The sequence below is a fragment of the Melozone crissalis genome, unplaced genomic scaffold (assembly GCF_028551555.1).
Source record: "Melozone crissalis strain CALT ecotype California unplaced genomic scaffold, PUWL_Pcris_2 ptg000018l_1, whole genome shotgun sequence".
Taxonomy (NCBI): domain Eukaryota; kingdom Metazoa; phylum Chordata; class Aves; order Passeriformes; family Passerellidae; genus Melozone; species Melozone crissalis.
The window spans coordinates 23,092,435-23,380,792 of NW_026535796.1; the positions used below are offsets into that span (position 1 = coordinate 23,092,435).

Below are 288,358 nucleotides of genomic sequence, written 5' to 3' on the forward strand. Positions count from 1 at the left end.
CCTGACCACAATAAATCTCTTAGTCCATTTTTAAGCAACTAGGAAAATGCCAAAGTAAAATTCATTCTAAGCTGAAAGTACAACTTTTTTTAGAGTTTGCACTCAAAATAGCTCATTGACAAGCCTAGAAGCAATTCCTTTGGGGAATCAGGGGTCTCTTTTTAGCATGGAATCATTCAACACCTGCATTAATAATCTCTTAAACAGATTAGAGCATGTAGTGTTAGAACATGCAGGTGAATCAGGCTGGGAAGAGTTTCAAATACTCTGAAGACAAGAAAAGAGGATGTAATATTTAAAGGCCAAGTTATGCAGTGAATGGCAGAATGACAGTAAGGCAAGATTTAACAATAACTTCAGTTTCCTCACCAGACTACAACACCATTCATAAAGAGGAATATATATTGTTTTCTGCTGTATTTGATGAATAGAAGTCAAACCTTTGTGGAAGGCTGGAGTGTCATCAATGCTGTAAGTTCCTTCTGTTCATCTCACCCTATTTTCACATGCAGTTCAAGACTGGGGAGGATAATACAAGCCCAATCAATGGTATGTTTATTTCTTATTGCTAGGACACAGTTAAATTGAGGAAAAAAACAACATTAAAACATTTTATCACATACTTACCCAGTCCAGGAAAAGTGTCAATAGGCTGTAATTACAAGAGACTGTTTAAAATAGAGGTCACATTACATTTTTTCTTTCTTGTTTTTGTTTTACATATAGTAAAACAAAAACAAGAAGGGAAAAAGCTTACACAAAAATATATATTCTACCTTTCAGGAAGTCAGAGAACCAAATGTAACAAATGCTCTGGAAAGGAGATATGATCAAATGAAGTGCAATTGAAAAAATCCAGAAAATTTGCAAATGGCATGACTACAACCAAATGTACTGAGATGAAAAGAGATGCAGTGGAAAGGACCAAAAGTTGCTTAAATTATTCCCACTGAAATCCCAAAAGCAGGCCAGAAAGGTAAATAAAGAGACAGGAGAAGAAATGGAAGAAATTAAATGCTTAAAAAAAAAAAGGAGAAAAATCTGAAATTAACAAAAACAATAAAAGTGAATGGGATCATCTGAAGTGCAGGGAAAGGCACCAAAGCTTGCCCAACTGACCCTCATTAAAATGACAAGATTTCATTCCCTTTCAGAAAGGAACTGGAATATATATACACATATATATGACATTATGCTTCCTTCAGCCTTCTGATGGATGTTGCTGGAAAGCAAACTCTATTTTCAGTACCTGTTTGACCATCCAGGAATTATGCATAACTTGCATTGTATTTGTATGTCACTTTAGTTACTTGGAAAAGATGTGTGTATATATAAGCATTATAACTCTTTGAATGTTCTCATACCAATACTGAGGGGTTTCTTTTCCTGTTGCCTAAAGATACATGTATACATCATCTTTCTATAGATGTCATTTGATGCCACAGTCAGTTCAGTGACAGGCCTGTTTCTGGAGGATCCTGCTCCCAGCTTCTCATTCTTGCTGTTCTCTCTCCTTCCATTTTACCAACTCAACTTTCAGGGCTACTCTAATAATAATTATTTTGGTTTTTTGAACCAGAACTATCACACCTTCCCCTTGACAGGGCTGTGCTGTCAGAGGAGTACTAATGAGATCCACATCTCACCACATTCACACCAGAGAATTTATCTCTGAAGTGCTTATTCCCTACTGGGGACTGTGCCACCAGGTAACATCAAGCCCTTGACCTTTAAACTATTCCATGATCTGTGTGACAAATACAACAACACAGAGCTAGAATAATTAGTGATGGCACTGGAATTCACCCTTCTGCAAACCCATAATGCCAGCCAGCCAAGCCCTCAAGAAGACAATTAATTCTCTGAAAATTTCTCTTGCAGCCACAAGTACTAGAAAGGCTGTCTAAATGTAAGAGAAAATTAAGCAGATTTTGGCTTGTATTATCCTCAGACCTGGATTCTGTCTGCAAGAAGCCCTTCATGAGCAAGGGGGTGTTTGGTGCCACAAAGCACTCTCATCTTCAGGCATTAAGGAGAGATCAGCACCAGCAGCTATAGAAGTGAGGTGGGACAGCTCCCAGGGGGCAGCAGCTGGAAGGCTCGGGGAAAGACCTCTGTAGTGGTTCACCTCTTATTTCTTAAGCACAGGGATTTGTCTGAACCGTGCTGCTCTCTGTAGACTTTAAAGGCCTGTATGAGGGTCCAAGCTAACCTCAGAGCCCTGACACTGGTGTGCAGTGAGCTGCAGTGCATGCCAGGCTGCAAGGCTCAGTAACTCATGCACATATTCCACCTGCTGCTCTAGAGTAAAGTGTTTGGCCACTGCAGTGTTCTGAATATGAGTCTGCCCAAAACAAAAGACATGATTGTGCAGATCTCTTTTCTATTTGGCATCATTTCTGCAGCTCTAAATCAGCTGTGGCTTCTCTCATGCAGCCCCCTGAGCTGCACAGTGCATTAAATAATGCCACAACAGCTTTCCCAAGGGTCTGATACTGCTACATGACTCTCCAGCATCCCCAGTTTGCTAGTTCCCAGCAAATACACAAGCAGAAAAGTTCTCTTATGACTACTGTCAAATTCAGGCATTGAATGGCAAGGAGGAGAAGCAACAGGCACAGACTATTCCAGACAGGCAGAAAGCTGGAACACAAAGAGCCTGGCAGGTCAGTCCATTCTTCATTACTTGCTCTATCTCCTCACCATCACCTTCTGCCTTTCCACAGGAAAATATGTCCCCTCTCCAGCACAGAGACAAGCCAAGAGCCTTGGCTGCTGCTGCTCTCTGTGGGAAGTCACTTCAGTTTAACAAATGACATTACAAGACACTTTATTTTTTTTTGTCTGTTTAACCCATGTTTATGTTTCAGAATTTCTCCTGTCACACTGAGTTACAAGCCCTTGAAGTAGGATAAAAACTCCTTTTTCTTCCCTGGGACTGTTCCTTTTGGATAGTAATAATGACCCTCCTTAGCTGTCCTGCACAGCTGAAATACACATATTTATCCCTTTTCATCTTTTCTTGTAAGTCCTTCCAGCCTCTGATAATTTCACTGGTCTTGTGTGACCCTTGCTTTGCTTTTCACATGTCTTAGACTCAGACAGCTGATAAAATTGATAAATATCATGATGCTTAAATATGTTGCTGCTCCCACAGTGCTTCTCACCCCTCCCCATCTGTTGCTGGGAGGGTATCGCCTGGAAGCTCAGAAGCCTTTTCTTCAGGCTATGTTGAATTCATGTTACAAGGCTGATCATCCTCTGCTGCTCTGGGCTGTGCTGCTGAGAGGAAGGAAAATGAACTCCTTGTCTGGTGAAAAAACCTCTCCATGACCCTAGCTCTGCTGTCTGACTGAAATATGGACATAAAGCACTGGCTCTGGCAGGCAGCTTCATGGAAGAGGAGAAGAGTGACTGGGGCAAAATACTGATGGGCTTTGCACTCAAAGTGTAAAACTGTGACCAAACTGTATACAACAAAGAAACTTGAAGTGTTCCTGACAGCTGCACTGGGGCTTCAATTCTGTTTTGGGTTGGGTTGTTGTTTGTTGGTTTGTTTTGGTTTTTTTTTTCCAAAGCTAGAACAAAAAAGGAAAAAAAAACCAAAATAAAGAAGAGCATTAAAAATCATTCCCTATTTAAAGAAAAAACAATTTGAAGGATTTTTCTTTGTTTTACCAAATCCTTTTCACATTCAAGGAAGAAAAGGGTGGCTTAAACTGACATCCTTAATTTCAACAGTAAAAGTAGCCATGGCTATGTCACAACTGGGTGCTTCATGACCTAGGCTCCACACTGTAGTAGATAGGTAGGTACACAGATGGAAATTCAGGCAAGATCTGCCTTGGGTGGCTTTGAAGCACCAGCCACAACACAGTATCACATGAACTCCTGAAAGAGGGAACAAAGGCCCTCATCAAATGATTACACTCCATTTTTGTTAAGCACATTTTTAACTTCAACAGCTAAATACCATACTGGCTCACAGCTGCTTTATTTACAGTTTCATTGATCTTACTCTGCTGGGAGCTTATAATGAATACCAGAGCCCATATCCCTCATATTTTCTATGGAGACAGGCAGAAGGGAAGCACTTAAAACAAGGCAAGCTTTCTTTGAGAAGCAGGGGAGGGTGGGAAGCCCCCTCAAGCAGTAATATTCCCCTGCTCCTTCACCAGACTAAAAAGGAAACACATAAATATAAATAACTTTTTTTCTTGGTTATGGAACCCAATAAAATAAGAAAGATATTTTGGACTTTAAAAAGCAAAAAAGTCCAAAAAAAGTTTGTGTTTTTGAAAATTTCAAAGGAAACTGCATCAATTGCCCAGAAGGGCATCGTGTTTGGAGAATTTATTTACTCAGCCATTAACCTGGGTGGCAAAGCATCCCCCCTGTGCCCTGAGAGATCACGTTTGGGTTGCAGTGTCACCCCTGACACTGCTGGAGAGAGGCTGGAAAGAGTCCTTTCTCTTCCTCCATTTACATCCCTTCCTTACCCCCTTGACTTCAGGTTAGCAATAAGATGCTGCTGGTGGACTTGTGCTGCTGGGGGAAGGGTCAAAATGCAAGGTGGTGGGCATCCTCAGAAACTACAAAAAGCAATCCCAGGTGTAAAGTGAAGATGACTTCATACAAATGCAAATACAAATGCAGAACAGAGGGAGAAGCAAAGAAAGAAAAACATTTAATCTCCCTGAATCTCTCATAATTGTTTTTGCTAATTGCATGAGGAAGCTACAAGGCATTAATGCTTGCTTCTCAACTCAGTGGGAGCAGGACCAGCCCATTGACTGATAAACCAACCAGAACAGCAACACACTTTGTTCCCCACTGCACTAGTAAGCAAGAAAACCTTATTCCAGTGCCTCAGAGGAACAGCACCGCACACCCCTGCACCCAGAGCCCTCTCACACTCCATTGCATTTATACCACCTTGTTCTGAAATTCCTGATTTTGTTGCCAAAATTCAGTAAAGAAGGAAGGCAACCTCCTTGCACGACTGCCAGAGTCCTCACGGACCTTTCTTAGGCTGGGAACAGCAGGGCCTCCATTTGATTCCCGCGGGCAGGGCCCCGACTGCTCTATCTCAAAGCCATTAGCCACAGGGCAGAGTAAGAAGAGAGTGATTCTGTAGCAGGTGCTCCCCTTGGTTCGGCTCCACGAGGAGGACAATCAGCACCTCTGAATTACCTTTTCAGTCATTCCCTTCGGGCACAGCCTGGCTGGAATAAAGGGGCCATCCCTCGGTCACCACATGCAGAACAAACAGGAGCTCGCAGCTAAAGCAGAGGTCTGCAAGAACACATGGGGAAGGTGTCGTTAAAAGCATTTGTTTCCCTGCCTGCAACACAACCTCTGGTATGATCTGGAGAAGGTTACTTCAGTTTTCTGTGCTTTTGTTTTTCCCCTCTCCATCAACAAGGGCAGTATGGGCCTTCCCACCCACAGAGATGTCACAAAGATAAAATTCCCAGTTATTTGTAAAACTGTTGAAAAAAGCACAGGGAGGCAATAAGAGAAATACTGAAGAGTTTCACTAACAAATCAACTATTTTAAAGCTTCCTGGAGGAAGCAATTATTTGGAGCCAGGTTACATTTATATGGGGAAACAGACTGTAGGATGGTAACAACTCTATCTTGGAGAGCTGAACCCAGGATAATAAATCTCCAGCAAACAGCTGTTACAGGGACATTTCTGCCATTCTGTGCAGGTGGCTCATGGAGATGGAGGAAAGTTGTGCAAGTTTGGAGTCCTGTCACTCACAGGAAGCACTAAACTGTCCTGAAGCACACAGGGAGAAGAGCACAAAATGGGAAATCCAGCATATCTACACCCTTGGGTCCCAGGCTACCACTTCTGGCTCCCATCCAGGAGCTGGTTCCATAGGAAAGCTCTGCTACTCCCAAATCTGGCCCCTGATCTTCTCAGCATGAGGAGATTTTAAATGTGGGTTTAAAGATGAACATATATACCTTCTAATCATGGGTAACATGTTATCCCTTCTTAGTGGAGGATCTGCCTGATGGGCAGAGCCGGGGCAGAAGCAAATCCAGCAAAGCAGCCAGCAACTCTGCCCAGTCCAGTCAGCTGCCACTGACCTGTCAGGAAGGTCGTGCACTGCCACTGCCGGCTGTCACTGCCACCTGCCCTGTCACCCCAGCTGCCACTGAACCTGATGAATAAGACAGGTCTCCCTGGTGCTCTCCGGTATTCAGAGGCTGCTCCAGCCCGCAACAGCTCCCCACTCCCTCCCTGAGAGCATCAGCTCTGTGCCCAGTGACACTTGGCTGCTTGAGCTGCTGGGTGCTGTGGTTTGGCACATGTGGGGACACGGGAGAGCATGTCTGTCCCATGAAGTGTGTCCCCCAGCCTCACTGGGATACATGGGCCTGGAAGATAAACACTGCATGCCACACAGAGCTGCTAAACTCAGCGTGATCTCAAACACCAACCACTAGAAGAGCTGCCAGATCAGAGGGGCATGTCTGGACAAGGAGTCAAGGGTGTTTGTGCCTTGAATACTGGAACCAGTCTGTGCTCTCTTGCCCCAAAATCTGGTTTATTCCTCACTGGTGTAACATGAAAAGCCTGAGCTATATCCCACAGATGCACCATGGACCACATGATAAAGAGCTGTCAAAGAACAATCGCCTTATGCCAAGGTACCCTCAGGGCTGCTCGGCTCTGTGTCTCACAGGAGGTTAAGGTGAGGAGTTTGCTGGTAAACATCATTGTCCTGCAAAAAGGAACAGAGAGAATTGGGAAGTCCATTGAGTGTGCTTTCCCATCCTTTCCCCTGCACCCCAGCTCGGTGCCAAAAGAGACCATTCAGTGTTGCCAAGAAGCACCACGGATGAGGGATGGGGGCTGGCAGTGTGTCCTGGCCAGACTCGGCTCTCCTCTCCCGTGCCAGCCCTGTAAGGGGCTCTCTGCACGGCCCTGGCAGGCGAGCAGTGCGCTAACCCTTGTGAAGCACGGGGCGCGTTGGCACGTAGCCTGCTGGCCTTCTGCCTTCCGGAGGGGGAATCTGCATTTTCACAACGCCCTCAAAAACAAGTCAGCAGCTGGGGGAGCTCTCAGAGCAGAGGAGGGTCGGGCGAGGGCAGAGCCGCAGTACCCGAGGGGCAGAGCCGCAGTACCCGAGGGGCAGAGCCGCAGCAGCCGAGGGGCAGAGCCGCAGCAGCCGAGGGGCAGAGCCGCAGTACCCGAGGGGCAGAGCTGTCCGCTGGTGTCGCTGCAGCTCGGAGCAGGGACCGTGCCGCTCCGGCCGGGGCTGGGTCACAGCGCTGGGTTCCTGCTCGGCACGGCCGCGCTCTCGGCTTTGTGCTCTCGGACAGCCCACGGGTACGGAACACGCCGGCTGCGAGCCAAGCAGCGCAGGGCGAGGCTGGCAGGACGCCTGGTGAGGGCAGCAGCCATCTATCCTTTCCTGAGCGAGTTGCTCCAAGAGGCTTTGTGGCGGGCTCGGTCTTTGTGACGGGGCTGCTGCTCTGGAGCAGAGGTGTTCCCGTGCGCCCTGGCCGTTCTGCCCTTCCGCCAAAGGCCCGGCTGTCAAGGAAGGCTGCCCAGACCACCCACTGCCGGCTGCCTTCCTTCAGGCTTCTCTCCCACAGCCATTTCTCATTGCCAGTGCAAACCAGAGGTGACAAATAATTTCCAATGTGTCCAGAAGGGCATATTCCTGGCTGCCAGAACTGCTGTGGCAGGAGACCATCACCTAGTGAAAAACAATAATTAAAAACAATTCCTGGAGGCCAATGACTCCCATGTGCCAACTGTCTGGTACAGGAAGGTATGCACAGACCAGGGAGCTCCAGTTTCACAGTAGTAAAATTACAGTAAGATCTACTTGCTGTGTGGGAATAATTTTTGGAACAAATGGAACTATGAAGAAGGTAGATGTCACCCTTCCCTTCTCTTTAACCTGGCTGTTCCTTCCCAAAGAATAAAAGTCATGTCTACAATTACACAAAAATCTTAACATCTTTGAGGACTGCTCTGAACAAGCAGGACAAAAGGATCACCTCCCTCCATCCCTTCCCTATTACATTACTGATAGATTAAAAGAAAGGAACACTCATTACTACACTTACCTGAAAAGGCAGTTACCTTAGTTTTTGAAGGAAAACAAACATTAATAAAAATAGTAATGAACTGTATATTGCACTGAAAGAACAATGGGTGTCTACTCTGCAGTTTCTGCTTCTCCCACCCTCCCAAGGCAGCACAACTACAGAGGAGGGAAGAGCAGAGCCTGCCCCAGCCTCCCTCTGCACTCACAGATGCACTAACCCCTGTATCTGTAGATCTCTCTAATGTCTCCTATACTGTCTTGCTACCCACTTGGGATTATTATTTCACCAATGAAAGCTATCTCCCCTCTAAAAATAGCACTCTCTTCCTATACATACTGTTCTTACACAGACTCAAAGATTAATTAGCCATTTAATATATTTACCCTGTCTTCCTCTCTGGAATCCACTGATACATGTACTCTTTAAACCTTTCCCCCCTGCCCAGCCTGGCCTCATTCCTCAAGGGATTCTATGCAAGCACACCAAGGGCAGCCTTTGCTTCTGAACTTGGAAACTCGATCCATCTAAGGCTGCACAAACTCTGAACCTCTCTTCCCCAAGCCATTTGAGCCTCCTTAGCTTTAACTTCATCCTGGTCTTCACAACTGCAACAAGTAAATTGATGATCTGCTACATTTCCAGGCCACAAAGCCTAAGCAGTTAAAACAAAACAGAAAAAACCCCACCGAACAAACAAACACAAGAAATTATAGCTTCACTTCAAAAGAATTTTTTTAATTTAGAAATGCAGTTATATACATAGAACAATTAAATTAAACTTTGTACAAATATTAAAATACTATTTTCACACCCACTGCAATGTACAGGATACCAGAAAATACATATAAAATAAAGCAAAATAAAACTGATTGAGTGACATCCTGCACAGCATCAGTTATGGTTTTAAATCCCACATATATATGGAGTACCATTCTGCAAATAATTCCATAGTGGTGCAATTCAGATAAAAAGAAAACACATATAGGAAAGAAAAGATTAATGCAGAAAGGCAATCAAGCTCCCCTTGCACTTGGATCAGCAACTACCAGCAGTCTACCCACCACATCATTGGACTTCTGCCTCACAGACAACTTCACTCTGTTTTCTTTTGGAAGGAAGCAACTTGGAGAATCTGAACTAAACCATTTTCCAGCAGAACTCAGTTGCCTCTGTCTGATCTCACTCAAGGACAGAAGCAAAAGCATAGTTTACAGAAAGCATATGCAGAGCATCAGTACAACATGTTCTGGTGGGTACAGAGATCTGAACATCACCTGCAGGGGGCCGAGTTTGAAAGCAGTGCTGAACACAGGGCCCTGAAGTGTGGGAAGGGGCGTGTTCTGTCCTGGTGTGCTAGGACTGGAAAAAGGCTTACTTCTTGTATAAAAAACACCTTAAAATGAAGCCTGCTCTAGGAAACCTCTTTGCACTTTCAAAGCTTATAGCAGAGAAAAACTGTTTACTAATGAAGCTCTTCTGCAAGTGAAGGTTTTCACATAGAGCAAATTCAATCTGCTGTTCCCTGGTAAGGACTGAAGGGTGAGGACGGGGTGAGGCAGGATGTGCAAAATGAATGGCATTTATTGCATTTATATACAAAAAACCAAAGTGAAATTTATTTAAATAGATATCTGGATAGAGTAACAAGGCAGATTTTTTGTTTAAACTGCTATCAGAACAGTAAAACCACATTTTTAGCAAGTATGTTCTAAAAAGGTCAGCAAGGACAGCTCAGTGTGTCCAACCAGTTGTACATTATTTTTTTTTTAATACAGCAAGCCTGCTGGTGTATGCTAAATCATCTAACAAAGCACAAGCTTCCTTACAACCTGGTCATGATTGCAATAGCTCATTAGCCTGTAGTAAACCTCTGTTTTCTGCTCTTCCTTAGACAGCTCCTTGTGTTCCTTTTTCTGTGCTGCAAACGACTGAACCATCCCAGATTATTTCCAATGGCTGAGCCAGTTGCTCTCTTAGCCCCACTCCTGAGTACTGACCCAAGTCATCCACCTCTTGGAGCACCTAAGGATGTTTCTTCCCAAAGCATGTGGAACAGATTTCTTTCTACACACCTGAGTTCTCCACGCACTGAAAGGCCAAATTAAGACTCCAGATGCAGTAAACAATTCACCACACCAGAGCTGAAAGGCCAAGGAGAAACCTCAGCAGACATGTCCAAGGGGTGAAAAGCACTCTGCTTGCTGAGTACACATCCTGCTACCCAGCAACTTCCCTGGTGGTTAAGGATAAAAATGCATTAACTTATTCTCCCTCCAAAACTCATGATGTTTTAACTCAGCAACAACCCCAAAGGCTCACATGCTTCAGTGCATCCCTCCTGACTTAATTTTTACATCTTCTGCAATTAATGATGGGGAAGCACGAGCTATTTGGAACCAGAACACACAATCCCCTCTCTCACCAGTGCTGCTGACACCCTTCAAGGTGGCAGGAGGCTGTGACACAGTCCAAGCTGGCTTATCATTTGAGGTGAGCTTCATGAGGCAGCCCCTGATGAGAGACTGGCCCACTTCCCCATGGGTCACTGCCAGCTTCACATCGTGGTTCTCTCAGGCTGGTCCAGTTCTACAATGCTTGGGCTGTAAACACTGCAATGAGTTGCATTTAGTTTTTAAAAGAACTATGGAACTGGAAAGGAGCAAGGAAGTTTCTCTATTGCACATAATATCCTGAATTTCTGAAATGCCCTTCCCCCCTTCAACTGTCAGACTCCAAAAATAATGGAAAGCTTTAAAATAAGTGCGATTTTCACTTTTCTCAATATAATTAAATAATTTTAATGTTCTTGAACATCACAGAATCCAGCACGTATGACAAAGCATGAGATGATTAGGTTGGGAGTGTTAAATAAGAAAAAATGCCTCCTGTTGAAATCTTTTCCCAGACATAGGTGGTGGAAGAAAAGATATGGAGGAGTGTGGCCCCATCAGAGGGGAAAAAAAAGGGGGAAAACCCATTTACTGTACTACATCTTGCAAGGTTGATCCTCTGTGCTTCCTATCCACAATACTGAGATCCAGGCTGCCTCTACTTTTGGCAAAATCCAGAGAGAACACACTCAGCTCAGCAATAACAAACACTTCTGAGGCAGAGCACTGTTCACATCTGAGCAATCTTTAGGCTTCAGGCCTTGCTCCCACACATAAAGTGGGGACTGTGTAAAGTAGATTTTCCTGTATCTCTACCCAAAGACTTCACACTCCTTCAGCCTCTGCAGAACTAAAACAAACATGAATGAGTAATAATAATTTGATAACCAGTGAAGTGAGGCCTTGCTCTCCCTCCCCTTTGAAAAAGTTGTCAGACATCTTTTGGATTCCTTCCCTGCTGTTTCACCTCATTTTATAAGAAAATTAACTCTAAAGCTGAGAATACAGATGAACAGTGTGATGCTTTCAAACTGTGTTCCATATTCTGGCTCACACAGATCCTTGGGGCCTGTTTCCACAAGATTTGCTACAGGGAATAGAGCTCTTCTGCAGGTTCTGGAATACTCAGGTGGATTACCAGCCAGCATGGAGACTGGCCTGGAAGCTGCTGGCACACCCTCAACAAGCCAAGAGAAACTGCCTGTTTATGCTTGATCACAATAGCTACACTTGCATATTTCCCTCCTCCACCTCCACATTTCCCCAACTCGTTAAAAGCCATTTCCAACAATTTTTATAGAATCCAATGATACGAGCTTTAACAAGACCAAGTGCCAGGTGCTGCATTTTGGCCACAACAACCCCCTGCAGTGCTACAGGCTGGGGGAAGAGCTGCTGGACAGCTGCCAAGCAGAAAAACCCTGGGCTCACTGACTGCTGTCAGACTGAACATGAGCCAGAGTGTGCCCAGGTGGCCAAAAGGGCCAATGGCATCCTGGCCTGTACCAGGAGCAGTGTGGCCAGCAGGACCAGGGCAGGGATCGTCCCCCTGTACTCAGCAAGTGAGGCCTCACCTTGAGTGCTGTGTCCTGTTCTGGGCCCCCCAAATAAGGAAGGACATTGAGAAGCTCAAAAGCATCCAGACAAGAGCAACAAGCCTGGTGAAGGGTCTGGAGTACAAATCCTATGAGAAGGCTGAAGGAGCTGGGGTTGTGCAGCCTGGAAAAGAGGAGGCTTGGGGAGACCTTATCACTCTCCACAACTTCCTGAAAGGAGGGTGTAGCCAGGTGGGGGTCAGTTTCTGCTCCCAGGTAAAGTCTTAAGCTGCGCCAGGGAAGTTTAGGCTGGGCATCAGAAAGAAATCCTTCACAGAAAGAGTGACTGGGCATTGCAATGGGCTGCCCAGGGAGGTGGTGGAGTCACTCAGTGCCACGGTCTAGCTGACAAAGTGGTGTTCAGTCATAGGTTGGACTTGATGGTCTTAAAGGTCTTTTACAACCTACTTAATTCTGTGTGATTCTGTGAAATTAAAGTACTCCCTCTTTGTAGAGCTTGCTTCCTTTTTTTCCCCACTCTAACTGAATGTTCTCTTCCAAGATGGCAGTTGCTTGTTTTACAACAGCAGAGAGGAGGCCAGGCCACAAAGGATGTGTTTTCTGCTGGTGGTGTAGGTGGTCATCCAGCACAAGGCCTTGGGATCAGCTTCCAGCTTCTCCCACCAACCTGGAAGTAGCACTACCCCTTTCAGGAAGGCAACACGTTCCCAACTTCTATACCTTGAATTGCAGAGGGTCAGTTTGAGCAGACAGGACCTTAAATGCATAAAAAGCAACTCCTGCTCTGAGCTGTTTAGGCAGCAGGAAAGTCACACAGACTTTCCTCCCCACTCCCTTACCACTACACCTGCTCAACTCCTCCAATAAACCAATGAAGGAGAATTTACTCAAGCTCAGACCATTTCCAACACTCAAAAAGTTAAACACAATCGTCCCCATGCTTATTTTTAAAAATTCCAATAGCAGATGTGTAAACAACATTTGTCCTCTACAGCTCTTGAAGCTGAGATACCACAGCCCACTGTAAAATGACACAAAATTTTCACTATCCAAACTTCAAAAAAAATACCTAAATCACCCAAATGGGATTTATCAAATTCCTGTGTTAATGCAAGGTAACATGAGCAACAGGGAAGGATGTTTAAAACACTTTCATTTTAAATTAACATCCCTCAATAACAAGGATAGGGAAAAGAGGATTCTTCCATCTACAGGCACACACTGTTCCACGTGTCCTGGGATTTAACAGCTATTCAGGAAAAGGAATAGCAAATACACAGCTGGACACTATGGCCAATCCCCATTTCAAAGAACTGGAGCTAAGCCACAGTGATTTTCTACGTAAAGATGTTTTATCATTATTGTCAAGTGCTGTAATGGTTTTTTACTGTAGCAACAAGGATGAGGACGGTGAGGATTGCAAACCAAAAGCAAAGCAGCAAAGACAGCATCCCTGTTTACCTGTACATTACCACATGATGTGTAAGGCCATGACATTTTGCTCCTTCAACTCAAAAATGTAGCAGCTTCTCATAAGGGCAAACACTTCCCTGGTTACTTCAAGACAGTTATGACAAGGTACATGCATCTAAGAAGCCAACTCTTCTTGTGAAACCAATCCCATGGAACTTGGACCATCTACCCCAGACAAACGTGGCTTCCTGCAGTTATAGAGTCCCAACACAGACAATCTGACCTGCTGTAGATAACTGGTGGGCAGAGGTACACGCATCTCTGAATTTTCTCTTCCCTACTACCAGAACTTGAAACAATCCTCAAAACTTCAGCACTAAGCTATAGTGTCCTCTAGCACTGCTGTCAGTGCACTCAACTTTCCCTCAGAGGAACAGGCTGGCACTGTGTTTAGGAAAAGCTTTACAAAAGCTGCTTACTCCCAGCCACAAGGGAGGAGCCCTTCTCTATGGGCCCACTGGAGCCCAGCAGGTTAAAACAGAAGACCCTTTGCTCTATGAAGCAAGGAAGACACACCAGCCTACGAGATGGCAGCTACCCAGGATTCAAGTACTTACTGTGGCTGGAAAAGGAATTTGGGATTGCACCAATGGCACTAGGAATTCACTACCTACAGGCATTTTTTGTCATGGTATTTTCAAACACCTGAACCTCTTCCACTGGGCTGCACTGGTAGAGGAAGAAGGAGGAGACAAAAGTCATTTTCAGGAATGGACTCCTGCAGAGATGGGACAGAGGGCATTCCTACATGTTGGACTTCTCAGCCTTCAGTTTTTAAGCAATTCTCAGTGAATTGTTCCTGCAGAGCTAAGCTCTCACACAACCCATCTCAGGTGCTTCTAGACATCACAAGCTGCCCCTTAACTGCAGTCCCCCCAAGGCCAATGTCAGTCCCAGTTAGGCATTCTGTCCTGCCCTATCACACAGAGGATGCTGGAAGAAGAGCCTATATAACATATATATGTATATTTAAAGTGTGTCTGCACCCAGCGAGCAAGCAGGTTTAGCCCCTGCTCTCTGGGCAGCAAAGGGCTAGAAAGGCTGATAAGCTGCAACAAGCCGGTGTGAGGAGGAGAAAGGCACAAGAAAAGAGCAGCTCTTCAGAGACTGCTGTCAAACATCTGGCTGGGGAAGAGGAGAGGAGAGCTCAAATCCACTCTGTTCCTTGAGCCCCTGATGCTGATGGAATGGGGAAGCCAGTGCTGCACCAACTCCACTGGTGCATCCAGGAGGCAACCTGGCGACATCCTTTGGATCTTCAGCTGAGGGCATCTCTTCTTGGAGGTATCCAGGGTACAGCTTGCGAGGATGGGGAAGACTGCACAGAGTGCTTCTGTCCCAAAGGCAGGGAGAGAAGAGGAGGAAGAAATCCAAAATGGAGAAAACTAGACAAACACAGCAGACCTCATGCTTCCTTCAATAAGGGAATATCTGAATGGTAGGGAGAGGAAAAAAAAAAGAAAAAGTAGTCAAAGTTCTGTAGTTTAACACACACCAGAAAAAGTACTATTGAAAGCAAGACAGGCTCCCACTTTCAAAACATGACAATGCAGTGTCTTCCTCTCATCACATCACAAAGGAACTCTGGAGGGCTCTGCTCCAACCTGCCCCTGAGAGTGGGACCATCACCAGCTCCAGCCCCGAAAAACTCCAAGGACAGATTCCATCACCACTCTGGGTTTATATCTGGTCCTGCATTACCGTCCTAGCACAAAGTATTTCTTAATATCACGGAAAGGGGAATTTCTGCCCTGAGCTATCTACAAGCCAGTTACATTTCTTGCCTAAGACACAGCAGTCCCTGCAGAAGCAACTTTAAGCTACATCTTCACATCAGCTCTGGCATTGCAAAGCCACTCCTTCAGGACAGCAGAGAAGTGAGGAATAAAAGATGTTTTGATTGTTCAACAGACTTGCCCCTCTGCCCTCTACAGTAAGTTCAAGCACATCCCTCTTAGGTCTTGCAGGCTAAGGCTGCAGCACTGAATGCTTTGTGGCAGAAAGCTGCTTACTAAAATACTCTAAAAATTAAGCAGCCCAACCATCACAAAGGGTTTGTACTCCAAGCATGTCCTCCCACTCCCACCAACTTAGTTTCCACAAACACAGTTATTTTACTGCTTTTGCACTATGATGCTAGAGGCTGGATTTCTCTGAAAATCCTTTGTTACAACAAGAGTAAGCAGTAGACAAACTTGCTCAGACTGCTCTAGGCTCCCAGTTCTGAGAACACTGAATTCTTCAGAAGGTATTAAATACTGCTTACATGTTTAAGAAGTGAAACATGCTATAGAGACTGGATCGGTTCAAAAGCTGCTCCAGTGGCAGACACACATAGGGGCATCCCTTGCCATTTTTCACCCTAGATAATCAACTCAGAACCTACTCTTAAAAGGGTCTAATTTAGTGCTTCTTGCACAAGCCACTTACCATCTGTGTATTCCTCAGAGGAAGTGAGTGATAAAAGGCTCTGTATGTCACTGCTTTCTGAATCTTGGACCTCTTTGTGTACAGGTCTACTGCTAGCCATGCCAGCTACCCAGGAAGAGGTAGCAGCCTGATGCACAAGAACAGTTTCAGAGCGCTGAGAGCCACTGGCTTCACACAGTCCAGAATGTCCAGGGGCTTCATCTTCTCTTTCAAAGGTATTGTGAGCCCCTTGGTCCTGCTGCTGCATCTCTCTGGGTCCAGTCTGTCCAGCTCCCTCTGAGAGCACGATCTGCACTCGGGAGTCTGAGGGTGGAATGCAATTCCCTGTGCTGCCATATACTGCTTCTTCATAGGATGGCAAGGCCACTTGGACACCATCCACCATAATAGAGACCTGATCTCCAGACACACCTTGGTCCCGCCTCAAAAAACAAAGGAACAAAGGAGGGGGGAGAAAAAAGAAATCAAGTTGAGTATTTACTTTCCTATATATATCTTACTAAGAACCCAAGTAACCTCCCTCGGCAGAACTCTAACTCCCACAGTTTAGGGGAGGACAGAAACTTGAATGGTGATTAAAAAAGGTCAAGCAAGCAGAGTCTTGGAGCCCCATGTGAACTGCCACTAAACATGAGCAGGGGCTGTAATTCGCAGCACCCAATGGATTTAGCAGCAAGAGCTGAAAAGGTTACAATGCTTCCCCTCCTCCCCACTTACCTCCATAGCTAAATTTGACAAAGGTCATGACTCAGCTCTGTGCTTTTGGCAAAGAGCACAGCCTGGTGCACTGCTACATTCCACAACACCCAGCACTGTCTGTTCCGCTGCCGGCCAGATAACCTCTGGCAGGATGGGGAAGACAGCTCTGTCACACCATGAATCATCTGGCCTCATAAGACCTGAGAGAAAATTTTTCTTTCCTAGTAGTTTGGGTCTTTTCAGAAGAGGGCAGACTGCAGGGCCCCACCTCTCAACCTCCCCACTGCTGGAGTGTCTGCCTTAGCTAGCAGCAGTGTTATGGCTGGGTCTCTCCTCTCACCCACAAACCCAAGCAAGGAGGATTCTCCTCCCGCAGCAGAAAACAATGGCAGACTTGCACATGTATCTGAAGAGCAGTACTGCTTAATTTCAGATCCACAGGACCTGAAGCAGTCAGGGAAAGATGCACATAATATACACCCAGACACAGACTTCAGTAGCTATCTGAGGCTAGAAGAGGTAGGAAACTGATCTACAGCCAGGCTAGTAAGTATAGTAACTTTTTCCATTCAAAGTCAAGGCAACAGCATAAGGAAGTCACTCACTGAGTGGCACCTAAGACTGGGACTGCAGGTGGGCATCACAGACCACCATTTCAGAAAAGTGCTGGATCAGCAGGATGGGGCAGAGATGTCCCTGAAGTGATGAAAAGAGGAACAGAGCAGCGAGGAGCCAAGTTGCTCCAAAACAAAAGTCTGACCCAACTACCTGAATGGGTTTCTACTGCAAAGAAACAGGGGGCCTCTGAGCCCCTCCAAACACAGTGCACTCACCTGCTGTGATGGAACGACTTCAGCTTTGGCTGCAGCAACACAAACAGCACAACCAACAGCAGAATCAGGGCGACAGAGCTCGCTGTGGAGGCTACTATGGACAGCGTGGGCACTCCAATTGTGGGAGGAGAGTCCTTCTCTACAAAACCAAGGGGAACACAAGGTAAAATGTGTAACATAGAGAAGGAAAAACATTCACACTGCTCCTCAGGACTTACTCCTGGGTGCATGTGCAAGGAACCCAAGTTTCCCATACAAGACACACCACCTATCTCAGTGCAGCTCAAGCTGATATCTCTCCATCAGCCATAAAGGGAACCCAAAATAAAACAGGCATGTACAAGGGTCCTTTGGAAAAACACACAGCAAACAGAAAAGCAAGCGAAGCAGGCCATGGGAACTGACAGATGGTGTAAGGGTCATGTTATGTATAGATCTGCCTGAGCAAAAGCTAGAGAATGTCATGATGTCCCCAGCAAGGCCAATAATTGTCTAGCACAATAAGCAACCTATTTTAGGCCAAACAAGAGAAAAAGTTCCAAAAACCATTTTTTCTCAACTAATGTTACAGCCTTGCAAAGAGGGGTGGAAGTCAACTGGCTGGTTATTATTATGCACTTATTACAATTAAGACACAAAAAATATTAAGTTTCATTCACACACAAACAAATGCCAGAAGATAGAGAAGGAAGGCAGATGTTTTTTAAGGGTGCTGAGTTTTCAGTGTTAGGTACATGTGCCCTGTTCACGTTACTCTTTCCTGCCCTTCTGCAGCTGTGCTGTGTGACTGCACGGAAACCGATTTGGCTTTTAAAAGACCTGTGCAGGAATAAACTGGGAGTGAAGAGAGAATGGCTTGGAGGTGGTATTGCTGAGCACTGCATACCATGCGTAGAAGGCTACACTAGTCCTTTCACCTCTCTAGAGGAAATAATTGTCTCTGTGTGTTGTTTCTGTTCCTAATTCGTGTCTTTGGTAGAGATCCAAAAAGCCTCACCTACCCATCAGCAAATACTACTGTGAATTGCACATTTGGTTGATGCAATTCCTCAGTTCCTCCTTCTATATCCAACACATTCTTCAGGAGCACAGGGCTCAAACTGCAGAGGGAATTCAGGACACATGCAATGAGGGATGAGAGGCAGAACAACAGGTAAACAGAAAAAAAAAGAGTTGGAGGATCATTATTTTTAAGCCTACAGCCTGAAATCTATCCCAAGATAGGCATTTAAGATGGAAACCTAGTTTGCAATTTTCTGCATCATCTCTTGGGGTCAAACCTACTTGGTTTAGTTGTTTTGAGCTTGTTTCTTTGAAATCTTTTAGAAGTAGCTTGACCCCTCTTCAGGGAAAAAAACCCAAAAACCAGTGACTAGCACATTTTTCTCTATGGCAAATAGGGTTGAGTAAGGATTTTAACTTCCAGCATTCCTCAGGGCACTAACAGGAACAAGGGAAGATGACCCATTTTCAGCATCAGTACATGATGCTGTCAAACTGCTCACTATCCAGGGTGCACTCCAGAACATTTACCATCTCATATGCCAAAAAAATGTCACTACCTCATACAATAAACTGCCAAAAGGCTATGGGGCTGACAGGCTCAGAGCTGCACAAAACATGTGATAACTGCTAGGGACTTATTTATCTATATGGAGCAGGTAGGATCTTACCCTTACCAGTAATTTTAAGACTACTGCCTTTCTAGAGTCTTCCACCTCCTTCCCCTTCTGAAGGAGACCCACTAGTTAAGAGTCAGCTATCTCTGACCCTGAACAGTTGATTTAAAGCTTGCGTTGTGAAAGCAATGGCTTTTTCATTGAGTCAGACTTTTGAGGCACCATATTTTTGATAATGCCACTGACCCTTCAAGATGCTAAAGAAATCTGAGGGATTTCTGTTCATCACAACACTATTCTTTAGCTAGACCAAGTGCCACCATGCAGGAGTGCCGCTCAGGGAACACTATGTGCAATAGCACAGCTTTGCCCTCCGGCTTGGCTGCACCAAGGGGAAGGGGGATCACTGCAGAAAGGAAGCTTAAGCTGAATTTGAAAAACCCCTTCAGGATTTATTTGCTGCCAGGTAAACTCTCAGATCCTTCCTTATAAATCACAGGAAGGGGCTATTGGAGTGGCATAAAAATACAGTGTCTTTGGGACAGGACGTTCCAGAGATCACAGGTACGCAGTGAGCTCCATAAAGAATTTGATGAAGGTACTTTTTTTTCCCTGTTTCTTTCCAATTAAGCTGACATATTTTGCTTTATGTATTATGAGACTTAATTCTGAAGTGTACATCCTGCTGGCTCAGCAGGACTGAGTAGTAAGGTTCTATCAACAAGCCCACCTAGAAGAGGAGAGAGAGTTCTCCTTTTATCCAATATACCCACTGTTAAAAGCAGAAGAGTAGTAGGCAAATTAAGAGTTGTACTATGAATATTTTCCTGCAAATCTTTTTATTTTGCTGCTTTGATGGAGGAATTCCTGTTCAGCTGGGGAGACACAAAACAAAAGCTGCCCACTTCTATTTGGAGAGAAGCAGAAATCATTTGTCAGCAATGTCCTTTCCCACCAGTACAGTGAAAAGCAGCACCATCAATCTTTTCAGCACAGGAAACCAACCAATGGTTACTTAACCTGTTTGCAAGGAAGATTGACTCCACACACACACACACACACCCCTGCACAGACTCACTGAGGGAGATGCACAATCAAACCCATCAAGGAAAACCAGACAGCATGGGAAAATGCTACTGTTAGGGCTTCCAGCATTCCTGGGATGAGAGCCTCAAGATAAGAGGCTCCATATAAGTAACAAGTTGCCTACTTTATACTCCTGTCCGTGGTTTTTCTCCTTGTGTTAGGGACTCTAAGTCTGCATCTGACAGGCTGCTACTGAAGAGACATTTTAAAGAAAGAGTCATGATTGTGAGCTGCATTTATGAAATTGCTGGAGCAATGAGAGACAGCCATATGGACTTCCTCAGCATCACACTAAGTGCTTAAGGATAATCTGAAAAGTCAATGCAAGGGCAATTCCAGAGTCAGGAAGCACTCACCTGGGCTAAGTCTGCAGCTGACTTCCATGGCTGGGTTCCACTCTCCATTCTTGCATGTCAAGTACTTATAATCTCCTTTCAGCATGTAGCCTTCAACACACAGATACTCTATGACACTGCCTGAAGTCAGAGGGTTGTTGCAGGGGCTAGGGTGGCATTTATAGCCTCCATTCTCAGGTTGTGGTGGCTGGGGACAATCTGGTAAAAAAGAAAATATCATGAAGGACGTCTCAGAAGAAGAGACTTTTTACACAGTATATATGAAACACAGGCAGATTCTACCTAGAAACACCCACTAAATTAGGAAACTACTAAAACTGAGAAGAAAGGCTGTTACACACTGCCAGAGAACACCTCTGATAATGTTTCTCTGATTGATAAATACTGCTTGTTATCCCAGTAGTACAGTCCAACTGGCAGGCACCAAACTGGTGATATTTTTGAACAGTGACACAACACAGATTCTGCATGAGAGAGGACCAGGAAATCCTTACTGCTATCTTCTCCCCACAGCTGTTTCACTAGAGACTGGGGTGAACCTAACAACCAGGCTTTCCTATTAGCCTGGCAGGAGGAGAGTATGAGACCTGTTGAAAGGAATGAGGAATGCAAAAACCCCTCTGTACTATGGGCACACAGTGTCAAGGTGCAGATCTGCCTCATCATAAGGCACCCTACAAGCCTGTAAAAGCACACAGATTTTGACTATTTTACACAGATATGCCACCAACAAGATTGGCAACAGAGCTTTGTTGCAGTAGGATGAACTTCTTCACTGAAAGGGTGGTCAGGCATTGAAACAGGCTGCACATGGGATGGTGAAGTCACCACCCCTGGAAGAGCTCAAGGAACCACTGGACAGGGCACGTAGTGCTATGGTTTAGTTACATGGTGGTGTTCCATCAAAGGCTGGACTTGATCATCTCAAGGGGACTTCTAGGACCAAATGTTCTAGTCTACTTTTAAAAAGGAATTCAGTGTATTAGGAGAACATTTCTTAAAAAACCCCTCTGTTTGAGTGTTAAAGTGCTTCACATTCCCTTTTGCACCTCCATTACCCTGACTAGTGGGTACAGGCCCATGTGGTATCTGGCACATAGCAGAACTTTTCTTGCAGAATTTTCAACAGCCATTCAAATAAAAACAACAAACCAAAATTGAGGAAACTGCACTGAAAACAGGATATTTGTCTTGCTCAGAACTTCCTCTCTTCTGACAGGTCACAATGACCCTACAGAACAGCCCCAATAACTTCTGCTGACATTTATGTGCCTGGCTGAAAGATGGAGAAATCCAGATTTTTCCCTTAAAATTCACATCAACTTCCCAGACTTCATAAAAGAAAATACATCATAGATCCCTCTGGAGACATTCTGGGGCATGGAAAATCAGTCAATCCACTCGGGGTGTTCCATCAGAGCATGGTGACCCAGGCCTGTCCTTAAATCCCAGAGCACACATTCTCCCATGTTCTACCTCTAATGTGACTCACTCACTGTGGGACAAACAGCAACAAACAGCTGGGCAAAGTTCAAGAAATTGGCTTTTTAGCACGATTTAAGAAGCAAAAGAAAACTTGAGATTCATTCTCTGTGGAAAAATTTGCCACATTGCTTAGTGCAAACAACTCTTGAACCTAAACACGTGTGAGAATGCAGCACAGGTAGTGCTTCCAAATGCCAATAAACCCTGAGATGAAGTGCTGACTGAAGGCAAAAATGCTCTGGTATGGGTTCAGCCAGCTTTATAACTGCAATTCAATTTACTCCTTCAGAAAAGGTTAACAGGGGTCTAAGCAGCAGCTTTTCAAGAGGACTTTGTTCTTGAGATTTATTCTTAAATAAGCTTCAGAGAAGCCACTGTCCTGTGCCTCATGAGTTTTAACTGTTACCTCTTCTGTGCTTTTCATCTTTTCTTTCTGCAATAATTTTGTAAACAGTGTTTTAATCCTGCACATTATGAGGCTGAACTTCCTTTCACTGTGAACCTGTGAAACATCTCAGGGCAGTTGGGATCAGCCAAAGCAACACATTAGTGGCACATTTCACATTCAAGCACATAGACAAATGCCCTGGTTCATCTGCAGTCCAGGAGAGGTTTTTGTGCTAAAAATTGCAAAACCATCTGAGCACCAGAGACATTTTTAGCAGTTTAGCAGGTACCTCTCCTGGCACAGGTGGAGAGCTGTGGGTAAAAGACAGCACCACCACAGCAGTTGCCAAGACTCAAGAGCAGACAGGACAACTTCCCTACAGCTTCTTATACCACAGCAGGAACCTGGAATTGCTTGGGAGTCATGCACAGCATCTTTCTGCTGACTGCAGCAAAGAGCTCAGTCCCACAGTTCCCTTTTCTCCTGAGCTATGCCCAGGAGCTGAGCCTGGCCACTGCACTAGAAGCCCTTCTGCACACAGAAGCAGCTCACTGTTGGCTCCCCTTCTATCCCACCTACACTGATGAGATTTCTCAGTTAGGTACAAAAATCAGCCAGCCAACAAGTAACAGGCACTCAATACTTTGCAATAGCACTCTCAAAGGCTTGGAAGCACCACCACGTCAGGTACCTGCAGAACCCTGACCTGGTCTTCAGGAGATGAACAGCTATTGAACTGCAAACTGGATTCCTCCTCACCTTCACAGACCACTTGGACAGGAAAGGAGAGAAGCAGCTGGTAAATGTGTTCAGGCACTTATGCCTGACTTGTCCTATTCTCAGGGAAGGGATTACAGAATCAACCACCTCCCCTTCCCTCTACCCCCAACCTTCAGTTGTCATCACAGCATCCAGGAGTGCACAAGTATTTTAAAATGTCACGTTCACTGTGATGGAAGAACACTGCCTGTGTGCTGGGAAATACATGAAAAAGGTATGGATTAGGCAGCCAGAACATCAACACCCTCCACATGATTGAGCTGATCCTGGACTGTCCTTTGCAAGGCAGCCTCAGGGGAACAAAGCTGCTCAGAGCCTGCAGCTCTGGGGAGGTCTACTAGACAGTGTTAATGGCACTGAAAACTGCTGAAGACAAGGCTTGGGTGGGTAAAATGATGGACTGGTGGTACCTGAAAAACTGAGAAAGTCAAAGTCTCTGTGCTTGGCATCTCTGACAGAATGCAGCACCTCTGCAAACCAGGGACCAGTCCAGCATAGCAGGCATCCAGAATGCCTGGGACAGACAATGCAGCAACCTGTTTCCTAAGCTTTCACTGCCCTCAGCTTTTGCATTCTCCATAACAGGTTTCTTCAACTGCCTCCATATATGCACTCTAAACTGGTGCTAACAGAAGACAAAGTACAAGTTTGATTCTGCACCATCCTTTATGTCTCCAGCAGCAAAGCTCATGCCCAAGCTTGCAGTACTGGTATGTTCACAGCAATACAGAACCAGGCAGAGCATCCCATTTACTGCTGTCCACAGAATAAAGCACTGACACATCAGGGGTGAAAAAAGCTGGGTACCAGCTGCTGCCAGAAGGCAGACCCAGAGCAGCATGTGCCTGCCTGTGGTCAGCAGCCAGAAGGGGCTGAACTGTGTATTACTGCTCTGGGGCACGGCTCTGTCGGGATGGGTCACTGCTGGGAACAGAAAGATACATGCAGGAATTTCATCAACCCCCTCCCTGAAACATGTCTTTTTGGAAGTACCCCAGGGCTTGTGAGACATCTTAAGACAAATGTTCATGCCGGGGAGGGAAGAGGAAGAGAGCCAAGTTACAGAAGTCACCAACTTCCTAGGGGGTTACTGACATTCTAGGCTCGCATAGCTATTGCCAGGATCTTGATTCATCAAGCTTTCAGGATGCACAGAAATAGGTTTTAAGCATTTCTCCACTTGGTACAAAGGAGCAAATACTCCCAAAGGCCCTGTTTCTAGGAGGTACTGAAGCTTATGACATCTCCTGAGAGAGCTGGTTCTCTGCCAGCATATGCTGCTGGAAAACAAAGGAAACAGAAGTCCAAAGACTTAGAACATCATTGAACTCCATTCAGAGATAAAAGAATTGTCATTTCCAGATTGACAGGCAGAAATTAAGTTATGCATTGGAGCTTCTGTAAATGCCATTCCAAACGACTAGGTATTTAATATACAGTTTTTTAATATGTACATGAAAAAATACTAAGCCAGTATGTACCTCCACCCAGCATCCCACCAAATCACCTATAAGCACCGTATTTTTCTGTTTTGGTCACATGAAAAAATACTGTCCTCCTTCAAGGAGGGCTAACTGCTCTGATGTTCTTTGAATAGCTGTTACCAGCTTGACAATAACCACCACACCACTAAGGAACCTCCTTTTTTGTTGCAGCAACAGCAACATCACATTGTACTTTCACCAGCTTCCTTTTCCATGGCTCTCCTTCAAGCAGCAATCCTCACTTGCTTCCTCTTCCACCAGATTCACAGACAGCTGTGCGGAGCTGGAATCCAGCTTCTTTTAGAGACAGTAAGAGATGTCAGTTGGCCAAATTGATTCATCTAATCACCAAAGGATGAAATGGTTCTTTCATGTCCTGCCTGAGCTGCAGCTGAGCAGTGGTTCTGAATGTGAACCAGACGCAGAACTAAAAGCATTTCCAGCATAATGTAACAAAGACTCAAACCCGAGCCATGGTCATATATAACGCCACAGATGGAAGCATATGGTCTGTTGTGTGCTGACACAGAAGTGAGAGGTTTAAGTGCTCAGAACATAAACCACAGAAGCACAGTTGAGCCTTGATCACTGAGAGTGAAATTCACAGATAAGCAGAAGATTTACAAAGCTCAAGCAGGATGAGCCTGTTGTGGCAAGCACGAAGAACAATACACTCCACTCACATATGCAAAGAAAGATTAAATCATACTTCAATCTGACTGGATAATTGTCACAGAATTATAAAAGCTCCTCAGTATCAACCTGCTTTGCACAGGCATAACACCACACAGAAGTGTAACACCTCTCTACAGTCTAATTTGCTTGGCACTGTCTCTATTTTCTTCAATCAGTAAGATTCATGGACTCTACGAAGGGTCTTACACCCCTCTTTTCTGCACCAAGCTGAACTGTTTTGCAGTCACTAACCTGTTTTACTGGGCCATCTGACTATACAGAGATGAAAACCCAATTCTCCTTCAAAAAACGCATTTTTATGAGAAAAAAACCAAAATCCAAACAAACAACTAAACAAAAACCACCACTCCAACCAACCAATAAACCAAGGAAGCAAACAAAAAATCCCTTCTAACCATGATCTGCCAGAGTGCACAACTGTAAGTTTGTAACTGAGGGAGAACAAGCCACAGCATTGCTCACCTTACATGGGCAGACAATTGTTTTACACTGAACATTCAGTAATAGTCCTTCTTCTCCACAGCAGGGCACAAAGGTCACTAAAACTAGGACAGGAACAGTTTTGACAAAATAAAGTTGCTCTTTACATGAGTCAGGCCCAAATCCTGGCAACTTCAAGAGGAAGTTGGGCCCAGCCTCAGGTAAATCCCTCAGTGACCACACAAGTGCCCTAGCAGGTTTGCCTACCCTCAGAGCAGTGGCAGAGGAGCCTTACAGGTCTATGCTGAAGCACTTTGGAAGCCATTTGTGCATACAACTGCTCTGCTGAATGCCCTCAGCGTGTGCCTGCTTGGATACTGTTAACACCTCCTGGCCTTTGAGACATAGCACAATTTTTGTGTGATGTGAAAGCTAAAAATGGAAGATGCTAAGCTCAGTACTTCTCTTTCTTCATCTACAACATTTACTCCATTTAACAGATACTATCAAGATTGAAGAAAAACATCCTACAAACAAAAAACACCCTCCTAATCAAGATAAATATTCCCCTGGCTAGTCTGGTTAAACTTGTCCTGATGTCTCATGTCAGCAGGTCTTACCTGGTGAGCAAACATTTCTGTGAAGCAGAACACAGAAGCACCCAATTAAATTGTCCCAGTGCTAGAAGCCATGCCATTGCTTTCATGCTGTTTCCCCGGAAGCCTGATCCCAACTTTCTTGTACTACTTTGATTGCCCTACAGTAGGATTACTGTGGAATAGCTCAGAAAACATTGGCTTGCCTCAAGGCCTGCCACCTTTTTGTCTCTTCTATCTCCTGTCACATGGGAAGGTTTCCTCCTGGTCACAGTAATTTCCTGTTCATCCTCTTACAAGTTGTGCTTCAGCACACTCCACAGTGGCAAGGAGAACTTCTCTGTCCAAGTCTCCAGTTCTCCAAAACACTGTCATCTTTATTCTTCCGGACAGGACTTGCCACCAGCCTTAAAAAACAGCATATCTAGAAAAGCACCCAAAATAAACACAAGATATCCCCATCTTCCAATTACTTGTCCCTGCTACAGAGACTTCAATTTTCAACTTGGATAATTTGTGCATTCATCACCTCAATATAGCTGAGGGAACTGCAAAAGCTATTGCTAATTTCTGGCAAGGAACTTCCAAACAACCCCAAATTCTAAGGGAGAAACCCTCCCTCTCTACTCCCACCTTCAATCTGGGTCCTGCCACTAAATGGGTGCTCTGAAATACTAATTCCATCTGAAGCCTTCTGCAGAGGCTGTGCATTTTCAGCATCTCAGACCTGAGGTTCAGGTTTAACACCATGCTGAAAACAAGAGCCAAATTCACAGCTCTTCCAGTTAGTGCCCTGGACGGGCTTGCAGCAATAGTGGGGTTTTTATCAATTGCTATTTGCATGCAATTCATACACAGGGCTTCATCTTTTTTTTACACAATGCTTTTTCACAATAAAAACATGACAGACTGATGCAGTCAGCAGGCCAGAAGTGCAAGCCAAGGAGCAGCAAGAATGCTCACTTCAGCTTCTATAGGGTCTGGCAATTCTAGCAGAGTGCTGCCCATGGATCCCACTCAGGGGTGACACTGAGCGTTGGTTTGGCCTCAGCAAATGCATTGAGCTGCTTCCTAACAAGAGCTCTGGCCATAGTTGCTGATAGAAGAGACATCTTTTTTTCTCTCCTTGCAGAGTTTCAGTTCTTGCCAGCAGGGTGCTACCTGACCTCTCTGCTAATCTCCTGGTTGTTTAGTAAGCCCGAAAGGAAAGAATTTACTCCTCCCTTTGTCCATTTCTTGGATATACTCCTAACCGCTGTCACCAGTACTCAGAGAAGCATGAATGTGATCCAACCAGATAACAGCATCAGTGCCGTCCTTAGCCACACTGCAGGGTAGTCAGCCACAGCCACAAGCTGCAGTCAGTCTCCAGTGCTTCAGGTTACACCTGACAGAATACACTGCAAGTAACTTTAATTAAATTTGTTAGGTTGGGGTCTTCTTTGGTTTTGTTTTGGTGAGTTTGTTGAGGTCTGGGGGTTTTTCTTGTTTTTTAGTGTAACTTTTCCTCTCAGGGAAGACATTGTCTCAAACACTTTCACATTTGCTAAGGTAGGACAGATCCTTACATAGGACATGATGAACTCAAACCCCAGTATGCACCTACTGAGAGAAAAAAGCATGAAATGTAGTACCAAAACTAAAGGCACACATGCAACTGGCATATGTGCCATTTTCAACAACAAGCACTTATTTTATAAGCCCTTTGGAACTATTTGATGGGAAATTCACTGTTCAAGTTAGCTGCTTTATCCCCTATGCTCTGCAGAATCTAGGCAAAAGGTGGTTTCTTGCCTTGAGAAGAAAAAAGATTAATATATATATATATACCCCTATTTTATTCAAAGAACACACAACTACTTGTCATGTACCTCTAACCCAAATCTCCTGCTGTGTCATTCTCTGGGGGAACAGGGGAAAACAGGCTGATTGAAGAAGAAAAACATTCCACAAGCTTCTTTTTCAGTAAGGAATTTTTCTTCTTAAACCAGGGCCTTCAGTCACACAAGATTTCCTTCTGCCTGAGACAGGACTGGTCTGGCTCCAGGAGCCTTCTGCAGCAAGGGAGATGATGGAGGAAGATGACCAGCCAGCTTCATATTCAGTGTGAAATCCAGAGAAGCAATATCCTTGTTTTTTCCTTTCCTCCCTTGCACACACAAACCAGCCTACAAACAGCAGAAGCCACTTTTGGCAGCCCTTCCCTCAGCAGCTCTTCAGTTTTAGTAAGAAGCAAGTCTGTTACAATTTCATACCCCTTTTAGACTAGCTATGTCAACTAAACACCATCTTTTACCAAAGAAAGAAACACTTCCTAGGCAGTTGGTCTGGAGAGAAAAAGCACCTTGATAAGCTTTGATCAACAGCAGTGCTGCTCCCCACCCACACCTTCCTTCCTGTTGAGAAAGCAGTAACAAGGGGATGTGCTTTAGTGGGAGATTGAAAAGCAGTCACCCCCACCCACATTTTCCAACAAGAGTGCCAGTTCCATTTCTGAATGCTAAATACCTTCAGGTTTCCAACTAACCATGCATGCCTGGATGCACTCAAAGCTTTCAGCGCAGCAGCTTCTCACTATGCACCCTCTGCTCCTGCATTGTCCTTCCCAGGCAGAGAGCCTGGATTAATATTAGGCTAGGAAATTGCTCATCAAGTATTTCAGGGACAAACGTCACTGCTTCTGACAGCAGGCTTGTGCTGAACACAAAGAGCTTTACACCGGGGTTTCTCTCAGCAGGCTGGCTCCAAGAAGCACAATGACCTGATCTGGGAATAATATTTGAGATTTTATCCTCCTTCAGCATCTTCAGAGCATTTTTTAGCCCACACAATGAAATTCCAACACAAATGTGTGCTGCAGTCACTAGAAAGCCTTTTCCCCAGAGGACAAGAGGGTCTCTCCTGGTGGAGGTGAAGCATGCTTTGTTCCCCTTCCATGTAGCTCAAGGTATTAGTGGGGTTTTTTTTGTTTCCTGCCCACCAGTGTACTAGCCTGTGTGTTTTAACTACACAAACACAGTAGCTGCAGATAGAACACGTGAAAAGGGACCCAGACTGAAGCTATCCTCTGCCAGCTGGCAAGAGTTGACAACTTGGTGTGCATCTAGCCAGAGACAGGATTTACTCTGTAAAACACAGATTATCAGATGCCCAGGTTTTCCACTGGTCTGTAATTTCTGGGGAGGAGATAGGGACTGGAATCAGGAGAACAGATTTTGAATCTTCTCCTTTTCAGCACTCTGGCTTTCTATAGCAGATGGGTCATTTCCCAAAGGGGCAAACCTGATACAGCAGCTGCTGCTGGGGCCTAGTCACAACAGCTGAGGCTAAAGGACCTCTTTATATTTAACTTACAGGAGGCAGAAGTCAATAAAAGGCTTCTATTGTAAGTGCACACACTTCTCACTGACCCTGCCCCTAAAATATTTTAAGCCTTCCTAAAAACACACTGCAAAACATAACCCTCTTTTGGGTTCTGTGTATTAAGCAGGGGCCAAGTCCACTGAAAAATAAGCTCTCTGTCTTTACTGGCTCCAGATGCTGCTTATTCTGAAGTCACAGACAGAAGGCCAAACTGAGCAGGGCTGGAGTCCTCACAGGGAAATAACAGTTTCCCCAGCAAGGGCATACTCTGAAAAGGAGGCTTATTTTTTTTAATGTCATAATGTGGGTAAATGAGAAGAACCAAAGCAAAGAGACTTGTATATATAATCATATAGCCATGCATTTATATAATTAGACACAAGCACTTAAAATGTGTACAGTAACAGGCACCCCTCACAGCCATCCCAGACACAGTAAAGCTGCATTTTTTCCCCTTTTCCTTCTTTCTTTTTTTCCCCTTAGGGCAGGGGAAGAAAAAGCAAGAAAGAAAAGACTCTAATTGCAGCCTTCCACCAATGCAGTCGCCATCTGGTAACTCAAGAGACACATGGAGACGAATTATCTTAATTAACATGTTACAACAGTATTTAAAAAAACTCTATGCTTATTAACACTCAGCTGTGATTAGCCAACCAGGGAGGAAGCCTGCTAGTGCAACATTAATTACGGGTCTTGTCTGTCTTTCTATTAGAAATATGATTTTTTTTTTTTTACCCCCAGTACTTTATCTATCCCCTAAAAAGAAAGCCATTAGCATAAAAGCTTACACTAAAATGCAAATTATATTTACATTCTACAAGAGTCAAAATGTTTAGGCTATATGAAGCTGCCACTCGTACTTCTACAGTGCTACAGATTGTCTGGATTTAAAATATACTTCTCTCTGTCCCTTAGAAAGCCTTGCATCAGGTTAAAGAACTCCCAGTGTCACTGATATTTTGGCAGAAAAATAAATGTTATGCCTTTCAAGTTTCTTTCCCCCTTCAAAACAGGACAGACTTTGCTGTATGCTCGGCAGTTGAAAATCAAGATGCAAATTCCAGGTCTAACAAAAACCACATCTGCAAAAGGAAGATTTCTGCAATGGAAAGCAGCAACCAAACACAACTACACTCCAGCAGCACATCTGCCTCCCTACAAGAGTGCTATCACTGTGACAACTGCATTATTTTCCCTATAATAAGCCCACCTGCAATGTGGTCCCCTCAGAGACATTCCCGAGTGATTCAGCCTGACAGGCTCCGAGACTGACACTGCCCAGGTTTTCAGAGTTAGCTCTGTGTTATGTTTGCACAGGGCTGGCTGCAGCAGGGCTCCATCTGTGCCAGGCATTCTGGGCATCAGGATAACACCAAATCATAAGACAAAAACCTGGTGCTTCTAAGCAAAGCCTGGATGATAAATTAATTCCGGAAACATTAAAAAGGAGGAGGAAGCAAACTGGGAACAACTGGAGAAGTACTTTTAAGATCTTCTGATACAGTAATCTTACTGCTGTACACACACACACAAACAAAATAAAGTTATTGGTGATGTGTGTGGAAGCTTGTGAAGCTTACTTATGTCCCATAAAGATGAAGAGCAGGTGACCAGCACTTTACAACATCCTACACTGCCAGGACAGTATAAACAATTTGCATCTGGGCTGCAGTTGGAGTCAGCAGTACAGTGGCTGCAAAAAATCCATTTAATACAGAAACTTGCTCTCACCCATGGGCATAGTGCAGCTTTCCAAGTGGCCACATTTCATTTGCTTTTGTTTTCTAAGGCTGCTTCCAGCCTCCCTGTGCCTTCTTCCAATCACTCTATAATTATTTTCACATGTTCCAAGAAGGAAATTAAGCAAGTGCTGTAAAAACACTTTGTACAATCAAAAGGTTCCAGATTCTGCTTTTGAACCCAAAACCCAGTAGCCGAGTGGGCTCCTAAGAGTGGGCTCTTCCAGTTCTAGATTTTCTTTTATATTGCAACAAAGAGGAGATTATTTAAAAATAATAAGAATTGTCAAAATAAGTTGATGGTCTTACAAAAAAGAAACAGACAGCTGTGCAGGAACTTACTTCATACAGCTTTGATTTGTCACCTTGTCCCTGCTTACCTGTTTCTCAAAACTTCCAAAACTAAAAACTGATCCCACTGCACATATACCCCACTGTTTCCTTGTCTGTTCCTAGGTGGGCTTTCAGTTTGGATATAGCAATACCCTAAGGTGGGGTTTTTTTAGAATAAAAGCCTGACACACACTATGGGACTCTGGTGTAATGAAAAGCATCTCAGGCATCAGTAAGAACAATGAGACGGTATAGGAAAAAGCATAACTATGCTCTTTAGCATAACATGATAGTCATGCTGATTTAGGACACAGGTGACTGGTCTGTAAAGACCTGACTGAAATGAATACAGTCCCTCTATTGACACTAGGGGAGGACACCAGGGAAACACACCTTAAAGACACAGCAGAGCAAAACTTGTCTCTACCAGCAAGCGACACAAGGCCCTCAATTTAGCAATGCCTCAGGAAACTTAACTTGCTTGTGGATTTCTGTATGGCTACAAAACTTCCACTCCTGAAACTTCAGCCTAGTACAGCAGTCAGGCTTCTTTTCCCAGAAAGGCCTTAGAAGTTCTTGCTATGAGAGTTTCCCAAAATATGTCCCTGTTGTGGACTCCAGCATGGCCACTCAAGCTCAGGATGACACATATGACTTGGTAACACCAACAGCAGTAGGAGTCCACTGCTCCCTGTCCACCATGAGGTGGAACTCAGGCAGACACCACCAACCATCATCACAACTGGCTTCCCCTTACCCTAGAAGCCAGTTCATGCCCACCTTCTCATCCCAGTTCTGTTATGGGTTACTCTTAACAAAGATCAATGCACAGTCGTAAGTCTGCTCATGAGGCAGTCCTGAAGTCCAAGGGGGCATGGGAATCTGAAGTAATAATTTCTGAGTTTAGATACACTTAGCCAAGTCACTGCCCTGGTAGGCCTCCTTCTTTCACTAATGAAACTTTTGCAACTGATTCATTTTTCATCCTTTCAGCAGCAGCAGCTGTTCCCTCTGACTCAGCCTATCCAAAATGTACCGATTTGGAAGTTTGGGCAAGGCTGATCTAGTAATGGCTTGTGCACAGGAGAGCATTGTGCACTAAATGTTTTTCCACCTTATCTGTGTGGAAACCAAACTGAGAAGCTCAGAGCCCTGGGTTACTGAAGCTTTCCTACACAATTCATCTACTGACAGATTTGCTAGGGAACGGTGGGTAAGGACAGTGATCCTGAAACTCCAATCTGATACACCAACACAGAGAGGAGAGTACTTTTTCATTCTGCCATGCTATTTCTCTTCTGGCTTTTGACTCTGCTCAGGACCACTGAACACAACAGAATGTAATATCTGGGCAGATGTGTTTATCCTTTAAGAATGACTCATCTGTATCACGGGACTTGTCAAAACAAGCACTCAGATAATTTACCACTGACTGGGCAGAACTGCAAAGACTTATTATCCTTGTCTCACTGGAAAGCCTCTCTTGAGCACAGTCATATTTTCAGTCTAGATGTGGTTAGTTTAGCTGTAAGTATTAAGTCATCTTTCCTAGCAGCTTTAGAGAAGCTCAGCATGACAAACAACTTCACTAGAGTCCACCAGACCCACCTGAACACTCCTCAAGTCATCCTGTTCAAAGTGGGAGGCATGTCAGACTGCACAGTACCAGAAGTACTGCACACGGCAAACATATTTTCCCAGAGTCCCCAGTGCTACAGACTCCCACTTATGCAAGTTCAGTCAATCTGAGCTTCACTTTCTTGGACGGACAGCTGATACAGACCCAATCCAAACTCTAATAAATTCAAAAGCTCTAAGATAGAGTGAAGCTGAAGAACTCATCTTCAAAGAAAAGTAAGAAGTTTCTTCTACTGAGACGAGCTAGCTGTGACACACCTCTCTAAATTGCCTAACACTTGAACAGTGTCGGAGCAATTTAAGAGCTAGGGAGGTGATAGTAGGAAAGGTGGCGTCAGACCCTGTATAACCTGCACTGAAACTTAGCACCCACTCAGTAAGTAATATCTATTTACTGGCAATACAAATAATTAAAGAGTATTTTTTGCCAAGAAGGGAGGAAATCCAGTGAAGCTACTAGTAAGCTTGCTTTGTGACTGGAGGATGACTAGCAAGAGGCATCAAGGTCTGGTGGGATGCTGCTGCTACTTTGATTTACCAGTCACAGAAGACATGATCAGCTCTGGCAGAACAGGCAAAGTCCCACACATTCCACCAACTCAGAGTCTGCTGGGGATCAAATGGTACACAGTAAGAAAATAGCAACTTAGTATTATGCATATAAATGCAGTATATAGAAAATTCAGATTATCAGCCATCTTCTTTTAGAAGACTGTCTTGCTATAAAGATGTACTTATTTCAAAGTGTTTGTTTTTTCATCTCCATTTTTCCAGTCCCTACCAACATCTCTAAGCAAATCAATGGATATGAAATAGCAATTGTCAAAAGCATTCCTAGCAGCAAATGTGAATTCTTCCTTTCTGTCTTTGTAGCTTCTTATCCCAAACACCCACAAGGTAAACACAACTGAACTGAAACAAGCCAGGATTGGGAAACTGTTCAAAAAACAAGCTCCTTCCACAGCTGGCAAGAGAAGTGTTCAGAGAAGATGTGTAAAAGAAGTTCTCAGCCTTTGAAATACTATTTGTCCTTTGAAAGTTTCACTATAGCCACTGGAATCAATGCACAGGCATGGCAAAATATCCAGCTGAAAATGCAGGTAATAAGAATTAAAAAAAAAAATCAGAAGTAGCAACTGCCAAGACAGAACTCATTTGTAGCCCTTGATGCCTTATAAAAAGGTAGGAAAATATTAAATATCATTCTGTCCATTTGACATAAGAAGAAATTATAAAACATACAATCCCAAACCCTAAAGTGTAACCATTTTCAAAAACAAAATCTTCAGGAAAGAAATCAGGTCTCCTCAAGGACTACTAAACTTCAATCTTGTTTCTCTGCAATTCACTGCTTTAGCAATAAGAAATGCAAGACTGTACATATTCTTTGCTTCTTGTTTATATTCCCTTGCAAATTAGAGAGGTTCTTTGTTTTGTAACAACTAAAAAGACAAGTTAAAGCCACAAAACAAAACAAAGATCCTCCCAATGCTTTATTATGGCGTTCCTTTTCATAGGAAGGTTTGGGTTGAAAGGGACCCTGAAGATCACCAGGTTCCAAACCCTCTGCGATGGGCAGGGACACTTTCCACTAAATCTCGCAGTGCTACCCTCTCTTCTTCTGCTTCTTGCATGCCAGCTGTTTTTTTAATATTATTTGTGACATTTCATTAAGTTTCATTTATTGTTCTGAGGCACTTATTTGCTCAGCATTCTCAAGTGGCTTTCTTCAGCTACATCTTATCTCTACAGCATCATTAGTCCTGTCAGAGCAGTTCTTGCTAAAGCAGCAGTATTTCTCAGGGCAGTGTACATTTCACAGGATAACAACAGTGTGAAAACGCTTAATTGAATTTTGGTTCTGTAAAGCACCAAGAATCTCACCTCAGTGACCACATTTTACTTGGATCATTCTTGACTTCAACAGGCCAAGTCTGACAGATACTATTATAATTTCCTGCCAGCCAGACTTTGAGGTCTGGGACAGTACCTTACAGAAAAGGAGAGGGTGTTGCAGGCCAGGTTCTTCCAGACAATTCAGCTGATTTTCAGATGCTGTTCCAAACCCTGTTTCCTTGACTATCACAAGAACCAAAACCACATGAAACCCTTTTGTTTGTTGTCCTATCTAATTCCACACCGCATTTACAGCATCAAGTTGGAGATAATTCAAGTCCCTCCTGAGCTTCTTACAGATTTTTCTCCTCCTTTCTAAAATCTTACTGCTCCTCCTCACAGCCATCTTCCACCAAACACACACAAGTAAATTCCTCCTCAGCTCCCAGCGTTCCATCGCATCAGAATATAGTTTTAACTCCTGTTTCAACCACCTAGCTCCATAAAAGAGATGGTGTTAGCTGGGGTTTGCAAGGTGTGTTTTGTTTTTCTTTGGATGGGTACTTTAAGTCACAGGATTTGGGGTTTTTTTTAAAGCATTTAACTGTGAGGAGAGCTTCTGCACGATTTCAGCAATGTTTAATGGTATTATTACATCTACTATGTTAGTAGATAATAATACTATCCACTACATTGCTACTTGCTCCTTTTTATCTAAATCGTCAAATCCAGCAGGACAACATTTCAAACTTGATTTCAAGAGCTGCAAAACCATCTTATCAGAGAGATACCTATCAGAACGAAACACTGATTTTACACTGCAAGATGTCATTAGAATAGCTTAATTCTGTGATCCTCTGAAAAAGATGATGAGGTGGGAAAGCCAGATTATTCAAAAAAAACCACAAAATAATTACTTAAAGGATTTATTTATTTATAGGTTCATGATTCCCTAGAGCATAAAATCTGTTCCACTACCTAGGTCAACACAGACACTGATTTAGCAGACAGATTTCACAACCACCACCTGACTCAGGCTTTGGAAGGGAAACAGTAAGCAAGACGGTGGGAGAAGTTATAGCCTGTCAGCTAAAAACAATATAATCTTTCCCAAATCAGGCAAGAACAAAGCAGTTTCAAGTTCCTACACAGAAAAGCCTCTTTCAGATGCTCCCTAGGGAAGAATGCAGTAGAGGAAGTTGTTGCAGCATGCCTGAGTGCCACAGGAAGTGCTCTGCTGAGTACAAAGGAGAAAAATTCATGAGCGCTCCCGGCTTCCTCAGAGCCGGGGCCAGAGCTCAGATGAATGCTGAGAACACCCTGGGGAGCCCTCACCCTCACACAGCTGGACCCAGACCTGCCCCCCACATCATCACATGAACAAACGAGGTAGGAAGCATCCAAATCCCAGCTCTTCCCCAGTACCAGTGCTCCCATCTAATACTCCCTGAATTTAGCAAAAAACTCCAAACCCACCGGAGGGGAGGGCAAAGTTGTGCTCGCTCTCTCCACAGAATCAGTCGCTGAACGTGCCTCGCACCTTCCCAGTCCTCACCAGGCTTCTGCCTATCAGTCCTGGCATCTGACACACACAGGCCCTGGGCACTGACGCAGCAAGCCCCACTTCTGTGAGGATGCTGCTCACAAGCAGATCATCTCACACGTTCAAGAAAAACACAAGATCTCTCCACACACAAGGCAACCCATATCCTCATGCATTTTCCCAGGTCACTTTCCCAGGGAGTTGAAGAAAGCGTTTCCTGCACAGCACTCCCCAAAGAGAGGGCTCAGTTCAGGCTCAGTTCCGAGGCACCAGCCACCCCCACGAGGCTGGCAGACGAGGCACAGCGCCTTCAGCAGCCCTGCACCCTTCCAGAAAGGAAGCTGAGGTGTAAGCCAGATGTGCAGGCCACTGACTTCAGACCACTCTCAGTCACCAGGTCTACACCTGAACAGTTGCTATGCTAATTCAATTCCTGAACTAAGAAGTCTTTCTTCCTCATTTAAATATTCACTAGTTAATGATATTCACTAGTTAATGCAGCTTTTCTTTCTCCCTGTAGCAGACGTTGTAATTTCTCTCGTCACATCTTCTGGAATGTAATTCAGTACACAGGCAATAAACCACCAAGAGTGGCCAGATGAAGTTCACCAACAGACAAAAATGAAGACCTCAGACACAGTGAAAATGAACAGTGCACAGACAGCATCCCTACAACAACTCTTTCTGAGCAGCAGAATGTCTGTGTCAGGCTACTCTCTAATGTCTCTGCAGCTGCTCAGAGTAGCTCAGTCTATCAGAGGGTTTGGCAAAAATGCCCAGACAGTGCCGACAGGTTTCTTGGTAGTGGAGTGAAAGCTTCCCATGCAAATTTGAGATCCATTTACTATAAGGTTCAACCTCTTTACAATTGGTAAAAGTTTCCCACACAAAGGAAATGGAAGATTTGAAGAAATCATACTAAAAATAGCAAAACTGCTGCTCCCCAGAGAGAGACACACTTGAGAACTCTCCCAACTGTGTATGCAGACTCCTTGGGAATGCTTAAATAACATGCCTGGGAACTAGTGGGAAAAACAGCATGGAGGAAAGTTATTTGATGCTGATAAATGAACATCCAGAGCGTAAAATACACTTCCAGAGAAAAAAAACAGGAGTCCATATACTAAATCAATCAGTTACTATTCTGTAACTGATTTCTTTTTCATAGCAATATAGAAAATTTCACAGAACAGCACATGCATTTAATCAGGAAGAATCGGTATTACATGGAAACAACGTATACAGCAATCTGAGAGCTCTGAACCCAAACCTGAGCATTTGGGCCAAGTTTGCTAGGAACACATGGGGTCTTGAACCCATGTACCATCTAGGAAGCCTAACAGACAGCAGTAGGTATTACAAAGTCATTCTGATACTAAAGACAGAACTCCTTTACCCAGACCTTTCCTAGGTTTGTTCAGTTGTTTCCCTATCTCCTCCGTATGATTGGGGAAAACGATATTTGAAATTTTTAGGGGAAAAAATCAAGACAAAACTCACTCTCTTAGTAGTAAGGTAACAGGCACTGCAGAACCATGTTCAGCAGGCAGAAGGGAGCTACCAGGACAAATGACAGTATAAAATGCCAGCCCCTTCTTTCAAACTTCTGGTAATTTTCTGTCCTTCTAATCTCCTCCACCTCCATACAATTTGCTCAGCACACAGGAATTACTCTTTCTTACCATACAGATCCCACAGACACTGTCAGAACTTTCTTCCTCTTGCCAATTATAGCCAAAGACTGCCCGAAGACTGTTGTGCTCAATTACACAGCACTCATATCATGTTAGACAGCCTGCAGCACCATCCTTTATTCTGCCCCATGTCCACCCCTGCCTTTCCTGTTAACTTCTTAGAAAAGGCTACTTTAGCCACACTTAGTATTGGGGATGCTACTCACAAAAACAGCTACATTCTGGCAGCTGACATGGAGAGCAGATGACAATGATCCTACGAGACAGCTTAGCCTCTGTTGAAAGTACTTCAAGTTTGGGAAAGAAAGGAGAAGTGTTAAAAGTACCTACTTCCCAAATGGACTTCCTCATAAATAATCTCTATCTTTCATCAGGGTATTAATGAAATACTTAATAGCCCCATTTAAACTTAAGAATTCTTGTGTCCTCCCAAATCACTACTTACTGATTGGAACACCCAGCTGGAGTTTGACAACACATCCTCCAGCGAATACCACTTTTTTCTGTGCATGCACACAAGAGCCTTCTAAAATCTCAAAAGGGATATATCAGTACCAATGTAGGAATGCCCTTTTCCAAAACCTCTGGATTACATGGATCTTTTTACCTAGGATCCAGGCATTTCCAAATCGCTATTTCTAAAATACATGTTCAAGAATTAGCACTGTCAAGATATGTATTTTCATTCTCTCATAGCCACCCAGCAACAAACCTCAAAATAGGTCCTCAGTTCTTAACCTAATGCTGCAATTGTGTAAAAACTATTTTGTGGCTAAACACGATTATAGTGCGTGAACTCCCACCAGAAGTTAAAATGATTTCCCAAGAATATTTAATGTCTGGAAAACTAGAGTGTTCCTCAAAGATAGACTGACTTCTCTTCTTGATGCCTTTTTTTTTTTGGCATCTTGCCTGAGAACAAAGAAAGCAGAAGTCGCCCAGGCACTGAGAGAAGTCCTGGATGATGATACTGGACCTTTTTCCCTTCCATTTTTCCTCCCAGTCTATATGCCTTTATCAGAAAGTAGGGTAGAGGTGTCTGCTTATATCAAATGCCATGTTCTACTTTCATAGACCTGCCCCCACAAGCATCCAAACTGAAAACCTTAAACACAAATCACAGCAACCTAGTTACTGCACATCAAAGCTGTCGCTGTCACTCATTCTCAGGGGACAAGAGACAACCAGACAGTTGACATTCACTCTTTAGCTCACAGCATAAACAGAAACCAAATCACAATATCTCTTCTGCTGCTCTGGTAAGGCACTGATCCCATACTACCCTGCAACAACCACACTACCAGGACTAGACTCCAACTGCACCTGTTTTCCTCTTAATAGCTGTGCTTTTTGAAGTTAGGTGTTTTTAAACTCCTCATCACAATGAAAGTCACAGCAGTGTGTAGAACAAACTCCAACAAGAGCATTTCTCTGCTACAGAGGCAGTTTGTGACCACATACCTTCTTATTCAAGGGCACATAGCTCTGCCAATTACAGAAATTGCCTGCACTGAAAAGCAAAGAATCATTCAAAGCTTTATTTTAACACAATGAGAGCAGCTTGAAAGTAAGAAGCTGTCATCATGTGGCAGAAAAAACTACATGGGCTAACGTTATGTGTTCCAAAGACGACCGCTTGGAAATTTCTAATCCCAGTCTAGCACATGTACTGTCAACAGATTTCCAGTCTGCAAAAAGCTCCCAGAAAAGCAGTTTTTTCCACAACAGTCCATTCTGACAGAAGGTCATGCGGCTGCAGATAGAAAATTTAGACATAACAAGTGACTTGCTCTTCCTCAGTAAAAATGGTCAAAAGGAAGATACATGGCAATGGGAACATAACATAGCAAGCCCCTTGAGCAACTAGATCATAGTGAGTTTCTGCCTAGAGGTGCAAAATGCCTGCACTGGCAGGGCCATACTGCAGTAAAGGAGATCTCCAGGGCTGCAGTGGCTGAGAGAACAGCAAGGATGGTTTTGCAATAGGTGCAGATGGTATTGTCTGGGGATACATACACATCAAGAGGAAAAGGCACACAGTGCTACACTGCCTTCCTGAAACAACTCAGAACAGACTGCCATCACTGCAAATTGTTTAAGGAAAACGATTTAAGCCTTCTTTCAAATGCTTCCTCAGTCTGCTTATGGTCAAAGCAACCTTTGGAGAAAGCCAGCTTCAGTGTCTGTTCACGGATTTCCAAATGTTACTTAGTTGCTCTGTTAGAGTAATCTCATGTTACCCAGTTGTCATGGGAATTTTGCAGCTCCCCTTCAGTAATATATTACCTACAAACTTAAGCAGCAGAATACTAAATCACTCTTTCAGATTGTTAAACACACTGAGCAAAATTTTCAGCAGTGTTTGCATGATTTGAGACATCCTCTCCCTAGCGACTACCAGTGGGACACAGGCACTTTGGAAAATTTCATTTGATGGTAATGTACCTGACATCAGAGCCATCCCACCAGGCATCTTCCTTATTTAAAGGAGATGCACTACTGTTTGTCTTTGCTATTTACTTGCTTAGCTGCTATATCACTTTATAAAGACTTGTTCAAGCTGACAAAAGAACAAACAATTTAGTGGAATCTAAACTATACCATCCAGAAGTGAGAAATTTCTGACACATGGCTTATTTATTGTACTAAGACCCTTTCCTGGCAATCTGCCCCATCTCCTTTCTCCTACCTCATCCACTCTTGCTGCTTGTTACACAGAATCCCATTACTTGGTATAGCCATTTCCTTTCCATATTTGTTTCTTTTCTTTTTTTTCTGACAGGAACAAAAGAAAGAACAACTTTATTATTATAAGGATCTATTTAAAAATCAGTATCTCACTTGCTTCCCTGCATCTAGAACTGCATCGTATATTGTCCTGGTTTCTCCCCCTCAATACATCAGAGGCAAATTAATTCAGTTCTCAACATCTGACACAAAGCACTTGCAATGAGGGATACAGTGGTTAAGGTCTCATGTCTTCAATTATTTTTACTGAATTGTCTCCTCTATTAAAATTTGCAGTCTTGTAAGAAGTACATTTGAAAAAAGCCACAAGTTTGCTACTAGCTATTTCCAAGTAATTAAATTCATTAATCCAAACAGGGAGCAAGGGAAATAAAACTACTTTCTCCTTCATGCTTTCCCCTCCTCTTACTCCATAATAATTATAAATGCTCTTAACTCACAAAATATTATGACCAGTGCTTATTCATTTGGGTTTTTGCTGTCCTTATCTTTCTTTTGCAAGCCTTAAAACAGTAATTGCCCTGAAATTGAAAAGAATAAGAGGGTTTTCCCCACAGTAAACCTGAAACTTCATCAGCCTCTCAGAAACGAGGCTGTTTGTTGCTTCTTGCATTCTTTAGTTCTTCCATTTTTAGCTCACAGGATTCAGATTTACAGTTTTCCTTTTTCTGCAGCCTGCTTCCACAATGATACAGAATATTTAATTTCTAGCATCACTACCAGAAAAGGAGTTTGGAAAAGAGGAGGCAGAAGCTCACACATCCCAAGAGCAGACACACGTAGGTGCACAGGAGCTAAGCTGAACTGCAAATCCAAAAGCCTAGAGCAGGTAGCACAGCAGCTCAGTGACACGTCCCCATGAGACAGCTGGGCGCTTTGCATAGCTGTGTGCGCTGCTGCATCTGCAGAAACAGGAAAAAGGAGAGGACAAGACAGAGCAACCACAGCTTTCTGTCCAGCACAGGGAGCCCAGAAGCTCCACCTTTCCTCTGTGCAGGTTCAATTGAACATCTAATATTTAAGAAACTCCATCTTTGGTGAAGTTTATAGACAGAAGTGCCCTCCACAGAAATACGCAGATTAGAACATGCCTGGAGACGGGCAGAGCTCGAAATACACGGAATAAGCACGCACACATTGTCAGCAGCCACCACACTACTGGGAGGCCTTCCACAGTTCCTGGGAGGCCTTCCACAGTTTCTGTTTTCACAGAGGTGAGTTAAATGCCTCCTTTTCTCAGCACACCAAATACCCTGTACTGTGTTTACAAAGGAAACTACTCCTGCTCCTCCCTGGTTCCCAGAAGGACAGCTTATCTCTGGCCCAGGATGCCATCTCCCTCAGAAGAGCCACAGCTGTGCAGGAGCCATGAGTCATGGGAGAAGGCCCCCAGAGCAAGGGACACCTCAGCACCACTTTGCACAGCCACTTGCAGAACTACATCCTATGTGAACATGCAAGACGAGTCCTCATGGGCACACACAAAGATTAGGGCCTGTGAACACTTCAGCCTACCTATAAAACAAATACACACCTTTCCCTGCCTATGCAACAGCACAATACACACAGCACTGGCAGTACTGCTCCAGACAAAGCTCCAGGCAACCACCAGCATTTCCTGCTGCACACCCTCCAAGGGTGCTCAGTCAGGGTAAGGGTTTCTGTTTTGGACACTGAGGGCCAGTTAGTTAATAATTTTAGGGCTCACGCGTTTGGAGAGATTGTACAAAGCAGTCCTGCCTCACTCTGGCAGGCAAAGAAGGCAGTTCCCTTTGTTCTGTTCCCCAGGGATTGTCAACCAAATCTGTCTGTCCCGACCTGCCACTTCTATAGCTAATGGAACTGGAGGGGAAGTAGCAACCACATAGATTTTCCACCAGAGTCCAGTACTTTTACAGCCTTAATGCAAGTTTCCAGCACAACTAAGATCACAAAGGGTAAGTGAACTTAGCGAAAAACAATCAACTGAATATGGATCAGAGGTGAGGGTAATGCAACAGAATCGCAAGAGTCAGGAGCTAAGTTTCACAAAATAATTTTTGTTGCTAAACAAGACCTTATAAAAATACAATCACTTCCCAAGGAATCACCCTGAAATCTCGTGCCTGGGCGCTGAAAGGATTTTTTCATGACACAAGATGAGTGGAAGGCAGACAATGAATAGGATGCGTGTGCTGCCCACTTTCTTCGGTTGAAATACACAAGACAAACTAATATAATGTAACTTCTTCCTGTAAGCATATCTGCAGGATAGCTCTCTCTAGCACACAGCTATGATCACAACACAGACCCTTTAACTTTTCCATCAGGAAATCAGGCAGTCACTCCAAATCAGTAAGAAAGAATTCTATCAGAAACAACCTTATATCTGCCAGCCCACATTTAGGCCAATAAACAACCAGTTTCCTTGCAACAACAACAACCCACTTTTAACATGGCATCAACCCTTCAGGATCTAGGGGGGAGGGAGGGGGGAAACGACAGAGGTAAGCAGAAAGCAGCTTTTCAAGTAACAGCCAAAATAGCCTCCCCTCAGAACCCGGGGGTTGTGGTAATCCCCTTTTTGAAATGCTAATGCCATTACAACCATAGCACCCGAAGACAAGCATGGGGCCTGAGTGACAGAGCTTCTGCTGCGCCCTTACACAGATGATTTAAACCGAGCCTTTTGTAACTCTCCTCCCCCAAGCTCCCTGCCCGGCATCATGCTTGACAGGAGCTGCAGCTGCCATCTGACCCTCCCGAGGAGCAGGGGTGCAGAGATCAAGCTGATGAATTGATGCGTGCCGGCCGGGGCGCAGCAGCCCTGTGCTGCAGCCTTGTGCTCTTTGATGCCACCACAAAGATGGGCTCGGGGAAGACTTGAAACAAGACAAAGCAAAAGGTCCCCAACTGCTCTCTTGCTACTGCTAAACAGCTGCACAACAGAAAAAATCATTACAGCTGGTCATTAAACTGGGCACAGCATATAGCAGTGTAGGAGAGCACAGCTCAAAGACACTAATCAGCATAAATACATCTATCCTTCCACCAGGGAACCAGCTCAGCCTTGGGAAGAAATCCCTCCCATGGAGTAAGCTACTCCAAAGGGAAGGAAACAGTCAACTTGCCCAGCAAAAGCAACTGGAACAATTTGCTGTGATGAGATTGGAGATCACACCAGGCACCACAAGTTTTATCTTGCCATCACATGATATTTAACAACTGACAGATGGTTACCAGAGGGCATTCTAGTTTTGTTTTCAATTCAGTTTTCATTACCTCTGATACAAGTCACGGAAAACCAACTTCAAGTGATGATTCTGTTGTAAATACTACAGGATTTACTGCAAAAATGTTTCCTTTAACTTACCATTTCCTACCATCTCCCACTGTATGAAAAAAGAGATCACCACCACAATGCCTGAGAAGTAAATCAAGCTGAGTTTCACACCAAGTGGAATACAGGTAAATTGGAAAAGCAAAGTACAGACTGAAACATTTGCCATTCACAAACACTGCTGCATTTACAGCAATTCCCACCTCACCATGACAGTGGACGAAGCTACCCTAACCGCACAGTCAAAGGAGGAGATTGTCCTGCTCTGTTCTGCTGTGGCCTCACCTCCAGTTCTGTAAGCAGTTTTGGGCACCACAATATGAAAAAGCTATTAAGCTACTAGAGAGTGTCCAAAGAAGGGCCATGAGGATGGTGAAGGGTCTGGAGGGGAAGCCACGTGAGGAGTAGCTGAGGTCACTTGGTCTGTTCAGCCTGCAGGAGACTGAGGGGAGACCTCATTGTGGTCTTCAGCATCTTCACAAGGGGAAATGAAGGTGCAGGCACCAATCTCTTCACTCTCGTGACCAGTGACAGGACTTGAGAAAATGACATGAAGTTGTGTCAGGGGAGGTTTAGGTTGGACATGAGGAAAAAAAGTTTTTCAAAAGGGTGTTTGGGCACTGGAACAGGCTCCTCAGTGAAGTGGACACAGTACTAAGCCTGAGAGAGTTCAAGAAACATTTGGACAAGGCTCTCAGGCACCTGTGTGACTCTTGGGGTGCTCTGCGCAGGGCCAGGAGTTGGACTTAATGTTCCTGATGAATCTCTTCCAACTCAGTGTATCCTATGAGTCTATGAAATATGTAAGAGCCCCTCATCCCACTCCTGCTTAGGTGTTTTAACTCCTATCTATAGAGAAGTATCTGCATTTAATGAGGAGGCCAACCTCTACTGCTGCAGAAAGGAGAAAGGTGATAGACCTTTCTGGAAAGAGAGATGTGTTTGGTTTCATTTGTGCACAGTGCATGCTGGCAAGCAGGTTTGAAACTCAGCATTCAGTGGCAGCTTTTTAGAAATAAAACCACAAAAGCTCAGATTCTGCAGGCATCCTCCCTTGGTGCTACTAACGAAAGTCACGAGAAAAATTTCCTCCATCTGAAGCAACTAATTAAGTCAAGTGTTGAGCGGATGGAAACAGACTTAATGATAAGATGCTTTCCTGCTGTCAGAGGATGTAGAACAGACATTAATTTTCATCCTCTCAAATCCCTTCATGGCAGCCAATGCAGCCAAGCATGAAATACTCCTGACCTGCCTCAGACAACTGGCCAGAGGTATGCAGTAATATAGCTATGAATTTGCTCACCTTGACTGTAGTCAGAGAATGAATCTCTTCACAACACCCCTAGTTACAGCAGCTTATACCAATCCCTCTTTGTTTTACTAACAGCAAGAATCAAGGATGCTAAAAGCAGCCCTACCAGCCATGACAGGCTGCAATGTTCCTTTTCCCCCATGCAGTCTTACCACTGCCTACCCAAGGACTCAACTCATACAAATGATCAGCTCATGACCTTTAACCAGAAAAGACCTGGTTAAAGTGGGAGCAGACATGACCAAGGCAATACTGACATGAAAAACATACAACAACAACAAACCAAAAAAACAAAGCCCAAAAACCCCAACAAAACAAACAAAAAAGTGCAGTTTTCTGAAAAGGTGCTCTAGCCCTGAGGAGTTTCCACAGCTGGAGGCATGTGCCAAGAGGCAGTCAGCTCCCCAGGGAGCCAAGGGGAGGCAGGGAGACAGAACTTCCCCCAGGAGCTAACCTCTTCCAGCAGAGCCCCCACACTACACTTGAGGTGTGTGCAGTGGTGTCTGCTGGCAGAGGCATGGCCTGGTGCCAGCAGACACCACTGCACACACCTCCTGTCCCACACAGCACAAGTGCACTAACAGGGCCTGCCCTGCCAGGCTGGTCATCTGCCTCTATGTGTTTCACTACCGCTCCAGGGACCAAAATTTATAAGGGTCCTGTACCCACAGAGAGAGAGCTCAGCTCCCCCAGCACTGGACATCTCCCCTCAACTGCTCCACAAGTGGAGTCCAGCTTACTAAATGCCATGGAGGAAACAGTCCCCATCAAAGCACAAACTGTCAACTTCAAGATAACATTTAAATATTTGAGAAGTAAATGCAAATAAAGAGATTCAAAATGAGAAGGCTCAAAGGTCAACCATGCTTTGTGCTAATGGCATTAACATTTGCAGCAAGACTAGTTTGCTGGGAAAGGCAAAGAACTGGAGGACTAAAAGAATAAAGTGTAAAAAACCAAACTTGCCACATTGATGGATTTCACTAAGACTTGCTCTTAAAGGCATAGTCATTGCAGATTGTGAGGATATTAAAATTTCTCAGCTTATATATGAAAAATTAGTAATTTCCTCATTTGAGAGAAAAGAGACAGCTGAACCCAAACAGGCAAATGATAAACCTTTTACCTTGTCTTAGTATCTTACAACCTAAATCTTTACACCAAAGAAAGTGTTTACAATGAAACCTGAAGGTTGTCTTCCAGGTGCATTCAACTGTTACTTTTGTTCAGGAAAGCAAAACCAGGGACAGAAGGGAAGTACTGGCTTTAGGATAATACAGAGCATTACAGATACTTTACACACTTTGCCTGTGCAGAAGATGTGCTGCAGCACAAAGCATGGCTCAGCACAACTCGTACAGTACAGCTCCTTTTCCAAAAGCACACCAGCAGGCCCAAAACTTGAACTACTGGAGACTGGTTACACAGCAGGGGCACCCCCAGGGCTCTGAGTTTCAAAGATAGCTGTTCTGAAGTTACAAGAGGAACAAGGAAACTCTGTTAGAAATCCACATTTCTCTCCTCCCATGACAGAGATATATCAACAGCTGTGAGTTTTGTATGACACACCAGAAGCACATTCCTAAAGGTCTCTGCAGCATCAGCTAAGTCTCCTGGAGGTTAAATCTCCAACATGGTGGTAGTCCTGAATAAAGGCAGCACTAGAAGTCACCTATCCACCCTAACATAATTTCATTCCACACTTACAGTGACATACAGACACCACCTGGAAGGCATCATCATCAGCAAGGAGTGTTGACAAGGATCTAGAGTTAGGCAGCTTTAATAGTTTATCTTCTTCACAAAAAGGGTTCCTCTACACATGACCCTTGAAAAATAAACACATATATTTTTCTACTACAGTTCTCCCTCCCAAGGCCATGCTATTCTCAACTGTTCTAATCTACTTGCATAAATAAAACACTACCTTCTTTTAGGATTTGCACTACTTAACCACCAAACCACTCATTTGCTTTATAAATCACTAGGATCTTTGTCACAATGGTCACTCTCCTATTTTGCTGCACTCCTGTCCCCCTCCTCTCCTTCCTAGAATCTTATTCACTATTGATCCTCATTCACGTTCAATCTCTTCTACCACCTTCCTACAAACCCCACTTGCCTTACAACATTGGTAAGAGCACAAAAAAGTTTTATTCTCTTCCTGAACAGTTATATCAGTGTCTAAGGATATGTCTGACGCAAAATTCTTTAAACACCATGTTGGTCTTCTTATCAGGACATTGAAAATGGTCTTTCTAGCCAGAAATGCAGCAGCAGCATTCGACTTTCTAATTATGACTCTGCATGTGTCAAAGCTTACCATGTTCCATCCCTGTCTGTGGGCTGAAAACTCAAGACAACATCCATCAGAGGTGCTTATCTCACTCTACAGAAAGGCAACATTTTTCAAGTAAGACATATTTTTCCCTTTACTGATGAAGTAAAAGATGTATCTCGAAAGCAGCAGTAATGGTATTTTTTTTGCTTTGGAACAAGAAATATTTTTCCCAATTGAATTAAGATGACTGGCTGGACCTAAAATGCTGAGCCCACAGGATTTCAAGATGCTCTTTTGTTGCCCTACTGTTCAAGTCTTTGGCTTGTGCTCCCACTGAAATGCTTCTTACTATGCTAGGTGGATAAACAAACTTACTTTAACATTCACAGCATTGAACCTATAGAGAAGAAACATGGGAGACATCTCCATCCAGCATCAACCATGCCAAAGTACACAAGAAATAAGGGAGCATCCCAACAACCTCTTGAGATTAGGTACTCTTCTCAGTACAAAAAATCCAGAAGTTCCCCTCCCCATTCTATAATAAAAGGATCACTGCACTAGGCTGGGCCAAAAGCTCATTTTATTCTTCAACAGTTTAGCAATAAGCCCGCTCCAGCCCAATCCACCTAGCACATCCTGTAACTCATCTGTGCAACCCCACACCAGAGGGGTTACTTCAAATCCCTTTAACAACATCTGGAAGCAGCCCTCCAACTCTAGTGCAACACTTTGCAGAAGCAGAGGCTCAGGAATTCCTGTTTGCAGGGGAAGATGAACGCTCCCCAGAGGTTTCAGTTCATTAAAAGGAAAACAGGGTTTTATATGCAGACCAACACACACAGATAAGCACATATACAACCTCTTGTGACAATGCCATAATCCTGTTCCAATTACTTTCACAAAGGTACAAACATTTCTGAGCTTGCTGTTCAAGTGCCTTTAGTATCATCTGCACTCTGGACTATTGGCAGCTTGTTAAAAAGCCTCAACTAGACACAGATTCCCAGGTTCAGCAGAGCCTTGACAGATTTGGCCACAAAAGTTGAAGACTCAACAATCTACAGTTTCCTACTTTGCCCTACCCCTTGTTTCTTCCTTGCCACCCGTGTCAGCATGCTGAGGTTATACCCACAGCTTTACACACCACACACCAACTATTCCAGCAGTATTTGCAGAAACAGCCCAGGCTGAAGTTTGCCACAGTTCCACAGCAAATGCACTTCTTGCTCTGCCATCCCCACTGCAGAATCACTATCAGCTGGCAGCATGAACAGGAAGTGGGAACTACTTGTGTTACTTCAGTTAAATGTAAGGGCTGGAGAAGCAATGGCAGACATGGGTTGCACAGATGAAAAACATTCCACATATTCTAAAAAATAGTGCCTCAGCTGCCCTGGGAACCAGTGCAGGATTCAAAAGGGAGAGAAAACAGGAAAGGAACTGGGACAAGGTGATAAACAAGCAAACTTTCTTCTATCCCACTGGCAGGAGTTTTCCTGTAATACTAGGGAAAAACCCAAACTCTTCCCAAATGATTGCCTCTAGCAAATAAAAGGGAAAAGACTGAGTGGAAATAAGAAGAGAAAGAGAAATGTGTATCTTCAGACTAGCCAGCAGCAGTCCTCAAGGAGGAGCAGGATGGTGATGAGTCAGAACCTGGACTATAGTTCACAACTAGTTTCACCTGAAGAACAAATGGCACTTAGCACCCCTCCCGCTTCCCTCCACAATGAAACTCATACCAGTTTCCGTCTTTTGCATTCTAACCCAAGAATCCACGATGAATTGGACCAGACAACTCCTGAGGTTTTTCCTAAAACAGCTGATTTCCCTGCTAGCAACCATAGCCAAGAATTGAAAGCCCCTTAATATTTTATGTATGTGATACTGCTTTTCTTGCCAGGAGCAATACTGAAGCAGTGAATAAAAAAAAGAGGATTCAGATCCCATCAGCACTTCTCTTAACCCCCACTTTCTGAAGACCAAAATTTGGTAGGTGGCAAAATTCCCCTCCAACACCTTTGAATTCTTCTTCATTAATCCATTCCCCTCAGATTTTGTTCCTGTGGTGGTTTTTTGGGGTTTTTTTTTTAGTGAGGTTTTTTTGGGGGTTTTTTTTGGGTTTTGTTTTCATTCTTTTTTAGTTTTTTGGTTTTTTTCAGAGGAGGGGAAAAGTTCAGACTAAACAAATCCTATTTCAGAGTTTAACAAAAACATACAGAAAATTTTATTTTATATATTTAGGAGAGATAAGGAAATCAAATAGGCTTCCCAACTGCTTCCAAAGTTGCATGCATCCATAACATGGCCACTGGAATGACTTTAGACTTTTTCCGAGCACATGAAATGAAAAGCAGGAGTATCCAATGGAATATATCAAGAATCATGCTGAGATGTTCACTTTTCTTGATTAAAGGAAATGAAATATTTTTTTTACCTCAGCCTGTCCTCCCCTGTCCTCTCGGTACTATGTCAGCCTCTCAAAACTCTCACAAGCAGCATGTCTCTGCATTTAATGAAATATTTATTCTGATTTGTTTTCTTGAGTCATTTGAAGTGAAATGCTGTAGAAGGCACAAGGATGCCTTCCAAGCACAGTGAAAGATGGGAAGGTGATCTCCATCTCTTAAACCGAGGGCAGCTGTCATTCCCAAATCCAAGGGTCAAAAATGAAAATGGGACATAGAGATGAATCTCAAGCCTATGCAACATGACAAAAAGTATAATGGGAATCCTAACTCACAGACACTTATATTAACCAGTAAAATATCACACTCATTTCTCATAGTATAGCAGTAAATGTAAGTTTACTCACATGCAGGTCCTTTGGATTTGCTTAGCCAACCTAAGACAGACAAAAGGAGAGTTCAGCATTATTATTATGCTATCATGGTTTAAGCCAGCAGCTGGCTAAACATCACAAAGCTTAATTAATTCTTCAGCCACTAGAACTCGTTAAAATTTAAAAAGTTATGTGGCTTCTTGAGATCCTTATTACTCCCTTCAAGGCATTTACTTAAGTAACACTGCCTGGGTCAGTGTGTGTAGCAGCGTGAATATTATCCTCATCATATGAATAGTCTAATTCTGAACCTACCTGCATCTGCTTCCTAGCCATCTCTGCAGCCTGGCCATTATTCTGCAGCTCCTCACCATGCTCCTCCATACCACTCTGCTCTTATTAAGCTCTACAAAGGGACTGGAAAGAGGAGTTGCTCCTGAAAATGCTCCCCCTTCTCTCCACGAAGAAAGTCACCCTGCTTTGGGCTGACACTGCAATTCCTCCAAACCCACACTTCCATGAAGCATACAGGTTAGAATCAAGATCATCTGCTCATGCATGACACTTTCCACATTTCTGTCTGGCCATCCAGCGCTACAGTGTCCTTGTTTTCAGGGCCATTGAACTCATCCCTAGCTGTATAAATGCCTCCCTTTCAGCTGCACAATCAGAGACAAAGGAAAGCTCTGCTTCATAGAGATTCCCAGAGAATAGGAACAAGTCTGGATCTGCTCAATGAGCAGAGAGTGCTCTAACAAGCTGCTCTGTGCAATGCAAACAAATAGCAGCGGTGTCCAAGAGCTTCTGTGCAGAATAACCTTGGCACGGAAACAACCTGAGAACAGCAAGCAGCAGATTGGCTGCATTTGTGTCACAGACAACACATAGGAATGAAGTTGTTTCAGTTTATTCAAGCTCAATTTATCACTTTAATGGCAATCCTAAAAATTAAAGCACTAACTTTATAGCATTTTGCACGTGCAGTCAACAAAAATCAGACTGTGTCTAAATCTAAATGGACTTCAATTCACTGAGTCTGCATTACTATTAATTTTTAAAGGTTAATATTTACACTCTCTCCTTTATGGGTATTGATATTTGCTTAATTCAGGATGTTTAATACTTTTACCAACACATTTACTTGCATTTCCCAGGATCAGGTGATGCTATTATCAATAATGAAAGGCCCAACCTGTTTTGATAGGTTTCTGACAGAGCCAGTCATGAATCCAAGAGAGATTACACATTTGGAACATAAATCATAGGAAGCTTTCAGAGTATTTTACAGACTACATGTTACAATTTAATGAACAACTTAATCTGATCCACTGTCATTCTTCCAAAAATAGCCTGGCCAGGCAGGAGGACCACTGTGAATGAGATATAAATACAAGGCCTTGAGGGACAGAGATGGGAGGGAGAGGGGGTAAAATTACAAAAGTCACAGCAACAAAGAAAAAATAGGGAAGCATTATCTGTGGAAATGCAGATTAAAAGGTTGTCACTCACTGCTCTTCTCCAATGCTTAAAAAACTCCCCATCTCTATCTACTAAGCATCCTGGCTATTAGCTACATTCCAGTTGAACCCTTAAAGAAACAGAAAAGATGAAGAACTAAGCCTCAATATTACTCAGGAGCTTTCCAAGTCTCCTTGCTCGCTCATTCCTTCATTATTTCCCACAACTAATCTTGGAGAACTTGCCAGACAAGGAAAAACACTGCAACAGTGATAAAGCTCAAAAAATATTCCTGAGCAGCACTCAAGTTCCCATAAATCCTCCTCTTCTGACACAGCTTCACTGCTTGCCTATTACCAAACGCTGCATTTGTTTTGTGTTAAAATACGTGCAGTGGTTATTTTCATATACATGCCTATCTTCCCGTGAAAAGGGAACAGTTTCCCCAAATTCTGCAGTATGTTTAGTGACTAAGCAACTTATATTCATCGCATGGCACTTGAGGATATTTGGATAGACTGCTTGAGACAAAGTGCTGAGGATTTTTCTTAAAAATCTATGCATAAATAAAACCCATTTACTACCAGAGGACAGAGCAGATGCTTGCTGACTGAAAATGAGTCTGCTCTCTGCATTAACCACATGGCAAAGAGAACATCTTCCTGCCCAGATCATGAATATGTCTCTAAGCTTCCTGGAACTTAAGCAATAGAATTTCTAAGCAGCAAAATGACTGCAATACAATATACCTCAGATGGTTTTATACATACGAATCAAAAGCTCTGCTTTCTTACTCAGGGCTGAGCCAGGCATTGTCTCCATGCTTGTCTTTTTATGAGAACATTCTTCAGCTTTTATAGCAATTTTGAGCTTGTCACACTGGCTCCACATTCAAGATAAGCATTACCACCATGAGATTTAATACAGTCTCCTGCTCCACGTTAACATCGTTTTGCTCTGCTTGCTCTGAATGACTTTGCTCTGCAAAGTAATAAAGTCAGGATGGCAAGGGGATTGGGGCACCAAGGGGAGGGAAAGCTGATTTTCCAAGCGCCTCGCCAGTACTCTTTGTTTCTCCATCTGGCTCTCTGCTCCTCAGCTGACTTGCTCATTAATGTTACTCATGGCTGGCATGCTGCTGCAGGTGCAGCTCCCTCGGCCCATGACGCATCACTGAGCACCCCCATCCCTCCCAGCAACTGCCTTTTGGGCTGCTGCATCCCCGTCTCAGAAAAACTGTACATGGAAGTGCCCCTCAGCAAGCCCTTCCCCAGGATTTCTTCCCCTACATGACTTGCCCTCTGCTATGATCCTGCCTCCCCTGTTTTCTCACTTCCCCTGCAGGAAATGGTTCCTGCCTAACCACTGTAATCCAGTTTAGCTGATGATCTGCCTTGATCAGTTCACCACAGCAGGTTTCAGATCCTGAAGCAAAAATAACACAGAAAGGGAAACACAACGCAGAATCACTCTTGGGTCTTCTGGCATGCCTAGCTAGTGCTTTTGTAATGTGATTGGATGTCTCAAAAATTATATTAAAAAGGATTGCCAGTATTGTGGCAGCTTTTCCCCATCCAGCAGTCTGTGCAGCACAAGGCATTTGCATACTTATTGCAGTCTCAGCTGAAGGTGCTGCAGTGCCCAATGGGGGTTTCAGATGGCATATCTGACAGGCCTACATCTGAAACGAGGCAGTGACACTATCACCAACAACAGCAAGCCTAGACAAAAAAACATAGATACCCCAGATCCAAAAATATCTTGTCCCTTTCCCACTGTCAGTAACTATTAATGACAATTTATCATGCTCTTAAGGGTGTCTTCCCCACCCCCTCGTTACCTACAAGGCCAAAATCAGGTCAGGAAGACATATAATCCTGAGATATCTGATTTCAGTAGTCTCTCCCTTCCAACTCAAAGAGCCAGGAATAGTAAAAGGAAATCAACTCTTCCTCCAGAAGTTTTCAGCACCAGCCAACTTTTCCATACAGGATCACCTCAACTTTGACAGGATCTGGCAGCTAATGTTTATTCTGCTGTACCACACTGATGCTGAGGAATGTTGGTCACATGACATTCTCAGGTGCCACGATATGTCAAATAAATAGAACTTTTTAGAGTTATGTCAAGAACTGAGGTTTTCTTTACATAGTCAAGCTAATGCTCTATATTACAACAGCTGCTCAAGTTAAATCTGTATTTTTAGGATTAACTCCTTCAAATCTCTTGGAAAAGCAAACAAGGTTCCTCCTTCCATCTCATGCCTCCTATGACCAGACATCTCTCTACAGACAAAAACTAGATCATGGCTGGTCTGAAAAGACGACACATTTCAGGGTATCCTGGGTAACCTAGCACATACTTCACATCATGTACTACCTTCTTAGTATCCAGTACCTTTCCTTCCTCTACTTATTTCTAAGAGGCAGATCTCCCATCTCTGATGACATTTTTCATATCATCCCATTCCACTGCTTTTTACACTATTCACAACACTCATCCATCTGAGAAACATCAAAAGATGCGGGGAGACGGAAAACTTAAGCTGAAAAGAGGATCCAATAGAGGGGCAGAGGTAGCAGTGTTAAGGGGTCAGAAGACAGCACACAAGGAACCACTGAACAGATTCACCAGCTGTGCAAAAGAGCTGGACACAATCTCTGCTCCCATCCCTCCACATGAGCAGTTGCTTCAAGGCACACAGATAACACTGCTTACATGAGAATCTCACTCAACAAAACCACAGTCCATGCTCTTGAGATGCCCCAAGTGTCCCCAGCTGCAGTGAAGAGATGAGAATGGAGGGAAAAAAAAAACCATGGGAATCAAAAGTACAGGATGAAGAAGAAGCATTTATTTACTAATATGCAAGACTCATTCAGTTCAGACACTTCCTGCTCTGCTCAGCAAGTAGTGATGGAATTTTTCCTGTGAGTACTGAAAGATACGTACAAATACATCAACCATCACCAGTTTTCACCTAAAAATATACAGCCACTTCCAAACTGATATACCTCCCCCTCCCTGCAGCATACATAAAGGTTTCACTTACCTGTGGACTGTGCTTCCAAGATAAAGGAACCAAAGATAACTAGCAGACGAAATAACCCATGGCCAGTCAAAGCAAGCAATGATCCTGTGTTGCTCTTTGATGCTACCATTCCATGGCACATCTTTCACCCACCAAGGTTTCTTTTCAAAAAATTTCTGAAAGATCTGGTTGATCAGGAGCACCTTGATCTAAAAAAAACAGACAAAGCAAGAAAAAATGTTGAGCCAAACACCTACAACATCTGGAGAGGGAGAAGGGAAAGTTAGAAATAAAGAGAAACCTTTTTCATGCTCTAGCACTTAGGAATCTTACTAAGTATTCACAGTTCTCAAGGTCACAGGAGCAGAAAAAGCAATCTTCTACACAGGAAAGACTAAAAGGAGCTGTATTAGAGAAAGACCATAACTTATCACACACTGATGTTTCAAATGTGAAGACTGCCTAGCTAGCAATTAATTTTAGCTTTTCTTTTCAAGCCAGCCCCAGAGAACAGCATCTGGAGGATTTGTTTCAAAAATTCTTCAAGAGAGCCAGTCTTTCTCCACTCCCACCACTTTTCAGAGGGTCTCTGAGACACAGCAAACTGTAGGATAAACCAATGAAATGCTCCTGCAGCCACCTGGAGAGGCACAGCAATGCTGACAGGCAGCCAGCAGGCAAACACATACTTGTGAGGAGGAATGTAAAACAACTTGCAAGCCTCAGGTATAATGATGTGACAGGACAGAGCACAGCAATTAAAACAGCAGGATGTGACACTGCTCATACCTGAGGACTGAGGGATTCACCCACAGCCTCTGAGGCACTGTCACAGCAAAAACAGCCTCATACACAAACACACAAAGCACAGCTGGGAAACAGAGAAAGCACAAACTGAGCCCTTACTTTTAATGAAGACCCAGCAGAACACATTTCACCAACCTACTGTAGCTTTAACCTGCAAGGCCTCTAATGGTAAACACACCAACAAATGATCAACCAACCAAAAAACACCCTGGAAAAACAAATCAACCAATGAAATAAAATAACAAAAAAACACCCACATGGAAACACACTTCAATACTTGTATCCTGCTATTCAATACACATCTGAAGCTCTCAGGTGAAAACAAATTTGCCAAAACTAATGTTTTTTACACCTGATAACAAGAATACTTTTAATTCTGAAGAAAACCCCATTCAGCCACAGCTTCTTCAGTTAAATGAATATGCAGACTGAAGGAAGATTAGATTTTTTATTTGGCCAGGTTTCCCAAGGAAATTCAAAACTGCTGGATAATCTCAAAGAGATCTGAGAAGTGCAGAGGCAGGTATTGTACTCTTTTGTACCTTGTGAGGACAAACAGGACATCTGGGTTATCACTCCTACTACTGGGGAAGGTAGAACCTTCAGACCCTTGAGTACTTCCAAGATTAAAGCAATACACCAGCACAGACTAGAGAAACACACGACTCAGCCTCAACTCACATTTCCAATTACTCAGGCAAAACAGTAGATGCATTATGGAAGGGAATATGTAGATTTGTTAACAAACCTGATAGCCATTCTAGTGAAAAGAGGGGTTTTCCCTTAGTTCTACATCACTACTATGCTTATACTTCACAAAAGGGCTATCTTTAAATTTGGATCGTTCTTTTTGGATCTCTCTCAAAGAAAAATTCTTTGTCTGCATACACCCTGCCTTGAAATGTCATTTCAAGACGACAAAGTGTAATGCGCATTGGAGCTGCTGCTACAATAAACTCTGTCTACCCCTTTTGTTTCCTGTTTCATTTGGAGGGAGGGGAGAGGAGTGAATCTATATCACTATGCCTGTAGCACAGCCTATAGATTTCTCATGTATTTCATGAATAAGGAGCCAATGCTTGTTCAGCAAACTTCCACCATGCAGAAAGGAATAAGGATACTTCCACTTACCTGCTAGAATACCTTCAGCATCAATTAGACCATGGAATGAAAAAAAAAAATACTCCATGTGAAGAAAGCCAAGCCAGGTAATCTGTTTATCTGTCCTGTCCTCTCAAGTCAGACCTCCTGCATGGCATCTAAGTTCATATTTAGTCAGAAGAGGCCACTCTATCCTCCAGGCCAACAGATGGCTGCTCTCCTCCAAGAGTCACTGCTCTACACAGAATTACAGCTCTGAAAAAACAGTGCACCATCTTCAACAAATGCCCTTCTGATTAGACCAAGAAAGCTCTGTTCTCTCTATTCCAATTTAATGAAGCCTCATTAGTATAAGAACCTTTGAAAGAACTGCCCCAGTATTTTTAAAAGGTGGCCCTCCATGCCTTTGGAACAATGCATGTCAGGTGACATGGTAGTAGCCAGGAGAGGTAGGAAGAGGGCATGCAATTATCACAAAATTTGCTGAGCCACCTGAGGTGTGCTACCTTTTCCCAGAGGCATCTTCCTCCCCCAAAGAATGCACCTAGAAGTCAGCAGTGCAGCTCTGGTCTCTGAACAGCGAACAAGTTAGAAACATCTAAAACAAGAACATCTTCCGAGAGAATCATTTATTGCTTATTCTTGATTCACTAACAGATTGCTCCAAAGCACAGCACTGTTTCTCTCCTTTCTTTTAAAATCAGACATGGTTTCCACACCTCTCTTTAGCTACCAAGTCACTTGAATGCCAGGTTACCATATATCCTGTCTATTGCAGGCCCGGGGCTGCCACTTCAGGAATGCTGTAAATTGATGCTGCTACAGAAACATCCCACTAAGCTGATCTAGTTTGGTGAGGATTTGAAGGAGACACAAGGGTAGCCAGCCCCTCCAGTGGGTGCCAGCATAGACAAACCCCTCAGGATTGTTAAGAGACATGGGGTACAGGTACTGCTTGTGAGGATCCTGCCTTTGGGCTTCAGTCAAGTTACAAAACTTGTTCCCAGCCTTGACTGTTCCCTGACAAAATTAGAAGAGAGAGGTTCTGACTAGATAAGAAACTATCCCTTTTTCCCAGAGGAAAGCTGATTTTAAGGCTATTTAGACAGACATTCAATTCTCTGAAAATTGACTGTTGTTTTAGCACACTCCTCATACCTACAGCTCAGGGAAAAGCAGCTTTTATAAGAACTCCTCAGGCCTCCACTGCCTGAAGTTAGCTGGAGTGCAGTATAGATCACACATATTTGTCAGACATACTCCCAGGGGCACAGCTTAACAATTCAGGGGCTTGGGAGAATCAGTGTACACAAAGCACTAAGGAACAGGCTGGTTTCTTTAATGGATACTAAGAACAGTAAGGCAGAAGCTGACAGTGGCACAAGTATGAAGAGCAAGGACATTTCAGACCCATTTCACATGCCACAGCCTAGGCTGAAGGGTTATGTAAGGATTAAGTTTAAATAAAGATGTTTACAAAGATAATATTCAATACAGCCAGCAGTGCCCATAAACACAGTAAGGAGTGGAGGAGATTTTTCTCTGTTGAAAGTATATCAGTCAATAAAGATGGAGGATTTTTTGCTTTCTTTATAATGTGAACCTTGAAAAACACCTACTAAATATGGATAAGACAATAAGCCATCCTCTATATCTACAAAGTCAATAGTCACACACCCTCTTAGGGAATACTATGAACAAGTGAAGAAGTACCAATTGCTCCCAGTTTAGGGACATCTCCAGCTTTTTCTTCAAGTCTTGGCATCAAGCCAGCTTCCCAGCAATGCTCCACCAAGAGTCCCCCTGGTAGCATGGCCAGCCCTGCCTGCACAAGGAACAGTGGTCTGCTTCTACATGACGTCCTCAAGCAGACATCAACTCCCACTGAAACCATGCAGGCCAGTCCCCCTGCTTGCTCTTACACCACCAGCAGCCCTTTCCAAAGATGACACACTTACATATGGCAGGAGCTCTCTTTAAGATAAGCTCTTTGGGGACTTTTGCCATTTATCTTCCAGACCTTCAGAAGCTGCCAACTCATATCCCTTGATCCAAGATCCTTTTGTAAGCATGTGTAAATTTTCATAGGATTACGACTTAATTGTCTTATTTTTCTTATTTTGTCACAGAAGGACTCCTAGGTCCACACAGAAAAAGCATTCTTTGGAAGGTCATATGCTCAGGACATGCTCTGGACAACCAGAGACTGGACAGTCTGAAGCTCTCTAGTTGCTCAAAATGCCTAGCACAGTTATGTCCTGTGTCACTGCTGTTGGAAAACAGGTCTTCAACCTGAATTCTTCAAAGTTTATTTAGGGAAGTGTTCAGAATGTTTGGAATGCTACTGGCTTGCTTTTAAATACCATGCTTGAAATTTAGCAAAAGAAAATTAGCTACCCTCATGCACGTAAGAAATCTCTATTTTATCCACATGATTTCCCCCTCACAGAATAATCAGACATTGTTTGCTAACTCTTGAATGCACACAGCAAAGATCTTAGCAGTGGCATGGGTGATGGGTGTGCAGAGCACAGCTTTTGAAAAGCTAAGTACAAGTGTTGTTCTTGCTTCATGGTCATGCTGCAAGTGGAGTCTAATGTAAGCAGTGTGGTTTAGAGGATTTAACCTTCACCCTTAGTTGCTGGTTTTGTTGTATCCTTATTTTGCCTGCTTTCAAAGAGCAGTCAGGCTTTAAAGCAAAAAAAGTCATCCTCTTGGCTGCTAAATTTAAAAAAAAAAAAACAGAAAAATCAAGTCCAAGTGACAGCAGAGGAAAGAAATCCTTCATTCCACTTACTTTTGGTGGTTAAACCAGTTTAGTTGAAAGCTTTTAAAAACAGAATTGTGTTTTTAAAATTTAGGAACAGCATCACAATTCAATTACACTATTCAGTTTAAGTTAGGGACAAAGGAAAAAACCAAAGCCTTTGAAGTTACCTGCAGGCAGTTCAGAAAATTCTTAATCTGACTTTCAGCACAGCCAACTTTCAATTATTCAGGATAATTGGAAAAGGTAGAAGAGGAAAGGAGGAAATATGAAAAGCCAAACAACATGTAACACTCCTCCTGTCCAGTAACCAGATGATGTGTTTGGTAGCTTCATTTTACACCTTCATATTTGAATTATAAAAAGGCAGATTTCTGCATAGCACAGTCACAGCATAAAGCAGACAGGCAAACTGCACATATTCCCTGCTATAAAGAAGAACCAAGCTGCTTATTCTGGACATTGGAATCAATACACACCCTACTGCAAACAACCCCACTGCAGAAGTGAAATCTGAATAGTTGGATTTCCTTCCTCATTCCCCAACTGTGCTGAGGGTTTGGCCTATGACCTTCAAATTTGGCTGTTTCTTTCACAGAATTGTTTTGATTTAGCTTTTACCTGCTCTCTCCCACAAAGGTATCTAGAACATTTCTTTTAAATTTTAAAATGTTAAATTAAAAAAAATCCCAACAAACTAAACCAACAATTGGTGATATCCAACTTCCATTTTCAAGAGAGAGCACTGGAGTTTGCATAGAAAGAAGCCTGCTGGACAGGGTAAACTCTGAAATTCCATTTTCATCTCTGATAACTGGCATGTACCGAATTCTCCACAGACTCACTAAGGCACACCCAAGCTTTAAGCCAGGGAACTGGATTTTTCACTATTGGATAATTCGTACCTTACAACTGAAAAAGTCACACCAATATTCCTACCTCAAGTGAATAAACCTGCAAGATTCACCACTTTGCACAGCCCACTGCCCAGCTTCCTCCTCTCTACCCTTCCTGTCACAGGCTAAAGTCCTTTTGGCACCTAGATCATGCTTTTGTACCCCTCCCTTGTTTGCCTCCTTATCTCACTTGATGCTCCTCTAACCATCCTGAGGTTAGCCAAGCATATTTTCCTGTGGGCTGATTGCAAGGAGCACTTCCTCCAGCTGCTCCCTTCCATGCTGGGTGCAAGCCTTTGTATACCAGCTTCCTCCCTGCTGCAGCCCAAAGAAATGGACAGCAGCTTCAAAGACACTCCTGTGGGGACCAAACAAGCTTCAACTCCAACACTCCTTTTAAAGGTAAGTAACAAGGAAGGAACAGACTTTCCAAGGTGCATGCTTCCAAAGAAGAGGCGCAAGGTTGCCAAGGGGAAAAGGGGTGGTATTCAGTACCTTTCACTGTCCATTGCATGATGGAAATGCTCAAGTCACTGTGGATTAACAACTGCAAAACACGGGTCAATTTTCATTCTTACAAACAGCACTCATGCTTTTAGAAACAGAATCAGAAACAAACTACTGGAAAGTCTCAGTATTGTGTGATCCTTCCCCATTTCCCCATACTGTGGTTGTCATGACATGTCTTGACACATTCACAGAAGACTCCAATTGTATTATTTAAAAAAAAAAAAAAATCCAAGTTTCCTTGCTTTGGTAAGCCCAAGAGAAAGCCCTAAATATTATTAGCTCCCCAGATTTTAAGATGTTTTCTTTACAGTCACAGAATTTCTGGAAAATTTTTCTGCTTTACTTGGGAAGCAGAAGATAAGAGATCAAAATCCATTGTCCTTCCAAATAAGGAAAAAGTTAGTTATGGGCAGGCTGTGAACTTCCAGGAACCAGTAAGAAAAACAGAGCTGTAGAGGAGCAGTGGAAGAGTTAGGTTAATGCACACAACTCCAATGTGCTGCAGATTTCTGCACTATTACAAAAATGCTTATAGCAGTGGGATCAGGTCAACAGTGAATGAAAAGAAAACAGTTATTTTTTTAAAAAGTGCTGGATCTGCTTTAAAGAATTATTTTTTTAAACATACTGACATCTATGCTGTCTATGGGAGGAACTAGAGATTGGGGGGTTGTGGAAAACATCTCACAATCTGTCTCGGTTTTGGTTTTGGGTGATTTTTTTGTTGTTGTTTTTGAGTTTTTTGAAAATGTCTTTATTTGGAAAAGTATTCCCTTTAGAAACCATTGTTTCAGCATTTTTTCCCCTGCCGCACTGCATCGGAAAAGCTAGGTTTCATACTTTCAGCTTTAATCAGTACAACAGCACATTTACAGAGGACCATATGCACAAAATGTTCCAGAATGCCTTCCAAAAATAATAAGTCCTAAAAAAGAAAACTCACAGTAAACTGGAATGGCTTCAGGGAAAGAGAATAAAGAAAATCCGTGCAAAGGCAGAACTTCTTGTAACCACATCCAAGCTTGAAATGTTACTTTCAGTAACAGGGTTGACAAAGAAGCACTGGATTGCTAAAGTCACTTGTATATCCAGGATGTTATTCTCATTTATGCAGCTATCTTAATCTGTTTCAGAGAATGAAAGCCTGTGTACAGTAAAAGCTTATTTTATAATCCCTCACTACTAGAACATGCCTCTCCCTATCCTGACCATTTCTTGCGCTTTCATTTCAACTAATGAGGCTAAAAGCATCAGTCTGCTATACACGCAGCTGCAATACCACCAGGTTGCACAGCCACTTGAGAGGACATCCATTTGGAAGTCTTTTTCCTATCAAAGTCCTCTAAATATAAACTTCAGTGAAGCAGTCTGACATTTAAGGAAGGAACTATACTAGGAGATGAAGGAACTCTTACATTTATTCCTAAAAGCACAGCTGTGAGACACAACTCAAGTTTAAAATGATTGTATTTCCCAGATATAAAAATATCCACTATACAGAAGTATCATCCACTTTCAAGGAATGGCAACAAATATTGTACAGTGCCTGTCATTTGTATTCCACCTTATAAAGAAGGTTCTCAGCAAGAAATGTGTTGTTGTATCAGAAGATTCCAGGCTAACAAATCCCTAACATTTCAGTGTCCACCAGCACATAGATCTTTCCAGAGATAAACACACACACACAAAAACGCCAAAAAAAAAAACTGTCCCTTAAGTCCTCCGAAAATTTAATCTTCCAACAAGATAGATTATTGACCAAACCAAAAAAAATTTAAATTCTGGCTTTGGCCTTGAGACTGCATTTGGGATTCTAACACAAAAGAGAATGACTTCAATAAGTCTTGATAAGGCAGGCCTTCAAAAGGCCTCAGCACTATGGCTCGGTTTTGCATCCATTAGCCCACTACTTTTCTTTACTTTTGTTTTCTAGCAGCTGCAAAGTTGCTAGATGTTTCTTACTGCTTTTCCTTCTCAGGATGTACTGTGCTAACAGCACAGATGCACTCGTACTGCCACAAACCCCTCACTGTGGCAGGCATCCATCCCAGTGGCACTGGGCAGGTTTTATTCCACAGTGCCACATCACTCTTGCCAGTGTACAATGAAAGAAGAAAAAACTTTGCATCCCCATTCCATCCCCTCGCAATTCAGAGCACAGGACAATGAGCACAGTGCCTGCACACAGACCTGTTCCCGGCAGGTCCCCAGCACAGCACCCTCACCAGCAGCAGGCACATCCCACACAGACTCCACCCCAACAACCTACATGAAGATTTCAGACTTCAGGCAAGTTAACATAAACTAATTTCAAAAGTCTATAGGACCAAGAGAAGAGGTGGGGGGGAGGGGGAAGGAGCCCAGACAGTTTGCTTTCCTTTAAGTCATCCTCACAATTACCAGAATTACTCACAGAGAAGACATATCACTATGCAGAAGATCCTCACAGCCTTTTTTCCTCTAATTAGTTTCCTTCAACAGGCTACACTTAACTTGATTTTCTTACAAGGGATCAGTTGCAATTACATTCTGATTTGAGCAGCACAAGCTAGAATAATCAAGTCAGACAGACACTCCAAGAAGGATAATGGCTTATTACATGTCACAAGGGGACATACACACACCATGATAAGGCCAAGTGCTCCAAGCAGAATCCTCAGGATAGATCCCTCACCAGCAGAGTACCAAACCATCATACAAAGATGGTGTGTTAAAGATTTAGATTTTGTGTTAAAGATTTCCACCATCAAATTGGAGTGGGAGAGAAGCATGCCAGAAAGAAGTGTAGAGAAGTAAGAGTTTGCAGAATAAAACTTTTCATAAATAAAACCTGTTTGTTGTACCTCAATAGAAGGTCAGTTTAAAGCTTCAACTTCTTGCTCACCTGTCTCGGTGACATTTAGACTTTACAAAGCATGGCTGGTAGAGCAAAAATATTTTTAAAAATAAGTCCCTGTTAGCTGGAACTAGGGTAGTCCAGAAGTGGGACACAGGATGCTCTGACTTGCAGCAGGAGAGGGAGCACAACCAGTCTTCTGCACCATCCTGTGCCAGAGGAATCCCCATTCCTCCACTCCCCAGGGAGGGGCCTCTGTCAAGCTGTTATCAAACTCAAACAAAATGTTAAGCAAAGGATCTTGAGGCAGCCAAGCAACACTGCCTGAGAGTAACTACTCATTTAGCAGCTCTCGGCACCTCGTTCATATAGTAGGAATGGCTCCTCTCCCTTTAGTGACCTGCAGTCTGGTCCACCTCTTGTACATCAGCATCTCCCCTTTGCAGAGCCAGCTGGGGCTGTCCCTCCACCATTTACAGGCTACCTGGGCTGAAGGATAACCCTTGCTCCTGAGTGAACAGACACCCCCGTGTTGCTGCTCCCACACCCACCTCGCAGTTAAACATCCCCTTTGCAACAGTAATTAAATTTTTGGGAACTTCTCAGAGAAACGGGGCCCTTGCACAAGGTCAGCTCTGAGGCCAGTGGAAGCAGCAGCTGGGGAAACACTCCCACCTCAGATTTGCTGCCAAGGCCTGAAGTGTCTGAAAGCACTCTCTGGCTTAAGCAAGCAGCCCACTATGCTGGGCCAAGAAATTGTACAGGCTTCTTGCTCCTAAAACCATCTCCATTTTCAATCCACATTGAAGTGTGGAAAAAATAATTTACTATACATAAAGATACTCTATATCGAAATCATTCCCCGAAATCATGGATCCAGTATCATGGTTTCCATGCAGATTAAAAGCCAGAAAAAGCTGGGTGAGAGTGCTCCAAAACAGCCAAAGGTAACACAGGTGCTGCCTGCCTCCTGCCTCAGTCCTCCACACCTGAAGGGGCAGCTACCAGGCAACCATCCATGAAATACAAGCAAGAAGACAGATTATGGAGTCTTTTGGATTTCTACTTTTTTTTTCACTTGTCCAGCATACTTGTATTCAAATGTCAACAGGCTGCGCACATGAACATGGAAGACACCACACATGCTGTCCCAGACACCTCCATGCCTTGCTCCTCTTGCACACACAGACCTGAAAAGTTGAAGATCCTTCCCCATTCTCTCTAAAAAGTGCATTTTAGAGCAGGAATATTTAACTCTCTGCTATCTGAAGGTAAGGAATAAGTATGTCAAGCAAACAGCAGCTAAGGGAACAGTACATCCACTTGGGAAGCATGTCACTCCCTGCTTTGCTTGGGGTTTTGAGGTGTCTCCAAGTACCCCCCATGAGTACACTTAAGCTATGAAACTACTTCTCAAGAAAAAACATTCCAGTGAATGTGACCAGTGACCTCTACCCAGCCTCATGGGAAAAGCTCAGCAACTCCAGTTTCAACTGCCTTTAAAGGAAGACTGATTCTATTATTATTTTTTTCCAGACATTTTGCAAATAAATATGAAGGTCCTGCCACAGCCAGTAATCCTCAAGCAATTTCCTGTCTCTGGAAACAAGGTTCCCTCAGACTGAATTGATTAAATAAAGGCTATTAGAATTAGTATAAAGCAAGCTTGTTTAAAAGTCCTGCTCTTCATGTTTTTACCTGTAACACAGTGTTCCAAGCAGCAGGACAAAGAGATCAGCTACAATAGCTTACAACATAACAAAATTAATATGCAAGACCCACCAAAGAGTGAGAAGGTGATTTACAATTACTTTCAACAGCATAAGATTTTCATGTTCATTTAATCTATTTTGAAATTAGTTTCTCAAAGGGTATGCACCTTTTTATACAGTACTCTTAAGACTGGATTTCTTTTCCCCATTTTGTAAATCTGATATGTGATTGAGTCTTTGAGAGTCAGCAGTTGCCATAAACAAAGCTGTTTTCCTTTTACTTCTGCAGTTCAAGGATTTGCTGCAAAACAACTGGTTAAATCCATTAACACCATCTTTCAGTGTTACTAATTTCCTTTTCCTCTAAAGCCAAACATTCTCAATAAAACCCATACAGAGATAAGTGTTAGTTTCTACAAATGCTACACGTATGTAGAGGAAACAGCTTGACATCAGGATCAGACACTTGCTCAACAATTCTCTGGCATCTCTTGAACAGACAAGAGGAAGTAACAGGAAGTAATGACACTGGTGCAACAGTTTAAAAGAAACAGAGCAACCATTTCAATTGAGGCACACTTTACAAATAAAAAATCTTGAGTCTCGCAGAAAGGTCTAAACATCAACATCAGACTGGCAATAGTCTCCAATGCACAGGTTAACTGAGCTTCTTGTTCTTGTCCATAAGAAAAAAATACATTATGCAGACTTCCTGCACAGGAATTGACCAAGAACGGGGGGGAGGGTTGGTGGTTTTATTTTAATAATCTCACTTCTCTTCAGTATATGCAGAGTAACAACTGTTAAAAAAAGACAACAAAACATCAAATGTCATCTGTAGCTCCACCTATAAGGTTCAGAGAGAGACTGTATTGCACTAATGTCACAGCAGCTATATCCAGAGGAGCTGGTGGTGTGTCACTTGCAACTATCTGGATGTCCATTGGCATCTTTTAAAAAGCCACTTGCAAGCTTCATTTTGTGAAAAGACTAGTCTCTGCATGTTTCATACTCATTCTAACTCGCCTAGAGCTGCTTTTCTAGGTAAGTCAAAGATTGCATTTAACAGGTGTAAGGAACAGTTGGCTCTGGATAACAAAGGATCTCCATTTGTCTCTTGCACATCAGGGTCTGCTCCCTTCATGAAGCAGAATCATCCTTTCACATGCAGAGGGAAGTCAGGGGAGGACAAAGAGAAGCCTGCATTGTGGAAAATAAATAGCTCCACTAAGGCTCCACAGGACACTCCAAGGCTCATTTTGGGGAAACCACCCTTCTTACAGCATACTACAGAGCACAATAGCTGCCAGAAGCCTTTTCTCCAACACTCACATACCCTTCCCTGGTCTCTAGCAACACTGCCACAGCCTCCACCTCCAAGTCCTGCTCCTCAGAGGCACTTGAGTATAGCTGCTGGAAATCACTGCAGAGGCTGCTTCACAGCATCCTTGAAAATGAAAAGAAATCCCAGAGAAATGCTACTGTGAGAAATGCTACTTTTGAAAGGTAGGAACACACAGTGGTAAGGACAGAACTCAACAACGTACTTCTAAGGGACCAAGGTTCAGCTTCATCATCTCTGCCAAGAGCAGCCATGCTTTATTTACATCAAAGGCATCAACAGCCTTTGCAAGCTCCTTGCACACAAATCAAATCTGAAAAAGCTAATTATATTTAGGCAACATTTGCTACAAAATAAGTGACATTGGGCAGGAGTTTAAGTTCTTTGAGGAAGCAGTCCTACTAATAAATTTTTATTTTCAAGGAAAACTGTTGGGTTTTGTCACTAGACCAGCAGCAAGTTTCACCCTCAGAAGTCATGACATAAAAGATTATTCTTCCCCAAAGGCAAAGGCTCTCAGGAGTGAGGCCTTGTAGAATTACAGGTACAACCTCAACACAATCATCATCAAGGGAACACTGTTCCTTGCAAACACTGAAAGCACTTCCACCAGCAAGGAGAAATGGAGAGCAGGTGACAGTCTGCAACATCAATAGTTCCAAGATGCCTGACCCAACATTTCTGCTCACCTTTTTTTCTGGGGAAATAATCTTGACTTCCTAACTGCAGGAAGGACTCCTGATCTGATGGGAATGAAGAAATGGAGAAAAGAAAGAACTGGCCTTGTGAGAGCCATGTCATCACAGAGCACAGCAATGCTCAACACACACTACACATTCCTGAGAACGGGCTACAGAGCTCACCTGCAAATCAGTCAAGAGATGAGAGCATGCAGAGGGATCCCAGCTCCCTTCTACAAGTGTTCACCCAAATTGCAAAGGGTCTGAGTTAAGACCAATGATAGTAATGTGAAAAGAAGGATGTCAATCTATAGTGAGACTCTGACTTTGCAGAAGACTAAAAAATAAAGCTGAGGAGGAGATTGAAAAAGAGGACATGCACATTACTGCCTTAATGTCATCAGTCCTGGGAAGGTCTGGTTCCTGACATTAGCTGAAGTTCAGAGTTGAAACGATTTTTTATATATTAATCCAAGGCCTGCAAACACCTTCATTTCAAGATGTAAAAAGGAATGCTTGGCTTCTTCAGCCAAGAAAATTATTAAATCCCCATTTCTGAGACAGATTTTTTTTCCCCTCCACTACTGTAAGTCAAGAAAAAGTATGAGGGGGGGAAGGGTATAAGGAATGAAAGTCTTAAAGAACTTCAGAGAGGTGATTAACATAATCAACACTTCTTTTTGAAACCACACCTGAAGTGTAGGTGGCCTTGTATAGGTGTTTACCAAGAGTCAAACCAGAGCTCTAGAAACCTGCTGGAAAGGTGTTGGCTTACCATCAGCTGAATAATTCAATTGACGTGAGAAATGTCAAGCCTATCCCCAGCAATGCCTGGCTAAATCCCCTCCCCTACAAGTAGTCATCAGACTTTAGGCAAGCCTGCTATTTCACCAGAATCAAGCTGGAGTAGACTAGTCTTTAAATAGCATAAACGTGGGCAACAAAGGCTGCAGCTACCACAGGTTTCTTTGGTCTGTTTTTCTACAGCTGAATGCTGAGACACATTTTCTGAAATACATGACAGCCACATGCTTCCTTACAGCAGGCTCTTCTTGCCTTACATGGAAAACATTTCTTGTAAGACACAGAGGAAGCAAAGGTTAGATCGGATTTTAGTTGTGGGATCTTTTCATGCTGTGCAATAAAAAGCCCACGGATCTCATGCTGCTTCCCCCTCTGCTGCATATGCTCCTCCCCCTCACACAATGAAAGCCTCTCGGCTGAAACGTCATTTCCCACCCTTCCCTTTAGCATGCTTTTTAACATCCTCTTTAACATCCTTTTCCCTACAAAACAGCTAGCTGCTGGGACTCGCTGCAGAAAACCCTGCAAAGGAAGAGCTGCAGACAGGAAGCCTGGAGCACATGCCAAAGGATAAACTTTTGCTTTCAGACAGGTATGTGACTAGGCAAAAAAAGCCCTACACAAGCACTTCTTGCCTCATTAACACTTGCAGGTCAAAGACAAGCAGAAATCGGAGCCTACAAATCAGACCATGCTGTGCTAGGTGCTGTATAAACACTGAACAAAAAAACAAAACAAAACCACTGCTAAACGGCTATCTAAGCTACCATCACGTGGAGAAAAACCACCTCTATATCTGTGCCATCACTGGTCCCAGAGATCTTAACTCTCACAGCAGGTTCTTGCTATATCACACCCAAAGAAATACAGAGCTCTACTGCAAGCATGCAATAAAATGTACACCACACCCGTTCTTAATGCTTTCTTTGTCCACTACAGTTCATTACTCACTACAGTTCAGAAGATTGAAAAGGAAATTGAAAGGTCACTCAGATACGTGAGCTATTTCTGTCCCAAATATGCCAATAATTTGACTCAGTAGCAAGAATCAAAGAGCAAAACTTCCTGGCAACATGTTTTCCCTCAAATTCTTGTCTGTAAATATTTAACCCCCTTTATATTTTTGTAGCTACAGTTACTGACATGAGCTTGATATTTATTGATTTATAAAATTACATGTATGAAAGGACTAAAAACTAAGACTTTCTTTGCCAATGGCTACCCTCTCCAGTTTCCAGCTCTTTTCCTTCATTTTCAAGTCTTAACACTGCCTCACCTCTTTCATTTCTTTCATTCCTTCCTAAGATATTTACCACACCTCCTTACCCTCTGCACACATTCTAGCTCACGCTTGGCACGCAAGAAAGAGCCTTCCCTCTCCCACAGTTCCTCGTGTGATTTCCTCAGTTGAACTCATTAGCAATGTCTCCAGGACTTCCCATGATTGGGAAAAAATCGCCCTTGGGCAGACAGGAATGAGTTTGCAAGGTTTTGAGGGCAGTTACTTTGTGCATTTCGCGGAGGTGCTGTGCTCTGCAGCAGCAGCAGGGATGCAGGGAGGCTTGTGCAGGCACAGCAGCCCTGGGCAGGGCCCCACTGCAGAGCTCAGCACACAGGGGAACTGCACATGGACTGTGGGGGCTGTGCTCCTTCGTGCAAGGGACTAGCACCACCCTGGACATACCTGCAAAAGGCCTCCCTAAACAACCACAAAAGGGAACAAAGCAATCTCCTGCTCTAGGAAAAACAGCAAACTCTCCCATGCCAGATGAGCTTTCAGACAGTGTGCAGGTTTTGTGGTAGGGAGAGCTGTTGGTGGGCACGGATGGAGGAGAGATGGGAATGGGGTGTTGGGGTTTTATTTTGTAATCTTTTTTTACCTGTTCCCGGTTTAGCCATGCCTCCTTAAGAGACAGAACCTACACAAGCCTAAAGCATACACCCCCTCCTTGGCTGAGATCATGAGCTGATACTAAACATATCTTTCAGAGCTTGATATTAGGCCAAAGCATTCCTGCAGCATGGAACATGGGGTGCTACAATGGCAGTGCGGGGTAAATTACTGAGAGCAGTGGGACAAAGAAACGCACACGTTTTCTACAAAACACCTCCAGCCATTCTGAACACTGATCTTGTCCATCAGAGTTTAAACAACCTTTTTGTTGTTGTTGTTTTTGCTTAAACTGTGTACATTGTGGCAGCACCTCAAGGGCTGTAGTAACTCTGTAAACAAAAATGAGATTATTACAAAGAAAATCTGTCTCTTCTCAATGTCTTAAAATTTATCTAGCCTTTCCTTGCATTTTATCCCCCAGAGCAGCTGTTCGTCTTTTGATTATGGACAAAGATGAAAACACTGCTTTGTTGCATCCTTGTAACTGGGCCCAGTGGGATTCTTAGGGAACATGAGTCTGCTCCCAAACACACTTATCAGGAGGTTTCAGTCTTGTGGTTTTGTCTTCTAGTAAGAGCAGTATTAAAATTTTAGAGCCATATCATAACTGAGCAACTCCACCATTAATCCCACCATCATCAAACAGAATCTTCCCCCTTAGACAAAGCACTCTCAGTGTCAGTCTCCTTCACAAGCAGATACTTAAAAGAGTTCAGTCCGTTGACTGGCTCTGCTAAGGGGCCACACTAAGTTTGGAAGCGCCTGCAAGTGACAGTATTTTGCAGTTAAAGCTTCCTACAAGACCACCTTGTCTCACTGAACGTGAGAACTACAAGCCCTCACATGCTAAGCAGAGTGCACAAACCATCACAGGTAACTTACAGCACCAAACAGAAAACAACAGGCCCAAAAGCGCCCAGACACAAGACTTCCAGGAAGGACTAGTGGTTTCTGAACACAGACAGGAAGGGCAGTTTCTTACTACACATTTCTTCAGTGCATGATGTGAGGCAAACCTCTTGGGCCCTGAGTTAAGCACCTCCCCACTTCTGTTTCTTTCATCAGAAAGACAGAATCTATCCTCTAGAGACCCAAGGGGGAATCGCCCCATGTCACTGCCACAGGCCTTCTGAACTAAAGCAAGAGATAAAGTATCAACACACTGGTCACAAGTGAGTGCTGTGTCAAGTACTTCATACCCCACGCAAACAGAAGACACCACAGAGAACAACCCTTTATGGGTGCATTTATCACACTCCTGCATCCAGTCTGCCAAACGCCATGGTGGGCTGGAATTCATTCTTATGTTAAAGACCAAAGTGCAAAGGTCATAAGTAACAGTAAAACAGAAGGAGAAGTAATTGAGCTGAGCATAGAGAACCATGGTTTTTACCACCTATACACACAGAGACATCAGATCCACTACCCAAGCAACATTTCATGCACCTCCTGTCTTATCTCTAAATGAACATTAAGAAAATCAGGGCAATAGCCTGATACACTCAAGATGAGCAATATCACAGCCCACTGCAGACAGGACAGAAAGAAAACAAAGAGAAATTGTGTACCAAAGCAAAACACAGCAGAAGAACATCTGCTGCTTTTACCAGGAATACCATATGGCCAATATCTGAGGTAAGGAGAATGAGTTCATTCATATTTAAAAGCAAAAGTAATAGGTCATTCCTTCCAAGTTAAGAGGAAAAATGCCTGTTCCCCTTTCCCTGTTATAGACACAGCATTCCCAGTCCAGATATAGCCTTCCAAGGAACTGGTACTGTCAGTATTCTGGCCCAGACTGTCAAACTCAGGGCACTTTCTATGTCAAGATGCCAGAAAGAGGAGGATGAGAATGTTTATGTAGGAGTTTTGCTTAGTCCTAACATAAGTCTGGTTTATCCACAGCCAAGTCAGAGCTGCAACACTGAAAGACCAGTTTTGTCACCAGCAGATTACAGTTAGCACTCTGGAGCTCTGCAGCATTTGGCAGCAGTAAGCATGGTTAGCACAGTACATCTCAAACACTATGGTGAAGCAATCTTCAGTTCCTGAAAGAACTGCTCAGAACTGCAACCAACACAGTTGGCTCCAGTCAGAGCATCCAGAAGCATGTCTTTCCTCAACAAATGTGAGGGCAGGAGCATGGCAGCAATGTTTCTAACATCTTGCAGAACACTTGCCCGCCAGCTGAGAAAAATTCTACTTCTGCAGTGCTACACACACATGGATCTGCCATGCAGCAAAGTTACAAGACAAGAGGGACAATCTTAATGCATTCTCATTGTCTCATGAAAAAACCCAAACCAGATCAATAAGGTCTTTTCCTATTTGAACACCTGTTGGTGGGTACCATTTAGCTGTGAAAGCAGCTAAGACCCCTGACACTATCAAAGGCCCTCAACAGCTGCCAAGATAGAGCACACAAGTTAATTCACCTCTGTAAGAGTCCCTCCTTCCTAACAAGATCTTGCCATATTTGCTGGTTCTTCATTCTTTCCAAGCCTGAATCCACACTTGCTCTCTGGAATTCAAGTATTCAGTCTGTCAATTGAGTTTCTGTTGCCAGAGACAGATAGCAAAAAGGATTAGAAGGACTTCATTGCAGTGCTGAGCAGTCTAAGCCACAAAGAGAACACAGTATAAAAGTCTAGTCTGACAATCAAGTGCCAGGAGTAAATAAAATGAAAAATGACAGGCCAGATTAACTACTGCCAGCATTACTTCCCAGATCCATTCACATCACGTCCCAGCCTCCCCTCTCCACCTCTTTAAAACACTCAGGTGTGAATCCAAGTATATTATTGCCCTGACCCATACATCTCACCTTGTATTTGCTCTCTGCCTACAAAAGGGAATTCAGGGAGGAAGCCAGAGATGAACATTCTTATATGCAGAGTAATCCATAAGTGTCTCCAGCAGAGCCAGCATTTGTTTACAGGAAGACACAAAGGCAGTGTCCCAGATACCTGGTGAACAGCTCTTGTGTGGGGCTCAAGTCCACTGCTGACACAGCAAAGGCTTCCTCAGCCTCCTCCCAAGCAGTAGGTGGAAAAAGCAATGCAGCACAGAAGAGACCCAGACAGCAAGTATCTGGCTTTACAGCCCCACAGCCAGAAAGTGCCAGAGGCAAAAGGAGATGACATATCAGAATTATACCTACTGCTAAGTACTTCCTGAGAAAGTTGTCTAGAAGTCTCATCTTAGGACCAGTTTTATCTTTTAAACTTATGAAAGCCAGCTTTTGATGATGAATTTGTAGAACAAAGTGTCATTTTCTTACATGTTTTGCCTTCATCATTTACGGATGATCCTACGATAAAAGGATACATTTTTTTCACACCAAAGTGCAGCAGAAACAGTGCACTCGTGTGGTGTAGAAACCTAGGGAAGCTGAAAGGTGAATGCAGGCTTCTGAACCTAAAGCCTTCTGCAACTCAGGCTTCTGCACACAGTTCATGTTATTATTATGTAAGTTTTTCTCTGTCACCAAAAGTAACTCACAACCAATTTGTCCCAAGATCTCTAGTCTCCATTTCTTCCATGTGAGAAGGAAGACTACTGCCTATAAAAGCATCTCATAATTAAATGCATTTTCAGACACAGGGCAATCAATATTCTGGGAAATCAGAAAGGTTATACCACAGTTTTAGCAAATCAGAAAGGCTGTAGCAAGCCAAAGGCTACAGGGAGAGATCTAAAATGGACTTCCATAACAAATACTCCTAGGCTTTTTTTTGTCTAGTATCATTCACTCTGCTTGTGGCTAACAGCAGTCAAACCATAACAGACTTGCTACAGTTCCCAGAAAAGGTGGATTTTGTGGTGACAACTAAAATCCATTGTTTTCCTGTGTGAAACCTGGGATAGTTTGCCTATTTAGGATCACCTGAAACCAGAGCTGGACAGTGATCCCTTGGCATGTGGAAGCCTAAGAAGAAAAGGTCAGAGCAGACCAGCAGTTGTGTGTGTCACCTCAGCAGAAGCACACAGGACTGCAGAAAATGGCAGTGGCTGAAGTTACTCTGCACGTGGCACCGGCCCTCTGCCAATGATAAGGAGGTCAAGGGGACAGGCCAATACACCACAGGTCAGACAAAAGACTTTTACATTGTCTTTTCCCAAGTTTGTCCTAGCTCTATAGTGCCAACATTAAACTTCATTACAAGAGCCATAATTACATCTACCTTATAAGCCAAGCTTTGCCTCAAAACTCTCACTTTGATCTGTGTATTTGTCACCTACCCAATAATTAAAGGACTTTTTTCCCCTGCAAATTAGAAGAAGCTTCAGGTATAAGCAATGCCACCCAGCTGCTCTGCCAAGGTCTGAACTTTAGATACAGGACAGCTAGGTTGCTCATCACCTCATGTAGCACAGAGAAGAAAAGTGGCAGTATAGCCAAGCCTTCAAATTTGGAAGGACCAGATGTATTCTGTAGGATACCAAAATAACCACACCTTTGTCAATGAGCACACTATGATCTGAAAAGTAAAGTAACATTTCACCCTCCAAACTTTTTCATAATCTTACACAAACAAATACAGAGAAACTTCTGCAAAGATAGCAATTTCCAGTTGACCGAGTCCCTTTACGTAGTCTGCTCATGAGGCTTTAAGAAAGCCCAGAACAACGGGATTTTTGGTTTTGGAACACCAAGTATTTCAGCTTTCCTGCCCAGTGAAGTCTGGTGAGGAGACACTCCTGTTTGGTGCAAAAGGAGGTAAGGTCTAGCTCAGAGCTATGCTCTGAGCAGAAGGAAATCAGCAGCAGCACCTTAATGCTTTTCCTCCCTGTGGCTGCCCGTGCCCTGCACACCTACAAGGTCACCTCCTCCCCGTGTGCCTGGTGTGGCTGGCACAACCCTACACCAGCTTGGCAACCTTACAGCCTTACACATTGGGAAAACCACAACATAATGAAGTCACACACAGGTATGCAGCAGCCACATGTTACACCCTACTGCACTGGAAAGAGCCATTAATTGTGGAAGCATATAATTTTTACTCAATGAGCTTTTGCTTATGTACTTCAGCCATTTTAGCTCTTCTTCCAGAAGACATCAAATAAGACCATCCTTTGCTACAGATTTACCTACAGAACACAGACAAGTTATTCAAGTACAAGGCCCACTCCAGCAATCTTCATCATAGAAAGGCCCAGGAGAATGAATGGGACTAAAGTTTTAATACCAATAAAAAGCAAACTGGATTAAATTTACCTAAAACTTATTTTGCCAAACATTAGCTAAAGGCAAAAACCTACAGCTAAATGATAATTCTTCCTCGCAGGAAGCTAATGAACTCACTGCATTCCAAGAACTAGCTCCTGGACACCAGGAGACTGCTGGATTGCTGCAAGGTTTGTCTTCCCAAATGTAGTCATATCACCAACATCTTAAGAGCAAGGTCACATAAAAAGAAACAGACTGTTTCAGTTTTAGTTAGTTACATTATTATGTGCCTTTTTTTCTCCCTTACCTTCCTCCATCGCACATCACTGGCCTTTGACTGGGATTTGTGCTCTCACTTGGAAGCACTGCCTAGCACACTGTACATTACACCTTGATTACAGACAGATATATACTGAGGAAACTGATCTACCCTCAAAAATTGAACACATAGAGGTGTGCAAAAACCCACAAGTGATCAAAACAAGCTCATCTAATTTACTGTGCCATTTCCTGCAGGTTCTTTGCAAGGCAGGAAGCTTGCAGAGAAGCCAGGCAGCAGCTACACAACACTCATGGCACTATACAAAACTTGCATTAATACTGTATACACTAATCAACTTCTCTAACCTCACAGGTATTTTTCTCGAACACCAACAGGGCCTCACCTCCAGAGCTATCAGTCCCTGTTCTCATAGGCAGTGCAAGTCAAACAGCTTTTTCAGTATCCAATTCCTGGCTAGCAGGCACAGTCTCACTCCTCAAGGCATTCCACACACTCTGGGTGCAACATTCTTGTTGTACTTCCCTTGGCCAAAAGGGGAGAGGATCTCTGCAATAATGTTTCCAACACCAGGTGAGGAGGGTGTAACAGCAACACCTTTCATGGTGCTACTCTGAAGTAACTCTACTGAACTCATGGGATAATCTCAGTATACTAAAGTATTAAGCCAGCTTCAAAAAGTTTCCTTCAAATATTTCACTGTCCTCCTGAACCTCACCTACATTCAAAATGTTTTTTTTTCAATTTAAAAAACAGGCTGCCTTCTATACTTAGATGGAATTCTACCATCATCACATATGACATTTTTGGCTACATAGCCAAGAAGAAGTCAACAACAAAAAAGACTAAAGTAATTGTGAGTCCTAGAGGAAAAAAAAATGTGTAGATAAAATTAACTGATTTTACATTTAATATTGATCTTTGTGACATGGAAGACCAAAAAACCCCTCTGTTAGTGTATCTATCCTATAAAATTCACCACTTATGGGGATTAAACAAATTGAAGAGTCTGTGTGTGCTGCTGAAAGGGAAGAAAGTGTTGCCTTTAACTTCTCTGAGCACCCTGACAGTGCCTGGCTGTATCCTCAGAGTTTAGGATACACACAAGCCCTTGTTAAGATACAGCACTGTGTTTTCTTCTCAACAGCTCCAAGTACTACTTTAAGTAGAAAGAGGGTGCAAAATTTCCCTATGTACTGGGAGACTGTTAAACAAATGGTATAAAAACCCCCAAAATCAATGTCGGCATAAAACCCACAAAATCAATGTATGCTTGACACAGAAGGAGTCAGTTATGCAGTAACTAAATGCACAATGCAAGAGGACTATAAAATACCAGCTTGCTTTAGCAAGTACAATTGCTTGACACCAAGTACATCAGACAATAAAAATCAATCTTATCACCTATCCCAAATTCAGCAAGGCTTGTCTGGAACAATGCCTGGAAAGCCTGCAGCAAGCACATCACTCTGTAAGATGCCCATCTGGAGAGGGTGGAAAACACTGGGCACAGGTAGCTATGTCTTCCAAGCTAACAGAGATCAACTTTGTTTCAAATCACAAAAGGTGAGCAAGATGTTGAAAAGTGATAGAATATGAATAACTAAGTCCAGTCCAGGGCACTCATTTGCAGGAAATCCCTGCAAATGCAAATCAAGGGTAAAGAAAAGGTAAAATCAACACCACATACATCTCCCAAGTTTTATTTTCAGGTTGTAAAAGCAATCACTCTGAAAATGAGCATTTCCTGGGATTTAACAGTTGTTGGGTTAATAGCACTAGCAAAGGCAGTTACACCCAGCCCATAATTTTACCCACATAAAATCTACCATGTCTGGTCATGATGTCTCTTCTGGATATTGTCAGCAGAATCAACCTTAAAAAACAATATTGTTTAGAAGTGCTGATAAACCCCTTCCCAAGCTAATGTTTCCATGCAGGAAAGGAGCCAGGCTGGATTACTTTGAAATGTACACCCTTAGAGCATCTGTGCATAGTCACTGGCAGAAAGCACTCCAAGTCAGTCACCTCAGCTGAGCATCTTCTGAGGGAGCCTTTCTCCCTCTGCCCCACTACCTTTTCACACATGTTTTTTAGCTCAACTTACCTAATATTCTATGTCTACATAGGCAAAAATTGGGCAGTTTGCAAAGAAATCAGATTTTTACATCATCACTGCAGGACTTCTCCAATTCTGCATTAAGGAAAAACACTCCACCAAAATGAAACATGAGAGCATAGCACCAATATGCTCACACTAGCTGTGCACACATAGGCAATCTCTGTCTTCTAGGGAAGATCTTGAACTTGTCTAAATCCTTCCATCCCTCTGTCCTGTACTGATACCAAAAAGAGTCTCAAACCACACTGTGGAGGAAACAGCCCCTAGTGAAAGACTGCAAACTCCCTCACAAATTCACCAGAAGGCCAGCCCAGCCAGAGCCAGGACAGATTATCCATGGAGGATTGCCACCATTGATCCTCAGAGAGCCCACTATCACTAACAGCACGGCTGTATTAGCAGACCTGCTTTTAGCAGCACAAGGATGAGCTTCTCATCAGCTTCTTACAGCCAAGGAAAAGCTAAAGAGGCTAACTCCAAACACTTCTTTCTTCTTCTTGATCTGCATGACATTTTTAACAGCTCTGTCTGATGCAAGCATTTCACATGAGACATAAACATGGTTTCACCACTGTCCTTTCCCCATTGTCACAAATAAGATGTGGTGAAGAGGTACTTATATTCTGTGTTACATCACAGGCAGAGTCATATTGCACTATATACTTAGGTTTCAAGCTTCTCTCTGATGCTGTGCAGTTTATGTTTGGGCTGAAAGCAGATTACTGGCACAAACCAAAACATTACCTGGGCTGCACACACATTCACTCTAGAACACTTACAGAGCTCTTTGGACTAGGGATCAGAAGTTAGTCTCTTAAGGAATCCTTAAAAGCATCTGAGAAACAAGACTTGTTTGCTTTAGCCAAGAAGAGACAGAAGAAAAAATACCTTCTAAATTTGAGTTACATGCCCCCAACATGCAGCAAAAGATGCCCACTGCATTCAATCCAATGTGTCTTGCATCAACAGAGTTGGGATTTTTTTACTTAATGAGTAAAAAAATAAACACACATACATAGCAATCAAGATATATATTAAAATGAAGTGTACAAATACCACCCAAGAGCATCCAAAAAAATCTCCTAATATTTAAGTAAACATTCCTAATGAGGCCTTCTTAAAACTTGAAACTTTGCACTCAAGGTAGCAGTTACAGAAAACAAGGACATCAGGCAAGCACAGAAAAAAGAGAGGTAGCAAAGGAGCTTAATACCTTATCAATGCTAGAGGGTTCTGAGGGGAAGAGGGCGTAGTCAGAAGAATTATCCCTATCTTGATTAGCATCAGAACAAAGGCCCACATTAGTTTGTCTGCACTAGGACTCCCTTAGAGAGCTGGATAATAACCTGCTTGAAAGCATTAAAGGGATTTCCTCCCCACTTCACCCCCCTGAAATCTACACCCCTTCTCTAAAGGGGGATAAAAGGATGAGGTCCAAATAACAGCTTAATAATTTAATTCTCTGAAAGACATATCTGGGTAGCTTTTTCCAACTAAAACATCAAATATACAATACACAAGTACAATCCTTCTGTGATAAGTTTTCAGCCTGGTAACATCTGGGAGCAGGTAGGGGAAAAAATCAAATCAAAACAAAACCTATTTTTTGTTCAAGAGAAAAGGTCATATAGCGCAGGTGACTTATCATGCATGCTTTACTCTGGAAGGCAGGAAGGACTTCAGTAGTTTCTTACAGCAAAACCAGGAAGTGATACCAGAGTGGAGAATACAAGGAAAAAAACCCCACAGCTTGTGGGCTTGTGGTATCTGAACTACACAAAAACCAGGCTAACAGTGGAGTAAAGAAAAATGCTAAGGCATGACTACAAAGAAGTCAGAACCTAAGAACATTTTAGAATACTTCCTGTTTCAAAAGCTAGAGATGCTAATACAAGTGGCTGTCTCACTGCAGGCTGAGAACATGGAAGGCAACACATTCTGCCTTCAATTTACAGAAGAGTCATGGCATTTGGACAAAATGCAGGTTTTAAAAGCAAAAACTCAGGAGAAACAAAGTAACAGCATCAGCTTTCATCTTACCTGGTATTGACACAGGTTGGCATACAACGGTTGTCAAATTAGCCAGATTAAACTGATGATTCAGCGACGACAGGTTGATTCACACACCTAGAACTGCACAAAAAAGGCAGGTATTAGCCTGTAAGTACAAAGAATGGCACTCTGTCACATAAAAGAGCAGGAGGCTTGAGGGGTAGAAGTAGTTCTATTATGTTTTTAGGACACAGGCACACAGCTATGCTTCTGATACAGACATTACTCAAAAAAAATCAGATCTGAGTCTGAGATGTACTGCACAAGTTACTCAAAATTAAAGAATATGCAAACTATCCTCACACGTTCCATTTAAAAATCTCAAGGTAAGAAGAGAACAGTTTCAAGTGTAGCAGAACATTACCAAAAAATATTTTCAGCAGCACTCAAGTTTATTTGATGGGGTTTTTTTTCAGCAGGACAGAAACTTCCCAAGTTACCCAAAATACACATACTAAAACTACATCTAGTCCAGCCATCAGATACACACATGCACTTTCAGTGATCGCAAGTACTGCATACTTCCCAGATAAGCATAACAGAAATTTATTTCTATAGTGCCAAAATTCACAGGTATGTTTCGTTGTCTCATCACTGTATACACTCTTTTTATTCAGCACTACTACTAAAAATTCCAATACTTAAAAAGATGGCTATTAATAAGGCAAACCTTCTCCACTTCAGGAAGTATACCAACAAACTGAGAACTGGGAAAACTGGTCATCCAAGTGAGAGCAAAAGCTATGCAGCTGAAAGGAATTGTTGTCTAGCCTGCTTAAATATCTCCTTTGTTGCTAAACATTTCATTGTCACATTAAATGTCAACTTTTAAGTCACAGAACTGTGCAAGGCCTGCAAGACAGGAAACCACAAAGAGACTTGAGATGAAAGTTCTCACAGCTAATGAAATGAAAAGTAAACCTAGCAAACTGCTCTTCACATCTCTGATATGCTTATGAAAAGACACAAACCCTGATCTTACAACCTTGCTCCCCGTACCCATGAAATTCTTTTTAATTAATCTCCGTTAGCAAGTTTGTATGGTTTTGTAGTCTACTCATATACCAGGGCAAAGCTTGCAATGAGTCTCCAGCACGCTTTTGTTGCACATCACAGAATGAGTCCGCAGCATTTCAGGATCATGCAGCTCTTTGCAATAGTGCTTTAGCTTATAAAGACATACAACTCGATTTTCCTTAGGGAAAACAGGACCCTCCTTTTCCTGAAGCAAGCAGCATGCCCTTTATGGACTTTGAAAAGGAGTGAGGGGCCCTCAGAGAGAAGCTGGCTTTAAAGCTTTCAGGATGATCGCACATATGGCCACTGGCTGGCCCGTGGCATATGCGGCGGCAGATGGAGAAGTGAAGCTTTCATACCCTCTGAGCAATGCTCTGCAATTTTGACACTTCTCTTGAAAAGCAGATATGTCAATCACCCTCCCAGGCTGGTGTTTTGGCACAGAAGAGATTCTCCTCAGTCTGCATATCAGCACCAAAGGATAACCTATACAGGGCATTTTAGAGGCAGTTTCTGTCTTCGCTTTCAAATATAATGAATCCATACACAGCTGAGAATGATAATTTATTGTTGTGTTCACTGAACATCAGCTGGCTTTTGGCTCATTAGAGAGCCACACATACCCAGTATGCACTTTCCTTTAAAGGAGGGGTGGGGGGAGGTGTTTTAATTAATATTAGAGCACCTTACTGGGTCTCACAAATAAAATACCTTTTGAGAGTGGTCAGCACAAATGGGCTCCAATACCCAAAGGGGATTCTAACACATCCCCTCATAAAACTGTATTAGTGGGGGCTGCTCTAATATATTGTCCTTGAAGACTTTTAAGAAGTCAGCAATTGGGGAGTTGGGAGGGCTGTTGTTTGGTTTTGGTTTGCTTGCCAATTTTTTAAAGACCAATTAATTCCCTCTTAAAACTTATGTACCCCTAAAGGTCCTGCAGAAAGAGATCTAATATACCAACATAACTTCTTTTCTATCTTCATTCCCAAACAGGCTGCAAACTTGGTTTTGATCAGAAATTCTTGCAATTCCCACTCATTTTATTACAAAATCCCATTAAATCAATGCAAGGAAAAGAAAGGAACTGCACTGAAGCATAGCAATATTATAAACTGTGAGGAAAATTAGTTGAGGAAAAATGTAAATGGCTTTGAAGTTTTCCAAATGGTCCTGGCACTTCTGAAGTGTAAGCTAAGGGAGCTATGAACAGAGACACGGTATTGAAGCTGGTTCATTTCTGAGCATGAGGTTAAAATGGTGCATATTTCAGCCCTGCAAAGCTCAATTGCCTACCAGGAAGTTACTCCTGTGGCAAGTAAGAATTAAACACTGTAAGAATTAAAGCCATTCTATTCTGTAGCACAAATATGACATGGTGTTTTATTTACCACATGAAAGTGATTCCAGTGGCCAATTTCCCATGACTCTGCTCAACCAGCTCCAAAAGCTGTACTTTGCCTTGTTACAAGGTTACCACAGCAGTGATGACCAACCCATTCCACTCAACACTCACTTATACCAGGAAGCCAATTTACAGCTGGTGGGCTGGTTGCCACGCTAGCAGCTCCCCTCAGGGAATCGCCAGAGTGACATGAGACACAGAGATCCCTTGAGCTGCAGACAAAGCCCCACTTTTGGAGCCTGCCCACTGTTCGACACACACGGAAAGAGCAACTGGGGGGACAACCGAGACAGTGGGAAAGCAGTAGGGGTTTTACACCTCCAACTCCTGGTCCTGCAACTCTTCAATGTGAGCTTCCTTAAAAAACCGCCCTGGATTACTACACACAAATATTTAAAATAAATAAATAAGCAAGCAAACAACAGGCCAGGCTTTCACTGGTCTCTTATTAGCATCACTATGCTTAGTCTGAAAACAGACTGTGCAGACTGCATCATGTAGTAAGCCATGTGAGAGCATTAAGCTTCCTGTGAGAGAGCAGTAGCTGCCACTGCTCAATAACAAAACAGCCAACATACGAATGGCAGATGAAAACTTTTCTCAAACATACAAAAGCTCACTTCCTGACATTTATAGGAAGTATTTCTACTGATAAAGTTAAAATCAATTTTTGCAGCTGCATTAACAAGACTTCTAGCAGAGTCAGGGAAAATACCGTCTACATTAACTACAGACAAGCAAAGCCAGATGAATTACACAGATGGGCTTAAAAAGACAGAGAGTGCTTCACTGAAGTCATCTACCTGCTCCCAACTACAACACTCTGTGCTGGAGGTTAAATTGTTACATCTGAAATAATTCTACTTGTAACCAGAGTAACTTAATGACAGGAGAGTAAACATGTATGATGGCATTTCTAGGACATGACACTTGTCATGACAACTAAACATAATTACAGACTAGTGTATTTTGGCAAAAGAAATCTACTGTAAGTAATACCACAATACTTTTGCTATATATGGGTTAATTTTTCCCTTTCCCTGTTCTAGGAAAAGTCTTCATGTTTATATTTACATATTCCTAAAGCAGAATTCAATCCCTGCTGTCCCTCCTCCCTCCTTCCCAGTCTTTCAGGCAAACAGGTTGTGGGACCAACCCTGCCAGTGAAAGATGCCTCTCCCAGCTAAGCCTCATCAGCTGGGATCAGCTGGTTACAGCAGCCAACAAGTGGCTCAGAGGGCAGAGGAGCTGCAATGAGTCCTTGTGCCAAGCAGAGTGCACAAAAGGACATAGTTCAGGAAACTTTGGAGCAAGGCTTCCAAGCTACTGTCCTTTCATGCAGTTACTCACAGATAATAGGCTTCTCGGGAAGTATCTCACGCAAGCAAAAAGAGATGCAACCTTCAAAAGGGAAAAAACATACAGCAGCAGTGGCCTGACACAGACCCTGAGTGCAGCATCCAGCCTTCCTGGACAGACAGAGGCCAGCAACTTACATCTGTTTGCTCCCAAAAGCAGAACAAGCAAGAGCCGTATTTGGGCAGTACAGCAGTAGGCGGCTGTGGTGTGAGACAGTACACTGATAAAAAGCAGAAGTGACGCAACAGGAACAGTCACAGAAACCCAAATCTATGGTTAGGATGTTGCACAGCTGAGGTTAAGGCCATGGCAGGCTGCTCTCACTGAGAGTTGAAACAATTCTCGAGGCAGGAACAAAGCAGCAGAAAACAACCCTGACCCCAAGACAGAATAAATTCCACCAAAACCCCTGTGCTGCAGGCAGGACGCACACCTAGTGACTCCAGTTGCCATTACTTGCTGACTGCCCATGCAGCTCTGCTCAAGCAGCCATTTCAATCCACCTTCACACACTGCACTAAATATAAACTGCTGATAACTGTGTGGAAACTGTTTCAGCAGAGACACGGAGCACTGCACAACTCAAGGGCATTGGGTCCTCCTCAAAATCTGCAGGTGGTCAATTTGCATGACAAGCAGAGAGAAGGGGACAGAGCCAAAGTCTCTGCTACATTTGTGGTTGGGAAATTTCTGTCTTGAGATTAGTACTTTCCCAGACCCATACTTTACAGAGTAATCTGCCTTTAATGAGGACATGGGGGCACCTGGGTTTTGACAGTAACTTGTCTAAGAGGAGGTCATGGCTCCCTTATCATGTGCTACTTCGTTCTACAATGACCTTCAATTTTAAAATCTAGTTAGATTAAGTTGCAGATCTTTCAAGCACATCCTTCACCCAGTAGCCCTTAAAGAAACATACTTTCCTACTTTCAGATGGTACTGTCTTTTCTAGTGATCCATAAAACACTCATTTAAATAACAGGACAAGCCAACATAAGAGGGAAGATGAAACTACAAACAAGAAAAAGAAAACTAGTTCTTTCTCAAAGTTTTGCTTAGAGAATTACTACCAGAAACAACATGAAAGTTACAAAGACTAAAGTAAGATCTGTAAAGCTGCCAGTGCCACAACTGGTCACCAGATTACACTGCTAGAAAGAATTATTCTCTCTTCATGAAAATATACCCCCCAAAAAGCATGTCATGAAAAGAAGAAAAGGAGGCAGACTTACAGAGATTTATGGCAGACACCTGAAGAGGGGGATGAAATCAACAATAAACTACAGACACCATAGACAGCACCGATCCTTAGAGCACTGGCATTTAATATGTAAATTCCTTCTCTGCTTCGGCATTTTGCCTCCCTTTGATGTACACAGACAAGTTCAAACTAGAGATGAGAACTGGGAGAGTTCCCTTTCTCCATTATCTCAAGATTTTTTCTTGTCTAAGCGACAGTTAAGTGCTTTAACTATATCACTTTTGCATCTGTTCAGAGGGGAAAAGAAAAAAAAATCACTAGAAAGAGAAGTATAACAAATATTACTAAAGGAGAGAGTCAGTGTTTTCCCAGCTCTGATGCAGATGTGAGCAGCTAGCTGGTGCCCAACAGCTATAGCGCAGCCTAGGAGAAGAGAAAGACAAGCTGAACAACAGAGGACAGCAAAGATACTCTGGAAAAGATCCAGATGTCTTGAGCCTAGTCGTACTGCATGAAAAATTAAAGAGGTTAAACACTTCCTCTTAAGAACTCTTCTTGCTATTGTTCTGACCACGACTCTTCTGAACAAGCTGCATTGCTCCAGAAACCTCAGGAATTACGGTGACAATAGATTCCTGCCAAGAGAAGCACCATTACATAATAGCTTTTATGGGAACACGCACAAAAAGCCACTAGGAAGCACAGACAAGTGCAAGATCCTCTCTGCCCATCGGCTCAGTTTAGCTCTTAACTACTTCAGAATTTTTTTAATTTATATATTTACTTCCTCTCATTCCCTTTCACTCAACAAAATCTGTGTTACTGTAACTACACTGAGATCACGTCTATTCCCCACAATAACGTAACCCCTTTGAGAATACACCCACTTGAAACTACTGCATTTGCATTAATCTGTTTAAAAGAACACTTCAAAGCTAAAAAACTGTATGACTATTTCCATCAGTATATTAGAAATAAGAACAATTAATTATGGTATTTTTTCATCCTTTACCCAATTTTAGGGATACTTAGAACAATTATTGCTTGTCCGTTCTGAGAAGCCTAGCACGGCTATTTTTGAGTTCCAGGTCTTCTACGGGGGATTTACCATAGATTTATTACACGCACAAGTAGAAGCTCAGCCTAAGCACTGCACACGTGTAAAGGCAGCTGGTACGGAAGCTCTGACCTCTGGGCAGTGTTAAAGCACCACAAAGAAGAAAGCAAAGATGAAAACCTAACAAACACAAAGTTTCTCACGTTGAATTGTCCGCTACCACCTTCATCTCAGACACCGCTTTCCCTGTGTTTCCCCACGCACCCAAAAGCTCTGCGAAAGGAAAATGCGAAGATCGCGGCGAACGCTTATCTGCTGTTACTTAGGGGTTTTAAAGCCGACGTTCATCCTGCACCAAGAGAATGCTCACGCTCGAAGACACAACACTTCAATACCGCTGACCTCAGAGAGAGCCCAGCTCTGCCGCCACCACCGACCACCCGCCGCTGTGACACGAGGGAGCCGCAGGTACCACAGGTGACATTATGTAAGGGAGGCGGCCGGGCAGCCGGCCGGGGAAGGGCTCCCGCCGCAGCCCCGAGCACCGCCAGCTCCGTGCGGGGCCGCACCCGGGCAGGGCTCCCCCCGCGGGCCACCGGGGGAGCGCCGCCGACACCTTCCGGCTCCCGGCCCCCGCCCAGCACACGCTCCCCGCTCCCCGGCAGCGGGCCCGGCTCGGCGCCCCGCCGCAACCAGCCCGCTGCCCCCGCCCCGCGCCCCGGCGGCCTCTGGGCTGCGCGCCCCCCCCCCCCGCGGCAGCGGCGGCAGCGGCGGGCGCTCACCGGGCGGTGCTCACCGGGCGGTGCTCACCGGGCGGGCGGGCTGGGGCGGCGGTGCCGCTGGCGCTGCAGGTCGGCGGCCGCGCGCCCCGGCCGCCCCGGCGTCTCGCCCGCCCAACGCCCCGGCCGCCGCCGCGCGCCAGGCCCCGCCCCGCCCCGCGAGCCGGGCCCGGTGGCGCGCGGGGCGGGGCGGGGCGGGGCAGCCCTTAAAGGAGCCGCGCGAGGAGGCGCGGCCGGAGGGGGGCGCTGCGGCGCGGCCCGCGGGGGGCGGAGCGCGGCCCGGGGAGCGGGACGGGGCAGAGTGGGGCGGAGCGCCGCCCCGCCCCGCCCCGCCCCGCCGCAACCAGCGACGCCGCTGTTGGGAGCCGGTGGGGTTCGTGCGGGCTCGTCGCCGCTCCGCGGGGCGGCGTGCGGCTGCACGGACACGTGGCGCTCGCTCTCGGCACGGCACCGGGCAACAACGGCTGTGAGCGGAGCTGGAGCCCTGTCCGGCCTTCTGCCGCTCCGTGCCGGAGCAGAAGCGGCTCCGCAGCAGCAGCAGGGGCGAGCGGTGTTGCACAGCCCCGGCCGTCTCCGTGCGCTGCCGGGCGCCGGGGCAGCGCACGGTGAGCGTGTCCCTTGCCCTTGTCGCGGCTGCGGAGCCACCCCAGAGCTCGGGCAGCGCGGAGACTCAGCCATGGGCACGCTCGTGCCAACTCGCCACAGCGGCAGGAAGCCATGGCAATGCTCCTGCAGCAGGCACCCTGCCGCCAGCCCGTTCCACCAGCTCCCGGGCTGCTGGCACACCCTCGGCACTCGGCTGGGGACAGCCCGCGGGAGCACAGGGCACGGCTGGGCCCGGCCTGCGGTGCGGCACCAGCACGGCCACACTGCTGGCTGCGAGCTCCAAGGCTGCGCTGGTGCAGGAGGCCACACTCGTGCTCGCAGGGCTGCCGTGCACACACGCGTAGGGGATGCTCGCACCTGGCCACCTCCTCCCTCTCCATCTGCTTTTTACGGCTGCTCCCAAGACTACACTCCTGTATCCAAACGTCCCTTCAGGGAATCAAGGAAGGATTCCTTGCTTTGCTTTCCTTTCTCTTGCTTGAACTAACACCTACTTTCTATGGATCTGCTACATTATTCATATTTTGCTGTGGAGAGTGAGCTGTTCTCCCTCTTATATGGGGAAAGAACCATGTGTAGTTCTACTGGAAAGGTAGAGGAAGGGAAGTTTACATATTTTTCTGCAATAGTACGGTGATCATTCATAGTAAAAGCCCATAACAGGTTATAGCTTACCAATCATTTACCATTATTTCATCAGATGTAGGAAATAAATATGATACATCACAAAACATTCCCTATAAATACTCCCCTTGTAAGCGCTTCAACACCAAAAAGCAGGAAAAAGCTACATTATCATCTGGAAAATATGCCTAAAGGCAGGAAGGAAGAGTGGGAGCTAGAGCTGCACGCAAACCTGTTGATTCACACAGCTGTTCTTTTTGTCACATCTCAGATGCAAAGGTGGAAGGCACAGAGTGAAAATACTGGCCTGTGTTTTGCTGTGCTTTGAGCCTGAAGGAAAAGCTCAGAAACCTTTGTACCTCTGAAATAAAAGAGCTGTGAGGAGGCTGCCACAGTACTCCCTCTGCTCATGGCATTAGTGCACAGAGAAAGGTGCAATTCCTGGCAGATTCTCACTAAAATTACTTCTCCCTAGGGGCTGATTCATCACATTTTTGGCTTCAACCGGTTCAACTTTTTTAACGTTTCAAGATCCTTTTATTTCTATGCTATATTTTGTTTCTGTAATTTTCATTCATACATATTTCTGTTTATAACTGTATCAAGCCATAATAAAACCACTAAATTCTTCCTTTGAGGCCTCAGATAGACTAATTTGTCTGTGCTTATTTTTTTGTTTATCATAGAATCACAGAAATCAGCATTCACAGACCATCTTAAATGTCCAAAGTATCACACAGACATTAACTAATGCCTTTTACATTGAATTTGCCACACTGCATTAGATCACCAGTTGGTCTAATCCAACATCCTGTTACCAGCAATAGCCAACTGCCAGTGCCTCAGAGGAGCTAAATGCCACCAACTGCCCCCAGAACAGTTACAGCCTTCTTCCAGGCAAATGCCTGTGACCAACTGGTTCCAATCTTTTCAGGCTCCAGGTTCTGAAGAAGGAGGTGAGACATTTTCTCCTTATTACATGTGTCAAAAAAGAAAAGGAAGGTTGGGAGCTGCTACCATCAGAGCACCTCTCCCCAGGCCACAAAGCTTATGGTCTCAACCCAGGCGTTTTGGCACAACTTTCCTAATGTTCATTTTCCAGTTGCTTGAATGGAGATGAAAATAAATAATTCATTGAAACATTTCATTTTCAGTAATATAAATTTTAAAGCATAAAAGCTGCCAAACTCCACCAGAAGGTCAAAGCATGCTTAGTTTGTGTGGCCCCATCTGATTAAATAATTAATTTCTTATCCAGTGGTTATGGATGTTGCTTTTACTCAACAGAAGAGTTTTACTGTCCCATAAGTCTTAGTCCATCAATACACTCCTTTCTGGCAGAGACACGGATGGGATTTGGTCAGACTTCCTAGCACAGGGCTGGGGAAAAGGGCAGCCCATACATTGGGGCAGTGAGACAGCCCACATCACATTTTGCCCTGGCTCTTTTGGCAAACCTGTAGCAGTGGAAGCTGGTCCAGAGAGGACATGTTTTACAACAATATAAAACATTTCTCATGGTGATGCAAATGCATACTGTTCTGCATGCCTTCATAGACCCCACAGGGACAGTGGCTGCCCTCCAGATCCAGATCTGCCACTGGATTAATCAAATAAAACAAACATATTTTTAATCCCAGACTTGAAATTTGTATCCTGACATTCAAACTCTGAAAAGCCTTTCACAACCTTGTGAAAACAAATGTTACTTCTTACCCTCCTGCACACATCCGCCCATTCCTTCCCTTCCATGATGGACTTCTGTAGTAGGTTGACTCTGGTTGGATTCCAGGCACCCACCAAACCCCTCTGTCACTCCCCTCTGCAGCTGGACAGGAAAGAGAAAATATAACAAAGCGTTCATGAGTTGCAATAAGGACCAGGAGAGATCACTCATCAAATACCAGCACGGACAAAACCAGGATAGAATTAGAGATATTAACTGAATTTATTAGTAAAAAAAAAAAATAGAGCAGGATGCTAAGAAGTAAAATAAAACCTTTGAAACACCTTCCCTCCACCCATTCCTCCTTCCTGAGCTCTACTTCCTCCCCCAGCAGCACAGGAGGACAGGGAATGAGGGCTATGGTCAGTTCATCACCCATGGCTTCTCACATTGCACAGGGAGGGGAATCCTTCCCCTGTTTCACTGTGGGTCCCTCCCACAGGAGACAGTTCTCCATGAACTTCTCCAGCCTGAGTCCATCTCACAAACAACAGCTCTCTGTAATCTGCCACAACCTGGGTCCATCCCACAGACCTCAGTCCTGCTCTAACTGCTGCAGTGTGGGTGACTCTTCCACAGGGTGCAGGCCTTCAAGGACAGGCCTTACCACCACTCCTAGCTGGTGTTTAGCCTTGATCAGAGGCACATCCATCTGTGGAGCCACCAGGGATTTGCTCTGCCGAACATGAAGGAAGCTTCTAGCAGCTTCTCACAGCAGCCACCCCTGTGGCCCTCCCCACTGCTGCCAAAGCTTGGCCAAGGAAACCCAATACAACTTCAAAAATTATTGAACTCTGTTCAGGTGCCACATACCTAACATGGCTCCAATTTGAAGGTAAATTCACTTCTGAGAGAAGCCACTGATAAAATATGATTTCTGATGGTAGTGCTCCGCTAGAAAGGGTCTCACGATAGTTTAAGCACTACCAGAGGAGAAAAAACATAATCTAAGAGATAATGTTACTTCAGGCTGTCACACAATCTATCCTTGGCCAGGAGCCTTGGTAATGTTACCATGCTGTGTGACCTTCTCCGCAGTGCTGTGTGCCCAGCAGACAAAGAGGGAGTGCTGCACCTGCTCCATGCCATTTGTTCTCTCCTCCACATCGATGCCCAGCCAGCAAACCAAAAGATTAAGACACCTTCACTCTAAGGATAGGCTGCTGCAGACACCTTGAGCTCCCAGCTCAGTCATCCAAGACTTTTTGGGTTCAGAGAACTCTCTCACAAACCCTTTTTTCTCAGAGAGAGCTCTTATTGCTAAGATGCAGGAGAGCTACTCACATTTTTCTGTTTCCATCAACCCCCCACCTCCAGATTCCAGTGGGGAAGCAGGTAGCTGGCATCACACCAGAGATGCTTTTGTTTCTTGGAGCTGCCAGCATGCCAGGCCTCATTCTAGCAAACAGCATCTCCCACTTGGGCACACATGACAGCCACACACACTCTTGTTCCTCCTTTGCTTCTTGCAGGGAACACCTCTGTGACCTATTGGCAACTTGTTTGAAATGGGATTTGTGCAGGAGTAAATCAGTTTTTAAGTGCTGTCAAAATCCTCACAGCCCATTAGCCTCCTGTAGATTACACCTCTGTTGTTTTGCTTTCATTTTTCCCCCACTTCCTTCTGCACACATCTCCTGGCCTCCTAGCCCTCAGTTACACTTCCAGTATCATACACTGGAACCCATGCACATTTTTTGTGTTTAGCAGGGCATTATTCATTATTAATACTCAGAGCAGATGTAAATAGGGCAGCTCATCTCCAAAAGACTATTAAAGCAACATCGGAAAAACAAGAATAAAAGAGTAATCCTGGCACACCATCCACCCTTTTGCCTTGTTAGGGCACTTGAGTTCACAGTCTGCTGATGAAGAACAGGTAAGGCTAAACCTGGCTATGAGCACCATCCTTGCCATGACATTTCCTTTCTTGGAGTACCACAAACATGCACTGCATTAAGAGATTTTTTTTATTTCTGTGACTTGAAATGCAGCATATAGTTGTGGAGCAGTCATCAGGGCTGTCATGCTGTCATGGGAGTAAGAAGCTCCAGCTCACACCCTGGAGTTTATGGGGATTTGGGTCTTGAAGCTGCACTACTTTCTTCTGTACATATAGGCCTGTACCAGAGAAGCTCAAAAAAAAAAAAAAAATCTCCTGGAAACTACCCAGAGCTTTTCTCTCTGAGGGAAACAAATGAGGCCTTAATTAATTTTCTTTCAAATACAGCAAATTGACTTCTGCTCCAGTTGTGCTAGTTTCAAGCCACACAGCACAATGGTATTAATTCCACTTCACTTAAGGGCTAAATGTTCAGAGCAAGGAAAAGGGAGTTTCCTGTAGGTCTTGCTACAGTTGAAGTCAACAACCAAACCACCCTGATTTTCATAGGAGTTGTTTCTTCAGAGTCTGCATTTCTGAGGGTGACTGTGACATGTCCCTGGGTTAGCACAGCAAAATGCAGGATACATGAAAGGCACTGGCTGAGCAAATTGCCTGGTCCTTTGCATATTTTTAAAGGTCTGCCACATCCTGCCTCAAATTTCATTTTACAGGCTCAAAGATAGAAGCACTTTTAGTGCCCTGTCCTAAGGCTAGCTTACTGGTTCACTGATCATCCTAACTAGCCCTGCTGTATCAAACTCACTTTAATCATTTTTAACACCAGAATCTTGCCTCCAGGATTTCCCAACATTGGAATAATACACAGTGTTCTGCATAGGGTCTCCTCAGTACCTTGCAAACCAGTGGTGTCCTCCCTTGCTATCAGAGACACTTTGCCCAATAAACCAGAAGAACACATTTGCCTTCTTAGCATTTGCTTCCTTTGGGTACAATCAGCACCCATGCCATGTCCAGAGAATGACACTCAAAACCCAGCAGAACAATTTGCCTGGACACAGTGCCAGTGTACAGCAGCCATCCTGCACAGGTATCTCACTGTGGTGTTCTTCAGGGCCATGGACCTGTACTGGCGCCATCTCATGAATCTCATCCCTACACTGTGCCAAAAAGCATGAGAGTTAGAAGAAAAACAATTGTACAACAAAACCCAAATCACTGAGTACAATGAGCCTGTTAGTTCAAGGAGAGAAACTGCAGGATCTGACCTATATACACGTGTATAGGAAGCACCAATTCTACAAAACTGCTATGGTAAACTATCCATCATCCCACCCTCTTTAGCATGTTCAACAATACAGTAGCTGCATCACTGCTTATGTGCTGGAGTGAAGAGGTAAAGGGGATCTAAGATGATAAAGGACAAAACCTCCTTCACCATAAAATCCTGTAAGCAATTTAAGTTACCTTCCAACCATCTTAAATTCCTCCCACTGCCAAGTTTATCTAATGTACTTGTTATTCAGCTTCATTATCACATTGACTATGCACTGCTTAGGGAAGGTGCTATTATTCCTCTTCACAGATGGAAGAGGGTGGTACAGATCCCATAGATACCAACTTCCACCATTTGCTTAGTAAAAAAGTGACAAGCAAAGAACTGAACCTGTTCCCGTCCAACATCCATTGTTCTCAACCCTTCCTGCTTTCCAACAACTTCATGCTCCACGATTTCCCAAAAAGCAACCCAATTTACTTCTCCTCTGTCAACTCTGAAAATTAAATTATAAAGTCAGGTTTCTCTTGACTAATTCTTCACAATTAAGGGTAGCTGTAGAAGTCTTTCTATTACACAGTAGGTTTTTGTTACGGGACATTTGTTAACTTCTTGGATTCCCACCCGTTCTTTCCTCATGATTTTGCATTGTTTGGCTACATACAGACTCTGTACACCTCAAGAAAGCAGCAAATCTTCATTTTCTTTTCTTTATATAAAAATCAGCCCTTTTCAAGCTGCATACTAGAACTACTGTCTGCTGACTTTCATATTTTCTGAGGCAACATCTGGCATAAAAAATTGATTGCAAATATGATCAGTTAGGAAGATTTTCTTCTAGCAATCTTCCAGTTGGCTTTATTCCCAGAAATAGGCCCAATGGAAAAGAAAAATCTATTTGGCACTGTCTCTAGCTGCAATTACTCATTCTTCAGGTAGAACAGTTTCCCCCTTGGGGAGGTTTTGCTGACATGCGATTCACATGATGGGTTCTGAACTGCACTGGAACTGGTATGGCCTCTGGGATTCTGGACAGGTGCTCTCTGATGCCTAAGGAATTCAGAATCCCTGCTCATGCTGTAAAAGATTAATAGAGGTTATCCCCTCCAAAATCTAAGCATAACTATAGGTATAATTTGAGGAATTTAAATGTAATCCTATCATTATGGGTAGTAGGTTTCAGCTGCAGCGTTCACCCATAATTAAGCAGAATTATTCATAAGGGGCTTTGGCCAAAGTCATGGCAGCGTTGTAGCTCAGGTCATTGTTAAACAGTGTTAAATCAGCAGGGGCAACTCAGGCTTGGGCTACCTCCTGTGCACCTAATGTGGGAGAGTGATGCAACCCTGCCCATGTGTGTTCACTTTGCCTTCATGAGCGGGATATTTGTCCTCCAGCTCTCCTGAATTCAAGAGCAGGCATCATGGGTTTAACACCTCTCTGCCTTTCTCCTCAGGCCATAATAGACACCAATGCAGGCTGAGTGCATTGGCCCCATATGCATCCTTTACACTCCATAAGCATGGGTGTACGGATAACAAAACAAGGAAAGGTCCAGCTTCCAACTCCTGACCCCTCTCATACTCCCTGCTGTGTATCACTCCCAGATGAGAGCAGAAGGAAACAGCAAATCTCCTCCTGCTGGCTGCCAGCTCCTTGGCACAGCACCATCAGGCAAGACCAAGTACAATCTAGGAATGGAAAAGCAGCTCATATTTAAATTGGAACATTAAATACTATATCCTAGAATGCTGTGTTCTGATGTGGCTTCCAATAGGCCAAGGAGGAGTGATGTGAGATTTTTTCAGTTCTAAAAATACCTAACTGATAAAATCCAAGCAGCAGTGAAGGTAAAAATCATACCAAAAGAGAAATAATCTTACTATTCAGCTAATGAACACCTCAGATTAGTTTAAACAAAAATAATTTAAACTCTCCAGTCTTAATCTGACAGTTTGTTCTGTTTGATTACACTTTGCATTTTACTTCCCTGGAAGAGCATCACCAGCAATGTCACATTTCCCACTGTTCTTCAATAGCTTCATGTTGTGATTCCCAGGCTGTGCTAGAATAAATAGCGCAGCTTGGAAACTGAAGCAGCATGCAAGACTGATCATTTGCTCAAAACCAACAGTTTTCAAGTAAATGAATGGGATGTAATTGCATTCAGCTTCAGTTTGAAAATGTAACCATTAGGATGTAGCCTTCCTGTTGAGTTTACATCCAATGGGCCTTGCTTATTAGAGCCCAGTCTGGGTCACTGCACTATTTGTATCTGGAGAGTAGCTCATGCACATGCAGTTTGTAGTCCTGCATGGATCACTCCAGTGGTGTATTCTGACCTCTCATAACAAAGACATCCTCACACTCATTTCAGCTATTTGTTTACCTCATCTGAAGTTTGCTCTATGACCTTGGGGCCAAATCCTCCGTGATTCACTGTGTGCAAGGGCTCCATAACTCCCTCATGACCCATGAGCTCCCCAAAGAAGCCAAGCCTGACCAGAAGAACTGCGTGCATTAGGTTCAACATACACATCTGAGGTTTGGTTTCTGCCAATATATGCCAACATTCTAATTGCTTCAGAAATAACCACTGACAACAGAATATCTTGAAAAATAAATATCTTGAAAAATAAAATCTACCCTAATACCTATACTGGTTTCCATGGAAATATGCAGTGACAAGGTTTTTTCCCCTCATCTTCTCTGCCAGCCTACCATAGTTTTGTTCAAACAGTCCTGGTAGCTGACTAGGTTTACCCAAAAACAAAATTACTGCAGATGTGCCAAACTTGCACAAAGCCAAATAGAGAGCTGTTCAGCATGACCCCAAGAAAGCATCCATGCAGCAAGACTGCTGCCAGTCCTCAACACAGAGACAGACAATTCTCTGCAGATCCCTTCAGCCAGGGACCAACAAAATCTTTTAATTACTGAGGACTGACTGGTTTCAGTGAGACAGCAAACAGCACACACCATGGTGTTTCCCAGCAAGATGAACACAAATAACAACTCACCATCAGCACACTGGCCTCAGACTCCAGCTTTACATTAGAGTGAAAGCTATAGTACTTGCAATGCAAGTCTCTCCCCAGAGGCTGCCAAACATTTTGCTTCTGGCAGTAGCCCTCTGCATCGCCCCCCACCGTATGTCACCATTCCCAGCTACCTCCTCACGCCCCATCTCTTCTCTGCTTCCCTGCTCTGGGCAGCTGCCCCAGCCAGAAGCTCCATTTCCCTGGGGACCCCAGTGAGGGTGAGCCACAGATGTCAACATTAGGCAAAGCCTCTGGGCTGTGACCCGTGGGGATGGTGCCCCAGCTTTGGGCAGTTACTTTGAAGTCTCTCAGGATGCTGTGCACTCACCACACCAGAACAGCCTGGCATGGGGAAACAGAGGAGGGATGCCTTGCCACGTCTCTCAGCAGGCAGTCTGTGATGGCAGGAGGAAAGCAAATGCCATCCTGCCATCCATGCAGGAAGGTATAGGGCAAGCTGTGCCAGGACTGCAGGCAGAGCAGAAGCACAGAGTGACAAAAACAAAGGCAAAGTGTGGGAAATATAAAAAAGGAACCAACACTGAAATCTCACATAGGACTTTGGCTTTTGTCAGGTTGTTACACTGATGTTGTGGCATGCTGGGCTTTGGACCTTGGCTATCAGACTAGCCCAGTGCATAAAGTCAAATGGGACTTTATGTTCAGCATTACCACAGAGCAGGCTGTAAAATCACTCAGGTGGATGGGCTGCAGGACTGTAAACAAAGGATTATGGCATGTGACGTGGCTGTTCAGAGGGAAGGAACCAAGGATACCATGGTGCTGGGGATCAGTAAAACATTAGACTGACTGCCTCATTAAAGTTTTACATTAGTGCTTAAACCATCCAGCTGACAAAAGAAGGTTGGGCTGGAGAGGTACTGGTGTGTCCTGGGAGAGGGGCAGGAGCTGCAGCTGGGCAGGGAAGGGACATATTTGGGCAGATACTTGGTGCCTGTGACCCAGCAGCAGCTAGGAAGAGAAGGGCAATATGCCTGAGAGATGCAAGCAAAAATTGTGTCAGAGGCCTCCCTACTCTCCTCTCCCCAAGGCTGTCACTTTCTCCTTATCCACAGGGTTTGGAAAGGTGCAGGAATATTCTGGCACAAAACCAGGAAGAATCTCAGGAAGAGGGAATAGGCTGAGAGTTCAGGTAGCTACATAGTAGGTCAGGGTTGTCCCAACAACAGTATAAAAAGCCTGAGACAGAGAGTAGAAATTGCAAACTAGATGAAGATAGGATTCAACCTGGAAAACAAAGGCTATTTAGCAAGGAGGAAATAATTCACCAACTAACATTCCTCTTGGCAGAGGAGGGAAGAGTTCTGGAAAGTCAAACTATATTGATCTAGCCTTAGGAGAGCTAGAAAATTAGAGAAGGGGACACAAAGAAATTAGCTAGACAGGAGGACGGCAACACACCAGCACCAGGAATGTGCACAGAGCTACCCTGCCAGGCAACACAAAGCTGAGTGCTGGGCAGGAACCCACTGCTCAGTTCAGGGCTGTGGCTACCATGAGAGTCTGACACACTGGGAGGAGACAGAAGGTGATAGCTCCCTGTGCAACCGTGGGGGGTTGGATTTGTGATGATAGTATGTGTTCTTGTCTCTGAGGGGACATAGAAACAGTTTACAAACATTTGTAAGGCATACACCCAAGCAGGAGGGAGTGCAAATTACTTAGAGAAGACTAAACAAAGAGACGGAAAAATCAAAGCTGAAGGTAACTCGGAAGCCTTTACCAATGAGCTGCAGTAGGTTGTGAAATAGCTCTCATGAAGAGAGCAAGGAAGAACCCAGGTTTGGGTAGTTTTAAAGTTAGATGGGAAGAAAGTAAATAAGACATGAGCAATGGAAGGCATACGGAAGAATTTGTTGAAGTGATACAAAAATTTCCACCCACTCAATCTGTAGTTCCAGTTTTCCACTGCCCCACATCTCTTGCTATCATTAGTAGTGATGCAAAACTAGAAATGTTTATTAAAGCATAATGTTATAGTACTGCTCCACCTGAGCACGTAGATTTCTAGACATATCTAGTGAACAGAGAATTAGGCTTTATAATTGTGTCTGGGAAAATGACTCACTAGCAGTGATCCACTTAAACTCCTCCAATGATCTCCTTCCCCATCCCAAAACTCCTGTAGTCTTGATGAGATAGGGATATTACCCCATGTTTGGATAGTGTGTGTTAGCGTCTCCTAAAGTCACATCCAGCTGCTTCTAAAAATCTCCTGATAAATCCCTTTTTAATTGCATTTGGGAGACCACTTACAGGTCTCCCAAAGATACACATGGAAACCTGAAAAGATCAAGGCCCAAATACAGTCTTGATGAAGGCTGAAATAGCAACATGCCAAAAAGCTGGGAGGAGCCTACACCTTACCTGGCATATGCACTTAGCAGCTTAATCCTCCCCATGAGGAGGGAACACAGCTATGGCTCGACAGTGCTACAGCAAGTATTAATGGTTAGCCCCATCAGCCAGAAGGCTGGGCTCTTCACATGGCAGAGCTGTTGCCTGGCCTCAGGATTTTTCACGTGACTAATAACCAAGCTTTATAGCTGTCCCCTGCAGACTATCATGATGATGAATGAATGAGATCAGATCAGTCAACATGGTTTATTGGTGGAGTTTGCTCACTTGCTGTGGATGCATCATTACCCTGTGCATTCATCAGCACAGTCTTTGCCTGTACAATATGAAATGACAACCAACCTTCTGCTCATCAGCTTTCTGCTAAGAACTCCCAAGCCTTTTTGGGTCCTTCCTTTGCTCTGTATCCTTGTCCTGGGCCATCCTGGAAAGTTGTTCGGGAAGTACCATATCCTTCCTTATTAAAGCAAACCATATTAAGGTGCACCTGTAGAAGTTAAATGAAAAACTGCTGAAAAACACTGAGTTCATAACACAGTGATTAATGGTGCATTTATTACTCCTGTCTGCTGCCTGAAAAAATCAAGAGTTGCTCCACTAAGTGGCACAGATGCTCTGCAGCTCCATAAGCAGCAGTGATCCTCTTTTGGCTGAATGGTATTTCCAGAGCAAAGCATTTCTCAACTCCACTGAGGCTGTTGAGCCCAGGATTCCTGTAGAAACCAGAGATATTTCAAAGTAACTGCAAGCACCACATTCAAACTGGGTACTCAAAAAAATGTACTGTACAGCCTGACACATCTTTGCATCAAGCAATAGCTTACACCAGCACAAAAGGGAATAAGGTTTCATGGCTGGAAACTGCTTTGAACTGAAATCTGAGAGCTTTGCCATTCCTTTCCAGCTCTGGCGTGAATTCCCTAGGCAGCCCAAGGCAGGCATCTTCATCTCCCTGGGGCTCAGTTTGCCATCTGTAAAACTGGGTTAGCATCTCCTGCTCCTTCTTACACCCTTTTTATCCTTGTCTATATTAACGGTAAATACAGATGGGCTTGTTTGTGTGCAGGTACAATGCAAAACTAGGGGCACGACCATGAAAGTGCCGCTCATTTAGGGACGGTCTGCAGGGAAAGACGCGAGCTCGGAGCGGCAGGTGCAGGGCAGGACGCACGGATTAAGGGATGCGCACACAGGGAGTGGGGATGCCCGCAGGGCAGGATGCTCTCCTGGCGGGCCGGGCGCTTCCCCGCCACCCGAGCTCGCCGCAGCATCGCCGGGCCCGGCCCCTCGCGGCGGGGAGGCGGGGGCGGGTCCCCGTCCGGCCGCAGCGCTGCCCCCGGCCCGGCGGCGCACGGGGCTGCGGGGCGGGCTCCCCCCGCTCCCGCCTCCGCCCGCCCCCCGCGCGGGGCTGCAGCGGGCAGCGCGGGGCGCCGCAGCCTGCGGGCGGCCGCCGTGCCCGCCGCCGCCGCCGTGCCCGCCCCGCAGGTGGGGGCGCCGCGCGGGGCCCGGGGTGCCATGGACGAGCCGCCGCCGCCGCCCGCCTGATCCCCGAGGCCGCCGGCACCGAGACAAAGAGCGGGGCTGCGGCCGCGCCCGCCCGGTGAGTGCCGCGGGGGACCGGGGCGGGCGGGGGGCTCCGTCTTGCGCCGCGGCCCGGGAGTAGGTCTCGGTCCCGCTGCCAGCCCTCCCTGACACCCCCGGGCACCCCTCTCTCCGTTCACCCATTCACGCGCGGACACTCTCGTCCGCCAGTCCGCCAAGCCCAGCGCACCTACAGCATCCTCACAGCCTGCCTACCCTCAGCCCAGACTGCCCTCCCGGCCCAGACACACCCCGTGCACCCCCAGCATCCCCGTTCCTTGCCGAACGATTCTGCGCCCACTGCCCGAACCTGCCGGAGGACCCTGAACGACCCCCGTCACCCCAAACGCCCCCGCGCTCACAACCCGCGCGTCCCGAAGACTCCCGCACCACGCCCCTGTGCCCGACCGCCCAAACACGGCTCCCCGCCCCGGGCACCCCCGCCCCCGGACACTGCGCCTCCGTGCCCAACACCTGCCGCGACCTGCCCCTTTCCTGCACGAACGCAGCCCAGCCCAGGCACCCCCGGTGCGCCCCTCGCCCCTGCCCTGGGGACACAAAGGGGTCCGTGCGCCCGCTGCCCGCCCGCTCACCCGCCGCCGCTTTCTGCCCCGCAGGCCGAGCCATGGTGGAGCCGCCGGCCGAGCCTCCCCCGCAGCCCTGCCCGGCGCCCGGGGGGGCGGCGGGGGGAGAGCCGGCCCGTCCTGGAGAGCAGTCGCCGCTGCTGCACCTGGACCTGTACAACTTCGACTGCGCGGCGGCGGAGGGCAGCCGGTACGTGCTGACCAGCCCGCGGTCGCTGGAGGCCTGCGCCCGCTGCGCCGTGCGGCCCGTGGAGCTGCTGCCGCGGGCGCTCGGGGACCTGCTGAGAGAGGCGCCCGGGCGCTCCATGCGGGTGGCCGCCGGCCTCTACGAGGCCTACGAGCGGGAGCGCCGCCGCAAGCTGCAGCAGTGCCGGGAGGAGCGGGAGAGGATTATCCGGGAGGAGAAGAGGCGGATCCTCGGGCCCCTCGGCAGCCTGCCGCCTTCGCCCGCCGCCCGCGTCTCCTCCCGGGCTGCGGTCGCAGCTGCCGGTGGGCCCCGGACCCATGGCGGGGGGAAGGCCAGGGCATCGAGGGGTGCCAAGGGCAAGAGCCACTCCCTGGACTCCTTGCAGAAGCGCCGCGAGGGTAGCTGGGGCAAGACCTCCTCTGAGTCGGGCGCTTCGTCGTCCTACAGCGGGGAGAGCCTGCGGGAGCGCGGGGGCAAGGTGTGCGGCCGGGGTCGGGGGGTAGCCGCCTCCAATGGGACTCTGCTGGGGCGCAGCTTCAGCCTGGGCGACCTCAGCCACTCGCCACAGACTGCCCAGAGAGTCGAGAGGATCGTCAGGGAGGTGAAGAGGAAGAAGGGTCTTTCAGAGGTGCCAGAGAGGGACAAGAAGATCGCGGCACTGATGATCGCCAAGCACCAGGAGGCCAACCTCCTGCGGGAGCAGCGGCAGGCGGCTCACCTGCAGTGGGACAGCCAGCGGCGCCTGGCTGAGCAGCGGAAGGAGCAGGAGGAGAAGGAGAAGCAAAGGGCCCTCCTGCAGGGTCAGCGGATGTGGGAGAGCCAGGTGGAGAAGCGGCGAGGGAGACTGAACCAGGAGCAGGAGGAAGCTGCCCTGATGAAGCAGAAGCAGCTCCTGGTATGCGAGGAGAGGTGGCGGGAGCAAGCGGAGAAGCAGGAGCGGCTGCGGAGGGAGAGGCTGGAGAGGGCCATCAAGGAGGACAAGCAGAAAAAACTCCATCAAGAGCTCAACTTGAAGGCAAAGGAAGAGGTCAAGAAGGAGCACCAGGAGCGAGAGGAGCAGCTTCTGCAAGAGAAGCTGTCCACAGCTGCACAGAAGAGGCTGAAAAAGGAGGTGCAGCTGCAGAAGGAAAAGAGACTGTTCAACCAAGCAGAGAAGCTGAAGCATGAGGCCTTGCTCAAGGAACTGGCCAAGCAGGAGGCAGAAGAGAAGGAAATGCTGAAGGCATCCCTGAAGATGAGTTTGACAAAGGCTCAGGAGAACTACGAGCAGCTTGTGGAGAAGAGGAACCAGGAGCTGAGGGAGAAGGCCAGGCGTGAGGACATGCAGATCCAGAGAGCTAAACTGGCAGCAGAGAAGAAGGAGAGAGAGCAGAAGGAGCACTTGGAAGCACTGGCTAGAGAGACAGAGAGAAAGCTCCAGCATGCTGCCCAGGTGGCTGAAGAGGCTGTCCAAGAAAAAGCCCGCAAAGTGGTCTTGAGCCGTCTGGAAAAGGAAAAAGTGCAGAAGATGAACAAGCAAAAGGTGGAACAGTATGAGGACTTACGGCGCAGGGAAATTCTCCTCTCTATAGAGAGGAAGCTGGAGAGAAGTGAGCAGATCTTCAAGGAGAAGAAGACTGTCTTAGAAAATGCCAGGTCTGTTGCTCGAGCATCCTTCCATGTCCGGGAGAAGGTGCGGGAGGAGACGAACATGCGCACCTTTGACAAGATGGCCTTCGAAGCAGAACTGCATGCTCAACTTAGTAAGAAGTGAAAGATCTTGTCATGGGTGAGTGAGGATGCACCACTGGTTGTCCATCATAATGTGACAGAAAGCTCCTCGGCATGAGCATTTAAAAAACAACAAAAACCAACATCCACCCTAATTTCGTGTTTTGGGGGAGCAGGGTACCGCACAAAAATGTGGCAGCTATTTCACATACTGTTTTAAAAACATTTCTCATTCTGGGTGTGTTTTAGAGACTGACCTCAGTCATCTTTACAGAGAGGAAGCAAGTTTTTCTGTCCTCCACCCCACAAGCACATGCATTTTTTTCAGAGAGGGCTGCAAAATCTGCTTGAAGCCTCTGAGTTATTGATTGATTGTTTACACCAGAGATGACTACAGCTGCGCACTCCAGCGGGAAACGCAAACAGAGATTGCTGACTACTAGAGCCTGCTGAATAAGAACCAAAACCACCCCAGCTGATTCTGCCTACTGTGATGGGCAGTTTGGTTTAAGTCACGGGACTGCATTTTCAAAGCTGCTGCAATCCCATGCCGAAGGGAGGAAGGCTGGAGTACAGAATGCCATATACTCTGGGTGCCCCTTGGCTGGGGCCAGTACCAAGCTAGGGAAAGCACAGATCAAGGCCATGTAAGTGGACATCATGATCAGAGCTGGGCAGAAGCTGTCTGAAAGTGCACGCAAACACAATTTATTTTTTGCTGTTACCCCTCCCAAGGTATCCTCACCTCTCCTCCTCCTTTCCAAGGTTCTCTTACAAACATCTCTAGAATTCCTTCTTTTTTTTTGGAGGAGGGAGTAAAGGAGAGAAATTTGTGGACAGTCCACAAACTGACAAGTACCCACACAAGTCACCTGTTCATTAAGATATGAAAATGAATGAACCTGTAGAATCTGGACTTTTGGAGAAACACAGAGCTCACTTGTAAATGGAAATCACCACCCTCTGGAATTCTCAAAACTGAAGACCCTCAGCCACCTTATCCAATTTGCCCTGTCTTGAGCAGGAGGTTGGACCAGATGTTCTCCAGAGTTCCAAGCTTATAGTTCTCATGAGCTGCGTACAATGACATGTTCGCCCAGCTCTTATCAGTGTCTACTGAGCAGGGCAGCATTTCTCTGCCACTGGTGCTAAGAGTTGTATTCTTGTATAGAGCACAAGAAAGAGAGATGCACAAAATTAGGTACATTACAGATTCTCTTAGATGAGGATCATGTCTTTTTTATAAGAGCTAACTCAATACTATTTAGGGGGAACTGAGTTCTTCTGCAATTAAATGCACCAGAAATGTGAAAAACCTATCTGTGCCCTGTGTACAGCATTCAAGTACAACAGCATTCTGCTCCAGGTTTCCACATGGACTCTTTGTTGAGTTGGATTTGTAAGCACACATCTGAAGCAGGCACTTTATTTTGGTTTTTTTCTGGCTCCGGGCAGCATCAGCTCTCTGTTCCACCATCTGTGACGCCGGATTGGGTTGCTCTGATGATAGCAGTCAGACCTGGAGCATGGAGGAGAAGCACCAAGAAGAGACAGGATCTCGTCTCTTTGCGGATGTCTCTGACATAGAACACAGTAGAAGAGACAACCAGGAGAGGGTTGACATATGGCACAGACATGCAGTCTAGCATGCATAGATTGCTTACCAGAATTTCCCAGGAGGTAACAGCGGGTCAGAGCCCTCCTAGAAGGCTTCAAAGGAGTTGTTAAATGAACACTAACAATAGACCAAATACACTGGTGCCCTGCAAGACATTACACAGTGTTGAAAATTAAGACATAGGTATTTTTTTTATTTTTATAAGATTTGATCTTTGAATCAAAGTATGATTGGTGATGTTAAGGGCAGGCAGCATGAAAGTAGGAATTAGGGCACCTGAGCAGTGTTTGCTCTGTCAGTCATTGGCTCACTGTGTAATGCCAGGCAAGTCCTCAGAGGCTGGACCTGCTCCTATTGATATAAACGGAAGCAGAGTTGGGCTCCTGGGACTCACAGGAAATAGACTCTGATTGGCAAAGCACTTCAAAGACTTTGGACAAATGTTGCTTATAAAATACAAAGTAATATTTATTTATGTATTTATGTATTTATTTACTTATTTATTTATTTATTTGAGTGGTTATTAAAGTAAAACACCCCTCAGTGAAAAGCATAAACACCCAAATCTGGTAATTGTGGAAAGGACAGCTGCATTAGTGTTTCCAGCCGGGAGGCTATCCCCTTATCCTCAGCCTCAAAGCAGCAATCAGAACAGTGAAACAAATCCTGTTCTAACACTGGACAAGGTCCTTGAGAAAACACAGACTTCACATGTTGTCTGTGCCTCAGTGATTTGTGTGTGCCCTCGTACCTGCAAAGACCTAGAAAAGAGATGGTCAGTGGCTCAAATCCAGCCACTGGAAAACTGCCCTTGCTCCCTGACAGCACTAGAGTTGGGATAAAACCTGCAGTGACTCCAGCATAGCCAGTGTTTCATCTGATTTGTAGCCTTTGGGGCTGGAGAGAAAGCCTGCCAGCACATATATGAAGGGTTTTGCTTCCTGTGTCATTGCACTGGGTTTGAAATTCACTGCTTGGTTAATTTAGCAGAGGGACAAGGGGGAGAGATGGGAAACAGTGGAAAGAAGGCAAATGGTGATAGGTGAATGAGCAGGCAGCCTCTAACTGGGGGAGCATGTTTTCCCTAAAGCTCTGCTGCAATCTACATGAAGACTGTCCAAACCTCCCTCTGACAAGGGCATTTCCAGATGGAGAACATTCTGCAGCCCAGGAGACATGGCCACTGACTGTAATTACACCTGGGGTCCATCTCTTGCTGCTGACTGAGTTTGACACCTTGGGGCTACAGCTGAACTAATCAACACAAACCTACATGAAGGTAATTGGATTGGCAAACTAGTGTTCCTCTACTGTGCAGTGTACAGCTCAAGTTTTGAATGTGCAATCTGAGAAAAAATATTTTTTTTTCAAAAGACACTGATCTGTGTATGGATATTTTTTATTTCTGTAGTGGTTTAAGTCCTCAGTCCATGAAATTCAGTGAATTTTATGAGTTTAAAATTGGAACATGGGAAATTTAAGTCAGCAGTCTGGATGGAGGCATGAGGTATTTCTTGGGTCTATTTATGCTTTTGTTTATTTGTGAAGGAATTCTACTGCTGGATTTCTGTAGGAACAGAAGTTAAACCAAAGGTCACATGTAAAAAGTATGGCCCTTTTAGATGGGGCTTATTTGGTGTTTTTGCAATTGAGCTGCAGGTTAGGGAGAATCAAAAAAGCAATCAACATGGAGGAGAAGCACTGACTAAAGAGCAGTTTCTTTTGGCTGACCTCTGGAGGAATTTGGGAACAGAATGGAACACATTTTGCATGTTCAGAAATTCTTGTTTATGTGGACTGTCTAGGCTTTAATGGCATCTGGGCTGAAACTGGAGCCCTTCAGTGCCAGAGAGAGTGCCAACAATCTTACCTGTGTGCTTCCTCTTCACACAAAATTCATCACTAAAACTCATTCTCTCTGTCAAGGTTGAATTTGGCAGATATGTCTAAAAGCTATTAGGAGGAGCAGCTGCACCACCACTGGTTAATATTTTGCAAGGTAAATTTTAAGCCAGTTTGTACTAAGTTCTTTCTCCACATGCATAAGAGGCATGTGAGGATTAGATTTCTCGCCTTGGTTATCTATTTTCCTCTTAGGATGCTGTGGAGCTGCAGACTCATTCTTTGCTAAAATTTCTCCTGGTGCCAGGGGAATTCTGTTTGCCAAGAAAATGCTGAATATGCAGTGCTCACAGGTTTGATAGGGGACTTAGTTAAAGACATCTACATGTCTTTATTAAGCCAAGGCTGGACAGGGAGGTGTGGGAAACAGAATTTGCAATACATTGCCCGGCGTGTTATATTTTACCTGAGGATGGCTTCTCATTGCCGCAGTTGTTGCATCAAAGAAAGACTTGCTTTCAGCTGTGGGCGTTCTTCTGCAGGTAAAGACAAAAATGTAGTAGTTGAAATGCCATTTCAAACATGAGGTTTTTTTGGTTTGGGCTTTGTTTGGTCTTGTTGGGGTTTTGTTTTAAAGAAGATGCAGGGAGATGTAAGGATGAGATACAAAGCTAGTGAGATGCAGCACATTACAGATGGTAACTGGTGTCTTCACAGGTAGTTCTGCTCTGTGGGCCTGAGACTGTGCTGCTTAGTAGAGCAGCCACTACATCCAGGAGAGCAGAGGTGCTCTGGGAGGTGCTCTGTGATGTGTTCTCAGATCACACAGGCTCCCTTCAAAGCAATCCACTGTAAGCTCTAATGCTTTGCTGCTCCAAGGGAGTATAGTTTGTTAGGATTGGATTTAGCCTATATAGTTGTAAAAGAAGGCTGTCATAGGCAAAACACTGGCTTAGCCCAGTCCTTCTGGAAGGCAGCCCCGAGACACCTGCTTTGCAGTGCAGTACAGGGAGCTGATGGAGCTCTAATACAACTGCTTGGGGGAGTGCAGCCCCACAAGTCCTTGTCAAGCAAATAGCACCCACTCTGAAGAGCCAGTATAGAGGCAGGGTAAGAAAATCATAATGCTTCTGGCTTCTAGGCAGGCAGCAGCTCTGCCCTCCTTTTGGTGAGATATTACTAGGTGATTGTTTAAAGAGAAAACACTGGGAACAAGAGAAAAATGCAAAACTCTTCTAACCCAAGATACCTGGAAAGAGATTCTCCATTCACGGAGACCATCCAGCACTATAGGGAGGCCAGTCTTCAGAGCCTTCATAATGGAATATGCCTCATATCCCACATGCCTCTTAACACTAGGACCTGAAAAAAATTTGTTTGTAGAGGCCTGACTTCTTTGTCCTTAGCCCATTCTTTGAGCATGCATCTTTACTGTGAAACATTACCTTGTTACTGTAAGATTCTAGTCTGAAAGGACCCAAGTCTTTCTCCGGTAACTTTGCACTCATCTCCTGCATCCCTGCCATTCAGAAATCCTCTGCATTGCAAAACCACTCTGGCAGTAAGAATCATCCTGTATTACAAAACCAAACTGCCAGTGCTGTTTTGTTCTTATGTGCTTTACACAGCTCCCTGCATCTAATCTCAGGACCTGGCTGTGAGGTAAAACAGTTATCGCCTCCAGCCTAAGTACAAGCAAACTGAAGCAGAAAGAACTGATGTGATTTGCCCTGGGCCATGTTGGCCTCCCTGATCTAGCTGGAGCTCTCACTCACGTCCTCCCTAATCCCCATGCAGTCCTCTAATTGACCTCATCTGCTTACAGTGGAGGGATATCCCTGTGCCCCTGCTGTGGCAGCTCCCCTGACTCCTGATCTGCAGCTGGTGCTTCATGGAGGATAAAGGTTTTAAACCACCAGCCACCACTTCTGGGCATTGTCTCCAAACTCTGAAACACTTTTAAATAGGGGGTGGAGGAAGAGGGTCTGAAGGTTATATAAGGCTGCACTGGGAGCCCAGGACAGGAGCAGGGTGAGAGGAAGGTGCATGAGCAGAGATGGGCAGGAGCTACAGATGGAAATGTTAAATGAATGAGTAAACATGGACTGAGTATCCTTATAGCATCCTGGCTAGCTAGAATCACTTAGATCTCTATGTGACAGCATACAATAACACTTTCTTTCAGCACATTAAACTTACAGGGCCCAGTTCATCCCATTAGATACCTCTCTAGGGCCAGCAGAGTTATTCCAGGAGTGAATACAGTCTAGATATATTAAGCTTTTCATTATTTATGTAAATCACAGTGGCTTGGCAGAGCTTATGCTTTCAAGAGCTTGGTGGAAATTTCCTCCTGCCTGAGCAGTACCCAACGCAATGGGATGGGAGGGTCACATATCAGCTGATATTTTTAGACTGGGTGACAAATTTGTCAATACCCTGGTGCTGGACACTGTGTTCCTGGGTGTTTACAAAGCAGTGTCTGCTTAAGCAGCTCAGTGCAGTTGAGGGGAAGAGCAGCTGGCACAGAAGTACTTTGTCAGATAGTAAGTTAAACAGTTGGGAGTAAGAGATTTGGCTCTTTGTCTGTTGGACACTACTGGGAATGTTTTGGTTTGTAGGAGGATGATGTGATAATTTAATCTCTTTTTAATCACCTCCAAAGTAAGCTGTGCCATTTTTAACAATTATTTAATGATTTATAAGAGGTAGGAAAATAAATGAGCAAGGGAGCACAAAACACAGATGTGTAGGCAAAACTGAAAGCCATTTTTCTTTCCCTCCTGAAAAAAAACATATTACCCCAGCAGGTGAAGGTTTTGTTAAGTACCACATTGCATGCAATTTCTTAGACCCTAGGAGGGGACCACTCTGTTCACGAGCTTGCTACTTAAACACCTGTCTCCTGTACATGCTGACAAGACAGGCTTCATGCTTACCTCCCAGCAACAGCTATTTCTTTAGATTTCAAGGAAAATGTGGGATCCATGAACAGGCACCATTTTCACTATAGAGGGGCCACTGCACAGCCATCCTGGATGGACTTGGTCCACATCTGACATGAACCCTGATGGAAGAGTGGCACTTTGTTCTCACCAGGGAATTTCAGCAGCCCTCATTCACACAGTCTAGGAGCCTCTGCACCATTTTCAGCTTCCACCTGAAGTTGTCAAGATGTCATTGTGTCCTAATTTGATCCCGAGGCTCCTTCTCCCATTGCCTGCAGCTAGGTAGCTGGGGGGCTCACCATAGGGTGCAACCAAGTCTCTACATGTCTGCAGAGGCTTCAAGAAAACTAAATTGCCCTGTTCTTTCTTAAACTGGGGCATGTCTGTGCACAAGCAACTACAAGAGCAATCTGAGTCTGGGCTTTGGGTGCAGTAGACTGAAAACCTACAGAAGAAACTGGAGTGTTGTGGCACAGCAAAGGGATGCTACTGTTTTATTTTTAATTATCAAACAGTGCTGCTAATTTACTTTCCCTGCATTGCTTTCCCAGACAGTACCATGAATGGGGCAAGCATTACCAGCCCCAGTGGAAGTGCTTAGCTGTTACCCTCCCCACTTGGACCAATGCTTGGCATGGGAAGCGGTGTCCCTGCTTGCCTGAGAGGGAAGCTTTCCTTTCTGCAATCAGCATCACGTCATGCACAGGTGCTCTGGGGCAGGCTGGCATCTAAGATACATCCATCCTATCACCAGCTTCTCCTTCTGACCTGGACTCTACCAGTAAACTCATACCTAGCTCATAAAGGTCTGCATGACCTGTCATGACAGGGATTCTAGGTATGTTGTAACAGGTATGCGTCATGATGTTGCTTTTTCTGTCATCAGTTTCACTTGCTGCTGCTCACGAGGAAGTAAAGCCAGGAAGGATTGTTTCAGTAAACCAGAGCGGACCTGCCTGCTCTCAGAAAACGGTAGGCAGGTAGGCAAGCTGAGAGCTTCAGGGCTTTATGCAACACTAGAACACCTGACATCTGAGGTTAGCTTTAGATATACTCCATATCCCTTTTCATGGTAGCTATCACTCCAATTTACATCACTTGGATGCTGTGAGTCCTAATATTTTCCAGGCAGAAGGCACTCTGTCTTGTAACAGAAGTTTTCTGTGATTCCTACAATTTTTTTAAAAACCTGCACAATCTGTTTGCAGAATCAAGTATTTCAATGCATTTTACTTATGGTTCCATCAAAAAAAAATTGTAGAAGTAGAGATTCCTGAAGGCAATGATGTTCACACCCAGACCTACTGTCCTCTCTAAGTTTCTCTGATCAGACTGCACTGTGCTGCTCCAGAGGTTTCTTGCAGCTCCTGCTGTCTCTGGGAAGCTGCAGGTCCCTCCCTGCAAAGCCACTGTACCATAACACAGCTGCCACGTGATTCAGTCCCCAAATGCACAGAAAACTTGCTGTAAGCTACCAGGGGAATTTATGCATCTCCTGGAAGCCACAGGCCCTTCCCATCCATCCTGACACCAGGGCTCTAAAAACTCCCTGTACAGTACCTGCTGACCCAGTAATGCTGTCTGAGTCCTCTCCATGGCAACGCACTGCAGTGTCCTCAGCCACAGGCACGGGTGGCCAGGGAACCGACGCATCAGATGTATGGAGAATAATTTTAGCATAAGTTTTTCCATGGGGAAACTGGAGGCACAAAATTACTCCCCAGAGGAAGGAAAAGAATGTCTGAAGAAGAAAGAAATAACAAAATGAGTTACATAAATATCCCTAAAATCATAGGAGACATGGTTTATATGTCTAATGCAACAGATGTACGTGGCCAAGCAGCTTCACACATTTTAGGTACCCTCAGGGATGAAGAAAGGTAGAAAGTACTTAGGACCTCAGGTGAGAAAGGAATGAGGTTTCTCAACAAGGGTTAGGGCTGGTCAGAGTGGAAAATTGTAGGGAAACTGTTCTAGACATCTCCAACTATGATGGCTCTCATACCACTACAGCAAAGAAACATATCCTGAATGAATGGTGGGAGTAAGGATGGAAAAGAGAAGCCTGGGATAAACACACACAGGACTTAAACAAATGTATAAAATAATGGAAATAAGACTGGGCCCTACATGAAAGTCAGGATGAATTGTGAATTTTTGAGGTCTCCTTCCTGGTGAAGGCTCCTGCATTACAGCAGCAGAGAAATGCCTTCTGCAGCACCCCAGCCCAGTGGCTTCCTCTACCCCAGGCCTGCATGGGTGCTGCTCCAGGCATCTGTCAGGCAGCACCCCACAATGTTAAGAAGGAGCCTGAGCTAAACCACCTCCCTCTGGGCTCTAGGGCAGCAGCCAAGAGTGCCCAGGGTTCTCCTGTGAAGCAGAAGGTGATGAGGAGCACCTCTTTTAGTATTTGAATCTGGGCTGTCAGAAAAAAGATTTTACTCTGTGTCAGTGCTAGGATCAGGAGGATGAGCTAAGAACAGGTATGTATCTCAAGACCACAGGATAGAAAAACACCTTTCTACTAAAGACTGTTTTAATTCTGCTCTTTTTTTTTTTTTTTTTTGTGTGGGGGTGGGGTGGAGGGAAGGTGTGGGGGGTTTTTTTGGTTGGGTTTTTTTTTTTTTTGTTTAGGTTTTTGGATTTTTTGGGGGGGGGTTGTTGTTGTTTTGGGGGGGGTTGTTTGGTTTTGGGGTTTTTGTTTAATTTTCTTTTATTTTTCTTTTTAAGTTGTTTGGTTTTTTTCTTCCTCAAAGACCAAATTTAATATCAAACTGCCAGGGTTTGGTAGAGCATGGCCATAGTCCTGTTCTCATTAGGGAACTGGATTGCTGGCTGCCAATCCATACCCGCCTTTATTTGTAATCAACCATTTTGATTCAGCCACCAGACCCGGGATTGGCTCCTACCTGCTGAGGTCAATTGCCCAAGGGGAAGCACATGGTGACAGCTAGCACATTCCTGTGCCCAACAGAGGAGGCACCACAGCCACAGGTAATCTGAGGCTGGGGCTGTTTCCAAAGAGCAGGGACCTTGTGAAAGGGAAAAGCCAGATTAAAGGGAATCATAATCCTTAACTATGCAGTGACAGCCTGGGAAGAGAGGTTTGCTCAAAAAGGCCAAGGGTCTTCCCTCAAGAATGATAGTGCCTCATTGTTGGCAAGGTGGATATGGGCTTGTGTCTCCATCTTCTCCTTCTCTGGCAGGGGTAAGAAACAGAATTACAGCAAAAAGCAGGGGACAGAAGTCTGGCTGTGGGGATGAAACCTCCTAGGTGACACCCTGTCAGTCAAAGCTCCCCCTGATTTCACTTGCAGACAGAACCCTAAATACCACTGGAAGAGTGGGCTCCAACCCTCAGTTTGTACAACATGAAACCTGGTCCTGCACCCATGCTCTGATGCATTTGCTGCACTTGCTTGGAATAAGGCAGGCTTGTGGGGCATTCCAGCATGCCTGCTGCATGCTTCACAGCCATATCCCAGCCACTGCTTTGAAGCAGCAGGAAAGGTTTTATCTCATTCTTTCCCAGTTCAAATCAGCAGGATTAGCTGTTTATTCAGGAGTCCCTTCCCCCATCAGCAGGGGAAAATAATTATAAACCTTCTTTTTATATGTGCCAGCTAGCAGACAGGCTCAGTACGCAGAGGGACTCCCTGATTTCTGACATGCCTAAGCCCTCAGACGACTGTGGGCTTTTTGCACCATATGGCTCTATCACTGGACAAAATACTGCCCTAGATAGGCTGGTTGTTTTCCAGCCTGCCACCAAATTAACTTAGGAGGATGGGCACATACAGCCACAGTTTCTGCATTGTTGCCACCGTTTCTGAGGTCTCCAGACCTATTGCAAGCCACTGTATTTTTGCAGCCCCTCCTGCCCCCCTCCAGGACCAGCTACCAAAGGGATTAAACACAGCATGTTATCTACTGGGGTGGCTTAATCACTGAGCAAAGCACTCATCCCCTGACCACAAGGTCAAGGAATTATCTTCCTGACAGATAATGCAGCCAGGGCTTGGAACAAAATGAGGAGCTGAACTGTCATTGCCAGCCCACAGGCCACAGTTTTATTGCTGTTTCTGGGGAATAGTGCTGCTAAGATGCTGTGGAAGTGCAGCATGACTCTTCTCACCTGCCCCAAAATGTCTTCTGGTGTCAGGGGAAGAGAAACACAGCAAAAATGGTATTCATTTTTGGATACATACATCCCCCTCTCTCAAACACCTCTTATTCCAAACCTGTCCCTCTGAGATCAAGAGGTTTTGATGGCTAGATAGTTTTGGCACTGTGTACTAAAGAGACTGAAGAACTAACTGAGCACTAAGACTGGGCCAAAAGGGAAATGACCTTGGGGGAAACATGCATATCTAGAAATACAGTTTCAGAGGACATAGATTCTACACGTCAGTTTCAGCAGAAGGTGGGAAGTCCTTTTCCCATGTAAGCTGGTCTGTTAGGGCAGAGCTGCAGGGCCTGCCAGCCCCATAGCTCACTACACAGCTGTGGGCTGTGAGAGGGCAACTCACATCTATGGGGAGAAAGGTCTTCATTGGACACTTAAACATAGAGAGCCCAGGTCTGCTGCCACCATAAGAGAGTGAGGAAAACACAGAGAGTTCAAAGTGAGGTTCTTAGTAGGCACTAGCAGAGGGCATCAGCTCCCACAGCATTGCTGTGAGTGCCTCAGGACCCTCTGCACATAGCCAGGCAGGATAAGCCACAGTCTTCTGCCCTGGTGTAGAAGAGTGGTGTCTTTTCATAGAAGGGAAAGGTGTAAACTGAGATTACAGAAACAGGCTGGGAGGATGAGGCTCTCTACCCAAAGCTGGGTAAAACAAATAGCTTGCTTCCTAGGTGACTTCCTCCTGGTCACATACATGACAGTCACATACTACTCCAGAGGAGGAATCCTCATCTCTACAAGAGTCTAGGTCCTGAAGACTCTGCTTGAAATTACACGTGTGCTAAATCTTCCTTGTTGTGCCTTTCAAAAACAGCTAAGCAGTCAAATGACATTTTCTCACCTCCCTCAGTACGTCTTGCCTTTTGCAGTCCAGCTGCTCCCTAAAGGCCCTGGTTGTTACCATTTGTCTGTGAAACATTCACACCCTGCCAAGTCTGTGTGCCTTACCTGTGAACAGCAAGGGCCACACTGCAGCCAGGGGCACTGCTCTTCTCCATCTTCCCACCAGGAGATGCTTCCTGCAGCACTGGTGTGGAATGTGAGAGAAGCAGTTCCCACCTTAAAGCGCAAGGTTAACACATCTTAGCAAATTTCACTGCTCTTCAGCTATAAATCAAAAATAAAAATGTTTTTTGTTATTTTAGCTCAGAACATGAAAGGCCTGACTGTCTCTGAGATGTCTGTCTCTATTAAGCTTGGTGGATCCTCCAAAGAGCTCACTGAGGTTATGTGCATGCTGTTCATCCTCCTGGGACAGGGCACAGATATCAGAGCCCCTCTCATACACCCACATCCAACCTAACAGCTAAGGCACAGCAGGGACACAGGCAGGGCAGGCAGGCAGAGTAAATAACCTGCTGCTGTGCAAGGGAACTGGATGAGCTAGCTGCAAATAAAAGTCCCTTTTCTCCATCTCTTATCTCAGGCAAAGGAGAGAGCATCCCACAGCGCTCTATGGAAAACAGAGCACTAATACAGCTTTAGATTTTCCACCCAACTGCTGCTCCTTGGCTCCCCTTACTTTCCCACCTGCATTTCTCTGGGCCTTTGGGGAAATTGACATCATGTGTCTTCTATATTGTTCTTAATTAGGAAAACAAAAAATCTCCTTCCATTAAGTGACTCTCAAGAGCAGAGACAGGGGCACATGCACTGAGAGCCATCTACCTTACAGTCTGCCAGGGGCCCTCTCCTCAGTGTCTCTCCCATGGCCACTGTCCCTGCAGCCCCAGGATCTGCAGAAAGCACAATCCAAGCCTCAATATCTCTTTGTCCATAGCAGAAAGGTGCACAACCCCTTCAGAAAAACCACATTTCTCTTCTAAAACATGTGAGAGAAAGGGAAACCACCTGGAAATCAAGCACTGCTCTGGCTGTCCTGTGTGTGCTTCTCTCCACAGGGATGTGACTGTGAAATGCAGCTGGGTATGCAACCCAGAGCTTGTTCTGACCAAGCTACAAGGTGCTCCCCAGAAAGGGAAATGACTGCAGAGGTTCACCAGGCCAGGTGGGGAATGGCATGAGTGGCTTTCTCCTCCCATGGAGCTCCAGCCTGGCACTTCTACTTACTAGTTTCTCCATTTCATTAAGCTTTACCTCCTCCCTACAAGCGGACTTTAATAATGACTTCTCTACATTTCTACCGTGCTCCAGATGATAGCATGGCCACCAAAAACAGGACCATCTCTTCCAGAGGGTTCACCAACCTTCAGCCTCCAAAGGTTACAGCACTTAGCCTGGATAACAATTCATCTTCCCCCCAGAATGGTCCATATATGTTTAGATACAAATAATACTTGGAAAATGTATGCAATTAAATTTAGCCTTTCCAGTAGTAAGTCTAAGAGCCTGGCTTTCCAACTTAAGCAACTTTTAAGCAACTGCTTTCCTCCTTCTCCCCATTAGTGGTACCAGATCCTGCCTGCTGTGTGAGATGGGCTCCCTCCCACCAAGGATCCTCTCCTTCCCCCTGCTCAGGCACTGCCAGCTGGGTTTGCCAGGTTTCCCCTGGGAGCTCCTCTGCCTCTGGCTCTCAGTGCACAGCCAGGCCTGCCAGCCCATGTGCTCCCCAGCGAGCTGCTGCTCCTCAATGCCTCCTGCAGGGTCTGTGCTGGCTGTGTCTAGGAATGTGCTGCTCCAGGCAGCAGTTAATGCAGCTGGAGAAATCCCCAATGTATGCCAGAGATGACATGCCACACATCCTGCTTCCAAGCCTTTTTTGCCATAGATTAAGAATGGCACTAAATTTACCCCATGGTAAGTAGGCAAAACATACTTGTCTGTGGCAAACAGAAGAGATTAGAGGCTGTTTTCAATAAATCTCCGAAGATTAAGGAGAAAGGAGATTCCATAAAGTAAAATCTGATTTGTCCTTGGCACAGCTGTCTATCTAAAGATAAGTACCCACATCCCACTTCTGTACAATTCACATTTCTCCACACACTGCCTCCAGAACATGAGCTGAAGTAATGGCTTTACTACTGTAACTAGCATTCATAACATGGCAGGCTGTGCTATCAGGGCTGTGGGGATGGCAAATATTCACCCATTTCTCCTTAGAAAGGAGACAGGATTCATTTCACGTTACCTTGGGAACTCACACCCTGCCATGCAAACATCGCACAGGCAGGCAGAGAGAGAGCTGAATATAGTCCTGTCTGTCCTACTGTCTTCTGACCTTATACAGCACAGCCTCCTTCTTCCATAATTGATGTCTCCTGCTGCAGAGGCAGCCACAGCTGCTGATTCTCTGGCTATCCCATTACAGCAGTAGCAAGTGCAAGCCCATTATTCTGCAAAACAATTCAAATTAATTCAGAGCCTTAAACCAGAAAGTCTTTCCTTATAACACCACCTTTCCCTTACTGCACTGCAGCTACAAGAAGTCAGCAGCTCCATCCCTCCATTTTCCCCTTAAGCCCATTGTCTGGGACACACATGCCATCTCTTCCAAGGAAACAGTTTCAGTGACATTCAGAGACACTTAAAAAATCCCTGGTGAATGTAAGAGGGATGTCTTTCCATGGCTCTTACGATATAGCTGCAGTCTGTTAAATCATGCAGATAGGAAAATGTTGAGGAAATTTCTGGCACACCAGCTGTCTGACCTGACTTATTTACACAATGCTAGAGCTAGAAAATGCACTAGTTTTATAGCCCTTGTGATTTGAGACTGCTTTTCCAGGGAAAGCAGCAGCAAGGAAAAGGGCGCATCAGGCTTTCTATGTGCTTACTTCAGAAACCATGTTATCCCCGAGCCTCATGCCCAGCCCCTGGCAGGGACAGGCTGCCTGACCCCTTCCCCAGCATGGGAGCTGTGTGCCCAGCCCTGACCACAGGGAGCTGCCCCCACTGACCCTCACCCAGGGCAGCTGGGAAGGTGCTCACCTGCCTGTCTTTAGCAGGCTGCTGAAAGACTTGGAAAAGCTGAAGGCACAGCTGACCTGGCAGCTGCAGAGTGGAGGCACAGACGTGTCTCTAATGCAGGATTAACAGGCTGATGTCCTTGCCAGGGCTGCTTGCCCACACACAGCCTTTCTCTGTGGGTCTGGCAGTGCAGCTACAGCAGAGACACAGCCACCTTCAGGTACAAAGCACACCAGGCTTCATCTGAAGGTAAAACTTTCTGGTCTGCTCTCTGCCTCTGAGGAAAAAACAGAAATTACTTTTGAATAAATTATTTTCAGGGAAAATAATAAAAAATTAAAAAAAAAACCTGATTATGAAATATTTCTTTGAATAGATGACAAACTCCTCTGAGTGAAAGTCCAGTGGAGGGGACTGGTTCCTCTGCCTGCCCCTCGCCCCTGTGACAGGACCTGGCACAAGGACTCCAAAACGGCTCACTCTGCATGTCCCAGGTGAGGGGACACCCAACACCACCCTGCCCAGCTCTGTACCCACATGTGGCCCATGAAGCAGGGAGGGAAGGTGCCTGGTTAAGAGCCTGGGGTGTTGACTGCCCATCGCTGTGCATTTTCTACATGAAATGCTCAAGTCGGAAGGACTTTGGATCAGGATGAATAATATTTCTAGACAGGAAGCCAGTGTTATGAAAAAAGCATGAGCAGCTATGAGGGCGTGTCTCACCTCCTTTGCACTCCAAAGAGAGCAGCACCCCCATCCCCACCATGGCAGAAGTGTCCTCCCACTGTTCCTGGGTGCTGCAAACCCCACCAGGGTGAGGCTAATTTTCACCTAGGGGAGACAGCTCCAGTTAAGCAAAGAAGAGTAAACAGAAAGCTGAGGGAGTAGCCTGGAGGGGAAGGTGAGGAACAGCCAGCTTGCAATCCTGTTAAAAGCTAGGGAGAGCTGGATAGACAGGGCAGGGTGTATACTCACTGTGTAAAGCAGTATTTGTTTGCTAGATCTGTGATCCTCTTCAAGCACAGACAGGATGGAAACTCCAGCTATGTATGGGCAGTGCACCAGAACCAAGGCCCAGAAGTGTATTTCAGGTCTGCTCCCTCCTGTCTTCAGAACACTTCACTCCTTTGCAGAGTTCTACCCACAACAGCTATTCTTTGCTTCCCTGGTAGGACAGATCTTTCTTTCCCATTCACACGGAAAGCAACAGTTCTTTCTTGCCCTTCTCTGGTTCCCTGGTCCGGGAATGAGGCAGAGCCCACACACATCTCCCCTGGCAGCCAGGCTGCACTTAGGAGCTGAACCAGGAGCTCACAGCAGAGCACTATGGGGACCAGGATCAGGAGATGCTCTTCTCCCTTCAGGAAGGGAATAGAATAGCTCCCACCCCTGCTCCCAGTAGCCTCTCCTAAGGCTGGCTCACTAAACTGCTTCCTTCCACTGTGCTACTGAAATCTTGGTGCAAGGTGTGCCTCAGGGTGCTGGGATCCAAGGAGCGGGATGGCAGGAGCAGCTCAAGCTGTGGTCATGGGGCTCTCTGCTCCTGGGTGGCAGCAGAGCTGCAAGCTGAGCTCATGCCCACTTGCAAGGGGAAGCCAAAGGCTCCCATGACATGGAGGAGCTGTGAGTGTGTCAGGAGACGTATCATGCACATCCTTTGGGGCATGCAGGTCTGAGGGTGCTTCCTGGATCCACAACCACCACCACTGTTTCTGAGCAAGGGTACAACTCAGCAGCAGCTGGTCACAGCTGGAAGGATTTTCTGTGTAGCTAGCAGCCATCAAAACTAATTCCATGCCAGCACCAGGAGCCAGCCACATGCTGAAGTGGACTAAGTGTGCATGTTCTCTTCTAGTTCCTTCAGTATCAGCCAGGGCAAGGGACTAAAACATTTCCTTCACCAAACAAATTCATTCTCCCTTACTGCAAGACTTCAAGCTTCAAATACAGTGTATCCCACCACTCTCCCTTATCCAAGCTTGATATATGTGATAAGCACAATTATTTTACCCATCTGTGATACCTTTGAATGGCTGAGAATTTTCTGTCCTCATTTTGGAGCCCACGTTCCCCCTACACAGGCAGGAAATATAGCTCAGCCTGCACATTTCTTCTCTTAATCTAAAATAAGTTTCACATTAAACCACACTTGATCTGTATTTGTGTGAGGGAGAAAACCACTGCAAGAGAAATTTAGGAGAAGAAGGAAAAGCAGCCTTCACTGCCATTCCCCACATCCCTTTGTGGGTTGCAGCATCTCTCTGAAGTACCACACACTTGATCAGAGAGGGATCTAGAGGGCTGCTGCTCCAGGCCTGAGGAGTTTCTGAACATCCAAATCCCTCGAGAGTTACAGGAATTTCCAATATCTTCCAGTACATGTTTAGATATCCAAAAGCTTTCCAGCACTTTTTCAGCTCCCCTGAGCAGCCTCTGTGTAAACACAGCTACCCACAAAGTATAACCCTAAGCGCGTCCCTGAATCACAGGGATTGTATTCCTGCATCACAGGGCATGCCTCATGTAAACTGGGGAGAGAGGAGAAGGGAGAAAAGCTGCAGACTCCTCTTCTCTGAGCACCTGGGGCTGGACTCCTTGGTTGGATTCAATAAGCTTTTTGCTTGCTGGGAAATTGAACAGCCGTCTTCAGGTTATTGAAATGTGTTTGCCAAGGCACACAGTTTGTTTTTGAAGTACAGCAACTGTCAACTGTCAGCAGTGCTCCAGCTTGTCACACCTCCTGCACTCCTACCCCTCAATCTCCTTCCTGTTGGAGCCTCCAACAAGCTCCCATTGCCGGCGATAAGCATGTGGTGTGCCTTTGGCACAATCAGGAAAGGAAAGGAGAAATTAAAATAGTGGCTACTCCCAAGCAAGTTACAATCCAATCAATCTCAGGCAATCTTTGCATTAAAAGCCTGCTCCTCTACTCTGCTACAAAAGCCACAGCATTCTCATCTTGTTGCTATGTAATTTTTATTGCTGGTAGCACCTAAAAGCACAGCCCATCTCTGCCACCCAGGGACCTTGAATGCCCTGTGAGCTGTCCCAAAGACAGAGTTCTGCCAAACATGCTATCACCCTGGTCATGGCTGTGCTTTCAGCAGTGACTGGCACAAGCCTCCAGCCTTATTCCATCAAGGCTGAGAGTCAGAACCTCTTTTGAACAGGGCCTAATTCCATTGCAGGGAGTCAGTTTGCTCACACCCACCACAAAGAGCTTGTTTCCAAACCCCCTTATTAACATGATGATGTCAAAAATATTAATTCCTATTTGCAGAACTTGGATATAAAATCTCACAACAAAAAACAGAACTTGTTTTCCTCATGTTGGAGAGGCAGGGGCTGTACCTTCTGTGGGCAGCCACTGACGTGTGGAGGAACAGGGAGCTCTCTCCCACCCCAGAATTAATGATGAAGAAATCAACGAGAAGAGCAGCTCTAGGAGAGGACATATCCCGCCACTCTTGGGTGGTTTCCACAGAGAGGTCTGAGGCAGGGGTGCAGTCAAGAAGAACTCAAGGGTAAGCAGAGTTCACTTACAATTTAAGCGATGCAAGGTTTGCACTTTTCAGGATACAGCAAAAGAAGAGCACATGACCTTGCTGAGTTATTTATTGCAACAGCTCTGAGTTAGCAAAAGGTGCCTTTGTTACCCCCACAAAATGCCCTTTATAATTTTTCTTCCTTTGAAGTGCCATATCTGCCAATACTGAAAAAAATCCAAAATCTGAATGTTGGTTCAGGCACTACACTGTATCCTCCTGCAAAGAGCAGAAAGGACTCACAGACCTGAGTACTCAGTTGGATCTTTCTGCATTCTGGTTGTGGAGATAAGCCTGCAGTAAGAAGTAAGTGTTACTTAATATAGAAAAGGGGATGTTATCTCAGTACACAGAAACACACCGCACTGGTTTGTTCAACAAACCACACATAGTGGCTGAAGTCGTGGTGACTGTCACCCCAACAGGCCACCTCAGACCCAGCTCTCAGGTGACTCACTACAGCAATTCCTCTTGCTTGGTCATTTCACCCATTCAAATCCATGCTCGGACTAGGTAGGTAAAAAAATCATACACAGACTGGGCAAAAAACTGCAGAGTTGTCCTTGTGCATGAGGAAGAAGATGCCAGAATGAATGCATCCTTCACAGGCACATCAGCACCAAGGAGCACTGAGAGTCCAGGCAAGCCCCTGCCTTGGGCAAGACTTTCAGAACATGGGCCACTTTCCTGGGAGCAAACCTCTCCTTACTGGGTACAACATGAGCCAGCTTCTGTCCCTCTAACAACCACAAAAAGTGACAGCATTGAAAACATTCAAAACAGACTATTCCCATGGAAATCTATCATCTTATTTCCATAGAGATACACTAATATTACACTAAGTCCTAAGCAGAAAGCCTGCCTACTATCTGGAGCTAAAAAAAAGCCATACTTTGTCACTAAAAATTGCTACCAGCTTATGTCACTTGTGTGCCACGCACAGCAATGCACAACATGCACCAGCAACCATTTATCCTTCATTATCCACTTCTGACCCCAAGGGCAATTTCCATTTCTTATCCACTTTCTCTGCTTTAGAAGAAGCACAGACTGGGGGCAACAGGGCTAGGGCTGCCTTTCTTTCTCTGACATTAACTTCTGTGCAAGAGCAAAGCCTTGGGGTGGTGGGCACTCCAGCAGGAACCACTCTTCTTCACTAGGGACTGAAACAGCCTGTGCATCTTACAAGGAGGATGAAGTTAACTCTTAAATCAGTTAATTGAAGTTTTAACAGGATCCATCCTTCACACTGTGAAAAGTAGCCAGGAAAATGCAGAGGAAATCAGCAGGCTTCACACTTGGCAGTGTTTCTGACAGGAACAACAGGGAGCATCTTCAGAGAGAAAAGTTCCCAGGTGTTGCACAGAAGGTGGAGGTGGTGAAGAATGGCCACAGGATTTTCAGAGCCAGTGTAGGTGTTCTGCAGCTCCTGAAGTGAAATCTTAAAGGTGCAAACCATCCTGTATTTTCTTCTATCCTCAGACACAACAAGTTAGAGAACGCTTCTCATTGGAGGAAGTCATTACCCCCTTCCCAGTTTTCCCAGCAGAAGAAAGCAGCCTAGGATTACTGGTGGAGGTCGTTTGAACAGAGGGGAGCTTCCTAAGCCATCTTCCTGTTACTGCATTGTGTTAAAAATACACAGAGAACATTGGAATCAGTCATTTCTGTGTCCTTTGAAAGGAGACAGTCACTTAATTCAGATGCTGTGGTGCACAGAGGCAGCTCCGTGCTGGCTCTGCCAGGGAGATTACAGGGGAGTAGATTCCTGTGCAGCAGGGAATGACTGATGGAAAGCACCTCCTCACACGTGGCTCAGGGCACATCTTGCTGGTTACATACAGAGTTGCTCACTGACTTCAGGTAAGCAAGTGGGAGCTTTCTGCTTCAGATGTGATACAGTCTGCTTTAACTTTATACACAATTTAAAAGTGGGTAGCAAGGGTGAAAGCTTTTTACATACGGCCAATCCTTCTGAGAGGCGATGTTAAGCACGTAACACAGCAACTCAGTGAAGCAGAGGAACTGCACTGGCAGTAAATGAGAGTGTCACAATGATTTGTTTGAACTCCTGCAGAGACAATTTAACATCATTTTGGTGACAGTGTATCAAGAACACACAGGAATTCATTCTAGCGTCAGCATAACTTTTATTTACTTATTGCTGTCAATATGCACAGTAAAGGAAGACCTGATGTACCTGATGTGACTACCTCCTGCATACAATACTTCTGAAGAATCAGAGATTGTGGCTTTGATGGTAATAGAACAAAAATGCTGTATTCACAGGCCACAGGGTGATTTTTCTAACTGCCTGAATTACAGATGCATTCCCTAGCTATCCTTTATTATGTTCCTTCCAGTATCACCTAATATAGACCTTGTAACTGGAAAATAGCCAGAGATTATCTGGGAGCAGCATCAAGGAAAAAAACTATTTCTGTATTGCTTCTTTATCACAGCCCTTCAGCCTTGTAGGAGCAAGAATTTATTTGTGGCTTTCTAGCATATAAACACAAGTAGATAAACCACAGAAGGATCAGGTATGCTAAGGAAGGATGGAAACAATCTTCTCCTACCGTATCACTTATTATCACAAAAACATCCTCCTTCAGAGCTGGATCCTCTTATTGGATGAAACCTCCCAATGCCTGGCAGAAGGATACTGCTCAGTAACTGACTGAAATGGGAAGTGCAGGCTGTGTTTTCAAAGCTTTTCCTCTGGTCACACTAGAGTGATTCCATCCAGGAGCATCACACTGTCACAGGATGTTCCTCCAATCAGCTTTAATCACTCTCCTCTGGCTGGTAAGCCAAGGCTTGCTTCCCAGCCTCATCCTTGACTTCTCCCTAGGAACAACACTAAACTGGTAGGGAATTATGTAGGTGGCCAGAAGCCAAAGGCTATAAGTGGACACTGTCACAGTCTGGATGGGACAGTAGCAAGCAACCACCTGTGTGTCACTGGACATACATAATACCCAGGGGTCCTGATGCCATGAAAGGTACAGTAAACCTGTACTTTATCACCCCCTAACCCCTAACTGTACTTCTGCTGCTTACTTTATTCACCTTTGTATTGTCTATTTCTTAATTTCCCAATTAATACGCAGGAGAAAACAGGGTGTCACTCTGAGCATGCTTATCCTGTGGTCTGTAAGCACCAGGCAGTGCTGCTTCTACAGCATGGGTAATTATTAGCCAACTGCTTGCTTAAAATAGGTGGGGGAGGCTGCAAGGGGTTCCACAACAAAGTGACTCCTCTCCTGGACTCCTCTTCCACAGCCCTTGCAGCTTGCCTGAAGTGGCAGTGGGTTTTGTTGCTGGACAGTCTTCACCCTCCTGCCCTCCAACTCACCTTACAAGTGAGGTGTTGAGGAAGCCATCAAAACTGAGTCAAAGGCTTCTTCACACTGAGGAATAGATAGCCAAGAGCTAATACATTCCCTAGTTCTGACACAGCTAGATGTTGCAGTGCAAAAAAATGTGCAAAGGTGGCCCTGGAATGTTCTGCCCACCATCAACACAACAGAACCCTCCCTCCAGCTCGCATGGATGCCATTGAGTTACCTATAAACTCTTCTCTGTACATGATCCTCCTTGGACCCAAATCCACAGCATCCTCCTGTTGTCGTCACCTTGTGTTGTTGCCGTTTGCTCGAAATTATGTGGCATCAAGACAAAAAGTTTGGCCCTGTGTTTGATACTTTTGCCTGTGCTTGGAAGGGTGGGACTGCTGCAGTCTTCAGGACACGTCCCCCACCGAAGTGCTGATTTACTGAGGGTGTGCAGCTCCTAGAGGGGATCAGGCAGAATAGGGTGAGCTGTGTTCAGCTGAGGAGATTATATAGCTGGAACATAGGCTGCTAAAGGTTTCCTCAGAAGCACTTGTGTTTGGCAGACAGACCAGACAGGGAAGGAAAGGAAAGGAGAGGCACTTCCTAAGCTACGGTCTCTGGTTCACTTGAACACCGACTGTGGCATGTTGGCCAAACATGGCTTAGTGTAAGCAGCTGAAGCAAACAGGTTTGGAGAGATCAGCAGAGAAGGTCTGCCAGACTGCAGGGAGCACTCAAACTAAAGCAAAGCCAGTAACTCAAGGGATTTCCTACACACAATTCTCCCCCACCTTGCCCACCAAATGCCAGATCTCCCTTCTGAGCCTAGTGCCCAAGGCTGTAACTTTTGCAGAGCTGAATGGCAGGTTGATCTCAGAAGCCCCCCTCCCAGGAAGAGTCACTTTTTGTCCCCTGAAGCAGAATCCTTTTGTGACCTCATGATTTGATAGATAGTTTTCCTAAAGCGCTGGTCCCGGCTCAGTCTTTTGGCTGCTTCTTTCAGCTCTTCAATATTTTCAGCTTCTGCAGGTGAGAACATGAAGGACTGTGACTGTTTCACTGAAACAAGAACAGGACAGAAAGGTAAGCACTCTCCATTAGGGACACAAACTGAAAGATAAAGCTTCACTAGAGCTCACGAGCCATGTGACCAGCATGACTGAGCCTAACTCAGTCTGTGATTAGGCATTCTGATGAAGTCATGTTTAAGTATGTTTTTTTAGGGGCCCAAGACCATCACAGAAGTTTAGCTTTCAACATATATAAAGAAAGGGGCAACAAGTACACAGGCTCAGTGCCTGTTTTCTGGGAAAGGAAGCTCCAAGTAGCACAGTGGCTCCATTCTGCTGCTAAGGAACATGGAATAGAAACAACATTTGCAGATGTGACTGCTCTGCCAGCCCCCTGGGCACATATCTGCTCCTGCAGGATGTGAAGGAGAAGGCTGCCCGACACCCACTGTCATTCCAGGAGGCGCTGGTTCTCCGGCAGCGGAAGCGGCAGCTCTTTATGCGGCGAGTGGCAGCCTTGTGGATGTACACAGAGTTCTTCATGATCACGGGCATCTTGGCCTCCAGCTCAGCATTGCGGATGCACTCTTCAAAGAACTCTGGGAAGAGAACACCACTGTTACAGTGATGGGGCAGACACCCCAAGCAATGAACCAGCCACAAGGGACTGCACTCATTGATGGGCTGAACCAGGTAATGATGACCTTCATGAGCAACAATCCATAGAGCTCCAGAATACCATCAGGAAGAACATTTGCAAATGTTCATTTTCAAAGTGACAAAACCCTCCAGTTCCTAACAAATGTATACTCAAATTTAGAAAGAACTACAGTCATCCATTCCACATCAGTAATCCTCACAACTGCTCATGACTCAACTGCCAAAAGCCTTTTATACTGTGATAGAAGTTCTCAACTCTGAAGCCTTGCTCTTTATACTTTCTTTGAAGGACTTCTAAAACCAGTCAGGACTAACTGGAAAAGGAAGGTGTTGGCAAGTGTTGGCAACACCAGCACGGGCACACATGGTGAGGGATTTCTTAGTAGCATAGCAAATACTAGCGCATAGTTACATATATTATGGGCTCCAAGGAAAGCCCTATGCCCAAACTCTGACGTTATTCTGCCCTGATCTGCCACACAAACTGCTTTTCCTGCCCCATTTCCCCTCTTATGGTCTGAGCAGTGTCTATTCTGCCATTCCAGTCTTGCTGTCCTCCTGCCTGTTGCTGGTCCATTGCTGTTCAAAACCAGCATGTGCTAATGTGCCCCAACTCTTCTACAAAGGGCATGCAGAGCTGCAGGAACCACTTGGAAGGACTGAGGCAATCTGTGCTGGGACTAACGTTATGGGAAACATTACTGGTCCCTTATTTTCTCTAGTGCTCTGCTCATCAGTACATTTTTACTCTTTTGAAAAAAACATCTCACAAAATCTAAGGTTGGAAATATCAGGAGACATTCAGTACCAGTTACTCATGTATGCCTTGTGAAGCTCCACTTGAATGCTGAGCTCAACACATCCACTTTCGCTCTGTTTTCTTACCATGGCCCTGAGCCAGTGGCGTGAAGTTCAGAATCATGACTGTTTTTATCCATTTAGAAATCTTATGTAGAAACTACTGAATAATACTTTTAAAATTTAAATATATATAAATTATAAGTATGTGAATAGATATAAAACTATTTATACATTTATTTTTCCCTATTTACCTAACAGTGCTCAGAATACCACAAGACTTTTTGACTTTTCTATATTAGTCCAGTACATCCACCCTTCACTGAAATGAAGCCTTAACTCTACAGACCTAGCACCTTAATAAACCCTTCTCCCTGCACTATAACTTGCAGGGCATGCAAAACAAGCAAGATTTGACTCAATTGAAGCTGCTTATGTCAGTTCCCAAGCCTGACTGAAGCCAAATGCCAGGGTAATGCCCCCCAAGAGAACTCAAAAAGACCCAGCCCAAACAAATCAGAAAAAGGCAAAGAAACAGGGATAACTTGTGAGAAGCATCAGTCTGCACCTGACCCATGCTCTGTAGTGCTGAGCTGATGCTGTGATTCAGCTCTGAGTAAAGATCCAAACTTCACCTGCTGGGTCACCCACCAGCACGTTGCTACAGCAACCACAGGCCTCCTTAAACTGGTGATATTCTTTTAGCCAAGGCTGAGAAATAAAGCCATGAGGGGAATCAGAGGACTCCTTGTAACTCAGACCTAGTCAGTAGTCAGTTTTTATAGCTCTGCCACAGCTTCCCTGTTTGACATTTTGGAAAGTCAAGATGATTTGCTCATCTCTAGGTTTGTCTTCCACCCAGCAGAGATGGCTGGAATAATTTAATGCTCCTTTGAGAGGCTGGAATAATTTCAACCTTCTCTGAGGGCAAAACATCAACTACCTGCATAGCACATTATGGCTCCTAAAAAGGGAGATGTGGTGGAGGTACAGGAAGTTGGGAGACCACATTTATCTGCAGCTTTGCTAATTTGGAATCTTCTTTGTGTGCCTGGGAAGGTAGAAATATTTCCTCTAGTGAGTTTGCTCATCAGTAGAGAACATGGATGACTAACTTACTTCTCAAGTTACTGACATCTGCTTTCATCTTCTTCTCTTTCTCCTTGTTGCAATTCAGGGAATTTAAGCCTTGCTCCAAGCTCTGCAAGGCTTCCTCAGCCTCTCTCAGTCTCTTCTCCAGATCCATGCGTACCTTCACTTCAGCCTGAGGAAGAAAATAAGAATTGCTGGAAAACAGCTTGTTTCTCAGTAAACATCTGGGTAACTCACAAGGTCTGTGAGGAACTTGCCATGGATAAAAATGAAAAGACAACAGTGATGGAAATCCTTAGAAGTATTGCAAGGCAATATAAAGGCATTTCTCATGTTTTCAGACAGAATCTGAAGTCCAGATTATTACAGTAATATTACTTTACTCTGACTTCATTTTTCACAGTTTTCCTCCCCTTGCATGAACCATATGGAACCAGAGATGGTATTTCAACACATGAATTTGTGCTAATGCAAGTACTTGCAGCTTAGCAGGAACAGAAGGACATCAATCCAGCTGAGACAGACTTGACATAAAGGCAGCCAATTCCCACAAAGGGATGTACAGTGCTTAGTTTCAGAAACAAAACACAAGAGGAGTTAGAAATACTGTACTAGTTTAGCAAATGAGAGACTACACAGCTTAGGTCAACTTAGCTTTAGTCTGGTCAAGTAGATAGAAGGTGACAAGATAAGAAAATATTGGAGGTTCAGGAAAAAATAACTCAGGGGGTGGACAAAATATTGTATAAGGAGTTTGAGTGTCAAACAGTCAATTATTAACATAACCTTTACATTATTTAGATTTAAATAAAATACCATATTTGTCCAGTTACCTTTGCATAGATTAATGTACTGTCAGTTACAAAGTAGGGCTGGTCCCTCAGCTGAATTCCTCTGCTTTTGAATCCAAGTTCTTGCAGAGGTTACTGAAGATTTAAAAGTCTTAAGGTTTGTTTTTCTGAGCACAGGTGAGGAGACAAAATGTCTGCATGGTTCTGCAACAACCATATTAGCATTTATTTGAAATCATCTTTATTCTTGATGGTGTCTACTTTCCTCTTTTACTTTTTTTCCTTCCCTCCATCTATAAGTTATGCTTTCACAGTAACAGATTAAAAGACTTGTACTGAATGGATTAATCAGGCTTCAGGATACAAAAATAAACAGTAGTACTACATAAATATAAGACAATTTCATGTGTTACCATGATATCATAGTGCTTTGGGTAGGAAGAGACCTTAAAGATCATCTCATTCCAATCCCTTGGCCATGGGGAGGGATAATTTTCACTAAACCAGGTTTCTCAGAGCTCCAACCAACCCAGTCCTGAACACTTCCAGGATGGAATATCCACAACTTCTCTGAGCAACTTGTTTCAATTCCTCACCACCCTCCCAGTAAATAATTTATTTCTAATACCTAATCTAAACCTCTCCTCTTTCAGTTTGAAGCCAATCTCACCTGTCCTATCACTACATTGTAAAAATTCCTATAAGGTTTCTGTCTCAGAGCCTTCTCTTCCCTAGGCCAAACAGCCCCAACTCTCTCAGCCTGTCTTCACTGGAGAGGTGCTCCAGCCCTCCAAGCACCTTGGTGGTGCTCCTCTGGGCTCACTCCAACAGGTCAATGTCCTTCCAGAGCTGCATGCAGCACTGCAGGTGGGGTCTCAGCAGAGTGGAGCAGAGGGACAGAATCATCTCCCTTGCCCTGCCTGCTACTCTGCTTTGGATGCAGGCCAGGATACAGCTGGCAATATGAAGCACAGCTAATGAAGATTTATGACCAAAATGTGAAAACTAAATAAAACCAAGTGTTTGGCTTGATAGAGAATGAGTTGAAAGAGGAAATGGAAGCACTCTGAGCCCAGGGACAGCAATATGTGACGTATGCAGGGGATACCTTGAGGTCTCTCTCTGCCTGCTGTTTCTCTGCAGTCAGCTCCAAGAGCGAGTTCTGCAGCGCCTGCGACTGGGAAGAGTAAAACTCGCGCTCCTCCTCCAGTGCTCGAGACCGCTCCTCATTCTCCTTCATCCTGGTGCATGGCACAGCAAACAAAGATGACCATTCCCACCCCAACACAACTCACAGGAAGGAAAGGAGCTCAGTGTCATGATGGGGCATGCTCAACTACCTGACTGCCCAGAGCAAAGAGATGCTAACAGGAGCACTGTGCGCTCCATTCCAATAGCACAGGCATTGCTGGAGAAAGCCAGCTGGACAGCTCTTGAATGGAACATTCTCAACTCCCAGATGAGGCCCAGGACTACCAAACACTCCTTATGGACAGACCATGAACACCTTTACATGCACAAGTCCTGGTTTGAAAGGAGCAGGCCCAACTGGGTGCAAGTTCAGCTGCCCTGCCTCACTCTGTCTCCTTTGAAGGATTTGTAACCTGGACTCCTGCCATTGGAACCAGACAAGCTTCTAGACTTGTCTGGTGTTGGCAACCAAAAAGCAAGTCAGCAGACAGTCACATCCTTCAGCACCACTAAGCCTGAGCAGAAGTGTCCTCTTTCCCCACTTCACCTTTTCTCTGCCAGGAGTTTCTCCTGCAGAAGTTGCTGCATCTTCTCCTCAATCTGTCGCAGGCTGCAGTGCAGTCCCCAGATGGGGCTTTGCTCCTTGCTGGGGCTGGTTGGAGGTGGGACCTGGCTCTCATTTTCTTCCAGCATCTCCAGCATTTGTTGTTTTTCCAGGGAGAGCTCCTTGAAGAAGGACAAGAGATTGTGAGTATCAGCCAAGTCTGATGTTTCTGCTCCTGTTCCTGCCTGGTTCTTCCTTACTGAGTGCCTCCATCCTTGCATCCCCATGCCTCATTCAGGTAAACACAGGAATAACAAAATTTGGGTTTCATTTCATACCTGCTTCATGGGGAGCAAGCCTCCAATACAGCCTTTGCTACGAGGGGGTGAACCAGCAGGCCCCTTTGATGAGCCTTCCCTGCTCTGCTTGCTCCTTAGTGGGAACTGGAGGCACCCCCTCTGTGGTACTTCTAAATGTGGGCAATGGGACACATCACATGGTTTGCCTTGGAAGTGTTCAATGTGCAATTAGGGCAAGAATGGCACTTCCATAGCATTCCAGTTCTTTCTGTCATAACTGCAGGCAAGGAGAAGAGCTCAAAGGAACAGATTTTTGGACAAACTTGCAGGATCTGACACAAACATTAAAGATGACCTTGCAGCTTCAGAATGCCAGCTGTGTGGAAATTTCACAAAAAATATACTTTTAGAAAAGGTACTTTCCATAAATCCACCAGTAAGGAAAGATTTTAATACATCAAGACTCTGTTTCCTAGATTCCCATGTACATTCCCAGGTACACGATTTCCTTGGGAATCACGCTCCCTTCTGTGAACAAAGAATGCCCCTCTGCTGCTTCAAATTCCACCAGAAGGTAGAGAGATGCAGTTAAAAAGAAAAAGCTCATCAGACTTACAGTCATGCTGGCTGGAAGGGACCTTCCAGTAGGCTCCTGCCCAGCTTGCTGTTCGGAGGCAGTCTGGCAGCACAGCAGGATATGGTCAGCTGTGGCTGTTTATAGTCTGACAACAGTCCAGGATGAGGGTTCCTCAGCCTCTCTGCCTGCCTGCCTGCCCATCTGGGGAAAATTCTCTCCCTGCTGTCCCACCTAAGCCTCCTAAACTACAACTTATTCTGGCCATTGTCCCATCACCACATCACCTGGTACTGCTGAGAAAGTCTTGGTCCAGTTGTGCTCTGTGCCATTTCTCATCCTTTTCTGCAGGGGATTTTGGTGTTCATATCAACTACCAAATGAATCTGTTCATCTGCACAGCACTTCAACCCTGGCACTAGCAGATGTTGGAATCATACTGTGTGACAGCAGTGCTTTCAGGCCCAGATGCTGTCACTCAGGGCAGGAGCAGTCACTCACCTCCAGGGTGTTCTGTAAGGACTCTGTCAGGCTTCTCAACTCTTTCTTCTCTTCCTCCACTCCTTTGAGGGAGCGGGCTGTGAGCTCCAGCTCCCTAAAGAAGCAAAAAGGGTGACAGCTATTGCAAAAACAGCCCCACAGGCTGTGCCTCTCCTGGTGCAGGACCTGCAACCATCGGTTGGTATAGCCAGTCCTGGAGAGCCAGGAGTTTGCCAGGAAACATCACATCCTGCCTTGGACACACTACAGGTGGCCAGGAACTTCACTGTGCCTCCTGATCATCAAACCCAACCCAAGTGTTACTGTGCTTCTCCAGCAAGGGCAGAGCCATGGTTGCAACTGAAAGAGCTCAGACATGGCAATCACATCTAAGCAGAGCCTGTGAGAACAAAAATGGTTTGCAAAATCACACTGGCTTTTCTGAGATGTTACTTAGGGAGAAAAAAAGAAAAAAAAGAGAGTGAGAGTAAAAAATGTTCTTTCAACACTTGGGGAAAAGCACTTGGATTCTTCTATTTCTGAGTACATTTGCTGCTAATATTTTTCATAGTTAACTTCAAAAACGACAAAACTAATCTTGGTGAGGCAACATCATACATCAATTGTCATTCAGCTGATGGTGGCAAACTAAATCCAGTGTCTGGACCCCACACAGCTGCTCAGTCAGCTGAACTAATTGCCTCTCTGAAATCTTCTCTTGCACCTGTCCCATGCTACCCCAACTAAACTGGGGGTAGCTGGTATCCCAGCGGCTTGAAATTAAATTGCTGGAGGCCCGAGTGCAAAATGAAGCTGAGCTGTGCTCTACTGGTCAAAAGCAATAGCAAATGCAGGTAAAGAGCCCACAGCCACTCCTGTTTTGGTCAATGCACAAACCAGGTGGGTTTCCAGCCTGTTTGCATTCACCACCACAGCAGTACTTTTGCCCAGTGTGGGAGTTGTGTCCTTCCCTGCCCCATGGCCATACCGCCGGATCTCCTCCTGCTCCAGACGCAGCTCCCGCACCACCTCCTCAAAGCGCTGCTTCTCTGCTTCCAGGATCTGGTTCAGACGCTCCAGTTCCTGCTCCAAAGAGAAGACAGGGATGTACTCTGCCAAGACAGGGATGTACTCTGCCAACACAGTTAGGAGAGGCTTCCCTGCTAACAGCACCTGGGACTTTTAACATGGTGTTTTACCCAAGCTGTGTAGAGCTACACGGTGTCTGACTCCACCACACTTTTGTCCAGGGGCAATTAGAAGGATTTGAGGTTGCCTGAGGATTTTCAGACATCCAGAAGTCCCAGCCAGGTTACCAAGCATCTGGAAATCTCAGACATACTCCCTGCAGAAGTCAACTCTGCCACACATATACAGAAGGTCCAAAACTCCCTGGGAATGCTGGACGGACTTTATTGCCACAATCTTCCAAATAACACTTGTGTAATTCAATCCAGTGAGTATGAATTTCATTTGATCCTCCTCCCTGGAGTCAAAGATAAACCTGCTGCATGGAAAGTAACAGGGAAAGGGAGCAGGGATACACCTCCATGACCTATCTCACGGCACAGGTCTTACTCCTCTCTTCTTCCAGAGATTGGCTGGAGACTCTTGTGCCTCCACAAGTCTCTCTCCCTGAACACTGACACGCCTTCAACAAGTCCCATCCTCCCAGCCCTGCCACATGGTAGCTGAAGGAAACTGGCTTGTGATGAACTCACCTCTTTTTGCTCCCTCTGCAGACATAGCTCCTCTGTTTCTTCCATTAGTTTATCTGCAAGCACACAAAAAAAGTCCAAGCACAGAGAAAAGCATTTTATATCCTCAGGATATTTACAAACAAGAATCACTGACTTTTTGAAGCTTGAAAATGCATCATTCCCTATTCCTTTGTGTGTATCTGTCTGGGAGGGTCCAAAGGCTGAGATGGCACTAACGGGATTTTCTATAACTTCCCTCCTGCCAAATAACTTAATAAACTAAACAAACATCTTGCTTTGTACTCATTCTAAGATTTCCTCTCAATGTTCTTAAAGAGCCTTGATGAACCATCCTTCACTATCCTCCAGCTGAGGCAGGAAAATATTCTTATCTCTGCTTCACAGATAAGGAACAAGGCACAGAAAGGCCAAGTGAGTGCAGAGAGTGACACAACGTGTAGCAGCAGTCAGTTTTCCTGCACCTCAGTGCCCCATCCTCACTTTCCTAGCCCATCATCCTGTCCTTAGCTCTCTGGGCAGCACTGCCAACTCCCTACTGTCACCTTGGGATGTCCCAGCCGAGCCCAGAAATCAATCCCTAACTTTGTCACAAAACTTGTACTATAGGAAGCAGTTCCCTACATTTGCTCTTGTCCCCTGAAGACACAGCCGCTCAGCAGAGGCTGTGCTCTGGTCCTCAGCCTGCAGCACCTCTGCTGAGCCAGCTCCAAGCTCAGAGGCTCTGCCTCGGGCAGCTCTGAGCTTACAGAAGCCCAGACAGAAACACTTCTCGTGGTCAAGCCTCGGGTTCAGCTCTCAGCTCTGCCACCTGGCTGCCACAGGAGCAGGGGCAGATTGACTGGAGCACTTCTGTCTTCCTCTTGAGAGGTGAGTGAGGTGCTACTGGTTTCCCTGGTACTGAGGACCTGACAAGGTTGCTGCTGCTGGCAGCATGACTACTTCTAGGAGGAATGCAGACCTCTACCTCCTACCCAGAGCAGGGCTCCTGGTACCAGAGAAATAGTATTGCATTACCAAAGCTCTGCTGAGCACCACTGCTGCCTTTCTTTCCCACTCTCTCCCTCTTCCTCCTGGCCAGAGCCCAGCACAGATGCACTGTAATTACAGAGGCTCTCCCACCTTCCCTCTGCTGCCCCTCCTGGAGGGCCCAAGCCCTGGACCTGATGGGCTTCTGTAATGTCCATGTCTGATAGTGAAATCTGGATCCCAGCTGGGTGGAAGATAACTCAGTGTGGATTTGAGAAATTCCTTAGAGTGTTCCTCCAGAGAACCTTGACCTGCTTCCAGGAACAGTGCCTGACCTCAAAGCTTGACTACAGGATGGACACAGATCATTGAAGGTAAGGTTAATGAGGTAGAAGCCTTAGCACTTATACAGAAATAGTTCATGTCATAAGGAAGTAGCCAACTGTGACAATTGACCAGCTCTCAATGTTCTTGTCATGGACCAAAGAACCTGCTAAGATACATATTTTATATTCCAAATATCTCCTGTTTGCCACAGTATGTGTATTCCTCTATTTCTCCACTACCTTTTCTTTTATCATACTAAAGAGTTCTTTAGTCTTTAAAGCCCTTTCATTTGCTCTGATGGTAGCAAAAGAATGTTTTGGTGGAACTTTCCTGTTTCTAATTTTCCTCCCATTTCTGTCCCTTCAGGTCCTCCTCTCAGCATCCCCTGTTATTCCTTTGTCAAGTGTGGAACCAGTTCTCCCTGCTTGCCTCATGTATGGGCCCATCCATCACCTCACATGGGTGAATGGTGTTCAGATGGACAGAGTAAACACACCTTGGTACTTGAGCAATGATCACTGCTACATGTGCTGAGATCAGCCCTGATCAGTGTGGTTGCAGAAATGCAAAAAGCTCTGTAAGATTCCTCCAGTGGCTTGACAATTAGGAGTAGATAGCATGAGCCCCTGCTCAGAGCATCACCAGCCTGAAGCACCCAAATTTCTGCTATCTTATTTAAAGCAGATAACTCTCCAGACAAGTCACTGGGCCCACACCTGTGACCCACAGCCCCCAGGTCACAAGGTCTCTGAGACCTGGGGAATGCTGTAACTCAGAGGGAATCTGGGTTAAAAGAGCTGCTCTCCCTTGGCTGTTCCTATAGGCAGTAAAGGGAAGAGATAACTGGACCTGCCAAGGCAGTCAGAGCATCCAAGGTATCAGGCCATGCAGAGGTTGGTTCCTAAATAGGGGATTTGGATTACATAATCCCCTTTCTTCATATCTAGATTATTTCAGGTTCATCTGTTCTTTCTCTACTGTCTACAGAGAGAGCACTGGCAAATTAGCCACTGTCATTAGATACCTCAAACAAGCCCATGTAAATGCTCCCACTTCCAAACTGAACAGCATCAGCAAACACAAAGATCAAGTTGCGTAAGACCAAAAAAAAGCACCAGCTAGGTGAAGAAAACTCATGTATGAAAAGCTGTGACCAACCTCAGAAGTATCAGTCCTGTCCAATTGAGGGAGATAAAGGTATTGTCTGTTTGCCTGTGAGCAGCTGAAACCAGCACATCCAAACCTCTCAGGGGTGGCAAATGTTTGTACAGATGAGCCATGGAGGACTGCAGCACGGTGGGCAAAGCAGGTTCCTCCTTTACACTCCACATAGATGTCCAGATCCCACCTTAACTTTTGCATGTTTTGACTCCCTTCAGACCTGAATTTCAGCTGACTGCTCAAAAGCTTCATCCAGAGAAAACCTATAGCTGCTTGGCTTGACCACAGCGACAACTCCAGGAGAAGCAAAATTACTATTTTGGCCTCTATTGCTTTTCAAAGTAAGAGTTTCCTACCTAAATATTCCTGTTTCTCCTTGGCCAGCTGTAGTCCTTGAGCTTCCAGGCTCTCGATCATGGCTTCTCCCAGCTGGGCATTCTTCCAGGTCCTTGGGAGAGCAGACACAAAGCAGGCAATGTGAGAGAGCTAAGGGTCTAGGACAGGGGACTCAGCCTAGCAAGCTGCCAAGGAATTCAGACATGCAGACTCTCATCAGCTAAGACCATGAGTCTCTAAAAGTTTTCTCCACAAATGAATTGGAGAAATTTCCCTGGCATTCATATTTTTTTTTTCAATACATGGGCTGCATGTCAACACCTCACAGCTATTCAAATGTTTTTCCCAGTGTTTTGGAGATTTTTATACTGAACTTAATTTTGAGGGCTCTCCAGACCAATCCAGCACGTTCACAGCCTTCAACTGCAACAGGATGTACCTGGAACCCTTTTAAATGACAGACTTTAGAACCAGATTTTAGGTTTAACTCTAGTAACTGCCCACTGCCAGCAACATTGTCTTCTGCAGCCCTTCCAATATTTTGTTGTTAGAGTCACTCTTCCCCTTCAGCCTTTGACCACTTATTGGATCCTTCCTATGGCCTTTTACCTTCGGTCTTTCTGGTATCCATCATCCATCCTGGAAGCAATCAATCCCTCCTCTGCTGAAATTGTAAGCCACTAGGACTTGGTGTCTGGCCCTACACTGTGAGTCAAGTGCTTTTTCCTGACAATGAAGAGCCAGAGATAAAAGCCAGACAAGATGCTGGCAAGTAGGGAATGTTAGAGGCAGTAGGCATATTCAAAGAGCACCTTGTGTTATTGTAGGGCCACTGGCCAGAGGATCTCAAGGTCTCTTAAACACTTTATGAAGCAAAGCTAAAAAAAAGGGCCTGTGGAGCAAATACCCATTACTGATTGAGTTCACAGACAGGCTAGGCTTTAGTACAGATATTAAACATCAAGGACAAACACACACAAAACCCAAAAATAGAACCAGAAATGGAGTTTGCTGCTCCATTCATGTTTCATTAGAAAAAAATCTACACATATAAAATGCATAACATTAAAACATACCTAAAATTGATTCCAATATGTTTATACAGATGTGCATACAGGAACAGCAATTGTTGCCCAGAAATTCTGCCATCTTTGTTAAATCCTAAGGGATCTTATAAATATTAAATATCTGTAAAGCTTCCTGTATCAGGCCTCTTTGTGAACAACTTGAAATTGTAGCTTTTTGGAAACCGTTAATTTGGCAATCTCTGATTTCAAGGCAAGCTGTGTACTTTGTCTCTTATAAAAGCCAGATGAATAAATTAAACACACACCACCCCAGGGACCAGGCAGCTCACAGCTCCAGCAGCCCAGGCTCTTTGCAGATATATGTGTTTCTTGTCAGCTAATGAGGCTATTTCTAAAGTAGAGAGAAAATTAGAACACTAATTTAAAAGGTGCTGTTTTGCCCACAGGTAGACATCTTCATCTTGAGTGAGAATATGGGGGTGTGAATGTGTTTTCTCACTAACATTCCCTGTTACAGGATGAATCTGATCCCAGAGAAGCAAACAGGTCAAGATGGGTGTGGGGGGGATGACAGAGTTTATCATATGATTACATGGAGGGTTTCAAAACATCTGCAGCCTTCAAGGCGTCTGTTTACAGAGTCACCTTTTCAGTGCTCCCTCCCTTTCCCAGACTAACAAGACATTTCCCTGTCAATTACTCAAAGGTTGCTGCAAAGTCACCCACTGCTGTGTGACTTTGAAAATGCACTTGGATCACCATGTAGCATTTAAGCTTTTATTCCTACATCTGCTGGAACCAGTGCTGGTGTAACCACAGCTACAGGGAGGTACCAGGCTATTCCCTCAGCTGAGGGGCAAGCAAGAGCTTCTTCTATTTTGTATTTCTTGCCAAGTGAGTTTTCATCAGAAATAGCTACATTGCTTAAAGCATTGGAAAGCACAGGGCCAGGAAGGCTCATGGGACAAGTAGAAAGCCCCTGCCTGAAAAAAAAAAACAAACTCAAAGCTGTAGAGAATCTCCATCACATATACACCTCAATCACTGTCTGTTCCAGCTCTGCAGCACTGGGAATACCTCTTTAGGTAAAATGAAGTGAAATGGGTAGCACCCATTGCCAATTTTTGGAGACACTCAGCACTTTATAGTCCACAGCATGAAAGTACTATGTTACTTATTTTCTCCTGCATTGCCCACCAAGTTCACTTTCTACCAGTTCAGGGAATGTTGCTGTGAACAGAGAGAGGTTATGTGTGCCCCTCTCTCCCACTTTCAGCAGCAAAGCCTCTCTGGGTGGGACGAGAGCCTGGCAGTCTGGGAGGCCTTTGTGCATTTCCAAAAAACTTTCACAACCTGGCAAGTGTGGTAAGTCTAAGCCACAACATTTAGGAAGTGTGGGGATGCCATCAGTTCCCCTCTGCGTCGAATAAGCCATTTCCCCATCAGGGCAGGAGGCTTGGAAGGGAGTGAAGAACTGAAGGGATCACCAGGCATTCTGATGGTGGAGGCAATAACCAGTTCTGCAGGCACATACACATGACCCACCCCAGATGGAAAGAGGCAGAGGACAAAATTGAAACAAAGAACTGATGATACTTCCCAGCCTGGATTTGTTTTTCCTCCTTCGCCTATGTCCATATCTCAGTCTATGGAGTTTGTTTTGGGGTTGGGCTTTTTTTTTTTTTTGCCTTTTTTTTTTTTCTTTTAAAGTTGTTTGTGAGTTTTGGGGTTTTTGTTGGGGTTTTTTTTGCCAACTTTAAATAATTATGAAAACAGCAGGTGCCACTGGCAGTACAATCTCCATCTAGAAACAAAAGAACATTATATTTGCCTAGAATAATTCAACTGTATTATTTTAGCTTTTCTATTCACTGCAGATCAATTTATTGGCCCATGCTGGCCTTTCTGACTGCTGTTTAGCTCCCAACCTGACCCTGTTAAATCACATAATCCGTGCTTTTCCTCGCATGTAGGTTACCATCAGCCCTGATGAGACTGGCACTGGAGCTGCACCACTCTCTGATGCAGGAACAGAAGCACAGAGGGGAGGAAAGGTGTCTCAGGTGGATTATCAACTAGGTGCAGGTGGTCTGCTGTATGATAGCAGCCACTTGCAGCTTCTGTTTTAAATGCTACTGCTGGAATATTAAAGCATGGGCTAGAGAAAAGGCTGGCTCTGTGACAAATGCAGCAGTGCAGGGCTTACTTGTGCACACCCATCCTGAGTTGTGCTGCCCTCCTCCTTCCCTCCCATACACACCTGAAAGATGAACTTGGTCCCAAATTATTGCCCTTGGCAATAGTTGATTTAAACATTGGCAAAGGCAAGTGTGGACCTGGGCTAGTCAATGAAAATCTCCAAACTGCTCTGTGTCTGTCACTTCTCCTCTGCAGTGGCCAAGGCTGCTCGTGCCCAGGGGGTGGCAGATCTCTGCCTTGGGTCTTGTGTCCCACAGGACTCCTGCTCCCGTGGATCTTCATGGCCAGCTTTGTGCGGCAGTTCATACACTGCCACAGAGGGAACAGCTCGCCCCAGCACCACAGCCAAGCACAGAGCTTGGCTTGCACTGATCCACCGTAACATTAGGTTCCCATTAATTACAAATCTACATTTTGGGCCTCACAACATTGAAATTAACTGAGATATTGCCTTAGCATGTACATGTACATGCACACACTGGGACTACAAGTTAAACAGCTTCTGTCCCTGCAGTGGTAAGAGACCACACATGTTATGCAGCCAGGAAGGGCAGAGCAAAATGCTCATTGCTTTAAGCCTCAGAGCTGAATGGTAGGCTCCACCCTAAAATCCAGGAAGCTTCTATATCTCATTTGGGAAAGTCAAATCCCTGTTTTAGTGTTATCTCTTCCTGCATTTGCTGAGATTTAGAAGGAGCCTGCTCTGGCTTTGCAGGACAGCTGCTCATTGCACTGTCAGGCTCCTGGGTGCTGGGGGACTGCAGAGCTGGAGGCCAACTAACTGCAAATCTCTGTCCCACATTCTCAGCAGAGTGTGAACCAGTATTGAATGCAGACAGCAATCAAACCCTCTCACCCCTGCAGGTGGGCTGGAAATGCTTTGCTAACACTGCCTCTCCTGGGATTTAGGCTGCCTCCACATTTCACAATTAAACTGTTTTGAGAGGCCAAATCCTGCTGCTGCACGGCCTGAGCACCCGCAGATCTGGGCAGAAGGAATCATACCCCACGGACACAGAAGTGCATCACAATTACTGTTATTGATCAGAACTGTGCTGCTGAGGTCCCTGCTCATGGTAGGACATAGAGGCACATGGCAGCTGCTCACTAGCTTCATGTCTTGCCTGTTCTGCTCTTACTTTACCCCAAATTCATATGGAGGGGTTGTCTGACTTCCACTTCCATCAAACCTGCAAACCTTGCTTCCCACACAAAATGGACCAAGAGGGTTCCCACATCTCTGAGGCACGAAAGAGGGGTAGCAGAAGAAACTCAGTGTATCAGCATTTAGCAGATGACAGCCTGGGGTGGTGAGCAGAGAGACACACTGCACTACAAGGTGGGAAGCTTTGCATCAGCTTTAGAGCACTCCCCTTTAGAGTAAGGACAGGTCCAGGAGGCAACTAAAGCTATCACTGGTTTTGAGGAGCTTGTCTGACTCCCCCTAGCCCTTCTAGTCAGGCTTCTTCCTCTTTATCCTTTATACATCTACAGAGCAGATCAAAGCAAATAAGGAATAGAAAGGAGCTTACACTTTTCCAGACTCCTGTAGCATCTCCAGCCACTGAGCCTGCTCAAACTCTGATTCAGCTGCTAGAACAATGTTACCCTGGAAGAGGGGAGGGGAGGGGGGAAAAAAACCCAGATTAGAGAGGCTGGTGCCTTATGCACCTCTGTGCATCCCTGGCATGAACTGGACACAGCTGTGGTGGGAGGAGAGCCCACCATAGCCCTCCACCTCCCCAGGAAACATCACATGGGAGCAAATACGACGTAGGCCTACCACACATTGGGAAGTGTGCACACAGCAAACAGCCACAGCAGGAATAACACTGACAGGGCAACATGGGCTCTAGGCCTCCTGAGAATCTGTCCACTGCTCTGCTAGTAGCCTAAAACCTGGTGTCAGAAAGTGCAGGTTCCTTACTGGTTGTGTTGAGGGGACTTGGGATCCTAAGTCACCTTTACCCTCAGGATAGTCTGTCCAGAGACGGTAGGCATACCTTGATGGGGAGGGAAAAGTCTGCCAGTCCAGCTCTGCTCATCAGCATTAACCTGTTCTGTGGTGTTTGGAGGTTTTTTAGAAGAAAAGGAATCTACTTACATGGAAGTCTTCATGAGAGATCTTTATGGCATAAGGCATGTTGGCCTCTTCTTTGGGCTCCACAATGCAGCCTCCCAGGGGTATGACACCCTGGAGATAAACCAGAGCACTCTCATCAGTCAGAAAAATCAAGTATAACTATCAACTAACCAGGAGCTGAACTTTCAGTCACTTTGTTGACCCCTGCCCTGCCTCAGCTACCCTGGGAGGGGCAATACACACAATTCCTGCAAAGCAGAGGGACTCTCATCACCACCAGGAAACCCTCAGCCAGTATCTGGAAGGGGTAAGGACGGCAGTCCTGCCTTCAGCATGGAGGGAAGCTGTTAGAACATGGAAGCAGAAACTGTTTCATCAAGGAGGAAGCGATCTCCCAAGAGAGGCAAATGTTGCAGATTCAGTGTGGTATCATGAGAGAGGCTGTGCATCCATTGCAGTCACTGACAGCAGTCAAACCCCACAGTGCTGTGTGGGGCAGGCAGGCAGCTGGCTGTGACAACCAGGATGGGTGGAATCAGCACCTTCAGGAGCTCACAGGCTACATCAGCCTGCAGTGACTACAGAGGACAAAAGCAGTTCAGAGCACAGAGCTCCCTGGAGCTCCAGGCAGCAGAGCTACAGAGGGCTCTCAGGTGCTGAGGGCAGGTGGGCCTTCAGCTGTTGCCAAGTGCAAGTACAGGTTAGAAACAAGAGCCATATGGAGCTCTTGGCCCCACCACTGGCTTTGCCAACATTATTTTTATAGCCACAAGATTAGATGATTAGATCATGAAAATAAAGGAATATATCTACTATCAGGTAAAAAAAAAAATAGAAGTCATATGCCTGCTGAATCATGAAATATCCTGAAAAGCCTCTCTTTTGAGGCTTTCCTGAACCTGTGAGATGTCTTGGGCTAACTGGAACTTACCTCTTCATCATCTGCTGGGCCCATGGAGGAAGGGGGAGGGAATGCTAGAAAGAAAATAACTCCCTCCTTGTGCAAACACTGCTCACCTTTGGATGGATATTGAAATATTTATTGCTTTCAAAACTCTTCTTCTCACTCTCAGCATAGTACAGCAGGAAGCTTTCCTTAATGATGAAGAACCTTTAAGACAGAGAAGGGAAATACTTTCTGGTGAAATGGAGGTTGTGGTTCACAGCACTAGAAAATCCCCACCTAACTAAAGCTGCTTTCTGATCACGAGAGTTCACCACTCCCACCTAAGACTAAGGTGAGGTGCCTCACTTTGCTCACAGCCAGGAGCTGGTGCTTAACAGCAAGTGCCAAGCTGGGGTACTTTGTGCTTGCAGGCACCCAACAGGCACCACCAGTGCTGAGGGCAAGCCACAGGCTCTCAGGGCACTGGGACAGCACTCTGTGCCCCAGGCAGGACCACAGACTTTTGGCACCTCTACGTGTGTGCCCTCTCTCGCTCAGGGGTTGAATTCAACCTACTGGAGAGAGCTGCTCTTTGATTCAAGGGTCTCTTGCATGGGCTAAGCCCAACTAAATGCTTATTGTGCAACATGCTGCTTGTGACCCTCTTCCCTCCCATCTCAGCACAGCCAGAGGGAAGTGTTTCCAGTCTAACAGAGAATCACAGCCTAGCATCCCCAAGTGACTCGAGGCAAAAATTGGCCACCAAAGCACTCAGGAGCAGAAATAAATTTGAGAGATATTTTTAAGCAGAGCACCTGGCAAACTCTCCTGTCACTGACCTTCACCACTACAAAGGAAATTGAATTTTTTTTTCTCATATGTGTAACATTAAAATAGGTCTTGTTCTGCACACTTAGCCTTAGGTATGCTCTGGTGATCATTGTGTAGTAACCACAAAATATCACAGCTTCTGCAAGCCAAGCCTCTAACTTACTGGAGTGTGTCCTCAAAATTATGATTAAAGGAGTGCCACCTTTAACTTTTTTGGATTTTTGAAATGCCCCTGGGAGGGTTCCTCCTCTCTTCAAAAATTGAGGTTGCACATGTTCTGCAGGCAGGGGTACAGGGGAGATACCTGACTTAGTTTCAATTTGGTCTAAATCTCTGCAGCACTCAAAAATTACAAAGAGCAGCTGAAAAAAAAATGGGGACAAGTGTAATAGGGAGGTTTCAGAAGAGCAAATGACAAAGAAAATGTATTGTTCTGTTCTGTACATATTTTCTGACATGAGAAAGAGGGATTTGGAAAGAAAGCGAAAGGCAAGAAGGTGAAAATTATTCAAAAATGCCTTTTTACACTCCACAAAGCACAGCCGTGTAAATCACTTTCATATGGTGCTGAGGACAAGAGATCATGAGGAAACTGGAAAGGATAAGACATTTCTGTGAATAATAAGAACATTCCCAGGAAACGCTCCTGTTTCTGGGAGGGAATAAGAGAAGACCTCCACAGGCAGCACTGCCCACTTGTGCAGCCTGGGCATTGCTGCACCTTTCCTTGGAGCCACATTTAGTAATGGGCTAGAGGACAAGGGGACAATGCTAATGCCTTCATGTGCCCCCATCCCCCCCAGGCCTCTCCTGAAGTGGATGGGCTGCCAGGTGGAGCCAAGTCCTGCCTCCAGTACAGATGAGCACAGCAATCTGGTACCAGTTTAGTTCCAAAAGCTAAAGGAAGACGTTGAAGCTGGCAGAGAATTATAATAATCATAATTAAAAATATAAATAATTATTAATTATTATTAATATCATTATTTTACTCAGGTGAAAACTTTACTGCTTCCATCAGCTTCTTTCTCTTTCTCTTCTGCTATGGCTCTGGGAACACAGATGAAATTGCCAAATGCCATGGGAACAGAGACCACAGGCTCTTGGGGCAATAAAAGAACAGAGCTAAACTTTTCAATGTCGGTAGCAAACTCAAGCTCTGGATCACTTTGTACCTTCTCCAAAGTGTTAGAAAGTGACAGTCATTGAGCAGGTGCATATTTGCATCCATAAATCTTCAGAACATACAAACACCAGCAGCAGTTATTGTTCCCCAGTTTTTTTCTTCTCCTTCCTTCTCATCTATACCTGTTCATGTTGACATCAGAGGTGGGGAGAAGCAGGGACTTTGCCAAGGCTGACATCAGAGACCTCCAGAGAGCAGACAAGGCTTGTTCCTGGTTCCTCCTGTCCACATCACTTCTGTGAACAGCAGCCTTGTGCCTTCTGGATTAATTTTTCCTCACATCTCTGGCCTTTAACTCTATAAGAAAGTTTTCCTTTGAGTAGCTGCATCTTTCTGTTTTCTCCAACTCTATGCTTAGTTCAAGGAGGACTTCATTTTTTAGAGAGAAATGTTGCCTTATTTGCACAATAAATACAGAAATAACCTCTTAAAAGAACAAACCTGCCTGCCCAATGGCCTGTGCTTGGTCCAGTGAGTCACAGGGAACCAGATACTGTGGGCACAAATATGAATCCAGAGATGCCAAAAGTCAACACACCACAGGAAACAGAGAAAGTTAAATCATCACTTTCAACACTCTTTTCAGTCTGACTAATATAAAAAAACATTTGCCAGACAGGTAAAGATATTGATATTTAACTCTGTGTGATTTTTTAATCTACATGTTATCCCCCAGTTAAAGCCAGAGTTTAGTTTGTTACATACTTTTTATTGCTCAGTGCTGATAATCCTCATGTTATAGATTATGCTTCTATGGAAACCAAAATCAAAGCAAAAATAAGAACAAAACATAGCACAAACCTCTGAAAAACAATATGTCTCTCACAGATAAATAAACTTTTAGATCCCTGATTTCACAGATGTGGAGAGAAAATATGGGGATTTGGAATGAAAATATACAAAATAAGAGTTTAGAAAATAAGAAGAACAAAATCTCACTACAATTAATGAAGGAAAAACATTGAAAATCTGGTTAGCTTGTGCACATAATGTATTTATGCTCAGATCATATTCCCTCATCTACCTTTACCTGGAAAGCAACACCAGAGCAACCAAGACCATTACTTTAAATGACCTTCAGGACAAAGTCTCCATGCAACAGTCCAGGGGCAGTTGATGCAGCATGGTGAAAAGAGGGATGAAGTAAAATAACAGAGGAGAGAGTTACAAGGCTCAAGAGCAGGTTGAAGACTAAAGCAGCAGCCAGGTGAGTAAGAGCAGAAAGGGAAAAGATGGTCAAGGGAGAATGGGGAGAGACACCCAGTTAGGACTGTGATTGGAGGACAGGAGACACTGAACATGTGTCTGAATTAGGCACAGATGTGGCAGCAAGAGAAAAGGGAGTGCTGTAAAGGCAGGGCAAGATTTTGCATACAACCAAGAACCCAAAAGAGAAGCAATTTAAAAACAGAGCAGAGCTCAAAACCTTGGAGAACACCAGCAAAGGTGTGAGAGATAAGGCAGGCTGGCAGAGCCACACTCTACAGGCAGCACAGGTAATGCAAGAGCCATTCATGTGGTCAGCTGCTCTGGTCATCCATCCCTGCTGCAGGATCCTGCTCTGAGGAACCACTGAAACCACAGTACAATTAAACCAGAATAGGAGAGGAATGGTAACAATTTGAGTGACTCTGATGTAAAGCAGAAACAACAGCTCTGTACTGGACAAATTGAGACACCTGGTCTCTGTGGAATAAGTGCTTTTTGTATTACAGAGGGCTAATGAAATTAATTAGCTACTCTTTGTACAAGTTTTTGACACGACAATGGCCCAGATGAAGTAGTTACACTATAAAACTGCAGCGGTCTCCCTGGTCCTTTATTCAGATGGTGTTTCTCTGGCCCAGGAGCACAGGGGACAAATCCCATTTACTAGATGAGCCCAGTACTCCGTCCCCAGGGACAGCTCAGGAAACTGATGGGCGAATGATCTTGATCAGCATGAAGATCAGAGCTCGCAGTACCTGCCCCTCGCCCTTGCTCCGCTGTCAGCTCCAGGCTCCCCTGCCCCGGCAGCCGGAGCACGCCCAGCCTGCAGGAGCGGCTCAGGAGGCTCCCGGACCGCAAGCAGCAAGGCGGGGATCACAAGGAGCGGAGGGAAGCCCAGGCTCTCGCAGCCCCTGCTGCCCTGTGCCGCACACGCTCGCTGCTCTGCAGCTGTGTGATTCCCGGGGGTCCTGAGCAGAAAGCAGCCATAAACAGTTATCTTTTCCATCTGTCCTGTGACCACACACAGTGACTGTAAGTAGCCACTGTGGAAAACAAGGTTATGTGCCTGCTTTGCAATGCCACAGACAGGACTGGTGCAAAAGACAAAAAATTCTCTCTTAACTGCGCTGTGTTTCCCTCCTTCCAATCTGTCATCTCTGACAGATTTATGGAGACATACAGGCATATTTTGTGTTTTGTTCTCTCTCTTCTTGTGCTTCACCTTGCTTTTCTGATGTTCAGTTGTCCACCAAAGAGATGGCCCTTCCTGGCACTGTCCCATTGAACCCCAAAGTCTCAGACATGGATGGTGACAGTTTAGAGTCTGACATTTCTATATGGGACTGGGATTATTCATGGTAAAGAAGGGTATGCCACTTCCATCCTGGAAAGCTACAGCACCCAATTGATGCCATATCCAGGGTGGGTCTACACATGATGCATTTCACCCCAGCCTCTGCGCCAGGCTCGTGCCATTACCAGTAAAACTTTTGTAGCAGGAGAGGCTAAATTGCTTGTTAGGCATTGGGAGGAAGAAGTTGTTCAGAAGAGGAGGACTGTTAGTCAGTGACTGAGAATAGGATTTTCCAAAGCCACTCCAGCAGTGACCCAAGCTTAGACTGCTCAAAAGCAGCACTAAACTCAGAAGACAGGTGCTTCTCTGTTGGATAGATATTACTTTACAAGAAAAGAAAATCCACATTAGGAATAGACCTCCCTTTCTTTAAGAGACAGGCATTAGGATGCTGCTAATGGCATTTCAAAAATCAAGCTCTGAAAGGCAGCATGCTCAGATGTCAGCCCTGGCAGATAAACACAGCTACACTGGTCCAGAAGCATCCAGCCCACTCTTGGACAGTACCTGAGGCAGCACACAAATATTATATTTGGGCTTCAGAGCAGACCATTGCATGGGCAAAAGAAAGGACTGAAAATGCTCCACACAGCTGCCCCAGGTCAAGTTCAGCTGTCTCCACAGGTGCCATCAGATTTGGCCCTGACTAAAACAAGGATCTGTTATCCCTTCCTCCTCCCTGCATAGCCTGTACTGCTGTGAAATTCCAAAACCTGGGATTTCCATCACCAAAGTACTGGACGCCATGCCTGGACACTTTTTCCTTCATCTGCTGTTTAGTCAGATTCCATCCTTCCCTGAAACAGTTGCTTTTCTTCTCAGTTGCTCCAGAAGTATTGCTGCTACAGCCAAATGAATGGGATCAGGCCAGTAAATATCATGTACCTCCCACCCATCTTCATGGCTGATGGCCTGATGAGATCAATCCTCCCCTTAAAGACAGGCTATCTATCTCCCATATCTTGGAAAGACTTTCCTTGGGAGTGAGAGTAGTACAGTTATCCCAGATTTCAGGACAAAACATACATTTATCAGAGACCAGGTCCTCAATGACATCAAAATATAGCCAATCTTTTTTCTTTACTTAACTGGACTGGGAAACATCTCTTCTCCTTTTCATAAAAAAAATGTACTTGACCAGCTATGTGCTGGTGGGCATGGGGAAAAAGAGGAGGAAATTAATGAATTGCTCCTTATCTCCCCCTAATGATTGGTTATAATACCATGCAAGTTTGTTTTACTTTAAGGCAAGTCTCTCCCACAATAAAACAAACAAACCAACAACACATTGCTCCTCCTGTTCAAATCTTTTTACCCCAGAACTCACTTCTTCCAAACCCTACAGATTCCATGTTCAACTCTAACTGACCTGTGTCTCGTCCCCCAGGACCCTCAGCTTCTGTGCTTGCAACTAACCTTCCACATCACCCCTGCCCCACATCACCACCCTTCTGCTCCCAGCTGCTATCACTAAAACATTCACCACTTGCTGAAGATGGGGTGATTTCTAGGAATAGAACAGCACTAAATAAATAATGACAGAGGGAACAGAGATGGGCCATTTGCCTGCAAGATATTTTTATTAGGGAGAGCCTTTTAAGAATGCCTCATCCATGGCAAATTACCTTCCCCTCTGTTATTCTGTCCATTTATTTTCTGTAACACAATCACAGTAGTTTCCAGGCATAATTCATTTGTTTATCGATATTTGGGAGCTGAGTAGGGAGCATCAGCACAAATTCTTTTCTGGGTGAAAATAGGCTGTTCTTGGTATGGGAGGGAATAAAACACACACACGGGTCAAAAACTGCTACAAACACAAAATGCTTCCCAAGTAATGTTTTTTTTCAGGCTATGCCATCTTCGCAGACTGGGCAGCACTATGGTTACTACAGAAAGCAAAGCTGGGAAAGCTGGCTTTAGAAACGGATTGTTTGTATCTACACTGCAGACTGCAGCAAAGGCACTTACGAAAGGTAAGTGCCAGAGATTCAGTGATTTGCATAAAGAAACTACAGCAACTCTCAACTTTAAACCAACCCACCACTTCAGTATTCTAGAACATACTTCTGTCCTTGGTTAAAGGTTATAGCAAATGCTTTCCAGCTCCAAACTTCCTGGCTGCTGACAGACAACATAAAGCAGCTTGCAACCCCCTAACACCAGATGGGAGAGAACTCAGAGCCACCTTCTCCCCGGGGAAGAGTCTGCATGTGCTGTTCCCAGCATGCAGTCGCTGTCAGGCAGCACAGCAGTACTGGAGCTGTGCACAGACCCCTGCAGACCACACACACACACTACAGACCCCCACGCAGTCAGCTCAGCCCTGCCATCTCACACCCGCAGGACTCAAAGAGCTTTGAGTGCCAAAACAAAAAAGTCAAGCAGTTTAGGGGCAAAATACATGAACAGACTCTTCCCCTTTCATGAAACTATCACAATTATTCAGAGGAGGCAGCTAGTCTCTATTACCACCCTGAAGTGCACATAGCACAGGGTCTGGACAGATAAAGAAGAGAGCACAATGGGATGGCACGTGTGTGAAGCAGACTCAGAGCAGCAGGGAAGCTATGCCCCAAGTTTTACCCTGAGCCTCTCCCTGGCTGGCTGCACTTGAAGAGTCAAGCACTCAGTCTCTAAACTTATCCCAGATCCTTAGGCTTTGTATTTTACCCGAGCATCCCTCAGCAACTGTGGCTTACCTCCTGGACCATTTGGCTGACTGCCTCCCAAAGGGTCTCTTCCAGAGCACACCGTACAGCTGCACTTTGGTGCTGATGTCCAGAGCATCCGAGTCTGCCTGTTCCATGGACGGAGAAGGGGAGACAGAACTGGATTTTGAAGCAAACATTATAGATGGATCTGGTTCTAACTCACCCCCTCTGCGTGGCAGCTCAGGGAATCCGATTAAATGCAATGAACCAGCAGGATGTAACCAGCCCAGCAGACAGAGAGACTGGGCTTTGGTTTGAATCAATAACTTGACTGCTCAGCACTCAGTCAGTAATTCTCTCCCTGATGCACAGATGATGAGAGTTTTCTCATTGCGTATTACTTCCTGATGCATTGCAAACAGCACACATCCCAGCCCAAGGGAAAAAGAATAGTGAAGAGAGTCAGACATCAGAAACACAGAGAGGCAGAAAGAGCTCATCAGAAAGAAAGCTCTCAGCAATAACATAAGCCAAAATACCTCTGCACCAGAGCCAGCTTGGAAGGTTATTTCACTCGACATTGCAGCACTCCATGCAGAAATTAGGGCAAGACGGATGTTTTACTGACAGGCATCTCTGACATATATTCCCAAAATCTTGCACTTGGAGACAGGTTCTTCTCATTTGTCCTGAGGAAAATTGGGGCAGAGTGAGTGGGAGCCAGCAAGTTCAATCAGACTCCCTCTGTCATTGGGGAGGGTGAGGGGGCCTTGCTGTGCCAGCCTGGCACTGCCCACCTGGGGAGAGTTCACGTGGCTGCTGGGTTTGGACTGGGCAGTGTCCACACTGCACGCCTTGCTCTGCCTTAAAGGGCCACTGCTGATCAAAGTTAGAGCATACAATTCTGCCTGCCTTCATGCTTTGCTGCATCTTGGAGAGGTGGCAAGAACAGCCTCAGCCCTGCCTCTTAGGTACCAGCTCCTTTTTGGCCCCAACACAGACACATAGGAATACGTCACACAGCTCAGGTCCATGTTCATCTCCTGCTTAGGGAACCTGATTAAAAAGGTTGCTGTGGGAGTACTATGTCCTTGTTTCTCCCTTGAAACTCCTTCTCCCTCTACAGATACATAGTTCTCCAAAAGAACCTGTATTTTTCAATGCCCACAGGAAATTAGTTTATCCTCATATTGTTCTTTACTGCATCCTGCCTCCCCTCCAGGATTAGAATTCAGGGAACAATCCCAGCTGCTAAACCATCTGTGGTTTTGGGATATCCCATAACCAATACAGACATGTACATGCTGTATGGCATGTATGCCATATATGCTGAGGTATCAGCTCCTGATTTAACCTGTGCCATCCCATGTGAATAGATTCTGATGCTGTAATTGTTGGATGCCAGCCCTTCCCAATGCAGTTGTTCAGAAGAAACACAGTGCAGACATATGGTCCTTCCCCACCCCCAAACAGAAACCTGGGATGTGCTGTAGGCCAGGGCACACCACAGGACATGGGCTCACTTAGCTCTGTACAGTCAGAGACACTTGCAGAGCATCTTAAAGACAGGAGATGCACACAGCCTGCCTCAGGCTCACAGGCTGCATTCAGTATCAGAGAAATTAGAGATGCAGGTCCCTGATAAAAGTCACAGTTGATCAATAGATGGGAGAGCCAGCAAACACCATGATTTGTTACTTCCTCTCACCCTGGCTTTGACCAACCTTTTGGTCCCAGACAGGACATGCACAGAGCAGCAGGACATGTCCCATTTCAGAGTGACATTAAGGCAGAGAGTGGAGAAGAGAGAGCAGCAGATACTGCCTCCATCTTACCTAAGCTCTAACTCTTGAATACAATACTGCATTGCAGAACAGAAGCATTAATGCCATAGATGCCCTTCTGTACCCAGCACCAAGAAGGAAATACTACTCATAACCAGGAGAAGAAAAATTTTCCCTCAAATTATGTTGCACAGAGGGTAAAAATTATTCTGGGCCCTACAGCCTCACTTAACTGTATAAATGTCTAGGGAAAAGCCACAGAGCTCCCATGTAATGATCCAGTGCTCCTGCCATTGTACTGCACCAACAATGCAAAGATCTGACAGCAGTGACCTGCCATGAGACAGATTTTCAGCCTTTACTTATTTTTCATTCTTTCTTATTTTTACCTCACACAGACTAATAGAGTAAAGAGGTTTCTAGCTCTGAACATCAAAAAGTGATTTTTTTTTTCCTCTGGAGGCCTCTAAGACAAGCAAGGCACTGAGTAGTTAAAGCAAGTTCTTTAAATCAACAGGCCAGGGGAGGGAAAGAGCAACTTTTGTCAAGTGACAGGCCAGCAATGCTAGGGCAATAGATAGCAGCAAGGTGAATTTTGCAACTGCTGGTGTCTGGACACAGTAATTTATAGTAATAGTGGCTCTTTTAACATTTCACTTATGTGTGTACGAATCTAATGAAGGGGAAACACATCTGTACATCCTTGAGAGACAGCAATCAGAAAACCTTTCTTTGGAGCAACAGGCTGCACTGGTATGGCAATTATTTTACTAATATGTTGTCTTTATTCTTCCTACACATCAAGCCAATAAAATTTTGCTAAAAATAAACGTTTGAAGCAGACAGCAGTGCAAGCTATACAGAAGTAACATTTCCTAACAGAATATTCTGAGTTGGAAGGGACCTACAAGCAGCATCAAGTCCAACTCAGCCCTGCACAGGAACTGCCCAAGAATTACCCCATGTGCCTTCTTCACAGGCCACTCTCCAGCTCAAAGATGGTCCCTTTCAGTTTAAGGAGACACATACTACCTTCGCCTGCTGAGGAGGCTTGTATTTTTTTTTTAAGTGAAAAGTTACATTTTCATGGTCTGGGCAACCTGACAATACTGTGTTATGCAGAAAGAACAAACTGCTTCTTGGGCTGGGGCCAGTAAGTTTAGATGAATGAGAGCCACTGCGGAGTTGGAGAGATTCAGATCTTACCTTCCAGTAAGGCAGACTCCCTTTGCTTTTACAGCTTCTGATAGGCTCCATAGCCATTTTTAACCCTGAGAAACATTAGCAATCATGGGAGCTATTAGCAGGTATCCAACCAATGTGGAGAAGTAAAGGGCAGCTCCAGTTTCATTTATGATACATCATTCTTGCAAAGACAAAATGTCACATGTACTCCCCAAAGTGATGCTACAGCTTCCTAGGTGCACAGCTGTGTGCAGACGCTATTTTAAGTAGAAAAGCAACTACCATCAATTCACCCCTAGTGAGATACACTAACACAGCATGTTTCTTTAGCACAATGATTAAATTTTCAGTGTTAGATGGAAAGTTGGAGCTGTTCTGCAGAACTCAAAGAAAAGTTACTCAGCAAGTGGCATTAAAGTCAAGTGCCTCTGTAGATTTGCAACCCCATCAGACATCACCCTTAGAGATGTATAACCCCATTTATCATCCCTTGGTAAGAACTACATGGTCTCAGTGACCTGTTCCAGCCAAAGCCCTTCACTAGTCCCAGCCCTTCAAACACATTCAGATCCATGCTGGATCTGGATCTGGCCCAGGATAAATAATAATCATAATAAATCCAGCTATTTGCTGTGGATATAGAGACACTTCCAGAGACTCAGAGGAAGACAGAAAATAAGATACCAGTTTACCGAACCAAAGGGATTTGATAGCAAGCAGCCAGCCCCATAGCTTGGCTTTTGGGAGGCAGCTTTCTCAGGAACTGACACCAATGACTATTTCACCAATCAATGATTATTTCTCTCAGCATGAAGAGAATATAAATTTAATTTTTTAAAATCCTAAGATATCTCTTCTGGAAGAAAACTCATTTACTCTCATAAGCAAAGATTTCTGCTATTTTTCAGAATACATCACAGTGGTCAGCTATCTTTGAAGGCTTCCTCCAGAAGACAGACCACAGGCTTCCTGCAAGGCACCAGTTTTTCCCCCATCAAGCCTAAATACTACAAAATGATCACATGGCTGACAAACAGAAATTGCTTGGAGCTTCAGTAGTTAAATAGGCTGCTTATCTGACTGAGGTTGTCCTGTGCAGGGTCAGGAGTTGGACTTTGATGACCATTGTGGGTATCTTCCAACTCGGAATATTCTCTGAATCTAAGCATGTAACTTGATTTCCCTCAGCCACTGTTCCTCCTGTGTGACACTGGTAGTAAATCCAGAGTATCACAAGAATACATATACCAGGGCAGTAGTTTGGGTACCATGGACAGCCAAAAAAGTCCTGCAAAAGAGAAGGATTTGTTAGCATTTCCTTGGCAGAATAATGAAGGAGGGGAAATGTAATACCTCTGCATATTAAGGCATGCAAACAACCAGAGAACCACCAGCACACTTCAGATCTGACAAAACAATCCAGCAAGGAGCAAATGAGATCCAGGGCTGCCCATTCTGGAGAAACACACTCTCTAGCTGTTTCAACACCAGTTAGTATATCTGAATTCTCCAAGTTTCTAAAAACAGGTTAGCTGCTGGATTTCTATCCAAAAGGTGCTTTTCAACTGCAAAGGTATCAATATTGATTGCAATCCACCAATTTCTACCGTTTCTTCCCTTTGATCAAAACAATGAAATTCTTAGGCTTAACTTATAAACAATAAATACACATCCACGAAAACAAAACTGGCCAACCCCAGTTGATCTTTAGTTTGTAAAATGCCTCACACATGCACAGAGACCACAATTGCTCTTGCATACTCATTCTGGGCTTCCTTTACAACTACCATTGCTGTGATCACCGAAGGCAAGGCCTTAAAAAGTACAGACACTACAACCAGGACTTCATTCAGGAGTGGAGACTGCAGGGCCCACACCACCAGTGCTCTTCCCACCCTTCCCCTATACACTGTTCAATACCCCTCAGCTCTAGTTCCAGCAGCCAGCACCGCAAGTTCCTCCTTCCTGGTCCTGCTCATCCAGCCAGTCCCAGCAAAGTCAGGACCGTGCTGCAAACATACACAGGGCAGGCACAAGACACCTCTTGCCTCCTTCCTATCCACATTCTCGAGTGGTTATCTAAGTACAGAGGCACAAAGATCTACTGCTGCCATCTATCATAGCAGCAGACCATGACAGCCGTATTACAAACCGTGCAATGATGAGGAGAGCAGCCAGCCAAATGAAAGATAAGGAAGGGCATTGAAGACTTTGGTCTCTACAACATACAGGAGGCTAAGAGGGCCATCTCCTTTTATTCTCCTGTGAGCCATGCTGCCACACAGCTTTCGTAGAGGAGGCTTTTTTCATAATGCTGAAGTTTAGATTGTAGGGATAAACATGGAAAAGCTCCCAGATCCACTGCCTAGTCATCCACTTGTACTCAGTCACTTTCACGTGAAGTGTCTGCAGAGAGGAGATACCAGGAGTACAAAGTTTTGCTCAAGATCAGTCACCTCTCAGTTTCTCCCTCAAAAAGAGACAACAGAACATGGGAAATCCATTGCAGTCTTAAAACTCGACTCATCCTACTGATAGCATCGCCCTCTGAGGGCACTTGAGTACGAGGTGCAACAGTAAGACTCACCTGAAGCAGTAGTAAGGCTTGTAAGCAGGGCTTTCAGCAGGCCTCTTCAACCCTGTGTAACCAGGAGTATCTCAATAAAAGTGTTCCTTCAGACAGCAGAAGCCCATTACCCTCCACAGACTCCAACATAACTATAATCATAGATCATAAGTTAACTACCACCACTTCAGATACTGGCTGAGCACACCGATGCACAATAAGCATTTTTCCCCTAATAATGTCATTCAGCTTTTAGAGTTTCCAAATACTACGTAGCTTTGGTGTCAGTCAGCATGATACAGCTTAATTTTTATTAGGTCTACAAGTTTTTCTGAACGAGGCATTTTTCTTTAACCCCCATCCACAATAACAGTTTGTTAATCTCTCAACATCACAGACAAGGGGGACAAGTGCTGTGATAAGGAGAGTGGAATGTTGTGCAATTCTGCCTGCAGGGATACTTGGATAAGGCTTGCACATATCAGTAGAAGAATGGCTTAATTTGTCAGCTGGAACAATAGATGACAGCTCATCATCTTAGTGCTGTGCTCATCCCTAATGAGTTGCTCATAAAAATGCTGATGTACATTTTTATTTCCTTAACAAATGAAGGAACACTCTACAGCAATTAATAGGAAGCCTGCAACACCACAGCTCCTAAATTTAAGTTTGTAACAAATTCACCCAAACCACTTCCTCACATCTCCAAAAGGCTTTACCACAGGCTACAGTGATTAAATCTCCAGTTACAGAAGTGACATGTTTACTAAATACACTAAAAGAATGCTAATATACTGCATAATGCTTTACCATTAAAACTGAATTTTACTTGCCAAAAAACAAGAGTCTGCCTGGAAAAAATACTGGCTTTCCCTTCTTACTGCTTTACATTTGCTTGTACCAGCTTTAACAGCACCTCTGTCATTTGCTTCAGTGTTCCTGACTGTACATTAATCATACTCTCTTGTGCTTAAGCCAGTATAAAGAGATTACACTTTCTTAAAGACACAAGTCCTATGAACTACTAGAAAAATCAAATACAAGCAACAAGCTGAGAGGATTGCTTATTGCTGGAGTGAAAGAGCTAAAACACTGTGTGACAGGATCTTAGATAAGTCTGTAGACAGCAAGCACAGCAAAAAAACATAAATCCATTTTTTAAATGAATTGCTTATGAATCATCTCCATCAAGTGCTGTCTCTTAAATAGATGCATGCAGTTTGTAAATGCATACATCACTCATCCTGTAACAGCACCATTCCCCTTTCTCTTTTCTGAGAATGCAGGTCTAAACCCCAGTCCTGCCCAGAGGACAGCTGGAAAGTATGGAGAACACCTATACACCATGTCAACTCAGCAGCTTTAAGAGAAATCTCATCAATGTATACAAATACTTGAGAGAAGGGTGCAAAGGGGATGGAGCCAGACAGTGTCAGATTTTTTGTTTGGGACTGACAAGAGACTGAGAGCACAGGATGGAAAAAAGAGGATTTCCTTTAGTTCCAAAGGGTCCTCAAGCCTTTTTACAGTGGTCTAGAGCAACCTTAAGCCCATCATCTCCTTGTTACCCTCCAAAGAGGTCTCAGCCTTGTAAGCTCCACAGATTTTCCTGGGGGTGCAGGAGATAGCATCAGGGCAATGCCAGCTCCTAAACACACTGTGAGAGACACGAGTTGCCAAATGCCCTGCTCAAGCAGAGCTGTCAATTCATCTCTGCATTAATACCTCTGAACACATTCAGAGCCATATAAAATCCACCTGCTACACTGCCTCCCAGCGTGCAGTTTCACATTCCAGGTTTGCAAGAGGTGCTCAGACATCATGAAGAAAAGCAGTAAACACACTCCCACAAAAATAAAACACTGTCTGCAACGCTTGCATCCATTTAAGACTGTAATTTCTTTCTATTAGAGCTGTCAGAAAACCCCATGCAGTAAATGACAAGCCAACTCCGAAGCACTGCACCTAGTAAAAATTTAATATAATAAAACAAATTGAAAACGGCAATATTATTTTAACCATTCACAATTAAAGTGGAAAAATTATAAGGCAGCCATTCATGGAATGATTTTGTGTACAAATGGTTTGGAAAAAAGACATTAAAATTACAGTTCCATACATGGAGAAACATGTAAGGTAAACAGCAATGACCACACAATGTTTTTCCCTGGAAAGCCAAGGCTGCTAAGAGATAGAACAGTATAGAAAAAAAAAAATTAAAAGAAGTTTGATGTGAACAGGAATCTGAAATTTGTGGTAAAGAATCCGATATTCATCATAATCTTTCCCACCAAACTGCAATCACTCCTTCTCCTTCCACCCTCAATAGAAGTACAATTTCCTTCTCTTTTCCCAAGGGCCAGCACAGAACAGGAAGGGAGCAGCAGGAGCATTTATTCCACAACATCGCTCTCTTTTCTGCAATCAGCTGATACCACATGGACACACCTGCTACTGTCAAAAGCTCCTTGAAGGCTCTGAACTAGTTCCTGAATAAACACAGTGGTTTTCCTGGGCCTCTTGGGTAAGATTAGCTTTTATATAATCCACCTGGAAATAGTTCTTTGGAGTCAGCAGTGGGTTTCTGTATTTAACACCCAGCCACCTGACAAGCCAAAACAATCAAAAAATCCTGTCTTGGTGTGACAGCTCTGTCATCCTTACTTAATTAAATGTCAGTGCAGCTTCTGCCTCTGTCATTGAGTGCTGAAAAAGAAATATTTCCCTTCTTTATAAGAGGAACAATAAAAGAACAGTAGGGGAAGTACCTGAAGACATGAGGATCAGCAGTAACAGCTTTAGTCCAATTCCTATTATCAATTAGGAAATCATTAACTGAAAAGAAACAGGTGATGAGAAGATTATGGATTTCCTAGAGGGACTTACAGAAGGAAAGTGGGACATGGCTGGCACTTGGTTTAAGCATTTACCTGCTAAACCTACTGCCACCTACCTCACAGAAGAAAAAACAGGCAGAGAGGCTATTACAAAGAGAGTAAGAGGAATTTGCTTGCACCAAGGTCTCCAGAGGAGTAGAAAATGATACCAGATGGCCCTGACTACATGCAATGCTTGTATTTACTGCGACAGATGGGGAGATAGGTAGAAAGAAAGGGCTATAATAAAATGGACCATTTAATTTAACTCATTAAAATACTCTGCGTCAAGAAAATAATCCTCCATTTGGTACTAAAAATTTGGAAAGGTCTGATAATATAAAATTTAAATTTTCCCTATCAACATAATCAAAAGCTTCTTTAGTCACTGCAGTTTCAAATACAAATTGAAAATAATAATTCAGTGATAGCAGGCAGCCAAAACAACATGCTGTTGCTAATTCTAAATGGGTAGAGAAAAAATAAGTCACTGAAGTCTTCTGCCACTTAACCAAATGCCAAAATGTACGTTTTTAGAATTTTTGTGCCAAATTTGAGTTGCCAATGTTTCCATTCAAGTTCCTTCACCTGCTGCTGTAACTTGGCCCCTTTACTTCATGAATCATTAAACTGAGTACTACTATTTCTGATGGCTGCCCCAGAAACTGGAAACATGATGTGAGGACAGGAAAATGGAAAGATAACAAGACCTCTCAGCAGTGACACCTGTGATTAATATGCCAGAGGTTGTGTCAGCAGTGAAAATCTGGCGGCCACACCCTCTCCAATACACACTGATCCATGTGAAAAGGTCCTATCCACATGCTGCAGCTGGGAACAAATGGCATGGAACAGGAAGCCTCTGTCAACCACTGCTGTTGTTGTACACAAAGTGAGGCTAAAGGGGAATTTGGGCAGGGTGTCATCTCCCAGGGTGGGGATGCAAGTGTCAGGACAGAGGTCAAAGAATAAAAACTTACTGCTTCATGAAATGCAAGCACCTAATGTTGCACTAAGCTATCTCCTGCTCTTGCAAACCCTCCAGCTTTTGGAAATGGTTATGTGGAAAGCTTAAACACAAATAAAAATAGTGAGATATCAAAGAAGAAGGTAATTAGGGGGGAATCAGGAAGAACAGAACTCCGGAGTAAACATCCCTGTGTATCATTTACATGTGTTAGGAACCCGTCCTGCTGAACTCTTTAAACCAGTAACTTACCAGTTGCATTACATATGTTGTAAAAATCCCAAAACCAAAACAGACCAAAAAAATCGAAAAACACACAGAAGAGGATCCCATCCACATAACTAATTTTGCAGTGGCTTTTCAGAACACAATATTGAAGGTCTAATATTAAAAAAAAAATGTTTGTTTAGGTCTGAAGCACTAATTCTATCTGAAAATACTGTCTTATGGGAAAATATGACTTCTAATAATTTTGCACTGATCTTACATAGTAGAACACACAAATGAACAAGCACTCCTGGGAATCAATACTAGGTTCAATCCTGGGATTCATCAGTATTGTTACAAACCAACAGACAAAGCCATCACTAGTCCAAGAGACAGGCCATACCCATTACTCCCTGAACTAACAGACAAACAGGACAATAACAAAAAGGTAAAGGAATTATGAGGCACAATGGGCTCTGCAGTTTAAATAATAAATGGCATGACAAACAGTCACAGTCATTCATATGGAAACAAGAAGCACTTCAGTTAAGAAGATATTTCTTCAAGATTCTCTTTAAAAAAAACAACAAAAAGAAAAAAGAAAAATAGATTTGGCAATGTTATCTTCAAAAAGTGCAGACAAAGTATAGCTTATAAGGGGGCCAGCATTAAAAACTTTTCCCCTAAAGAAAATTTTATGCTGATTCTGTGCATGTCAAACATTCCTGACTTTCCAATGCACATTACAGTATAACATGTTTTACATAAGGGAAATAGTGTCTTGTAAGACAAATCTGTGCCTTGAAAACAGAGGGGTCTTTTCCCACTCCTCTCTAGTGAGAGACATCAGCAATTGGCAGAAAGTCCTCCAGTAGGTTCACCAAAACTAATGCTTATCAGTAAGAGGCAAATGAACAATTCCCAAAGGAAAAGCAAAATGTCTAACAGGTCCATTGGGAACCCCCAGACTGGTTTTTGGTGGGTTTGAGTTTTTGTTGTCCAGAACTCCTTTAGAAACACTTTGTACTCTATCTGCAGCATAAACACTTAACTAAACATCTTGTTCTGTTAGCCGTAATACCTTTATTTAGTGAAAAACCCACACAGCCCCCCCACAGATTTCAGCAGTTCAGGTTTTTGAAAATGAGCTAGTAAATTTCTCTGGTCCCTCAACAGCTGTCTCCATCAGATTTAGAGATAGAGCTCAGAACAGCTCTATCTCAAAGGGCACTATGGGTATCTCTCTCAACAGAAGCATTAGTGTATCCCAGTAGCCAAAACATAATTCCTGCTGACTTGACTGACTTGGCAGAAGGCTATCTGCCAAGAAACAGTCCTTTTTAGAATTTATTAACAATTGAATAACAATCAAAACACTATTCTCCTTGCTTCTATCCTTTGTCTTAAACAATGGAATACACTACAAAACTCATTTGCACTTTCTTAACCAGCTGATTTCTTCCTCTAATCCTACACATTGTCCACATAATTTCTTTCCTATCAAATGACACCTCTGTGACAGCAGCAGTGTTATACAGAGTTCCCTGTGCAGCCCATTTCTGCAGTACAATTAGTGACAAGCATCACAAGGGCCAGTAGCATTGCCAGGACAATGTAGAACCGATGGGGGAGAGCCCCCTTCTTCATTAGCGAGACTTCAACCTCCCACAACGCAGCCATCCTTGGGTTTTGCTCTCAGCTGTGAAAGCTGAACTGCAGGATACTTTGGTGATTGCAATTTTGTGAGGAGTTGCTATATTCTTCCCTGCTCACCTTTCTTAAACTTCGAGTTCCATCTTCCCTGAGAATAGGGCCAGAAGTAACAATTAAAATAGCAAATGTCTTCAGAAAAGAAAGTTACAGAGAAATTGTGTCCGGCTGCCAAAGTACATTTTGCTACACTAAAAACTTTCCCAGTATTCCTCATTTTGCAATCAAGATTCCCTCTGAACTCCATAAAGTGGATGGGATGAATGATGGGTAAAATAATGATAAAGGGAGCAGCAGACATTTACTGCTCATGTCTTATTGAGAACATTGAAATTTGAGCGTTTAGTGATGGTGTCCAATGGACAAAACTAGAGGAATAAGGCATCCTAATACTAGGGCTGCCACCTCCAGACGACTGAGTCCTTTTCCTCCAGTTGATTCAGGTTTGTGGCTATGAGCAATTCCTCCTACTTCTGGGAGAACATGAACTGTGGCAACATAAAGGAAAGTCCCAGCAGAAAACAGCATAGCAACTCCAGTGGCATTGACTTCTGAAAGGGCTTCTTTGCTGCTCTGAAACACAAAGAGCAAAAAAAGTGAGAATAAGCAGAAGTTCTTCAATCAGTAATAAAAATTTAAAAAAAACTCCCAGTATCCAGGAACAGTAGGATTTCTATCAAGTCTCTTCTCACAATGACAATGGTTTAGTGTGATTTTTTTGTGTCTTGCACCTTACATGTAGTGACTGGCACCCTGAAGTTGTGAGGGAGCAGAAAGACACCCCTCCTGCTAGTTACTTCTCTTTGGACTTATGAAAGAAAAAACCCTTACAAAAGTACCCTCAGAAAAGGAAAGAAGTCAGAGTCTACTGAAGCATCTTGTTGATCGGCTCACAGCCAATGTACCAAACAGAAGGGGTTCAAATAAGACATCAACCTTTAAATATCTTCTCCACTGCTCTTCAGAATGAAGTCCCAGAACATCACTCATGAAATATTTCATTTGTATGTAGATACCCAAAACATTTCCAGCATTTCCATACAAACTTCATGAAGAAATGCATCTTTTGCATCAAAACTGAGCACCTCTTCACCTTCATAATAGATTAAGATATGCTACACATCAGTAAATGCAATGAAATGCAAACCCATGCATATCAGATTCAAATGCTTCTTCAATGCTTTCCAACTCAGGTATAATCTTAGTTCTTGTGTTTACTCTCAGGTCATTTTTCCAAAGAGAAAGATACATCACCTGGAACTACAAAACCATTGTGACAGCCCTGATGCCTTATCAATTCTCTGTTCTTTCTGAAGGGCAAAATGTAAACCCCACCCTTGATGAGGACACTTCAAAACAGTGCTCAAAGAGAATTCTCTTTTCTATTTACAGACCCAACCTTTTTTTCTGCTGTCTTTAGTACTATAATGTCAAATATAAATCCTATCCAGCAAGTAAAAGATTAGCCCAGATGATTTATTTAATCTTTCCTCTCGTGCCCTGAGTTTCATGAGACCACACTATATCCTTTACAACATGCCACCACAGCATGTCACCAGCAGGACACACCACAGCTGAGAAATACAGGAGCATCCCAGGACATGCTATGAGAAGCAGAAACAGTTCATTTGGACAGAGATGTTAAACTCATGTCCCATTTCACAGACCATTTCTTGTACAGAGCCAAGACACAGCGATGCTTTATGGAGTAAGGCACAAGGACTGTTCTAGCTGAGGACTCAGCTTCTGACACAGACTTTGAAAATAGAGGACCACTTCTGGGATGGTGGGGGACGCTAGAGGAGATTATTTCCTACCTACATGTTAAAAGAAGAATGCATGTAACAATGCTGAAAATTACTTATTTAAATAGGCATCACCTAAAACCTGCCATTTGAATAAACTGTTCTCAGTGGGGAGCAGCAAGAAGGATAAATAGAAATCAGACTTAAAAAAAAACTATACCAAACTCTATAAAGGAGTTATGTCATTGATTCTGATGTGAAATGTATAGATTATTATTTGTTTTGTGCATTCATACTGCTACCTTTTCATCAGCTTTTCTTAAATCTTATTCTGCTGAATATCTCAAGCAGTTTGGAATTGTGTAATATGAAACTCATATCACAGTCCTTTCCCCAGACTTCACCATTAAAGTAGATTTTGGGCAGAACAAAACCATGGACCTACCTTGCTTAGTCCTAAGTATGTCACCATTGACATAACAGGTGCTGCTAAGGCAAAGACCAGCAAGTGTTTTCTGATCCGATTCCGTTCTAGCCCAGCGTGCATCAGGAAGGAAACCAGGCCAAAGGCAGCTGGTGCCTGCAAAACACAACACTCACTGCTAGTACAATACCTCCCAAAGCCCCTGAAAAATGAGAAAAGGTTGCAATACAACTTACTACATTGAAATGGACTGAATTGGAAGACATTTAGGGCGTGCACTCCATACTGCAGCTAACCCAAATTAGGAGCATTCTGCAGACTGCCCCACCTTAATAACCAAACCTAATGGAAACTCATGTTCTGGCTATCAGAAAACATGTACTTGTGCAGTCATCACAAATACTAAAATATTCATTCTGACTACGGTCATTGCTATAATTCCTAAGACTCCAAGGTAAGGCATAAAACTAAAATACCTTAAGCATTTTTATACAGAGAATGTTTTTTTTTTAACATAGAAGGAAATCATGAGTGAAAAAAAGATGAGAAAGACAAAAGAATCAGACAGGATCAAAAGACCAGAGAAGAAATAAGTTTCTTTTCTATTACCAAATATTCACAGGAGAAATTTTCCTCCTCTAAAATAGTATCATTCCACAAGTCGTTTAAGAACATTAAGAATAACAGAAGCAAGTTCCACCTGGCAATAGCCATAAGTTAAGCTCCAAGATGAGACAGTGACACTGCCATCCTCGAAGTTATGCAAACCACAATTACTCGTATGAACATTGAAGAAAAGACATAATAGATATGCATTTCCTAACATTTTGAACATGTAATCATGTATGATTTCTGATATGAATTTGACTAACCACTGTCATCCATACATGTGCTACCACAAGGCAAATTTCATCTGCACAGGTATGTTTAGAGCCTACAGATCCAAAAGATTCACATTCACACAAGTATTCAGCAAAGATCTCTCCATCTTCAAGAGCCACTGTTTGCTTGTTACCATCAGCAAAATTTTTTTTGTTTTCCTATAAAAATGCTATATGAGTGATGTTAAAGCTACTACAACAGAGGTAAGCAGAAGTTAATTGCTGTAATTTAGCACTCTGATATTCAGTGGTTTCAAAAGACTAATCCTTCAAACACTAAAACCCTTCAGAACAAATATTCTCCCCATTTCCTGATGAACATCACAGAACCAAGACTGAAACTGCTTTTCCTCCTAATGCACTAGCATCTCCTTCTGTCTCTCACCCTTTAGAATTTCTTGGAATGTGTCTCTTAGAGCCATAATAACCCTGGGTTTTTTTGTTTGTTAAATAAACACTACCACACCAGCTTCAGAAGAAGTCAGTGTGAAGCTGACACATTTTTTCATGAGCTACTCTTCCCTCTCTACCTCTGGGAGACTTTTCCCAACCTCTGCTATCAAGGCAGGCAGTAGGCAGTCAGAATTGTCTCTCATTTGCACCCCACTCAGACTTAGCACGAATCATGTGCTCTTCTCTCATAGCTCATACCCTTGCTTTGTGGTCCTTGACACTGTGCTAACCTCTCCATTTCAATGGCATTAAACATTTCTGTATTACATCAGTAATGAAACTGTAGATCTTTAGCAATTCTTTTGAGTGTTAACAGACTTTTGAAGAAAAAGTAAGATTTTTTGATGATGACTCACCTTGTGCAACATAATCGCAACAAACACTATCAACTGGACACTAGTCTGAGAAGTAGAAGCTGCTGCACCCAATGCAACACCATCAGCTGAAAAAGGAGTGCAGATTCATAGATTATTCTTCTACATGAGCTTCCCCACCCCCTCAAAGGCTGAGAGTAGAAAACATGTTGATTTAAGAAGCTCTATTACTGAAAATTGCCATTAACAATAGCAGCCCAACAGAGGATTCACTTGCCTTTGTTTGTTAAGCCATAACATTTCAGAACATCAGAAAAGCCTCAACAAGAGCTGTCTCATATTTCCCAAGACCATAAAAACCACAACGGGAACCTACTCCGTATTGACACATTCCTTCAAACTAGAACAAGTAACAAGTTTAGTTGTTTTAGTCTTCTATATTAGAAGAGATTTCTTATCTAATTAAAAAATCTGTTTTAGACACTAAGCATTGCAAGACTTTTAATTATTACCCTTGAAATGATTTTTCAAATATAAATACTATTGTAAATATTTTTTATCACTTACAATAATTACACTGTCTAAATTAAATTAAAAATGCATATTATACTACTCGTTAATATATACACAGTTTGGTGAAGTATCTTTTTGATCAACATCTTCTGACTTATCTAGACAACATCCTTCAACAGGAGATGAAAGAGCACCACATTTATACTATACATATATAGTGAAAAATCACAATGTGATCATGGCTTGACTGTAACACACAACTAACAGTCAGTCCTTGCAAGTCAGCCCAAATGTGTTTCAGTCAAGTCTTTGTGCTCCACCTTATAACATCCTTTTTTTTTCCCTACAAGATACTATTGTTTTAAATTAGTATTTTTTAAAAACCCATCAACCAACAAGCAAACCCAAAGGTGTTTTCATGCAACTCATCAAATCTGTTAGCATGTATTGAAATTTAGCAGCTAAAGGAGTCAGCAAAGGAATTGAAGAGGCAGAGAGTGAGCATCACACAACCTTTCATATAGGAAAAACAAAAGAGTAAAATAAAGAGTAAAAGAGAAAATTCTGTACCCAAATAAAACTCCATGAACCATCGGAGCTCCCAGTTAATTCTGAGAAAGATCCTTAGTTCTCCCTGCCTTTTTTTTCCTTTCTTTTATAAAAAGCCGCCTCCAAAAGCAAAACCCAAATGTCTCCATCCCACCTAAAGATGACCCACAAACAATGCATATACTTGTCAAGGACTAATAACAGGTCCCACTTTACCTGCAGCATGGACTACTAGTCCCAGTGTTGTGGTGATTTTGGAGTTGCCTGATCTTGCAGCTTCTGGATCTGAAACAATCATGAGAACAGTTATGAGAGAGATCAAATGAATAAACTATGCTAGAAAAAATATTGTAAGTATCACTATACATATCTCCCCCAGCTGCTTAGGCAGTTGTATTCAAGACTACCAGCTTCTGTATTTCTGCATTAGATTTACTGCAAAATAGTTTGACACTTAACACCTTCACATCACCTGAAGTTTGCCAAGAAACAGGTGACAGTCTCATGGACAATTCTTTGCAATTTGTAGGATCTCTCTCATAGGCAGTGGCAGATGTTTTTCTTAACCTCCTCAAAAGAAATGTTAAAGGTCTGTGCCACCAAGAAAAAGAAAAGCTATTTATGGATCCCAAGAATTCAGAGCTGCTTCAAGAGTCAGGATGTTATTTCTCCACACAGCTCAAGGTTTGTAGTTTCCTTCAGGTGACAGTCTGGGTCAGTTTTTGTTGCAGTGATTATTCCCTGGCAGTTCCTAGTAAACAATAAAGACGACTTGTCACAGCACCAGTTGCAGATTTCCCTTTGATGTTATATATCACAAAGGAGAAATGCAGCCAGAGCTGTTTGAGATCCACTCTTTTGACCAGAATTGCCTGACATCTGCAGGTTAGCTCATTACACAGCACAACAGGGCAACATCAATATCCACCACTACACAATCAGTGGTGAAACCATTACAAAGAATCACTGCAGGGTGGGTAAGCCCTACATAGTGTAGAAACATCTTACTATTCAATTGTTTAATTTCAGACAGTTTCAGCAGCCATGTGTGAATTATCCCAGTGCTCTGTAAAACAGCTGTAAGCACACCTGCTGTAACTCTGCAGTGATGCCAAAACAGAAATTCCAGTCCTTTTCTTTCCTCCTGCCTTGCCCATTTACCCCCAAGTCTCTCTTCATTCCCAGGCACACATGTAGCTTCCCAGTGAGTCAGATCTAAACTAATGCATCCTCTTTGGTCAGCTTTATCTTCTGAATGAAAGGGAAGCCATCTGAGTAATTAATTCCACAAGCTGCACTTCCATGATGGCAATGGTACACTCATGTCAAACAGGAGGAGATATTCATAAAAAAAACATTTCCTTTACAATTGTTTTGGATTGATTTGATTTTTTTGATAACTAAACACAAAGAATCACATTTGACTTCACACCTTCCTTCGGGCCTACTGAATTTTTCTAGTTTAAACAAAGTAACACCTAGTCACTTGATAGGTAATAAACTACAAGACATTGATTGGTTCAAGAAAAGAGTGTTTTTCTTCAGTTGCTTTAAAAAACATTACAAAAACACTGTTACATCTCCTGTGACAGGTAGAGGCTAGATAAAACTTCACTTATAATCCTATTTTGTAGTGTGTATCTCTAACACAGATCACAGCCCTGTCCTGGTACTTGCTATGATCAGAGACACAGAAAAGGGTTATAACCCATACAAACCAAGAATCTTTTAGGAAGTTGCTCACCTGTATCTCCCTGACATCCTCATTGCCAGTGTTTCTTTAGAACAGCTCTGAAAATCAGCTACTAATGGCTGTGGCTCCACTTACACTTCTTCAGGAGTACACAAGAAACACAGCCCCTGCATTGGCCTTTCATCTGTCCCACCACAGTGTCCCCATAAAAACAGGCTGCACTGTGAACTGATGAAATCCAGCCAAAACATATCCCCCTGCCTTTGTATGTGTCTTACTTTTCCTTTAAGATCAATTTCTTATTTTTTCAGGGCCAAATTCCAGCATCAGAAGATGTTGTGTGGGAGAAAATGAGCAGCCAAAGGCAATAAAATACCTTTTCAAATGACAGAACACCTTTGGTGCATTTCAAGCTACACTCTGAGCATAAAGTCACAGGCAGGAAACAATGGCAACTGTAGGCTGACAAATCTTTACACAAAGCAAGAAGTATTTTGAAGTATGTGAGGCTTTAGACTTGTGTGGGAGGTCCAGCTATGCAGCTCAAATACCAGAGCTTACATCTAATCATTCCTGCCATCTTGCTTAAGATAACTTGCTTGTTATCTTTGCAAATTTTACCAACATACAAGACAATTAAGTAGGAAAAACAAACAAATATAAGACTAACTGAAGTTTTTTGAAAAGCCAAAGAAATCCCCCAAAACCAGACAGTAATTCAAGTGTCAAGTCACCCTCCACCCCTACACCACATGTGCTCATACATGTTATTGAGGCAAGCTCTCAAATTATGGTGAATTTTGAGATAGATTTCCAGCATAAACATTTCACATGGACCTTGGTATATGGTTTATGTTTTTAAAGTACCTACTGAAACTCTGGACATGACTGGACAAATTACACCCTGGTAGCATTAAAATAAATAAATTTCAACTTGTTAATTAAGACTACTTAGCAAGTCCAACTGAAGTGAGCCTTCACTTACCATCTGCAGAGTGCACATGAGAGCTGCCTATCTGATCCACCAGGAGCATGAAGACAAAGCCGAGGACAAGGGACACCCCGATGTAGGCGTGCAGCCGGGAATGGTCGTGGCCGTGCTCGTGCGCCGCCGGGACGTTCGCTGCCTTCTCGGACTCCAGCACGTGCTGCATCTCGCTCGCCGCGTGGTGCTTCCCTGCGACAGCAAGCAAACACATCAGCACTCTCAACACCACACAGGCACTTCCCTCTCCTGCCAAAAGCCTTCCTCACACTTTCCTGGACAATACACACAAGTCCTTGCTTATGCTCTTTTTTTAGACAATGTTCTTAGCAAAGCCCGGTTGGTTTCTCCTCATACATCTTCAGCATGGAAAAGCAAAGAAAGCATTAATATGTTATAAGCCAGGTTGCATTTTAAATACAAATTAATTCACAAAAATTGCTGTATAATTCCTGTTTTAACTGAAGTTGCCTGTTTTGTCAATATTCAGAGACCATCAAGCAGTTACTTCATTACCTTCATTTGAGTGAGAAAATAAAATAGGCTCCATCCACTAAAAGATTTAATACCATCTTTAAGAAGATTAACTGATGCTGAGATGCAAACAAGCTAGTATTGATACACCCCATTGATACAGACTACAACAATGGTTAAGTCAAGCACACTGACCTACAAATGTCAGTACCATCCCAGAAACCCAAAGTCCACGCCCTGGGGATGAATGATGTGTGGTTTCCTTTCCCTACACCAGCTATTAAAGCTTGCCCAAGGTTTTTTCATTTTTGGAAGGTCTTTTGGATGGCAACTACTCTTCACAAGCTTTAAAAACTTATAGCAAGAACTTGACTTACTCTATCAAGTCATTGTCTTGCTGGAATATTCATACTTCCTCTTGGATGAGACAAGTGTATGTTCATCCCACTATACAAAATGCCACAATGCCATTGCTACAGTCAAAGCACATCAGAATAAGCTTGGTAGCAAAGATTTCACACAGATCTTTGCTGAACAATATTCATCAATAAAATTACTTTGGACCACACAAGATTTCTGCCATCTATAGTATGAAGTGACTTTGCTTCAGATCATTTCAAGCCATAAAACTGTATAACTCAGGACAATCTTTCTGACAGGGATTATACAGTTTCAGCAGTTAAAACAAAGGACTGAAGTCAGCAAAGGAATTTTATTTGCTGGTAGCACCCAAACCAAGGTTTCACTACACAGGTTTATAATCAAAGAATAATCCAAGTCATGATATGCTATTTTCTCTCAGCCTACAAGGTTGAAAATCAGAAGTTATTTATTCCACAGTCTGTTTACCCACAGGGAAATACAGAAGTAATAGTAAATTACTTCCATATCAATGGAAAACACTAAAATGCTCACTATCAAGCAACCAATCAGAGTTAAGCTATACCTTAAAGAGGGAAAACAAAGATTTCTCTTTTTGTTTTTCCACTTATATGAATACATCTCAAAGTTTCCCCTAGTTGCATCTTTCTAGGTTTAATTATGCAAATAGGTGAACTTGGAAAAAAACCCCAGAAAGCTGTTCTCATAGTCTTAAGTTTAATTTTGAATATCCTACTTTATCAGGAAACATATTAGAAATAATTTTTGTAGTTAAATCTGTCATACCCATTAGTTCTGACCCTTTGCAATATAAAAAAAACCTTTTTCCTCTAGGTAAATACTGCTGCTATTACAACTGCAGTACTGTGAAGTGCCTTTTTGCCATACACTAAACAAAGCCACAGCCCATGCAGCTCTACACAGCAAGCTGTGAGTCAGACATGAACAGTATGCCCCATCTGGGGAAAAAGTGTTAAATCCCATCAATGGTCACAGCAATTGTACTCACTGCTAGCTGTGCCATTACAAGAGAAAATCAGTCAACTCAGAATTAAAACTGAGTGGAGAGCAAACCCACTACAGCTCATTAGAGACATCTGACATCAGAGTGCACAAATTATAGTATAGTATAAAGGCATAATCAGAGCTTCTTTCACTTCTTGATAAAGGATGATTTTATATATTATCTCCTATTTATTCTAAATCTAAGCAGAACAACATAAATTTAGTGGAAGCTAAAACAGTATACATTACAGCATATTGCTAAAATGGAATTTAGAAGTTTAGAAACATAAAACCCAGTTTTAGTTTAGAAGTTTAGAAACCCACAAAACTACAGGAAAAGCAAAGAACTACAGGTGCCTCTCAATCCCAAATTAGCAACAGCAGCACACCAGATGTTTGCAAGGTTCTCTACAGCATCAACTTTATGGTGCTTTCCCCTGCCATCAGGAAGCCATTGCCATTTACCTTCAAAGTTTTGATTCTGAGTGTACTGGAAAAATGTCATACATGCAATGGTCATCTCATAGCACAAGTTTGCAAGCAAAACCTAAATTTAAAGTGCACTCCCAACAGAGGTGATGAGCCCTGGCACTTGAAACAACGTCAGAATCTCAAATTGAGGTCTGTTAAGGCTTTTGGCTGTAAGACATGCTCCACACAAACATCCCTGCAAGACACAATCTCTGCTCACTTGAGCTCTTCATTAGAGATGATAAGGTGGTTACAACAGTGACAGCAGACTAGAACTGGATGCTTGAACACAGAGATTTAGATCTGTAATGTATATCCTACCCAAGAAGAAATGCCTCCTACTGTGTAAATTAGCCATAACCATATGGGTATATAACCATAATATATAACCATAATTTTCAGCTAAGTATATTTATTCCAAGATGCTTTTCAGCTTCAGAGGAAATTCTTATTAGGGCAGGGATTTGTAAAACATCTCCTGCAATTGCTTAAAGAGAAGCAGTCTAAGCTACAAAGAGAAAGCAGCGAATACTCCACAATTTCATTCTCTGCCAAAGGCACCCTTACACCTCCTTTGAAGTTCCAGGGGAAGTTAAACTCTCCCCAGAATAAGAAACACTACATATGACCTGTCATAAAAGGCTGTTATTCCAGGAACAGTACAGTATCCAGAGCCAGAAATGATTGGATAACTCAGTAAGAGTCATCAGTCTGCATGATCATATCCCTCAATGTGCAATTTCATGCCTATAGTGGTTTTGCATTTCTATGCCTGCTTTGTGTCATGCTGCTGCGAAGCTCTTCCATCAATCTCTTCTTAAAAAATCCAAAAAGAAGCCTCAGTATATCAGAACACACCACAGTCTAAGTTATCTTGAATGAGGCCATCTGGGTTTGATTCTTACCCTCCAAAATGTCTTCATAAAGTGCATGTACTCCTTCTGGCACAATGACAGCCAAGGCAGTTCCACACAGGAGCCCAGCACCCAGAACAGTCACCAACTTCAATCTCTCCTGTAATTAAGTACAAAACAAGTATCATCTTTGAGAATGAAAATACTTTCTTTACTCTCCCTTATTAACAGATGTTGGGGAAGGGGGTTACTTGTTACACAAATATTGAGAATTTGCAATTAAACCTTAACAACAATATATAAACATTATGCTTTAATAGTAAAGAATAATGATTTTATTCATATTTTTGGAATAATTTCTATAACAAAAATAAAAACCCCACATAGTTTTTTAGTACTTGTTACGATTAGAGTTATCTTCCTCGTTGTATTCTAGTTTGAGACAAAAAGCTTAAATGCATCTTTCTCCCAAACTAATTACATTCTGTTTCACCAATAAACTCATCAATTCACTTCCTCCTGACTATGCTGCCAGGTTAAAGTCAAAGCCACGTACTAAAATCCAATTACACAAACATGTAACAGGACAGTCAGCAGAGGCCATGACTCAGTTTCTGTAAGAACCCCTATCATACAACACGTAGCAACCAGGGGAGTTTAGATCCCCTAACAGCTGCGCAGCACACACTCAGTGGCAGAAGCACCATCACCTCCCATGTTCAATGAGAGGTCTGAGCACCACCAAAACACTAATGCTAACCACTGAGGGACAGAGAGCAGCATTTGAACAGCAGGAAAGCACTTGTTGCTTATCGTTATTGTGCCACCCGTTCTCCTTCATGCACTGCAGCCACACCAACTGCTCAGGCTCACTGCAGGATGCTCTAGGAGATGCACACCCAGCTTCCTGAAAGCCAACCAAACGTGACCATAAGGGAACAGCTGCAGCATTACTGGGGACAGCTCCAACAGTAAAATGCAAGAGATGAAAACAAGTGTAAAGCTCCCACAAACATGCACTGTAAACTTGCACATACAATAATTACACTTGGGAAATTGTCATACAGTGGCAATCTACACGAGAAGATAAATTTTCAACATCTGCTGTTCAGAAAGTAATTTTGCAAAAATATAGTAACATACAAGGAAAAACCACTATTTTTATCTGCAATATTACAGTATTTTTTGCATACACACATAAACACAGAGGAAAGTGTCAGAAGTAATACTGATTTATTAGAACTGCAAATATATAGTATAGCTTGCCTTCACTTGGGCACCTGTGAATTTTAAAGATCCATTAAAAGAACAAGTTATCATTTCAAGGCAAGTCTCCATCTCCTTTTCAGTGCAAAATAGCTAGGTGTAGGGAAGACACAAATTTAATAAGAACAGCCTACATGTTAAAAAACATGCAAAGAGCAACACAGTAAGCAGTGCTGAAACTCCATGCAGCCCTCTGACTTGGTGGAGGACAAAGGCACATTTCTCCTCCAGCACCTTGCTTCCCAAGAGAAATGGGAATCCCTTATAAGAGTGCTCTTACTACCACAACTAAACTCTCACTACACCATGCCTCTATAAAATTACCATCATTCAGAAAGAGCAAAACCCCTTGGGTGTCAGAGGATATTAGGAAGCCTACAGAGACTGTGACAACCGCCACCACCTCAATAACTATTTCCTAGAAGTACACAAAGATGTTTAATCAGGAACTCCTGTACTGTTTGGGAACTTACTCAAACTACGAAACCCTCCCTCTCCTTTAACAGTACCTTATTTATCCTAGATATTTTTCTGAAAAAATGCCTTGAGTTACACAGGGCAGTAACTTGAAGTTCTACAGTAATCAAAGAGCTAAGGTTTAATTTTCAACAGTGCAAGCTGTGAGTAAAATTGTGAATCAAAGTCTTTCCAAGAATGTTCTTTGAATTGTTTTTAAGAGCCTTAATTTGAGTAGCCCACAGGCACAAAAGAGATAATCACTGACTTCAGCCATTTCTTACACAAGCTTCTAAGAATAGCCATGCTTACTCGTGTCCTTACACTACGTGCTGATACTTCGCTTCACCTGTAGCAGACTCGACTCAAATCTGACGAATTTAAATGACCACTGTGAAACAAGCATAATTTTACACACCAGTTTTGAATGAAAATTAATACTGCCCTCATAACTTTTAAAGATAAAGCTTCATCCTTAACAGCGTTGCCATATTACAAGGGGACGGCACCAACTCCCACTGGGAGACCTCTCTGGTTCCTCCTTTAGCAACCAACGAGCAGTTTGGCGGAGTTGTCTTACCTCGGAAAAATTAACTGCCAAGGGTATAATTCCTGCCACATAGCAGGCGACCAGCATGGCCAGGGACAGCAGGCAGATGGAGGGGAAGTCATCCATTTCGCCGCTTTCTGTCCGCTCCCTTGAAGTGAAATCCAACAGCAACTTTTCCGCCCCTCCGCAGCGCACGCCTTAACCCGTGCAGACACGGAGGTCGCAGGAGAGGCTTTCGGCCATGTCTCTGTCTCCCGGCGGCAGCGGCCGGCTCGGCCCCCAGCCAGGGGTGCGCGGCCAGGGGGCGGGAGCGGCTCGGCCACGGGCAGGCGGGCCCGGCCCTCACCTGAGGCGGGGGAACTTTCGCCCGCACCGTGCTGCTCCCAGGGGAGGCGGGAGGCAGGGCTGGGGGACGGCGAGCACGCAGGCGACTCCTCACGGCGGGGCAGCGTCAGGCGGGGCCGAGGGGACCGTGCGGACCGGCGCCGCCAGCCGCGCAGCCACTCCGCCGCCCCGGCGGCCAAGTGGCACTCGGCGCTTCCCCTTCCGGGACGGGACGGGCCGTGCCCGCCCCGCCCCGCCCCGCGCGCTGCCCGACTCCAAGATGGCGGGCGGCGCCTCGGCCCGCGATGGGCCGCGAGCGGCTCCCTCACCAAAGATGGCGGCGGCCGCGCCCCGCCCCCGCCAGCCTGGCCGCCGGCCCTGCGGGCGCGTGCGCGCGCGGCGCTCTGGCGCGAGCGGCTCTATGGTGGCGGCCGTTGGCGCGGCGGCGCTTCCGGCGGGCGCGGGGGCCTGTGGGGGATCGCCGCGCGCCACTTCTGCCCGGCGGTGCTGAGGGAGCGGAGCCGCCATGGTGAGAGCGGGACGGGAGCGGATCGCCGCGCTTCGTGCGCACCGCGCCCGCCAGGGCAGCCTTCCCTTCGCCTCCCCTCCCTGTCCCCCGGGGCACTGCGGGCGGGAAGGCCGCGGCCGGTGGTGCGGACCCGGGCGGGCGGCTGCACGTTTTGGCGGGGCACGGCCGGACGGGGCGGGGGCACAAAGGCGGCGGCGGCGCTCGGGGAGCGGATCCTGGAGGCTCCCGCCCCTCTCCCCGGCTCCTTCGGGCCCCTCTCAGGGCGCTGCTCGGAGCCCAGCGCTTCCCGCGAGTGTCGCCCGCCGAGCGAGCCGGCCTTAAATGGCTGATTTGCGCTTTCCATGCTGCTCTCTCTGCTCCTCCCCTCTGCTCGGAGGAGGGAAAGGCGGGAGCTTGCGTCGGTGGGCTCTGAGAATGGCACGCTGGAGCTCAGAGGGCTCCCGATCATTGCAGTTTGTTGCGCTCATGTAATAAATGAAGCTGTGCTGAAGCAAGTTGTCGCTGTGCGGTGGGAGGACAGCTGCTTGTCCGTTTGCAGCGACGTTCCATGTCTGCCTGGTTCTTGCTCCAGAGCAGTTGCTCGGCCATGATGAGCAGCTACAGGCCCTGTCCCTGTTGGCCGGGATGAAAGGGGGGCCATAGACCACTTTTTCTGCCTGGCATTTCGGTGTGTTCAGTGCGCTGCTGCTTGGTATTTGCATCACTGCACATCTTACCCTTATAATATGCGTTTATCTTCCACTTTTATTGTATCGGGGCTTTTTTTTTTCTTTTTTTCACTTTACTGTTGAATACACTACAATTGGTGGAAGTCTCTTTGGGCAGATGCTGCATAGCTTTTAAGTCCTGCTGGTTTGGCTCTTGGCACTGCCTTAACCAGTTGTACAGGGTTCTGCCTTCAGTAGCAGGAGCAATTTCTAAAGTGCTCTCTAGAAGTTTGGAATTGGTATAATATAAACCATGCGGTGTCTCATTCCGTGTCCTGCTTCAAAGCAGCCAGTACCACTGTGCTTTTAAGGAAAATGCAAAGAAATTCGACGCATGTATCATCATAATAACGGTCCAGAGTGAGTTTCTCCAGGTAACTGGTGCTAAGGCAGAAAGGTTTATGGATCTTCCCTTGTTTTGGTTTTGTCACCTAGGCACATGGGGCAGGTAACAGAGGAGCCTTCCCACAGGCTTCTGAGCTTGCCATTTTTTTGCAACTATATGGTAGGACAGGACCAGCAATTTTATCAAATCAAGCAATTTTTTTTTCCTTTAAAGTAAAATAATGTCAAGTTCCCAAAGAAATGTTTGAAAAGCATTAATTCTACAATACACGTGATCCAATGGCATTAATTTAAATATTTTCCTGGGCCAGTATCTGATAACAGGTATTGTATATTGTCTGAAATGATAAATGGCTTAAAGGCAGAAGCCCAAATTATTTCTGCTGCAAAGTTCTGAAGGAACTGCTTACATGTCTGGCTCATTAATTTTTCTATAATTTGATTATTTGGAGAATTTCAGAATTTATACATTCATTTATCACCCCTCATTGACCATCTAATTAAAATGATAGTGCTGGAAAAATTATTTTATGGTAATCTTTGGCAGTCATTTGGGCTCCCTGCTAAGACATGCCTGTTCAAGTACAATGCACTTGGAACAGCCAGATACCAGCTCCCCTTGGGGAATTCCCTTCAAATCAATCATCCTCTGGCATACATGAAAGTGGATTGAAATTATCTACTCTCCTTTGCATGATTTTTGTTGCTAGAGCGTGCAGCTCAGAATTCCCCTTTTTTCCATTTCTGATTAGGAAAAGTCTTGCTCCTTCTTTTTCTCTGTGCAACATTTTCCCGAACTTCTCAGAATCTGCTACTGCTGTGTTGAGACAATTTGAAGCACTGAAAACTGTATTCCAAGGATGGGAACACTGTCAGTTATGGGATAAGAATTTGTCCTGTTGTTTGGGTTTTTTTCCCTGTAAATCCTAACATTTGCCGATTCTCTTTCTGTCACTGCTTTTCACAAGCACTGAATTGGTATATTCACCGATTTCCAAAGTATGGGTCAGGATTTTTCTGTCAGCCACTGATGAATCTAAGCCAAAGGATGTCTTACTCTGCCGTTGCCTCTGTGCTATGTGCTCACCTCAGACATTAGCACTGAAAATGTTGGATCCAATTAGCAGCACTGGAAACGGCCATTTGCAGCTTGCTTGCAAACTTTCTGTGGTATGCAACCTGTTAATTAGATCACAGATTGTGTACACTTTAAAAATCTCGCTTCTTTGCTCAAATTACTTGCTGTAGCCAAGTAAAAAATGTTATGGAAATAATGGAAGCCACAGAGTGTGCAGTCATCTAAGCCTTCCCTGCAGAAGAACAAGCTTATGGACTCCAACATTTGGAACAGTTTTCTGTGCTGTACTTACTGTTTGAGTAAACTCATTGAAGTGGGAAAAACCAGTACATCTGTTTTGCAAGAAATAATCTTGGGTGCTAAGTGCAGATTTATTGTAGCATTAGTGTTCCCTTGAAGGGAAATCAATAACTCAAAATAGCTAATTCTGTTAAAATCTTTCAGGTGACAGTGTGGTTAAGTTGGGTCCCCTCTTTGCTCTAACTAAAATTTTCAGAAAAAATATTTGGGGCATTGAAAATTTTACTAACAGCTTGCATTTGGAATAAAATAATTAAACACACTAATGTCACAGCTCTTACACATTGACTTTATTGCTTTGCTTATCTGTCTAAATATAAACCCTTTGTGTGGTATTTTTTTCCAACACAGTAGTGGCTTTACTGGTGATTCTACACATTTTAAAGTTCCATAAGGATTGATAGGACTTGTTGGAACCAAAACTTGGTAACACAGCTTATATAAATAGTAAATGCTGTGTGGAAAATGTCCATGTCCTTGATTGCTAGTCTAATACTTTACCATTACACGTCTTTTTACTCCTTCTTTCATAGAAATAACTTGAACAAAAATCATTCAAAGTGTGCAAGTAACCTGTGTTTTTGTGTTTGTTTTGTTTTCCAGTCTCACACAATTCTACTTGTCCAGCCTACCAAGAGGCCAGAAGGCAGAACATATGCTGATTATGAATCGGTGAATGAATGCATGGAAGGTGGGTGGACACAGACATGGGTGTTAAAAACTGTTGTTAAAATCCTATTTTTGACATATTCACAAATTTAATAAGAAAATAAGTTGCTCTTCATATTTTTCAAAGGTCATTCACAAAACCCCTCATGTTTTTAGCTTACTGATGTTCTAGCAAACTAAAAACTAGTTATTATTTGTTTCTAAAATTTCCTTTTTCTATTTAATGTCTGGTTTTGATTTAACTAGATGAAACATCCAGTTTGGGAGAGTAGCTGATATTCTTTCTTTCATGCAGCAGACTTGTTTCAATGCATTTCATTGCAGGATCAGCACTTAATTCTCACTATTCTTTTCTTAGCATTGTAAGGAAAAGATTGCTGCTGGCAATACTATATTAAATAATGGATTGTGTGCAATTGATACATCATTTGCAGTCTCGTGGCACATGTGTCAGAGTAAAGATCTGCAAAACTTTGATACACATAATGGCCATTGTAAGAAAATTGAAATATTAGAGCTGTAGTTCACTTAGCATTAATCTTGCAGGAGGTTTTGTGAGGCAAACAAAAGTATAACAAAGTCTCTGTGCTCATTTTAATATTACATTCTTCTCAAGTGTATCTGAATTATTAGTGGACTAGTTTAAATAAATGAAAGTGTTTTAAATGTGCATACAGGTTTGTGTTGTCACTCTTACCTCAATACTCTGTTTGACTCTTGCATCAAGAATGATCATTCTTATGAGTTCTTCTGTTTCTCGGGTGTTTGTGCAGTAGGAGTGTGTTCTAATTTCTGTCTTAAAATTTTTAGAAGGAGTTCCAGATGTCTGTTGGAGCTTACTGCATGGAAAATTAAATATTTGACAGAACTAAACTTTTTCCCCTAGATGATGAAGACTTTTCTTTCCGTGTATCTTACCTGATTTTATAGTATTACGTTTCAATGCGAATTGCCAGGAAAAAGAGAATTTCAGCTCTAGAAAATCTGATTGCTTTTACAGTGGTAATCTCTAAACTTTTATTTGTGGATCAAGAGCTGAAAAAGTTTCAGCTTATACAGTCTTTTAATATTGCATGGTTGATCTTGTTTCTCTGTAGGAGTCTGTAAAATGTATGAAGAGCATCTGAAGAGAATGAATCCCAACAGTCCATCCATTACATACGATATCAGCCAGTTGTTTGACTTCATTGATGACTTGGCAGACCTCAGCTGTCTTGTGTAAGTTCAGTTGTACAAGTCCATTTCAGTGACTTAGCAAAGTCACAGGTCTTCCCTCTAAACTCTTCTGTGAGAGTTTAACATAATGCTGTTCTGTGTGCTTTTTAGCACTAACTGCAGTGCAGCAGTAGTGCAGCTGCCCTGGCAAGTTCCCAGGCCAATTAAGTGCATAGATACAAGGTACCTCTAAAGGCTTAGAAACTAACAGTTCCACTTGCATTTCACTCACATTGAAGCTGACTGAAATCCAGCAGTTAAGTACAGCTGACTGTTTTATTACTACTAGAATCTGTTTAAATTTCCCTTGGTGCTGTTAGTACAGTCCCTCAGGAGGCAGAATGGTTACAGAATTTTTCTCAGCTGAGGGCAGTACTTGTGGTAGAGTAGCAGGCTACAAAAGTGCATTGCAGCCAAAAGTTTGTTTTGATCAAGATAGAGCAAGATGAAAGTTTATCTAACAGACTGAAAGTAGCCACTTGTTTTAGGTGGTAGCAACTGTTTTCTAGGATAGTCTTGTGCCTTTTTTAATTAGGCTTCTAAAATCAGTGTCATGCCAAATTCTCCTTCAGCTCATAGTTTTCCACCAGATGGCACACATAGCACAAGGTGTAAGAGACGCCTCTTCACGGAAATTTCCTGAAGTACTTGATGTCTGCTCTTGCTGTGTAGCATTATGAAAGGATTTGGGGATGGAGGGTAGAAATCAGTAACTTTTCCTGAAAGTAGCATTTCTTACATTGCACTAGAACTACTGTTGTATGAACATACATTGAAGCTCTTTGTTTGGCCTTGATGCCATCATGCTGAGGTTTAAATAGTAAGACTTCCTTAGAAACATCATGCTTAGGGTCTTTTCCTTAGGTAAGAATTATAAATTGTTCTGGAATGAGTTAACTTGGGATTTTTACTTACCTTCTTACCACTGTCCCTTTCACCTTTCTTACCTATCAGAAATAAAAGTATATCAGGATTTAAAGACTGAGCAGGACTTCAGTGGTTCTTGAATCATTCACTGAAAGTACCATCTTCATAAACAAAATATTATATAGGAGGACATGAGCCTACACAGACCTTCACTCAGATTGCTTTCATTTTTCAGGCTCATTCTGTTTTAATTCAACATGCCCTGAGTAACTGAATTCTCTGGCCCTTGCAAGTGGACTGCTTTTATCAACTATGCTTGAATAGCAAAGAAAATGCATCCGTGGGGTCTTGTTTTCAGTTTGCTTTTTTAAAGTATCCTTGTTAGGTGTAAGCTTGTCCTCAGTGCCAACTGGCAAGAATCCTTTGTCATCCATCTGTGAGTCTGCCTTTGCTCCTGAAAAAATTTGATCTTAAAAATTTTAAAAAAATTCCACACAGAAGTTGAACACTTGAAAGCTTAAATAAATCTTTGAAGTAATGTTGAAGAAGTGTTTGACTCATTAAGACAAATTAGATTGTTTCCTGGTGGAACTATTCTTCTGCAGGCTGAGCTCTAGAATGCTAAGATTCTCTACTTGCTGTCTCCCTTAAGTAATTAAATGCATGAATTAAAATATGAACACAGTGTTCCAGTCACCCAGCAGTGCTTGGAGCATCTCATTTTGTTTCAGGCTCAGTCTGATCTGCTGGACAGCTGTTTTATAGAGAACAGGATCAATCCATTTAATGAGTGGCAATTCCCACCTAGTTCTGATACTACCTTCTGTACACCACTTTCTACCTCATACACTTGAGGACAATTAATTGTGAAGTTCTTCTGGTAGATGTACCACAGAGCAGACTGACATTTCTTGTTTCCTCTGCAGTTACCGTGCTGATACTCAGACATACCAGCCCTACAACAAAGACTGGATAAAGGAGAAGATCTACGTTCTCCTCCGCAGGCAGGCCCAGCAAGCAAGCAAATAATGGGGGCACCGTTGCTACGTGGGTTTGGGGGGTTTGGACAACAGGTGTGTACAGAGTGTAGTGGTGAACGTTTTGTATTATAGTCATCCTGTTGCCATCTTGATAAACTCGTTAGCCAGGACTGATTGTATTTTTAGGGATACAAGGATTTTGTTGGATTGGAATTTTTTTCAGTGGAAATGGAGAAGAACGTACATCTTCAGCAGAGTTTTGGGTTTTTTTCCTCCAGTTTGCTAATGGTCCTACCTTATTTGAACCCCTGGGGCTGTTCACATTGTACTTCACCACATTTGCTGTATGTGCCCTTCTGTGGGTTTTTTACATTCAGTTATGTCCTTGAGATGTCTTAATGGGAAATAAAAATCTACCCTTTAGTTAAACTTGAGTGCTCAATTTTGTGGCTCCTGCCAAAAAACACAAATCTTTTTTCCCCGTAATCCAAGGGATATGGCTTGAAAGGTCATATGGACTGTACCAGCAGTTGTTTCCTGTATTACAGAACACCTCAAATTCTTCCTCAGTCTTGGTGGTTTTCCCTGGGCATCTTTGGGAAACACAGCAACCCTTTTGCACTGCACAGCTGATCTCTCTATGAGGCATTTTATGTAGGTGTGTCTGCTCTGGAATTGGTGGTGGATAAGAGCAGGCTGAACGTATGACATCACAGGCCCCTTGAATTAGTCTGCTTACAATTTTCCCCCAAGAAAGGAATAGACAAAGTAGATTGCTCCCATGAAAATCTGCCCCAAGCTTAATTTTCTCTGTACATAAGATAAAGACTTAACTGTTTACCCACACTGTAAGTTACGTGTGCCTCCGTCTATCTTAAATGCTGATGTTTCTCTAATTTCGCTGTACTGAAAAGATTTGGATTGGAGGACACATCAGACCAAAAAACAGCAGGTAGAAAAGAAAGGCTGGTGTGGTACTTTGTGCCTTTAGAGTTTGCCTGCTGTAGGAACAGACTGTACAGATTACACTTAACCAAGAGCGGTTCTGGGATTGACAGAGGAATACAATTCTCCCCAGTGCACTTGATTTCCTAATACACATCAATAGTTTCTGATGGACCTCACAGCAAATGCACTGGCTGAAAAGAATCTGAGGCAAAGTGATTGTCTATAGTAAAGCTTCAATGAAAGTAGCTTTACTTAAGTGATAAGTAATAGCTGCTGAAGACTGGGAATCAAATTACTGAAGGGATATAAATTCTTAGAAAGAAACTGGGTGAGGGTGTTAAACCTCTCAGCACCAATACAAGTTGGAGATTAGACCTACTAGCTCTAGAAGTTATAGTGACAAGGAATAAATTCAATCTGTTGACATCAAAACATGCTTCCTGTATAATGAATAGCGATTTTCAAAACATTGTAGGTCAGAAATATATTAGTACACTTAAGATTATTAAATCCAAAAATACTTCGGGGCATGTAAGTTTTATATCCAGCTTGAAAACAGTAAGTAATACTTTAAAAATTCACTATTGCGCATATAATAACATTCAGATTTAATACAAGCAATGTTATTTTTAACGATTTTATAGTTTATCCTCCTGAATAGCACATACTAAAATAACATGCTTGCTCCTAACATGTTTGAGGTTAATTTCAATTTTTTTTTTGTAAAATTTCCAACGTTCTCTTGGATGAAATTTTGCAGTCTTTAAGCGAAGCCAAATAAGCATTTACCTCATTCTGTGGGCTTGCTTTCAATTTAAGAACAACCAGCAATGTGATCCCTTTCCTTACTGTGAAAAGCACAAAGGAGCATGCTGAATCTCTAGTAATCAGGCATTGGAACACAGCACAGCTCTTCCTTCAAAGGTACCTTACGTTTGGTCTGATTTAAGAAAATCTTCCTCTTCCTTGATTTTGACTCTACTATGATAACTGTGCAAACTCAGACCAGTAAACAAGTATAAAATACAAATTTCTTATATTCAAACAGAAAATAAGAAGAAGGTACTTTAAAGGAGGTGGTAATTAACCTTTCTGCTTTTTGAAAGGGACTTTGTGAAGATATGATTTTTAGTGTTTTGGAAAGTAGAAGGTTGCAATCTTTAACCTAAAGGTTACTTCACTTTTTTTTTTAAACATACAGACTGCTGTGGTCATTTCAGTAATGGAAGTTTTCACAGAATTGAAAAATGCAAGTTGTCCTTTCATATCTCTGGAGCCATATTTGGCCTTCTGGAGATAAAAAAGTGTGGTCTGTAAGCCACTTCAGAAGAAGGGATTTGGGCATCATCTCTTTTCCCCCTCTTCATCCAGCTACAAGTCTTTTTTTCTTTTTCTGAAATAAGCTACTAGATACAACTCTAGTGCATAGTTCTTGAGCTGCTGTTTTCCATAATGCTTCACTGCATTTTACTTGATTAACTATGAAACAATAGATTTGCTGCTGAGCTGAGCACCTGACCAAATACTCTGAAAGGGAGAAAGAATGCTACAGTATCTATCCAATGTGCAACAAGCTAGAAAGAAGAATCTAGAAAGTTGTCTCCCCCTAACCAACTGGTGCCTTCAGAAGTTCAGTGGAGAGGGTTATGAGCACTTGGAAACTTATTACATGCACTCTAGTACTGTAGGCTGTTGTAGCAGACTGTGAAAAGTGACTTCACTTTGCTGCTTTGCTCCTACTGAGGGAGGAATGGATGGCAGCAGGGCATGTAGTACCTCCTGCAGTTGCATTTCTCCTCAGAGGCATCAGCACTTTGATAGCAAGATACTGAAGATTGCCCAAGTTCAACTACTATAAAAGTGAGGCTCAGTAGCAGCATTTTGCAGGTAAAGCCATTAAAAATGGTATGATTATAGAAAAGGTATCAAAAAAGAATCTGTAATCCCATGCATGCTTTGCCTGCAGCAAGTTTTCTGGGGCTTCTTAGGTATGGATAGATACAAGTAACTGTGCTGGTCATGCCTGCTACAGCATGGGAGTAAAGGACAAAGGAAATGATATTGGCTGCTTCTGCAGGAGAGTGGTACAGTATTTTAAAACAGGGATTAAGAATGGAATCCAGAGACCTAGTATTTCAAAGTGTGTAGAAATACTTAATTATTTTTAAAAGCAAGTCCATTAAGGAAGCCTAGCCTCAGACCAAGGAGCTGTATGAGCTATTTGCCAGGACTGCAGAGGAATTGAGGTGCTTGCCTGACTTCTGCTTGCCTTGTGGAGCTGTGAGCCATGCTGCTTCTTTGCTAATCACAGACTTGGGAAGTCCTCCCACAGTTTCTGGACTGCCTGCCATGGACTGCAAGTTGAGGAATGACCAGACTGGCACAACTCATTTCTTGGCAGGGCTGTTCACTAAGCAAATTAGTAGGGTGACGTTATGTGAGGTGGCTGAGCTGAAGTAGCAGTTCACGGCTGTTGAAAGGCATAATGCTGCTTCACACTACTGTACAAAAGGGATACTGGGTGTTGTGGGGAAGGGGAGAACAGGACTGCTAGTCAGCACCAACAAGCAGAGCAGCTGGTCATTTAAAGATACCCAAAACCTGATATTTGAGAACAAGCACAAGCACAGTAGATAAATTGGTGTATATATAAAGCACCCATTTATGCCCTTGCAAGCTCCTGCCAGTCAGTAATGCACTGGGTCAGGGAGTAATCCCACTAAGATTAGACTGTGAGTTGTGTTTGACACCACAATAATACCAGGATCATTTTTACAGGAATCCCACTCTGCAGCCTCCTTCAGTATGCTGAAGGAGAATTGTGTTTGCCTTCCTGCTCTGAGGGTGAAATAAACTAGATAGTTAAAATACTTGCCTACTATTGCTTCCATCATCGTGTTCTTTTAAAATAGACTGAAATCCTGACATCCATCACAATGCATTACAAGCACAGCAGGAAAGTAGCATCATTGCTGGATCAGTCTGTTCTTGTGCTTATCACCATTGTCAATGTACAGTGGAGGAAAAAAGAAGTAGTCAAGACCACCTCGTTATCTTCCTTAGTAACTAATAAACCTGTTTACAGCAAGAGGAGACTTGACTACCCACAGTATTTTCAAGGTTGAAAGATTTTTTGACTTGCATTAGAAAATGGTAAGTTGTAAAATTGCTGGTTGGGTTCTCATTACCATGTGCCAAGCAGTTTGTGCTGGTTCATGATGCACTGAAAGCAAGGGTGCTTCTTAGGATGACTTACTCTCAGAAGGAAGAGGGGAAAGCTCTAGCTGCTTGACTTTGGAGTATATAAGAGTTATGTACATTTGCAATCCCCACTGAGTAAGGGTCTGATTGTACTGGAACTCAACTACACTGAAAACTTGCTCCATTAAAAAAAAAAAAAAAACCAAAAAAAACCCCAGAAAAATCAAGAGTAGCTAGGTTACAAGTGCAAAACAATTAAAACCTCCTGATTTTCAATTGCTCTGAAACTGTTTCAGAGCAATTCTGAAATTGAATTCTGTTCTAGATCCTGGTGAGCATTGAAACAAATTGGTTTACTGTTATCATAGGTTCAGGGGGGCAGGGAGTTTCAGTTAGCAGTTGTCCAGCAGGAGATGGGCTGTGGGTGAGGCTAAAGACTCCTAGCCTCAGTTAGCATCTGAGCCACTCATTTTAGGTACCCACTGGCCTTTGAAGTCTAAAAGCATTGACTTCAAGGTAAAATGATAAATAATTTTTACTAGCTATAGATAATCTGCAAGAGTACATCTGTTAAAATAGAAAATTAATTTTGCACCTCTGTTGTACTAGTCAGTTCCCTCAAGCTTTCCACACTGAGTGTATTGTCTGCTATAATGTTACTCAGTGTTGCCCAAATACAAGGTACCATTCATGGAAACAGCAGGGAATGAATCTGCCACTGAAACTCACTGAATGGAGATGCTCAGCTTTGCATAGTACAAAGCAGCTCTCTATTATCACCCACTAATATATGCTTCTTCCTCACTATATCTGAAAAGGATTAAGGTAAAACCTGTCTTGATTTGTCATAGGAAAGCATTAGATTGTAGGAATTCGTTTTCTCATTACTGTAATCTGAACTATGCCTATAGGAACATTTTATCTGGATGAAGTTTGGGCATAGCTCCAATTCATAGGTTTTATTCAAACTCTTTGTGCTGAGTTTGCAGTGACACATAAGTAAAACCCGCATGCTGCATATGCCTGCTCAGCACCATTCCTGGTGAGCATTAGCAAGGGTTTTGTAACCAATTTTGTACACCCCTGAGTCATCTGCTGCTGTACCCCCTGCAGTGTCTCCACAGTCCCCAACCAAGACTGTTGCTGTGGGCTGTCCTGTGCATCAGTGACATCCACACATCTGGAGCTCTGGAGCTGCTGCCTGCCTGTGTTTGTGCCAGGTAAGTCAACAAGAGCTGCAGAGGTGAAACATGTGGCAGTGTACTTGGAGGCTGTATTGTCTGGGCTCTGCCACTGACTAGATCCAACACTTGTGCTGCTCTGATCTCTAATGGAGTGCTTCCATCTAGTGTATTTCATTGCTGCTTCTGCATCACTGCATCAGCCATGCAGGAAACACACTCCCAAATTTAAATTATCTTCTTAGTTACCATGAGCACTGGGCTACATACACACACACAACACAAACCTGCTGCCCTGAGAGGTGGGGAATGTCCATCCTTGGAGATATTGAAGACTTGACAGAGCGCTGATCTGATTAGACCCATTAGACTCACTCTGAGCAGCATTTGACTAGACAACTCCTGGACCTCTCTTCCAATCTAAAACAGCCATTATTCTATTGGAGTCACTACTAGAAAACCCCATGTCACAAAAAATGAGACATCTGAGTCCCTACTCTGGCCAGTTTCATGCAGCTGCTCGAACTCAGTATTCCCCAGGCCACTGAGGACAGTGCTGAAAATGGTAAGCCATCACGTACTCAGGAGTGGATTTGGGTGACAAGAGTAGCATTCACTAGGTTACAGAAAGTATAACTGCTCCCCAGTGATAAAAACAGGGTGCAGAAGGGTCAAATTTGATTTTGTTCTCATGTTGTCTTCATATGAATGAAGGGTCACACGGGATACTGAGAATAATGCCTTGCCATAGAGGTTAAGTCCCTAGAGGTCATCAGACTTGCCACCAGATGCAACCCTCCATACTCCCCACATCTTTCCAGCTTTCAAGTAAAAGAAGAAAAAAAATATATAAAGGCCTGAGAAATCTGTGATGTAGTATAAGGGAAAGCTCAGAGGCATTGCAAAATGCCAGGGGAAGGTAAGAAGCAGGCCCTACATGGCAATGGAGAAAAAAGCAATTGCACCTGTGCTTCCACACCAACCCCCCTCATCGGGGGCCAAGGCATCTTCCTGCAGTATCAAGTCACGTACTTGCAAGGAAAATGGAAAGTCTGTGCTGCCAGAGCTAAACATAAACCTTGCTTCACATTTCTTTCTTAATGATGGCTATTTTCAGGTTCAAGAAAGAAATGAGGGGCAGGGGGGGATTTCTTTCTCTCTCAATACATTAACTTGATCCCTGAGGGAATTCTTAGCTTGTACAGTTATTCCACTAGAATGCAGTAGAAGCACTAACCAGCACATAGCAAGCAGAGTAAGTGTTCAAATCTTCTCTTCAAAGTGCATTCCCCAAATCCAGAATTGTTTCTTCTCCATCCTCACAGTCTCTAGAAATTTAGCCAGTGCCAAACCAGGGCTACTTTCCTTGTCTGGCTTGCAGTGGTCTTCTTAAACACATTTCATTAGTATCCTAAATTCTGTGCCAAGTGAATTTAATTTCAATTTCTATTTAATTTATATTTGTCCCCTGCTAATGCTAGCAGTTTTCTCCAGGTTTTCCTGTCTTTGAACCTAGTTCAAAGAAATAACCATTGCATCAGCTGCACCTGCAGCTCCAAATGAAGATTACCAGCCTTTCATACTGTAGTAATGATATTGCTTTAGTCTTAACCAGGAATTAATAATTCAATGTCCCCTAAAATTGCATGTTTTGTTTTTATGTTTACAACACAATTGTTCAGTGCACCCTCTATTACTTGCCTCTATCATGCCCAAGTAAAAGCACTCATTATTCATGCAAAATTAAATAACTTCAACTAGAAAGCTTAAGAAAGAAACACATGAGAATAACCAAGTATTTGATCTTAATGAGGACACTCACCTCAGATATTCCAGAGAACTCAAAGCTTGTCTGATATAAACAGAGTAAGAGCTACATTTAACTGTGTTGCTCTGTTTCTTGGCAGAAAGGCACCCAAATCAGGTCAGCCATAGCTCCAGGAGGTATTTCCCTTCTGAAAAGTCCAAGGAAAAACAGGGACCTCCCTCCAGCTTACAATTAATGGACTAAACATTTTGATAGCATGTTGCATAACCTAGGCAGCTCTCTGCTCAGTGTGCTGCCTTCCCTGCCTGTGTCACTCCTCAGACCCCTTTCTCCTTGGGGACACCTCAGCAGCTCACTCAGAGCCCCACGTGCCTCTTACAAGCGAACAGCAGCCAGGAGGGCTTTTATCAGCCTCCACCTGCCCCCAAGGACACCTCAAATAACACATCTTAAGCTCCATAAATCTGGCTTCTCTATTTAAATTATTTCTATAGAAAATTCATGACTACCTCCAGGCATGCTGTCTTTAGAAGTTAGACATCACTCCAACCTACTTGCACGGAAAAGAAGAGATCCAGCCTCAATGTATTTGACACATAATTATGATGGAAAAAACTACCTGTGTGTCTGGCCCAGACTCTCCCTTGGCTCCTGGAAGAACATAAGAGTAAAATGCAGTTCTCAGCCCCATGCCAGCTGAGCAGTTAAATGATGATGAGCACTTTGGTGCACTTCCTCCTTTTCCCTCCTCACACATGCATCCACCTAACTGATAATCTCCTGCTCCACCTTTGTCAAAAATCTGATACTCACCCTAACTAGCAATAAGTAGTGCTAATTAGTTAATGCAGAGCATCCTCAGAGAATGGAAACATGCCTTCTTCCTATTTACTTAGATAAGCCTGTTTATGAAGAGAAATCCATGGTGGCTGTCAGATGCAAGGATGACAGCCCTGGGTCAGGGTGTCAGTGCATCAGAAGTAACTGAGGGCCCTGAGAGTGTTTTGGGAGAGGGACTGCCAGGCAATTGCCCTGTTCCTAGGTTTGTCCCTAGACACTTGGTGCAGGTCACTGACAGGAACATGTCAATGAGCTTGATGGCACTTGTATCTGATCAGATATACCGAGGAACTCTGCTGTTGGGGGGTTTTTCTGGATGCTTTTTATTCACTTGGCAAACATCTCCCACAGATATTTTGCAGGGAAGATGAAAGGGTTTCAGACCTAAGGTAGAAAGATAGTGGTTTTTTCCATATACTTTCCATATATTTTCCTCGTTGTTTCCACAAGTTTGATGTTTTGGGCACGATATCCTGAGAATGAGAGACCTTGTGATGATGTAACTCTAGCTGATACTGTTACTGTTTAGGAGCTGTTCACTGGTGAGCTTCATGAAACTCAGAAAATACTTGCTCCAGAATGCAAGTGGTGCAGCAAATCAGTTGAAATATGTACTTTGTGGCACTGGATAGTTTTTAAAGTGACCCTTAACATGGCAGATAACCTTTTTTTGTAAACTTAAATGTAATTAATAACACTGATTTAGCCACATCCGCATTTCTTTGAAGTCTAATGCTTCAGCACTCTTGCAATTACTTCTCCAGATGAGTTCTAGGGGCCTTGGCAATTGCTCGCTGCTGCTATTTCGATCCTGTGCCTTAGGAGCTGAAACTCAGTTATAGAAACTCCATCTGAGTCCATTTAATGAACTGCATGAATCAGAGACCTGCAATAAAGCCCAATTAGAAACGAGTGCACAGGGAATATTGATCTCCTTAAAACCTCTTACAGCTTTCAGGACCTGCCTGGTCACTCATCACTGCAGCAGGCACTGGCCCTTTCTTGCTGGCTCCCTTTCCCTCACTCGCCAGGATTATGGTCAGATTAAGATGTGATTGAACAGATCAGCTGGTGGGAACCCTGGGGTATGAGGGAGAGCCCCCAGATAACCCTTCTCACACATGCTCACAGTCCTCTGAGTCAGGTTTTACTGCTAATTCAGAGGGAATTTGTACAGCAGTGTCTGCTTTTTCTCTGAGCAACACAAAAAAAAAAAAAAAAAACAACAAAAAAAACCTGTCTGAGATTTTATCATCCTTTTTACTAATAAATATGGTGTCTGGAGGCTCTTGAGCTCACACAGGTCACAGCTGACAGCATTACCATGCAAAGCACACCCATGAAAGGGTCCTGTGACCTCCCCTCACTCAGACACCTTCAGCCTTGTTTGCAGGGTATTGCAGGGATAAGAACCCCTATGGTAATGAAGCACACATTATTAAAATGAGACATTTGAATGAGAAGTTCAAGAAGTGTGCATTAAAGGGGATTTGTGGCATCCTAGCCAATACACCACTCAAAGTCAGATGATTTCAAACTCTTTTCCAGGCTGCACCCCAGATGATGTTTGGTGTCCAGAAGCCCATATCCAAAGGCTGTGGGTGGGACTTGAATCGTTTGGATCATTAGATTTTTGGAATTATAAAATGTTCAGTTGTTGTCCAAAGCTGGATGCACACCAGATATGCACATTTCAGTCTTCACAATTCAGGATCCACTTCAACACCCACACAGAAGCACTCCAGTCTCAGCTGTGTTCAGTCCACCTGTGTGAATAAGTGCTAAGGAGCTCATAAACAAATTGTTCCTCCATTTTACTTGATTTGGGAAGCCTCCTCCAAACACAGCCATTGCAAATAAATAGAAAGACAACAGCAAAAGCTTTCTCTATTTCACCAAGCTGCATAGGCTTGTCTGGGGCTGGCAAGAAGGATTAGAAGAGAAAATGTTGAATGTCTTATGATGAGGGTCTTTTGAAATCCTTGGTTTGGAAAATCTGAGGATGACCTGCACCAGAGGGAAAGTAATTATAGTTTCCTAGTAGCAGCTGGGGTATTCACAGGAAGGTCTTTCATTCCAGGCACTGTTCCAAAGGCTGTTTATGAGCTTGAAATTAAATAGTTGCTGAAAAAAAATGCAAGTAATTCCTGAAGTAATCTTGGACTCCAGGCCTTGCTCCAGAGACTGAAAGCTCTTCAACCACTAGGTTAGAACCACACATCCTTTATTCAAACCAAACTTTATTATCATGTGAAGTCCAAAGGAGAAGAGCTTTAAGAGGCAGAGCTAAGAACAGCTCCACCTTGGGAAACCCCAGTTTCCCAAAGAGTCTGCTCCTGCTCTGATACACTGCATTGGTACAAGGGTGGGGGTGATTCCTGCCAGCCGTGTGAGGCACAGCAAGCAACGCCCTCCTATGGATTTCCCTAGCAGGACTCTGGGAAAGCCAGTGCAGAGCCTTGTGGCAGCCCTGGGGATTCGCAGTTCAGCAGGTGCTACCGATGTCCCTGGGCAAAGGGGCTCCAGCTGTGCTGGCAGCTGCTGGTCCTGCCAAGGGCTCTGGGATGCTGCAGGTACCCACCAGTGACCCAGCTGTGTCCTGTTCTACCCTGGGAGAGAGAAGCTGCAGAGACAGGTAGAAGCCAACTTTTGTACAACCCTGCTGCTCCAGGCTAAGCTCATCTCTGATTTGGGTACCTGGCTTACACTGCTGCCAGGCTGGTGTAGGTCACTGGCACTATTTATTTTCAACAAGATCAACATGAAACTGGGAGGGAGAAATTGAATAGTTCTGAAGAAATACAGACCTCTCCCTCTCAGGACAGAGGATTTGTGCTCTAGAGCTTTCTCAGACTCTTCAGCATGAGCTCAGTACTTGCAGATATCTGACAAACTCTTGCCATGAAAGTTTAGAGTAAACAGAGGTGATGTGTGACACGTTAAATGTTGCTAATGAGCATCAGGTGTTTGCAGGGAAAAATGGCTTCTCCTCTTAGATATGGTAATTATTTTAAAGATCTATTTAGCATTTAGATTGCTTGGGGGGGAAAGAGCTTGGAAAAGTTGATTGCCTTGAAAAATGTTCCAGTACCAAGTGGGTCTCTTTGAACATTGCTCTCATCTTCACAGAAGAAAAGCAGAGGAGACACTTCATCTTGGGGTAATTAAAGGGACTTACACATCATTGTCCTTGTAAACAGCGTTATAACCACGCAGCCTCCAGTTAAAGAATCGTTTAGGAGAGATAAAATTGAGAGATTGAACAATCTGCACCGAAGCTCTGAGAGGAGCTGTGAAAGTACCAGCTTGAACTAATTCCACCCCAAGCACAAGACCCTCCGGTACGTTTTTGGACTTTGCCACACCTGTTGCATATTTAATTCTCCATTTTCATCAACAGGCAGCCACATCATCAGCTCTCACACGCTGGGTGATTTAGCCTAAACAAACCTCATACCTACTTGAGCACTTCCCTGCCCATTGCTTTTCTGCTTGCCACAGCAGTGGGAACAACACTGCATCTCTTCAGTAGGGGTGAAATGCCAGCCATCACCTTCAAAACACACCAGCATTGACATGATTTCTAGTTTGCCCTCATTATATTGGTTGGGAGGACTGGGAAAAAAGGTGGTTTGGTGGGTAAAAAATTCACACAAACTTCGGTGAGCTATAAAATATGCCATCTCTTCAAATAAACTGTTCTCTGTACTTTGTCTGCAGGTGTCCCTCTTCTTTGAAACTGCTGTGGGCACTTCCAAACTACAGCTTTGCTGCAGGGCCAGCTCTGGCACCCAGGTGCTGCAGGGAAGCCAAGAGCAGAGAGCAGCAAGTCCACAGGCCAGAACTGAACAAGCACCAGGAGAGCCCATGGCAGCCCCAAGGGGCAGTGACAAGAAATGCCGAGGCAGGAGGCGCAAAGGGACCTCCAGAGTTGGGATGGAGCCTGGGAATGCTCACAGCCACTCTGGCAGGTAACAGCCACCATGCTCACAAGGAGCTGAGGCTGCTTGAGAAGGGCACACTGAAATCCACCCACCAGCTGGGACTGGGATGAGGAAAGGCAAAGCAGCCCTGCACTCTTGAACAAAAAATTCAGGGAGAACAGCCACTGGGAAAAGAAAGTAGACAGACCTGGAAGTGCAGAGGGATTCATGGGTGGCCTTTTGGGTCAGTGAGCCCATTTTGTTCACATGATGCTCATGAATTTGTGCCTCCCCCAGGCACTGGCCAGCTCATCACCCAGCACACTGCTGCTGTTACTGCCAAGCTCAGCTCTGCTGCAGGCAATGGTAAGCTGTACTAGTTTCCATGGAAATCAGAGAGAGAAGCTGGTTTCCACCAAAATCACATTCAAAACACAGTTTTGTCCCAAGTGGATTATTTTGTTATCTTTGCTCTCATTTTTTTCCACCATGCAGTACAGATGAAACTGAATTTATTCTAACGACTCAGATTTGTAAAGCACAAGTTTCACCAATAAGTCAAGCAGAAGTTGCTATTTCCATTCAGATGGGATGTTTCAAAATAACAAATAACTGAACACTTACCAGTGTCATTTTCAGCACAGAAATACTACCTTGTTCTGGTTTTAATTACTGGTCAGTCCCGGTGAGATTTAAGCAGCATTTCTCAAACAGGTCCAGATCAGTCAAAAAACTAAAATGTTGTTCACTTCCCTCATGTCTCCAGGCTTCCCTTGCCCAGTGGCTCCTTTGCAGCATGCTGCAGCAAAGGAACATATTTTAACACAGCTCTACACTATATCACAGCTGTTTGCAAAACACCTTACACAAACAAAGCCCTAGAAATGGGGGTGGCTGCTACCTTGCACCCCATCTGGGAGAGTGATGGAAAGACAATGCCTCCTGTCCACACATGGGCACAGAGTTCTCCACTGGAGAAGCAGAGCCAGAAGCCCAGCATGCTGCAAATATCCTATTTATTTTCATAGGGTACTGTACTGCTGATTTTTTGCTACTATAGCAGCAAAACAAACATATTGAAAACAAGTTTTGTTTCAAGTAGATCTAAACATCTAATTTCAATATTTGCAGTTCTCCAGGGCTTCTCTGCTTCTGTTTGAAGTTCTCACAAGTCATGATGAAGGAATGAATCTTAGGCCCCCTAAAAGGAAGGGATAGAGGAGCTCTTCAGCCTCTGTCTGAACACTCACCAAGCAGTAGAGACCAAGAGAAAAAGGATGCAGGGAGTATGTTAAGATGCTTGCCTGAGGGAACAGCAGTAGTCAGGTTTCCAGATGCTTCTGAACTTAGAATGTACTTCTACAATGCTGAAGAAGTCCAGTTGGAGGGCTAGAGATATCCCCTTCCACACACCCTGCAGCCCAACAGCAGAGGGTCTTGAGACTTAAGAGACATTCCCATAAGGTCTCTGTATGAAGCAAATGCCTGTTAACAAACTGCAGTAAAAGATGGTCCTTTGGCACCTAGATTTGTCACTGAATGTAGCCTGGAGAATACTTCTATTTCTAAGAAAGTAATCTGCTTTGTGAGTTTGCAAATTAAGTATTTGAGTATTTTAAAAAACCCAACCAAAAAAAAAACAACAAATCCAAATAACACTTGATTTTCCTTTTCAGATAAATCATCTGTTGAATTTGACCCTGCTGTGGACATGGCGTTTCTAAGTTTTCAGCCTCCAGCAGAGAAATTACTCCCCTATAATTCTTCTCACATGATATTCTAGTCTCTTTTGGGGCACCTGTTTCTACTCCAAACTCTTCTGTACCTTATGTATGTGTCAGGCCAGCATGTGTCTGACCCTGTCCTCCTCAGAGGGTAACCCACCCCTCACCCATTTCTCCTTCCCTCCCAACACCCCCAGTTTGGCTCTTCAGAAGATCAAAACCCTATCATTCTCCTAGGCAGGACTAAAAAAGTCTTCCCAGCCATCACTACAGCCTGGGAACCTCCTGGTTCCCAGGGCACTTTGGTGGTCATCACTCAGGGGGACACGGCAGGGCTCCAGGGACACAGCCCAAATATCTGCTCCTACAAAAGCAGCACTAAGAGAGAAAGCCCCAGATCTTCTCCTTTCTATTGAGTTCCCCCACCACTCAAACATCAGGCAGCATGGATAAGCAGTGGTTCCCCCACAGCAGTTGATTTCCAGCATACCTTCACCCTCCTTCCTTGGACAGATGCTCTGGCACAGCTACTTTCTGTACACTCAGACCCAGCTGATCCTAGTTTGAAAAAGCTTCTGCCAGGTGAACTGGGTGAACTGGCAGGCTGTTAAGCTCTGACTTTAAAGTCTCCAAATTGGCTGGCTAGACTTTCTTTTTTCTCTCTTTTTTTCCCCTCTCTCTTGTTTTTTTTCTTCTATCTCTCTTTTTCTTTTTGCCCTCTCTTTTTGTTTTAAATAATATGAGATTAGAAAAGCTTACCAGCCTCCTTGGGGAGTCACAATATTTGAAGCCCAGCAATGCACATGCTAGGAGACATCTGTGGGTGGTGATGCCTCTTTACCCTCAAGCCAGAAGCAGCAGAAAGGTCTTTGGGGGGCTTATGTAAAAAATAGGCAGGCTGCTAGCTTAAGGAAAAGATCAAGGAGAGGGTAACAGGAAGAATTAATTCCCCACAACCCCAGCTATTTCTTTCAGCTGAAAGTCAGCCCATTAATTGCCAGGAAGGATACCTGCCTCCCTACCCAGGTGAGAAGGACCATTCCAGTCCTTTTCAGCAGGCACACCCCTGTATCCCAGCAGCATCTCTGCCTGCTGCAGCAGCATCTCTCCTGAGGCAGCCCACAAAGCCATGCAGGGAACTGCAGTCTGCGCACCTGGGAACAAACCCAGTGGGAGACAGAGCAGGCACCAGGCAAGAAAGGACACTCTTTTCCAGTAGAGGAAGCAAAGGGGAATAAGAACAGGCTGAAACACTTATTTCAAAATGGATTTTATTCCAGGCATTAAACAGATTCTGGCACATGCTTTTTTTTTGAAGAGAAAGGAAAACTAATCTGGATTCCACATAAATTACATCTGGCAAAGTGCAACTTACAAGTGAGTGGGAAAAATAAACCTTTTGAATCCGATTTCTGTACAACAGTAGATTCGGCTCCTCTTAAATAAACTCCCATTGGTTCACAGCACGGGAAATTACAGGGGATGCTCTGATACAGTAACAGCTTTCTTTAAGGGTATTACCAATCCAAATTCTCTGTCTTGACAGTCTAGGGGGCTGTTTAAAATAAACAGGAAAACAAGAATGAGCAGCTGCTTGGTCTGACTGTTACATACAGTCAGTTTTCTTGAAGAAATCCTATCAGACACCTGTTACAAAACATGGCACTGGATGGACCTTGGGGAAAAAATAGAGATAACACTGTTTTTCCTTCCCTTCGGTGCAAGGGAAGTGTAGTTTGAACAAGAGTTTGAACAAGACTTTGGGGTTTTGAACAAGACAAACAATGAGTTTGAACAAGACTTTGTTTATTCCAAGAAGAAGTTCATTTTGCCCACACTTGACAGCAGCCTTTTGTAATGTACCTCCTTTTCAGCAACTGCTAAAACACACTGGAAACCAACAGCTTCCAAAAGACGATGTGTGGGGAGGTCTGAGTTGAGCTAAAGCAATGCTTTAGCTGACAGAAGAGTGAGCAGTTGGGAGGTGACCTCAGGTGAACAAGTCCAAAACCAAGTAGAATTAAAAAATGAAACTCCAAACTCCACAAGCAATTTGAGTTACTAACATTTAGCATATGTCCACCTTTGCCCTTTCCTCCCCCAGACCACAGCACCTGAAGAAGGAGTGTCCCATCTTCAGCAGCCCCAGCTTACAGCCCAGAAGGATGCCAGTTCACACTCTGCCAGGAGAGCAGTAGGAAAGAGGCACAAATAAACCAACACAGCCAGTCCAGGTGTGTCTGCCCCAGGAGCAGTCAGCAACCTCCAGCACGGGGGCCAAACACACAGCCAAGGGCAGCAGCCACTGTGCTGGCAAGAGCCCTTGGCATTAGGGCTGGCCCAGAGCTTGGGGAGTGTAAACAAGCAGAGCTTCTGTGGTCTGCAGCAGTCAGGAGCATTGTTGGTAGAGGAGCTGGGTCCTGGTCCCAGAGTGGTTATGAAGGAGGAACTGCAAGAAAGCTGCACACACAGTGGGAGCAGGGAGCAAGGAGGCAGTACCTGGTAGAGGAGTGAACATGCTGTTAGCTGCAGCACAAAAGCTGCTGGAGAGTGAAATGGGGGGAGGTCAGATGGCCCACTTAGGCTGTGCTTTGATGAAAACATGTAATCCTTTCACACTTCATTGTATACAGAGCTTACAAACAGTACCTGCTCAGCGGCCCTTCATCTGTCTTTGCATCAATATTTTTCAAGTCAGGTAGGTAAAAACTTGACTGTTCCTGTCTCCTACAGCATAATGATGCTATTCTGAAAGGACCATCTCCTGAAGATTCTTGTTAAAAATGCAGTAGCTAATAGGGTGGCATCTCTGCCCTCAATGGGTCTGTCTGGCCTGCTCTCATTCCATTCCCAGGCTATTTTCCTTCCTTCTCTGCCCTCTCCTAACCTCAGTGGTTCTGGCCCAAAGCATCCCTATATAGGAAAGAGAAATCACTGCAGAGTCAGTGCCCTCATTTCCACAGAGAAGAGCAGCTGCACCATTCTGTAAGGATCAAAAGGAACTCCCTTGTGAGTTTTCACAGTGCAGGCAGGTCATTCTTCTGGCTAATCAGGGCTGAGATGGGGATCTGATATCAAAGTGAAGAGGGAGACAGGATAAGAGCTCCTGCCACGTGATGGATTTAATTTTTTTACATCAAGAACAAAAAAACATTGTCCAGTTTTCACACTAAGCACATGCAATATACCAAGAACATTATCTGTTCTTTTGTCAAATGTTTGGGCTAATACCAAGCTAAGAGAAAGAATTAAAAACAGACACAAACATGATCAAAAGGAAACAGCTGTTCAGAATCCAAATGAACAACCTGTTTCTTCTACACAGATCAGAAAGGATCCAGGCAAGCAATTGCCTAATGAAGATGGTCCCACCATCTGGTTCCCCTATCAGGTTCTTGGAAAGGAGGGTTGGTTTACAAAATCAGTCTCAAGAGGAAAATTTAACAGATCTAGTTAGGAGAAGGTAAAGTTGTGGGGACTTTATTTGAATAGGTGAGCATCCCTTGGCAGGTTTGAAAACCCACATGTGGCTAGAGCTGACTGGTAACTGGGAGCAGGATTTGGGATGCTAGCTAGAGACCACCAGTGCCTTTGGTATTTCCAGAACACAAAGGAGCCTCTCTCAGGGCAGCCCTACACTGTGGCAGCATTTGTGCAGAGGGCAGTTTCAGCTTCACCAGCTAACCTCTCCCCAGGGTGCTCATCAGGAAGAGAGGGGGGTTTCAAAAGTAGAGCAGCCCCAAGCCTTTTGGGGTTTTGTCCTTGTCCCTTTTGTCTTTCTCAAAGAGAGATGGAAAAGCAACTAGACAAGGGAGTGGGTGGTTTGTCACGCCAGGCTCTGTTCACAGGGGCTGTGCAGAGCTGGAGAGACAAGAATGAGAACTGTGGCCCTGCCCAGCCAGCAGCAAGAAGTCTGCTATGGCCCCTTCTGTCTCTCACAGTGGGGATCTGGGTGGGCTCCTGCCACAGCCTGAGCCATGTGCAGCACCTCTGTCTGTGTGTGCTGCCCACCACCTTTGGGCAGTGGCTGGCAGCACCAGGAAGAGCAGCCAGAGAACAGCCCCAGCTCCCCTAACATCCCCAGGGGTTGGCACCTGTCTCTGACTGGCTCCACCAGAACATGGTACCCTGAACCTGCAGGATTGGGCTACTCTTGGAGGCAGGGCTGGCCTTCCACACATAAAAAAGCTGGAAGGAAGACTTCAACAGGGAATAGTCCCTGAAACAATCCCTGGTTAGGCTGGTAAAACAGTGTCCCTTTTCAATCTCTCTTGTCAGCACTGCCCAACCTCAGCAGAGGAAGGAATGGGCCCACCAAAAAGAGGTGACAAACCTGCCCCCAGGATCTGCTAGCTCCTTCCCAGCCTCTCCACTGATCATGATGACTCTTCTGGCCAGTCCTCACTGAGAGACATATAGGTGCATGACATTAGAGCAAAAAGCCAGGGAAGCCAAAGAGCTACCAGTGTTTGTACAAGCATAGCCTAAGCTGCTGGACTGAAGGTTGGGGACTCTGGATGCAGAGAAAGGAAAGGATGGGGAGAGCTGCAAGTACTGGGCTGGGTCCTCCTCCATCTTTAGGTGCAGCTGTGCACAGGCATCAGCTACAAAGGAGAACTTAAGACAAAAGATGGGAAGATTTTGACAACTGTCCTGATTCCTCTCACCCCCAGCTTCTTCTCTGAAAAGCTCAAAACCATCAAGTGCTCAGCTGAAGTGGTGGCTTACTGATGAGCACAATGAAAACATTTAGGGTCAGACATACAAAACCATTCCTGCCTCCCTGATCCCCTCTTCTCCCAAAGTCTCATGCACAATGAAACAAGGAGATCTCTGTGCTACCATCATGTTGCTTGTAGCAGCTCCCACTGTTGGCCAGGTACACCTGCTTGGCAGGGGCTGGTCACCACTCTTCCAGTCTGGTTTTCCAGGCAGAGACCGCTGACAAAGTGTTGAATGAAACTGCCTTTCATCTTCCACTTCTGTGAGGAGACAGAAAAAACAGGATGTTACTTCCATTCCCCTACAGAAACGTGACTTCAAGTTGAGGGTAATCCCAAGGCAATTCCAACAGCTGGGGAAAATGAAAATCTGGGCACAGGGCAGCATCTCTAAATCACTGGGCTCCTGTACTAACAATAGCTGCAGTTAGGTAGGGTTGGGGTTTAGCTGAGTTACAGGGCTGGATGCTCTAGAAAGCAAACAACAGTAGTGGTCATAGCACCAAGCTTGGGCTGAATTCAAGAGGCACCTGGACAATGCTCCCAGGCACATAATGTGACTCTTGGGGTGTCCTGTGATGGGCCAGGAACTGAACTCAGTGATCCAGATGGGTCTCTTCCAACCCAGTGTATTCCATGATTGTGTGATGCTATCAACACAAAAATCAGCAAGCAATGGGATTTTTAAAGCACATTATAGTCACAATTTCTGGGTCATTCTCTGTCCTGGACACCAAGATACCCACCAAAACTTGAAACCCTCCTATGGTTGCTTCCCAATCCAGGGAAAGCAAAGCACTGACATGCCTCCCAACAGTGAAAGCAACCTGTCCATATAAAGCAAGAATCACACTTCCTAATGTTTGACTGGATCTCTCTCTTATTCATTGTTCCCTCATCTGTTCTTTCATCAAATTCAAAAGGTCTCATATACAACCTTTTCCTGAAGGTCCACTTTGGTTGTGCTACTGACCAGGAAACAAAAACAAGTCTTAACCTTGAATTTAAAATTCTGCTGGGAAAGGGCTGTACCTTCCATCCCTGCTGGAAAAAAACCCCAAACCTGGGAACACTGTGAATGATAATGAAGAGAAAAGTAGAAATGAGTCTGTAGATTTGGGATCTCCCAGATGAGGCAGTATAATTCATCTCCAGTGGGGCACAGCTGAGCTCAACAGGTTGAGAAGACTGAGGGTTCCAGGCTCCAGGGATTTTCCCTTTATTCTTTTCAGTCACAAAGATGACCCAGCTAGATTTGTGGTCTGGGTGCTCAGTCAGTAAAGAGCTCAGGAATATTATGAGGATGTTTTGGCTAACTCATGAGACTGATGAAGAAAAAGAAACAGTTTGACAATACTGATGGACTTCAAGAATATTGCAGAAAAGATATGCAATGGAATTTTAGAATACCCTGCAATACCTGGACAATGTCAAAACCTACAAACATTTTAATTCTTGGGTAGCATAGCAAAAGGACTGCCACATGCTGTGTGGTTTCAGATATTCAGTTATGTTCACATATTGCTGGCAGCTGTTATGTGTCTTGGAGGGCAGGGCAGTTGCAAAGCCCACAGTAATCTGTTGCTCCTGTATCACGTATTTCATCAAGTCTAAATACCAGAGGCAGCATCAATTTGCAGTATTGCCAGCCCTGTCTGACAGGACAACAGTAAAGGAGAGCTGTTTGTGCAGCAGGAAAAAGCTGATTTTAACAGAGGAGGGGGCAGAGGAATGCAGTGATGATGGACAGGAAGATACAAGGCAGTCTTTGCACTACAATGCCCTCACCAGCTGCTGCAACTCACTGCCTACACAGGTCCCAGAGCCATCTGGCAGAAGCCTCCCTACGAAGAGCTGAGGAAGAGTTAATATCATGCAGCAGCAGCTGTAATGATGGAGTGCAAAGGATGGGGTCTCTCCCCCTGCAAGCTGTGCTCTGTGCCTGGCTGGTGCCATTGCTGCACAACAGCCTCCCCAGCAGTGTCTCCCAGTGCCACAGACACCCCACTGAAGAGTCTCTTGACCTTCTCCAAAGCACAGCTACTTCCCTGCCCTCCACTTTCCCACCACCTCTGTATTTGTGAATCCTCACTCTCCATGTTCCACTGTGCATGTGTGAGAGGAAGCTGTCAGCTGCCTCTCCCACACACCCCACAGCTCACCAAAGACCCTGCTGCAAATGAATACGCTGAGATTTGAGATGGAGGACAAGGCCAATGAGCAAGAGGCACTGGTTTTCTTCTTTCTTAGCACCACTGGAGGCTTGCTCAAGTTACTCCTTCAGAGGAGAGACCTGCTCCTGTGGCAGCCATCCCTGCAGAGCAGGTACCCACTGTGACAGGGAGAGTCTGCAGCAACAGGCCCAGCAGGACAGCAGCAAACACTCTCCAGAGCACATCTACTGCTGCTAACAAAATCAATCAGCTTCTCAGTGAGCCACACCACTGGAAAGCCCAACATGTCAAGCCACCCCAGATCCTTTTGTTCAAAGTAAAGTGGGGTGGGATGGGGAAGGGAAGGAGGAGAGGGCGGGAGTTGAAGGTGAGGCTCATCTGGGCTGTGGGGAGGTGCCATGTATGCAGCTGTTATAAAGCACACCCACAGTAAAAGCCAAAGTAGGGCTCCTCATCTCAAATACATGGGTTACCTTCAGAATGACAAATTTTAACTATTCTGATCACACACTCTGCTTTTGTGCCCTTCATGAGATACCAGAGCAACTCCCCTGACTTCACCTGAACCTTTCACAAGGCCTGACTGCAGACCACAAGACTACCAAAGACAGCCCAACATCCTCCCCTGCAGGGACACAGGATATCTCAGAGCTCCCAGGAGGGTGGGCAGTGGCAATGGATGGGAACAGGAGCCAGGACATTCATCTCCCACTGTCAGCCACCTCAGAAAGGAGCCATTTAGTCTAAACCAGTTGCCTGGTGACATAGTTACAGAGGGGTCCCATAGGTACAAGCCCCTTCTGGGAGGGCCCAGCTTTCTCACAGACCCCAAGGGAAGCTTAAACTGGTAAGTTTTAAATGACACCAGTAATGACCACCTTTAGCAAAAAAAAAAAAACCAGAGTAGACACATCCTGCATACAGGGAGTAGTCTCTTCTCCTACACCCAGACATTATGACTGGACTGTACGTGGAAGGAAAGCTTTTGGAAGATACAGGCATTGCACAATCTGAGAAATTTTGGCTTGAAAATCTTCTTTGGTCTCCCTTTCTTGTACAATGGAGATAGTACAGTTTACTGGTCAGAGTAGGTCTGGAGTGAAGATGGAGGAAGAAAAAAAAAGAAACCATTTTTTCTTGGATATATTGTGTTTTGATCCTCTTCCCCAGTGTCAACTCAAAATGCCCCCCAGTTTTTTTGCGTATCTCTCTCTCCATCTTTTTTATCTATCATTTCAAATTGGTTTTAGGTGGCTGGATAGAAGCATTCCACATGCAATAAGAGAAAAGCCAGAAATAGCCAGTCTTCTTCTATCCAATATATACAAGAGCTGAAATTGTTTACACTAGTCTAATTTCTCAGGGTAATCAAAAGTTTTCTTTTAACCCCCAGTAATCCAGGTAGTGCAGGGTTTCTCTCAAAACCCTAGCTGTGGAACAATGGAATTGGCCAAGTTCAGGAGGCACAGCTGAGAATGGCAAATTTTGCTCATGAGGACTGAGATGCTTCAAACAGAAATGTATGGAGAGCTGATAACTGGACTAGCCAAGGATGCTGTAAGTTGTAACTGAGTGTATTTGCAGAGCCATGGGCAGCCTGAAGCTGGTCTTGAACACTAAATTTTAAATACACAAGCAGAGACAGAAGATGGAAAAGTTCACATCAGCATCCAGCAAGTACTGTCTTCCTTTGAGCACTTAAATTTGTAAAACTAAATCACAACTAAGAGAAACTCTTGTCTCCTGAAAACTACTTTCAAGGTATGGCAAATTGCCAGTATTGTTTTACCTGCTTATTGTCATGAAGGTGCTGAGTCAGACAGGCTTTCTCTGCTTTTCTTTTTGGATACTCTATATAAAGTTGCATTCATCTTCAGGTAATATTCCCTGAGAAGTAAAGTGGGAAAAATTTCCCAATGGCATACAAAGGGACACAGGATTTCAAATAGTGTTTGTCTCACAAGAACACTTAGTGTCCTCATTTTCAGGCTGAGGTCACATTCCTTCAGAACATTTTAATGAAATATAGCTGTTTAATAGGATTTCTCAGCATTTCTTGTTCTGTTGGGAAATATTGTGCCAATGTTTCTCATTTTCATTCTCTTGTTTTAGGGTCTGACTCTCACTTTGCCTTCTATTTGTCCTCGCTATAACACAAATTAAAACACCACTCCTACTGTCAGTCAGAGCCAAAAACAAAGCTGAAGGCAATAATTTATTGTGCACTCAACTAAAAATGCTATTCTCCAAATAACATTATGGATAACATCCATCTGCTTTGAAATCTAGTTCTGATTATGCAGAATAGCTTTTGGCTGGTCTTCTGCTAGCAGTGCCAGCTGTTGCTGTTGTATGATCAACAGGATCATGTTGCCAAATAGATTTCATTTCTGGTTTCTTTCAACCCAAGGGAGTCTGAGAGCACCAAAAATCATCTGAAGTGTGACTATTGTCTTATATCCTCCTGCTTAAAAAATTCTAGACTTATTTTGAGGTAATAGTCTAAACACAAATCACAATACTCTAAAGCCTCTGCTAGAGTATTACCTATATGTCAAATGGACTGGTTTGAGCACTCAAAACTAACAAAAAATTATCTGTCCTTGGGACATGCTTAATGCAAAACAGCTGTGTAGCATGGGCACAGCTTCAGCATGTTTGAAAGCAGAAACCAACTTTAGGAATTGTGTGATGCTGTCATAATGATCTAACCAATCTACTCCTGGGACACTAAAAACCAAAGCTACCACATATACCATCTTTTGTCAGAAATGTTGCTTTTTCATGACTCAGACAAAGACATGAAATCTACATCCAGAAAAATCCAAACATCTTTCACCACAGATCTCTGATGACAGTGACAGGAAAGACGTTCAAAGCTGGACTTCCATTACTTAGGATGCTGTATGTGTGATATGTGTGATGCAAGGTGCCCACGCTCACCCTCCTACACTCAGACCACATCACATACTCAGGGTGCTTACTTGTCATTTCCAGCTCTGCAAAGGAGCTCAGCTGCCCTCCCTCCACCCTCCATTCAGCTCCTCTGACTTTCTGAGAAGCCCACTTGAACTGAGAAGTGGGTACACTCACGCACAGTTTGGAAGCACTGCTCTCCCCCAGCACTTGCACTTTGGGCTGTGAGTATCCATGGGGAGACAAGGCAAGCTGTAGGGCAGCTGAGGGAATTTGTTCCTTCCAGCTTTGCTCTTTCTTGGAAATCAACCTCTCAAATATCAGGAGGAGAGAGAATGGAATAGTTTGCAAGATGACTGACTTCTAGCTAATTAAAATCCAATGTCAGTGTTGACAACAATTACTGTTGTGTTTATGAAAGAAAAGAGCCATAGTAACATTCCCTAGGAACACAACAAACTTGAGCATTGCAAGTAGAATTGGCTTTATAAGCAGAAATTTGAAATGGGAGTTTGGGACTACAAAAACGACCCAAATGTTTAAGAACATTTAAACTCAAATTACATTAAAAATTCAAATGCACCTCTCCCACTTCACCTTATCCATTCAGCTGCAAGGCAGTTTAGAATGGCAGCTGCAATTCAAATCAGTCTCTAATTATTTGAAATGCTTAAACAAAATCCTTGCTTAGAGTCAGTTGGTTAAATCATCTGCTAGGTCGAGTCTTGGTGTAAGTGCAGTTTGCTCACATAAGGTAATGGAAAACAATAGCTCACACTCTTAAGTGTGTGTATGTCTTTATAATGAGCCTGTAAATAATCAACACATCAAGACTCAATAAATCCTATTCCAGCAGCAGAATAAGCCTGCTTGTGTTACTGTGAATTAATCTCTCTTCTGGCTTCTGATGCAGCCTGTCTCCACCCTCCTTGAGGGACCCTTGTCTTCCATGACAGAGGAAGCAGGGAAAGACAGCTGATTTTGGCAGCTGCTGAAGTCCTCTCTGCTGCCAGGGAAGAAAATACTGTGAGGCACATAAGGAGAAACTAAGTGACCTAATTACACAGCAATGGGATGAGTGATTGCCAACAAGAAAAAGGAGCAGGCAAGCACAGCCCACCTGGGATACCCTTACAGATTAATCCAAACTCAGAGTTTTCCCAGTGTATTCATGGTGACAACTCTTCAAGGCATTTCTGGATTAACCAACCCTCCACAGGTCTACACAGGTTTTCCATAAATGGGCAGGACTGAATTTCAATGCTTTCTTTCAGGAAAAACTAATTTCAAGGATCCATATAGTACTAGAAAGTACTGAAAAAATAAAATGCTGATGAGAACTTGTCAAAGCTGGGCTGTCTTCTACATTTGGGCTATCAGAACAACAGACATGTCAGAAAGCAGAGTCAGCACAGCCTTAGATGATAGAAAACTTGTTCTCTCTTGCTGTAGAGGGAAGCATGGAAACTAGGAATGAAACAAGTCCAATCTGCTGTCTGCCAGGGTTGTGTTGCTCCCTTTTGTGCTTTGCCCAGTTCTGATAAAAAGGCACATCACATCTCTGCTGAGGGCACCCCAGCCATTGCAGAGGCCATCCCTTAGCTAGTGTTGAAGGCAAAAGGACTGATTTGTCCTGACAGATCAGGGATGCACATCTTGGAAACAGCATAAGTCAAAGAGCTGCATTTTGTTGGGAACATTACTGCTGTGTATTTTTCCTCTAGGGAGCAGTTCAGGTGGAACATGCAGTGCTTTATGTCAGACAGTATCTCTTAAATGAGTTACATGCACTCAGTTTTAAAGGTCTGCTCACATGTCCAAAGACAGCACAAAGAATACAGGTATCTCACTTCAAATTAAATAACCAAATGATAGCACATACCACCCTTCCCTTAGGTATCCCAAAGCAGTTGCCTCACCTACCTCTCTTTGGTGCTATGCTTCATCCAGGCACCAATCTGGCTGCACATAAACTCACCCAAGAAGCAAAGCTGGGGTGCTGCTGAGCTGGAGCCAGCCCTGCTGCCGAGGGCCCAGGCAGAGCAGACACCCACACACTGCACCTCCTGCTTGGTCACACACTCTCTCATGCATCCAAGCTTACAAAACACACCAGAGAGGGAGATGCAGAAGATGGGAAGGACTTTAATGTGCTTTGGTAGTGCTGGGTTTGCCCCTGCTGAGAGAGAGGTGCACAGTTACCCACCTGTCTGCTGTCCTTTTGACTGCAAGCTTCCAGAGTGATTTGAGAACCAGTAGAGAAGGAGGCAATGGAAAGACACTTGTCCTGCTGTCTAATTAAAGGGTCACTGAATGTCCACTCCTTTGGAATAAGAAAAAGGAAGGTTCCATTAGGATCCCAACAGCGATCAGATGAGGGAGAGAGAGCTTTTTCTATCAGATATTTTAAAACCCTCCATCTTTTGCTCTCTTCCTACAAAAGGCTCCCCGGGAAGCACCTACCACAGCAGATGTCACTTGATCAGAAGTTTATGCTCAGGCTTGGTGCATCATCACCATTTCAAAGTCTGCAGCTGGCTCCCCTCACTATCTGAGGTGTCTGATTAACCCATGATCCCATGCAATTCTCTGCTCTGCAGCTCTACAGATGCAGGCCTACAAAGCAAGGAGCCCTGACATACATGATGTGCAACTGCTTCTGCATATTTTACACACCAGATATGTTCTCTAACAGGTATCTGGAACCTATAAACTGTTAAGCAAAGCAAAACACATGCAAGCATATCCATACATCACCAGCATGCATAAGGGACATGCTGATTAATGTTTTCCTTCCTCTGACCAGATGAATACCTGATCCAATCAAATGTTACTACTATCCTTTCCCCAAGGAAGAGATACAAAATGCAGTAGGTTTCAAAGATTTCAGATGGTAATGACACAGACCAATGAGTCAGGTTGAATGGCACACTGAATGCTGGCTGCAAACTAGTTTCCAGTTGTTAACAGATGTGCATATGTGATAACAGATGTGAATATGTATTTTCTGGCATAAAATACCCTACTGTGACCCTTAACTTTCTCAAGCTGCTTCCAGTCAGAGAGTCTGAGTGCAGATCTTCACCTTGTATATACCATCACAGCTCCACTGCAGTTAGGAGAACTGCACCACATTACTGCCACAGGGGTCAGCGATTTAAACTCTATTTGTGCTTTATACAGGAACACATCTGCAATACAGCACAATTCAAGTCATCTGCAGCTACAACTGAGCTGGCAGAGCAAGGAATGTTTCTAATCCCAAAAAATCTCATACCCACATGCCAGGGTAGTAGCCACACACAGCCCCAAAATGATTCTCAATGAGTCTGTCACTCCCTGAGCATCTGAGCACCTGTTGTCCCTGAGAGAAGAAAAACTTCACATGCTATGCCTGACTGCTGAGTCTGTTGAGCTAACAGAGCTCTGAGAGATGGGCTTCTTTTTCTGCTTACTACTGAAATCATTACAGGGTCAAATTGCTCCTTCCTTCACCTCCACATCAACCCACCAAGGCCAGAGATGCCTCTTCATTCAGGTCATTACAAGGGAAGGAACAAACCAGCAAACTGAAGCCTGCCTTACCTGAGAGACAGGTGGATTGTTCACCGACCCTTTACAGTTTCCCATGCCAGCCAACACAGTCCCTGTGGTATCCTGTGCCTGAGACTCCAGACAGTTTCCTCCTTGTCTAATTATTCCTGGAATCAACTCTTTTTCAGGAATCCTTGAAATAAAATGACAGTTACATAGTACTTCATACTAGAAATGATCAAATTGCTTCCACATTTATAAGGGCTTAATTTGCCTCTGACTGAACACAGTTCCCTATATTTGACAGAAAATGAACAATATCATGCTGTCCACTGGAAATATCTGGAGAAGGCAAAAATCAAGGGAGAACTTGGTCAGAGGACTAGTACTTTTGTTTCAGAAGGCATACCAAGCTCTTTAGGGGTACCCTAAGCAGTTTCATGTTATGATTCTGAAATTCTGAAAGAGGCTGTTTCCAGCAAAAAGCCATATCCACACTGATTTGCTCTGCCTCTTCCTCCACCCTTTTCAGTCTTCTCCCCAGCTAACACATACTCTTGCCTCATTGGTAGGAATGCAGGAAAGATTTGTCAAGGCCAGACTGCAGCTGGATGTTTCAGCCTCCACTCACAGCCACAGACAGACGTGTAAAGATGTGTTGCCCTTCCTGAGCTATACACATGTGTGCTGGTTTGCACATGCCAACAACACAGCTCTACCCAGGCTGCCTCCCAGCTGGGCAAGGACACAACACTTCTGTGTCCTGACCCAGGGCAGGGGAAGCCACAGGAACAGCTGCTTCTGGCATTCCTTAGAGCCTTCTCTGAACCACCCAAACCTCTGCACTAAGGCTGTCCAGCTCTACATGGCTCAACTCCCTCCAGACAGAGCATCCAATGGACAGAGACCAAGTCAAAACTGGGAAGGGTGTAGTGGACTGGCTCTTGTCTCCACCCTACATTCTGAAAACGCCACTGTTGCACATCTCCAAGGGACAGCTGTGTGGGGCAGAACAGAAGGCAGACCTTTTGCAGAGCTGTGACAATACAAGCCAGGAAAATACAGGAGGTTTCTCACAAAAAAGAAGAACAGAGAAAACCTTTTCCAAGCATAAGTCTCTCTTTTGCCCACTGCTGTCAAGGCTCATGTTCCCATTGTGACCCACTTCCCAAATCCCTCAGAGATTTCTACAAGCAAAGAACTGACTCACTTGAGCTCAGGGTAGACGTTCTCCAGATACCACTGGAAGGATTTACAGTTCAGTTTGTGTCGCAACTCCACTCGATCTGCAACGCTGGAAACACAGGCAGTTTGCTGAGGATAAGGCAGTGAACAGGAGGGAGTGGAACAATGAAGACTGGCCAGGAGGTTTGAGGGAAATTACATTACTTTTTGCCATTACTCATTCTCCCACATAACTGTTGCTGGGTTCAGAGCACTGGCAGTGACCTGAGGTGAAGATGAGGAGAGAGGCAAGTGGCAGGGAATAGAAATGAAAAGCAAACACCTTCAGAGAGCTGTTCTTGCACTTTGGCTCAGAGCAATGGCAGGGCCCAGGTCCTACCTTGTTAAATAATACATTGCAGTAAAACTGCTGTAAGATCAGGAAAGTGTTTGTGCCTCTGGGTGCCCCTGTAGAGGCATACCATGAAACCTGCACAACAATCAGCTGCTGAAAAGGCCCAGAAAGTGTTTGTGCTCAGGTACATTCAGATGATTCATCTGTGTGTGCTAAAACATGTCTCTAGCTCATGGCAGCAGGTCTAAGCTGAGGTTGGAGAACTGAGACCTGAAGAACTTATTTATTTGTTCTTAAGCAGTTTGGGGAGAGGGTGGGAGTAAAAAGGGACATGAACTCAACATCTCAGAAGCTGTCTGCTGTGGCAGTCCTGCTGATTTGTCTGGCTTTAGCTGGCTGAAGAAGAGGATTTCCCTCCAGCAGTCCTACTGAGCAGTGAAACCAGGAACTCTTGTCTTTAAGCTCTAACACTACATTTGTGTGTTGGGAAGGAATTTCAGTGATGCCCGTGTACCTCTCCATCCTCAGCCCACAGAGGCCACTGTACATACACATGAGGTCACATACCTCAGGGGAACGTTCTGAGATTTTATATCCACACTGGAACTGAGGGGAAGGAGGGTCCATTTTAGGGCCAATTGTCAGTGACGGTGTCAAAGGTATTTGCACACTAAAATCTAAACTTAATGCGGGTTCACAGAGCTGTTACTACAGGAGATTACCTGAAGTCTTATGCTCTGCTCCAGTTTTATTCAGCCAATGCTGCCAGTAAAGTCACTAGGAAGGTCTGTGCAAACAAGAACTGCAGATTTTGCCACTAAAACACGTGAGCAATAGATCCACACACAATATGCAATAGTCTGTTTCCTTCACAAGCAGCAGGGTTATTTGCTATGTGGTCCCAGTCCAGCTGCTGCAGTCAGCTCAAGGACTGATAAATTAGGTAGGCAAAGTTATTTTTATGAAGATATGTAATGCATCATGATAATAAAGCAAAGTGTACAGGAATAAAAGTGACCTGGTTGTCATAAATAAGTAGGAGATGAATCATTATCCTGTGCAAACACATTTGAGATACAACCACATTTGCCAGGTCCCTACACTGATACAACAATAGCCTTTTGTTCATAGGCAGATAAAACCCACAGAAATGCAACACTCCTGGGATTTTTACATTTATTTGGGAGTCATTGGGAGTTTGAGAGCACAGACAGCAAGCTCTCCTCTCATCCTAGGTTTGGTGTCCATTGGGAGTTTGAGAGCACAGACAGCAAGCTCTCCTCTCATCCTAGGTTTGGTGTCCATCACTGATTTCTGGGTCACAGAGAACTGTTAAGCTGATAAGAATGAATCCCATGTGGCCTGAAAACAGCTTTAGCAAAGGTGCTGTTAAGAAGCACAATTCTGCAGACTGTGTTTCTAAATCTTACCATCAGCCATGCTCCCTCCTGCTCTACAAACCAGGCAAACTGCCCTCCATCCATCAGGAAAGTGGGGAGTGCACCAAGTGCAACATGCCCCATGTGCCAGCCAGCCACGCTTGCCCTGGGATTCTCCATCTGCACAGGAATTTAAGCTCAAGATACAGCTCACATTTCCAAAACAGCTGCATGCTGTGATAGAAAAATATTCCTGTCTAGCCACTTCAAATGTCTGGTCTTTTAATTTCATTACAGATCCCTTTGGCCTTCTGCTAACAAATGATTTATGCAGCGTTACTGGGGAAAAAATTAAGTGAATTAGAAGCAAACCTCATTAGCCAGACACTCAAGCTACAACCTCCTTGGCAAGGCAGGCATTCAGAGCACCTCTCTTTCTCACACTTAGCCCTAGAGAAGACCTAAAAACTACTTCTTGCTACCAAGGGGTTTACCAGAGCCCTCCTACCAAGGTCTGGGGCAGCTTACCTTCCAAAGGCCTTGCCGATAGCTGAGGGCCTGGCCTCGTAGTAGTACTGCTTGTACTCATCCATCCACACCTCCGCTGTGCGCTTGGTGTTCCTGCACCAAGGGGGAACAGATGCTGTGTTGAGGAGAAGCTCTGCTGCAGAACCTGCCCTCCCTGCCCTCTCAGGAGCAGGCCCTGCATGGGCAGACCCCCTATACCTCAGCAGGTTGTGGGGGACAGCCCCAAACACAAAACCAAGAAGGCAGAATGGGTGGGTAGAGATTGATTGTGTTAAGTCTACGAAGCCTTGCAAGAACACTTCAGAAATTAAGCATTTATCGGCCATAGTTTACCATTACTTTTGTGCATGTACTTCCTCTGCAGAGACACCAGGCCTGATTGTCACCAACACACTCATTTACAGTATCTCTTTTCCCAGATTAGAATAACATGTCGGGATACTGTTTGGAAAGCAGCTCTGTCTAACCTCTAACCTCCTGTCCAAATCAGACTAGCTTCATATTGGGTCATGTTGTTCAGGGTCTTCACTGGTTGAGTTTTGAGATGTCCAATGATGGAGATTTCACCATCTCCCTGGGGCCCTGAGGCAGCACTTGACCACTTTCATTGTCAAGCCCTTTATCTCAACTCTCTTCCCAGCTGTGCTGCAGTAGAAGCTGTCCTCAGGGTGTATCTTAGAGCATGTACAGCTCAGAGACAACAGAGATGTCCAAGGGCTGCTGATACCTCCACACATGTCACAGGGCAGCATCTGTGAATGGCCAGGGTGTCTCTCTGGCATACTGCTCCCCATGCCCCTCAACAGAGACTGAGAGGGAATGAGAAACACTAATACCAATAGTAGAGAAGGGAACAGGTTTTGTTCACAGAAAACAGCAACTCATCCTTCCCTTGAGAACAGATGCTCAGCCACAAGCTGTTCTCCATTACCAGGGAAAAGCACAACAGAGAATTCAGACTTGAGACATGCCCAAGACAAAGGTAGCCTAGCTGCTCCCAGGAAGTACCCAGCACCTACTTGATGTAAGTCAGTGCGTTGCCCTCAGGGAAGTCATAGGGATGGCGCTTCCTGAACACGTGTCCCACTCGACTGCAGGGAACAATCTCCAAGCTGCCACCACACATCCACACTCGGAAAGAGAGCTCTGGAAGAGACCCCAAGAGTCATACAGCTGCAACAGTCCTGAGAAGGGCACTTCTCTTGCCCTTCTGCTCTAGGTGTATTGCCTGCATCAGTAAAATCAGGGAAAGCAATGCCACGGTGAGAGCAGAGAAACTGTCCTCCCTTTGTTAAAATGGAGGCAACTATTGCAGCTCAGGGACTTCCAAGCCTTCTCCAGTCCTGCTCCTCTGTGGTCTCATTTCAGTGAGACACCTTTGCATTTGACCAGGTCTTCAAGGCTGCTCAGGATGGCATCTGGCAACAGACTGAGACCAATCCTACACACAGCCCCTGTTTCAGACTTTGTTACTGTCATCCCTGCCCACAGATAGAATTAGAAAGGAAGAACTTACTGTGTAAAGCAAATCATGTGAGGAAGAAAGGGAGTTTAGAAGATCAGGGGAAAGAACAAAACAAGAGGGTACAGGGAGTCAATGTCTAGAGCTAAGTCCACTCCCTCATACCTGTATGTTATCCACCCTGCAATAGTTCCTTCTTCTCATTTTGGTTGGCTCTATTACTAATGAACTAGAGCAACGGACTGTGTTGTAGTTGCCTCTGCTGGGGGAACTGCTCAGAGCAGATACCAGTTTCATACAGCATGACTATGAAAATACAGAGAGAATCCTGCTACTTGAAGAAATCCACCCTATCCTGAAACTAGATTCAACATTTTGCTAAAAGATTAGAAGAGCATGGAGCTTTGATGTGCAGGCACTTATTTGCATCACAGAAGGTATGTGACCTTGCTAAAGCTTTTGGGTCTGTCCTCACTGTTTTAATCACTGCCACACCAGTGGGGTAGTGGGGTTTTCCACTTTCAATTCATGTGGTGATGAAAAGAGAAGGAAGAAAGAAAATTAAAATTAGCTGGGTGGTTTGGTTGTCTTTACCAAGGGAGCTTCATATTGTACAGACTGATTACTTCAAAAACTTGACTCAGCGGGGATCCCCCTCCAGTAATGCCCGATTTATGCAGCTCTGATGCTTAGAAATGAAAAAGAAATTATGTATCCAGACCTAATGGATGTTTGAAACCATGTATACACACTAATATCTTCCCAAGATCTTATCTTTCTCCACAGCTTTCCTCTCTGCGTAATAAGAGTTAGTTTAAACAGTGAGTTGCAGGGTGGGGGGAGATGGGGCATCTAATGCAGCTTCTCAATAAAAGACCTCATGTGGTTAGAATGCATTTTGTAGTATTTCTTACTAGCACTTTTCTCTCCTGACTCTTATCCAGAGGTAATTATTTTCAGATTCTTTTTAATAGGGAGTTCCAGACTTGAAGAGAAGAAGGGTTTTAGGAATGAACAAATAAAAAAAACCATAAGTTTCTGTGTGGTGATGTGTCCAGCTGACATCTGCTCTCCTGGAATGAGCTTCTGACTCACTCTGGCCTACAACAAAACCAGAACTCTGAGTCTGGTATGTGTAATTTGAAAGTGATGTCCATTTCCAAGGAGACAATTTCTCACACCATATTAGACAGAACCACTCTCTCATCTACAAATGAGGACCTAAGTCAAACAGTCCCTTCCCACCCAAAATTGTAGTATTTAGTATAAAAAATGTTTCAGAACATTAACAATATTTTTCCTTGATCAGAAAACCCAGTTTTCAATTAAGTATGGTAAACTGTTTTTTAAGAGGTTAAATTAACCGTCTGAATTCTTCAAGGAAAATTAATACATTTTGTTGTCAAATCCAGGTTGGTTTCTATCCCTGTGCTTTCAGCAGCAACAGACTTGATGGATGATGAGGGACAAGTGACAGAAGACATTGAATTTACAGAAAAACCTCCTAACAAGGCAAAACTGGCAAGCTGAGTCACATATAGCCTGGCCCAGTCACTGCCAGGCTTTACAAGAGCTATTTCAAGGAGAATGAAGCAAATTCTGTGGTTTTGATCAGCTCTATACAGAAGAATGGCTGTGAGCATGCAAATAATTTACTGCTGCTCATGGCAGAGAGCTCTACTTAGCATCATGCTACTGACATATGGACCAAACTACAACACTGGACTCCCAGGTGGGCAGAAGAATATTAAGAAATATTCCTTCTCCATCTTTGGGGTTTACAGCTTCTACACAGTCCCAGCTCAGAGGCTGGCAGCATGGCCAAGTGGCTGGCTTTGCAGCTGGAGCAGGGCTAGTGATGGCAAGGAGCTGAGCTTGACTCTGCTCCTGAGGGACATAAGGGAGGGTTCTTCAAGCCTGGGTTAAAGCTTCCTGTGACTTCTGCCACAGTGCTCAGCTGATGCTACTAGGACTGCTGAGATTCCTATGCAAGCACCATTTCATATCTCTTTTTAATATAACGAATACCATAAAACTGAATCCAGATTTGGGAAAACAGAGAACACTCATTATTAGACATTTTGTTTTTAAAAGGTGGTACCTTGAGAGTCTGTTATCAGCCCAAGATATTATTTTAATGGTTTTAGAAAGCATCTCAGAAAGAGGCAGCTCTCCCAGCTGTGTTCAGAGAAACAAAGGTTTCCTCTTCCTGACTATTTCATTCTTTCTAATTGGTTCTCCAGGTGCTAGGAAACACCATATAAATCCTTCTTTGAGAGGTTTTATTTACACATCTGTGATATTTATGGAATCTATACAAACAGATTTTTTTAGTTTTTGCAGCGTTAGCTACAGAGAAATCTACTTAAGTTGGTTACAAAAAGTAAGGCTTTTTTCTTCTCAGCTCCATCTGCACCATTTCTAAATTAATGCCCCAAATACTTGAGGTATCCATGAACCTCTCTTTAACACTCACCTTGCTTTTGTCATTAACACCTGGTGACATTGCAGCATCCCTTCACACAGGGCCAAGAGAGATGCCTGGCATATCTGTGCCGCTATTAAGTGCAAGGAGATGGGTTTAAGCACCATACTCTAAAACAGCATGTGAGTGGACAGACTACACTGAATTCCTCAGATGTTTGTAATGCCCTAGTCTGCTTCTAAATTTTTGCACTCTGAGTCTATTTGTAACCAAACTCCACTTACAAAGAGGCTTGTTAAATTAGGAAAAATCTCTCTGAGCTGTCAAGCTGAGAGAGCAATTCAGATTTATCTGCAAGAGAGGAACAGGTATAAGAAGAGGCTGCAGGAGTGGCAACACAGAATGTCATGAGAAGAACTGGAGGAATAGTCTCCAAAAACAAGCAACAATTTAAACATCAGGAGGCTCTTCTTTCTTTCTTGTACTGTGGAAGCTCCTCTATAATAGCACATATGCCTGTAGGAGAGTGTAGCCCTGACCACACACACTTTATGCTGACAGTGATTCAGATCCGACCCCCTTGGGGATTACCTGACCACGTCCCTAACCTTACACTGACATGCTGATCAGATCTCTCACAAAAAAAAAGCTCTGGTAAGCAATGAAGACTGGGAAGCAGTTCTGCATTAGTGTGTCATTTCCTTGAAACATCCTAAACTTACCAAAATTTTCTCCTCCCCAGATGTCCATTTGAGTATCATATTTTCCCAGGTGGTTAAACCAGGACTTGTCAATCACAAAGATGCCTCCTGCTATGACAGGGGTTCTGGAGGAGAAAACAGTAATCCAGAAAAAATAATCAAGCATAGATGTAGCACCACAAACCTAATTTTAAAGGGCAGACAATTTGTCCTGGCACCACTAATCATACCTCATTTAAAAGAGAAAAACAGTAGAGCTGGAACGTGAGCCTGCTGCAGGTTTCTGAGATGCCTCTCACTAGATCATCCTCATGCCTTTGTTACTTGGTCTTGCAAGCACTACAAGAGCAATGCTGTATCTTTTGCATTTATACAAATATGCACAGTGTGAAGGAATGATGGGCACTGTTTGATGACTGTGTTCACCAATTAGACATGGTGTGACAGGCTGCTGCATGTACTGCTCTGCTGTTAGCAAGCTGGTTGCTCACAAATTACACAGAGGAATTAAATGATACTTTTAAATTACAAACAGGGAGCTGTCTGCCTATAAAGACAAGCACCATAACTCTTCATATCAGGATTTGTTACATTCTACATGTCTCAGAGCCATGTACCCTGCAGTGAGGCTGGCAACTACCGCTCCAGCCAACAGAACCTCTTTTGTCTGTGCACATGCAGATTTAGTAGTGGGAGTAATTCTATGCCCACATTACTAGGTAAGACTCAGTTTTCTGATCTGCTTTACCCATGCAGGATGACTGTTTATCTGCTTCATTCTTTAAATTTTCATCTGAAAGATGGAGGCAATTAAAACACCCAAAACGATTTCTGAGGCATTCAGACAGTTGAGTTAGGGAGAACACAAGAACAAGCATACAGAAGAAGAGGTGGCTTGTAGAGGTGGTGTGTGTGATAGCAAATAATCACTATTCTTACAAAATTCAGAGAGTAATACTCTCACATTTAGGGTATAGACCTCAATGTATTCAGAAAATAACAGGAAGAGTTTGTCATCATCAACATCACCAACACTGTGGCATTTTGTCCTCAGCAAGGCAGTCCCTGTACTCTCTTTGCCACACTGGTGAAGGCTTAGTAAAGGTATTTGGAGAAGTGCACCCCACATGTCAGAGTGTACCTTATAGACTGAGTTGGGTCTGTTCTGGACATCTTCTGCTCTATAGGAATCTGTTCCCACTTAAAGTGAAGGCTCCAGTCAAACCCTGAAAAGGAAAAAGACAAGCCAAATTGGTTTTCTTATTGTAAAAACAGTACTAATAGCTTTCAGTGATAGCCTGCACTGTTATATCACAGGCTGTCCCTATGTTCCTTCCCTGACCTCCCTCACAGACTTCCCAAAATGGCAATAGCCTATCCTAATGTAGACCTCTCCAGCTTCTGTCTTGGCACCATCATTCCTTAGCACTACAGATCTCTCCTCAACTTCACTCCACACCTTCAGGAGAGTGTTGTCAGGCTGAGATGCAATTCTATTCTAGCCAGTTTGTTTTACCAAAGGCAAACCCTGTCTGCCAGAGTTATGAGGCTTTAATAAAGGACTTTGTAGGATGTGATATATTCTGGGAACAAATGCCTGCAGATCACTGTACCCACCATGTCTTTCAAGACTACCGTGTACTTACAGATGGCCTATAGTGGACAGTACAGCACAGCACAGTCACTAACTTCATACCATTGTTAAGGGTAGCCAAAGAACAGCTAGCCTTTGGCTGGCAAGCAGTGCAGAAGTGAGCCCCAGCCATAAAAGATGTAGAAGGGCACCAGGCAGTGTGGTGAACACAGGAACAGCTGCAAGGGGCTCAGCAGTGAGGGGAGAGGCGTAAATGTTTTCCAGGAGATGCCACAAGATAGCCTGGCAGATCAAAGCAGCAACTGGAAGCACCTGTCAGACTCCAGGGTCCATGCAACATAGTGAGGACACAGTGAGATATTTCATCAATTAACTAAGTCCTGAAATTGCTAAGTGTTATGACAGTGATTCAAGGTCAAGAGGAAAATACTATTTGAGTTTTGTTCTAACTCTTCAAAAGATCTGACTTTGCAAGTTGCAGAGAACAAGGGAGAGATAACCCATCAGAAAGATCATCACTCTATTTTCGTGGAAAGCTGAAGAGAACACAACTTATTTATCATGCACCATCCCTCAGGTCAAACTTACATAAGCCATTCATTATACCTACCTCCCCTCAAATCTGCTGATGCTGCCAGGTAGGCAAAATTATCCAGGCTGATAACATCAATGATTGGACTCACCACTCGGGTATAATCCTGGGGGAGAGAGAGAAAGGAGGGGGAATAAAGGGGTCAGGCTTTCTTCAATGTCAAGGAAAGCTGCCAGAGATCAGGAAACACAAAGTTGCACATGTAAATCTTTGTCTGGTTTCTCCAATATGGTTCTGGCAGCTGTGCAAGGGATCTGTGGCCACTAAATCCAAACATGGAGATGGTGGGTACCAGCCAGCTGCACTCCATGGATGTGGGGAATGGAGTCAGATTCCAACACCTAGGGATGCTGCTAAGAAACAGCTCTTTATTTCCTGTGCAAGTCACAGGGCATCAATGACTGTCCCAAGGGTTTTGTGCTTGCTTCTGATATCTATTGACAGCACACCTTCTGCTCAGTCATCCAAATTAGTTCATTATCATCAGCCTAGAAATTATCAAACCCCTAATAATGCATTTAGCTAATAATACATTTACCTAGGAAGTACTAGGAATCAAGGCCCCACATTTAAGATTCATAGTGCAAACTTTATAATACATATGACACATTGTATACATTATAATATCAAGATATTGTGAGTACTTTATTGCCATTAAGGCATATAGACATTCACATTTTTCTTTTGAAATCCTTTTAGTTCATAGAAGTCAAACAATTTTTCAACATCATGAGACAGAGCATTAAAAGACAGTGTTGTGACAGCTGCCATGTAAGATGAAACTGAGCTAGAAATGCCAGAAACAGCACCTTGTTACTGGGCAGCTGCCAGCATCCATGCCTTTCCTGTCAAACCTTCATTTTGTGCCTTGCAATAGTTCCTCATGATGTACCACACTTGGCTAGCATGGGACATCCTTGGTAAGAGGATTCATGCTTTTTCCCCTTCTGAGCTGTGATGGTGGCCCAGCCAGATGTGTTTGTCCAGCTTGAGAATCCAGCACCCACCTGGCAGCCTGGTGTGCCAGCCACTACTCCAGCCAATCAGTGCCAGGACTGGCTAGGGCAAGACTGAAATCTATAACAGGATCTACATCAGAAATGTAGAAAGTAGGTCAGAAATAGGTTGATTTGAAATCACTAAAAAATTTGTATTCTAGAGTTCGCAGACAGGCTTTTGCATTTTAGATCCTTCTCTAAAGAAATGAATTCTGCTGATTCTTCTCTAAAGAGAGTCTTTCTGCTTAGGAACCCCTGTGCTGGTGCTGCAGCTTGACTTAAAGACCAATAAGTAAAGTAAACATTTATGAGCTTTATTGAACAAGTATAAAAAGCAGAAGCTTTTAATTCATCAATTCTGAAGTTTCATCATCTTCTGCTCTCTCATATTAAGCTAATCAGACATGCTTACAAAGCATCATTAAAGCCTCCATCCCTTCTCCTAAGGCCCATTACTTCATGGGATCCTCCTTTCAGAGGGGAACAATCACAGCCACGTGCAAGCAGGACTTCTCCCATCACCCCTCCTCTGCCTTTTCTTACAGCAGAGCTGTATGATCTCTCCCTCCACTCTGCAGTGCAGTCAGGGTGACAACTGCTAATATTTCTGCCTCATTTTTATTCTTCCAGCCCTCCATCAATCCTTTGCCAAGTGAACCATCAAAGGGAACATCCCTGCAGTCACAAGAAGCTTCTCTGTGACAGGAAGCTGCCTGCATGCAGGTGATGTATGGTGGCAGCTCAGCGGGAACATTAATAGAAGGAAAAATTTGGCAGTGACAAGGCAAAGGGGAGGGTCCAGCAGCAGGGGAGATGGAAACTATGGAAAAATTGCACCATGCATGCTGCCCAAGGGGATGTCCTACACACAGGTGAACATGTCAAGGAAGCACAATGCCTGCAAGGGACAAGAAGTACAGGTTGGTGGTTCCAGCATTCAGCATTGCATCCCATCACTCTGGACCTCCTGCCTTGTCACAGTGGCTGCACAGAATCCCATCAGGGATCTCTCACCCACCTAGCTCAGGCTGTACCTTCCTCTGCAACGGCCTGCCTGAGGAGTACCTTGTTCTCACCAGTTCTGCTGATGCATGTGAGGGCAGAGGATCCAACAGCACAGGCCAGGCAGCTCCACCCATCCCAGAGCAGGACACAGTGCTCACCTCTTTCACTCTCTGAAGCATTGGCTGCAGCCACTCGCTGTTGACTTCACAGTGACTGTCCAAGAAGGTGAGGATGTCAGCAGCCGCCACTTCAGCTCCTCGCACCCGAGAGCGAATCAGCCCTACGAAGGGAAAAGGACAGCAAAGGAGCAGGAAGCTTAGGAAAGGAAACACTTGAGCCTCCTTCAGAAAAAATACTTTGTGTGGCCATACCCTGGGGACAGTCAGATGAGCCCTCCCAGCACACAATGAATGACCTCTCCTGTCACTTCTGTCCATGACACAGAACTTCCACCTGGCTCCTTGCCCTTCCCTTCCAGCCCTACCCACAGACACCTGGTTGCTGCCTGCTCACTCACTCTCCCATTGAGCACCCTGCTGCCTACATCACCAATTCCCCATGGCCAAATTCTTCTCTCTGTTTTCTGGCTTCCTTATTGCTTATTTGCTTTATTCCCATTTGTCCCTTATTCTGCCCTGCAGAGAGATCAGCCTGGCTCTCAGATGACTCCTTACTTTCTTACAGACCATCCGACTATGTGGGATGCTCTTTGTGAACTAAATAGTGATTTTTGTCTCTATTTCTAGATCCTAGCTCCAAACCTGCTGTGCACTGACAGCTTTAGAAATAAGCCAGCACATGTGGGTCAAACTAAAGAGCAGCTGGGAAAGTCGTTTATGCATGTAGCAGATAGATGAGAAAAAACTTTCCTTAATTGTATCTCTTTATGGTAGATTAGTGATTGTTTTTCCTTCTCCCATGCCTCCTACACAGCTTGTTATCTTGCACTTGAAGGTGCAAGAGTTAGTTTGTGTTTAAAAGGACGAGACTTACATCTGGATCTTTATTCATAAAGATCTTAAAATGTGGTCTTTGTTCCAGCCAAGGCCTCAGGACAACACTTCTCATTAATTAAGTATTACATGAGACCCCTGAAGCCTGAGAGTTGATAAGATGTGTTCTCCCTCCACAGAACTTCCAAATGTTTAAAATGAAAAATTAAACTCTAACTGTAAGAAACAACAGCTGTAAGCAGCTGGGAGGCAACCAGGGTCATGTGGAAAAATAGGCAAGATCTTTGTACTTAGAAAGCTTCCCATGCTCACCTTCTCGATGGGTGTTTCGTAGACACTTGACCTTTGGGATCTTGGTAAGGAGCTGACAATCCTCAGCTTGGGGAAGGCAAAAAAGACATTTAGTATACATGCATGAATTATTTGGCTTCAACAGAGAGCCTCAGCTAACTGTCCTCCTGCTTCTCCGTGGGAGGGGAAATTCTGCTTTCACTTAACATCACAGTAATCGGTGTGATGGCCTCAATCCTGTTGTCTATAGAGCACACAGAAGAGCACTCCCTGCTGGCTGTCCTCCTCAGCAGTTGAGCCTATGTTTCCCAATCCTCTGAGCAGCCAGGCCTCCATCTCCCCTGCTCAGCACTTCCCAAGGACAATGGGGCATGTGCTGGCAGCATGGCACTGGGCACTAATAAAAAGGAGGGAACACAGGGAAGTGGGACTGCAAATCACCAAAGTGCCAAGGAAAGGAGAGTTCTGTAACATAAAGCGATCTTATCTGCTCTCTTTTCCTTCAGTGGCTCATCTGGGCATCTCCTGCCATTTTTTCTCAGGGCAGTTTCCATTTGATTTATTTAATCAAGGCCACTGGGATGCAGCTTGCTTCCTTGGAGACACCAGCACATTGACACATGGATGCCTGACCAAGGACTTTGCTGGCAGCTTGCTAGAAACTCCTGGCATCCCTCATTTCCATTACCTAGGGCAGATGAGGGAGAGGAACAGTTACCTGCTCCAGCCAGACACCAATAAGCACTGACTCTTTAATTCTCTGTCATCCTCTCTATTCCAGCCCCAGCAGATGTCATAGGAACAGCAATTTCTAACTTGCTCTTTTTTCTTGCTCCATCAAATTCACCCCAATTTCCATGTTTATTCCATATGCCTTTACATGTCTCATGCCCCCTCTTTCCTGCTGTCATCTTCCCACAGACTGAGCACTCTGGGGAGAATGCAAAGGCCCTTAGCCAAAGTGCACCTCTTAGCACATCCCTGTACAAGCATTTCCATTCTCAAGGATCTGTGCAATCTGAAATACTGCTCTTACATTGGCACTTTGGCAGATGCTGCTTCATCCAAGGGAAGTGGCAGGTGCTCTGAATTACAGAGCATCAAGATTTTGCTGGAACTCTGCTACAAGGGAAGGCAATGCTCTTATCTTGGCCAAATCACAAGTTCAGGTATGAGAATCCTTACTCAGTCATTCACTCTGCAGGAGAGGAGCACATGGCTCTGCCTGTAGATACTTGCCAGAGATGACAAACTCTCAGTACATTAGGAGAAACTGAGGCAGGTATTAAAGCAAAGTGTCAGACCTCAAACATGTGCTGAAGTGCCTCCATGAACGTGTCTCAGGGATGTGGCTATATCCACAAATATCCAGCTCCCAGTGAAAAAATAAGAGCTGTGACAGGATGGAGCCTTTTAAAAATCCTTCTATTTACTGAGGAGCCTAAATGGGAGTTTATGGTTGAGCCCTGTGCAGAAAAGGTACCAGAAATCCATCACTGTTTATCTGGAACACTTTTCCCCTTAAGAACTGAATTTTTAGGTGCAGAATGTGGAACACTTAGGATTGTTGGAAGTACTCAGAAACACTAAAATTAAACAGCTGAGCACAGCTTGGTACTTAATTCAAAACATACTGTAAGGCCCTCAGAAACTCAAATCCCTCATCTCAGCATGCACCTTTAAAATGGTTTTTTGTGGCCAAAGCTACATAAGCATTGCAAAATCAAAACAGCATTGCTTCCTTACCTCAGCAGGCCAAGGTGGGCATTCACAGCTATCTGTAAAGTGTTCTGAAGGAGTAATTATTGACCACTATAAATGGTACATAACTAGATAATCCTTGAATCCAGAACACATAATGGGGGAAGCAGGAAGTCTTCTCTGCCCACCACCTCACAACTACTACACAACAGCCAGGAGCAAGAGCAACTGTACAGAGGGAGAGACTCCAGAGCCTCCAGTCTGCAGCTCTGGTGGAACTGATGCAGCAGACACTCCATCCCTGTACCAAGCTGCAGAACAAAGTATGGGGCTGTCCAAAGCAGTAACTCTGCCACAGCTCCCCACAGGGACATCTGGGGTCCCAGGCACATGGAGACAGACAGCCTCAGCCTGCCAGCAGGACCCCAGGCAGCAATTTTCTGTATGCTCCACTGCATCCTCTTCTTGCCTCTTGGTTTGTAAGTACCTGCTCTGCTCACATACAGCATTGCTACATGGATATCTGTGCTAAATGGCTCACCAAATGGTGCATAATGAAACCTGACAGAGATCTCTGGCAACCTAGCAAAAACTGCCACACTGACAGAAATGGAAGACCCAATGGAAGGAAAAAGAGAGGAAGAAGCTCTGGCCTCTGCCATGCAGGGACATTAAACACACATTTTCTTTTCTTTTTCTCCTGCATACAGACAAGAGGGAATCTGTGAGGGAGGGGGACTCAAGAGAGCAAACAAAAAATGGGAAAACAGAAAGAAAGAAATAAATGTCAAGGAAATAGGTGCAGACTTACGATCTGAGCTGAAGTCATCTACCAAAATGATCTCCTGGATGAGACTGGGAGGGGTGCGGTTCAGAACACTGCAGGGACCCAGGAAAGAAAAAGCCACTTTGTGAGCTGCCATAACAATGACAATGTTAGGACTGATAGAAACCTGCTGTGCTATGCAATACAGCAGCAATACCAAACTCCAGTAAAGTAGAAGCAGTGACCTTGCCCTTGTAACAGTGTTCATTGGCAGGACCAAACCACAAGTGAGAATATCCCAGAGAGCTGTGGCACTCAGCCAGACCTTACAAGGACCCACAGCCAGGAGCTGACTGAGAGACTTGCCTGGGGCAGCTAGCAAATGATGCTGCAGCATGCTCTGCCCCTAAACAGAGGTGAAATGGAGAGAACCACCTGGCCCAAGGCAGCCCAATGGCCATTCCCACCTGCCAGTCTCTGGGTGAAAGTCATCGCTACTGGAGGGCATAAAGAGCTGCCACTTTCCCAGCAAGGAGCTCTACCTCAATGCAACAGGTGCGACCTGCTCAGCTTTCTCACCAATTCCCTTCTTTGGAAGGAAGCACTGTCAATATTATGGATTTGGATTTTTTCTCCTCTTTTGCTTGTTACCTGTCTGTCTTTCAAACCAGCACCACACTCGCTGAAAGCACCATTTCTCAGGCTGGTTGCACCATACCATGTAATACCCTTGGGTCTGCAGTGAGTTTGCATCTGCAGGACACACACAAGGAAAGCACAGAAAAGCTTCTGCCCTCCCCAGACACCAAAGCATTCTAGTACTTTGGAGTCTGAGCAGTTCAGTTCCAACCTCTTTACCAGTCTCATTCATTTAAAATGCTTGAACTCTTTTTCCATGAACTTGTTCAAATCTTTCTCTTGGCTTTACTACCATCACACAGCATATTCCCTCTCCAAGCCTCCTCCAATGCCTCTGTGCACCGGCAGGTCCTCATTACCTTCAACAAGGTTGCTCAGTGATGCTTAAACAGTCCAATGAAGAGAGCAGTTATGCAAATTTTAATACTAAAAACAGAGGCAAACACTGTCCTCCTAGTTCTAGCAATCTGTCTCCTTTCAGTGGCACCCGCTCTTTTGAGCAACACTGGAGAAAAATTTCTGGCTTTTTTTCTCTTTTGGATTTTGTTGTTGTTGTTTGATATAGGAAACAAACAAGAATAGCCCCATTCTCCTAGGAATGAAGGTGTAGAGAAATAAATTGCCATCTTGTTAAGTAACACCACTGATGGCTTTGCATACAGAGCCAAAGTTCCCTCAGTCTGGAAGAGTGCTCTGCTTTCTCATACAGCACAATTCTGACTGTTCTGCTGCTCAGTATCACATCCCACTCTATTTCAGATTCACATTGCTTTATACACCTCTCATAGTATTTGTATTTTGAGCTGACATGTCCCTAGATGACTGAGCTTGCATTTTCCAAAGCTGAATCTCATTTGCTTCTCTTGGCTTATGTCTCTCTGGATCCTTTAGTATGGTAGGGTGGGAGGTGGGAGGTGGGGGGATGTTTCTGTGCCATTCTAAGGGCAGCTTCTCTCAGCACAACCACCATCTGCATATTTTACAGACAAGGTTGCCCTGCACTGAAATTCTTGTCTGTGCAAACACAATGCAAAACAACCCAGACAGACTGCAGTATAATGGCTTCAAAGTGGTATTCTGCGCCTTCTTCCACTAGCTTGACTATTGGCAATGCTCACATTTTCTCCACAAGTTTCAGGTCTTTCAACTCAACATAACTGGGAAAAAAGCCCCATTTTTTTCTCTGTTCTCTACCTGCCCACTGATTCCCCAGTAGAGAGAACACATCCCTTGAGGAGTTCACAGCTCATTGTACAGTGCCCTGTTCTTCTCTCAGCTCTGCAATCACTTGCTGTAGATCCTTGGGAAAGGTACTTAATCTTCTTTGCACTTTGTCATCCCTGTCCTTTTAACAAGGAGCACAGTAATCTTCATGTTTCCCCTCACTGAGGTGCAGAGAATGCCATGACAAACACTTTCAGGCACAAAAATGTATTAGTAGAATTCCAAAATCCAAGTGACAATTGCCTTTTACAGCAGAAACATGGACTGTTCCCCACCCATCTTATGGATTCCCTATCTCCTTTGCCTTTTCTCACAGCTTCCTTCTTTCAGTATCAGAATCCTTACTCTCTTGCATGAACATGACATCAGCACTGCAATGAGTTTCTCTCCTCTGTCCAGCCCCCACTAAGTTCCCAGATAATCTTGTTTATTCTGGATGTTAGCAGAAGAGTATATTTTTTCCCTTTGCTCTAACATAATATCCTTTTTTGCCATTCTTTAAACTGTCATTGTAATGAGATGCTACACCAATGCTCTAGCATTACAACAGAATCCTCTTAATCAGGATTTTCACAGGCCCTCTGCCTAGTCACTGACAGCTGTTCAAATCCAGTGACTTAGAGCCTCACAATTCACCTTTACATTTGCACCAAAATCAAAAGGTCCCTGCAATCATGACTTTCTGAGATCAGAAAGAGAGGGACCAAACAACAAAGCACTTGACTTTTTCTTCTGCAAGAATGCTCCCAGCAGCAGACTGAAGGTATGGCTTAAAGATTAATCATGCATAGACATCAATGACATAAATGCCTTTTGAACGACAATTGTTTCTGAAGGAGCACAGGATGCCAAGCAAGTGACTGATTTGAGAGTGACAGCTATGTAGTAGCAAAGAAAAGAGATCAAAACAAGCAACAGCTCTTGACTGACACACATCTCCTGCAGGACTGAGGACGCCAGCAACAAGCCATTTGAACTGACACCTTCACAGGTTTTGTCTGATGGCCCATTTCCCCTTTTGTTTCCTCTATTCCCCTTCTTTAAACTCTTGCTGGATATTTTTAACCAGTTGTCTCCCTCTACACTGAAAACATATGGCTGGAGCCCACACTAGAAGGCAGGTATGCAGCCCATGCTGCCTCTGAAGACCAGGAGGGATAAGCAACAGGGTACTTGAGGGAACATGTTATTCCTCTTCAAGGTCACTCTTCTCTTTCCCCCTCTCCCTCATACACAAACATTCCCCCCATCCTCAAGGAGCAACAACAGCACATCATTCCTCTTGCTTCCACCCAGCAGCAGAGATCCCAGAGACAGAAGAGAGAAGAAGGCAACTGCTGAGCTGCCAGAGGCATTTAAGTCCATGTGCATGTGAGGTGAGCAAGAAGGGTATGCAGATTAGGATCTGGCCCCTAGAGCTGCCAGGTTTAGATGACCCTGAAATAAGCCTGTAATGCAGAAGTATCATCCCTGGGTCACTTCCCAAGACCTTTTGTACCAGCATTGCCACTTGGTTGAATTACCTCGCAATAAGGTAATTCTGGCCCAGGGGAGTGCATTTGGGCTCTCTCTGGGTTTAAGATCAGTTCAATCCCAGTACCCTTTTCATGTATTTCATTCTAGAATTTCCCAAAGTCTTATGGCTGGTTTTTGAGTGCATAAATTCAGATAGTCAAAAGGCACACTTGCAAAGACCTCTGTTATGAAAATTTCAATTGGTAATACATTTTCAACCCACCTCAAAATATTAGGCCTCTAAAAATGTTTTCAGACATAGAAAATTTTGCTTTTAGTGCTGCTCATTTTCATCACTTTTTCTCCTTCACACCCATTTCTCTTATAGCATTCCCACAGTGTAATCATGATAACTGAACTTGGGAAAAGGCCCATAATAACAGTGGAATCACATTTAACTTTCACCAGATGCATCTCAAATGGTTCATTCTAATTATCCAAATAATCATGCTCTACCTGGTTTAAGAAAGCTCTTGCAGATGTAGAAATAACGACAAGCTGCAAGCCTGACTAGTCAGCAGGTAAGCAGGCAGACCAATTTTATGCTTCGTGCTGCTTAATATTACTGTGGTCCTCAGCAGACTCACAGCCAGGTCATAAACCCAACAGAACAGTCCTGTCCCTTTGATACTTGACTTATCCCGAAGTGCCAGGGATGCAAAGTAATTACATAGTACTGGTGCACTGACTGTGTGTGTGACTTGAACAACAATTGCTCTCACAGCAGTAATTCAGCCTGGCACATTCAGATGAGTTTTGCTGAAAGATGGGACTCTCAGGTTACAGAAGAGGCCCTGAAGAGCTCCGTCAAATCCCTCTATAGCATCAGTGTCAACCTGTAAGTCAGACTTATGCCTATGCCTCTTCTAGCAGTGCAGCCATGATGTGAACCTTTACTTCTGTGTATGGATGTCAAATCTTCAGTGCTCAAAGACAAGGCTACTAGCCAATGCTAGCTTGTGTGGCAAATACAGTAGAGCCCAAGAAGGACTTAGCCTTCAGGATCTCTCATGAGACAGGGATAAATTATTGACACTTCTGATGTGATTTAAGGAAGGAGTAAATCCATCACATGCACTGGCCATAAATCATCTGGCAATGAAGACCCCAGCTGTAGCCAGAGGTCTGGGAGAAAATCCCACTCACTACACCATTCACAGCAGAGTGCAGCCAGCTCCTCACAACAGCAGTCCTCCAGGGACAGCAGCATTGCAGGGATCAATCTGAACAGATGGGTCACCCATTTTTCAAGGTCTTTGCTGGGGGCTCTGGTTGCAGGAGACCACATCTGAGAGACTGGTAATACCACATCTTAAGTGCTGTACCCAGTTCTGGGCTTTCTGGGACAAGAAAAAAGTAGGACATACTACCATGGTTTCTCAGCACCTTTCTACTGTCTGACCTACTACTGAAAAGGCAAAAATCTTCAGCTGCCCTAGCAGCACCATGATTCCAAATAAGCCTGCCCATTTTCTGGACAGTGACTCTGCAGAACTCATTGTATGGTTCAAAGGAAAAGAAAATTATAGAAATAAAAAGGCAAAACATGTCAAGCAATATATACAGGTCTCTGGAAACACAATAGCACCAGACTTGCTGGCAGAAACCCAGCCTTCTAGACATGAGGCCAACTTGAAAAAGCCTGTTTCTTTATTCACATAGCACATTTCTTTAAGTCCACAGGACCTGTCAAGGGAAGAAGTGGCAATGATGAATAATGCATTTCTGTTAGTGATACCATCAGCTCAAACTGCTACACAGACAATTCACTCTCCCTTCAGCCTCAATGGCTGTTCCCAGGCCTGCCTGCAGGCTTCAGAGACCCTTTGAGAAATTACTTAGTGAGTCAGAGAAGTCAGAGGGCATTTTTTTCTGTGGGAACTTAAAGGAAAAGAGCCTCCCTGGGTTCTGTGGGGGTGATTGAAGAGGGCAGTGAAGGAGCAGCTGGAACATTGCTTTGTGGTACAGATGACCGCAAGCCTCCATCTATTTGGGGTTGCTGACAGGCCCTATGCCACATATTTACTTAGCTAGATTTGGCCACTGCTGTTACTCAGATATGAGGAGACCCTGGTACAAGACAGCAAGTGTCCTGCAGGCTCAGCAGGAGCTTCGTGCAAAGCCCCAGGGTACACCTGGTGGGCCATCAGTTCAGCAACTGATTACCAGCAAGGGACCAGGAGCAAGGGCTTGTCACTGCACCTAGCAGCACACAGTGTTCTCTTTAGTCCCCTCTCACTCTTCCAAACCAAGCTCACACTTGGTTGAGACTTAAGACTGTTCTCACCCGTGGATGCAGGCCCAGCTACCTCTCGTACTTGCGGGGTGCCCCGAAGAAGGAAGGAACGATCAATCTGACTCCATGTTCTCAGAAGGCTAATTTATTATTTTATGATACTATATTATATAATATTAAAGAATACTATACTAAACTATACTAAAGAATACAGAAAGAATACTTACACCATGCTAAAAAGATAGTAATAAAAACTCATGACTCTCTCCAGAGTCCTGACACAGCTTGACACTGATTGGCCAATGAGTGAAAGCAACTCACACCAGAACCCAATGAAACAATCACCTGTGGTAAACATCTCCAAAAACACTCCAGACGAGCAAAACACAGGAGAAGCAAATGAGATAATAGTTGTTTTCCTTTTTCTCTGAGGTTCTCAGCTTCCCTGGAGAAAAATCCTGGGCAAAGAGATTTTTCAGAGAATGTCAATGTCACACTACCCTTTCTTGCTGCTTGTGATTCCCCCAATTGGAGCCGTACAGTGGCTAACTGCAGATGTGCTCTACATTTGAAGATATGCCCACAATGCCCATCCAAGCCTCTGGCCCATCCTAGTGGGCCATCTTGAGAGCAGAACGCTATCCCTTGGGAAACTGCAGCCACCCTGCTTGTCTAGCTGCTGTAAAATGCCTAATTTTCCCCCAGAACACTCCCAGACCCCACCATCCAGGCCCGGCACCCCAGCTGACCTCACCTCTTCACCGTGCGGAGCAGCGTGGATCGCGCCTCGTTGTGGAAGGTGATGATGACACTGGTGGCTGGCAAGTCAGTGTCATAGCGTACAGAAGTGCACCTGCAGCACAGGACAGCAGGAGTGTAAGCCAAACATTACCCAGCAGTAGTACTGCAACAGCGTACCTGGAATTTCTAAAAAGAGAGTAACTTGCTAAAATCAGAACCAGCACAGTTGAGCTGCAGCAAGGGAGGCCTCAGCAGCCCCTGCAGCAAGGATGGCAGACCTTAAAAAGAACTGTGCCCATTGAAAAGCAAAGTTTGGAGGCTGTGATATCTAAACTCACAAACCTGCATGCTAAGGAGGCCATGTGGGTTTTATAGTGAACTAAGTTTCAGTTCTGGACTCCAGTCCCTGGATTTACCTGTGATTCACATAAAATCTTGTTTATTCATGCACAGGACATGGACATGCTAAGGATGCATAGAGCTGGTACACCCAGGCATTGCTGTATAAAGCACTTCAAATTCTTTGGACACAACCTTCACAGAAAGGAAAACACCAGCTAGTTCTATGATCTGTGATGGGGAGTTGCTGAGGCCCAACACTAATGGACCTGCTGGCAATGAAGAGCAATTCCTTCTATCTTCTCATCTGACTTTGTGATGTTAGGTACATACACACATTCTCACACTCAGAACCAAAGATTAACTTGCACCAGGCTGCTTCTCCCTGTGGAGAGCAAAGTTTCTGTGAGGGAAACAACTCACAGACATGAATCCTGAATCCAACTCTGGCAGATGCTGAGCATGGCTGATTTGGGCTGACCTGCTCCTCCAAAGCATCTGCCTTCTTAACTTCCAGATAGTACCAAACTGCAGTCAGTGTGCTCTAATTTCCTGTCTGATGAAGAAACTACACCTACTTTTAACAACTCAAGGCTTTGCATAGACTGAATCTCCATCCTGACAGGGAACACAATTCACTTCTCAGACCCACTACTTGTACTTCCACATTTACTTACTATTCTTTTATGACTACTGCTAAACTGCGACTAGAGTTTCATCATCACTTTCAATCCTACTGGTTTATGACTTTCATTGCAGTGTTTTATTAAGGGGACAGCAGCTTCATATAGCAATTTTCAAACATATAGAGAAACCTGATAAAGACTAAAGTGGACAATGTGAGAACAGACCTGAGACAGATCATATTTATTATTGTTTCAAAATAACTCCATGACGTAATGCACACAAAATGTATTAAGGAATCAGGAAGTGGAAAAACAGAAGAGGCTGATGTATGGGTTGTTTGGGGAAGCTTTCCCAGTATTTTAGCATTACCACAGCATCCCAGAGAACAAGGACAAGGTCTGTGCTTAAAAATTGACCCTGTCTTTGCTTTGGATCAAAGAAACAGATGCATGCTAAGTCAGAAGGAGCTTGTGGGATGTAAAGTCTATGCTCTGGCTTGGGTGCCTGAAGAAAAATTTATGTTAGTGATCTACAGACTCCTCCCATTCCTTAAACAAAGAGCCAAGTCCACAATCTAACTTGTACCAGCTGAAATAAGTTCTCATCCTGAGTTGCCATCCTAGCAACTATTCCAATATTGTTATAACATAAGACAGTCAAACACAGATTGCTCATTCCCAAATTACTCCCTGCAAAGGGGAGAAACATGGAAATAGGTTTATTTGTTCTGATTATATCCTACTTTGGACTCTCCATTACTCAAGGGAATCCTTGAAAAGCTGGGTCTGAAATAGCTATACATTTGCAGGGAATCACATATATTTTGCTTTTCTGACTGAAGTGCAGAGATGAGGCTCTTCACCAAAAGCATGCTCTGCATGCTATCACAGATCAAAACAAACAATTATTTATCTTTGGAGTGAGCTGGTTTTAGGCCAGAGCATGACAGCAGATTAACAGAAAACAGCAATTCTGCATTACAGGGAGACTTGCCAGCAATACAGAACATGGCACTATTGCCTCTGGGTCACTAGGAAGCCATTTCCAAATACTATGCTGGAGAACAGCAGCACAAGACTTGGATCCCACAACCATGGTCCTGACTGACTGCCTTCAAAAAACACTCTGAGGGCTGTCAGTGCTGGCAGGCTCACAGAGCTCCATGTCTCCTGGCATCCCTTTCACAATTTCAATCAAGTTAGATGCCTGGTTTCCTGCTCCCAGCTGCTGGGAAATGTTGCTTTGCAACCATATCATACCTAGAACCATACATATTTCTAGGTAGAGTCTAGGACTGAAGTAGACTATTGTACACTATCCTATTACTATTAAACCTACAGTTTTCAATAATCTTTTTGTACTAAAGCATTACCTCTTTGTCCTCCAGAAACTACAAAATAGTTACCCAAGCACCATTAGCAATGTAAGGACATTTTTTTTTAGCAGAATAGATGACACAAGGACAGAATGACAAGCACTTTGCAAGGTACAGAACACTGAATTTGCATGTTAGCTTCATCCCTACCCCAGCAGCCCTCAGCCAGTGATGTTCAGGACTGAAAGAAACACAAAACCAGCTTCAGACAGCCAGAGCACAGCAGGTGAGGAACACCAGAGCAAGGCAAGGCTGCAACAAAGGTGCACTTTGCAGCCAGGACAGAAGGATGCCAAGGGAAGCCATGAGTGTAGGGGCAGGGAAAAACACAACTGTCCAAGGAGCAATCTGAGCTGCAGTGGAGGGTCTGTGCTAAAACAAGATGATGCTTGGACCTGGAAAAAGAGGTGTTAGGAAAGTCTCAAGCTGGGACTGAATTTGTCAAGGTTCTCCAAGCATTTGAGACCTTTCCAGATAAACCATGAAATTCAGTGAAACAGTGGACCAAAGGAAAACCCAAAACATGCTTTGTCAGAGTTACAGACCGACAGCAGAGAGCAGCGGGCTCCTGCAGCAAGCCGCAGCACGGCTCGGAGCAGGGCTGCAGGGTACCTGTAGTGCCTGGTGTCCCGGATGGGCCGGTCGCTGCTGAGTTTGTCACTCTCCAGCTGGTTAAAAGCGTGCTGCCGGTAGGGGTCCTCTCCAGCCTTCAGCACCTTGGAGGACAAGTAAGCCTTCTCGTCAAAACCCCGCCGGCTGCTCTTCTCTCCCGGGGGAGCCCTCGTCATCTAGAGCAGAGACAGCATCAGAGCATCAGGGACAGCAGCTGGCCCATGCTTAGACACAGGTAATAAGTTCAGATATTGCCACACATCTGGAAGTTGCTCAGGTATGGGGGAAGGCAGGATAGGCAAGAGCTTGGAAAGGAAAGCAGGAGTCCCCACAGACAGGGTGTTAAAACTGCAGGCTTTGCTGTTTGCTGTCCTTACTGACTGAGCTTGGGATGGAAGCTGCTGTTCCTGATAGCACAGGCAGAGCCAAGCTCCCTTTAGCACCTGTTACACAGAATGTGTGAGACTGCAGGCATTTGGAAACCCTTCCAGGCAATGAATGTCTGAGAGCAGTTTCCAGCCAAGGTGGCTGAGACACCATATTTTGAGGAAAAGCAGTTTCAGTCATTCAACAATCATTGCATACAAACAGAGAGGCAGCTGATTAAACAGGTTCCCTGCTGTGCCTTGCTCAGACTTGCCCAGTCTCACAGATGTCCTTGACAGAGTTGAAAGCTGTCCATGACTGTCCTCAGTATCCCACAAGAGTTACAAGACCAGGGCCGTCCCTCTCCCCTCCTAATTTTCCCCTAACTTTCCTAGGCCACAGAGTTAGTACAATATCAGCACCTGAAAACCATTCACAGGGTCATCAGGAGAGACGACAGGCACAGCTCTGGCTCTCTCTTAGGTACATGACTCTATGCGGAAACAACCCACAAACTCTAAAATACTTTCTTATAAAGCAATCAAGATTGTTTAGAAAATAAAAGTAGTTTAACAAATTTTCTGTGGTAGCTGTTTGATAAACCAAATCATGAAGACAAAATACTCCCAGCTTTGCAAGGGAGTGCTCGAGCTCCCTAAAACTGCTGCAAGAGAGATACTTGCACCTACACATCTCATCCAAAGCACTGGGTAATCCCCATATCTTGAGATCCTTCTATGTAAAATAGCTTGATCATGTTTTTCCTTCTGCTAAAGATCTCCTTTTAGGGGTTACAGAGAGCAAGAGACCAGAGAATGGTCCCCAGTATCACACAGCATGTTGGTTGGGCCAGAATTCAAGAGACCCAACACCACAGCAAATTCCTTAAGCAGGAGAGTGCTTAGAAGAACATGCATCTCTGCAACTTTCTCTGACAAGGGCTACCCTTCAGTGCAGACAGCCCTAGGAGAACCAGACAGTCAGAGAAGATGATGGCAAATGAAATTCACCATAAAGAAGGGCAAGACAATGAACATTAGAAAAAATAAATTGAACTACTCATGTACATTGATGGATTTCAAATGAACCATGACCACTCAGGCTACAGATCTGAGCATCCCTGTGGACAGCTCAAATGAAACCCTGCACTCAGTCTGCCGAGATGGGAAATGCAGCAAATTGAGTGCACTGCAAATGGGACAGAGAAATCTGAAACCATCGTGAGCAGTTATATGGAACCAGCGGTAGCCCAGCAGCCATGGCCAGAGCACAAGCTTTGTCAAGCCTGTATCTGGAAGGAAGCTACTGGAGGATGAAGAGAAATTACAAGTTAGGACTGTTCCATTTGGAGAGGAGATGAATTAAGTCAGGAAAAAAAATTAAGGTGGGCCATAAAATTATGCCTAATACAGCCAAAGTTAGCCTGAGCTCACATTTCCCTTTCTCATCATGCAAGAATGAGGCAAGCATCTTTTCATGGGGGAAAGAAAAAGAACTACTATTTTCAGCACTGAGAAATTCCTTCAGCCGCTGCACAAGCGAGCCAATGTTTATGGATCTGCCTTTGTATAGGACAGATCCATCCAAACTCACTCCAGTGGGTGAGTTTGCCTCTGCTCTGCTCCTCCAGAGTCCTGCTCTGCCACCCCTTCTCCAGGGATGCTGCTGCCATCCCCTCTGCCCCTTGCAGCCACCACCACATCACCTGGGCATGGTGCTGGGTTACAGGAACATCTTGGCTACTTTATGGCTGCTTGCACAGCCTGCTGCCTAGAATCTTCCTCGAGTTTATATGTTCAGTATGATGAGAAAACAATTACTTTCATACCTCTAAAAACTGAAATGTTTTCTTTCCTTAAATCATACAAGCAGTTTTGCTGAACGCAGCTTCCATTTCTCTTTTTCCTTTTGCCCTAGAAAACAATGCTGATTTGAAGCAAAAGCCCAGCTTATCACACACCTTTAAATACTTTGCAATCACACACTTGCCCTTTGATACTTATCTCTTGTCCCTCCAAGTCCCATAAAAACAACAGCTGGTTTTGGTTTATGTTGCCAGGAACATACTAGAAAATGCTGGAAATGACAAGATATCTTCAAGAGACATTTTTCCCAGGACAGTGAAAGGGCTGGGGAGCAGGGTCTGGCAGGCAGGAACAATCCTAGGCCCCAGCCAGAAGTGGGTACCAGGGCAGCCCCAGGAATTGGGCACCTCTCTGGGGAAAGACAGGATGAGGGCCCACCTTGGCAGGGCCAGGCTATGAGGAGCTGGACACCAGCCCTGCTGCAGCACCACTGGGGCAGGGCCTGTGAGACCCTGGGGAGACTCCTCCCAGTCCCAGGGAGTGGGCAGGGACAGGAAGGGCCTTTATTGCCCTAAAAGCCGTGACATTTAAACTTGAACTCTTGGGGGTAATTCTTCTAGATACGATGGTTCTCACATTACTTATACATCAAAAAGTGATAAAAGAGCACTAGGAAATGATTGACAGTTAAGAGTTAAGTCCCACTTGCAGTTTTATCTCAGACAGTATCTCTTTGTGCTCTCTTCAAAGGGAGGATTCAGAGCATGATAGCTAGGAGGGCCTGGCTTCAGCTTCCAGAAAGGCAGCTAATCGATAGATAATCAACAAGTAACCAAACATCCATCTATGAGCACCAAGAAGATAACAAGGTAATAAATAGGGGCTGAGATTTGTCAAGACCGAGTCATGTCAGACTAATCTAATTTTCTTCTGTGATAGAGTAATCAGGCTCAAGGCTATGGAGAAGCAGGAGACAGATACATCTTGTCTTAGATGTTTTTGGTAGGGGCTGTTAAGATGCTGTCATTAGCAAGCTAGAAAAGTAATAGTCTGGGTGAAACTACTGCAGAATGTGTGAAACTGGTAGGAAAGTTACTGCCAGAGCATAATTATTAGCTGTTATTAGAGCAGAGAGGTAAGAGCAGGTCTTTAGAGGTTTGTTTCCAATCCAGCACTATTTCAGTATTTTCATAAATACCTTGGATTCAGACACAGTAAATTTGTCAAATCCATAGGAAATCCAGAAAAAATGCCAGACACATTGGGTAACAGGGTTAGAATTCAAAATTATCTCAACACAGAAAATACGTCTGAAAACAGTAAAAGCAATTCAATAAGGGCACTGCAGACCTTTACAGTTCACCAGGTCTGTGTTGATACAAAATATGGCAGACATAGCACGGTAGCAACCCCTCAGAAAAGCCCTAGACATTACAGCTCATTACAAACCACATGACAGAAAAGTCAGATTAAAAAAGCAGAGCAAACACAATTCTGAGTGCAGCCTAGACAGTTATGAACTAGCCTGACAAAGTGAATATAAAGCTAGCCTGACAAAGTGAATATAAAGCTTATCTTTAAGGACTGGCTTGCTTTATCAGATTATATTCCTAGAACATAGATGTTGCACTACAGGACATTTATTGCTTTGAAGTCAAATGATACTTGACAGGAACAGTGCTGGTTCTCTATGAAACCCTGCCAAACCCTGTCTGAAGGGTGGACTAATATCTACCCTCCTCTTTCCTGTCTCCTCACCTTGACACCTCTCACTTCAGGAAGCAGTCAATATAAGCAGATATTAGCTGTAGTGTATTAAAGGCACATTATGTACAGCTGAGTGCAGAGTAAAGACTTCTACCATACCAACAGGACAGTTCATACCCCTCAGTCCTTGATGCAGTTACACACCCTCTATCCCCATGCTTGGGGCTGGAAGTGTGAGTTAGGGGAGCAGAAGAGCCCAGCAGAAGAGCCCAGCTCCTTGTGACTGCTGGTCTCTGATAGATTAAAACAAAAAAAAGCTACAATAAAGCAGAAATAAAGATGAATAGGCACTGGAAATGTGAGTGTCTAGACTAGGGATTAGCAAACAGTTTGCACAAACTAAGTTTTGTCCCAAACATTGCTGAGACCTCCAAAAAGATTCACATATGAAAATTTCAGGAAGTACTGTAAACCTTCTAATCTTATTTCACCATTTCTCATTTTCACATATACTTTTCCCTTTCAGTGACAGAATGGAATCAGATGATCTTCTGCTGTGGAAAGCATGTTCTGATTTTGACATGGCCCAAGAGACGAGAAACTATTTAAATAGCAAAATTAACTTTGTAAGCAAGGGATTTAGGTAAAGGAATTAATGCTGTGCATGTCTATGAAAACTTGAGAGCCTCATTTCTCAACTAACACAGGGATGTTCCTCTAGGCCTGATTCCTTGTGAAATAGCAAGACTATAATGGAGACAGTGCCATTCATCTCTGTGCATTGTCATAGTCTGCCATCAGACACAGGCACATCAGCTACCACATGGTGCTAACAGCCACTAAAACCAGAGCTGGGGAATTCAGGGTCCCAAGGTGCATCCTTTTAACAGCAGGCTTGGCCAAATTCAAAAAGAATAACCATACTCCAGGGGTCATGAGGAATCACTACTTAATTAGAGTAAGGTATGTAAAACTCTCAAAGGTAAGTGCAATTATTAATTTTACAGTTACTGTGAAATTAGTCCAGCAGCAGTTTTGTGTGACAGGACATACACTTTGCAGCTCTTGCACTTCTTACAAGCATTTAGTGCCAGTAAAACAAATGGAGCAGGGGGTGCCATGCTTCTCCTTTGTTTTAAGCTCATTTTCACAATTGCCTTAGCTCTGTCAAACCCCAGAAATGAAAAGCATCAATTGCAAGCCATCCCCACTAAGTGTCTTTCCATGGAAGACCTAACAGACCAGAAAGGTCTAATTGACCAATATGGACACAAAACAAGCCAGGGAGTAACACCTTGAGGCCCCCTTTCAATTTACTCTGCTGCCACAGCCTCAGACACTTGCACTGCCATGAACCCCAACCCTGCCAGCACCTCCCTCCCAATGAGCTCTGCGTGCCCAACTCCCCCCAGCAGACTTCTCTCCTCTGAACTGAGGAGTGCCCAGTTTAGTGCCAATTTCAACCCTTCATATTGAGACACAAACTTGCTGGCTGTGCAAATCCTTGTTCCTCAGAACAAAGGCAAGAGCCAGCCCACCTCTGCAAACCCCCCTGGTGCTGTTGGGGCCTGCATGGTGCAACATTTCTCTGTAGGCTCACTCCACGTGCTCCACACACTGTCCAGTGACCTGAAGCAAAGTGCCAGAGAGAACAAGCCAGCACAGCACTACCACCAGCAGTGAGATGCTGGGAAGCAGAGCAGGGCCTGGGGATGCTACAGAGACAGGAGCTGCTCAGCTCTGTAACCCACACACTGCACAGGACTGGCACAGATCACAGGGCAGGACTGAGATCTGCAGCAAATCCCAAAAACTTCTGAGGGACCAAGCTACTCTCTGTGGGCTGAACCTGCAAGATTATGTGAGCTAAATGCCTGTTGCCAAAAGCATTTGCTTTAGAGGGTGTGTTGCATTTCTAGTTTGCATTAGGAATCCCAGTGTACACAAGGATTTTGTGATGTCTCATGAAAAATCTGCACACTTCTGCAAAAAACTGTTCCTAGTCCTCAGAGACAAAAGCCTGTGCCTGACAGCACAGGGCCTGTTTTATTCATGCTTTGTTAAACTGTGTAAAGCACTTTAAATGTGGCTTGGGAACCATGCACTTATGGAACTTCTACTATGAAATTAAAAAAAAAAAATTACCACAGTTAAATAGAACCATCACTGTTCTTTGAGAAGTGCAAGTGCTAACAGCAGAGCCCAGAGACCAATTTGAATGTTTCATTTGTAGCTTGCACAAACTGGAGTAACACAATGGAAAAAGTAAAGCAACTTGATCAGCTCCCATGGCACCTAGCTAGTCACAAAAGAATTTCAGCTGCCATTAATCCTGGGCAATCTTGAGGTGTGCTGCCAGTTCCAAGCTGGAGACCAGCAGCAGACATCCAGCAGGGCTATTTCCAATGCCCTCTGAGAAGAGCCCATGGTCACCAGCTCACAGGGCTTCTCGAGGCCCTGTGACAGAGCTGTAGTTGCCATGGGATGGCAAAAGTTAGAAACAGAGGTTCTCTGCTGGGGTTTGCTTTCCAGTACTAATGCTTGCCCAAAGTGCCTCTCTACCTCCCTATTCTTTTCCATAGCCTCTGGGTGTTTATTGCCTTCTGTGTGTGCAGAGGCAAGTCTCTGTCAGCTCTGCAAGACTTGCATCTCACCTCTCTTCTGGTTTTGCCCTGAGAAGCCTTTTCTCTCCATGCCTGTCTCATAACTAGAAAGTCATGCCATTCCACCAAATAATTTCTATTTTGCTCTTCTTTTCTTCCCTCACAGTTTTGCCAGACACTGAGTTGTTGACAAGTAAAGTGTCCTCAAGAATCTGACCTGCAAAGGTAGAAATTCCAAACAAGACAAAAAAGGAGAAACAACTACATTTCTGTGTTTGGTTTCCATAGCAATGTTCTCCCCACAACCAGCAGTTTTTGGATGCAATATTCAGACCCTCCTCCAAGAGATACAGAAGATGGCACAATGTATTCCATTTATTGCCTACAGCATAGATTAGGTGACCATCACAGGCTTCTATGATGTCTGCTACAAGCAGACACAGGTGGTTGGTGTGAAGAGTTTAGAAACAGGATGTTCCTGACTTACAGGTCCACAACAGTGTGTTGATGGACAAGGTTTGGCCACTAACCTTCAAGCAGACTTGATGTGCTTTGTCAGCTGGTCTTTTGGGCAGTTTAAGGGAAGAAAGCAACACAGAGAGAGCAAAACAGCGTGTGGGAAGTTTACAAGGGAGCAGCAAAAAAAAATCCCTTGAGTAATTAAATTACTGTCTCTATCATGAGCAGTGATTCTGTGATACTCTCATCCAACTTCTCAGCACAAAGAAGGGCGGTATCTGTCCCACCATATCATAGAAACAGGCAATCCCCCAGCCAGGGAATAATGTACTCTGACTCCATGAATCAGAAGGATGAACAAATGCTTTATTAAGCTATACTATATTACACTAATACTATACTAAATTACATACTAAAGCGATACTATGCTAAAAGAATACTAAAGAAAAAACCCATGACTGTCTGAGACAGTTAGGACCCAGCTTTGGCCCAATTGGCCAAGGAATCAAAACAACCTTCACCGGTGTCCAATTAACAAATCACTTGGGGTAAACAATCTCCATAACACATTGCCCATGTGCAAAACAACAGGAGCAGTGAATAGAGGTAAGAATTGTTTTCTCTTCTTCTCCTCTCTGTGCTTCACACTGCCTTCCCCAGGAAAAATCCTGGGAGAAGGTTGTGCCTGCTGCTTTCTGTGAAGAGAGTTGCAGCCACAACACCACACTCCCAACTCCCTGCTACCCTGTGTAAGTACTCGCAGTCTTGCTTCTGAGGCACCCACGTGGCCTCTGCCTAATGGTCCTACTTAGCCATCTCTTTAGTGTCTCTGTGGAGAAGCATCCTTCCTGCAATTGTTCATCCAGATCCTGCATGTCCTTGTCTACAGGAGGGAAGAGATGCTTCCAGGAAGCCTGGCTGGATCACTTTGCCCAGATCTCAAGGACATGCAATGCAGCATGGGTTGACAGCTGGAAGATGGCCAAAAGTAACACAAAGTGCACAAGTGCCAGCACTACAGCACACATCAGTGTCATTCACTTTGCAAGCAGCAGCCCAAAGAGCATGGGATGCTTGTTGCTGTGCTGGTTACACCAGCTCAGCACCACACTGAGTGCAAAGAAGTTACTTCCACAGGCAGTGACTGTCTTCCACACCAACTAGCCTCTCTCCATGCCCACCTAGATTAACAAATGCATAAATCCTGCCAATTTGGATTCCCCTCTGAATAGTCATGATGTATATTCATTATAGAATGATAATCTGAGCAGCTGGAATTTATTATACAACATCTCATGTGACAGGTGCACAATACTACTCTTTATCCTGCTCCACTGCTGACCAAGGGAGATATAGTTTATATAGATGTAACATATAGCATAAAGAGATTACTTCTATCAAGTGTGCCCATCTTTGACTCAGCTGTTCAATCCTGAAGACTTTCAGCAGTTAACAAGGATTAGACCCTAAACAGTGTTCTGGCCCAGATACCCAGAGGCAGGAAGACATTGTCCATAGCTGGAGGGAGGGGACATGATGCCCTAAGGTATCCTTCTGGCCTTTTGTTTTCAGAAGTGTTGAATAAAGCAAAGCAATGGAAGCAAAAAGGGCTTCAAAGATAGATGCCTAAGGGCATTCTCTTCCAAACAGCTTGGAGGAAATAAGTCTGCCCAGAACCATAGAGATTCAGACCCCAGATGAGGTAATGCAGTTGCCAAGGTGCATTTCTTCCCTCAGTTTGAAGTCTAATGCACACAAATGTCTATTATGAAACTGTACAATATAATATATTTATGATATCTACATACATTGATTTTGTATAAAAAAGACCCACATGTCCAGACTCACATACATCTGGCTTCTATATTTATTCAGTCATTATCTCATACCCTGGAATAATGCCATTTGTTCCCTATTCAGCAAACTTTGTTGTGACATGAACACTGACATTTTTGCTCATATGAACCTTCATGCTGTTGTATTCCACTCCAGGAGAAAACAACGTGGAAAACCCCATGAGAAATAGTGAGTGGATAGTTTTCAAAACCGCTGACTACCAACACAGGTGGGGAGTGTGAGGTCTGTAGGGTTGCTGTTCCTTGAAACAGCACTTGTTTTCCAAGCACATTTCCCTGTATCCGTAAATATCCATGACAACATCTGGTGTCAGGGAGAAGACAGACAGGACAGCACACTCTTTGAATACCTAAGGGACTAGGCTGCTCATGCTGGCACCCACATCAAAGCAGCAGCACTGTCAGAAAGAGAGCCCAGCAGGTAGCTGGGGACGCAGCGCCTCTGGGTATGAAGGTTTTGCACAGAGAAGATGGTCACATGGACATGAAGCTGTCTGCATCCAGACATCTGTTTAGTATTACACAGGAAACCTACTCAGCAAAAGCCATCCAGGTTACTTACTGGAAGCAGGAATACTGCTCTGCTAAAGGTCATACCTACACAACCTTTAAAAGTGTGTTTTGAGGTCCTTCAGAGTAAAAATGGTGCTATGTGAAGCTTTTTTTTTCTTTTGGAAATATATCCTTGTCTTCATAGATATTTAAATATGCAATGAATGCCTTTGGTTTCCCAGTGATTTTGAACTAGGAAAACAAAGAAGAAAAAGGAACAGTATTCTGTTATTTGTCTCCTAACTGTTAGATAGTCAGTGGCCACTTGGGTGTTACCTGAACCCTGATTTATAGCACCTGTATCAAGACAGACTGACATACAGCATTCTGTATCAAGATGATGCTCCCATGGCCACCTGGTAACAGCCAAGAAGCCAACTAGACAATTCAAATTAGGGTGGTCCATGTCTTCATAAATCATCAGCCACATAAACTGCATCTCTCTCTGCCCACTCCCCCACCTACACTGTCTGCACAGGCACAACATGTGTGTGTGCCTGCCTGCTGATTTACTAATCCATTGCCTTTGAACCCCAGTGACCTACATTCAGTCCTTTCCTCCCAGTGAATCACAACTGTCTGGAGTGACAGATGCCACCACAGATATTTTCACAGAAAAGGAGAAAGCAACTTTAGGCTTCATAAGCTGCTAACACAGTAAGCAGTGAACTGGTTACCTAAGAGATGAGCAGAGGTCAGCTGGCACTGAGAAGCAGGCACCACTCGCCCAAAGTATTAGAGTACTTAATTTTGTTAAACTCGCAGCTCATTTTCTTTGCCTTCAAGATCACACTGTAAGGGCTTTTTCTAAGGCTAGAGAAAGGAATCTGAAGTACCTCTTTAATCATTCATCCTCAAGAGCTTTAAATTGAGATTAGAAGATTAAGCATAAAATAGTGCAGTTTTGCAACTGGCCAACATTCACACTCCACAAAAATACTGTGCACATGCACAGCTGAGCCAGGAAGACAAAGGGACACATCAGGACATTTCACACCCCCAGCAGGGACAAAGTCACCCCCACAGCAGGAGATGGGAATTTCTCCCCGTCTTCCAACCCTGTCCCTCCTCTCACAGGTACTGCACCAGGCAGGTGAGAAGCACTGCACATCCCGCAGATGGAGCCGGGTGGCAGTCCGGCCCCAGGAGCCACACTCCTTCCTGCCTTTGTGCCAGCTGGGCCCAGTACCATGCTGCTTCTGGAGGCTGGCGCACAGCCCCAGAGCCTGCAAGGACCTGGTCTTCCCAGGAGATAACACCTGAACAGCTTCTGACCGTGACGAGTCAAGTAATTTGCCACAATGCTCCACACAGCTCCTCCTCCCATTAGCTTTGAACATCACAGAGAACAGCTTTAGGCAGGACATATTGTTTGGGAGTCAGACAGGCCCAATACGAAAATGCAAATTGTCTGTAAACCAACAACCAAAGTGACATTTAGCAGTGTGACTTAATGTAGTTCCTCATGTCGCTGCAGAATCATGACCTGGTTTCTTAGAGAATTTCAAGACTGACCTTCAGCTCACAATGTAAACTTGTATTTTGGAAGCTTGAAGCTATGAGATCTACTCCCAAAGACTGTACAGACATTCCATCTGTAGTGACAATAGTGATGGTGCATATACATCCATGATGTATTACAAAAATGAGTCCCTTTGTGTAAGATCATCTTCACTCAGACATCTTCTCTGCTAGGCATTCAGCCCTGCAGCATGCAACATTGTTTTCTAATAGTGGAAAAACTCACTGCCTATTCATCCATGAAGATTTGAGACTATCAGGCCATTGCCATTTTGTTTAGGAACCAAATGATATTCCATTTTAATTGATTAATTTTTCAGTTACTGCATTGCTCCAATTCCAGGACTTAGCAATCAATGGGAACTGACAAAACCCTCAGAGCTGCACTCTGCTTCTGTTTGGGTCTCCATTTGCAAAGGCATTAAATTCACCTCTCCAACAGCAAATTGAATCAAGGATGCATACCAATGAAGAATCACACAATGGGCTCATATATGCCTGTCAAATATGAAAAACACCTGTGTTATGCTATGCAGGCCTCTGTCATTCTAGACTTCAATCACACTAATAATAGAGGCTCCCTCAATAGCCCCTCAGCTCTGCCATTTAGTCACTGTCAACCAGGAAAGAGCTGGGCACATAAGGAAGAGCAGAACCACCGAAGCATCACAAAAATACACTCAGGACAGGTATTGCCATAACCACGGCTCATGGAAGTTCCACCCATCCACAAGTGCTGCAGCCCCTCACCTCATTCTGCAGGTTAAACTGCAGCAAAACAAAGTCAGTGATAATGAGGACCTTTAAAATCCATTACTCAATCAATCCTTGTCCAATACAAAGGGTATCATCTGATTCTGCACACACAATGCTCAAAGTTCTGTATTGTTAGAACATGTTGTAAAGATACAACTCGTGGGTTATGTTGTTAGGACAACTCACAGCTTTTCTATAGATAGGATAAATTTCTCCTGTCAAAGTTGCAAAAGCAAAAAAGGTGGATATCTAGAAATTCAAAACTCAGAAGGTAAAGGACAAAGAACTTGATTTTCAAACCAAGTAATGTTTGAATGTTTTGTGGTCAGCAGTAACACCACTACAGAAACCTTGGGCTATAGCAGTTTCTTTTGGCCTGCCTTAACCATAAATCCAATCAGGCAGATTTCGGGAGCTGCTGGTTTTGAGTTCATTTATGAAAAGGTTTGTCTGGCATTTTTCTTCACATATTCAACTAATGACATTTTGCCCAAATTCAATTTTTAAAAAGCTCACAGTCATGCAAACAAGTCCCACTTCCCTCTCACCCAAAAACTGCACTCCTAACATACCAGACTCCTCTCCTGGCCATCCAGCAGCTCCACAGTTTCCACTCTGGAGCAAGATTTCACTTTTCAAAGTTCATGTATGGGTCACAGCAAGAAATGTGGGTATCTGTTTCTGATAGCTGGGGCTGTGATCCTAACCTTTGCTTCTCAAGGGTGAGTGTGAGTATAGCCAAAACTGTCAAGAAGACAGCTTTCCCATCTCAAGATCTGACCTTTTTTAAAATTCTCTTCTTCCAAAGTATGACAGCTGAGTATAACCAGTAGGATTGAGTGATCTCCACTCACAGTCCTGGGCAACACAACAGCCTCACTTACCTCCCATGGCCTAAGGAGCACCAGGCAGGTGCATTTTCCACCACACAGACCAATTTCACCAAAGAGAGAGAGAATAGCTCCAAAAAGCCACTGGTCAAAGAACTTTGCCCTGGCCTTCAGCAGCCTTCCTAAATATGAATGAAAAATAAACATAGACACATCCAGTCCTGTGGGGGGATAGAATGTAAGAAAATAAAGACAGTGCAGAAGGTAATCTCACCCCTGAGGGGTTGCAGCTGCACTAATTATCAAAGATTAGGAACAGGCCTGCCCTTAACAGGCCACAGCTGTGTTTAATAAGGATGAGTGATATAAAAGAGTGGGTTAGCTGGGTGAGGAGAGAGCTGGAGTTTGTTGGTTGTACTGTGATGAAGAAGTCAGTGCTGTGAGGAGGTGCCCATGAGAAATCGCCAAGAAGGTATGGAACTTTTGCAATAAGATAACACAGTCCTGTCACAGCTCCATGAAACCCGCAGGGTTGCTCATGAGGATGAGCACTGCTCAGCGAGTTCTGCTTTTTCCTCTCCACAAAAAGCTGCATGAAGCACAAAGGCTTTGTTTGTGTTCAGAAAAACACAATGTAAAAGTCTGAGTGATTGTAAATTACTAGTTAAATTCAGTGGCAAAATTGTCAGTGACATCAGCAGAATTTCAGCCACAACAAAAATACAAACAGGGAGAAACAAACACACACAGAGTACTCAGAGAGGACTCAATTTCCTGCTATCTTTCAGAAATTTAGAAAAATTAAACTGCTTAGGACACTACAGTTCCCTTTCTTGCAGCTCTTTATTTGCTCTGGAAAATGGCTCTTGTTTAGAAACCATTTTAACTATGTTGTAAATGGCATTCATTACCCAGAAGACAACATAAATCTGTAGCTGGAAGTTGTGGTAGTGATGTAAAGATGAAAAGCAAAACAGCCTGTTTGAGGTATGGGGTATGTAAAACAGCTTTTTCTCCCAAACAGAAAAAAAAGTTGAGACATTCTTCACATTTCTGTCTTGCTCTTGTTGGGTCTCAGCATTTCTGGCTCCACAAGGGAACATGGGCGATGAACAAACACGAACAAAGGAAATGTGCTGAGAGGTTTGTTCAAAGTAGATTGAAAAAAAAAATCATAAAACCAAAAGCAGAACTGTTGTTTCAAGCATCAAAGATATCTCAAAATAAACTTTAAAAAACCTCCAAACCCTGATAACCCACAAAAACTTGAAAGGACTGTTATAGATATGGAGCAGGAGGCTTGTCCCTAGATTACAAAAGGTTAATGAGAAAGAAATTAGCTTGTAATTCTGCATCACCGTCTATAATAAGCATTTCTTACCTAAGCTGGTTGAAAGTAAAAAGTGTTCTGTAGCCTGACCATGGCAAGGCTGTGGACCAATGGCACACAGGCAGTGTATTCATCTCCATACCCTGTTCCAGGCAGTTTCTCTCTGCCAGTGCTGAAGGTGGATGGACCAGCAACACACCCAAATGCCAATAAAGAGCAACACTCTTCAGCAGAGCACCTTATACTGAACAAAACAGACTTAACTGTTCAAATCTTATTTTTGATTAGCACAAAGGCAGCTGCCAGTGAGGTGCCTGCAACCACAATGTGAACATTAGCTCTCATGCCCAGTAGCATTCACCACCCACAATCCAGCCAACTGCCAGGATAGCATTCTTCAATCTTTCTCCCTACTTAAGATATTTAAGCAAGATGTACTGATGAAGCACTCTTCATGATCTGTTAATATATACAGCTCTTTATACAGCTGTCACTCATAAGCTTACAGCTCTCTCTCTTGTCCCTTCCTCCCCAAGCCAATATAAAAAAAGGCATATTTAAGGTTGTGGGGCTAGGCACTCAACAAAAAGGGCAATCCTGAATTGTAAGTGTCAATACAAAGCTACTTCTATCATGCATGTCCACTAAAAGCTTTAACTGGCAAGACTGCACATAATTACATGCCAATGTGTGCCCTCATGCAGGAGACTGAGCTCTCTGGAGCTCTTCCTCTGCTTCCCTGAAATCATGTGTAAAGTACAACAGAAACAAATGGTGTGCCAAAAGTGTCCAGACTAAGGCCCCACTGATATCTCACACAGCACAGCTTTAAAAAATTTGAAGCCTGAAATCACAGTCAGGCCTGTAACTTGGTCCCAAGGGGACCCAGAGCAGCACTAAGCCAGAGAAGTCTTTGCATTCCAAGAGGCAGCTTCCTTTATACATGCTAGGACCCTGGCAGGATCACCCTTAGGGAGGATGCAGCAAACAAGACTTCTCTTTTTTAGGAGGCAGCATTTTCAGAGAATCACAGAATGGGCAAAGTTGGAAGGGATCACAGCGGGTGATCTGGTCAAACCTCCCAGCTCAAGCAGGGTGATCCTAGATCCACATGGCACAGGATTGTGTCCAACTGGTTCTTGTTCTTCCATTCTGTTTGATCAGAGAGCTGAGAGCATCTTTCTTCTCTATTGTCATAACAGTGTAATTAGACTGATGCTGAAAAAATAAAAGCTCTAGAGACTGATTGCAGATGTCCCGTCCTGTTCACGGTTGTATATAAGCTGCCAACAGCAAAAAGGAAGACTCCACAACCTCTCTGAGCAATCTGTTTCACGTGGATGGTCACCCACAGAGGACAGAAGTTCCTCCTCATGCTTAGGCGCATCATTTTCTGCCCATTGCCTCTTGTCCTATTGCTCAGCACCATCGAGCAGCGCCTGGCTCCACCCTCTGACACTCTCCCTTCAAGACTGAAAAGGTCCCCTCTCAGTCATCTCTTCTAGAGGCTGAGCAGGTCCAGCTCTCTCAGCATTTCCTCACAAAAGAGATGGTCCAGTTCTCTCATTGTCTTTGTCATTTTGAGGTCTTTTCTCCTCTTCAAAGCCAGGCCTTCTCAGGACAGGTCTTTTCTTCTTCTAACATCAGCCTCTATAATTATAGCAGAGTCCCCTACACCTCTGTAACTGCCACTCTGGAAGTTCCTTCCCTTCTCCTTATCTATTGCCCCATCCTGCAGTATTTCCCACTGGATGCTTGTGGACAGGAAAATGGCTATGTATCCAAGCTACCAAGATACCCCATACCATAGGCATGCTGTGGAAGGACCTGCTCCATCTCTGCCAGAAACTCAACATACTCTGCTACTGGTACCTTCCCTCTAGTAGGATTTTGCCACTGCCCAAAACAGTGGAAAAATGGAAAACAAGAATGAAAACACAGCAAAACCCAGAACTACTGCACACACAAATAAGCACCACACCAGGGAAGAAGTTGAACTCTCTTTGCCTTTTCCCAGGCCTGCCATTGAATGTGCTGCAAATGATACCCATTTCCTTCAACAAGCCTAAGCCCTCCAAATGTCAGATGAAAGACTCAAGCTATTCTTAAACTCAAACTGCAGGATATTCCAGTGCTCCAGAATGCATTTGGCTGCTCATCTCTCATTGCCTGGATGAGTAGCAAACAGGCAGTGACAGACACACACCAACAGCCTGCTTCAGGCAGAGGGAGCAGTAGGTCTCATGTTTGGAAAGATCCCAAGGTGTCATAAACCTGCTGCAGTTTCTCTTTACAGCACATTTCTATCTCTGATTGCATATGCAACACCAGGGCACAGGCTATAAAGACCAAGCCTACAGTTAATACAGAGATCTGCCTGCATTTCTAGATGTTTGTTACCACAGCAATACCAGAGTACTTTTTAGCTTGTTTTGTTGCTTTTGGGTTTTTTAAAGCAAAGTCCTTATCCAGTGCACACAGAGCCAGTTCCCAGTTATGCGAGAAGGAAACCTCACAGTGTGCTGTGGATGTGGCAGAGCCTGCTGCCTGGGAGCAGGGTGCTGAGAGGAGATGCTCAGCTCCTGCCTCAGCCCCACAGTGATTGCAGGGCTCTGCCCACTTCATTCACCAAAGCCGTTTCTGACGCCTGCACCCAGCACGGTGTTGCTTCCTACCCACGCTGATCAGCACCACATCACTGCACTTCTTACCTCTTGGGGAGCTCTTGTGATTAACTTTTCTCAGAACACCCATCAGATTCTTAGGAGCATCTACTTTCTGCTTCTTCCTCAGACAGCTCAGCCAAAAGCAGCTTACAAGACCAGCACAAGTAAAATAAAGCCAACTTTTCCTTCAATGCTAGAGTTTACTTCAGGTCTGGTAGCGATCTACAGAAGCCTTAAAATTACCATCCTAAGACTGTTTTCCAGGCCTGCCATATCAACACACAGCTTGGACAACAGCTTGTTTTTCAGCATATCATTTACAGGCTACTCCAAAGCATGTGAAAAAGACAAAAACAAAAGTTGACTAACAGCTATTTACTCCTCAAATATAACTAACTGCAGTCATATTCAGAATCAAGGCTACCCACAGGAGAATCCTTCCAGAAGCAGAAAGAAATACATTCTTTTGCCAGCAGATTTCTTTTATCTTTTTTTAAGAGTCAAACACTTGGTACATTTGGGTAATTTTGGAAAGCTGGCACTTTAGCAACCAATGCCCCAAGCTAGCGGAGCAGAAGAGCTTAGAAGCACACTTCATTAGAAACCAGTGAAGTTAAACAACAGAAAATTGTCTCCCACCATCAAACCTGTTGTGAGGAATGTCCATCATAAAATGGAACAATTTTTGCACATCTGTCCTGCTGATGCACTTGGACTGCACACAACTCACATCTGTATGCCAGTTCACAGAGGGTAACTGCCTGGTACTGCTCCTGCAAATGAAGAATCGCTCCTTAAACACAGGCAGCACAGGTTTGTACTGCAACACTAAAGGCCTGGAACTGATAGATATCTGTCACTCATGCAGAACAAGAAAATTAATAATTTCATTAGAACATAGCAGAAAGGTACCTTTCAAAAGTTCATTGATCTTTAGTCAGAGATTAGGGAAGAAATCATGTTTCTCATTGCAGAAAAGTGATTTTTCTCACTAAAGGCAAAATTGTAATATGACAAAGAACGCTTCAGAAATGGCTGCCTTGGAGAGAGACAATTGACAAGGACCATACACCGTGGTGAAGGCAATGCAATAGCAATTTATGTCTCTGCATTAAGCAGCATCAACAGTTCAAATCCTACTGTGGCAGGTCTAAGACATGCTGATAGGTGTCAAGAGAAAAGATACCTACCTCAAGGAGCTGATTAACTTGGGAACACTAAAAACATCCATTAAAATCTCACAGGCAGAGGCATCTCTCATAGAAATCACAAGTAAATGCTCATTTATTGTGGTTTTAATCAATGGAGTTGAAAGTGTTTGATTGGTTTTGCTGCTGGGGCCTCTGCTGCAATGCTCAGAGATCACCTCCAGCTAAAGAGGGGTCTACCCACTGCAAACCACTAGTGACTTTATCAAAGGATATATGTGTGAGTGATCACATCTTGAGCAAGCTCACCCTCACACAGGAGGGTAACCTGGCTTGTCCCCAGCTCTTGGATGCCCCAAATCCTGCTTACCAGTGCCCAAAACAAGAGAAGCTGGAGAGGAAGGAAGGCAGCTAGGTCCCAGAGCTGCTTGCTCCACCATCCATTTCTGCAGGATACCTCTGGCGCTTTTAAATGAAAGGTATTCAAGACAAACCTCTGCTTGATGGAGATGAAAGTGTAACAGCCAAATTGATCAGATTTGGCATCTTTTTAGGTATGTCAATTCTTTTGGTAAATACCAGGAGGCATTCTGATCTCCAGTGCTTTTCCTCAGGTGTCCAAATTTCTTGCCAGTATTACCACTCAAAAAGTAGGGGAAACTATAGAACTGAATTAGTACTTTGAACAAAACAGGAAAGTAAGTACAAAGATGATAAAAATCCTCTGTACTGAAAAAAAAAATCTCTGCAACAAGAACCTCAAGGCTTTCACTATATACAGACAAATAACATGCACAAATCTCCCATACAACTCAGTTCAGAAACTGAATGTAGCCATATCTTTGGTTTCCTAAAAAAAAAAAAATTGTTCCTTTTTTCCTCATCTGAAAGTGAGGAAGATGTACAGGAATGTTAAATAGCTGCTGTTCTCTGCAATCTAGACCCAAGGGGAAAAGCAAAAGAAAACAAAGTTGGTCCTATCTTGCTACTTGCAATGTACTTCCCCTCCAAATTAGTTTTCTTTATCCATCCTGCCAGGCCCCCTCCAAGCTCTTCCCATCCCACGTCACTTAGATGCTCTGAGTCAGAGGCTGTCAGACTTTTCTATCTACAGGTTAATATTGTTCCTGAGTTGTGCAGCCTTTTAGGCCAGCAGCTCAAACTGCAGGATATTCCCAGCAAGGCTGCTCCAGCTGTCCTTGGAGCTGAACTGAGAGCTGCTAGTGCAACTGGCACCTTTCTACCCTGTCCTCCACTCAGTGCTCAGCTCGAGCTGAGGGTGCAGCAACTGCCCCAGCAAACAACCATCTCTAAGCTGGTAACATCTTCACAGATGAAAGATCCTACACTTACTCCCTCACTCATCAGTTATGCCCTTAACAGACTCCTCCTCTTATAACATATAGAGCAATATTGCCAGAACCAATTTCCAAATGACTGATACATTTCGTAGGGAAGCAGCAAGTGGGAAAACCATATATAGGAAAAGCACCCACCCCCACCCTCTGTTCTCCTACACACATTCATCCCTTCAAGCTCTTCCCAGAGCATTGTGTTAACCTGTGTGAAGAAGTAAGTGGGGGAAAACTCCCTCAACTTCTTTTAATTAATAATGACTACCTTACCCTTCACTGCATACTTTCATGTTACCAGGAAAGTAACAGACATCATCCCTCTCATACCCCAATGTTAACACCAGGCTAACAACAGGAATTTTCTTTGCAGTCAACCCACCTGAAGCTAAACATGACTAGAATGGTGTCTTCACCTCCACCCAAGTGCTTTAACCTTGAGTACAAACATCATGGCAACAGCACAAAAACAGGTTTCCTCAGGGGCCACAGCTGGCATCTGGTAGAGATAACCTGGCTTTTGCTTCTCCTGTTTCCCCCCACACTCCTTCCAAATACTACTAACATCCCTCAGTGTCTTCTGCTGTCATCTTATCGCAGGGGCTCTATACTGTTGTCTCCTTATCAGAAAAGTTTCATACCTTCTTGGTGTTTCTCATGGGCACTCCTCAGAGCACTGACTCTTTCTTCTTCACAAAGCAGCCAAATGACTCCAGTTCCCTTCTCAACCAGCCACCCCACTCTTTTACAGCACTCTTCTTCTCATTGGTTACAGCTGTGGCCTGTTCCTAATCCTTGATAATCGGCCCAGCTGCAACTCCTTAGGGGTAAGATTACTTTCTACACCATCTTTACTTTCATATATTCTATCCCCCTACATCTTCTCAGGCCAGCTACTGGAAGATGACCACTGTCTCTAGACATAGCAGGGCCCACATCTCCTGCAGGTATGGGACTGCACTGGCTCAGCCTGTGCCTCTCACAGCCCAAAGGGGAGGCAGTACCCAGGAACAAGGAAACAGGCATTATTTGCAGACAGATGGAGGAATGTCTTGGTAAGACTAGTTTCTCCTGCATTTCACAACCATCCTAGCAGTGTCCCTACCAGCACCTGGCAAAATCTGGCAGAATGGCATAGTTGCTTATCCTAACCTGCAGAGCAAAATATAAGGTTATTGCATTCTCAGAGCAAGAGGAGCTTGCCTGCAGGCTCTCAAATCAAATATTCTCACTTCCAGCAAGCCATCACACTTGTCTACCATTTCTGCCATTTGTGTGCTCCCAGAAAGATCTTTTAGAGGACACAATCAGTGATGTTCACAAGACTGCAGTCATGTCTTGCAGTGCCCTTGAGAAATGATGAACGCTCCCTTTCCATCTCAGCTTAAAGGGAAAACTGCAAAGCACAAAATGGCTTCATCAAACATCTACTTCCAGAGCTACACAAGTCCTTCACCCACAAGGCCTTGCTAGTGTAAAACTCACAGTATTTTACTTAATTAACTGCTTCCAGCAGCCACTGAAGAGCAGGTCTTCATTAAAAACATTGACCTAGCTGTTATGCTTAAAGGACAGACACAGCTGAAAATACCAGCTTTGACATACTGAGAGAGCCAGAGTGAGATCTGGCCCAGTACAGTACAAGTGAGCCCACCTGCCACAACACTGGCCTTCTCAAAACACACTTACTCCATTGTCCCTGTAAGCCGCCTATGTGGGCTTCCCAATCTGCCCCTGCATGCCACACTGGCCCTCAAGGCTCCAGGGCTGAGGGCAAAGTCTTTGCCAAGTTAGAAGAGGGCTCAAAACTCATGTCTGAGACAGCTTCCATACGTACACTTCCTTTTTAGTCAGGGAAGGAAACGTTTCTCCTTCACCATCTGTTAATACCATGATATCCATCTGGAGAGGAAGAAAGCAGACAAACCAGCTAAAAGAAAATTTCCCCAAGGAGATAAATGAGGGTTATTGGCTAAAAAACCCACCGAAATCAATTCTGCAGTAGTCCAATAGTTCCTAGCTTAGGAGGAAGGCTCCACTGCACCCCCAGCAAACATTTCAATGAGGCTGATGTGCTTTGCAGCCTGCAAGATGTTCTTGCTATATTCTCTGCAAAAGACACAGACCTTTCAAAACCTGAAGGTAAGCAATCCCTGGTGATGGAAGCTAGGTTTCACATAGAACAACCTAATAAGCCATTTTGAACCTCCAATTCTCTGAACTTTGCACGGACAATGGACTTTCTCTTCTTTGAATTCTTCCAAAATGGCCACCTGAGGGAGGTCAGAGAGAAAAAGCAGGATGTAAGATGTACCCCAGGCCAAGCTGTTAATTTTTAAATTATCATAGCAAATTATTTTCTTGCACTCTATCCCTTCCTTTCTAGTGGCAGTATGGGAGAAAAGCACATAGATGTTTTATGAGAGGGCAGCTGTTAAGGATTTCAACATGCTGTGATTTTTCCCTTTCATCCCTGCAGATCTAGCTATTTTTGAATATGCAAGTTTTAAGCATTTGCTGATCAAGAGATAGCAAGCTTTGTGGAAACTGCCTCAACTCAAAAGTCACTAGTTCATTAACTAATTAAAAGCATAATAATGGTAGCACAGCAATACCATAAGGAACCTCATCTTTCAGCAGACATCAAGGATTGAAAGGATGTAGAAATAGTAAACAACAACAGACACGTTTCTGAGGAGGTGATTAATCTCTATCCCCTGACATGATAACAAGAGAAAGATGCCCATGTTTATGATCAATTCTTCTAATTAGGAACCCTGTGCAAATGGCATGTGTTTCACATGAGGGATTTTGTCTGAACCAAAAACCAAGTTCAAGGATAAAATTCAATTGCATAGCTAGGTAAGCACAAATCACAGGGACAATTTTCTCTGTCAGGCAGGAGCCAATGAACCATTCCTGGACAGCTCCTTACTGTCTGCCTCGTTTGAGCCATTTCACCTCACAGCATTGCAAGATGTCCCACCTGCAAAGAGAGACCTGAGCACTCTCAATGCTGCCTCCTAAAGACACCCAGTGAGGAGAGGCATCATCCACAGGGGGCAAAGCATGCTGGCACTGTGCATCAGCAGGGTATAGTCACTTGAATTTTCCTTGTTACCCCTGCCTTCCCTGCAGAAGAGCCATGGCTGTTTAAACATGCACTGAAGCTCCAAGGAAGGGGATGTCAGTTGAATGCCCAGCGGGAAAGACATTCAAAGAGAAAGTCAATGGAGCCTGAGCAATCAGTGTAAATCAAGACTTTAACCTTTCTGAGCCTCCTTCAGACTCTTGATCTGTAAAAGAAGATGCTTAAACACTTACCACATTTCTGAAGAGTCAAGTGCACATGACCTGTCAATGCAAAAAATGTTTATTACTGAAAGTACCAATTGAAGTGTTTCAGTCTTATTGTCTCTGGGCTGTTTTCCCTGTAAAAACCATTGGGCAGAACAGATGCCACTACAAATCTGTTTAATGTAGATATATGGATTTGCTTTCAATGTGTACATCTCTAGTAGATGGATCCTAGCTTGATGCAATATCCAAGCCCTAACTAATCTGACAGAAGCAATTAAGTCATAACTACAGCAGCCAGTACCCCAGCTTCTGGTGCATGAAACCACAGTTTCTGTTTATTGACCACCAGAGAGAGATGTGGCTGCCTAGCAGCTGAATCAGATGGGAGCAGTCCCCTTCTAATGCAGCAAAGGAAACTTCCAAGGAAAATCATCCTCTATCCAGTGCTCTCTGGGGTAACACAATTAGGCCATGACATACAGACAAGTCATTTAATACAATAGGAAAAAATCCACTGATAGCATTTCCCTTGCCTGAATGGAAGGCATGCTGTTAAATTACCTCTGAAGTAGCAGACAGGCCTCTCTAACAGCAATCCTCTCTTCCCAAACCACATATCATTAAAGGGCAGCCAGCTCCAGCCCAGTCACATCGAATTCTACTCTGTAACCCCAGCATCCTTAGATAATCTTTCCTGCCGGTTCCAGACACTGGTTCCAATCTAGCTCAATATAGACAAATATAGATAAAACATAGCATTGTGCTTACTACATCCTATATTGGCAACCTATTTAATGGGACAGGGGAAAGGAAGAGCTATCAGATGGTTTTTGTACCTCCCAAAGCAAGCCAGAAGCTCCAGGAGCCACGGTGCCATTTCTGCAGGAAGCAGTCAGCATCTGCAGGGAGGCTGCAATCATTTTAAGGCAATATTAAGAATCTACATTTCAGAAAACATTCAAATATTTAAAATATATTGAAATTGTTTTAAATATATTTCAACACTTCCACACTTTGTCTATACTAGGAGAACACAATAAAGACAAAAAAAAGTCCTGCACTCCACAATTCTTTACATATCTTTCTCATCCCAAGGAAGCACCAAGCAAACTCCTCCAATTCAGTTCAGTAAATCAAGGAGAATACTGCCATCACACCATCGCACTCTCAGAAATGTACCAAATCAATTTCATTAAAGCTAATGGAGTTGTTTTAAAACATGCTTTTGGGAAATGCACAGTGACAAGTTCTTTCAGGTCAGCACTTACTAAAGCACAGTATAAATACCTTCCTCCTTGCCAGACTTGGTGTCTGTCCTGAGAACAGACAGCTGAGCTGCCCTCTAACATCAGAGACATTCCCATGCAGTTGTTTTTCACACACTCTTTGCTAACACTGGAGGTACTGAACTGGCAGGAGAATTGTACATAGTTCTACAGGAAGCACAGCCTGTAGAGAGTCTGGATGGCACTACCAAACAGGTGGTAATTTTCTACTCACCCTTTTCAGGAGCAAAGGTATTTCTTCTAGATCATCAGGCTTTTGGTCTATTTTGGCCATCTTTTCCCTTAATAAGTCCAAAGAGCCCATTTCTGCTTATGTTGCAGAGCCACACTGGAAAACCAGTTCTGCAGAACCAATTCTGTCCCACTACCACTACCCAATAGCACCATGGCAGATATTCAAGAAGCAACAGCAAGTCTGTGTCAAACAGGACAGACATACCAAAGGATGTTGAGTTGCTTGTGCTTGTTAGGAGCTTTCTCGAGGTGGCATATTCCTTCTGACCTAGAAACATTACTCCTCACCCCTCTAATCAGGAGAAGTGCTCTCCAGCACAGAATGGGTTATCCAGCCCAGGTACAGGCTGTACCCTGGGGCCCCTCACTTAGACTGCCAAGTTTTCCCTGCCTGCTTTACAGAATTATTGGCAATATGACCCAATATCACTCGCCAAAACAATGGTGTAAAGGCCTGGCCAGCCATTTGTAACTTTTTATCTTCCAGCTGACGTTGTCCACACTGCTGGAGCCTGAACTAGCCAAGTATCCCTTCTCAGCACAAAGCTGGGTCAGCAGTGGCAGCAGCAGATGTCTGACATTCAGATTCCTATCTGAAGGAAAATGAGAACAACCAGCTAAATTCACCCATGTAAAATTCTGCTCCTACAAAAGTAGACAATGTTGCTGTACTTGCATTTGACTATTAATAACCTGTGGGGAAAAGGCCACATGCCCAGTCAGATGGTAGTGCCCATAACAACTCATGCTACATGCCACCAACCAGGCATACAAGAATTTCAGCATCCAGCACTCAGTTTTTATCTGTCTGCACAAAGAATAGGGCAGCAAGACAATAAATGAGTGCATGCTGCAAACTCCAGGAACATATTCCCTGAAGAACACTCTTTTTCTGCAGAGAGAATGATTAAAAGCATTACAGTGTATTTTCCACTCACAAAAGCAATTTACACAGAACACTGGTTTAAGCACGTGGTTACGTGATCACTGATCATTTGGCATTGAAAACAATGTAACATGGGGAACGTCACTTTACCCTGATAAAGTTTGGAACCTAAGTCTTCAAAAGCAGAATTCAGAATGAAGAAGCACCATCAGCCCCAAGGAGCCCTGCTGTTCATCACCCCAGCCAGTTAAGGAGTGCTTCAACACCATTCAGCAGTTGGACTGAGGTGGGAGAAGCTGAAGTCAGCTTCCAGAGCTCAGCAAACACCCTGAGATTTACTCCAGTACAGCCTGGGGAGGAAGTTAATCATGATGGGAAGTCATGGTGCTACGTGGAAACAGGTTTAATGATTAACATTTACACATCACCAGGAAGTTTTTTCTAACCTGTCTTGTGTCCTAGCAGCTTATTTTTAAATGCTACTTCTTCCCTCAAAATGAACATGCAAAAATAAATGCACACCAAAACCCAAGTTGGCATTTGAGGAAACGGAGGTAATCTAAGAGGGGATTTCCCAAAATGTTCCCTCCAGACAGAAGCCAAATTTGTTTCTCCCAAGGTGTACCAGCCCACTCAGGTTACATACAATACGTGGCAAAGTGGTTTTAGGTGCCAACCCACCACTGGTCACAGAAATTACAGCAGGTGGGGAGGTGGTCCAAATGTATTATCAATGCACAATGTAATGAGGGGTGGCCAGTCACAATGGGAGCTAGAACAGGACAAAGCTTTAATTGTCTCTGGGGTAGTAACTGGAAGTCAGTAGCAAATTCATTGAATATGTGTTGGTACACAATTAATATCCAAGCTGTCTTGGCTTCACTGGTATTTTCATCAGAGTTAATAACCAGAGGTGAGCAGTTCTGAATAATGCTTTGTTTCCTTTCAGCAGAGCTCAAGGCTTACTCTCAGCTCTCCATCAGGGGAATGGGGGAAAGAATGCCATCTATCCCCAACTCTTTATCTCTTGTCCAGAGGTTATAAACTCCAGGACAGAAGCTGCCTTTTCTGTTCACGTTTGCACAGAAGAGCCTGCAGCCTGGACAGCCAAAGAGATCTGCAGATAAACAGGAAGCACCCATACTACAGGCCTTGTGTGAGGTCTGGGATAGGAGCAAGACAAATGGGAGATCTCACACAACTCTTACATGCAAATTGCTTGAAAAAAAGATGGCAAGGCAACTGGTAACTCCAAGCAGGCTTGTGGCAGCCCCTAATGGTTTAATTATTCAACTAGTCTCCCTATCTCACTCTCTCTTCACAGAAGGGCCCCAAACAAGTCCCCCACATACAGAAAGAACCTGCTACAGAGACACACATGCAGCTGTGAGCTGTGCACTCCCCTGGTACACAGAGTTACACCTAGGGCAGGGAAAAGGAGTTTTCATAGAGAACAGCTTCTCTCCACATATGTCCTTTGCACCTGAAACCTCAGTACACTGCCAACCCTCACCCAGCTCCTGCCAAGCAGTTCCAGGTAATGGCTGGAGTCACCCCCATGGCAAACCCAGTGCAAATCTGGTTGCACAGCTGCTGAGCCCACCCCAGGATAGGCAGCATCTGACTCAGATGGGTCCCAACTGACAGGCACTGATCAAAATGCATCTAAATTTACCCCTTTCAAATATAGGACAGTGATACAGGAATTTACCTTGGGAAGAAAAATATTGAACGGAAAATTTAAAGCAAATTCTGACCTCATTCAAATTCAACTCACCTACTCAACACCACAAAGATACACATTGCCTCTAATGATTCAAAATAACCTTCTGGCTACATGCTTCATGGCTGTCCTTGCCACAGAGAATGGTGAAGACCCCACTTTAAGTTCAGCACAGGGCCAGCAAATTAAGTGGGAGGTATATTTCTAGCAGAACTATAAAAGTACCACCAGAAATCTGGACAAGAAAATTGATGATGTATTGTGGATACTCAAAATTTACCTAGTCTTTATGACTCTGTCACAAGACTTAGTTTAGCAATTTCCTGGACATTTAATAAATACCATGTGCTGCATTATTTCCCAAGTTCTTAGGTTGACTGCTACACAAACTAGGGAATCCAAATGGTCACCCTGCATTTCTGCTCTGTAACACTTTCAAGTATTCTTGAAGGGTGAAACAGCACCACCCAGCCATACCCTCCCTCCTGTCCCCCCCAAAAAACAAGTCACGATTCTTCACTTAAAGTTTAGATCTTGTATTCTGCTGAAGCCAAGATGAAGGACCTGTGCAAAACTGTGTACTGGGGTTTCTGAACATGCAGCCCACTGGCAGGAGCAAGTTCCTATTGTACACTGGTGAACTGGGGAGCCTTTCACATCTTCTATGGTACAGGAGGCACAGAAGAATAAGAATCCCTTCATACACCCAGTTCCCATCACCACTCTCCCCTCCTGCAGCTGCTGGTCCTGCCCAGCTGCATGCCCAAGTCCATGCCCCTGTCCCCAGGCCATCTGCAGACACAGAGCAATGCCAGTGTGTGGGGCAGCTGCCACAGCCCAGGAGGTGACCAGCATCCTGCTCAGACCCTGCATTAATGCACGCACAACAGAGTGGGGGGAGTTTTCTCACCTTTTCTTCAGCACTTGCAGTGGTGTTAATACCTGTTTATCCATTCTTGGCCATTCTTTATGAGGTCTCTTAGGAGCTATTGGGCAAAAGCAGAAGAAAAATACAGAGCATTCCAATCCCCTTTAAGCTCAATGCGACAATTTTAATCCTCTAACTAAAAGAAAAGAGGGGGAAAAATGAGATGGACTGTGACAGGTTGGAAGGACTAAATCCCCATTAACTAGGGCATCAAGATTTAAAGGGCTCAGCTTTGCACACATCAAATGTCTCTCACAAGGTCCTCACAGAACACTGTCCCCTCCAATTCCTCAGTGCCAATGGAGACCCACTGCCCCAAGGAGGCTGGCAGTGGGCAAGAGAACGCTACTGCCGTGACAGTGCCATGCCATGACTGGTGCATCCAAACCCATGGGGGTGGCAGAAGCACCCAGGCAGCCCTTCTGAGTCACAGATACAAAGGGTAGCAAAGCTACCAGCCACTCAGGGCAGTGATGCACAATTAACAGCTGAATGGCAGCAGAGAGAAGAATGTGGCCATAACCTGTATTTCACATTAGCCCTGCCACACACAATTATTTGTATCACCCCACCATGTTTCCTTTCAACTCTAACATGTCTTGCCTGAAAATGAGGCTTTAGGCCCAAGAAAATTAATGAGTAAATAATTATTTTTAATAATGCTATAAGGATGCGGGCAGACCAGCAGACTTTTCCTATTACCTGATGTGACTCCATCTGTATCCTGTGCTGTAAGGACAGTGTTTGCTTTCACTGTTAGCCACCTCCTCGTGGCTCACCTAACATGCAGCATGAGATGGAGGTCTGTTCAAGGACCTGACCTGAGCCAGCAGTCCAACTGCTCACTTAAAATCCTTTCACACTCAGCCAAAGGTAGCTTTTGATAGGTGCTCAGGCAGCTTCTCCAAGGCCAGACCTCACTTGACCTCATCTCATCATTGCCAGGTACACAGTTTGTCCTGATAGAATGCTGATTTCCCAGCCCTTCCCAAAATTTCTTTTGGGCTGCCCAGCCAGCGTGGTCCAGTTTTCCCAGCACAGACTGGAAATACCCTGAAATGTCCCACGGGGCCACTCAGCTAGCAGGCATGGCACAACAGTGTGGCATTCCAAGGCACGGCACAACCAAACACAGGGAGAATACAAACAGATGCCAAGTTCATTCAGATTTGTTCCAAGAGAATTTTTGAAAGGGTTACCTCATTGCAGAGCATCCATCCTTCTGCTGCCAACCCAAGCTCAGTATAAACACCACCCTGCACCTGAGCAATGAGAGAAACACCCCTGTGCTCACCCCTGCCTGGCCCTGACAGAGGAGCCAGCTCTGCAAGTGAAGCACCAACAGGGATGTGGCAACTGAGCATCCCGAGGCCAGAAATGGGGCTATGCCCCTACCTGTTTCTTAATGCTCCTGCCACCCCCTCAGGGGTCACTGTGAGAGGCTGTTTCCTACCTTTAGGCATAAAACAGGCAGTTTAGCTAAATGGAGACACTTCAGAAGGTTGGGAGACAAACACAGCCTACTCCATCAGCAGCCTGGTGGCTGATAATTCCTACCACACTTGTTGTCATCTTAATTGCAAAAGTTCCATACCTTCTTGGTGATTCCTCATGAGCAGCTCCTCACAGCATTAACTCCTTCATCAACACAACCAACAAACTCCAACTCCCTCCTCACCCAGCTAAGCCACTCTTTTGTAGCGCTCATCATCTTATTGGACACAGCTGTGGCCTATTAAGGGCAGGCCTGTTCCTAATCTTTGGGGATTTGTACAGCTGCAACTCCTCAGGTGTGAGACTACCTTCTGTACCGTCTTTATTTTCTTACATTCTTTACTTTCTTACATTCTTTATTTTCTTACGTTCTGCACTATCTTTATTTCTTACATCCCTCCACACCACAGAACCAGATCTGAATCAATCTCACTGAAAGTTACAAAGAAAACAAAAATCCACCAAAACTGACATGCATATTACAGCACCTGGGAAATACAGCGTGATCACACACAGCAGGACTTGGCAGTGAGCCCTTGCACCATTCACAGTTTTTAACTCCAATACTTTACCATTATTTTTTACAATTTCAAAAGTCTACAGGGAACTACATAGGAAGCAAACAATTATTTCAATTTCATTGTGTGGATGTGATGGCTCCTATTTGCACTGCCACTGTATCCAGATTCCTGTACTCAGAGACTAACTGACCAGTTACCCAAGGAGCTGCACTGCTTTTTGCAGCTCTTTTACACTCTTCCATAATCATTACACTTTTTACTGCCTACTTGGTACCAAAAGGCACAAAGTTACAGCATGGCATTACTGGGCATGACACTCTCTGGCATCAAATACTTTGTCCAGGGCACTCAGCAGGCAAGCAAGCTTTATTTTTCCAATTTTGTCCGGCAGAAAGATTTTTTCAGAGAACCTCTGAAGACACTTTCATTGGTTAGAAGCACTTTTCCAGCCAAGCCCTAGCTGTTTCAGGGCAGTTATCCAAAACAATAAAGGCAAGAAAAATAGTCCTTTTTTTTCCTCACAGGCCCACAAAATGTCTGATACAGATTTCAGCACAGGTGCTTTCTCTCTCTGCTGCTGTTAAACAAAACCTCCTCAAAAAGATCATATTACAGCTTACAAGATGAAAAATTTGTGAAGTGGGAGAATTGAAAAGAAGAGGTTAAAGCAGATAATTTTCTACAGCTTTAGCTGAATGTCATCAGTGACCATGCTGGGACAGTCAGACGTTAGAGCACTGCCCCAGCCCAACCATGGCAGCCTTGGAGCCTGAACTGCAAAGTCAACCCTTCAGCTCCACCATGGCAGGACAACCAACCAAGCATCATCTCACCAGCCAAAACAGCTTCGCAGCCCAGGGGCAGCCTCACATGACAGCTTCATTCCCATCCTGGGGATGCACAGGGACAGCACTGTGGGACCTGCAGTGGCACTGCAGAGGTGGCTGAGGCAGGTCTCTGCAGGGACAATGCCTCTCAAGAAGGCAAAAGAAAGTAGCGCCAAAGGGAGCGTGCAGCTGCCCATCAAAAACCTGGTCTCTACAAACACTGAGAAATTACCCATATGCTCAAAGCACATCACAACATGGGTAATTTCTCTGCAGAGATAGGACCCAAGAGAACACTATATTCTTTTTGGCTTGTCTCCACAGCCCCAAACACAACTGGGACATGGAAATTTGAAGCGGACAGTCCACCTGCAGTCCTTTATCACTTTTATTAGTTGCAAGAATATGTGCTTGTAAAGACACAGCAAAAGACAGCAGTGGGTAATGCACAGCCTTTTCTAACAAATCCTATTGTTCAGTGCATGAAGCAGCCCGTGTTGTGCTTTCAACACCTTCCTCTTGCAGCAGATCAGCCCTGACCTGCTACATTTCTGCTAATCCCGTTCCTTGTTCAGAGGGCATACAAAGGGAGAACTCAAGGACATTTTGCTAAGGTTATCCCTCTCATCTCCAGCCCTTCACAAAACTTGCAAGCTAAGCTGCCCAAAAGTCCTGTGAACTAGATAAAATTTTCATTTTAGACTTTGGGGAAATGGAGTCATATGAAGATGAGTTCAGCTCAGTCAATAAGGCAGCTCAGCTCCCACTCCACGGGTCTCACTGTGGTTCAATCCTAATGCAAGAGTATGGGATGTGCTGTGGATCATGGCCTCTGCACTTGGCACTGGACAGAGTGCCAGCAGTGCCAGCTGACAGGACAACCCCAAGGAGCCCACAAGCCTACTGCAGGAGCTGGCAGACAGGGCTGGAGCAGCACATGAGAGCAGCACACACGAGCAAAACAGGAAGGAGAAAGCAAGGTCCTGGGACTTGCACATGGAATAGGAACAACCAGCTGGCATTCTATGGGGAGCCAAGGAAGAGCAAGAGATCCCAGTTTGCTGGGCTCTGCCCTGGGGCTTCCCCTGCAGATGTGAGACAATGCACAGGTGAGCCAGGGTCCCCTTGTGCTTCATCCCCAGCACATTTGCCTCTGTTTCTTTCATTGCCTTTGTGCTCTGCAGAATTAAATCAGTTTTCAGTGCTCCAAAATGGGCGGTCCCAGTTCAGGCCACTGAAACAAAACATCTTCTCCCCTTGCCTTTTAAGTGACTCTCACCCTGCCAGCCTTGGGATGAAGTGTCTGGACCAAGTTTCACCGTGGCAGACAGCAACCTGAGATATCTATCAAAGCTTTCTGTTTCCAGCAACACCATTAAATTTTTAGGTTTTAAATCTTGAGACAGTTTTGTATATGCAAAGATCTAACTGAGGAAGCAGCTGCATACTAAAGAATGCTTCAGCTCACTAAAACTTGCAACTGCTTCACCCACTGATTTAAAGAAAAGGCTCTAGTAAAATAAATCATGTTCAGGAGCCCTGCACTGGCCCTCCTCTCACTTCTACACACTCTCCCAGGCTGCCCAGACCACCCTGCTCCCCAAGCCCGGTTACCTCACTGCAGCTACAGCATCATTTTGATTAACAGTTAAGGCCAGTGCTGCCAACTGGATTTTATTAACATTACTATTGTGAACAATTTCTTTCATTTTTATTTTATTTTAATGCATCACAAGGGCCACTGGGACAAATTAAATATAAAATCATTTTCTGCCATTTAGGCAAACAGCAGCCATTCCCCCAGTTTTCAAACATAAACACTTTAAATAAAACATTACACCGTCAAGCTGTCACTGAATCTTCCTCTTGCAGTAATACCCTTAGAGAAAAAGTTACCAAGTCATCCTTTCCCAGGGAGCTGGCACAGACCCCATGTACCATATGAGAGATGCCACAGAGATAAAAAAAAATAAAAAATCAGTGCTGCAAGGGTCTGGCCTCAGCATGAATGGCTGTCACAAAATCCCAAGCATTAAGGGCTGTGTCCCCCACCCTGATACAAACTGGGCAGAGCAGAGGCCATACAGGTGCTGGGAAGAGCCAGGCAGGTGCTGGATTTTGGCAGTGGAATGGGCCAGGCTGAACAGCACAGGCAAATCCAGCAACTGGCAGGTTCTTTTCTATCTCATTTCCAACACCCCAGATACCTGCAGAGCCACAGGGAGCAGAGCTGCTTTGCAGGATGGTAGGACAGAGAGATGAAGTTTCCTCCACTTTTCGTTTGACTTGAGAGGAAGGTGTTTTAAGAAAACAAGAGCATTTAGTGAGCTGTTGAACGTGGCAGCTTCACTGGTTTGCTCACCAAGGTGTGAGCCGTACCTTCCTGGCCTCAGGGCGTGCTGCTGCTGCTGCAGCCATGGAGGTCTGGCTTACAGGCAGCATCACAGCCCTGGGGAGACCACAGAGCCTCCCGTGCTCTGTCCACGCGTGTGCAAACTCAAACACAGACACTCAGCATAGCAGCAGAAAGAAACCTACAGGGCCATATGCGTGATCCTTGCCCCAAAAGGCAGGAGACTCAAGAGGTACCAACCTGCTAGGAGTAAAATGGTAGGGAAGCTGCTGAAATGAGCTGTGGCACCTCATTAAAAATTAGGCCTTTTCTCTTCATAGCATAGCATGTAATGAAATTAAGCTTGACAATATGCCAATGCAAGGAAATTGTGCTGATCCTCCTCTTGCTGTGTTTGTTAGGTTTTTTTATTTATTTGGGATCCATCTCAGTTGCCAGAGTTACATGCCTCAGGCTACAGGACCTGCCTCCAGAGAGGCACACATGCAGGAGCCTCATGGGATGCAGGTCCCTGAAAAATGGTATCATTTAGCAAACCATTAAAATTGCCTCCTTTCCCAGTTGTGAGGAAAACAGCATCCTCTGAAAGCTGCACACAGAGGAAATGTGATGAAGGGATGAGAATAAAATCATTCATGAATGCGCAGTGAACATCAGCCAGCACCTGCTCTGAGGGGTTCAGATACCCAGGAGCCAAAGGCAACACAAAACAAAAGCAGCAGTGTGCTGTTAACTAGGTGTTCCAGGGTCTGAAGAGCGTACATCAGCGTGGTCTTACTTGGTGGCAAATACAAGCATGGCTAAATGTGCCAGCTGGGCAATTCAAAGAAGCAGGTAAAGCCCAGCCACTGCCTATCTTCTGGCTAAACAAGATGTGGGAATTAAACAATTGACATCTTTCCTCGCCAACTTGTTCTTTGCCTACACACACCACCTGTTCTGAGCCAAGCATCCCAGTGGAGTCTCCTGCTTGCTGTCTCACCACAGGTGACACACAGTTCAGTGATGTTTGCAGAGCATTTAGAAACCCTTAGCTACAAGGAAAAAGGATGCCTTGTCTCATCTCCCCCGTGCTCATTTTACATGGCAGAGCACAGAGGTAGGGAGCAGCCAGGAGGGCTGAGCTCAGGTCACCATTACACTACAGGGCTCTCCACTGCCAAACTGGCTGCAGTGGGCTCACAGAGCAACTACACAGGTCACAAAAGCTGGCAGGACGAAGACAAGAGACAACATACCAAAATCCAAAGAGCAATTTACAAAGATAAGAGGCATCATAGAGCAACAGGGCATCAGCCTAACACAATTCCAAGCGTTTAAATAACGATACTTTTATCTCCACCTTCCAGGTATGTTGCTGCTTCCCTGCCACCCCAGAGAAGTCAGCAAGCTGGAGAACCCTGTGGGCAACCGCACATCCTGCTTTTGACTAGGGAATAGGAGAAAATACTCCTACCCTCAGCTCACAGTCAGCCAACAGAAAAATTTCTCTTTCAAAGCTGCCTACCAACCATCCCTCTCACTAACAAGCCTTGCCCACGCTGCAGCACTGGCCCTGCTCTCTTCACTGGGACACAAGTGTGCTGGGCAAGCCTCCCATGCTGCAGTCTTTAGACAGGGAAGAACAGAGCCCTGGGCTCTGCTCATCAGTGCCATACTGAAGCAGATACGCAGCACGTGGTGAACAATTAACCACCTGGACATAGTGCAGGAATGATGCCAAAGCTCTTCTAAAGACACACAGCACAGCTTCTGGCCTTTGGAAATTTCCTGGAAACAGGAAACAACCTTTTGCCTAGAAGAGACAGAAGAGAGTCCAGGGAGGAAGCTCATCTTCCAAAAACACACAAGCTAGCTGTCAGAGGTCTTAGGGCTCCTTCTAATCAATATGAAACTCTCCTGTGCTCCAGAGAAAAAATGCATTTCTAGGAGTGTGGTACTCACTTGTGCTTCTACCCTCCGTGGTAGGTGGAAGGAGAAGCATGCAGGGGCTTGTCTTGTCACCAAGTGAGCCCTGCCATTTGCCAATATCTGAATTTTCATCTCAAGCATCTCTACAGCCTGTTTGTGAAGAGCCTATTGCAGAGAGGCCACATGTCAAGATTTCTATCTATAAAATACATATCTGTAGGATCACTATTAATGCACAAGCTGTTTTTGGGACACTGATCTCTGACAGCTCCATGCCCCAGCTTAAATATTCAAAGATTTCCCTGCTGACTCCAGGAATCAGACATCCAGATGTTAAGTTCAAAGTTGTGCTAACAAATATGAGGTCAACAAACAAAAAACAGTTTCAAGCTGCGACTTGCAATTGACTACAGTGTTTACCTGAGATGATTTTTATTCTTCGCATTAAGAGAGAATAAAGAAGCAAAACAAAAGCCCAAAAAGCACTTCAGCTTTTAAACCTATGCAATACACTTGCAGTTGCCCAGGATTTGAAATGTCATAGCATAGATGCAAGAGCAGGACTCTTGGACTCACTCACCCCAAAAAGAAAAGACTTTTTTCTTTTTCCCAGACAGAAAAGCAGCCGGTTTTAGAAAACTGAAAAAATATTTTTCCAGAGACCCATAAGTCACATGAGTCACCCTTATTTGCAGATGAGCCCAAACCTGAACTCCAACATCATCACTCATGCAGAGCAAACCAGAAGCTGGATCAAAATGGGCAGCTTGTCTCAGTGGCTCTGCAGAAAGCCAAGGGATAGAGAAGCATGCAGAGCACAAGCATGCCTCCCCTTATATACGACCGCCATCATACATTAATTCAAATAATCTGACTTCAAGAGGAATGAACTCGGGGTTGAGGGCTCTGCGCTGCCGAAGGACAGCTGCTTCTCTAGGTTTGTTATTTCTCCAGTGGGGCAACAGAACTGGCACATTTCCAGTGCTGGCTGGGAGAGGGTAGTGGGCTGTGCTGGGGACAAGCTGAGGACAGTGTGCACAGCTACTGCGCTGGCCTGACCAGCCCTCAGGCTCACTCACACAGATCAGACCACGAGACCCCGTTCTCAGACCCTGCTAGATGCCACACCCTGAGGGACAGCACTGTCCCCAGACCTCCACCAACCTTCTGGCCCTGTGCCCACACGCAGTCACTTCCCTGCTTCTGCCCCAGCAGCGCAGGCAGGGGCCAAGGCTGGGACAGCTCATTGTGCACATCACTGCTAAGCCTGTTAGCAGTGCATAGTTACACAAGCACACACACTGCATTTTACCACCTTGCCTCTCACAGCAACCCGCCAAACCCTTGGGAAACCTGCGTGCATGAGGGAAAACCCAAACACCACAAATCCTTCCTGTTTCCTTCTCTATCCAAATACATCATGGCAGGTCAGGATGTGAAATTTCCACCATGCCCCACTACCAGGTGCATAAGGAGAGGGTGCTCCTTCATCTCAGCTGCTACTGAAAGCCCTAGTGCGAGGGCTGGCACATCCTGGGACCCCAGTTACAGAGGGACTTGAGATGCAAAGGATGATTATTTTTCCTTGCTACGGGATTTCGGGCATGGAGCAGTGCTGGAATGATTTACACGGTTTTGAGAGCAGGACCAATTTGGAGTGGCTGTTGCATGGCGGTGTATCTTGCAAGGAGAGGCTCTGTGGTTAGCCATGAGCAAATACTGCCCCCCCAAACAGCAGCAATATAATCACGTGTGGCACTGCCACAGCATCCTCCTCATGAGGATTTTAAGGTGCTTGGCAGAAGATATGGATTCATGTAACCTCACAAGCCCTCTGAGAGGGAGTAAAGTAAATGCTATAAAAAACCAGAAGGGATAAGCGGGGGAACAGAGAAATAAAACTGCTACACCAGCATGTTCAAGCTCACACAAGAAATCAGAGGCTCAGGGGCAGCTTCCTCTGCCACTAGGGTGGAATCAAAAAAGCAGGAGTGCTCTAAATCCTCTGTTCAACTCAGCCCTGGCCAGCCTAAGAGCATTTCCCAGTGCACCCAAAGGGCTTCAGCAACAGCAGCACTTGCACAGAGCTCCTCACCGTGCTCATTTCCTGCTACATAAAGGGTCCAAAGCAGGGCAGCCTGAACTGCCGGCAGCCCCCAGCCCTAGTGAGCAGCAAATAACAGAAGTGCTGTGTCCAAGCTTTGACTTTTGAGTTTCAGCAGCTGCAAGCAATGGCCAAGGGGCTCAGCTGAAGAGTTTCCACCCTGCTGCCTGAGGGCTGGGACTGCTCTGACAGCATTTTCCAAACATTCAAGGGGCTTCCCAAACACCTATAAACACTTCCCATCCCCGCTTTACAGGTGAAAAAAAGCGAGACACAGGCCAAAACCTCCCAGTGCCAGCCAAGGAGGGAGGCGGGCAGCCCTGGCGCCTGGCCCCTGCTCGACTCTGACCGGGCTGCTGCTTTTGTTCGCTTCCATGTGTGCATAACCAGCTGACAAATGGATTCGCAGCCAAAGAGTGACACACAGTGCAGCTCCCGAACAGCTTCAGCTGGATCACTCCTGGGAATGATACTGCTGGGCCACTTCTTGCTCCAGGGGCTGATTTATTTTTTATGAAGCGATTGCCTAGAGTTGGGAGAGCTTTATTGATGCTATTATCCAGGCTGAAGGGAGGACAAATCACTCCCACGGACAGAGCAGAAGGGTCCTCATCATCCTCAAGTCAGGACCTCGATTTTATCCCCCTATTGAGCCCACAGATACCCAAGGACGGCAGAGTGTGGTGCTTTCAACAAAACTGAAGTAGCACATCAGGGCACTGCTACCACTCCTCGGGTTAGGAATGGAGCCCTGGGGGCTCCCGCCATCTCCCTGCCCAAACCCCAGCCTGAGCCCGCCTCAGACCGCTGCCTCCGGTTTGAAAGAGACTGAAGTCTAATCGGGCAGCCAAGCGGAGGGGCAGAGGCTGGTACCAGCTGTACAGTCACTCGCATCCCCCCGGCCCGGTGCTCGGAGCCCGGCTGGCCGGAGGAAAGGCTTGTGAGAGGTCATGGCTCTCAGCTGGTCCTGACGGGAAAGCACACACATGCGTGTATGCGTGCGTATCTGTATGTGAGCACCTTCTGAACGCGAGCTAAAAACCTTCCAGCCGCTTCACCCGCCTTTTTCCCCGGCCAAGGGCAGCCGCTCTCAGCCGGAGGAGCAGAGCACGGGCTGAGAGCGGCGGAGACAACTCGCAAACACTTTACCCACGGCATTACTCTATTCCCCCGAGAGTGCCCACCCTGCTCCCCGAGTAGCGGCTGCCATGGTGACAAGCACGAATGCTAAAATAAACAGAAAGCAACCCGAAGGCAAAGCGCAGCTCTCCGCCGGCGTACCCCGCGCCCGCGGCGGCGGCTCCCTCCCCGAGCATCCTCCCCGCCGCGGCAGGACGGGATGCCGGGGCCGCCGCTCACTCACGATGAGGGGGATGGTCCTCTCCTCCCGGCGCAGCTCCAGCCTGCCGGCCGCCCTCTGCCCACTCCGGGCGCCGCCGCTACCGCCTCCAGCGGACCTGCCGGCAGCCGCCGAGCGGGGCTTGTTGTCCTGCCATAAGTAGTAGAAAGTGCCCAAGATCCAGGCGACGGTCAGGATGGCGATGGCATTAGCCCTGATCCTCCTCATGCCGAGCGCCCCGGGGGAGCCTGGGAGCGCTGCCTCGACGGGCAGGGGCGGCTGCGGGAGGAAGAAGAGGAGAGCAGGAGGCGGTGGCGGTGGCACGGCTCCCCCGCCCCTCACGGCCACGGCCCCGGCCACGGCCCCGCACCGCCCAGCCGCCGCCGCCGGGTCCTAACGCCGGGCCCGCTCCGCCGCAGGGGGCGGAGGGCTCCGCGCCTCCTCCTGCTCCTCCTCCTCCCGGCCGGGCCGGCGCGGGGAGCGGGAAGCGGGAAGCGAGGGCCGGCTGCCGGCGGGGATGCGCTCGGCGCCGCAGCTGCAGCGGGGACGGAGCGGCAGGGCCCCCGTGGCGGGGAGCGGGGAACACGGGCTCAGCCCAGGAGATGGCACCAGCCTGCCCTCCTGCACCGCTGCCCCTGAGGCACTCGTGACCCTACTGCCGTAGTCGTGCCCGTAAGGCAGGCGGCCAGCGAACACACCGTGACAGCCCATGGCACACGGGATCTAGGCATCCGTGCAGATGAGCCCCTCTCCCACTAAAGCTGTGGTGGTTGACGGGAGCAAGGCCCTTGGGCGGACAATGGAGCTGCCCAAGCACCCACTCCCATCGCTGCCACACGCAACAGTCACACACTGGCACTAGGGCTGGGCGCCTGGGCCACCGCCTCAGCCTCGAGGCCTTGCAAGCCCGGCGGCAGGACAAGCGTGGCGGTGGAGAGGCAACGATGATACAATTCCACTTTACCGGGCACTGCTAAAGCTGTGGCGGTAAAAGGCTCACTGAATCCAGCCCTGCGGGCAGCTTCAACAACAGAGCACGCAGGTTGTGAAACCAAGTGACATTTAGGCACAGTGCAGCTGCTGAGCTACCATGGCTTTATGGTTTGCGAGAGGTACAGAGAAAACTTACAGGGAAAACAAATGTTTAGAAAACAAAGGTGGTTCCAAGGCACCTGATAACGGGACTAGATAGAAAATGTGGGTGCTTCCAAGGCACCCGATGAGGGGATTCAAGTTTTTGTGTTACACTATGGAAAATGTCATCAGGGCTTCTAAATAATGTTTTGCCCTACTTTCCTCCTGACGACATGCCTCAGTGTAATTGCAACCTGCCCTGCTAAATTGCCCTTTGAGATTTACCTGCACACTGCTTGTTTCTTGAAGTACAGCACAGTACAAAATTCATTCGTCAGACTCGTTCTATGGGCACTCAGGGCAGAATGCTGTTTCCAGAACCAGCACCTCCCAGGGCTGCAGCACAGCTCCACATCAACTTCCTTGCAAAGCACAATTCATGCCCGATGTAGAAAATGTTAGAAAGCATCTCACATCCTCCTAGGTATGCTTCCCAATGACCTGTCAACCACACACAGCTTCCCAGGCTGACTAGTCATAGTCAGTGGTAAGGGGAAGTTTGAGACATTTAAAAACCAAAGTCTTCCAAGGGATCATCAAAAACATAATTTGTCTAAGCTGCCCAGTCCGCATCCTGTGGAAGCTGGACTCCCACTATTTTCAATCTCTTTCACAGTCTTACTGGAAAAAGAGCATCTGCTCTCCTGTGTGGGTTTGGATCCAGCAGCTGCCTGGGCTGCAGAGGCACATGAAGGAGGCAGAGGAGCTGTACCAAGGAATCAGAAAAGAGGAAGACAGGAAGTAAGATGTATTCATATCCATGTGACAGCAGAGCCAGGCAGAGTGTCTTCTTTTTCACCACTGTGCAGATCACACCAGACTATGCTTGATTCCTTCTTAGTCTTTTCTCACCTTTTGGCGGGATTCACTACAGAAAAGCATATCATAAACACCAATGGAGACTTTTTTCTGAAATAGGAGAAAATTCTCTGCCCCAAGGCTTGAACTAAGCAGACTGCCTTCTCCTGCTTTTCCAAGCACGCTGCTTCCCTTTTCCACTGCAGCCATTCATTTTCTTCCTGTGTTGCCCCCTCACCCTGCCAGCACACCCTATAAGCTGCCATGCAATCACCATTGCCTCTTAAGGGGTGCCATGCAGGGAAGTCTCAGAAACTTGCAGAGTGCTCTGTAGGCAAGCTTCAGCAGGGCCCCAGACAGCAGCCAGGTCAAGAGGTCTTTCTCCATGGGGACAGTTGTTTTCACTCCCCTCTGCCTGCAGGAATCAGCAGTAGAAAGCAGGGTCTGTTCCTGCAGAAGCACATTCAGAGTGCTGGGCAGGGAAGCTCTGCTCTAGCCCACGATCACAGTGAAGGGCACAGAAAAGCTGTGTTACCCACCCTCAGAGCTGGTGGCAGAGCAGCTTCCCTTGCCAGCAGATCCAGTTCAGCACAGACAACCCAGATTTGCAGGGGTCCTTTATTTATGTTGCCTAAGCTTTGGGACCAATTTGAGCAGAAGAGTGTTAGGAGGTGGTTGGGGCACTAGAGCTAGATGATCTGAAGGAGACAGGACCTTCAACACAGCTCCAGCATAAAAAGCATGTACTTACATATCACCAGGCTTCCACGTGCTTTAAAAGTAATGCAGCAATATTTCATCTCCAGGGCCCATATGCCTCACTGTAGGATTACCAGCTTGCAGGTCCAAGCTATTGGTACTGAAGGTTCCATTTTCTGCAGCCAAAACTTGCAATGATTTAATCTCTGACCACTGAGCTTTGCTCCAGAATATCATATTTCTTTTAAAAGACAGCACACTTCTAACCTTATATTCTACAGGGATCTCTGACAATATAAATTGTTCTGTTCAGGTATAGCTATGCTGTAAGCTGCAATGCTGCATGCAGATATTAGCAGCAGCCCATCAGAGAAAAGAATACCAGAAGCAGTCTGGCATGGAGATCTCTACACCACACAACTGGCAAAGTAGACATACAATGAATATTAACAGTGATAATAAGTACTTCAGTGATGATCATTGCAAAAGCATCAACTAATTCAATAAATGCCCTAAGAGAAGTGACCTGAGAAACATAATATAATAAACTAAACAAATCAAGATTATTCAAACTCCATAGCAGAATTATGGGATCTTATCACCACATTTGTTCTTTTTCAATTCCATCATAGAGATGTTAAATATTTCCTTATTTTGTGACAAACTTTGTACAGTGGAATAAGGTGGCTGGTTTTCACAAACTAAGTATTTGGTGAATAATAAAGATAGAGAACAAGAGGAGGAATATAGCCAACTAAAAGGAAAATTTTGTGTGGGGTTTTGAGAACTTTTTTTTTTTTTACAATCACCAAGGCCCTAGCCAGCATCACCTTCAATGGAAAGAGATCTCCTAAGGCTATGAATATTAAAAGGCACTCTTGAGAAGCCAAACAAAACTTGACAAAACTTGAGAAGTTTTGTCTTTGGCTGACAGATTAGGTCACATCATCTAGGAGAACACACATGGTGTTTGAAATTGCCCAGATAAAACTGAGATGATCGTTATTGCAGTGGAAAAGACAAGCATCATCCAGATTTGTCTTCAGAAAAATGAAGTGTGGCTGCTTTATAGTTGTGGCAAGACACAGTGCATGTTTTTGCAGTCATCTGACTTAAAACGTGGCTGAGCTTTCAACTATGAAACATCTGGAGAACACCAAAAGGTTTTTTCTTAGCACTACTCTGATCTGAGAAATCAGGTCTGCTAGATTTGTGGCCTCCAGGCAAGGAAGTGCCATCTGAAATATGAACATAAGGTCTGTCTGGACTCTTGAAACTGTTTAAGTAAATTCATCCAGAGTTTAGCTAAGAGCATTTGAGGAAAATTAGCATTAGAGTTCAGGGGCTGAAGCAGGTCATGCTCCAGAGAGAAACAAGAGTAGCCTGTTATGATGATGAGGTAGGATGAGAAGACTTGCTCAGAGAGAGGCAGCTCTGCCTCCCCACAGCCAGCCAGGAGCTGAGCTCCACCCTGCATCCAGGGAAGAGCTGAGCTCCACCCTGCATACAGTTCAGGGACTTTTCAGGGATTTTTCACAAAAGATCACTCTTCAGAGAGCTCCTCCTGCATAGGCAGAGCAGGGTGTAAAGGAGAGGAGACATCTTAGGATGGTTTTCTCTGAATTTACTGCTACCCAGTGACTCCTTCCTCTGGTCCATCCCTAGGCTGGACACTCACCCTCCTTGGTGAAGCTCCTGATCTTTCCCAAGCAGGGGCAGTGGTTTGCTTCCAGGTCAGAAAGAGGTTGGTAGGAGTGGGTGAAAACAGTTGAAGGGAGAGGACTCACAGCTCATCCCTGATTTCAATTCAGGAAAAAGAGGGGCAAGGGAAAATATTTGTTTCAATTGACAGAAAAAGCTGAAGTTCTTGCCCCATAATGGATGATAGGCACCTCTGACAGTCTGACCATGACATCTCACCATGCTCTTCATCCAGATCCAGATCTCACCCTTATAAAACCTCTGAGACACATTCACACATACTCTAATGCCAAAATGACAGTGTGTGCCATCATCCTTCGCCACACAGCTGTCGAAAAGAGAAAGAAAAATGTTACCTTCATGACTCATCTACATTGGCCAAATTTCTACACTGCCTGGAGTACTCTCCTTGTCTGAAAAAGCTTTCTTATACTGGTCAGAGGGCATAAGTGTGTGTGTGGGCTTCTGAAAATCCATATTGCTGTCATATATTGTCCTCCACATCCCTGGCCTCAGACACCACTGGGAAACCACAAGGTGCACCAAAAGTTCAAAAGCTTGTCTTGATCATGCCCTACCTAGGCTAGACACTGTTCAAGTAGTCTTCAGCCCTCTACTGTTACAGGTATCATAAAAAGGCCATTCAGATAAATTACTCCCCTAGGAGTGCCTCAATTTATCCTGATGCCCATGGTAGATGCCAGTTAGTTCTGCATTTAACAGAAGATAAGGTGTCTGGGGTGTCATGTATGCTGACCAGGACACAAATGTATTCTGGGCCCTTGTTTCTGGCCAGTATGTAAACAAGTAAGGTGGTGGAGGGCAGCAACTCAGACCCAAGTTAAGGCAAATAGTACAGAGTTAACTGGGAACCAGGATTTCAGTTGCTTTAAATTGTGCAATTAAACATTGTCTTAGGTGCTTTTGAGGTCACTGTAATCTTAACATACTTCCATGAGCATGTTTTTTAAAGGAAAATGAGAGTATAGAGAAGACTTCCCAATAAGCTGTAATTAACAGTTAGTTGCACTTGTGCTCTTCAAGTATGAAGAAAAAAAATCTGCTAAAAGGCTAACAGTGGCAACATGAATCTGCTTTGACAGTGTTTAAGAGCCAGGAAGGCCTTCAGAGTGTTTGGCTGGGATTCAGGATGGGAGATAGTGCCATTAATCCCCTCTAAGCCAGGTAACTGCCCTGTCTGTCTCCACCAGACAAGGTGGGCCTTAGTGAGGAGTGGAGTTATGGCAGAATCAGGCAGGAGTGATCAACAGCCCAGAAAAATGCTCAAAGTTCATATAACCTTTTAAAGGTGTAGAAACAGAATACATATTTAAGTAGTAATAATTACATATGAATACAACTTTTGAACTTGAAGATCCACATAGAATCAACCTGATTAATTTTATGAGCCTGATACAAATTTTTGCTCTCCCTCCTACCTACTTTTCTTATTTCCTTTTCTTACCCCACGTCATTTGCTTCACTCCCTTGCTGCATCTTTTCTAGGACAGAGATTTATTTCCCACCTTCATGGTAAAGCACGTAGCACATTTTCTGGTGCTCAGAATTAATTAACAATAAAAATCTTTTTATTACGATCTGAGGACAATTTGCTCTCCTTTACTGGCATCTCATCACAGCCCTGACTGTGACTTGAACTGCAATTTAATCCTCATAGAAATTCAAAGATTTTACAGCTCAGTGTAGCTCCCAGGTTAGTGCCTGTAACAGTCCTCTTGGCTGCAAAGGAGAAGCAGTTTGAAATGCTCATCTGGCAAAATTATGAAACTCCTGTCTTCCACTACAGACGAATTTCATGTGAAAACACAACAATCTGGGAAATAACCTGTGAAAAACATCCAACCCAGTTTCTCACACATCCCATAAAAGGAGCTTGCATCCTGCATAGCAGACTGGGTTTGAATAGAGTGCAATGAGAAATGTTTAGCTTTCCTAAAAATCACAGCAATATGTTTATTTTTGAAGCTCTGTCACTGAAAATAGATTGGATAATTAATGGGAAAGTTTCCAAAACATTCCAGCCCTGGCACTAAGCATGAGAAACTCCAGGCTGAAGGATGGCCGGAAATAGGAGCCATGGATCAGTCACCTCCAGAGGCACTGCAGCGCTGTTTCAGTGAGCCCAATGCCATATCTGCCTACTGGGATACGGTCCATCTCCAGGTGGAACCTGGAATCTGTAAAAAAGCCAGGAAAGGGGTTGGATTTCAGAGGACATCAGATATCCCTGAAATGTCAGGAGCACAGTCCAGGCAGATCAATGTAATATTAAATATTTATAAGTTTCTACCATTTCCATTTGTGTTCTGTTGGAACATCTTTACTTCCAGGAAGGTGGGTGAAGCAGACATCAAGGATGGCAAAATTATTTATTGAAATGACAGCTGTGGTGGAATTGCAACCATTAAGAACTGCTGACCTGCATCAGGCCAGCAAGCAGCTATGTCAATCTGGAAGGCTTCATGGGGCAGCACACAGACAACTCTCTCAGTCTGACACCACTTCTGGTTGAAGAATAAGGTACACAGTCTGAGCCTTGCAGCATTCCTCTCTATAAACAGCAATCCAGGTATTGCTAAACTTACACAAGCATGCTGCTAAATTCTTTTGAAGCTCTTGCAGAAATGGAGCTGCTGTCCTTTTCCTGACTTCACAAAATACTTCTTTAAATATTCACACTTTAGGACAAATATTTTTATCCCCCCCCAAAAGGTAAATGCTTTAGATGTGCTGAACAAAATGGCCTCTACCACTTTGGCATAGAAGGGGGGGATGGGAATTATGAAGTAAAAAATTTTACTCTTTAAAAAATTACCCCTAATTTTTCCTTGTAATTATCTTCAGCACCCGAATGTATGGTTTGGCAATGAAGAGCTGTCACTGTGGAGCACAGCAGCCAAAAAAAGGAGTGAGAAATGGCAGAAAATGCTTTAGCCACTGTGAATGGAAGTGGTACTCTGATCTGAACACTTGCATGTCTGCAGAGATGCTCAGCACATCACTGCAGCATTTTCAGATGCAGAGATCCATGCATATACATGCATATACAGGCATGCACATGTGTTCCACACCCTTAGATTTGTTTCAAGTCTAACTCAAGTTTGCAGCAGATACCACTTTCTCTGGTGCTGGCTGAAGACGAGGAAAATATCTCCCCCAGGAGCTAAGAACCATTGCAAGCCTAACCATTGCTGTTTGAAGGTCACAGCTAGGTCCAAGAAATGTGCCATATCTAGCAAACAAATAACTCATTCCTTTACAAATGTGTCCACTGCAGCATACCTTTCCCCACAGACAGAGGATGAAAAAGGCTCTGTGCAACAATTATAACCATATTGCTTAATGGCATACTGAAGTACACTTAATGGTTATTTTACTGCAGTAAAATCTATGCACACAAAAATAACCACATCAATAGGTCAAAGTTTTAAAGCCCCACGTACAACACACACAGTCTCAGCCTGCCAACAGTTATGCTGCCATGCATACATGTCATGCTGGTCTTTCCTGCTTCACTGCCTGGCTTTGTTTCTGCTCCAAGCGGCCAGCTCAGCCAGGCAAGGCTTTGTCTGAACTCCAGCACAGAGCAAGCTCAGACTCCACCATCACAGCACTCCATGGGCCCTTATACACCCTGTTCCTGCCTCAGCTGGACAGCATCAGCCCCTGTACCTGTGTCTCTAGAGATGGGAGGCAGCTGTTCTCTACTTGGCAGCCCCAGGGGCAGCTGAGTGCACCAGGTTCTCTTTATCATGTACAGGGAGGAGCTCAACAGGACAGATGTGATTCACAGGGATGTTTGGCCCCCAACAAACTCTGAAGGATGAGTTTGCTTTGATACCTTTCCAGCCCTCAGGAACTTCTGCAACCTCCCTAAGCAGGAAGAAACACATGCTCCATGTCTTTCCATCTCCCTCTGCCTGCCTTATCCTTCCTCATATTCTTTGTAAAAAAAAAAAAAGCTTAGAATAATCCAAGTGAAAGAGTGATCAACAGTGAAGGAAGATACGTGTTTTCTGCTTGCTAGCAGAAAACCAGCCTTAGATAGAAAACTTATATATCACAGGTTGAAGGCCCTCTGTGATGCAAGGAAGTGGGAAATCGAAGGTCTGGACCAGTAAAGCTGAGAATGTCAAATGGGAATCACAATGAAAAATATCAGTTGGATCTGGAAATTAAAGTCCAGCCTCACAGAGTCTCAGAGGAGGGATGCAAAAAGAAACTGCTCACCAGAGGAGTGATTTGGAGAAAACTAGGAATTCCTCAGTGAGGTGTCCTGTAGTTTGCAAGGAAAATCTAGGAGGCTGTTCCTCTCCCAGGTGCACTCAGTACTGCACTGGCTGCTTCAGAACAAGTCTGCTGTGAAGAGGAAGGGGTCCAGTTACAAAAGCGAATGAAGGTTAGTTGTATGGTAAGGAAGAAGAGGGAGAGCAGAAAGTGGATTGCTCTTACTGCAGATAAAACAGAATAAAGTGTCTTACAAAAACTTGGTGAATGTGGGGTCATATGGGAGAAGAAAAATAATGACAGACCATCTGTTATCTGGGGTGCAACTAGCACCATATTCATCTAAATCTGAAGTTGTTTTAAATCATCTGCAACAGAAATTATTTGTGATGACATCAGACTATTAGGTCATTGTCCATTCATCATGAGCTGGGGCTCACCCAAATTTCCTTCCATAGTTAGACCACCAGACACTACAGTATAAATAACAAAACCTGTATTTCATTTTTGGCTCATATGCAGTTCTTTCACTAATAAAACATTGAAATCAGTGACCTGGCACTGTCCTGTTCAGTCCTGTTCCATGGACTGAACTGAGCAGACTGTGCATATTCATTTTTTTGCCCCCAGACTGAGCAGAAGTCAATAAATCAGCTATAGCCAGTGCATTAAGATTTAGAAGAGTTTGATGGTACTTTTACTTTTACACCCCTGCCCTACCACCACCCTACCTGCTGAAGTATGAGCTCAGCTACTGAGGCGGCACCCCTTTCCAAGAACTTGAGGTTTTAGAAATGACAAGAACAGACTTCCCCATGGGAGCTGCCTGAAGGAGCAGTGATACATTTCCTGCATTCATTGTGTGTGTTTTGGGGCTCCTTGATATGAAATTAACAGGGAACAGGAGCAACAGCTGAAATTGTGAGGTCTGCAATGACTGAAGTCAAGAGGTCCATTCCCTGCTGCTGCCCCTTACTCCCCTGCTCCTGCTGGCTCCCGGTGATGTGACCACCTTCCACTTCAGTTTGGTGACACTCCAGTGCCCAATTCCCTAGCAGGCTCCTTTGTACCAGGCTGCTGTGTCTCAGCAGGAATCCAGGCTGCCAGCAGTGCATAAATGCTCATAGCCCAGAGCCTGATGTGGAGACACACAGATGTAATGCCTTTTATTCTCTTTTGTCAGAAAACTGTAATTTATTTACTACTACTATTCACTGTTAAAAGAGAGAGGGGCTTGTCGATACAAAAGTAATGCTGCTTTAGTACACTGATAGCATTACAACAGTGCAGTTTTCTCAGGATGGACCCAGCTGCTGGATTCAAGGTATTTATAGCACAACATTGCCAGGGGAATTAGCTATAAACACATAACAGGCCTTTGCACCCCCCTTGACAGCATCAGGTCACATTTCAGTTAGATAAACAAAAAGACCATCCAGAAGTCCACCTCCAATCAAAATAATAATGCTATGCAAGCAGGGTCTGAATTTCTGCCTATCATGACAGAGACAGATGCATCCAGAGGGTCCTCTCCAGATGGTCTGTACTAGCTCAGAAAATAGGTCCCTCGATGCATCTCAGTGGGCATTAACAGGCCATAGCCAGTGAAGACCACTGACATTGAAGTACTTCACTGCTGAAGACACAGCCATGATGTTCCTCAAGCCTGAACAAATGGTACCTGTTCATCTGTCTCCTTGCCACTAATGTCCATCTCCCCAGCTGGCTCATCATCCCGCTGCCTTGCAAGTGTCTGTTCACACAGTGCAGCTGTTGATAGGCAGGCTGTTTCAGCAGGGGCAATAAGGACCGCAAAAGCAGATCTAATGCCTTTTTTGTCTCCTTCATGTCATATCTGCAGAGCAGTGAGGTTAGCATGCATAGAATGAGTTTCTACTCCTCTGCCACACATTGAAATTGGGAAGTCTGGCTATGAGTTTCTGACAATGTTCCCCAACATCTTTTTATGTCACTATCACCACAATTCACTGACAAATACAGGAAGGAGGGTGCAGAAGCCCCTTTCTTCCTTATCAAATCAACACACCTAGAGCACTGAATCTTTGGGGTTAAAACATGCAAAATAGCTTGTTACCACCCAATCTGCCTGAACACCATCATTTCATCGACAGACTGTACATTTACCATTAGTCTCCGCATTCCCCCATCCTTGAAAGAAACAAAGTGTCAGCTAGAGCATGGAATACTTCAAAGTTCACTCTGCCTGAAGACTTTGAAGTTCTGCCTTGTAAAACTCTCTGTTAACTAACCCACAGTTCCTCTGTGCATGAGCCTTTCTGAAGCAAACTGAAGCAGTATTGTATCATCAGGGACTTTCTCCTCCCTCATCAAACCCTAAATACAGTTTGGGAATTCATGTTGGCAGAAAAAGTGCAGTCATTTTAGCTGACATTTTTCAGACAGGCAACTCATTGACAGTCTACTCACTGCTGGGTGTTTAGAGAGGGGAAGGTGAAATTAAATCCTGCTGGCCGTACAGCTCAGCCCCAGCAAAGCAGCACTGCCCCATGTCTTGGTGATAGGAGGTTTGTTAAAAAAATTCTGCCTAGGTGTCCTCAAACTACCACAGGAACTATCAATCAGTTTTCACCCTGAAAACATAAAGTGTGAAAAACAAATCAGGGGAGAACCAAGCTCACACTACTGACTAGTAAGGTCAGTGAAACTGTCTGGAACTAACTAGACTTTGGCTTCAGTCCAGCACAGTAATTCCTACATGTCTATCCTTGCCCTCAGGGATCATATGGGGTACTTCTCTTGTAGTGTGCCTAGCACACAGCACCCCATGGCTTTTGGAATTTCCTTCAAGTTGATTGTATTTTTCAGGCTTTCCCCTTCATCTTTGTTCAGGATTCAAGTGAGAAAATCATGCTGGTTTTACTGACATGTATTTCCCATCTTGATTCCAGTTCAATTTGTTTCTTTGTACAGCAGTTCCATTTAACTTCATGGGTTGGGGGTGGTGGTGAAATCTCCCCAGCAAACTCTCAGATATTTTATTGAAAAATAAGGCTGGTGAGGTTACTGACTCCATTGTCTTCCCTAAGTGAAGTTCTGAGATTTAAAAAAAATGAGCACATACTTGGAAGAGAAAGTTTATTTAGGTCTGGAGTTCTGTTTCTGTAATTTTTCTCAAGGAAGCAGGGATTTTTTGAAAGCTACTAAGTTGCATTAAAAAAATCCTCATTTGACTTGTGTCCTTTTTTTGAAGTGTTTGACTGGAAGTGCCAAGTGTGGTGTTAACACATAGCGTGAGGAGCGAAGGGGAGGGAACACGTGCCAAGGTCACCTCCTCAGCAGTAGCCATGGCAAGCTTCACAGCAGTGATATAAAAACTCCCTCTGATACAAGATACCACTCATAGCTACTTTTTAAGAGCTATAAAAATACAGAGCAGGCACATATTAATTAAAGTAGTTCAGAAAGAAGCTCTGCGTGTCTGTCTTGGCAGCGGGTGACTGAAGGGCACATAGCACATAGGGGAGCAGGATGTCCATGCACAGAGTTAGCAAAAATATTTTAGTTTTTATCACCTCCAGGTTTGTCAGTGGGCAGCACAGATGGTTTGCAGCTGGGGAGCCAGTCAGCGTGCTGCTAAGAAAGCAATGTGACCTGTGTTGTGAAGCACTGCATACTGTAAGGAAGCTTTTCTTCATGACTAGCACAAATCTCCTTTGTTGACATTTAAGTCCATTACCTCTTGTCCTAGCTAGACTAGAAAGCACACCACAAAAATCCCCCTCCTCTTCAGCATGTTTCTTATTTACCTCTTTGTCCCTCCATTGTTTCCCTTAAACAAGACAAACTCAGTTCTTCTAGACTTTGCTCATAAGCCACACTTCCACACTGATGTTCCCTGCAGAGCACAGGACTCACTTTCAGAGTGGCAAGTTTTCAGCAAAAGAGGCAGTGATGAGGACAAGAACCCATTCAGGCTTCCCTCTGCTCTTTCCCTTCGAGGTTAGGGCAGGGCAGGTCAAAAGACAACCAAGGTTACTAGCTGAGTGCCAACCCACCAGCTATGGCCATTTCTCTTCCTTGTCCCTACTACAGCCCACCATGAGAATAAGCTTTTGCTGTGAACTCACTGACTGGACACAGCTGGCAGTGAAACACACCTAGCAAAAGGCTGGTGGCTAGCAGGAAGTTTTTCTGGTTCTAATTCTAATTCTGGTGATTATTCCAGTTCAGTGAAATACAGATAACCCACCTTTTTTTAGTTCTTACGTTTATCCACCTGTATCTACCTCACCTGCAGGCTTTTTTGTCCTAAACTGGAGCAGGCCTTACACACTCCAATATTTCACTATACACTGGAAATCTTGAAATGTGGAGCCAATGTGGCCAGAGCTCAGTGACATTAAGAGTCCCAATGCTCATTTGCAAGGCAGGGAAAAAAGGGGTATTTGGGTATTCTTGAGGATCTAACATTCGCCATCACTTATGGTGCACAAAAGATGCACTTGAAGGCAGTTTTCTCCCCCATAAACACTTTGTCAAGAAACAGGCAGTCTAGTCTGATGTTTCCCAGAGCTCTGTAAGGATTTCTTAAGTTACAATTTTACTGCTTGGACCAACTCTACTTCTAGTGTGGAGAAAATATCTGTAAAATGGAGCTGGTCTTCAAAACACCACAGTGCTTTGAGACATGCAGCTGAACAACATCTAGTCTTGCTGCTCATATATCACAGGAGTACCAGAGGGGGACAGAATATAGCATAAAGCTTTGAAAACATATGGAAAACATTATCTAAATAGCAAAAATATGACCTAAAACTATATACACATGCTTACAGCTCAGATTTGAACTCTCAATAGCCCTTGCTAGATAAGTAGGGATAATGATTTTTTTATTCATAGTGCACTGAAAGGGAGTCCCACTCATATTTTCACACGCCCCAGCAGTCAGACAGTCTCTCTGCTTTTATTTACGGCCACAAGTCCTGGACAGAGTCGTGGCACAGAGGAAAAAGGAAAAGCAACTGGCAGATCTCAGCTAATGCAAAGTACTGTCTGACATTTTTCAAAGAACAATCAACTGCAAAGGACTTGCTGTTAATCACTGTGAAACAGATACATTTCAGATCCCCACAGAGCATGATACAATATGAAGCAGCTTCTTAGAGCAGCAGGGTTTTTTGTGAAGGGAGTTTGGACAGGCAGTTTTTCTCTTAAGCCTGCATTTCTGACAGCTGCCTGGTACCCTTTTCACAGGCTTGTCACATTTGTACGGAGATATATAAATGCCTTCTCCTTTTTTCCTTCTTTTTTGCAAAATCTTTCACTTTTTTAAGAAAAGAAAGACAGAAGCCATATTTCCTATCATCCATAGATGAAGCGGAATTTTTCCTGTACAAGGAAATGGCTTCTTGTTATCTGAAGATGACATCTCCATTTTACAGTAAAAGCCTCCATCCTCTTTTTTTTCTGTTCTACTTACTCCCTCCGTCTCAAAGCTGAACTTATCCAATAGCTTGCAAAGGAAAGTAATAAGAGAAAGATGGTTTTGCTTTGTTTCCTGGCGACCAACACCACTGAGACCCCAGGTAGCATCACAGTGGCTAATTCAAGACAGAAACAAGTTCCACTACAGTTAAGTGGCAAGGGAGGATGCAGTGCTAACCTTGGCACAGAAAATCCTTGCCAGAGCTGTCTGCTCTTCTTGGTAGAATTCACAGTGATAGAGGAATATGTTTTGATTAAGAGAAATTATGCTCCATGCATGTTTATTTGGCTTTTGGGGTTTTTTTTCCCCTCTACGAAGCTTAACCATGTTGGCTCACTTGCCTTATCCTCTTTACCTGTAAAAGCATTTAACAAAACCCCCTTCATGCAGGGCTAATACAAGAGGGCTCACTGTGGCTCCTTTAATAAGTCCCAGGGAAAGCTGGATATATCTTCTTTGCATTTAGCTCAAACTGCCTCTGCCTTTCTCCAGAACAACGTAGCCCTCAGGGTGAGGAAAAGTCCTTATACCAACAGTATGGTACTGAGTAGAAGAGAGAGAAAGTTCTTTGTAATGGCCCCTACTCCCAAAGAACATCAAAGGGGATGGCTGCCTGTGGGAATGAAGAAGGGCTTACAGGTCTGGACAACTGTGGGGGCCCAAAAGAAGGAGATGAAGGAGCGACGATGAGAATTGACTTTCTGGTTCAGACTAGAGGTGCCTCTAAATCCATACAGAACACTGCAGACAGGCAGGTGAGTCCTTGTTACAGAGTCCTAGTTCCTCCAAGACATTCAGGCATGGGGCCAAGGCAGTGAGGTGTTTCTCAAGGCAACCACATTGCCTTCATGGAAAAACTCCCACCAAAACCATGTTACAGACAGTGCAGAGTTCAGATACTCCCTAAGGAGCCAGAGCAATAGAAATGCAACAGGAAGAGAGCTTCCCATGCCTGCCATTACTGAATACCAAACAGAGAATGCAAGCCCACAGGGATATGTTGTCTTCTGTCCTGTCAGTCACAGATGTGACAGCTGGGACCTTTAGCGACTGTCAAAAGAGGAAAACCAAGGCACTCCAAATGCCAAGACTGTCAGCAGCATAATTAACATGTCATGTATGGTCTGCTCAAAAGTGCAACACCTACTGCACCTCCAACAGATAATGTTGCCCAGCTGGTAAATCCTGCACCTTGCAATAATGTCTAAGTTACTGAAGAAATTAAGAAAAAACACCAACTGTAGTGTTTAGAAAGACAGAAATCAGTTTGTAGCCCACAGAGGAAGGGTTTCAAGGGCATTGCTTCTCTCATTCCTGAGGCATGTCTTTGGAAATTCATACCCAGTCATATTCTTACAGAACATCTGTTTCACATGGGCAGAACATGTGAAACAAAAAGGATGGAAGCAAGTTCTGCAGGGAATTTATAAGCCAAGACACGTTTGGGATCTCAGCAGATGTGGTGTGCTCCCTGCTAACCTGCAAGAACCAGGCAGATGGCACCAAGCACCTGATAAAAGGGAAAATTTCTCTCCCCCATCTCTGGCAGCATACTTTGGACAAACTTAAAAATGTGAAGTGACAAGCAACAGAAAGAAAAACCCCATGTTGTGAAAGCCAGCCCATACAGAGAGCATTGCCAATTCTCCCCCTGCACAGATAAAATGGGTGTGTGTGGTTAAGTGCCGGACTGTCTCAGTTAAGGTAAAATACTTGGTGCAACCTAGATGAATGCTCAGCCTGAGAAAAATCTAAGGTTTCATTTGAACAAATGTAGACCTGTAGCCATGACTGACCAAAATGACCAGGCCAAGGACAGCACCTGAACCCATTATTCAAGCCTACCTGAGCAAGCTCACTATCCCAGTGCTTAGAAGTACAGAATTGGGGCCAGCATGGGCTCTGCACTGCTGATCTCTGACACACCAATCAGGAGAGGCACTGGAAAGGGAAACTTGGAGGGTGAGGTCGAGGTGTTACTGTAAGGGACAGTGGACCTGTAAGGCCTGGGTAAGATACAAAGAAAGAAGAGAAAAAGCAAGCATGCAAGAAAGGAACAAGAGAACTTCAAAAGTGGTAAGTCTGGTAAAAGAGTAAATTTTTATAGAATGTAACAATTAGCAATGGAGACATACAAAGAAGTTTTATCTATAGACTAGTAGAAAATTTAAAATCATAATAAAATAAAGCCAATCTATTTCTGCATAATAAATATATTGCTTCCCCTCTTCTTTCAGATTGAATTAAAATTATGCAAGTTAAGGATATCTTACAAACAACAAAGAATCTTAGTTTAGAAAATATTTGTGAAGGAAGTTCTCCTTGCTAGTTTCTGTTTCTGAACAAATGATTTGGAAAAAACCCTCTTCAATGATACCACTGGCTCCTCAAAAATTTAGGATCTGCAGTCCAGTTCTTGTCTCCACATTACTTTCTTGTCTCACAAACAGAAAAGACCTGACCCTGTGGTCAGCCAATAGGTTCCATTAAAGAGTTTGATCAGGAGTTCCTGTCAGAACAAAGGGAGAAAAAACAAAGCAGAACAAAGAGGTGAAATGGACACCTTGCACTCCTGATGACAGAAAAGGAGTTTCTGAGTCACACAGAGCTCTCAACACCCCGATCAGATGGAGACAGGATATAGCACTATCTGAACACATGCTCAAAATGCTTTGGAGAGAAAAAGTTATATCCAAACTGCTGCTGTAGGCAGGAAGGTCATGCTGGGATTATAATCAGCTGTGTGAATGAGCACAGAGACATACCACATTTGGCTAGATCATTTTTTTTGTTAAGACTTGCCAATGGTACAGGGGAAAAAATTGCCCTTATAATGAAAATTATCTCATTTGCAGCTCTGTGACAAATAGTATTTATCATGAATCTTTGATTCCTCATGCTGCTATTGCAGCTCCTCTGAGATGGCATTAATGTCCCATTTCTCTCCATGGCTCCTACTTATCTCAAACAGTCTCTGCTACAAACAGGGTTTTTACCCCTGGCCTGTGAAATTTCTTGAATTATCTGATAAGGGCCAGTTTCAGCCACAATCACAACAGGTCCAGGATTCTGCCCAAATGTTATGAAAAAATTGGGTCAATTGCACTATACACAGCAGTGTGAAGATAAGGGTTTTACTGAAACTTCTTTGCAGAGGCATATAAAAGTTGAGCATAGCTTCATCATTCAGTAGAAGCACACTCATCTCATGCAATCAAAATCATCAAAAGAGATTGTACAGAAAGAAGTGTGTATTTTTAAAAAGTTATCTTTAACTAAGGTCTAGCACCAGACAAAAAACATGAATATTTAAGGAAGTTAGACAGCAGCACATCTTAAAAAACAATAATTAGCACACACTAGCTTATATTTTCAAAGCATTTTACAAAAACATGAATTAATTAAGCCTCACAACACCCTTGTGAGATAGTTAAGTATTATTAGTCCCATTTTAGA

The 288,358-nt window shown here is 44.5% G+C and overlaps 6 protein-coding genes across 10 annotated transcripts; 2 read left to right on the top strand and 4 right to left on the bottom strand.

The window, feature by feature from the left end:
- Positions 1–8,799: 8,799 nt before the first annotated feature.
- SUSD6 (sushi domain containing 6) lies at positions 8,800–99,175 on the bottom strand. 4 transcript variants are annotated; one of them, XM_054275778.1, is made up of 9 exons: positions 99,083–99,174; positions 90,192–90,303; positions 80,416–80,508; positions 55,476–55,663; positions 50,999–51,028; positions 20,523–20,720; positions 17,462–17,600; positions 15,930–16,351; positions 8,800–14,930 (listed from the first exon to the last, which is right to left on the bottom strand). In XM_054275778.1, exons 4-9 carry the CDS (start codon positions 55,594–55,596, stop codon positions 14,905–14,907), a joined length of 936 nt encoding a protein of 311 aa, XP_054131753.1. In that variant the 5' UTR covers positions 55,597–55,663; positions 80,416–80,508; positions 90,192–90,303; positions 99,083–99,174; the 3' UTR covers positions 8,800–14,904. The 4 variants fall into 4 exon arrangements, with proteins under 4 accessions (XP_054131753.1, XP_054131756.1, XP_054131754.1 ...); XM_054275781.1 differs by lacking the exon at positions 50,999–51,028 and having other exon boundaries at positions 99,083–99,175; XM_054275779.1 differs by lacking the exons at positions 90,192–90,303; positions 99,083–99,174 and adding an exon at positions 87,249–87,324.
- Positions 99,176–100,946: 1,771 nt separating this feature from the next.
- CCDC177 (coiled-coil domain containing 177) lies at positions 100,947–103,775 on the top strand. Its single transcript, XM_054275387.1, has one exon. It carries the CDS (start codon positions 100,947–100,949, stop codon positions 102,843–102,845), a length of 1,899 nt encoding a protein of 632 aa, XP_054131362.1. The 3' UTR covers positions 102,846–103,775.
- A 19,182-nt stretch (positions 103,776–122,957) lies between these two features.
- On the bottom strand, positions 122,958–151,994 carry PLEKHD1 (pleckstrin homology and coiled-coil domain containing D1). The gene is made up of 14 exons (XM_054275900.1): positions 150,063–151,994; positions 149,572–149,927; positions 142,424–142,517; positions 141,428–141,517; positions 140,856–140,932; positions 136,117–136,208; positions 133,307–133,359; positions 132,574–132,668; positions 131,607–131,700; positions 130,236–130,414; positions 129,606–129,738; positions 127,734–127,878; positions 125,606–125,755; positions 122,958–125,205 (listed from the first exon to the last, which is right to left on the bottom strand). The coding sequence occupies exons 2-14, from the start codon at positions 149,718–149,720 to the stop codon at positions 125,045–125,047; spliced, it is 1,512 nt and encodes a 503-aa protein (XP_054131875.1). The 5' UTR covers positions 149,721–149,927; positions 150,063–151,994; the 3' UTR covers positions 122,958–125,044.
- Positions 151,995–159,690: 7,696 nt separating this feature from the next.
- Positions 159,691–174,149, bottom strand: SLC39A9 (solute carrier family 39 member 9). Its single transcript, XM_054275901.1, has 7 exons — positions 173,863–174,149; positions 171,612–171,720; positions 168,376–168,567; positions 165,914–165,982; positions 164,678–164,763; positions 163,009–163,143; positions 159,691–161,391 (listed from the first exon to the last, which is right to left on the bottom strand). Exons 1-7 carry the CDS (start codon positions 173,956–173,958, stop codon positions 161,161–161,163), a joined length of 918 nt encoding a protein of 305 aa, XP_054131876.1. The 5' UTR covers positions 173,959–174,149; the 3' UTR covers positions 159,691–161,160.
- Positions 174,150–174,588: 439 nt separating this feature from the next.
- ERH (ERH mRNA splicing and mitosis factor) lies at positions 174,589–181,275 on the top strand. The gene is made up of 4 exons (XM_054275902.1): positions 174,589–174,685; positions 177,719–177,806; positions 178,882–179,002; positions 180,793–181,275. The coding sequence occupies exons 1-4, from the start codon at positions 174,683–174,685 to the stop codon at positions 180,893–180,895; spliced, it is 315 nt and encodes a 104-aa protein (XP_054131877.1). The 5' UTR covers positions 174,589–174,682; the 3' UTR covers positions 180,896–181,275.
- A 15,567-nt stretch (positions 181,276–196,842) lies between these two features.
- On the bottom strand, positions 196,843–271,193 carry GALNT16 (polypeptide N-acetylgalactosaminyltransferase 16). Of its 2 annotated transcripts, none has more exons than XM_054275898.1 (16): positions 270,880–271,193; positions 232,999–233,174; positions 230,059–230,157; positions 223,736–223,803; positions 221,245–221,310; positions 220,138–220,259; positions 217,995–218,082; positions 216,932–217,016; positions 215,812–215,915; positions 212,222–212,348; positions 211,203–211,295; positions 208,987–209,070; positions 207,828–207,969; positions 206,449–206,565; positions 199,274–199,413; positions 196,843–196,930 (listed from the first exon to the last, which is right to left on the bottom strand). In XM_054275898.1, the coding sequence occupies exons 1-15, from the start codon at positions 271,081–271,083 to the stop codon at positions 199,276–199,278; spliced, it is 1,713 nt and encodes a 570-aa protein (XP_054131873.1). In that variant the 5' UTR covers positions 271,084–271,193; the 3' UTR covers positions 196,843–196,930; positions 199,274–199,275. The 2 variants fall into 2 exon arrangements, with proteins under 2 accessions (XP_054131873.1, XP_054131874.1); XM_054275899.1 differs by lacking the exon at positions 270,880–271,193 and adding an exon at positions 255,274–255,298.
- Positions 271,194–288,358: the final 17,165 nt, after the last annotated feature.

Bases quoted from the DNA above. Each gene is read 5' to 3' on its own strand.
- GALNT16 (XM_054275898.1), bottom strand. From the start codon at position 271,083: ATGAGGAGGATCAGGGCTAATGCCATCGCCATCCTGACCGTCGCCTGG. The intron at 217,017-217,994 runs GTAGGTATAATG...TTTCCTTTTCAG, and splicing joins ATCAGCAGATTTGAGGGGAG to GGTTTGACTGGAGCCTTCAC. The intron at 206,566-207,827 runs GTAAGGCAGGCT...CTTATTCCAAAG, and splicing joins ACAATCCACCTGTCTCTCAG to GAGTGGACATTCAGTGACCC.
- ERH (XM_054275902.1), top strand. The intron at 177,807-178,881 runs GTGGGTGGACAC...GTTTCTCTGTAG, and splicing joins GGTGAATGAATGCATGGAAG to GAGTCTGTAAAATGTATGAA. The intron at 179,003-180,792 runs GTAAGTTCAGTT...TTTCCTCTGCAG, and splicing joins GCAGACCTCAGCTGTCTTGT to TTACCGTGCTGATACTCAGA.
- SLC39A9 (XM_054275901.1), bottom strand. From the start codon at position 173,958: ATGGATGACTTCCCCTCCATCTGCCTGCTGTCCCTGGCCATGCTGGTC. The intron at 165,983-168,375 runs GTAAGTGAAGGC...TGATTGTTTCAG, and splicing joins TCATGTGCACTCTGCAGATG to ATCCAGAAGCTGCAAGATCA. The intron at 163,144-164,677 runs GTGAGTCATCAT...TGTGTTTTGCAG, and splicing joins TTGCGATTATGTTGCACAAG to GCACCAGCTGCCTTTGGCCT.
- PLEKHD1 (XM_054275900.1), bottom strand. From the start codon at position 149,720: ATGTTTGCTTCAAAATCCAGTTCTGTCTCCCCTTCTCCGTCCATGGAA. The intron at 132,669-133,306 runs GTGAGTTCATCA...TCTTTGGAGCAG, and splicing joins TGCAGAGGGAGCAAAAAGAG to GAACTGGAGCGTCTGAACCA. The intron at 130,415-131,606 runs GTGAGTGACTGC...TCCTTCTTCAAG, and splicing joins CCTTACAGAACACCCTGGAG to GAGCTCTCCCTGGAAAAACA.
- CCDC177 (XM_054275387.1), top strand. From the start codon at position 100,947: ATGGTGGAGCCGCCGGCCGAGCCTCCCCCGCAGCCCTGCCCGGCGCCC.
- SUSD6 (XM_054275778.1), bottom strand. From the start codon at position 55,596: ATGTGCCATGGAATGGTAGCATCAAAGAGCAACACAGGATCATTGCTT. The intron at 20,721-50,998 runs GTGAGTAAACTT...CTTTTTTACCAG, and splicing joins CAAATCCAAAGGACCTGCAT to ATTGTCCCCAGCCACCACAA. The intron at 17,601-20,522 runs GTGAGTGCTTCC...TTGGTTTTGTAG, and splicing joins CAGCTGCAGACTTAGCCCAG to AGAAGGACTCTCCTCCCACA.